General features: G+C 47.0%; 3 protein-coding genes and 3 long non-coding RNA genes across 6 annotated transcripts in view; 3 read left to right on the top strand and 3 right to left on the bottom strand.

Moving 5' to 3' along the window:
* Positions 1 to 3,633, bottom strand: part of MGAT4D (MGAT4 family member D) — a 271,656-nt gene extending 268,023 nt beyond the window's left edge. Inside the window, exon 1 of the mRNA XM_075348407.1 lies at positions 3,023 to 3,633. Within this exon, the coding sequence (XP_075204522.1) occupies positions 3,023 to 3,113 (91 nt within the window). The 5' untranslated portion in view covers positions 3,114 to 3,633. The remainder of the gene's footprint in view (positions 1 to 3,022) is intronic.
* A 61,503-nt stretch (positions 3,634 to 65,136) lies between these two features.
* On the top strand, positions 65,137 to 107,194 carry LOC142291363 (uncharacterized). Its single transcript, XR_012750463.1, has 3 exons — positions 65,137 to 65,234; positions 84,972 to 85,071; positions 106,597 to 107,194. It is a non-coding gene; the product is annotated as an uncharacterized LOC142291363 (long non-coding RNA).
* A 12,546-nt stretch (positions 107,195 to 119,740) lies between these two features.
* On the bottom strand, positions 119,741 to 123,498 carry LOC142310752 (uncharacterized). Its single transcript, XR_012754210.1, has 2 exons — positions 123,366 to 123,498; positions 119,741 to 120,603 (listed from the first exon to the last, which is right to left on the bottom strand). It is a non-coding gene; the product is annotated as an uncharacterized LOC142310752 (long non-coding RNA).
* A 6-nt stretch (positions 123,499 to 123,504) lies between these two features.
* Positions 123,505 to 165,867, top strand: ELMOD2 (ELMO domain containing 2). Its single transcript, XM_075348386.1, has 9 exons — positions 123,505 to 123,618; positions 133,674 to 133,819; positions 139,543 to 139,571; positions 142,236 to 142,333; positions 142,448 to 142,577; positions 144,340 to 144,473; positions 152,085 to 152,153; positions 153,305 to 153,438; positions 159,010 to 165,867. The coding sequence occupies exons 2-9, from the start codon at positions 133,675 to 133,677 to the stop codon at positions 159,147 to 159,149; spliced, it is 879 nt and encodes a 292-aa protein (XP_075204501.1). The 5' UTR covers positions 123,505 to 123,618; position 133,674; the 3' UTR covers positions 159,150 to 165,867.
* Positions 165,868 to 176,951: 11,084 nt separating this feature from the next.
* UCP1 (uncoupling protein 1) lies at positions 176,952 to 182,777 on the bottom strand. Its single transcript, XM_075348373.1, has 7 exons — positions 182,687 to 182,777; positions 182,288 to 182,434; positions 180,760 to 180,967; positions 180,413 to 180,610; positions 179,301 to 179,402; positions 177,922 to 178,102; positions 176,952 to 177,810 (listed from the first exon to the last, which is right to left on the bottom strand). The coding sequence occupies exons 2-7, from the start codon at positions 182,411 to 182,413 to the stop codon at positions 177,696 to 177,698; spliced, it is 930 nt and encodes a 309-aa protein (XP_075204488.1). The 5' UTR covers positions 182,414 to 182,434; positions 182,687 to 182,777; the 3' UTR covers positions 176,952 to 177,695.
* Positions 182,778 to 245,849: 63,072 nt separating this feature from the next.
* On the top strand, positions 245,850 to 249,178 carry LOC142291357 (uncharacterized). The gene is made up of 3 exons (XR_012750461.1): positions 245,850 to 245,902; positions 246,871 to 246,948; positions 248,691 to 249,178. It is a non-coding gene; the product is annotated as an uncharacterized LOC142291357 (long non-coding RNA).
* Positions 249,179 to 261,682: the final 12,504 nt, after the last annotated feature.

Raw genomic sequence — 261,682 nt, 5'->3', positions numbered from 1 at the left:
GATCCTGGACTGTATCTGTATTGTACTGTGTGTATAAGTGACGGCTGTGAGTGATCCTGGACTGTGTCTGTATTGTACTGTGTGTATAAGTGACAGCTGTAAGTTATCCTGGACTGTATCTGTATTGTACTGTGTGTATAAGTGAGGGCTGTGAGTGATCCTGGACTGTATCTGTATTGTACTGTGTGTGTAAGTGACAGCTGTGAGTGATCCTGGACTGTATCTGTATTGTACTGTGTGTGTAAGTGACAGCTGTGAGTGATCCTGGACTGTATCTGTATTGTACTGTGTGTGTAAGTGACAGCTGTGAGTGATCCTGGACTGTGTCTGTATTGTACTGTGTGTATAAGTGACGGCTGTGAGTGATCCTGGACTGTGTCTGTATTGTACTGTGTGTATAAGTGACGGCTGTGAATGATCCTGGACAGTATCTGTATTGTACTGTGTGTATAAGTGACGGCTGTGAGTGATCCTGGACTGTATCTGTATTGTACTGTGTGTGTAAGTGACAGCTGTGAGTGATCCTGGACTGTATCTGTATTGTACTGTGTGTATAAGTGACGGCTGTGAATGATCCTGGACAGTATCTGTATTGTACTGTGTGTATAAGTGACGGCTGTGAGTGATCCTGGACTGTATCTGTATTGTACTGTGTGTGTAAGTGACAGCTGTGAGTGATGCTGGACTGTATCTGTATTGTACTGTGTGTGTATAAGTGACGGCTGTGAGTGATCCTGGACTGTGTCTGTATTGTACTGTGTGTATAAGTGACGGCTGTGAGTGATCCTGGACTGTATCTGTATTGTACTGTGTGTGTATAAGTGACGGCTGTGAGTGATCCTGGACTGTGTCTGTATTGTACTGTGTGTATAAGTGACGGCTGTGAGTGATCCTGGACTGTATCTGTATTGTACTGTGTGTATAAGTGGCTGCTGTGAGTGATCCTGGACTGTATCTGTATTGTACTGTGTGTGTAAGTGACAGCTGTGAGTTATCATGGACTGTATCTGTATTGTACTGTGTGTATAAGTGACAGCTGTGAGTGATCCTGGACTGTATCTGTATTGTACTGTGTGTATAAGTGACAGCTGTGAGTGATCCTGGACTGTATCTGTATTGTACTGTGTGTATAAGTGACAGCTGTGAATGATCCTGGACTGTGTCTGTATTGTACTGTGTGTATAAGTGACGGCTGTGAGTGATCCTGGACTGTATCTGTATTGTACTGTGTGTATAAGTGACAGCTGTGAACGATCCTGGACTGTATCTGTATTGTACTGTGTGTATAAGTGACAGCTGTGAGTGATCCTGGACTGTATCTGTATTGTACTGTGTGTATAAGTGACAGCTGTGAGTGATCCTGGACTGTGTCTGTATTGTACTGTGTGTATAAGTGACAGCTGTGAGTGATCCTGGACTGTATCTGTATTGTACTGTGTGTATAAGTGACAGCTGTGAGTGATCCTGGACTGTATCTGTATTGTACTGTGTGTATAAGTGACAGCTGTGAATGATCCTGGACTGTGTCTGTATTGTACTGTGTGTATAAGTGACGGCTGTGAGTGATCCTGGACTGTATCTGTATTGTACTGTGTGTATAAGTGACAGCTGTGAACGATCCTGGACTGTATCTGTATTGTACTGTGTGTATAAGTGACAGCTGTGAGTGATCCTGGACTGTATCTGTATTGTACTGTGTGTATAAGTGACAGCTGTGAGTGATCCTGGACTGTGTCTGTATTGTACTGTGTGTATAAGTGACAGCTGTGAGTGATCCTGGACTGTATCTGTATTGTACTGTGTGTATAAGTGACGGCTGTGAGTGATCCTGGACTGTATCTGTATTGTACTGTGTGTATAAGTGACGGCTGTGAGTGATCCTGGACTGTATCTGTATTGTACTGTGTGTATAAGTGACGGCTGTGAGTGATCCTGGACTGTATCTGTATTGTAGTACTGTAAATCTGAATGTGGCAGAACAGGGTAAGATAACTGTTCATTGGATTTATATCTAAATGCTCTACTGTTATGGCTAAAAATGTTAGCGTTATGGGGCCCCCACCAACCTTAATCTGGCCCTGCCCATACTATAAGGACTAATGTCCTGTAGACTGGCAGTGCCCATACTATAAGGACTATTGCCCTGTAGACTGGCAGTGCCGATACTATAATGACTAATGCCCTGTAGACTGGCAGTGCCCATACTATAAGGACTAATGTCCTGTAGACTGGCAGTGCCCATACTATAAGGACTATTGCCCTGTAGACTGGCAGTGCCGATACTATAAGGACTATTGCCCTGTAGACTGGCAGTGCCGATACTATAAGGACTAATGCCCTGTAGACTGGCAGTGCCCATACTATAAGGACTAATGCCCTGTAGACTGGCAGTGCCGATACTATAAGGACTAATGCCCTGTAGACTGGCAGTGCCGATACTATAAGGACTATTGCCCTGTAGACTGGCAGTGCCGATACTATAAGGACTATTGCCCTGTAGACTGGCAGTGCCGATACTATAAGGACTATTGCCCTGTAGACTGGCAGTGCCGATACTATAAGGACTAATGCCCTGTAGACTGGCAGTGCCCATACTATAAGGACTAATGCCCTGTAGACTGGCAGTTCCCATACTATAAGGACTAATGCCCTGTAGACTGGCAGTGCCTATACTATAAGGACTAATGTCCTGTAGACTGGCAGTGCCCATACTATAAGGACTAATGCCCTGTAGACTGGCAGTGCCCATACTATAAGGACTTTTGCCCTGTAGACTGGCAGTGCCCATACTATAAGGACTAATGCCCTGTAGACTGGCAGTGCCCATACTATAAGGACTATTGCCCTGTAGACTGGCAGTGCCCATACTATAAGGAGCACCCACCCATCCATCACACCATCTCATGTATATTTCCATCTAGTAATAGTGGATGTGTCCTATCATTGCAAACAGAGAGCAATGGACAAACAGCAGGTGCAGCATTCACTGACAAGACATAGGGCACTGCCCCGGTGAGCTTACCTTTATCTCTGTACCAGGCGGTGTACCAGGACAGGGAGAAGAAAGCAGCCAAGAAGCAGATTGTCACCAGACTGCCATTCCTGCACCTCATCTCACATAGCAGCCCAGCACTGCCGGAGCACCTGTCACCTGCCGCCCTGTGTGCACCGAGTCCGCACCGGCAGTCACAGGTGGGCGGGCAGTTACCTCGGGAGTCCCAGCCTGTCTGCCCTCCGCCCACACCGCTTTCCGTGCCCGGTGGATACGATCCTCTATGAGCCTGGTCTCCAGCCGCCTGGCTGCAGTGTAATGGTTGCCCGCACACACTGGATGCCGGCCCCTCCCTGACTTCCTCCCTACGCCTGGAGGTAATGAAGTCCTGCGTGTAGGGCTCTATTCACACATTAGCGGGCGGCAGGTGATGGGCTGATCATGTCCTGCGGGGACCGGGCCGATCATGTCCTGCGGGGACCGGGCCGATCATGTCCTGCGGGGACCGTGCCGATCATGTCCTGCGGGGACCGTGCCGATCATGTCCTGCGGCGACCGGGCCGATCATGTCCTGCGGCGACCGGGCCGATCATGTCCTGCGGCGACCGGGCTGATCATGTCCTGCGGTGACCGGGCTGATGTCCTGCTGGGACCGGGCTGATCATGTCCTGCGGTGACCGGGCCGATCATGTCCTGCGGGGACCGGGCCGATCATGTCTCTTCGGGGACCGGGCTGATGTCCTGCTGGGACCGGGCTGATCATGTCCTCCTGGGACCGGGCTGATCATGTCCTGCTGGGACCGGGCTGATCATGTCCTGCTGGGACCGGGCTGATCATGTCCTGCTGGGACCGGGCCGATCATGTCTCTTCGGGGACCGGGCTGATGTCCTGCTGGGACCGGGCTGATCATGTCCTGCTGGGACCGGGCTGATCATGTCCTGCGGTGACCGGGCCGATCATGTCCTGCGGGGACCGGGCCGATCATGTCTCTTCGGGGACCGGGCTGATGTCCTGCTGGGACCGGGCTGATCATGTCCTCCTGGGACCGGGCTGATCATGTCCTGCTGGGACCGGGCTGATCATGTCCTGCTGGGACCGGGCTGATCATGTCCTGCTGGGACCGGGCCGATCATGTCTCTTCGGGGACCGGGCTGATCATGTCCTGCTGGGACCGGGCCGATCATGTCTCTTCGGGGACCGGGCTGATGTCCTGCTGGGACCGGGCTGATCATGTCCTGCTGGGACCGGGCTGATCATGTCCTGCGGGGACCGGGCTGATCATGTCCTGCTGGGACCGGGCTGATCATGTCCTGCTGGGACCGGGCTGATCATGTCCTGCGGGGACCGGGCCGATCGTGTCCTGCGGGGACCCTGCTAGGATCCTGACAGACCTCATGCTACAGGGTCTCACCTTCTCTGCTTCTCAGTGAATGGGGGAAATCATATTTAACCCGTTAGGGACGGATCTGAAATTCCTTCATAAAATCACCTCACAGCGCCTGATTTTATTTATTACTTTTAATTGCTTTTTTTGGGAGAGATGAAACAAAAACAACAAAACAACTCTACATATTTATTCGTTTATTTTTAATGTCATTCACAATGCCAGATAAATGATGCTTTAATTGTGCTCAGGATATTTCTATTATTTCAGGCAAATATGTTCTTGTTACCAGAGAGAATGGTATATAAAATCCCGCAATCATGTGACCTGCAGGGGATTCTGTCAGGATTTAGGTATGTGCCCCAGCAGATGGGCGCCTCAGTACTCTGCTAGGAAGAAGCCTGGTAACATAGATCAGTGAGGGTCTGACTGCTGAGACCCCATAATTCAGGGCACCATTATCTCACTTAGAATGAAGTGGCAGTGCACATGCGCGACCACCACCACATTCACTAATTATGGTAGTTCGGGGTACCATTATCCCCCTTAGAATGGATCGGCAGTGCACATGCGCGACCACCACCACATTCACTAATTATGGAAGTTCGGGGCACCATTATCCCCCTTAGAATGGATCGGCAGTGCACATGCGCGACCACCACCACCACATTCATTCCTTGTGGAAGTTCGGGGCACCATTATCCCCATTAGAATGGATCGGCAGTGCACATGCGCGACCACCACCACATTCATTAATTATGGAAGTTTGGGGCACCATTATCCCCCTTAGCATGGAGTGGCAATGCACATGCGCGACCACCACCACATTCATTCCTTATAGAGGAAGTGTCGGGCACCATTATCCCCCTTAGAATGGAGTGGCAATGCACATGATTGACCACCATCACCACATTCATTAATTATGGAAGTTCGGGGCACCATTATCCCCCTTAGAATAGATCGGCAATGCACATGCTCGCCCACCACCACATTCATTCCCTATGGAACTGCCGGAGTGCAGTACTTGGCTTTCTGTTGCAGTTCCGTAGGGAGTGAATAGGGTGGCGGTCGAGCCATTCTAGTGGGGATAATAGTGCCCTGATCTGTGGGGGTCCCAGTGGTCAGATCTCACCAATCTATATGTTATTACTTACAGTATCCCATGAATAGGTGATATACCTACTTCAAACTGGAATACTGGTTTTCAGATTTTTATTTTTACAGGGTTTATGGTACATTTTTAATTATAAAATGGGATGTATCAATATGGGGGTTATTGGCACATTTCCACTGCGGAAAAAAAACACGCATTGGGGCCATGTGCACACATTGAGAATTTTGTGAGTATTTCACCTTAATATTTGTAGCCAAAACCAGGAGTGGAACAATCAGAGAATAAGGCTATGTGCCCACGCTGCGGAAAATGTGCGGATTTTGCCACGGATTTCTCGCGGAAAAGCCGCGGATTTTCCAGAAATCTGCAGCACAGCTACTCCCCAGTCATTTCTATGGCATTTGGGAAATGCTGTGCCCACGCTGCGGATTTTTCCGCAGCGGAAATCGTGTGGATTTTCATGCGGAAAAATCTGCAGCATGTCAATTATTGTTGCGGATTTTCGTGCGGATTTTGCCTATTCAATTGAATTAAAAAAAAAAAATCGCAAAATTCGCAACAAAATCCGCGTCAAATCCGCACAAAATCTGCACCTATGAAAAGGTGCGGATTCCGGGGGAAAGCTGTGGATTTTGATGCAGAAAAATCCGCAGATACAGAGTCCCGTGGGCACATAGCCTAATAGAAACACGTCACTGCTTTTGTATTTCTTACCCACTCGTGGTTTTGGCTACAAATACGGAGGTAAAAAACTCGCCAAATACTCAACATGTGTCCTGGCTGCGTTCCCACCATGAGCTTTTGGTGAGTTTTTGGTGTTGCAGTGCATTTTGCCACGATTTTCACCAAAGAATTTACATGACACTTTCTTTTAATATGCGTTAGAAAAAGAGTGCGTGTGCGATGTAGGCATATTTTCTCATTGAAATGAATACAACGCTTGTTGAAGATTTATCCACGCCAGACACCATGTGAAAAAACTCCAAGACAACATACCTTTACACTGCAGATTTTCTCCAGTGAAATTTATATAGAAAATCCACCGAGGTATTCTTCACTTACAATGTTTCCAGCCTTTGAAATTACCGTACGAATGTCCTGGTGGTCTAGTCTGCAATGATGTTCTAAAATGTCATTGTATAGTATAGCAGCTGCATGATATTGTGTAACTGTGGGAGCGGGCAGCCGGTTGTCAGGCCTAAAACACACTTCCGCAAAAAAACGTATGTGTCTTACTGTCCGTTTTTCGGGTCCGTGTTCCGTTTTTTAGGGGCATTTCTCCGGTACGTATGGCATCCGTGTTGATGGCGTATGCTGTCCGTGTGTGCGTGTGGAATGACCGTGTGTGCTTGTGGCATGAACGTGTATGTGTACGTGGAATGTCCGTGTTTGTGATGCACAATGTCGTTTATACATGTCGGCTGACAGCAGACAGAGTTGCGCGATGAGAATGAACTCGGGTGAACTTCACCCGACTTCATTGTCATGCCGCGGCTCTGTCTGTGTCGCGTCCTGATTAGCGGTCACCTGTGCAGGATTCACCGGTGACCGCTAATCCCCTGAGTGACTGAAGTGAGCAGCCCTCTCTCATACTCACCGATCCCCGATCCCCGGCGCGGCGCTGCACAGCTGTTCTCTAAACTCTGGCGGCTTTAACTATTTTGAAAAAGCCGGCCGCTCATTAATCAATCTCGTATTCCCTGCTTTCCCCGCCCACAGGCGCCTGTGATTGGTTGCAGTCAGACACACCCCCCACACTGAGTGACAGCTGTGTCACTGCACCCAATCACAGCAGCCGGTGGGCGTGTCTATACTGTGCAGTAAAATAAATAAATAAATAAATAATAAAAAAAAAACCGCGTGCGGTCCCCCACAATTTTAATACCAGCCAGATAAAGCCATACGGCTGAAGGCTGGTATTCTCAGGATGGGGAGCCCCACGTTATGGGGAGCCCCCCAGCCTAACAATATCAGTCAGCAGCCTCCCAGAATTGCCGCATACATTATATGCGACAGTTCTGGGACAGTACCCGGCTCTTCCCGATTTGCCCTGGTGCGTTGGTAATCGGGGTAATAAGGAGTTAATGGCAGCAACCCATAGCTGCCACTAAATCCTAGATTAATCATGGCAGGCGTCTCCCCAAGATACCTTCCATGAGTAATCTGTAAGTTACAGTAAATAAACACACACCAGAAAAAAATACTTTATTTGCAATAAAAAACACTAACAAGTACCCTCGTTCCCACTTTATTAAGCACGAAAAACCCCTCCATGTCCGCTTAATCCACGGAGGTCCAACGTCGCATCCAGCTCTGCTACATGGAGGTGACAGGAGCTGCAGAAGACACCGCCGCTCCTGTCAGCTCCACGCAGCAACTGAAGACAGCCGCACGATCAGCTGAGCTGTCACTGAGGTGGATCCTCCAACTGTGACAGCAAGTCGCCCGAGTGACAGAGATGTAGTCACAGGCGACTTGCTGTCACAGTTGGAGGATCCAGCGGTGGCCGCGAGTTACCTCAGTAGAAATTACAGACCTCTCCATTATTTGTAGGTGGAAAAACTTGCAAAATCGGTAGCGTATTAAATTCTTATTTTCCTCAGTGCAAATATACTGTAATTGTTACTGAAAGGGGAACAATTTTAAAAATGTATTTTAGTAGTTCCTATATTTTTATTTTCCCAGTGAAATGGCCCAATATTGGCAAAAAAAATGAGTATTTAAAATTAGGATCTATGTATTATGAAAAAAGATGCCAGATGATGATGATGTGAATATCTGAATGAGAAAATATATTTTTAGCTCTTTAAAACAGCACATATTAAAAAACAACTAAAACCAGCTTAGTCATGAATGGGTAAAAATGACCTGGTTCATCTGCTGGATAAAATTATTTAAATTTCAACATTTTTTTATGTTTTTTTTAGAACTTTCTTTTTTACTACATCAGCGTTTTTATTTTGAAAATGTGTTTAGAGCAGTTGGGATAAGCAAAAGCCCCAGAAACCAGACCGATTTGTAGTTAAGGTTTTCTTTTATTCAGTAAAGACTTTAAAGTAGTGTCTGCACAGGCATTTGCTTTACATCAGAAGATTGTACAGAAACACATTAAGCAAAGGGAAGCATTGTTTGTCAATCCAGGTTTATCACCGGGAATATCTGATTCTAATTAGTAGTCATTTACAGTGGCATGCAAACGTTTGGGCACCCCTGGTCAAAATTATTGTTTGGGTACGTGCGCACACTGCTGTTTTGTTTCTTCAGCAAAAAATGCACGCCCCCACGCTGAGTGACAGCTGTCTGACTACAACCAATCACAGCCACCGGTGGGTGGGTCTATATCATACAGTACAATAAATCAGTAACTAATTAAAAAGAACGGCGTGTGGTCCCCCAATTTTCATACCAGACAAGATAAAGCTTCACAGCTGCTGGCTGGTATTCTCAGGATGAAACACCCACATTATTGGGAGCCCCCCAGCCTAAAAATATCAGCCAGCAGCCGGCCGGAATTGCCACATCCATTAGATGCAACAGTCCCGGGACTTTACCCGGCTCATCACGAATGCCCTGGTGCAGTGGCAAACAAGTAATATATGGAGTTTATACCAGCTGTGTAATGTGACCTGGCATCAAGCCCTGGGCTTAGTGATGTCACGGCATCTATCAGATACCCGACATCATACCCAGTTAGTAATAAAAAAAAATAGATGACAAACAAATTTTTATTTGAAAAAACACACCCCAAAACATTCCTTTTTTCACCAATTTATGGGAAGGAAAAAACAAATCCGGGTCCGGCGTAATCCAATAAGGGGGTCACACGACAATCCATACAGAGCAGTGCAGTGACCTGAGCTAACATCAATAGGTCAGCCCAGGTGACCCAGAGCATGATGAGCACTTACTTCAGGAGGTTAGCTACGTACATTACCTGGGTAATGAACATCGCTGCACTCCTGACGTCAGCTCTTGTCGCTGGCTTTCATAGTCCGCCGCGTTCACAAGCGAAGTATCGCGAGCGGCCTGTGACGTCACCGCTTGTCACAGTCCCAGGCCGCCCATGAGACTTGATGTGAGAACGCAGCGGGCATGGAAGTCAGTGACGAGCGCTGACGTCAGGAATGCAGCAGACTTGATCATCGCAGGTAATGAACTTTGCTAACCTCCTAATGTTGGCACTCGCCATCCCCACGGCTGCTCGCACACTGCTGTGCAGTCAGATGTTGACACAATGCAGTGCGGGCAAATACTGACACACTGCCATGCGGGCAGATGCGGGGCTGGCGTGAGAGCGGGACACAGACTGCTGGGGCACCCGACGGAAGTCACACGGCTGCTTCCGTGTGGCTTCCAGGGATTTTGTGGACCCATTGACTTGTATTGAGTCACGGCTCGTTATTACGGAACAGAATAAGACATGTTCCATAATAACGGAACGGACATATGGCATCCGATGTGTTTGTTTTGTAGGAACTGATGTACACGGAAGTGCTTCCATGTGCCATCCGATCCTACACAAAAGACATTGAAAAGATGGTCTTGTCAGTAGGTCCGCAAAAAACAGGAACTGACGAGGACAAATGGAACGACCGTCTGAATGAGCCCTGATACAGAGCTCATGAATATGCTGGACTATCTGACAGCATGCCAAGTAGTCCACTAATGATAATCTTTTATATACTAGTCACTATACTTAGACCTACTTAATTAGTATCAGGAGACTCCCATTAGATTATATACCAACATCTCAAGTAGAGAAAAAAATAGTGCTTGAAGCCAATTGAATTAAAACTGAATTTTATTATATAATATTATAAAATTTGTTAAAAAAAAAGCAAGGAGTCAACAAACAAGGAGGACTTCAACATCACATATAATAAAGAATGATTACAAGTGGAAGGAGGAATGATGCACCAATAGCTGCCTATTTGAATATAATCGTCACTGTATATTATTATTATTATTATTTATTATTACAGCGCCATTTATTCCATGGCGCTTTACAAGTGAAAGAGGGTATACGTACAACAATCATTAACAGTACAATACAGACTGGTATAGGAGGAGAGAGGACCCTGCCCGCGAGGGCTCACAGTCTACAGGGAATGGGTGATGGTACAATAGGTGAGGACAGAGCTGGTTGCGCAGTAGTCTACTGGACTGAGGGCTATTGTAGGTTGTAGGCTTGTTGGAAGAGGTGGGTCTTCAGGTTCCTTTTGAAGCTTTCCACGGTAGTGGAGAGTCTGATGTGCTGAGCATATAAGATAGTTATACAAAAAGCCAGTGCTAATCTGTTAATAAACCTAATACAGTAGGTTCCTGTTAGGCAAAGTTGCATAAGGGATAATTATATAAAAAGGCAGTACTAGTTATTAACATGATCTAGATATAATGAGATCCCTTTAAACAAAATAAGGGTGTATAACAAGTATAAATTTCCTCCCATAACAACCCACAGTGTTAATAGGCGATCATTAATCATGATACTGACCCATAAAGTAGTGAAGTGAAGCCTCCAAGGTCCCAACGCGCATTTCACCTCTTCATCAAGGGACATATGAGTTGGGGAATATTGCCTGAGCAGAAGGAAGCAACTGTTTTTCCAGGATAACCTTGTATGCGGTTTGATTCATACGTCCTTTGCAAAGTTTAATCTGCCCAATTTCTAGAGTAAGGTAATCTTCTCTGATGAGTCTAATTTTCAGCTTTGCCCAACACCTGATCATCTAATGGTTAGACCGAGACCTGGAGAGGCGTACAAGCCACAGTGTCTTGCACCCACTGTGAAATTTAGTGGAGGATCGGTGATGATCTGGGGATGCTTCAGCAAGGCTGGAATTGGGCAGATTAAACTTTGCGAAGGACGTATGAATCAAGCTGCATACAAAGTTAACCTGGAAAAACAGTTGCTTCCTTCTGCTCAGGCAATGTTCGCCAACTCTGAGGACTGTTTTTTCCAACAGGACAATGCACCATGCCATACAGCTAGGTCAATCAATGTGTGGATGAAGGACCACCACATCAAAACCCTGTCATGGCCAGCCCTAGTTTATTAGAAGAGGTCTCCCAGAGGTAGGAATTAGGATATATTGGGGCTAGTCACAGCTTTTCCACTTCCATCTACCTCGAAAAAGCTCTACGAATGGACCATGCTGGAATATGACGCAAGTGAGCTGCCCAATACTATTTAACTATGTTGGGAACTCTCAGTCCACCCCTTAATTTACTGGCAAGCAGAATTTGCTCCTTAATTCTAGGTCTCTTGTGGGCCCTAATAAATTGAAGTATAAATGACTGCACATTAACCAATTCTTTATATGGGACACACACTGGGAGAGTCTCAGACAAATAAAGAAGCATTGGGAGAATGGTCATCTTGACTGCTGAAATTCTTCCAAATAAGGATAACGGAAGGTTATTCCATTTAGTAAGTAGCCTCTTTAGTTCAATACATAAGTGGGGGTAATTATTAGAGTTGAGCGATGTTCGAGTCGAACGGTTCGCCAATTTCATGTTCAAGTGATTGTGGGCGGTGTTCGAGTCGTTCAACGAACTCGAACGATTTGCTTAAAGTTCGGCAGTTCGAGTTACGTTCGAGAACGGTTCGATCACCAAAAGCGTGGCTTTTCACAGCAAGGCTATGTGCGCACGTTGTGTATCTGCATGCGTCCTGTGTCCCCAGCACAATCCCTCTCTCTTTCCTACTCACCGATCACGGGCGCCTCGCTGCACGGCTGTCACAAATCTCCGGTGGCTTTTCCTCTTTTGAAAATGGCTGCCGCTTCATTATTCAATCAGGTATTCCCTGCCTTCCCCGCCCACCGGCGCCCATGATTGGTTGCAGTCAGACACGCCCCCACGATGAGTGACAGCTGTCTCACTGCAACCAATCACAGCCGCCGGTGGGCGGGTCTATATCAAGCAGTAAAATAAATAAATAATAATAAAAAACAAAATGCGGTTCCCCCCAATTTTGATACCAGCCAGGATAAAGCCACACGGCTGGAGGCTGGTATTGTCAGGATGGGGAGCGCCACATTATGGGGAGCCCACCACCCTAACAATATCACCCAGCAGCTGCCCGGAATTGCCGCATCCATTAGATGCGACAGTCCCGGGACTCTACCCAGCTCATCCCGAATTGCCCTGGTGCAGTGGCAATCGAGGTAATAACGGGGTTAATCATGACATGCGTCTCCCCGAGACACCTTCCATGATTTAACCTGTAAATGAAAGTAAAGAAACACACACAGCGAAAAATCCTTTATTTGGAATAAAAGAGAAAAAATCACCTAATTTACCTCTTTATTAATCCCCAAACAAGAATCCAGGTCCGAAGTAATCCACACAACGCTTTCAGCTCTGCTACATGAAGATGACAGGGAGCGCTCTGTGTCCTCTCCACGCAGCACCTGAAGTGAGCCGCGCTGTCACTGGAGACTTCACTCTGCAATGCAGAGGTCAAGATAACCAAATCTTTCTCATTAGAGGCAGTGGCTCAATGGTTCGAGCTACTGCCTAGGGAGCATTAGTTTACGAGTTCAAGTCCTGGCCGCCCCGGTAAAGAATTTAATTTAGTTTTAATTTTAAATTATAAGTATTATTTATTTATAATTTAATTTAATTAACTTTAATTATGCACTGAGGGGAGGAGCCGGACATCAGCTGTGAGCTGCGGGCCACACCTCTAAAATCGGAGCAGTTCACGAATGAGGCTGCATTGCTCTCTCCTCTCTCTCTTCTCTCAGATCTCTGTCTCTCTCTTTTTCTCTCTTTTTCTCTCTCTCTCGCTCTTTTTCTCTTTCTCCTTCTCTCTCCTCTCTTCTCTCTCTCTCTCTTCTCTCTCTCTCTTCTCTCTCTCCTCTTTTCTCTCTCTTGTCTCTCTCTCAGACCTGGCGATGATCACCTGATGCGGTCACCTGACGGAATCAGCTGACACTATAGGTCGAGCGGTGAGGCCGGCTTTTTACCGCCCGGCCGGCTAAACTATCAGCTGCTGCTGTCAGACAGAAGTCTGCACAGAAGTGTGTAGTTTGTTATTTTTGGGGTTTTTTTGCACTGATGCATCAGCTGATTGTATAAAAGACGTTTATACAATCAGCTGCTGTGTCATGTGATTCAGGCCCTTGAACCTGACATATCATCTGATCGCTTTGCCTTCCAGCAAACCGATCAGATGATTTTGGGTCCGGATTGGACGGCGCGGGACCCTTGACCCAGGATTACTGCGGAGGGGGGTTCTTTATTTCAATAAAGATGGAGTCACTAATTGTGTTGTGTTTTATTTCTAATAAAAATATTTTTCTGTGTGTTGTGTTTTTTTATCTGTAATAGAAATTCATGGCAGCCATGTCTAATATTGGCGTGACACCATGAATTTTGGGCTTAGGGCCAGTTGATACTATACAGCTAGCCCTAACCCCATTATTACCCAGCAAGCCACCCGTCACCAGGGCAGCTGGAAGAGTTGGATACAATTCGCAGCATGGGTGCCCAGAAAGCTTGGGCACCCTGCACTGCGGATTCCAATTCCTAGCTGCCTAGTTGTACCTGGCTGTACACAAAAATTGGGTGAAGCCCACGTCATTTTTTTTTTAAATTATTTCATGAAATTCATGAAATAATTAAAAAAAAAAAAAGGGCTTCCCTATATTTTTGGTTGCCAGCCGGGTACAAATAGGCAGCTGGGGGTTGGGGGCAGCCCATAGCTGCCTGCTGTACCTGGCTAGCATACAAAAACATGGCGAAGCCCACATAATTTTTTTGGGGGGGGCAAAAAACTCCTGCATACAGTTCTGGATGGAGTATGCTGAGCCTTGTAGTTCTGCAGCTGCTGTCTGCATGCAGGAGAGCAGACAGCAGCTGCAGAACTACAAGGCTCAGCATGCTGCATCCAGGACTGTATGCTGGAGGGAGAGACAGGGGGAGCAGAACTACAAGGCTCAGCATGTTCCATTCACTAGTGTATGCAGGAGAGCAGACAGCAGCTGCAGAATGACAAGGCTCAGCATACTCCATCCAGGACTGTATGCAGGAGTTTTTTGCCCCCCAAAAAAATGACGTGGGCTTCGCCATATTTTTGTATGCTAGCCAGGTATAGCAGGCACCTACGGGCTGCCCCCAACCCCCAGCTGCCTATTTGTACCCGGCTGGGAACCAAAAATATAGGGAAGCCCTTTTTTTTTAATTATTTCATGAATTTGATGAAATAATTAAAAAAAAAAATGACGTGGGCTTCGGCCAATTTTTGTGTCCAGCCAGGTACAACTAGGCAGCTAGGAATTGGAATCCGCAGCACAGGTTGGTCCGAGCTTTGGGCCCTTCTGCTGCAAATTGCAGTCCACAGCCACCCCAGAATATGGCGCTTTCATAGAAGCGCCATCATCTGGCGCTGTATCCAACTCTTCCAGCAGCCCTGAAGCCGGGTGGCTTGCTGGGTAATAATGGGTTAATACTAGCTTTGTTTTACTAGCTAGTATTAAGCTAGAGATTCTTAATGTCAGGCAAGTTTGACCCGGCCATTAAGAATCTCCAATAAAGGGTTAAAAAAAGACACCACACAGAGAAAAAATACTATAATAGAAATAAATACACAGACACATTAGAGACTCCATGTTTATTACTCCCTCTCAACCCTCCACGATCCTGGTCTTCTGTCTTCTTTTTCCTTCAACCCATGCAGCTCTGCTACATCAGACAGCACTGCATGGGAGGAAGACACTGCTGCTCCCGTGCAGTCTAATCACTCAGTGAGTGAACAGAGGCTGCGGTCTGTAAGCAGTGACGTCACCGCTGCCACCGTTACTATAGCAACGGCAATCTCCGATCACGTGATTCCCGGTGCCACTATTTACCGGCTGTGGCAGCCAGTCCCTGCATGTGGGCTGACTCTGTAAAGAGCGCCCACATGCAGGAACGGGGAAGCCGACCATGTGCCAGAGCATCTCGCCGGTACACAGAGATGCTGGAACGAGCACCGCGTACCGGAGAGATGCACTGACAGGACCTAGCATGACGTCTAGCCATGTGACCAGTCTGTAGCCAATGAGATAATAGACACGTGACTGGTCACATGCTATTTTGATGTCATGGAAGGTCCTGTCATCAGTACTGGTTACCAGGAGGACGCAGCGATTATCGGAATAAAAAGCGTCGGGAGACAGAGTGCAGGACGCATCGCAGGGACCTGTAAGTGTAATGGCAATGTTTATTAACTATGTGTACATGTATAATGTGTTTTTATGTGTTTGTGTTTGCCTGCCATTGTTTTCAATGGGATTCGAAGGACTTCGTCGAACCGAACTTGAACACTAGGGGGGTGGTACAACAACTTTTAACAAGGGGTCAGCCGTATTCCCCAGTATGTTATGAAAACCTCTTTCCACCTGTAATTATAATTTCATTTCAATGGGTCTAACAAGCCAGGTGAAATATTGAGCAGAAGGTCTTCTGTTTTATTTTGATTTACTTTGTAGCATTAGCCAAAACAGCTTAACAGGGCATGTAAGTTTGGGAGGGTAGTGTGCATTTGTGACAAAATCACTAAGTTATCATCTGCAAGTAAGGATAATTTAAATTCCCTGTCCCTTACTATCACCCCATGAATATTAGGATCAAGGCGAATACTCGCAGCTAATTGTTCTTTACACAGAACAAAGAGAACAGGGGACAGAGAGCATCCCTGACGGATGCCGTTCTAAATTTGAAAAGGCTGGGATAATGCAATTGGGCGTTTGACCGATGCTGAGGGCTGGGAATACAGACAAGGCTCTAACAAATGAGCCTGTGATTCCAAAATGGTTTAAGGTTTGGAACATGAATGGCCACCCCAGCCGGTCAATGGCCTTTTCCACATATAAACTAATGAGGAGTGCCACGTTTTCCATTTTATTTACCACCTCTATAAGATCTATTATCTTTCTCTTGTTGTCACCCCTCTGCCTACAGGGTACAAATCCCATTTAGTCCTTATGGATAAGGTGAGGAAGCAAAGTAGACAAATGTAGTGCTAATATTTTAGTGAAAATTTTAAGATTCACATTAAGGAAGGCTATAGGTCTATAGTTGGTACATTCCAGGAGGTCTTTTCCTAGTTTTGGAATGAGAATGATGTATGAGTGCAACATTGTCGTGGGTATTGGAGAGCCTGTGAGAAAATCTTTAAATAGTGTAACCAAATAAGGACTAAGAAGTACTCTCTATGTGTTTTAATATAAATAAATCAGATCGTCTGGGCCAGATGATTTACTGTTGGAGACTAGTTTGATCACTTTATCCAATTGCTCTTGAATAATTTGCATCAAGATTTTTTTTTACATTTCATTGAATCCATTATCGCCTCAACCTGTGAAATGTTCGCCGTGCTATTGGCTGCAACACAAGCTTAAGCATGGGGGTGGATCAATCATGCCTTAATGGTTGGCGATATGTTCTTGTCCTTAAAATAATTCTAAATATCCTTTATGAGATGCAAATGAGCGCAGGGACTAGTTGCAAGGGCGTTATTTCCCCCGACTAGTCTGGCCTCATAGCATGTTAGCACGCCCACAGTGCTAACATGCTATTCAGTGCCCAACGTCATGGACTCGTGTACCTCTCCGTTGTCACCGCCTCCAACGTCAGGTTTAGTCTCAGTGTACATGATCAGAAGTCCCGCCACTTCCGGTCATACGTGTACGTGTCCCGGCTTCAGAGAGGTCTAGTGTGCATGACCAGAAGTGCCGGTCCTTCTGATCATGTACACTGAGCCTAACCCTGGTGGCGGAGGTGGTGACAACGGACAGGTACGCGCCTCCATGCCAATGACGCTGGGCATTGAATAGAATGTTAGCATGTTAGCACGCCCACAGTGCTAAGAGGGTGGACTAGTTGGGGGAAATAACGCCCTTGCGACTAGTCACTACGCTCATTTGCATCTCATAAAGGATCTTTAGAAATACTTTTTCGAAAGATCTCTTTATGTATGCTAGCAAATGCTGGGACAGTTAGGCAGGGATTAGCAATATACATCCAGAACTGCTCGTGGTTCTAGATGTATAGGGGACCTGACAGGTTCCCTTTAAAATCATTAAGCCATGTTTTCTGTCCAGAGTGTGTGATCAAAGCAAATGTGCCAGGGAGTTAATTTGAGAATCTGCTGTGATTTTCTTAAAAATTCCCATGTAGTGATTCATCATATTTATGGTTAAAAATCCTCATACTTTCATATAATTAATCACATTTTTTTTCAAGGAACACTAAACACAAGAAATGCACAAAAAAATAAAAAGACACCAGAAATTCCTTCCGTAATTTTATGTTTTGTGGTACAATTAAAAGTGGAAAATATATTAAAAGAGTTGTGTGTGTGTATCAGGAGCTGAACCATGTTGTCTTCTTCATTGTCTTGGTATTTGGCTAAAAAAAAATTGTTTAAAAGAACAGAGAGTCCTCAGTGGTTGATACCTTTTAATGGCTAACTGAAAAGATGGTAATAATTGCAAGCTTTCGAGACTACTCAGGTCTCTTCATCAGGCATGGTATAACACAAAATCTGAAGAGTCACATATTTATACACAACAGGACTTAGAATAGTGCAGTAAAAAAAAAAAAAAAAAAAAAGAACAAGTTATATGAAACAGAACTATCTCTATGGCAGGATTAATGTATCTTTATTTTGCACAGGTCGACGCCTTTCTGGAGGCTCAGCTCCCTTCCTCAGGACAGTCAGGCACAAGAAAACATCAAATTGTGATTTGATGTTTTCTTGTGCCTGACGGTCCTGAGGAAGGGAGCTGAGCCTCCAGAAAGGCGTCGACCTGTGCAAAATAAAGATACATTAATCCTATCCTTCTGACCGGTGATCATTGGCGCGGCATATGAAAAACCCGTCTCTACCTCTCTCTGCTATCTGTCGCTTGGGTTTCTGCTGCCGTGATCAGGATTTTCATTCTTTTACAGTACTTGTAACTTCCACAACTCCATCTGGTGAGTAGTACTGCTCATTGATCACACCCTATATATTTTGGGGTAAGACCCTATTGCGCTTTTTTTCCACAGCTTCTTTACCTTTTTCTTTTATGTAAAAAGAAATTCCAAGTTTCCCCTATACATTAAGCATTTGGATGACACACAGAGGTGTTATGCTAACTTAGCAGCCTCATTTATGCATATTAGGGCTAGGATACACAGCAAGTAAAACGGCCCAAGTGGAATGCGATAAAAAAAACAATCACACTCCACTCGGACCCATGTTACTCTACGGGGCCGTTCCCATCTGTGATTATTTTCTCAGCCCTAATCGGACCAAGAAAACAGTCGCAGCATGCTGCTGGGGGAATCCGATCCATATTCACTCGCACCCATACAACTCTATGGGTGCGAGAGAAACATCGCACTGCACTTGGATGACACCAGAGTGCAGTGCGTTAATAGCATCAGCTGGCAACGGAGGAGATAGGGAGATTAGTCCCTCCCTCTCCTCCACAGCTGTGATCCGATCGCAGGAACGGATCACAGTGTCATGACACTTGGCTTACACTTGCAGCACAGCGGCAGCCGAGGGTCATTAGCATATCGCATCCATTGCTCTCACATTTAATGCCATACTCTTGTGTGGCCCCAGCCTTAAAATGATATATACGGTATGTATTTTGTACTTGAAACAGAGGCATGTGAGCATTTAAATGCGTTCTGATAGATAATCTACATTAAAGGAATATCTGACCATTGCTGGTATCTGCGCTTTCATAGTGTCTTGCACAGTATACAAAACATCATCTTCAATTGTTTACATATATGCCTATGAGACTGTTGGACCAGTCCATACGTCATGTTCCTTACAAGGACCATGTTTCATAATGACTCCTAGAAATAAATAATTGGAAATTGTCTCTTTACTTTGTTCTATACAAATCAAATACCATTCTTAGCGCTAAATATATGCCTCCCATAAAGAACCTTACTGCAACCACCTAAAATGTACAAAAGGAGGTCATAGTCAGTCGTATGTCACATCAGCCATTCATGAGCCGGGTGGATATGTGAGTCTGCTTTTGTTAGTTCTACCTGTGTAATATTTGCAGAACAGGTTTTTGTGTTAGAATAAAAGGTAGACAGATAAGAGCAGGTATTTCGACTATACTTGTCCACCTTCTAAACCCACAACAGGTGCTTCAAATTACCCTGCTATATGCACAAACCCTTCAGAAGCCATAAACATACAGTAGCTTCCCCATTATACAAAACCTCATCCACTACTTGCAAACATCATGAATTTCCATACTTATATCACTATTTTTATTTGTTCTGCGGATAGTTGATGATCATTTACATGTTCTCAACCATTGATTTGTTTACACCTCAACAACAATAAAAGCAGCTAGCCCAGTCATTATAAAGCTGGATTCACAAAGGTGTGGTTTTTTAAAAAAAAAAAAATGCATCAGCCCACCTGGTCTCATATATGTATCTGGGTTATTCCAATTCTCTCATTTACTGAAGCCAAATAACTATAATGATAATGGTCCTTCCACACTAAGGCCTAAAACACACTTCCGCAAAAAAAGTCCGTGTGACACGGTCCGTTTTTCGGGTCCGTGTTCCGTTTTTTTGGGGCGTTTCTCCGGTACGTATGGCATCCGTGTGATGGCGTATGCGAGCCGTGTGTACGTGTAAAATGTCCGTGTTTGTGTGTAAAATGCCCGTGTATGTGTACGTGGAATGTCCGTGTGGAATGTCAGTTTGTGTGTTGCACAATGTCGTTGATACATGTCGGCTGACAGCAGACAAAGTTGCACGATGAGAATGAACTCTGGTGAACTTCACCCGACTTCATTGTCATGCCGCGGCTCTGTCTGTGTGCCGCGTACTGATTAGCGGTCACCTGTGAAGGATTCACCAGTGACCGCTAATCCCCCGCTAATCTAAGCGCGATCAGCTGTATTCAGCGTTGGCCGCGAGTAACCTCAGTGACAGCTCAGCTGATCGTGCTATTCCCTTTATTTGCTGCGTGGAGCTGACAGGAGCGGCGGTGTCTTCTGCAGCTCCAGTCACCTTCATGCAGCAGAGCTGGAAGCGACGCTGGACCATCTTGGATCACGCCGGACATGGAGGGCTTTTTCGGGCTTATAAAATTGGTGAACAAGGCAATTTGTTAGTGTTTTTTTTTCTAATAAAGGATTGTTCGGGTGTGCGTGTTTATTTAGTGTAATTTACAGATTGATCATGGAAGGTATCTCGGGGAGACACCTGACATGATTAATCTAGGACTTATTGGCAGCTATGGGCTGCCAAAAACTCCTTATTACCCCGAATACCAATGCACCAGGGCAAATCGGGAAGAGCCGGGTACAGTCCCAGAACTGTCGCATATAATGTATGCGGCAATTCTGGGCGGCTGCTGACTGATATTGTTAGGCTGGGGGGCTCCCCATAACGTGGGGTTCCCCATCCTGAGAATACCAGCCTTCAGCCGTGTGACTTTACCCTGGCTGGTATTAAAATTGGGGGGGACCGCACGCCGTTTTTTTAAATTATTTATTTATTTATTTTACTGCACAGTATAGACACGCCCACCGGCTGCTGTGATTGGGTGCAGTGAGACAGCTGTCACTCAGCGTGGGGGATGTGTCTGACTGCAACCAATCATAGGCGCCGGTGGGCGGGGAAAGCAGGGAATACGAGATTGTTTAATGAGCGGCCGTCATATTCAAAGTAATTGTTGCCGCGTATTCTCTGCACAGCTGTTCCTCGCCGCACTGGTGATCGGGGAGCGGTATGAGCCGGGGGAAGAAAAAAACCGAGCGCCAATGTAAGTATGACTGAGTACAGCACAAAAAAGGTAAGTATACTGAATTTAATTTAAAAAAAATAAAAATAAGATCGCTAGTGTAAAAACGCACACGCACAAAACGTGCTGAACACGGACATACTCCGCGTGCGGTCCGTGCAGGCACGGACCCATAGACTTTAGCGGGTCCGTGCCTGCGTGCTGCTGGCCAAAAACGGACATGTCGTCCATGCAGAAAAGCGCACACACGTACTTATCACAAGGACACACGTTCCGTGTGATTTTACGTGTGTGCCATCTACCATTGAATAACATGGGTCTCCGTGTGTACGTGTCTCCGGTACGTGCAAATACGTACCGCACATGTACAAATTAAACGGATGTGTGTTGCGGGTCTAAGGCTGTGAAGTTGGAGTCAGTATAAAATGGTCTCCGACACCTAAAATATATAATACATTGGGTACAGTAGTTCAATGCAGTACCGTATGTGATGATTTTTTTTTTATAACAATTTGGGAAAGTTCTGAAATGTTCTATAAATGTCTGTTCTATGCCTAATCAAAAGATCTAGGCTTTTAGTTGTGATGAATCTGTGCTGCACTATAAGTACATGATAAATAGTGAAGCTCCTCCTCCATAGATAAGGGTAAAAACACACTGGGAAGGAAGGAACGTCTGCACTCATCTCATAACTGCTACAACAGGTTCTTGATATTGAAACTGACAATGATTCAAACATGATGAGTACAATTGATGAATGAGAATAATGAAGGTGATCAGCAGCTAGAAGAAAATTTCAGATTCAGTATGTTTCAAATGGAAGGCCACAGACAGTCCTATTACTGTTGCTGAGGAACAAACAGATATTATCACAGAAGAACAGCAGAATGAACCTTTAGCATTAGATGATCTTGTTGAAGCTGCTTTACATCTATCTCCTATTCATCACATGCGCTGTGTTGTGTACACGCTACAGCCAGCAATAAGAGATAGTCTGCAAGCGCGACATGCTGGAACTCTGATTGTTAGGGCTCTTTTCTATCTGCGATTTTCATGGGCGAGTACAATCTGATAAAAAAAAATCGGATTGCATTCACACCAGTGTTAATCAATGGGACAGATTCCTCTATCCTGTTTTTTCTCCACACGAATCGTGCTCTTGTGCCGACCCCGTGCCAGCAGCCGGTGCTGCTCGGGTCCGAGCCTTCAGGGGAGGTGACTCGAGGGTCTCCGGTCCCGGGGGTCTCACGGACACGCCGAATAAATGGGGGGGACGTATAGGTACGGACTGGGCCGTATTGAGTTCGTGACGCCACCCACGGTGTGTGGTGAGGTAGGACACCACCACTGCTGTGACGGGGCACCCGAGGGAGATGTTGTGCAGCGAGTTGTTAACCCCTCCGTGGGCAGGGATGGTGGCCCCGGGACCCGGTTGGTGCGAGCAGGGGATGGCGATCGCAGGGGGTGCTGGTGTACTCACAGTTAGAAACACACACAAGTCTCTGGTAAACCAAAGTGATGGTGGCCGGTGCCGCCGCCGGTTGCGTTCTGGTCCCCCACCCGGCTGGTGGTCTCTATCCTTTTCCTGCACTGCTTTTAGTAGAAATGATTTCCTAGTGTGAAACGTGGGAGTCCGCTCCCGGCTGGATGTGGCCTAAGGAGCCGTGCCCGGAGACAATGGCCCGTGGGATCTATGGGCCTTGGCGGGGACCTCTTATCCCGAATCGGTGGGCTGTTATCTTCTACGAGGGACTTTGGGTGAGACAGAACCTCTAGTCCTGGCCTCAATCGGTTAATAAACCAGCTCCAGTCGATTCTGGCTTCTGGGTCCGAGTACCCCCCTTTGTGCTACAGTTTCCGAGTCAGTTCCCCGTGTCGGGGCTACAACCCTGTCCCGATCCACCTCGGTTCCACCGAGCCGTCTTCCCGTCTCCTGCTGACGGAGACCACCGTCTGCCTCCTAGCCAAGGCACCAGGGCTCCTACTCTGGTACCTGTCAGTTAACTTCAGGCCTGACACACAGGCCTGACCTCCACTCTCACTGAACTTCAGACTAGACTGACTGTTTTCCCGCCCTGGGCTGTCTAAACCCCTGGATGGGCGTGCACCAACCACCTGGCCACACCCACTGGTGTGTCTATCTGTCCCTAAGGGGGTGACTAGGGTTTAATGGTTGGCTGTGTGTTTCCTAATGAGGGAACCGTGTTGTGCAGGGGCCTATTTGTGACTATCTGGTTTTGCCAGGGCGTCACACCTCGGTACAATCGCAGCATGCTATAATTTGCACCAAGTCTCGGCTCACGCGTGTGTAAAATCGCACTGCACTCGCATGTTATGCGACTGCAGTGCTGTGCACGACGGAGGAGATGGGGAGAAAGTGCTCCCTCCATCTTCTTCGCTCATGTGATGCGATCGCAAAATAGTATCACAGTCGCATGACCCTTGGCTGACGCATGTAGCAGAGGGTCATTAGCATATTGCTGACGATGCTCCCGAATCGGAAGCAGTACACAAGTGGAAAAGAGCCCTTAACCCCTTCACAACCGGCCGATTTTTCGCTTTCCGTATTTTTTTTCGCCATTCTTTTTCTGAGAGACGTAACTTTTTTATTTTTCAGTCAATATGGTCATGTTAGGGCTCATTTTTTGCGGAACGAGCTGTACTTTTAAATGAAACCATCAGTTTTACCATATAGTGTACTGGAAAACGGCAAAAAAATTCCAGAAATTGCAGAAAAATTGCAAAAAAAGTGCGATAGCACTATGGTTTTTGAGATATTTTATTCACTGTGTTCACTATATGGTAAAACTGATGTGTGGGTGTGATGCCCGAGGTCAGTGCGAGTTTGTAGACACCAAACATGTATAGGTTTACTTTTATATAAGGGGTTAAAAAAAATCGGAAGTTTGTCCGAAAAAAGTGGCGCACGTTTTACGCCATATTCCGTGACCCGTAGCGTTCTCATTTTTTGGGATCTATGGCTCAGTGACGGCTTCTTTTTTGCGTCTCGAGCTGACGTTTTTAACGGTACCATTTTTGCGCAGATGCTACGTTTTGATCGCCTCTTATTGCATTTTGCGCAAAAGTTGTGGCGACAAAAAAACGTCGTTTTGGCGTTTGGAATTTTTTTGCCGCTACGCCGTATACTGACCAGATTAATTGATTTTATATTTTGATAGATCGGGCGTTTCTGGACGCGGCAATACCAAAAGTGTGTATATTTTTTATTTTTTATTTTTTTAACCCTTTAATGGGGGGTGATTTGAACTTTTAGGTTTTTTTGGGTTTTTTTAAAACTTTTTTTTTTACTTTTTTTTTATTTTACTTGTCCCCCTAGGGGGATATTGTGATCAGCAATCTGATTGCTCTGCAGTATCTGCTGATCACAGCTACACAGCTGTAAACAGCAGATACGCTCTCTCTTTTGCTGTGCCGCTGGCACAGCGAAAGTGAAAGCAAGTCATGGGTAGTACAGGAGTCATCACATGACCCTGTGCTACCATGACAACTATCGGAAGTCACTTGATCGCATCACTTGACTTCCGGTATCGGGCGGTAAGTAAAAGTTTACCGCGATCGCGCTTATAATGGCGCTGTCACGTATTGACAGCGCCATTTAAGGGGTTAATCGGCACGAGCAGATAATGATTCTGCTCGAGCCTAGCAGGCACACATCTCAGCTGTGAAAATCAGCTGAGATGTACGCCGATCGCGGCATGCTGCCGCCGGAGGACCGCGGGCAATAACATTATGACATTTAGGATGTAATTTTACTGCCCGCGGTCGTTAAGGGGTTAAAGTCAGAAAATTGATTATTGCTGCCAGAACAAGTGGATTCCAGAGCTGAAAGAACCAGACCAAATAGACATATCTTATACCATGGTTAAGGCCTAGGTCCAAAATGCGTTAGTTTTGTCCTCCTCTCATGATTTGATGTCCTCATGTCTAACCACCTGGCGATTTTAACAGAGCAAATAAATGTGAATAAAATAGGAATTACTACTTACCGGTAATGATGTTTCCAGGAGCCAACATGACAGCACGGTAGGAGTTGCTCCTTTGACCTTTACAGGGACAGGAAACGCAAGAGGTTAAAAGCCCCTCCCCATCCCCCTTTCCTCAGTGTTTTTTAAAGTACCACACCAGGATGGGAGATAACACCATTTTATTAATGCAGAACGTACAACACACGGTACATAATTAGACGGGAGGGAAATAAGCGTGCTGTCATGTTGGCTCCTGGAAACATCATTACCGGTAAGTAGTAATTCCTATTTTCCAGGACGCCACATGACAGCACGGTAGGAGAATGCCAAAGTAATCCCTATGAGGGTGGGACCACAGCTTGTAGAACCTTCCTACCGAACAATGTTTGTTGATCAGTGAGAAGATCTAGTTGATAGTGCTTACAAAACGTGTGGGGACCAGACCACGTCGCTGTACGGCAAATTTGTTCTAGGGAAACCCCCGCCCTTTCTGCCCATGAAGTAGACAGAGCCCTGGTGGAGTGAGCCCTAAGATGAGTGTGGGGTTCGCGACCCGCGGACTGGTAAGTAGCCGAAATAGTAGACCTAACCCACCGAGACAGAGTTGCCTTAGACACCGTCTTCCCTCGGTTTTTTCCCGCAAATTGCACAAAAAGGGTTGAATCTATACGCCAGCTCCGGGTAGCTTCCAAATAAGCCAGCACCGCTCTTCTGACATCCAGAGAGTGAAGGGAGTCTTCTGTGCGGGTGGAAGAGTCGGAACAGAACGCCGGCAAGACCACTTCTTGTTCTAGATTAGTCACGGACACCACCTTCGGCCGGAACTTAGGATCAAGCTTCAAAATGATTCTGTCGGGCAGGACCTGGAGATATGGAGGACGAATGGATAAAGCTTGTAGTTCGCCAATCCTCTTTGCGGTGGTAATGGCCACCAAGAAAGCCGTTTTAAAGGATAATTGTTGAATTGAGACGTTATCTAGAGGCTCGAACGGAACCTCGCATAGTCCATTAAGAACTAGACCCAGATCCCATGGAGGAACTGTGGAACGAATAGTAGGCCGCAATCTCTGAAGGCCTTTGACAAACCGGACAATCCAAGGATGGGAAGCGAGGGAAGTATCGAAGAACACACTGAGTGCCGAGATCTGGACTTTAATAGTACTGGGTTTCATTCCCTGGTAGAAACCTTCTTGAAGAAAATCAAGGATCCGAGGAATATCCGGACGGGCACTGTCCCTCGGTTCCTCACCTAGGAAGGCACAAAACCGAGTCCAGATCCGCCGATAAATCGTCTGGGTAACCAGCTTCCTACTGGCTTGCAGGGTAGTAATAACCGCAGCGGATAAGCCCTTATTCTTCAAGAATCGCCCCTCAGGATCCAAGCAGACAGATGTAGATTGCGAAGATTCTGGTGGAACACCGGACCCTGGCTGAGCAGATCCTCCTGTAGGGGAAGGAGAACGGGTTCGTCCACCACCATGTTGTTCAGGAGCGAGAACCAGCTCCTTCGCGGCCAAAATGGAACAATGAGGATGACTGTGGCCCTGTCCTGCCGGATTTTCTGAAGGACTCTGGAAATCAATGGAATAGGGGGGAAGGCATATGCCAGCTCCATGACCCACGGTTGAGACATCGCATCCACTGCTGCCGGTCGGTCGTTGGGATTGAGGGAGAAGAAGTTCTTGCACTTCGAGTTGTTCCTGGATGCGAACAGGTCCCAATGAGGTGTCCCCCACCGGGCAATCAGCGACTGGAACACTGCGTTGTTGAGACACCAACCTGCTGGGTCGAGCCGGTGTCTGCTGAGATAATCCGCTAGACAATTGTCTGATCCCTTCAGATGGACAGCCGAGGTGGACAGAACAGAGATCTCGGCCCAGCGGAAGATGAGGTGCGCCAAAGCTTGCAACTGGTGATGTCTCGGGCCGCCCTGGTGTCTGAGGAACGCCACCGTTGTTACATTGTCCGAGAGGATACGGACATGTTGACCCAGGAACAGGTGCTGTTTGCTGCTGAGGGCCTGCCAGACTGCGTTCAACTCCCGGTAGTTGGAAGAGTAGGCCATCAACCGGTTTGGCCATGTCCCCTGGAAAGAAACCTTGCCCACATGTGCCCCCCAACCTGTTTGGCTGGCGTCGGTAATGAGCGTAACTGATGGCGAGTAGTCCCAATGAACTCCCACCGATAGATGCTCCTTGTTTGTCCACCATTTCAGACTGTGTCGGAGCCGCACTGGAAGGATGATCTTGCGGTTCAAGGTGGTGTGGCTGGTCAGCGAGCAGTGGCGACCCACTGGTCTTGAAAGGATCAGCTGTTGAAGCGGTCTTGAATGGAACTGGCTCCACCGTACACATGGGATACAGGACGTCATCAGACCCAACACTCTCATAGCATCCCGGATAGTGCACTTCTCCTGACTTCGGAAGGCTCGTATCCTGCGTTGGAGTGATCTTACCTTCAGGGCCGGTAAGAATGACATTCTGGCGTCCGAGTCCAGAAGTATGCCTAGGAAGACCTTTCTGGATTCCGCCAGAAAACTTGATTTGCGAATGTTCACCATCCACCCCAGACTCTGGAGTTGGAATAGAGCGATCCCCACTTGGTGGGACAATTCTCTTGGGTTGGCTGCAATGAGGAGGAGATCGTCTAGGTATGGAACGATGGTGACACCCAGTGTTCTTAGGTGGGCCACCACCTCTGCCATAACTTTTGTGAAGGTTCGGGGAGCGGATGACAGGCCAAAAGGAAGACACCGGAACTGGTAGTGATAGATTACGCCCTGTTTTTCCAAAGCAAATCTCAGGAATTTTTGACAGGTGGGGTGTATAGCTATGTGATAATATGCGCTTGATAGGTCTATTGTGGCCATAACCAAGTGCTGACTGATGAGTGGGATGGCTGATCTGATGGATTCCATACGGAATTTTTTGTAGCGAACAAACCGATTCAGGGGCTTGAGATTGATAATGGTGCGCACATCTCCCGACGGTTTTAGGACGGTAAAGAGACTGGAGTAGTGACCCCTGAAGCAATCCCGATGAGGAACCGGACGTATTGCTCGGGTACGTAACAGAGTTTGTACCTTGGACCAGAGATGGCAGGACGAGTCTGGGGAGAGAAAATGTGTGACAAGAAACCTGTCGGGGGGTACCCGAGAGAATTCTATCAGGAGCCCTCCTGATACCACTTGGAGAACCCAAGGATTGGACGTGATACTTTCCCATGCCACTTGGAACTCCACCAGACGTCCGCCCACCTTGGCGTCAGGACCGATTTTGTTTTTTTCTAGTGTCAAAGGAAGGATTCCTCTCTTTTCCTCCTTTATAATAACTCCAGCTACCCGTTTTCCCCCTACTTTTGTAGTCCGTATTCCTAAAGGAACGAAACCGACGGGTAGGAGGTCCCCGACGAGATCTTTCCTCGGGGAATCCCCCTTTCTTATCAGATGCTTTTTCTAGTATATCGTCAAGAGCGGGACCAAAAACTCTCACACCTGAAAATGGGATAGCACACAATTTGTTTTTAGAGGCGCAATCCCCTGACCACGTTTTTAACCATATGGCCCTGCGGGCAGAATTAGTTAATGCTTCATTTCTGGCAGAAAACCTAATTGATTCCACTGAAGCATCTGCCATAAATCCTGTGGCAAGTTTCAGTAGGGAAATAGAATCCTGAACAGTCTCCCTAGGAGCCCTATCCACAAACAGGGACTCTAGGTCATCTAACCACCTGGACATGGACCTGGCCACTGAAGTAGCCGCAATGTTAGTCTTGATAGTGGTGGCTGCAGCTTCCCATGCCCTTTTCAGAAGGCCGTCTGCCTTTCTGTCCATTGGGTCTTTCAACCCAGATGAGTCCTCAAATGGGATAGCAGTCTTTCTAGCTACCTTAGCCACCGGGACATCGATTTTAGGTACATCTTCCCAATCCTTAATATCATCCGGTTCAAATGGGAGGCGAGCCCGAAATTCCCTGGGAATTACTAACTTTTTCTCAGACTCCTGCCATTCCTCCATTATCATTGCTCTGACATGGGGATTGACAGGGAACACTCGATGGCGTTGAGACCTGAGTCCAGCGAACATTTCGTCCTGGACAGACCTCGGTTTCTCCTGCTCCTCCACCATCATTGTCTTTCTGACAGCTCGAAGCAGTTCATCCGTATCACGGGAGGAAAAGAGATACCGACGGCCCTCCTCAGGAGCCGGACCTGCTCTTCTAACTGAGAATCAGAGTCATAAGAAATCTCTCCCTCTTCTGAAGAGATCCCCAAGTCCTGTCGCTGTCGTTTGTGAGGCATGTCTCGACATTCCTGGTGGAATGATGTACTGGCAATGACCGACTGCACTTCCTCGCGGATCATAGCCCTCATGTCCGTCAGCAGGGAATTTTGTTCACTGGAGACCAATTCAGCTATACAAGGGTCACATAACTGTTTTGTACAGGACTCTGACAAATGGGAATGGCACACTGCACATTTTTTTGTCCTGACGGATTTCCTCTGAGGTTTCTTAGAAATAGTGCTGGTGCGCGTTGTGGAAGAATCCTAAAATGAAGGGTAGACTGAATCAGGGACTACCCTTATGATCCCTGGTCCAAATCCAGGCACACCTGCACTTACGTGACCCTGGGACTCTGCAGGGGCTCCAGCATCTGACCGATCATCCTCATCCATGACAAGCGAAATACACAATACTGAGCCATTCCCCGGACCCCCGGTTTTATTATCTGATTTTGGCGACGTCAGAGTCCATTCCCGCCTTCAGTGTTCCGTCCGGGATCACCTACTGCCTTCCAGGCCATCGCCATATTCCGTACCCGGAAATGCAGCGATCTCCGCACGGCGCATGCGTCAGCGTGCGTGTCACGCTGGGACGCATGGCCTGTGCAGACCCGGAAGTGCCCCATGGCCGGCAGTAGACGGCGGGCTGCCGAGAGCCCTCACCTGAGGGAAGCGGCTTGTTGCCGGGAGATCTCGCTCCACCGGCCGGCTGAGGGACCTCTGCAGTAGAAGTGTCGGCCAGGGGTTGCTTGACTGGCAGGAAGGAGAGAGCAAGCCCCCCCCCGATCCGCCTGGACCCCGTACCACCGACGGTAAGACTTGCGTCCGTCCTGTACAGGGACAGGAAAAACACTGAGGAAAGGGGGATGGGGAGGGGCTTTTAACCTTTTGCGTTTCCTGTCCCTGTAAAGATCAAAGGAGCAACTCCTACCGTGCTGTCATGTGGCGTCCTGGAAAGGTGCTTTTCTAGCCTTAAAATAATTAGATCAGATTTGAGGTCATCTGAGACAGAGGATCTAATAGAGGCAATTCTGTTTCTCAGAACAAATTCATAGACTGCACAAATGTTATTCACTAAGTTTTTGTTGACATGGCTTCTACACCATCCCAAAACTGACTTGGTCAGTGTAGAGGCCGTGTCATTCCCTTGATTACTCTCATACAAAGAGAGGAAATGGATTGAGAGACACTTTTTGTTGGACATTGCAGGGATACTCACCGTGTAGTTGTCAGTTGTGGACTGCTCTTATCAGGGCGGGAGTCTTTTTGGGATGCCAGGGTCAGTGCAATATAGGGCATCAGGATCTGTCCATGACAGACCATCTGAATGTTTGAGTGGTTGGAGCTGGACTGGTGAACCAATTCCATATACTCCTAGATCAACATGATTGGTGAGATCATTCTGGTTATACTCTCACCTGGAAGTAGATGTGGTAACCTACTCCAGTTGTAAGCACTTCCATTATCCTGCTGCCCCTGAAAGGATACATTGTCAATGTGACATCCCTGGACTATTCAGGTTGTCACAGGGTACTGCACAAACTGCCCTCCCCGTGCAGTAATCAACCCCCCATGGTTCTGGGTCTCTATCCTACAGTACTGCCTCCGTCAGCATTCACAAATCCTAGATACACCTTGCACCACACCTGTCAGGAACACCAGTGGGCTGCATAAGCAGGAATAGGGCCGCCCACCTAGGGTCAGACAGGGAGGTGGGAGTTGTCGAGTCAGTTGAGTGTTAGCCCTCGAGCTGTGAGGAGCTCTGATGAAGCTGGGAGTTGGAGCTCCGAGGGAAGAAGTAAACTAGGTTGCAGACGGTGGTCTAAACCTACAGGAGTCGGACCCCCGGTCGCAGGGGATTGAAGCTAAGTGCCTGGGACCCGTCAAGAAGGACGGTCAGCAGCCTGGTCCTATCACCGGTCCGGGACCAAAGGCACGATGGGGTACACGGACCCTAGGTTGGGGAGAAGCTTCAGGCGACCCGGAAATTAACCTGCGGAGGACAGGGCCTTTATGGACTGTTCCCACCAGCTCAGAGATCGGGGCACTAGCGCAACGAGGGGGATAGGGCTTTCCTAGCAAGCAGCCCACTGAAATCCCAAGCGTGAGCTCCTGAGGGCAGGCTCCTCCACTTAGCCACAGTGGAGAGTGGGGCCCGGACAGCTCCAAGTTATCGGGCCACAACGGACAATCTAAAACTTAGTGCCAGGAGGCAGGTTACGGACCACCGGCAGTACTGTAGGGGACGGAACCCGGATGAGCTCCCCTAGATAGGCAACGGCATTCAGAGACTTGGTTTACCCTGCTGTCAGCATTTGCTTCATTGCTGAGTGAGTACCCAACTGACCTCTGCACTGCGTCCCCGCATAACCAACCAGAGTCCCGGGGCCTACCCCTACCCGTGGAGGGCAACGTCACCTAGCTGCCTCACTTCATCACCCTGGGTACTCCCAATGGAAGCGGCGGTACTCCCAATTACTGTACACCATGGGTGGCATTACGAACCATACCAAATCCCCTGTAAATACTCCATTTCCATTTGAGTGTGGCCCCTAAGCCCCCGGGTCCAGAGACCCTCGAGCCACGAACGATCACCACCCCCGGATCCGAGCGGTTCGATCCGCTGCTGGGGCGGCACATCAGCTTTCCCAGGTTACCAGGAATGGGTTTGTTCACCCTGGGGGAGGAGCTTACACATGCGCAGGTAGCCCATCCCAGTCCGAGGGAGCTGCGCACAGAGGAGTGGTGAGGTGTTTGGAGACTCGGGACGCCGTGTCTCCCACGGATTTCACTGCCCAGGGAACATGGGACGCTGTATTCCCCTGTTGCCAGGCAATGCTGGACGCTGCTGTGTCTAGTTCTAGGCAATGCTGGGATTCTGTCCATTCTGCTATTCAGGCTAGCAGGGAGTGGCTGTTTGAGAGGTATTCAACATCTGATCATTTCCTCCAGCATCAGGTGGGCTATGTCAACCCTTTTCCCAGCCCAGGTCATTGCTGTTTGTTGCAGTTCCTGCATGGCAGTGGTAGATGGTGCTAGCAGCAATTGTTTCTTTTAGCATAGGTTTGGTCATATTGGTTCATTGTTCCCAGTTTTTCCCATTTCCCTATGGTTTACTCATTCCTTGTACTTTTCTATCACACAGGTAGACGAGAAGACCGGGTTTATGCCGCGCTAAAAAACACTGATGCGTGTAAATTAAAAGATTTCCTTTTTATGATGATTTCTTTTCCTGAGGAAGGAGACGGATGTCTCTGAAACGCGTAGGAACTGTCCAATAAAAAGGAAATTTTTAATTTACACGCATCAGTGGTTTTTAGCGCGGCATAAACCCGGTCTTCTCTTCTACCTGTGTGATACAAAATTCCTCTCCCGGGGCTGCAGCTAAACCATCGGGCACTCACAGGCTATCATAAGGGGTTGTGACTGGCACAACCTCACCAGGTGAGTGCTTCTTTGTCTTGTATGTCCACCCTCATACCGGGTAAGACCCTATTGCGCTTTTTTCCCCTTTACACTTGTACTTTACTGAGAGACACTTACTTTATTATAGACTAGGCACCAGCCGGAGCACCAGACACCAGCTGTCTGGCCACAGCGGCCTGGGAAGGCCTCTGCTCAAGTCCCCCTAACATTACTGGGGTGAGGGTGAAGATCACCCTGGTCCTTAGCCTAGCTAAGGCAGCTTGCGCAAAGTGCATCTGTGGCTGCATCTTTCCTGGTTTACTGCTAGTCTTGTGGTGTCTCTCTCCTGTAGCGCATAACAAGACGTAACCACAGATCTGTGTGCAGACTAACAGTACAATAAACCTGACCCTGTTTTCTCCATCTTTGACTATGAAGGCTGGCACCCCAAAACTACGCAATGGTGCCCCCACTCAACGTCAGCTGACCCTGAGTGTCTTTAACTGCACCCTCAACTATAGACCAAGTGTAACACAAAACAAATAAATGAAGTGCACACGGGCAGAGTGAGACACAGGAATAAGACATGTTCACACAGTCATTCAGCAAAGACAGAGGAAAATGAACGAAATCCAAAATACATACGGATTAAGCGGAATACCTCCAAATCCTAAAAGTAACAGAATGGGAGAATGTTGAGAAGGGAAACACGCAAACTGCAGGGAAAAGCAAAAGAAATTACTCAGCAAGATTATCCTAAACTGAGTACCTGAAACTCCAACCTTCCACTGAAGGCATGAATATGGTGAGTATGAATAGCCCCTCCCAAGATGTGATAGGGCAAAACAATATGAGCACATTAACACACCTGAATAAAGTGAAACAGAAAATCAAATGAAAGTAAAGACAAGAACTAACAGTAGTTGGATCGAGACAAAACAAACAAGCTGTGGTCCAACAGGTAGGGAAACCGGCCACATAATCAGAGATTACCGGATCGAGTCCCAGAGTTGAGCCATGACAGGTACGAGAGGCAGTTATAATTATGGAAATGAATGTCAAAGCAGAAATCACAGATCACAAAGTATATTTAATCAAAAGAAATGCACTCAAAGCCATAGTTTTAAAAGCTTAAAGGCAACCTAGCAGGAGATACATGCTATCCAAACTACGAGCAGCATGTATCAGACATTGTCTGTGTGATTGCAGCCATGTTTATTTGATTCTGAAATGCTGCGATATTTCAGAGAAAAACATACCCTTTCAGTTCCTGTCACTTAGGAGCTCTTGCATCGTCCGGATGTATGTGATTTGTCCGAAAGAGAAACAAATGAAGAGAGCGCTTCACTGGCCAAATAGAATACATGACATAGTAACATCATGCGATTCCCAGAAGAGGCAGTGCTGACACCATAGGAATGGAAAACCCACAAACTTAACTGTATTTTATTGGAATTTTATGTGATATAATGTATATACCAATGCTTTGTTGCAAGTATTTTTGAAGTTTAAAGGAAATGATGCATGATTTTCAAAATATTTTAAAAATATAAAGCTGAAAATTGTGACATTCATTTGCGTTCAGCCCCCAGTAGTCTGATACCCCCAAATGAAATCCAGAGCAACCAGTTGCCTCCAGAAGTCATCTACTTAGTAAATTGAGCTCACCTGTGTGTAATTTATTCTCAGTATAACTACAGCTGTTATAAGAAGGCCTCAGAGGTTTGTTTGAGAACAGTAGGAATCAGACGGCATCATGAAAACAAAAAAACACACCAGACAGGTTAGGGATAATGTTGTGGAGAAGAATAAACAGGGTAGGGTTATAAAAAGTAAAAAGCTCTTTACACCACACCGAGAATTATTGTTACGTACACTAAACTGCACACGTGGTAAATAACTTAAAATAAGGTCTAACTTAAAACTACTACACCTGACCTGCCCGGGTGTTGTACAGCTGCGCAGTCCCTAAAAGCCCCTGTGCAAACTGACACAACCCTAACTGTATTACTCAGATGACCACTCGGACCTTTGGTTCCTAAGCTGCCATCGAGGGTTCCACATATCTCCTTAAAAATCCGGGGGAAGGTGCAGAGTAAAATAAGGTAAACCAAAAGTTATAATCTGTCAGGAGAATCATAACACAAACCAACTGTAGTTCCAAGCAGGGTCCACTTTAGGAATATTACAAGCAGGAAATGGTAGACCAGGGAAGCTTTAAGTAGACCTGCTAGGTGATAGGGCAGACTAAATTACAGCATAGGAAACACTTGTTTGCAAAAAGGCAATGAACACACTAAGTGTCCACACAGAGACAAGGTATTCAGAACCAGGACAGCGACTTAACCTGGCTGACTCAGTGGAAAGGGAAATGGACCACAGCACAGGAGGCTGCCGGATCAAATCTGAGGCATAACAGTACCCCCCATCCACGAGGGGCCACTGGATCCTCCGAGATACCCATCCTCCAATGTCGCTGATAAAACTCTTTTACCAGACGATCAGCATGCAGATCTTCCACATTAACCCGGGAGTTATCCTTCAGACCATAACCCTTACATTTAACAAGATACTGCAACTGGCGTCTGATGCGTCTTTTACCCATTACTTGCTCCACATTATAATCCTAATTCACCTCCAAATCCATCTCAATTATGGCCCAAGGATCAGGCATCCCCTCAAATCTTTTAAGGAGATAGGAATGGACGATATTATTGATTCTTCATGCCACTGGGAGTTGGAATTTGACCATCACAGGATTAAGGATTTTAATGACCTTTTACGAATCCACAAATTTGGAAGCAAATTTCTTAGATTGTACATTAACACTAGAAGTCCCAGAGAGGGGTCATTTAACATTTCTACCTTTGGAACCCAGAAACGGGTCGAATGATCTGAAGGATTTTAACTAACATCCTATAATCACTGTCTTTTGTTCTGTAATTAAGGCCATTACTGTCGCACCACAGGAGGTTGTTGTTTTCATTTGAATTTAGCCATTTAGTTTCTAGTTAGTTCTATTCAGTATATTGTATGTCATTTGACCCTCTTTCGGGACTTCAGGGGGAAGCTCGAAATTTCTGGGACTTCTAGTGTTAAAGCGTAGATTTTTTGTGAATAACCAAATTCTCCCACCCTAAAGACAGGAGCCATCCTACGTCTGCAGTTTGCAGTTCTCTTGGTCTGGTCACAAGTTACCATAAGACTTTTTTCAACCTCCCTCCATACCTTAACCCCTTCATGACCAAGGACGTATATATACTTCCTTGGCCATGTATGTCCCCTTAATGAGAGCTCGCATGTCTGCTGATCTGATCGGCAGACATGTGCAGCTAACAGGCAAAGGGTGAATCTCCGATCCACTCACACCTGTTAACCCCTTAGATCACGCTGTCAAACTCTGACAATGCAATCTAACACATGCCAGCAGGCATCGTACTGATCCCCACCGCCATCGACAGCCCTGTGATACGATCACGTAGCGCTATTGTGTTGCCATGACAGTGTGGGGTCAGATCATGACCTCTGTCTCTTTGATGACGTGCTTCCTGTGAATGCTGGCAAAAACACAACAAGAAACTATAAGTTCAAAGCACCACAATTTGGCTCCTTTAAAAATAAAACAATTAAAAAAACAACACATACTTGGTATCGCTGCATTCATAAATGCCTGATCTATCAAAATATGAAATCAATTAATTTGATTGGCAAAGGGCGTTTTTTGGTTACCACAACATTGCATTAAAATGCAATAACAAGCAAGCAATCAAAATATTGTCATTTGCACCCAAAAATTGTATGATTAAAAATGTCAGCTCAAGATGCAAAAAAATAAGCTATCATTGAGCTCCAGACTCTGAAAATGAGAACGCTACTGGTTTCGGAAACTGGTGACATTATTTTGTTTTATTATTTTACAAACTTATGTTTTTTTTCACCATTTAAATAAAAGTAAAACTATAATATTTGGTATTCACAAACTCGTACGAACTCGAGGAATCATATTTCCAGTTCAGTTTTACCATATAATGAACATGGTAAATAAAAAAACAAAAAAAATATTGTGGATTTTTTGCTCACCATTCTTGTGATCATTTTGATCACACGGGGTGAGATCTTGCGTGGAGCCTCAGATCGAGGGAGATTATGAGTGGTCTTGTATGTCTTCCATTTTCTTATTATTGGTGCCACAGTTGATTTCAGCACACCAAGCTGCTTGCCTCTTGCAGATTCAGTTTGCCCAGCCTGGTGCAGGGCTACAATTTTGTTTCTGGTGTCTTGGTCTTTGGTCTTCACCATAGTGGAGTTTGGAGTGTGACTGTTTGAGGTTGTGGACATGTGTCTTTTATACTGATAATAAGTTCAAACAGGTGCCATTACTACAGGTAATAAGTGGAGGACACTACAGGTAATAAGTGGAGAACAGAGGAGCCTCTTAAAGAAGAAGTTACAGGTCTGTGAGAGCCAAAAATCTTGCATGTTTTTAGGTGACTAAATACTTATTTTCCACCATAATTTGCAAATAAAATCTTGCCAAATCTGACAAGGTGATTTTCTGGATTTGTTTTCTCATTTTGTCTCTCATAGTTGTGGTCTACCTATGATGTCAATTACAGGCCTCTCTCATCTCTTTAAGTGAGAGAACTTGCACAATTGGTGGCTGACTAAATACTTTTTTCCCCCACTAAAAAAAAGAGATTAGTATCAGCTCACCTATAGCCAGGGGGGCCCACTAGATCCAGGACTTGTGCAAGGAGAAAAAGAAGCTGGCAGTCTTGTCCATAGAAAAGCGAAATTCCAGCCCAAAGTCCAGGGAATCAGATAAAACTTAGAAAATTTATTCAGGCATATTAAAAAGTCCAAACATGGTTCTGTGCGTGACCGAGAGGACGCGTTTTGAACAAGGTAGTTCTTAGTCTGTCTCTACCAGATGAATGACATGGACTGATTAAAATAAACTGAGAACCAGACATGGACGGAAGAGTGGGCGGAGAGCAGACGTCAGAAGAAAAAAAGAGAAGTAAAAAAAAAAAGGAGGAAAAAAGACCAAGAAAAAGAAAAAGAGAAATAGTAAGAAGAAATGGAAAACAATAAAGTTGAAGTATGATATCATTGTTATAGAAACATGATTAATAAATAAAGAACATATCACTCTTAAGGTTCATACCTAAAGGGGATCTAGTGCCCATTGAAAAAATCCAAAATGTTTTCCTCCATAATAATAATTCTTTCAAATTTCCCCCTCTTTTTGGCAATTTGACTTTCTCAAGGGCAACAACCTGTAGTGTATCCATATTACCGGCATGTTTTAACAAAAAATGTTGTGATGCCCCTGACAAACTTCTCGTTGTTGTGTGACTGGAGTCATAAACATGCTCCAATATTCTATGACTTAAAGGACGGGTCGTGCTGCCAATATACTGCAGGCGACAGGCAGTGCAAGAAATGGAATAAATAACATGATCGGTACCACAGTTTACCATATCATTAATTTTAAAAGACTTACCATTAGCATAAGATGAAAAATTCTGTGTACCGATCATGAATTTACATAGGCCGCATGATCTGCACCCACACTTGTAGGAACCGCGTGTAGGGAGCCAATTGTCAGAATTGTTTGGATTCACATTTCTACGAGTTAAAACTGTATGGTCACTAGGGGACAATTGGCTACCCAAAGTAGCGTTTCTCTTGGGTACAAACCTTATGCCTTGATCAAGGAGTTTTTGCAAAATTTCGTCTGACAGCAAAATAGGAAGAAATTTCCTGACGACACCAATCACTTGATGGTAATTCCTACTGAATTTAGTAGAAAAAAACACGGTAGATTTATTATTCGGATTGGAAATTTTCTTATTGGACATTTTGAGATACTGGTCTCTATTCTTGAGGTTCACTTTAGATTTAGAGTGATCCAAATGGGCTTGTAAGTAGCCCCTTGCTTTGAATCTGTCATCAATGATAGCAACTTCACTAGCCAGATCAACATTAGTGGTGCAGCATCTTATAGCTCTGACATATTCTCCTGACGGTATATTATGTATCACATGGCAGGGGTCGCAACTTTTAGCATGTAAAAGAGAGTTGCCAGAAAAGGGTTTTCGATATAGTTTACTCTCTATGACCCCATTCATGTTATTACCGTGGAGGGACATGTCTAGAAAACTAATTTCATTTGGGTGATGTTGATATGTAAAGGAAAGATTATGTGCGTTGTTACTGATGTAATTAATGAAGTCACCAACCCCATCCCGAGACCCCTGCTATATAATCAAGACATCGTCGATGTATCTTAAGTATATGGCAGTATCGGGTAAAAAAGGATTGGACAAATTGAAAATAAACTGTTCCTCCCACCAGTGCATAAAAACGCATGCCAATGAGGGCGAAAATTTCGCCCCCATCGAACAGCCTTGGAGCTGAATGTAAAACTCGCCTAGAAAGGAAAAATAATTATTTTTCAGAAGAAAATCTGTGACCTCAAGAATAAAGTCCCGCAAATCTGACGAATAATTGGTATATCTTTCAAGTTGATATTTGAGGGCCATGATGGCCAAATAATGTGGTATACAAGTGTATAGTGTCTGGACGTCACAGGAAATCCAACTATATTTTTCTTGCCAATTGATTTTGGAAATCACATTCAGAACATGTTTACGGTCAGTCCAGTCACATAACTTGGAGATGCTTTAGCCAAATCCTGCAAATGATCATCTAGCCATTCAGATAAATGTTCGGTTAGTGAACCGATGCCAGATACAATCGGTTGAAATTTTGGAGGAAAAAAATCCTTATGGGACTTAGGGAGCGCATGTAGTAATGGAGTCAGAGAACAGGATGGAATGAGGTAATCTTTTTGTTTCTCATTAAGTAATCCTAAATGAAAGCCTTCCTCTACCAATTGTTCTAGAGAATTTTTGATTTCATGCAAGGGATCTCTATGAATTTTTTTATATACATTACTATCATTGAGCATTTTGCATAACTCCATCTCACATAGTCCGACGTCCAGTACTACAACTGCGCCCCCCTTGTCCGCATTCCTTATAATGATGTTGGGGTTGTTTTCTAATGACTGAACAGCAAGTTTTTCATTCCTAGAAAGGTTAGAAGAGAAACATTTTGATTGATTATGTAAATTAGTTAACTCCTTCTCAACCACAGTCTGAAAATCAGACATCTGATCACAGTGATATTGCATAGGGTAAAAGGATGGATTAGGAATCCTCCTAGAAATTTTTTTTTTTAAATCAGGTTCATTTTTATTTAACAGCAAAATTATACAAGACATAAAATAATTCCCTCCATAGAAATATCACAGAAAGGGAAAAAACCTTTAGTCAATAAGAAAAACCACACAAATAACATAATAAACAATGCACCCGCAGTCCACGTCTCATTTCAATATGGGTCTCAAAGTGCATATTATTTCCCAATATATTCTCCATAGTATAGCTTACCCAGCATCATTATGACATTATATATATATACACATATACATACACGCACGCACGCACGCACGCACACACATATACATGCACACACATATACATGCACACACATATACATGCACACACATATACATGCACACACATATACATGCACACACACATACATACACACACATTCCAGCAGTACGCATATCACCCTATTTGAGGAAATTTGTTAACCGGTCAGAAGGAGAAGGACCTGGTCGCTCACACTGTCCTGCAGTAACGCCGAGGAGGGAAGGCCTGGGGTATCCAACCATGCCCCCCAGATCTTATAGAACTTTTTCAATGCATTTCTTTTAAGGTATACTCCTCTATCCAGTCGAAGTACAGCGTTTACTCTTTCCCTAAAATCCCCGATGACCGGAGGCGCTGGGTCCAACCAGTGGTAGGCCAACAGTTTCCTAGCCTGGTACAAGAGACGTGTAATACCGACCATTACCGGCGAACTCAAGTCCACCCCCCCTTCCAGTAGACCTAGGATACATATAATAGGTCTTGGCTGTAGACGGATATTGAAAACTTGTCTAACCAATTCTAGTACTGCCCTCCAGTAATCTTCAATGTTCCCACAGGACCACATCATATGCATCAGATTAGCACCCTCCTGTCCGCACCTAGGACACAGATCATCCATCCTAACTCCCATCTTATGCAATAGACTAGGTGTCCTATATACTCTATGTAACAGGAATAGCTGTGACAGTCGTTGGCCTTCAGATACAGCAAGGCTTGGAGTCAGAGACAGGACCTCACCCCACTGTTCCTCTGTCATAGGGCCTAGGTCCCTCTCCCACTTTTCTCTAGCCTGCAAAGGGAATTTGTCGAGGTGTCTAGATAACATCACTGTATACAACCTAGAAATAATACCATAGGAGCGATCAGATGTCAACAATTCAGTAAGAGTGTGATTCCGCTCTATCCTAATGTCCATACGTCGTGTCTGTGTCTCATAGGCATGACGGAGCTGCAGGTATTGGTAAAAGGAATTGTGCGGTATCCCAAACTCAGCTTGAAGCTGGTCAAATCTTTTAAGTATATTATTCTGAAGAATCTGAGACACCTGATGCACCCCCCTGCTCACCCACATTCTCCAACCCGGGAGTCTCTGCAGCTCCGCCAGTCCACGATTATGCCATAAGGGCCAGTACTCAGTCATTCCTGATATTCCCAGCAACTGCTTCCCTCTATCCCACACCTTGTACATCAATGATAATGTTGGATATAATGTTCCTCCTCTGGGTGAGTATCCTGCGTCCAAAAAAGCCACTGGGTATCCCCATTCTGCAAGGCCCCTCACCAATTTGCCCCCAGCGTCATATGCCTCATCCTTTCCCCACCCCCTGAAGTGCTGCATCTGTGCCACAACATAATAAACCCACGGGTTGGGGACTGCCAGACCCCCATCCTCCTTCCCTCTCTGCAGGGTCTCAAGGTGGATTCTAGCCTGCTGCTTTTGCCACAAGAGTTCCCGAAACAAAGTGTTGATTTTACGGAAAAATTTCCAGTGGATCCATATTGGGGCGTTGTGGAGAAGATACAGAAGTTTGGGCATCAGTACCATTTTTAGTAGATTAGCACGGCCAATAAGGGACAGTGGGAGTCGACACCAGGCATCTATCTTGTTCCTAAACTGAGCCAACACTGGTTCCAGATTTTGAGAGTAGTAATCACGCGGTCGGGCACTAACCACAATCCCCAGGTATTTAAATTTATCCACCGTCGGAATTGGCAGCCCCAGAGTACTAAAATTAGATGGGAGTGGATCTATAGGGAGCAGGGCCGATTTCTTCCAGTTTATTAGGAGTCCCGAGCGCCTACCAAATTCTTTAATAATATTCATTGCTGGGCCCACCGATGTCCCCACCTCCCTGAGATACAGCAACAAATCGTCCGCATAGAGGGAAACCTTATGCTCCAGACCGCCTATCTCAAACCCCTTTACGCCAGCGGATGCACGAAGCATAGCCGCCAATGGTTCAATTGCTGCTGCAAATAGTAATGGAGAGAGAGGACAGCCCTGTCTCGTGCCCCTGGCCAAATTAAAAGACGAGGAGGTACAACGATTAACTCGAATCCTGGCCCTCGGAGAGGCATATAACAATTTGACCCAGCCAATAAATCTGGAGCCAAGACCCAATTTCTCCAAAACTACCCATAGGAAATTCCATTCAATACTGTCAAAGGCTTTGGCTGCATCTAATGACAGGACTGCTCTCTCCTTGTTTCTCCCCTCATAACTTAGCTGTATCCCCAGGAATAAACGTCGCAAATTAATGGAAGTAGATTTATTGGGGATGAATCCAGTCTGATCCTCGTGGATCACTGACGTGATCACCCGGGACAATCTGTTAGCTAGAATTTTAGCGATTAATTTAATATCTAATGTAAGCAGCGAGATTGGGCGATAGGAGTCAGGCGCGGTCGGATCTTTCCCGGGTTTTAAAATCAGAACAATAATAGCCTCCCTCATGGATGCAGGGAGGGATCCCTTCTCCTCAGCATCTCTGAACACATCCAAGAGTCTTGGCAGCAGCAGATGGGTATATAATTTGTAGAATTCACCCGGGAGTCCGTCCGCACCTGGGGCCTTTTCATTTTGGATTTGACCGAGCGCCTCCTCCAGCTCCTCCAGGTCTATATCTCTATTCAGGGATTCTCTCTCACTATCTGACATACTGGGGAGAGTGATCTCCTCCACAAAGTCCCGCAGTTCCTCATCCCCATAATGCGATTTAGAGGAGTATAATTGGGTGTAATACTGTTGCATGACCATGCAGAGGAAAAAATCCAGCATCAAAAGGAGAAAATGTAGTAATAAAACTTGAACTTTATTGGGTCCATTAAAAACAGGATACAACACGCATGGAAGCTGGGGACACACAGTGATTACATGATTAAGACCGCAAGGTTGAAACGCGTAGGATAGTCCTGTGTTTCACTGTGTGTCCCCAGCTTCCATGCGTGTTGTATCCTGTTTTTAATGGACCCAATAAAGTTCAAGTTTTATTACTACATTTTCTCCTTTTGATGCTGGATTTTTTCCTCTGCATGATTGTGTTTCTCCGCCCGGGCCAGGGCGTTCCGTGCATCGGTGGTGGATCCTAGAGTGAAGAGAGGTGAGCTGAAATTTTCCTTTTTCTCATATCACTGTTGCATGACCTCCACAATCCTCCCGCTGTCCCTCACCTCCTCTCCAGTGTCAAGTTTCAATTTGGTGATATAGGTCAATCCCTCCTGCGCCCTAGCAATTGTAGCCAAGAGATGTCCCACACTCTCCCCCTCCGTAAAGTACCGCTGCTTAAGGAAAAAGCGTTTGTTAGTGGCCAAGGAAGTCATATGGTCTCTCAGAGCTCTCTGTGCCCTCTCTAAGTCCCGCTTGGCATCATCTGTAGGGTTAGATATAAGAAGTCGTTCTGCATCACCTAAAGTGTCCGTCAGATACTTAGTGCGCTCTCTTGTTTTCGCCTTTCGGGTGCAAATTTCCCTAATATATGTCCCACGAACATACGCCTTCATTGCGTCCCACACTATATGTTTAGATGCAGTACCGTCATTTGTCACAAAATATTCCCGTATAGTGTCAGTCAGAGTGCCCCCTATCAGTTGTATCCAAAAAGGGTTGAGCCGCCACGGTATCCCCGCCAGCCGGTCTGGGTCCCCAAGCCTTAGACGGACCTGTAGTGGGGAGTGGTCAGACACCCTCCTGGCCAGGTACGTGACTGAAGCTACACAAGGCAGCAGCTGAGCATTTCCAATGGCCAGGTCAATCCGGGACAGTGAATGATGAGAACTAGAATAGCATGAATACTGCCGGACCTGCGGGTTTCTAATACGCCAAATATCTACATATCCCACCTCCTCCATCAGTCTGGCAAGGGATGTAGCTGCCGCCCCCACTGAGATATTCCCTGTATGTAACTTATCCCAATACGGGTGCAAGTAATTATTATAGTCTCCTACTAATAGGGTGGGGACCTCAGGGAGGGAAGCAACAAAATTGAGGATACGTTTCAATGGTTCCCCTGTGTATGGCGGCGGAATATAAATTGCAACTAGAACACAGCGCACATTATGAAGGACACAGTAAAGACATACAAATCTACCCTCCTGATCCACAGAAGATTTAAGACACTCAAACGGCACTGTCCTGTGTATCAGGACACTCACCCCCCTGGAATGTGTGGTATATACAGAGTGATACTCATGGGCTATCCATTTTTTGTGGAGCAAGTGGAGCCGCTCCTTCACCAAGTGCGTTTCTGATAAGAATATTATGTCTGGCTTAAGCTGCTGTAGAAACAGAAAAACTGCACATCTTTTAGTGGCTTCACCCAATCCTCGCACATTCCAGGCCACTATATTAACCTCCTTCGCCATAAGGGTGAGTGCACATATGCAACAGCAGGGGGCAGCAAGCGGGGACCTCCGGACCCATCTGCAGCAGTTCCCATAGATGAGCATAGACCAAACAGGTGCATAAAACGAAAAGGTCAAACAACATAAAAACATACACAGTAAACCAGGACATTCCTCTCAAACAGAGGGAAGTGGGGCTAAACATAACCCTAAGAGCACATAACGGTTTAAATTCCTGAACAGTCATCAACTGCATAGTAACCTATCTGGGTGGCTCCTGCCAACCGTCCATAAGTGTTCCAGCTGGGAAACATAGCAAGTTCACCTCAGCAAGTCCAACAGCAAGGAATCCGCAATAATCCTCAGCGGTGATTTCTGCGCAGTCCTTTTTCATTGGTATCGAGCCATGCGGCTGCATCCTTTGGAGTGTCAAAAAACTTTGTCCCACCATCCGCCACCACTCGCAGCCTGGTAGGGTATAACATTGAGTAAGAGATCTGCAGCTGCCTCAGGCGTTTTTTGACATCAATAAATTGCGCTCTCCTCTGCTGGATTTCAGTGGAAAAATCCGGGTACAGTGAGACCTTATGGCCGTCAATAGCCAGATCCTTAATCTCCCGGGCTCTGCGGAGAGCAGTGTCCCTGTCCCTGAAGTGCAGTAGCTTGAGGAGGATAGGACGAGGGGGTGCCCCTGGTGGTGGGGGTCTAGTGGGGACCCTATGTGCCCGCTCAATAGTGAAGAAAGGAGAAAACAGATCCATACCCAAAGTCTTGGGGAGTCACATTTCAAAAAAAGCTACTGGATTATTGCCTTCTGCCTTTTCTGGGACCCCAACCAGACGGAGATTGCTTCTGCGGGATCTGTTTTCTAGATCGTCCACCTTAGCCCTAAGCAATGAGATATTGTGGATTGCTCTGCCAAGGTCCCGAGTCAGAGGGGGAAGCTTATCCTCTGTGGCACTGACCCGGTCTTCCAGGGCCCCCACCCGTACATTGACCCCCTGCAACTCGTGCCTGATAGATGAAATGTCCATTTTAATTCCTCCCATCTCTATGTTCAAAGTGGCTAGCATATTGTTGCAGGTGTTTACTGCTGCAAGCACATCACTGAGGGTGGGCTCTGCTCTCCCAGGATCTGTGTTTTCATCTGCAGCTCTAAGGTTGTCCCCCTGCTCCACATTATTGGCAGCAGCCAACATACTCACAGCTCCCTGCTGCTCTTCCTCCTCCATCAGTTCTTGTCCTGGGATCTGCAGCTCCTCCACGCTGAGGTCAGACTGCTTAACAGCTTCAGGTATCTCAGGCTGATCTCGTGCAAACTTGCTGAGGCGAGCTATTGCATCAGACGCCCTGCCCCCACCTGAAGCTCCAGCGTCCATGAGTGTGGCCTGTGTCCCGCGCTTCTTATCAGCCCGAGTTCTGGTCATATCACTCAGGTCTTTGAAGCCCCCTCAGTCTAGGAGAGGTCACCACTCCAGGAAAGCAGTAAAACAAACTTTAACCCCAGCTGGACAGGATTATACAGGAGTTTTTTGCAGGAGCTCTCTCTGCACAGGTCTTCCTCACATGCTGCTCAGGCCACGCCCCGAATCCTCCTAGAAATAATGGAATCGTCCGACAATATACATGTATCCCCTGAAAGATCACGTAAGTTCTGTAATGTCATTTGCTCTTGAAAAGACGACAGAAAAAGGGGGGCATGTTCAGATTCAGCGTCAGGCAGATCATCAATTGCAGATTCTTGAAAAAAATGTCTTTTGACTGTTAATTTTCGTACAAAACGATTAACATCAAGGATAGTTTCAAAAAGGTTGAAATCAGCAGAAGGCACAAAATTGAGACCTTTTTCCAAAACTTGAATTTCATCATTATTAAGAATGTTAGCTGACATGTTGATAATGGAAAGGAATGGTCCTCGATATAACGTTTCTTTCCCCTCGTGAAATGTCCGTGTTGAAGCAGATTGTCTGCCGGAGTGCTTAATACCGGCCCGCCTTGTTTTTTTCTTTGTTTTTTTTGAGCAGAGAAGGTTTTTGGATCAGGACAGAGGAGGCTCTTAAAGAAGAAGTTACAGTCTGTGAGAGCCAGAAATCTTGCATGTTTTTAGGTGACTAAATACTTATTTTCCACCATAATTTGCAAATAAAATCTTGCCAAATCTGACAAGGTGACTTTCTGGATTTGTTTTCTCATTTTGTCTGTCATAGTTGTGGTCTACCTATTATGTCAATTACAGGCCTCTCTCATCTCTTTAAGTGGGAGAACTTGCACAATTGGTGGCTGACTAAATACTTTTTTCCCCCCACTGTATATGCTTTAAACCAGAATTGGAGCAAAGGGTTTTATCATTTTTTAATTGGACTAGCTTTCGGCTTAGCTCCTATAGCCATTGTGGTGTTAGAGTGCCAACTAAATTCCCAAAAAAATTTAATTATTCTTCAGATGGTTGACAATAAGTGTTAAGGGGGCTTTACATGCTACGATATCGTTAATATTTTATTGTCGGGGTCACGTTGTTAGTGACGCACATCCGGTGTCATTAACGATATCGCAGCGTGTGATACTTACCAGCGACCTTAAGCGACCTCAAAAATGGTGAAAATCGTTCATCATGGAGAGGTCTTCCCAAAACCAAAAATCGGTAATGGTTGATTATTGATGTGGTTCGTCGCTCCTGCGGCAGCACACATCGCTGTGTATGACACCGCAGGAGCGAGGAACGTCTCCTTACCTGCCGCCGGCCACAATGCGGAAGGAAGGAGGTGGGCGGGATGTTACGTCCCGCTCATCTCCGCACCTCCGCTTTGATTGGCCGGCCGCTTAGTGACGTCTCGGTGACGTCGCTGTGATGCCGAACGTCCCTCCCCCTTGAGGGAGGGATTGTTTGGCAGTCACAGCGACGACGCCGACCAGGTAAGTGCATGTGACGCTGCCATAGCGATAATGTTCGCTGCGACAGCAATCACACCATATCGCATCCACGACAGGGCGGGTGCTTACACGCTTGATCTCGCTAGCAATTGCTAGCGATGTCATAGCATGTAAAGCCCGCTTTAGTTAATAGCACTTGGTTATAATGGTAGGATATAGAACTGTCAAAACTGGCATAACTTGGACAGAGAATTAGCTTAGGAGAGTCAGCGTATAGTATAACAGTGTAGAAAAAGGATACGCAAAGTTCGTAGTCAGTGCTATGCAGTTACACAGCCAACTTACCGAACTAGCGTAGCGGTTAAGAACTTCGCATAAAAGGCAGCAGGAGAGTGCCGCAAAAAAGTAGGATAGTTAAACAGTAACGTATAGTAGTTGTCAATTCTTGCGTAGGCTACTGTTGTGCATCTTAATGTAGTAGCGTAGCCTAAACTACAATTGCGTAGAGGATTCTTGCTTAAGCCCACTGTGTCAGCTGTCAGAACAGGTGTAACTTTTTTTGTGAATATCGGATACTACTGAAAGACGTGTAGCTTCCTGCTTTGGCTATGCTACTTCTCCACAGTATCACTCAGGACCAGGGAAGGACACACTGAAGACGAGCTCCTTCTGTTTTACATATAGTTACTATTTAGTAACAGCTTAGGCAATTTTTGTAAGATTTTAGCAGCTTATGGGTACATTTTGAGACCCTGCCTGGCCCATAATAGGATTAGGGAGTGAGGGGGCACAAAGACTTTATTAATATAGGGTGCAGTGCTTTTGGGTGTAGAATTTCCAGAAACAGCGAAGAGCACATAATCCTACTGTGCCCCACCACAGACTTTGTCCTATAACTTTGGTGTCCCACCTCCAATTTTTACAGGGATGGTGTCCAAATCTTCAGAAGGCTTCCCCCGATCAGGAAATCCACAATTTGGGGAGGACCATACCTGTCAAATTTCAGGAGCAACGAGAGTCAGTCACTTAAAGCCATGACATGGTTTACATACATTGCATAGAGCTTTTCTTCTGACATTGTCATGGATTTTTAGTTATAACTTTTGAGTGCCTTCATCAAATTTAATTGGAATAGTCTCAAACATTTTCCTGGCTGGGCATCCACTGTATTTTCAGGATTTCCACTGAATTTTTTGTAAAATTCAGAGGTATGACATTGCTGGTCACTATTTCCACGCCTCACATCATTGAGTCCACCCACAAGCCTCGGAGCACACAGATTTATACACCACTCGGCCAGTGCTCCTGATACATAAAGGGGAATGCCTCTTCATGAATTAGTCGTGTCTGACTCCAGGCCATTTACTCATGAAGACTGGCATGAACAAGCCAGTTTATATGTATCGGGCCCAATGGGTACTTTAACCCCTCCACCCCCGAGCCTGTTTTCACCTTCATCACCAGCCATTTTTTTTAAATTCTGACCACTATCACATTATGATGTACCGTATTTTTCGGACTATAAGACGCACCCTGGTTTTAGAGGAGGAAAATAGGAAAATAAAATTTTAAGCAAAAAATGTGGTCATGACACACTGTTATGGGGCGAGGATCTGCTGCCTACACTGTTATGGGGGTAATGTCCCCAAATTCTCTACTAAGGTGCCGCATCCTGGTAATGATCCTCCTGCCTTGTATATACAGTATATGTCACTCATCCTGCTATATACCGTCTTCCTGCCATATGGCCGCATCCTGCTATATACTGGCATATGGCTGCATCCTGCTATATAACCCATCATGGCATATGCCCCCATCCTGCTGATATGACCCCATCCTGCTCAGATGACCCCATCCTGCTGATATGACCCCATCCTGCTGATATGACCCCATCCTGCTCAGATGACCCCATCCTGCTCAGATGACCCCATCCTGCTCAGATGACCCCATCCTGCTCATATTATACCCCCATCCTGGTGTATGGCCGCATCCTGTGGCACATAAAAAAAAAATAAACGTTCATACTCACCTCAGCTCACCTCACTCCCTGCAGCATCGCTCGTCCTCCGGTCTGTGTCAGCGCCGCTGAGTGGTGCCGTCCCCGTTCTCCTGCAGCATCGCTTGTCCTCCCGTCTGTGTCAGCGCCGCTGAGAGGAGCCGTCCCCGTTACCCTGCTGCATCGCGATCATCTCCTGTGTCTGTGCCGGGCAGGCGGCTGCGTGTGGACACGTGCGCACAGTGATGACGTCATCGCTGTGTGCGCCGCTAGTCTCCACCCAGCCGACGGCACAGACACAGGAGATGATCGCGATACAGCAAGGTAACGGGGATGGCTCCACTCAGCGGCGCTGCCGCTGACAAAGACGGGAGAACGAGCGATGCTGCAGGGGAACGGTGAGTACTGTACACTGATTCACTGCTCCCCGCGCTGATGATGATGCATGGGGGGCAGTGAATACAGCCGTACATGATCACTCCAGGCCGTAGTTGCCAGGGGTGATCATGCGGGCCGGCTGTTTATCCCCCGCCCATCATCCTGCCCACCTGTCAGTGCCTGCTTCAGCGCTGAGGGATGATGGGCGGGGGATGGGCGTGCATATTAAATGAGCGGGTCCACGTGGTCACGGCAGGCTGCTACAGCCTGCTCGTGTCCCCGATGACCCGCTGTACCGCAGCACCCTCATTCCCCCGCAGCCACATTCAGACCATAAGACGCACCCCCCACTTTCCACCAACATTTGGGGGAAAAAAAGTGCGTCTTATGGTCCGAAAAATACGGTAATAACTCTAGAACGCTTAAATGGATCCCAGTGACTCTGAGATTGTTTTTACGTGACACATTGTGCTTCATGATAGTGGTATATTTAGGGCGATAATTTTTGCATTTATTTGCAAAAATATCGGAAATTTGGCGAACATTTTGAAAATTTAGCAATTTTCAAATTTTGAATTTTTATGTCCTTAAACCAGCTAGGTAAGTCATATAAAATAGTTAATAAATATCATTTCCCATATGTCTACTTTACATCAGTGCAATTTTTGAAACATCAATTTTTTTTTTGTTAGGAAGTTAGAAGGGTTCAAGGTTTAGCAGCAATTTAATTTTTCCAACAAAATTTACAAAATCATTTTTTGGGGGGGATCACATCATATTTCAAGTGACTTTGAGGGGCCTAGGTGACAGAAAATACCCAAAAGTGACACCATTCTAAAACTGCACCCCTCACACATCCAAAAAGTTTATTAACCCTTTCAGGAGGAATCAGATAAAGTCCAGCAAGCAGGTGAGATTAGACTTAAAAACTTTTGTTTCCTTTATTTTCATCATATGTTAAAAGAATACACTTTAAGTATATTGTTGGCATTTACCAGTTCGCAGTCTAAATGAGACGCATTTCAGATTTGCGCCTTCATCTTGTTCATAATATAAAAGAAATCATTCAGAAGGAGGTTTTAAAAGCAATAGTGACATAAATAAATACTTTAATCCAATTAACTATAGGAGTAGTACCTAATCATTACAATGTTTTCCTTTGAAAACTAAGGCCCTGTGCGCACGCTACATTTTTGCACCGGTTTTTGGTGCAGTTTGTTGCCCAAAACTGTATGTCTTTCCTTCCCTAGCAAAGTCTATGAGAATTAAAAAAAGCTGTGAGCACATTGCTTCTTTTTTCCTTGCAGTTTTGGGTACAGAAAAAAGAAGCAGCATGTCAATTCTTTGTGCTTTTTTGACCTGCGTTTTGCCATTGAATGCAATAAAAAGACGCATAGACAAAAATGCATATAAAAACGCACAAAGGCCTTGTGCACACACTGCGTTTTTTGCCGTGTTTTTGTGCGTTTTTTGGGTGCAGTTTTGGTCCCAAAACTGCTTGCATTTCCTTCCCCAGCAAAGTCTATGCGATTTTCATTTTTGCTGTCTGCACGTTGCAGATTTTTTTTGGTTGTGTCTTTGTGGGACCACAAAGATGCAGCATGTCAATTCTTTCTGCGTTTCTGCCAGCGTTTTTGAGCCCTTGTAGTCAGTAGATTTGACTTGAAGAACGCACTGGGCAAAAACGCTTTAAAAAAAACTGCAGTAAAAAGCGGCAAAAAATGCATGCCGAGTGAGCGTTTTTTGAGACCAAAAATGTGCATCTTTGTGGTCACCACAAAGATGCAACGTGCGCACATAGCCTAAAAGGTAGTTGTCACATGCAAGTATCAAAATCACATATGAGTGGAGTACCTTAACATTGATAGCCTATCCTTAGGATAGATCATCAGTGTCTGACCAGCCAGGGTCTGGCACCCCCGCCAATTGCCTGTTCTAGGTGCTTGCGGCAGCAGGTGGCCGGAGATGCCCAGTTCCAGATCTGCTCCATCTTCTGATAGTGGCTGCAGCCGGGTACTGCATATCTACCTCCTATTCAAATCAATGAGGCAGATGTGCAGTATCTGCCCGCGGACACTATAAGAAGATGGAGCAGATCTGGAAATAAACATTTACGGTCACCTGCACAGGGAACAGCTAATGAGCGGGGATACCGGACCTGGCAGATCAGGCATTGATGATCTATTCTAAAGATAGATCATCATTGTTAAAGTAATCTTACAATTTATGAATTGTTACCTTTGTACCTGTGTACAGGATCAGAAGAACCACTAGAGGTAAAGAAAGACATAATTAGAACCCCCATCAGTACAGAAACACAGCATCACAACGACCAGCAATAAAGAAATTCATCATAAGAACCATTAGCAGTTAAAAACAGTACAGAAAAACATCCATATAACCCCATCAGTTCAGAAAAAGCATCAAAACCATCATCAGTACAGAAATACATCACCAAAACCACAAGCAGTACATGGTACATCAATTGTAATGTCAGGTCAGACCCATATACATTTTCATGACATTAACCTACAACTTCCAGTATATCCATAAAGGGAATCTGTCACTAGGTTTTTAACACTTAATCTGAGATCATCATAACATAGGGACAGAGACCATGATTCCAGCATTGTGTCACTTACTGGGCTGCTTAGTGTAATTTTGATAAAATCACTGTTAGTCAGCAGTAGATTATTATTATTACAGGACTACTTGGCGTGCTGTCAGGTAGTCCAGCGTATTCATGAGCTCTGTATAACTGATTGAGCTGCAGCAGAGAAAACATTGATTTTATCAACATGACAGCAAACAGCTCAGTAAGTGACACACCCGCTGGAATAAGGGTCTCTTGTCTCTACATTATGCTACTCTCAGATGGGGTAGCAAAAACCTACTGACAGATTCCCTTTAACATTGGTAAGGCGATACTTGGGAACTATCAGTCATCATCGGACTGTAGACCATACAGGAACCACAACACTGATGAGAATTAGTCAGTATCACAAATAAACATTTACATTCAGGTACCTTATAGATGACACTGTCTCTGATCGGAGTCGTTTCTTTATTTTCTTAATCTTGTCCAGACACCAAGATAGCTTTTCACATTCACAGCTTTCATCCTCTCCGGTCTTCTGCAGCACATTCTGGCACGATACCCTTTAAAATACCAGAATGGTTAGAATACCCTATATACTAATATCAGCCGTACACTGTGCCCCTGAATAAATAACTGAACCTTACTGTGTTCTTTGCACAAAATATGACACACACTGTCCCTCTTATGGTTAATTCCCTTCACATTGCGCTCTTCTTTCCATACTGAGTCTTCTCTTCACTGTCCTCTCACTCTGTGACCCCTTATACTGCCCAGTCTTTATACTGTGCCCCCTCAGCACACTCCCCCTCCATGCTCCTCACACTGTCCCCTCATGCTACCTACCCCCGCTCCATACTGCCATCCTACAACCCAGTCTCTATTCTGTGCCCTCACAAGTTTTTCATCCCATACTGTTTACTCGCTACCTCCCTACTCAGCTCCCTTCACTCCCCATACTGTCTTCGTATACATTTCCCCCTCGCTTTTATACTGTCCACATCTATCCTGTTTCTCATTCAATCTCCTTACAATTGCCCACTCGCTCTTAATTCTGTGTCCTCAAAATTTCTTTCCTGTTTGCTCCTCCTATGTCTGTATACATTCCCCCAATCACTTCCCATACTATATCCGTATACATTCATCCCTCACCCTCGCCCCCCTTCTATGTATGTATACATCACTCCTTACCCTCGCTCCCCATACTATGTATATATACATCACCTCTCACCCTCTCTACCAGTAGATCATCCCGCACTCTCTCTCCACATACTGTGTCCGTATATATCACCCCTCAGCCCCTCTTCTCATGCTGTGTCTATATATACTTTTCCCTCCCCACCCTCTCTCCTCATATTGTGTCCATATATACATTCCTCCCTCACTCTCTCTGTCCATACTCTGGCCATATATACATTATCTCTCAACACCCTTTCTCCCCATACTGGGTCCATAGAGACTTACCCCCTCACCCTCTCTCCCCATACTGTGTCTATAGTTGCTTCCCCTATTCCCTTCCTCTCTCCCCCATACTGTGGCAATATATACTTCCTCCTCTACATCCTCTCTTTCACATACTGTGTCCATAGATACTTCTCCTTCCCCATCCTCTCCCCCCATGCTGTGGCCATAGATACTTCCCCCTCCCTATCCTTTTGTTCCGTTTCTGTGTCCATAGACACTTCTCCTTCCCCATCCTCTTTCCCCATACTGTGTACATAGATACTTCCCCCTCCACCTTTTTTTCTTCCCTCAGACTGTGTCCATAGATACTTCCCACTCCCCATCCTCTCTCCCCACACTGTGTCCCTAGATACTTCCTCTCGCCATCCTCTCTGCACTCATATTATGTCCATAGATACTTCCTCCTCCCCAGTCTTTCTTCCCCCATACTGTGTCCATAGATACTTTTCCCTCCCCATCCTCTCTACCCCCACTGTGTCAATAGATACTTCCCCCTTCCCCACTCTCTCTTCCCCCATCTGTGTACATACATACTTCCCCCCTCTGTCCATACTGTTCCTCTTCGGTGTCTTCAGCTCCACTGGAGCACTTATCACCAGCACTGTCTGCGGCCTTTGCAGTGCTAAAGAGTGATGTCAGCAGTGTGATCAGCTGACCTACAGACATCACTCTGAACCAGAAGTAGGGCCAGTGGTCATCACTTCAGTTGTCCTCACATCAGAAAGATATGAGAACAATTGATCAGCGGGACCCAGAAAGCCACACTTTCTCTGAGTCTAGGCTGTCATCTTGACAGCCGAACTTAGAGAATGGCCGGCTACCACTATGGGGGCAGCAAAACACAGCTGCCGGGGAGACTCAGAGCGCTGCATCAGGCGGACCGACGGTGCCCCCTGACAGCTGCGCCCGAGGAGCATGCCCCGCCAGACCCCCCTAGATATGCTTCTGTTTTAACAGAGCTATTGTGCATTTGAATAATGGGGGTTCTTCTAGCTACATATTGTAGTATCTTATTGCCAATACCATTTTTCAAAATTGGGTCTCGATTTAAGACTGGTATATATTTCTTAATAATAGAAACAATGTTTTTATATTGTTTTTATATTGTTGACTATATAAGGAACTGAAAATAAATAAATACTCATTAATCCGAGAAGCAGATTAGGGTGGAGTATTGGTGCTTCTAAATGCAGGACTATACAAAAATTTTTTTTGACGTATTAGAAAACCCTGATTCGTATCAAGAAATACATTGTGATCTGACTACACTGTGTGCAGAATTATTAGGCAAGTTGTATTTTAGAGGATTATTTTGTGTTATTGATCAACAACTATGTTCTCAATTAACCCAAAAGACTCATAAATATCAAAGCTTAATATTTTTGGAAGTTGGGGTGTTTTTTTTTTTTAGATTTGGCTATCTTAGGAGGATATCTGTTTGTGCAGGTAACTATTACTGTGCAGAATTATTAGGCAACTTAATAAAAGCCAAATATATTCCCAGCTCACTTGTTTATTTTCACCAGGTAAACCAATATAACTGAAAACACAAAATTTAGAAATAAACATTTCTGACATGCAAAAACAAAACCCCCCAAAAAAATTAGTGACCAATATAGCCACGTTTCTTTATGATGACACTCAACAGCCTACCATCCATAGATTCTGACAGTTGCTTGATCTGTTTACGATCCACATTGCATGCAGCAGCCACCACAGCCTCCAGACACTGTTCCGAGAGGTGTACTGTTTTCCCTCCATGTAGATCTTACATTTTATGAGGGACCACAGGTTCTCTATGGGTTCAGATCAGGTGAACAAGGGGGCCATGTCATTATTTTTTCATCTTTTACACCTTTACTGGCCAGCCACTGTGGAGTAGTTGGATGCATGTGATGGAGCATTGCCCTGCATGAAAATCATGTTTTTCTTGAACGATACCGACTTCTTCCTTCACTGCTTGAAGAAGTTGTCTTCCAGAAACTGGCAGTAGGTCTGGGAGTTGAGCTTCACTCCATCCTCAACCCAAAAATGTCCCACAAGTTCATCTTTGATGATACCAGCCCATACCAGTACCCCACTTCCACCTTGCTGGCGTCTGAGTCGGAGTGGAGCTCTCTGCCCTTTACTGATCCAGCCTCTGGCCATCCATCTGGCCCATCAAGAGTCACTCTCATTTCATCAGCCAATAAAACCTTTGAAAAATCAGTCTTAAGATGTTTCTTGGCCCAGTCTTGACGTTTTGTCTTATGTTTCTTGTTCAAAGGTGGTCGTTTTTCAGCCTTCCTTACCTAGGCCATGTCCCTGAGTATGGCACACCTTGTGCTTTTTGATACTTCAGTAATGTTGCAGCTCTAAAATATGACCAATCTGGTAGTAAATGGCATCTTGGTAGCTTCATGCATGATTTTCCTCAATTCATGGGCAGTTATTTTGCGCCTTTTTTGCCCAACACGCTTCATGCGACCCTGTTGGCTATTTGCCATGAAACACTTGATTGTTCAGTGATCACGCTTCAGATGCGCTAAAGACTCGGTAAGTATAACGTGCTTGCTCCTATCTCCCTATCCCTTCTACCACTATTTTTAAGCGCCGGATTCTGGTACCCAGAGACTTATATGGGGACCAGCGTCCAGCCGGATACCAGGGATCATTCTAGGCCAGAATCAGTTTTTTTCTTCAAACCTGGTTAGACCCGCCGACCCCAAGTATCTGTGAATCCGCCCATCACTATTTACCAAGAAAAACGCATGGGTAAAAACAAAGTGTGAAAAATGCACAAAAATGCTCAAAAAACGTATACACTTTTTGGATGCGTTCTCTCGTACAAGGCTCGTTTCTCTGGCATAGGGTATGTTTTTTGGAGAACAAAACTGCAGCGTGCACACATAGTCTTAGGCGGGCTTTGCACGTTGCGACATCGGTAACAATGTGTTACCGATGCTGCAGCGATAGTCTCGCCCCCGTCGCACGTGAGATATCTAGTGAAAACTGCCGTAGCGATTATTATCGCTACGGCAGCTTCACATGCACATACAGTTAGGTCCAGAAATATTTGGACAGTGACACAAGTTTTGTTATTTTAGCTGTTTACAAAAACATGTTCAGAAATACAATTATATATATAATATGGGCTGAAAGTGCACACTCCCAGCTGCAATATGAGAGTTTTCACATCCAAATCGGACAAAGGGTTTAGGAATCCTAACTCTGTAATGCATAGCCTCCTCTTTTTCAAGGGACCAAAAGTAATTGGACAAGGGACTCTAAGGGCTGCAATTAACTCTGAAGGCGTCTCCCTCGTTAACCTGTAATCAATGAAGTAGTTAAAAAGTCTGGGGTTGATTACAGGTGTGTGGTTTTGAATTTGGAAGCTGTTGCTGTGACCAGACAACATTCGGTCTAAGGAACTCTCAATTGAGGTGAAGCAGAACATCCTGAGGCTGAAAAAAAAGAAAAAATCCATCAGAGAGATAGCAGACATGCTTGGAGTAGCAAAATCAACAGTCGGGTACATTCTGAGAAAAAAGGAATTGACTAGTGAGCTTGGGAACTCAAAAAGGCCTGGGCGTCCACGGATGACAACAGTGGTGGATGATCGCCGCATACTTTCTTTGGTGAAGAAGAACCCGTTCACAACATCAACTGAAGTCCAGAACACTCTCAGTGAAGTAGGTGTATCTGTCTCTAAGTCAACAGTAAAGAGAAGACTCCATGAAAGTAAATACAAAGGGTTCACATCTAGATGCAAACCATTCATCAATTCCAAAAATAGACAGGCCAGAGTTAAATTTGCTGAAAAACACCTCATGAAGCCAGCTCAGTTCTGGAAAAGTATTCTATGGACAGATGAGACCAAGATCAACCTGTACCAGAATGATGGGAAGAAAAAAGTTTGGAGAAGAAAGGGATCGGCACATGATCCAAGGCACACCACATCCTCTGTAAAACATGGTGGAGGCAACGTGATGGCATGGGCATGCATGGCTTTCAATGGCACTGGGTCACTTGTGTTTATTGATGACATAACAGCAGACAAGAGTAGCCGGATGAATTCTGAAGTGTACCGGGATATACCTTCAGCCCAGATTCAGCCAAATGCCGCAAAGTTGATCGGACGGCGCTTCATAGTACAGATGGACAATGACCCCAAGCATACAGCCAAAGCTACCCAGGAGTTCATGAGTGCAAAAAAGTGGAACATTCTGCAATGGCCAAGTCAATCACCAGATCTTAACCCAATTGAAAAATAAGCAATGTGTGCACATCACTTCTGAATTCTCATAGACTTTGCTGGCTTTACAATGGACATGCAGATTTTGCTGCAGATTTCTGAAAATACGCGTCAAAACTACACAGCACGGGCACTGGGCCTTAGGCCCGTTTCACACGTCAGTGAAAAACAGTGACGTTTTTCACTGGCATGTAAAACACGCATATGTCCCTGCGTGTGCCGTGAATCACGGCACACGTGGGTTGTCTAAGTGCAATACGGGCTCCGTTCTCCGTGACCCGTGATTGCACTTAGAAATCAACTCACCTGCGCCCGCTCCCGCTCTCCGTGGTGCTGAATCCTCCCGCGATGCAGCATCCGGCCGGCGGTGACCCCTGCAGCAGCTGCTTCTGGGTCGGCTGTGTCATGCATCATTAAGATGCGCAACAGTAATCAGCCGGTTTAGAAGCAGCAGGGAGGACGGGCTGCAGAGAGCGCGGCTGAAGCCGGGTGAGTTAAAATGTTTATTATTTTAAATGCACATTTTTTTCTGGCACGTGTTTCACGGACCACACCACTGCGTGGTCCGTGGAACATCAGTGATGCCAGAAAAAAATGGACATGTCTCCGTGCAGCAATCACGCACACGCGGGTACGCCGCACGGAGACACGTGCAGTGAAAAATCTCTGACGTGTGAGCAGACCCATTCATTATAATGGGTCTGCGTATGTCAGTGATTCTGGTACGTTTAAAAAAAAGCACAAACGTACCAGAATCACTGACGTGTGAAAGGGGCCTTACTATGATTCCTATTGAATATGAAGACCGAAGTCAGCTAGATCTATTTTGGCTATAAAAGTGTGTTAAGGCCGCTTTACACGCTGGGGCCGCTTTTTAAGGCCACTTTACACGCTTCACACGTTGGGGTCATGGAATTTGTGATGCACATCCGGCCGCGTTAGTGATGTCGTTGCGTGTGACACCTATGAGCGATTTTGAATCGTCGCAAAAACGTTCAAAATCGCTAATTGGTGACATGCCCCCCTATTCTCAATTATCGTTGCTGCCAGCAAATGCTAGCGATATCGCAGCGTGTAAAGCGACCTTAAGGCCTACGTTGCATATTTGCATGCAGTTACGCTGCATATTGCACTGCAGCGTAACTGCATGCGTCCTGCGTCCCCTGCACAATCTATGAAGATTGTGCATAATCCATGCCCACGTGGCGTTTTAGAGCACAGCGATTTGCATGCTGCCAAATCGCTGCATTCTAAAAAGCAACATGTCACTTCTTTCGTGCGCTTTGCATGCTGTCTCCATTCTGTCTATGGGGAGAGGCAGCATCCAGAGCGCATGAATTCTGTAGTCACCAAAGTTTCAGAACGGAGCTTTTCAGCTGCACTCTGAAGCGGACATGCAGTGACTTTTACGCTGCGGTGCAGAGCGCACACGCGTGGGCACATAGCCTAAAAGCCGCTTTACACGCTGCGACATCGCTCAAGTGATCTCGTTGGGGTCACGGAATTTGTGACGCACATCCGGTCGCTTTAGTGATGCCGTTGCGTGTGACACCTTTGAGCGATTTTGCATCAAAAACATCGGTGACATGGGGGTCCGTTCTCAAATATCGTTGCTGCAGCAGTAACGAAGTTGTTCCTCGTTCCTGCGGCAGCACACATCAGTACGTGTGACACCGCAGGAACGAGGAAGCTCTCCTTACCTGCCTCCCGCCTGCAATGCGGAAGGAAGGAGGTGGGCGGGATGTTTGTCCCGCTCATCTCTGCCCCTCCGCTTCTATTGGGCGGCAGTTCAGTGACGCAGATGTGACATCGCTGTGACGCTGAACGAACCGCCCCCTTAGAATAGAGGCGTTTCGCCAGTCACAGCGACATCGCAGGGCAGGTAAGTAGTGTGACGGGTCTGGGCGATGTTGTGCGCCACGGGCAGTGATTTTCCCATGTCGCACAACCCATGGGGGCGGGTACCCACGCTAGCGATATCGGTCACGATATCGCAGCGTATAAAGCGGCCTTTAGACTGCTGTTAAATGCCAACAATATATTTCAAGTGTATTCATTTAATATACAGTATAATAAAACTTTTAACATAAAGGAAACCAAAGTTTTTAAATCTAATCTCACCTGTTGCTGGACTTTATTTGATTCCTCCTTGATCCATGTACGGTAAGCTCACACTTTAGTCTGATGCAGAGCTATCTGGATGATCCAAATATACACTGAAATGAACTACAAATGGTAAGCTGGCTATTTTTTCTATATATTAACCCTTTAGGTGCTTCACAGAAACTAAATGACTGTGGAAGAAAAAAATAAAAATGTTATTTTTTCTCACAAAAATGTTACTTTAGCCTCAAAGTTTGTATTTTCACAAGTGTTAGGCGGGCTTTGCACGCTGCGACATCGGTAACAATGTGTTACCGATGCTGCAGCGATAGTCCTGCCCCCGTCGCACGTGCAATATCTAGTGAAAGCTGCCGTAGCGATTATTATCGCTACGGCAGTTTCACACGCACATACCTGCCGTGCGACGTCCCTCTGGCCGGTGACCCGCCTCCTTCCTAAGGGGGCGGGTCGTGCGGCGTCACAGCGACGTCACACAGCAGGCGGCCAATTGAAGTGGAGGGGCGGAGATGAGCAGGATGTAAACATCCCGCCCACCTCCGTCCTTCTCATTGCAGCCGGCGGCAGGTAAGGTGAAGTTCCTCGCTCCTGCGGCTTTACACACAGCGATGTGTGCTGCCGCAGGAGCGAGGAACAACATCGTACCTGTCGCTGCACCGGCATTATGGAAATGTCGGAGGCTGCAGCGATGATACGATAACGACGCTTTTGCGCTCGTTCATCGTATCAAAAAGGATTTGCACGTTGCGATATTGACTGCGACGCCGGATGTGCGTCACTTTCGATTTGACCCCATCGACATCGCACGTGCAATGTCGCAACGTGCAAAGCCGCCCTTACAAGATAAAAAGCACCATACGATTTGTTGTGCAATTTCTCCTGAGTACACTGATATCCACGTGTTGTGGAAATCTACTGTTTGGGCACACGGCAGGGCTTGGAAGGGAAGGAGCGCCATTTGAATTTTAGATTGCAAAATTGTTTGGAATAGATAGATGTCATGTCGCTTTTGGAGAGCCCTAAACAGTGGAGTAAAGTCAAAAAGGTAAGGAACGCCATAAGATTCAGGTTCAGATTAAGTTATAATGGTTTGCAGGTGCCTTGTCACATTGGCAAAGTCCCTAAGGTGCCTAAACAGTGGAGCTCCCCCATTAGTGAGCTCATTTTGGAATCTAGACCCTTCAAGGAATTTATCAAAATGTTTCGAGAGCACTGTGAACCCCCAGGTGCTTCACAGAATTTTGTAACGTTGAGCTGTGAAAATGAAAAAAATACATTTTTAGCACGAAAATGTTGCTTTAACCCCAAATCTTTAATTTTCACAAAGGTAGCAGTTGAAAATGCACCATACAATTTGTTGTACAATTTCTCCTGAGCATGCTAATACATCATATGTGGTGGAAAACTACTGTTTGGATGCACGGCGGGGCTTGTAAAATAAGGAGTGCAATTTGACTTTTTGAATGCAAAATTGGCTGGATCGCTAGCGGAAGCCATGTTGCGTTTGGAAAGCCCCTGATGTCCCTATACAGAGGAACCCCCCCCCCCCCCGAGAAGTTACCCCATTTTGGAAACTAGGCAATTTATCTAGATGTTTGCTGAGCACTTTTTTTTTTGCTTCATCATATATTTATTATATATATTTTTTTCATAATAACATACAGACATTTACAATACAACATGAAACAACAATGGGATATCTCCCGACACAAGAAAATAACATAATATGACAGACAGGTACACCTAAAAATCCTACAGAACCTAAATGATAGAATAAAAAAGTGTGGCCTTATACACTACATCTTTATTAGTGAGCATTTTGAACCTCTATGTGCTTTGCAGAATTATATATACAGTTGAAACCAAAAGTTTACATACACTATCTAAAAAGACACATATGAATGTTTTTCTCACTATCTGACGAGAGAGAGAGAGAGAGAGAGATAGAATGTTCAATAGAGAGACAATAGGCAAGCAGCTTGGTGAGAAGGCAACAAATGTTGGCGAAATTATTACAAAATGGAAGAAACAAAAGATGACTGTCAAACTTACTCGATCTGGGACTCCGTGCAAGATCTGGCTTCGCAGGGTAAGGATGATTCTGAGAAAGGTCGGTAATCCTACACGGGAGGACCTGGTCAATGACCTGAAGAGAGCTGGGATTACAGTCTGAGATATTACCATTAGTAACACACTATGCTGTTATAGATTAAAATTCTGCAGGTCACACAAGGTCCCTCTGCTCACACCAGGACATGATCAGGCTTGTTTGAAGTTCGCCAGTGACCATCTGGATGATACAGAGGAGGCATGGGAGAAGGTCATGTAGTCAGGTGAGACCAAAGTAGAGCTTTTTGGTGTCAACTCCACTCACCGTGTTTGGAGGAAGAAGAAGGATGAGTACAATGCTAAGAACACCATCGCAACTGTGAAGCATTGGAGTTTACATACAGTAAGTACTATGAATTTAAACAATATGGGACAGCCCATATGATGATGTCATGTGTTTGGAAGCTTCTGATAAGTTTATTGACAATGTGGCGCCCCTGAGGCTTCAGTCGCCACAAGGTTCTGCGCCTCACGAAGGTGCAATATTCATCCCGAGTAAGGAAGAGGTTATTCACTGGTGTTTATCACATTGCATACCACATACAGCTTAGTAGCTAGCCACTGGGTCAGGGGGAAGTCGTCATGGGAACAGGACTTTCCACTCATGAGATCAGCACCCTGGATGTGGAGCTACACACTGGGGAGTAAGGTTACACATAAGACACTTCAGAACAGCTAAGGACAGGAAAGATGTGAGACGTAGGAAAACACGGTCACTGAGGGGAGAACTGTTAGATCTTTCAGGACCAGCGCAGACAGGGTGTGGAGCCCTAGGCTAGGGGGAACTTTATGTCCCTCTCGTAAATCCGCCGGGCATTGAACTGTCTGGCCATATTGACCATCGTTATGTTTGGAGGAAAAAGGGAGAAGCTTTGAAGCCTAAGAACACCATCTCAAACTGTGCAATATGGGGGTGGCAACGTCAAGTTGTGGGTTTGTTTTGCTGCAGGCTGCAGGAGGGACTGGTGCACTTCACAAAATAGATGGCATCATGAGGAAAGAAGATTATGTGGCAATACTGAAGCAACATCTCAAGACATCAGCCAGGAACTTAAAGCTTGGGCAGAAATGAGTCTTCCAAATGGACAATGCCGATGCATACTGCCAAACTGGTTACAAAGTGGCTTAAGGATAACAAAGTCAGTGTTTTGGAGTGGCCATCCCAAAGCCCTGATCTCAATCATATTGAAAATTTATGGGCAAGGCTGAAAAGGCAGGTGCGAGCAAGGCGACCTACAAACATGGCTCAGTTACACCAGCTCTGTCAGGAGGAATGGGCCCAAATCCCTACTAACTATCGTGAGAAGCTTATGGAAGGATATCCAAAATGTTTCACCCAAGTCATACAGTTTAACGGCAATGGTACTAAAAACTAATGAAATGTATGTAAACTTTTGACTTAGCAGAAAGTAATAAAAAATGCCTTAAAGCATTCTCTCTCATTATTCTGGCATTTGGCAAAATATATATAATTTTGGTTCCTAATTGACCTAAAATGGGAAAGGTTTATTCTGATTTGATGTCACATACTGAGAAAAACATGCATATGAGATGTATCTTTTTAGATAGTGTATGTAAACTTCTGGTTTCAACTCTATCAATCGCGGCATTTAGAGAGTTAAACAGCCAAGGACGGCACGGGCACTATCCCTGGCTATGAGAGTCGGGGTTCAGCTGTTGAATAAGCCAAGTCCCTGGCGGCATCATGTGGGCACCACTCCTATGCCCCCCCGTGATTGCCAGGTTGTACTAGGTAGATCCTTGATCAGAAAGTCCCCGACAAGCAGGGAACCATTATTTTAGTTCTTTATTTTTCTTTTTCTACCCAAAAATAATTCAGTTTATTTTTCAATTGAAGTGTACAGATTATGGGTGACATTGAGGGTATATGCACACAGTGCTTTTTTTAATGCGTTCTTTGATGCATTTTTGAGTGCATTGTTGTCACAAAACTGCATGTAAATCCTTATGGCAGCAAAATCAATGAGAATCCTGAAGTTTTGTGCAAATGTTACTTTTTTTTTTCTTGTAGATATTTTGCATAAATAAATCTGCAGCATGTCAATTCTATCAGCATTTTTGTAGCATTTTTCCACACCCAGAATGCATAAAAAAAAGCATTGAAAAAATGCATTAAAAAAACACAGCAAAAACAGATGCGCCACTTCTGGGAGGGCTGTGGGTTGCTATCTATAGGCTGTGAAAGGCAAAATAACCAGGGAGCTTCCAAACTGTAAGGGTATGTGCGCACGTGTGCGTATTGCATGCAGTTACGCTGCGTTCTGCACCGCAGCGTAACTGTGTAAGGGGTAGTCGGACCCCTGGTAGTGAAGGAGCTGTTTTTCCCCCCCTGAAGACGCCACAGTAGTATGGTGGCAAATTGTAAATGTTAATGGTAAAATGTTACCTGTTGTTGTAGTGATTAAACAGTTTCCCCACTAGGTGCCAGTGTAGAGCAGTGGTTCCCCTGGTAACAGTGGCAGGGAAGGAAGGGAGGTCTCTGAAGGCAGAGCAGTGTGCAGAGAGATGTGACTGGAGAGGGAAGTCTGAGGTGACGGGGCAGAGTGTGTGAGTAAAAAGTGGCAGGCAGCCAGAGTGAGTGCGCAGACAAAGAAGTGGAGGTACACGGGAACGCCCGAAGAAAGCAAGAGAAGTAGTTCCCCGGCAAAGAAGTGGTGAGGTGAGAACTTATCCGGAGCTGGTAGTCTGTGCTAGATCTGCCCTATAGTAAATCCGGGTTCAGTGTGCAGCTACTAGGGGGTTAACGCATGTCCCCTGCAGGCAAGGGAAAGTTACCGGGGAAAGAGGAAACCGTCAGCAAGAAGTGTAACCTATAAACCGATGTGACTTGATGCTGAAAGGTGTAAAGAGGAGTGGGAACTCATCCGGAACCGGTAGTGTGTGCTAGATCTGCCCTGCAGTAATTCAGGGTTCAGAGTACAGCTACTAGGGGGTTAACAAGTGTCCCCTGCAGGTGGAGAGTGACCGTCAGCAAAAGGGGAAACCGTCAGGAAGGAACGTAATCTGTAACGTTAAAGTGAAGTACTGAAGTAACTTGCTGCTGAGAAGTGTAACAGAAAATGGAAGCCTCGTTCAATAAAATGTTTCTTAGTTTACCAGATGCCTGTCAGTGGCTCTTTTCTGTAACTGATGAAGGGGCTGGCGAGCCGAGGGAAAACGGCGTCACGGAGAACTCAGGTACCGGCACGAACGCGTCCCTGCCACCCACACTCTGCCCCACAAACAACACCTCCGTTTTAACAGTGACGGCCGGGCCGGGGGTCAGCCTGCCGCCCCCTGGGCGGGAGACCGCGACTACAACCCCTGAGGCACCCCCTGCCCCCGTTACAACTGCATGCGTCCTGCGACCCCTGCACAATCTATGGAGATTGTGCAGGAGCCGTGCGCACGTGGCATATTAGAACGCAGCGATTCGGCTGCTGCCCGAATCGCTGCGTTCTAAGAAGTGACATGTCACTTCTTCCATGCGGTTTGCATGCTGTCTATAGGGAGAGGCAGCATGCAGAGCGCACGTTTTCTGCCGGCACCATGCGCTTCAGAACGGAGCTTTTCAGCTGCGCTCTGAAGTGCACCTTTTCGGTGCGGTGCAGAGCGCACACGTGCGCACATAGCCTAATGCTTGCCGGGCGAGCACGGGATTAGTGGATCCACTGGACTGAAGGTAACAATCACTGGCCTGGATGAGTGAACGAAAACGGCTACCGAGTCTTCACTAAAGCCACCGAAGGTGGCAATAGACACACATATTGGTAGGTAGCTGACAGAGGGCAGCCCCAAGGGATCAATAATATCTCGACAGGCTAAGGCCACAGATATGGACACAATCATTCCCTGTTTTCATATATTTTTATTACAATAAGGTTAACAGAATAATATATCAAATCCACACAATCAAGATATTATGCGTCGCATACCATTATTTGAATACATGGAAGATCTATTGTATGAATACAACTTTTTTTATCGGGGGGGGGGGAGGTATAGGAAAAGAGAAGAGAGAGGGGAGGGGGAGGTAAAGTAATTACTTTATTGGGGATGAAAAGAGGGGGAGGGTCTAGGCAAGGAAAAACAAGGTGAAGAGGGAGTGGGTAAAAGTAAGAACAATAAACGTAAACAAATCTCAACCATGTTAACAGGCTTCCATTCTTGGAATATAAGCATATTGTCAAGAAATCATGACTGAAGGTTTGAATAACAAGATTCATGTTATGAAAAGGATTATAAGTAGTTCTAAATAATATTTATTTATGTAATACCTTGTATAAAACTATTCCAGTGATCCCATCTTTGGTAATAGGAGGAAAAGGCATTTTTAATGGTAGCAAAGTACTTCTCGAAGTTGTTGTGAAGAGAAGTTGTCTCTATGACCTCAGAGATCGTGGGCACCGTAGGTTTCTTCCAATTAGAAGCTATAAGATTTCTAGTAACTACCCTGTTTCCCCAAAAATAAGAAACTGTCTTATAATTTTTTTTGCCCCCAAAAAATGCACTAGGTCTTATTTTCAGGGGGTGTCATTCTCGAGGAGACATGGTTTGGGGTACCCCCCACAAAAAGCAGACCCCCCCCTTCCCAGGATCATCATGATTACCAGCCCCGGGCGTCTGTGTGGTTCCCAGATCTCCCAGCACGTCGCCTTCCCCTGCGTCTGGCCGACACACATACATCAGAACACACACTCACACATCAGATAGCATACACACACACACACACACACACACACATACATCAGATAGCATACATTCATATAGACAGACAGACAGACACACACACACACACACACACACACACATCAGATAGCATACATACATATACACACACACACACATCAGATAGCATACACACACACACACATCAGATAGCATACACTCATATAGACAGACAGACACACACACACACACACACACACATCAGATAGCATACATTCATATAGACAGACACACACACACACACACACACATCAGATAGCATACACTCATATAGACAGACAGACACACACACACACACACACTCACACATCAGATAGCATAAACTCAAATAGACAGACACACGTCAGATTCCATATCACTCCCTGTGAGCTCTGTGCAGGACGCCTCCCCTGCATCTGGCCAACACACATACATCAGATCATACTCACACATCGGATAGCATACACACACACTCACACACATCAGATAGCATACACAGACATACATCAGATTCCACATCATTCCTCCCTGTGATCTCCGGTGGGCGCTCCAGGCAGCTGTGCTGCACTCCATCCTCCCCTGCGTCCGACCGACACTCACACATCCGATCACATACACTCACACATCAGACAGTATACACTCACACATCCGATCGCATACACTCACACACACTCAAGATATCACACATACCTGTACAATCGCGCACACACACAACATTCGGAGATAACATGTGCTTCCGGCCATGTAATCCTCCCGCAGGTCCTGGAAGATCCACTGCACAGCGTCACAAGTCCTTACACGTGCCAAGAAGCAAGCGATATCGTTGGATGTGGTGAGTGTGTGGATGCGATCTGTAGTGTGTGTGTGCGCGCACGTTCTCATATGTGTGTATATGTGATCTGATTTGTGTGTGTATGTGTTCCGACGCAGGACCGTGATGCGCTCACCTGCTCTTGGTCAGCGTCTGGGGAGTATGATCGCGGGGTCTTCTTTCTTCTGTCTTCTCTCTTCTGAGCGTGTCTGCTGTCTATAATAAAGTGTCCTGCAGTGTCTTTAACTTTTTTACCTCTGCACGGACACTTCATTATTAATAGCAACTAGGTCTTATTTTCGTGAGATGTCTTCTATTTAAGCCTCCCTAAAAAAATCCTGCTAGGACTTATTGTCGGGGAGGTCTTATTTTCGGGGAAACACGGTAGAAATAAATGAGTTAGGTACAGTCAGTCTCTGATAGCAGAAGCAACAGCAGCAGGCAGTGTCGTGGATTTGGCCAGGATAGATTGTTAGAGTAGCAGCAGTCTGTATGGGTAGTTGAAGCAGCAGTGGTTGGTATTGTAGGAACGGCCAGCGTGGATAGTTGTGGCATTAGCAGCAGATATCGTAAGAGCGGCCAGAGAGGATACTTGCAGCAGCAAATATCGTGGAAACGACCGGCGTGGATAGTTGCAGCAGCAGACTTGTCATGCACTAAATCACAGATAGGAATCATAAATATCACAGTAACAATAGTGACAGCATGCAAAGGACCTGAGAACTAGCAACATGTAGAACTCATTGCCCAGGCACCTCTCTTAAGGAAAAAAAGTGCTTTAAGTACTTGATACCTCTCATGCTATCTATCTAATCTGTCTGTCTATCTATCTATCATTTTCCACGCTATCATTTTCTTTTACACATAAACCCCTCCCCCCCATTCATTTCAGTACCATGCATTTTTTCCAGTATCGTCACATGGACGTTACCAGGGCCGGACTGGGACTAAAATTCAGCCCTGGCATTTGGGGGTGCACAGGCCCACTTTTCGCGTGGTGAATGTGTAATATCTTTGTGCACTTGTAGATTGTGTAACACCACCATATAACATGTAGTCACGGCTGCGTCCAGTATTATAGCTCAGGCCTATTTATGGCTCTCAGTTGCAGGACCTGGTGAAGCCGCTATTTTCCCTACAGAGCTGGGTCTCGAAGATAATGAAGAGGATGCTGCTCTCCACATAATGCTGCGGTCATATAGCTGATGGGCAGGTATACAAAATCAGATCCCACTGAACTAATATTGATGACCTATTCTACAGATAGGTGATCAGGGAAGCTGTTATTTTCACTTGTGATAATTTTGGACATATACCATTTAGGGAAATGTGCAATGAGACGCAGGCAATATCACAAATAATCACTTACATCCAGGTACTTTCAGAGGTGACATCTTCTGAGTCGATCCCATCCTTTGTCTCCATGCAGTACAGACACCATGATGAGGTTTCGTGCCCACTGCTCGTCTCTGAAGACCTCCCTCTTTATTCTTCAGCAGCACTTCCCCACAAAAGTATCATTATACTGCCCCATAAATATAAATATCTCCCATGCTGTGCCCCTGAATAAATAATTGCTGTGCTTCCTTCACAAAATATCCCCCCACACTGCCCTTATCCAAAATACCTCCCACACTGCCTCTCTCCTTAATACACCCCCACGCTGACTCTGTCCATAATGTCCCCATACACAGCTTCTCTCCATAATGTCCCCTCTACACTGCTCTCTTTATAATATACCCCCACACTGCCTCTCTCCATAATATCCCCCCATATTGCCCCTTTTTATTAATTATTATTAATAATATTTATATATTCCTTCCAAACTGCTCTTTGTAATCCCCACACATAGGGCTGCCACTAGGAATTTCAGGGCCCCATACTGGCAAAAGTTCGGGGCCCCCTTGAGGCTCCGCCCCAGCTCCACCTCCGCCTCCACCCCACGAATCTTCCACAGTCCCACCGCCACTCTTGGAAAACTTCACTTCTGCACTACAGCCTCACCAATCACACATTAACCCTTCACATTGAACACCGTATCACACACACAGCCATCAGATTTTTTTAAGCCTGCCTCCACGACAAGGCAGACTCTTTCGGCCGGACCCTACTTTACTCTAACTTTTTTTTTTTCTTTTTAAATCTAACTTCTTTGGTATATATTTATTTTTGGTATATCTATTTTTTTTCTTTAAGGGAATGTGTCACATACAGGTTTTAAAGTAATTGAAACCAAATTGTGATAATGCAGACTTGTGGATTTAAACCTAAGTAACAACCCCTTCAAAGGGAATCTGTCACCAGGTTTTTAAAACCTAATCTGAGCGCAGCATAACATAGGGGAAGAGATCCTGATTCCAGCAATTGTCACTTATTGGGCTGCTTAGTGTAGTTTTGATAACATTTCTGGTTAATCAGCAGGAGATTATCATTACAGGGCTACTTGTCATGCTGCAGGTAGTCCAGCATATTCATGAGCTCTGTATAACTGCTAGATCTGCAGCAGAGAAAACATGGATTTGATCACAATGAAAGCAAACAGCCCAGTAAGTGACACATCGCTGGAATCAGGATATCTGTTTCTACTTTATGCTGCTCTCAGATGGGGGAGCAAAAACCTGCTGACAGATTCCCTTTAAGGCTCTTTCAGCAGATAGATAGATAGAATCATAGATAGATGGCTAGATAGATAGATAGATGGATATCTGGCACCCCTGAGGCTTCAGTCACCACAGGGTACTGCACCTCACTTAAGGTGCAGTACTCATCCTGGATCCAGAGGAGGTCGGTACCAGTTCCACAACACAAACTCATATACACAACCAGGATGCCCTCCCCATTGGGGACCAGGCTAGGGTCGGGTCTTAAGCTAGTCACCAAACATGGGGGGCTGCCACCCACTAGTGACAGGGAACCGGGGGAGGAGCAGCCACCAGGGGGAGTTAGGAGCTTACAAAACAGTTAGAGTGTTCTCCAGCAGGAGAGAACAAGAGTGGGACCAGTGCGGTTCAGGGTGCAGAGCCTTAGGGTGGAACAGACTTCACCTTGTATCACCAGAATCTGCAGGACAGGGGGATTGCAAGTCCCTCTGACCACCACGAGATCCCGGAGCACAGTGCCACATAGGGTCCGGAGTCGTGATTACAGTCAAGCCCCACAGCGGCCCCGCGTCATCTACACGCGGGACAGGAGCTCACACTACATGAACCGGGATCCCCAAGCAGCATCAGGCTCGGGGATCCATCTGTAAAGGCGGAAGAAGGAAGGGCCCATCGACCACCGTACCGGTTCTAACCTCCAACGGATCCGGGATCAGCTGGGGCCCATCACGGCTGGAACCACAGCAGCTGATTCAGCCTTTTGATTGCCGTCGCCTCGCGCTTCGGTACCAACAGCCACTACTCTCCTCATCATCCTCCCCGGGGCCCCGCTCCACCTGTGGGGAGCAGAAACATCCTTGCTGCAACACCATCCGCCCCGGAGGACAGAGACAGCAGCGGCGGCTAATCCCTGGCCATGTACCACAGATGGCGTCACAAGACTATCATCCTTATTCCCCCACCATCATCCAAATCCACCTTTATTGTACACCTCAGGACCACGAAGCCGGGCAGGGCCACCTGTGACATCCCCCTGATCCGACATCACTGGCCCGGCGACGAGGGACAGAGGGACGGAGGGACGGAAAGGGGGGGGTCTAACAGCAGGTGGGGGGTCTCACAGCAGGTGGGGGGTCTCACAGCAGGTGGGGGTTCTCACAGCAGGTGGGGGGGTCTCACAGCAGGTGGGAAGTCTCACAGCAGGTGGTGGGGTCTCACAGCAGGTGGGGGGGTCTCACAGCAGGTGGAGGGGGTCTCACAGCAGGTGGGGGGTCTCACAGCAGGTGGGGGGGGTCTCACAGCAGGTGGGGGGTCTCACAGCAGGTGGGGGGTCTCACAGCAGGTGGGGGGTCTCACAGCAGGTGGGGGGTCTTACAGCAGGTGGGGGGTCTCACAGCAGGTGGGGGGGTCTCACAGCAGGTGGGGGGTCTCACAGCAGGTGGGGGGTCACAGCGGGTTGGGGGTCACAGCAGGTGGGGGTGGGGTCACAGCAGGTGGGGGTGGGGTCACAGCAGGTGGAGGAAGGTGAGAGGTGGGGGAGGGGCAGCAGATGAGGGAGGGGGGGCAGCAGATGAGGGAGGGGGGCAGCAGATGAGGGAGGGAGGGGGCAGCAGATGAGGGAGGAGGGGCAGCAGATGAGGGAGGGGGGCAGCAGATGAGGGAGGGGGGCAGCAGATGAGGGAGGGGGGGAAGCAGATGAGGGAGGGGGGGCACCGGCTGATGGGGGAGGGGGTGGCAGATGGAGTGGACACAGCAGATGGGTTCCGTGCCGCTGGATCAGGGGCAGTGACTGCTACAACCGGCAGCTGAAGGGTGAGGTCTGGGGCAATGGCGGCGGCTGAAAGGAGACAGTGTCTTTAAACTTACCGATCGCTCCCCTCACCTTCCACAGATGCTGGAGTGAAACTGAGGGGAGTGGTCACCGGCCCCAGATCCACAGTGATTGGAGAGATCGGTCACAAGACCGATCTCTCCAATCAGAGCTGGGGGCGGGTGAAACTGAGGTCACCCAGCTCCAGCCAATGATCGGTGCTACAGCTGCACTGATCAGGGCTGGATTTTAATGTTTCAGACATTTTCAATGGCTGAAACATTACAGTGGCTGTGATTGGCTGAGCGGCGTTCGTCAGCCAAGCACAGCCTCCTTGGGTCCGGGGAGGAGACACCACCCCTCCTGAGGTCAGGCAGAGGGCCCCTCCTCCCCGAATCTAAGATATTTGCAGCGATCGCAGCCACCGGGGCCACGATCTCGCCATGACGTACTGGGTACGTCATGGGTCCTTAAGAACCAGGGAGCTATGACGTACCCAGTACGTTTTCAGGCTCTAGGGCCCGCTCCCGCTTGGGGCCCCTGTGCGACTGCAGGTGCTGTCAGTGCAACGTCCCCACCCCCTGCCCATGGGGCGCGGTGAGCAGAGAAAGGGTAGGGGCCCGGGCTGTCAGCGTGTCCAGGCCCCGCCTCCTGCTCACTGCACGACCAGCCCGCCCTGCGAAGTGTACTGTCAACGCCCCCTGCGCTGGGGCCCGGGGGGCAGAGGAATGAAAGGGGAGGGGCCTGTCAGCGTGTCCGGGGCCGGCCCCCCCTCCTGCCTGCTGCTCTCCGGGCCCGCTACAGGAGTTCCACTAGTAATGCCCTGATGGCGGCCCTGCCCACACTCACACAATACATTGCACCCTCCATTACCCCTCCCCCCCACACACACAATACAATGCTCCCCCATTCCTACACACACACACACACACACACACAAATACAATGCACCCTCCATTACCCCTCCCCCCACACACACAATGCAATGCACCCTCCATTACCCCTCCCACACACACGCACACACACACACACACTACAATGCACCCCCCATCACCATCTACATACACAAATACATTGCACCCCCATTACCCCCTCCCCACACTCAATTCAATGCACCCTCCATTACCCCTCCCCACACACAATACAATGCACCCTCCCCACACACAATACAATGCACCACCTAACACCCCTTCCCCACAAATAATACATTGCACCACCCATCACCCCCTCCCATACACACACAATACAATGCACATCCCCTACACACACACACACACACACACACACACAATCACACACAATAAAATGCACCCCCCATCACCACCTACAGACACACTCATACAATACAATGCACCCCCCATTACCCCCTCCCCAGACATAATACAATGCATCCCATCACCCCCTACAAACACACACACACACACACACACATACACACAAAATACACTACCCCATCACTACACACTCCTGACTCCCCCCCTCCCTCAGAATACAGGAACCACCCCTGCCTGAGACAAAGCTGTGTTCCTTCACAAATGTTCCCCCATTATGTGACCTCAGCCCCTCCCCACTCATCCCCATTAATTAAACCTTTCATCTTTGGCTCCTCCATGGAGCACTGCCCCGCTTACCGCTGCCTGATGTATCCTGTGTGGCACCCGCAGCACTTTGATGACGTCATCACGTTGCTGCATGTCGGTGGCGGGGCCCAGTCCCGGCATACTGTTCAAATGTATTTACATCTGAAAGACGCAAATACATTTAAATAGAAAGCAGGAAGCTGTAGTCACCGGTACCACCACCGCCATTCTCCTCAGCAGTGTGTGCATGCCAGGCACACTATCACACAGGAGGGCCGGCACAGCACAGCGCGCTGCCTCCTGGTCCTGCTGCAGCTAGTGTGCACATGGCAAATAATGCTGCCCGGCCTGCACACTGCTGAGCAGAGCGGCGGTGACTGTAGATAGAGCGGCCCACTACAGGCACCAGCCCACTACAGGGACTGTCCCATCTGGCATTTGCCAGAATTGCCCTATGGTCAGTCCGGGCCTGGACGTTACACACGCACACACGGACAGCACACAGAGGACACACAAGTACACATGGATGTACAAAACGGACCGTGAAACAAGTGTGTTTTTTACACAGACATGGGAAAGGGGACTAACACAGATTTAGACAAATTTGTGAACAATATTTGAGAGAGAAAGGCCTTTTGTATAAATAGAAAAAGTCTTAAATCTTTGAGTTCAGCTTATGAAAAATGGGAGCAAAAACAAAAGTGTTGCATTTATATTTTTGTTTGGTGTATATCCACTATAACTATACCTATAACTAACATGCATATTTACTGCCACCTGCTGCTCAAAAAAGCAATGTCCTGTTTAGCAAGTTTTTATTTTACAGTTACACTTTTTTCAAGCTAAAGGGATATTTCCTCTTTTTCCATCATCTTCCCGTATGTTTTGGAAGAGATAATGTAGATGACGTAGGCATTATCCATTGCAAGAAACATCTTGTAATGTGCAAATTCATAAGTACAGGATTAGCACTTCCAGAAGCACTTAGATGGAACTGGTATCTGCAGACTTGGTATGAGAGTTGTACTAAAAGGAAATAAACACAATTCTGTGGGCCAATGCCATACCTACAGTGGGGTGAATAAGAATTTGATACACTGCCGATTTTGCAAGTTTTCCCACCTACAGAGAATGGAGAAATGTGTAATTTTTATTGTAGGAGCACTTCAACTGTGACAGACAAAATAAAAAAAATTATGTCTAAGGACACCAGGGACAAAATTGTAGACTTTCACAAGGCTTGGATGGGATAAAGGACAATAGGCAAGCAGCTTGGTGAGAATGCAACAACTGTTGGAAAAATTATTAGAAAATAGAAGAAACACAAGATGTCTATCAAATTTACTCGATATCGGACTCCGAACAAGATCTGGCCTCGCAGGGTAAGGATGATTCTGAGAAAGGTCGGTAATTCTACACGGGAGGACCTGGTCAATGACCTGAAGAGAGCTGGGATTACAGTCTCAGATATTACCATTAGTAACACACTATGCTGTTATAGATTAAAATCCTGCAGGTCACGCAAGGTCCCCCTGCTCACACCAGGACATGTTCAGGCTTGGTTGAAGTTCGCCAGTGACCATCTGGATGATACAGAGGAGGCATGGGAGAAGGTCATGTCAGATGAGACCAAAGTAGAGCGTCTTGGTATCAACTCCACTCACCGTGTTTGGAGGAAGAAGATGGATGAGTACAATGCTAAGAACACCATCACAACTGTGAAGCATGGGAGTGGCAAAATCACACTTTAGGGTGCTTTTCTGCAAAGTAGACAGGACGACTGCACCGTATTGAAGGAATAGATGGGGTCAATTATCGCAAGAATTTGGCCATCAACCTCCCTTAGTAACATCATTGAAGATGGATTGTGGCTGAGTCTTCCAGCATAAAAATTACCTGAAACACACAGCCAGAGCAACTAAGGAGTGGCTCCGTAAGAAAAAATTCAAGGTCCTGGAGTGGCCTAGCCAGTCTCCAGACTGGAACCCAATAGAAAATGTTTGGAGGGAATTGAAACTCAATGTTGCTTACCGACACCCAGAAACCTGAAAGATCTGGAGAAGACCTGTATAGAGGAGCGGGTCAAAATCCCTGCTGTAGTGTGTGCAAACGTCATCATGACCTACAGGAAACATCTGACCTCTGTAACTGCAAACAAAGGTTTCTGTACCAAATATTAATTTCTGTTTTTCTATTGTATCAAAATAAAATGCAAATTAATTATTTAAAAATCATACAATGTGATTCTCTGGATTATTTATTTTATTCTGTGTCACAGTTGAAGTGTACCTATGATGAAAATTACAGACCTCTCTATTCTTGCAAAATCGTCAGTGTATCAAATACCTATTTGACACACCGCATATGTACTGGAGTGTTTTTTCCAATATATTCTGCATTTAGCAAAAAGAGTAGTGACATCCTGGGATTGTGACATTTCTTCCAAACTGGAATATAGAGCACCAAAACTAATATGTGCTGTTTTATGTTCCTGCCTTGTAACACATGCCAGCCTACTTCAGTTAATCTACTGGTATGTCAAAGTTCAGCCATTGTAATCCCTGATAAACCAATGATTATGTATGCTTGGCATGAAGCACTAAGGGTACCTTCACACTTAGCGATGCAGCAGCGATCCGACCAGCGATCTGACCTGGTCAGGATCGCTGCTGCATCGCTACATGGTCGCTGGTGAGCTGTCAAACAGGCAGATCTCACCAGCGACCAGTGAACAGCCCCCAGCCAGCAGCGACGTGCAAGCGACGCTGCGCTTGCACGGAGCTGCCGTCTGGAAGCTGCGGAGACTGGTAACTAAGGTAAACATCGGGTATGGTTACCCGATGTTTACATTAGTTACCAGCGCACAGCTGTGTGTGCAGGGAGCAGGGAGCCGCGCACACTGAGCGCTGGCTCCTTGCTCTCCTACCATAGCTACAGTACACATCGGGTTAATTAACCCGATGTGTAATGCAGCTACATGTGCAGAGAGCAGGGAGCCGCGCACACTGCTTAGCGCTGGCTCCTTGCTCTCCTAGCTGCTGTACACATCGGGTTAATTAACCCGATGTGTACAGCAGCTACATGTGCAGAGAGCCGGAGCCGGCAGCACAGGCAGCGTGAGAGCTGCAGATGCTGGTAACTAAGGTAAATATCGGGTAACCACCTTGGTTACCCGATGTTTATCTTGGATACAGCTTACCTCAGCTGTCAGACGCCGGCTCCTGCTCCCTGCTCGCTTCATTTGTCGCTCTCTTGCTGTCACACACAGCGATCTGTGTGTCACAGCAGGAGAGCGGCTTTGAAGAAAACGAACCAGGGCTGTGTGTAACGAGCAGCGATCTCGCAGCAGGGGCCAGATCGCTGCTCAGTGTCACACACAGCGAGATCGCTAATGAGGTCACTGCTGCGTCACAAAAAGCGTGACTCAGCAGCGATCTCGGCAGCGAGCTCGCTGTGTGTGAAGCACCCCTAAAAGAGTGTACATTAAGAACAATGTGGGTTGAAAAATAGCTTACTAAATAAACTTTTAGACAATTGAATGTAGCATAGCCTTTAAAAAGAAAAGATTGTAAAAAGCAAGCACCACAGAATAAAATAATTCATTTTGAAGACATACACTGAAGGACGTATAGATATCATAGGGCCCCATAGCAAAACTGCCCCCGGCCCCAAAACTGCACCCCCAAAAAATATTTAAATAAATAAATAAATATTCAGCTGGATCACATAATAACATATTTCACAACTTTGCAGTAATTGTGATCTGCACCCAATGTATTTTTTTGCCAATTGAAGCCCTAGATTCTCCTTTCATTGCACCCATAAAGTATGATGCCAACAAAAGTGCCCTGCAAACACTATATGATACCCCCTACAGTGATTTCCGGCCCCCTGCACAGCCACAGTATGATGACACTATTGTGTCTCGCTTCAACTAACTGGGCAAATTATTGTGACCCCCAACACTGTATGATCCCCAACTGTGACCTCCACACAGACCTCCATGTCGCATACGTGGCCTACATGCAGTATAATGACCCCCACACCTCTTCACACTGTATAATGTCCCCTACTAACCCTCCAAACAGTATAAGGGCCCCCACTTAGCCCACCGCACAGTATGATGGACCCCACACAAACCTTCACACTGTATAATTGCTTGCATACAGTACATTGACCCTAAAATAGCACTCCATAAAGGTATAAAGGCTTCCTCATAGCCCTCCAAATATTATAGTGGCCCCCACACAGCCCTCCTAATAGTATACTGGCCTACACATAGCCCTCCAAATAGTAAAATGGCCTCCACAAAGCCCTTCAAAGATTATAATGGCCCCCTCATAGCCTTCCATATAGTATAATGGGCCCCAAATAGTCCTCCATACAGTATAATGCACTCCCTGTAGTCCTCCATATAGTTAAATGGTCTCTACATAGTCCTCCATATAGTTTAATGCACCCTGTATAGTCCTCTCTATAGTATAATGGGACCCACACATTGCCTTCTATATAGTCCTCAATATAGTAAAATGCCCCTCCATAGTCCTCCATACCATATAATGCCCCTCATAGTTCTCCCTATATTATATTACACACCCAATAGTCCTTTATAATAATTATAATAATAATAAGTTTTATTTCTATAGCGCCAACATATTCCGCAGCGCTTTACAATTAAGAGGGGACATGTACAGACAATATGAGACAATACAAAATAACAAAATTAAGATACCAGGAGGAGTGAGGGTCCTGCTCGTAAGCTTACAGTCTATGAGGAAATAGGGGAGACACAAAAGGTGAATGGGGGGAGAAAAGCTTGTCATATATGGTCCAGCCATCGATTTAATAGGGTATTCAAAACCAGCTGCATGAACCCATCGGTGAGAATTTATACAGGTACAGGGGACGAGAACTGGAAGTAAATTTTTTGAAGGGCAGAAAGGGACTAGATTAGATCAGGGCAGTGAGGTGATAGGCTAGTCTAAAGAAATGCGTTTTTAGGGCCCGCTTAAAGGTGTGGTTGATGGGAATTAATCGGATTTCTCTTGGTAGTGTGTTCCAGTGCATAGGCGCAGCTCGTGAGAAATCTTGAAGACGGGAGTGGGAGGTTCGAATTGTTGAGGATGTCAGTCTTAAGTCATTAGCAGAGCGGAGGGCACAGGTGGGGTGATAGACAGAGATGAGGGAGGAGATGTAGGGTGGTGCAGAACTGTGGAGAGCTTTGTAAGTTAGAGTGATGTTTATATTGGATTCTGTAACGGATAGGCAACCAGTGCAATGACTGGCAAAGAGCAGAGGCATCAGTGAAGCGGTTGCAGAGGAAAATGATCCTGGCTGCGGAATTCAGAATGGATTTTATATAGTATAATGCACACCTGATAATCTTCCATATCGTATAATGCATCCCCATAGTCCTCCATATCATATAATGCACACCCCATAGACCTCCATATAGTATAATGCACCCCCATAGTCCTCCTTATATTATAATGCACTCCCCATAGTCCTTCATATATTGTAATGTACCTCCATAATCCTCCATAAATTATAATGTACCTCCATAGTCCTCCATATCATATAATGTACACTATAGTCCTCCGTATAGTTTAATTCACTCCATAATCCTCCATCTATTATAATGCACCCCAAAATCCTCCATCTATTATAATGCACTCTATAGTGCTCCATATATTATAATGCATTCCCCATAATCCTCCCTATATTATAATGCACCCCCCATAGTCCTCCATATCGTATAATGCTCCCCCCATAGTCCTCCATATATTTTAATGCACTGCATAGTCCTCCATATATTATAATGCATCTCATAGTCCTCCATATAATATAATGCCCCCCAATAGTCCTCCATATATTATAATGCACTCCACATAGTCCTCCATATATTATAATTTACACCCCTTAATCCTTTGGCCACCAGTGTACTCACTGATTAAAATAAATGAATCAATTCTCATCTCTCTACGGTCCCGTTTTTGTCTCTGAGTGAGAGTTCTGCAGGTCTCCACATCTCGGCACAGACATCAGATCTCAGACGCCAAGGGAGAATGATGGAGGAAGGAGCGGACAGTGGAGAACTCCCTCTTTCATCATTGCTTTCATTCAATTGTATCGGATTCTGCAATGCAGAATATAGTCTGTGTGCCATCTGATTTTTTTCTTGCATGCATTGGCAAGTTTTGGCCGATTTAAGTAGCTATTCACAGCATCCTGCAATTTCTTCCTCAGCCCTATTACAGCTGAGTAGTTGAATAAGATTGGAGTGTGTACAATGCAATTTTTTATCGCATTGCACTTGTCTTATTTGTATGTAAGTGGGAGCGAGACCTTAAAAATACTATTTCTGCTGCCCTTTTTTTACAGCATGTACTGGACTCAATAAAAAATGACGAGACTAAAGGCCACTTTACAGGCTGAGATCTCGCTAGCGAGATCACTAGCGAGTGTACCCGCCCCAGTCGGTTGTGCGTCACGGGCAAATCACTGCTGATGGCGCACAACATCGCTCGGACCCGTCACACTACTTACCTGCCTAGCGACATCGCTGTGACCGGCAAACCGCCTCCTTTCTAAGGGGGCGGTTCGTTCGGCGTCACAGCAACGTCACTAAGCGGTCGCCCAATAGAAGCGGAGGGACAGAGATGAATGGGACGAACATCCCGCCAACCTTCTTCCTTCCTCATTGCGGGCGACCGCAGGTAAGGTGAGGTTCCTCGTTCCTGCGGTGTCACACATAGCGACGTGTGCTGCCTCAGGAACGACGAACAACCTACGTCCTGCAACAGCAACGATAATCAGGAATAGAGCACCGTGTCAACGAGCAACGATAAGGTGAGTATTTTTGCTCATTAGCGGTCGTTCGTACGTTTCACACGCAACAACGTCGCTAACGCGGCTGGATGTGTGTCACGAATTCCGTGACCCCAACGACATCGCGTTAGCGACGTCGCTGCGTGTAAAGCGGCCTTAAAGGCCCTGTCACACGCAGAGATAAATCTGTGGCAGATCTGTGGCAGATCTGTATCAGATCTGTGGCAGATCTGTGGTTGCAGTGAAATTGTGGACAATCAGTGCCAGGTTTGTGGCTGTGTACAAATGGAACAATATGTCCATGATTTCACCGCAACCACAGATCTGCCAAAGATTTATCTCTGTGTGTGACAGGGCCTTAAGGCTATGTTCACACACTGCATTGTTTACTGGGTTTTTGGTGGATTTTTGAGGCCACAAAGATGCACCTAAATGCATGCATTTCCTTCTCCCAGCTGTCTATGAGATTTCTATTTTGCTATCCATGCAGCTTTTTTTGGCTGCGTTTTTGAAGATGCAGCATGTCAATTCTTTGTGCGATTTTGCCAGCGTTTTTGAGCCCTTCCAGTCAATAGACTTGACTTAAAAAAACGCATTGCGTAAAATGCGGTAAAAACGCTGCAAAAATGAGTAAAAAACGCATGCTTTTTTATGCGTTTTTGCCGCGGGTAAATTTTTTGGGGCCAAAAAGGCTGCATCTTTGTGGTTAAGAAAAGATGCATTGTGTGAACATAGTCTTACGCCTTTCCTAGTATGGAAGAAAAATAAGGTATCAGAATGTACCTATCCACATATATAGACACAGAATATGACTATGACCTGATGAAGGCGTACCGCCGAAACGCGTAGTTTTTTTCATCATCTACCATCTGTCAGTGTTATCAGCCAGTGTCATTATACCTTTTTGGATATATTCTTTTTAACAAAGTTGAAATAAAGAAATGCCTTTTATTCAAATCCTTCGAGTCTGAGCTGGATCCTTCCCCTGCTTGCTTCTTATCCACATACATGTAACAACCAACATTACACATTGTATGGCTTTATAGTGCTGCCAATTTAGTTCTCTAGAATAGTGAGGAGTTTTGGTACCAGGGTACAATACACCATCTGAAAAAAAAACATACACTGGAGATCAAAATTAGAGAACAATGTATGATCACTTGTTTTTTTTTCAGAAATAATGTAATCTACATTGATCATCATGTGAAGGTTTTTTTTAAAGGGTATACCATGCAACTAGAACAGTGTTTTACAAAAGATCCAGAGTTTATTAACATAAAACCTTTATTTTGCCTAAAACGTGATCATAATTAGAGAACAACAATGACTGTAGCACAGAGAAAGATTAGAAGTAAATTTTCTGAAGGTAACAACAGTCACCAATCAGTAGGAAGTCTACAGGCCTTTGCATTGAATGATGTCAGCACATCTGTGGCTACAGTACATCACTAGTTTCTAACACTGGTCTGGTGTGATTTTGGTCCACTCTTCTTCCAATCTCTTCCACAGTTCTTTGACTGTTGTTGGTTTCTTGGCCATAACTTTGTCACCAAGGATTTTCCAGATCTTTTCTATTGGGTTTAGATCAGGACTCTGGGCTGGCCATTTCATTGTTTCAATGTTTTCTGTTTCAAGGAACTCTTTTACCCATTTTGCTGTGTGACAGGGGCCATTGTCCTGCATGAAAATTGCTGGCTGGTTAAGTGATGAACACAAATAAGGAACCATGTGTTGTTGAAGAATGTTCTGATACACACTTGCATTCATTCTGCTATGTAGCTGTATGAGAGGTCCAACTCCTGCTGCAGAAAATATTCCCCAAACCATAACACTTCCTCCACCACATATCACTGACTTGTTAACACACTTTGGGTTCAGTCTTTCCACAGTTTGTTGACAAACATAATGTTTCCCATAAGACCCAAATTAATTAAAATTGATTTCATCACTAAAATGAACTGTGGACCACTTCTCTATCTACACAACATGCTCCTCTAAAGTCTAGCCTTTTGATTCTTTCTGCTAATAAGAGGTTTGGTCACTGCTGTGTGGGCTTACAGTCCAAATGCTCTTAAACGTTGTGACACTATAATGAGACAGTTCTTTATCCTGTTCAGTGCAGAACTGGGGAGCAATTCCAGCTGTAGTGTTGAAACGATTACCCATGGAGATTCTCCGCATTATCCTGGCCTCTCTTGCATTTGTCTTTCGAAGGCGACCATCCTTCTTGGGGACCTTGAAAGAGTTTGTGATGTTGTAAAGATACAATATTCTCAAACTCACAGACTTGGAACACCCAACTTCTTTTGCTATGGCTGATAGATTCACCCCTTTGGCCTATATCTGGACAACCTGCTGCTGGAGTGTTTCAGTCACTTTGGAACAGCACACCATTTATGCAAAGTCAGCGCAAACTGCACAGTTAGGCTGTGTGCGCACATGTGCGTTTTGCATGCCTTTATGCTGCATCTAGCGCTGCAGCGTAAAAGCATGTGTCCTGCATCCCCAGCACAATCTATTAAGATTGTGCATAATCCATCTGCATGTTGCGTTTGAGACGGCAGTGATTTGCATGCAGAAATTTAGATCCAAATCGCTGCGTTCAAAAAAGCAACATGTCACTTGTATTGTGCGTTTTGGATGCTTTTCCCACTCTATGGCAGAGCAAGCATCCAGAACGCATTAATTGTGCATGAATTCTGCATTTACAATGCATCCAAACTGCAGCTTTTTGGCTGCGTTTTGAAACGCACATGCAGGGACAAAACTGCGGAATATTTGTCCGGCACAACACAACGTGCGCAGATAGCCTTAGGCCGGCGTCACATGGGACGATATATCAGGCGATCGCACCCGCCCCCGTCGTTTGTGCGTCACGGGCAATTTGTTGCCAGTGGCACACAAAGTCGTTTACCCCATCACACGTACTTACCTCCTCCCTAACGACCTCACTGTGGGCGGCGAACATCCTCTTCCTGAAGGGGGAGGGACGTTCGGCGTCACAGCGACGTCACACAGCGGCCGCCCAATAGAAGCGGAGGGGTGGAGATAAGCGGGACGTAACATCCCGCCCACATCCTTCCTTCTGCATTGCCTGCGTAAGGTAAGCTGTGTTCGTTGTTCCCGGGGTGTCACACGGAGCGATGTGTGCTGCCACGGGAACGACGAACAACCGGCGCGCAGAAGTAGGAACGACTTTATGAAAATGAACGATGTGTCAACGAGCAACGATAAGGTGAGTATTTTTGCTCGTTCAGAGTCGTTCGTAGCTGTCACACGCTATGATATCTCTAACGATGCCGGATGTGCATCACGAAATCCGTGACCCTGATGACATATCGCACGATATATCGTAGCGTGTGACGCCGGCCTTATGCTGCCAGTTACATAGGGTTCGTGAGATAATTAAGGAAATTAGCACCAGGTGCCAGACTAACACCAATAACTTGCAAGTATCTGAAAGTGTTCTCTAATATTGATTGTTCTTTTACATTTATCTCATTTAATTTTTATTATGTACTATAGAATAAATTCAGTTTATGAAATAAGCTGAAAATACTGCTAGTATACTCATGTTAAGATATAATCACATAGGACTTAACATTTAGGAAATTGTGTGTTGTTTTCTAATTTTGATCTCCACTGTACATAAAAGCAGATTTCTTCTGTAAGTGTTCTCCCCATGAGATATGCAGGGAGGCTCAGCTGCAAAGTTTGCCTATTTTCAGAGAGAATGTCCCAAGAGAGCGTTCAGGCAGCCAGTTTTCTTGTGGGAAAATAAAAGGCCCTGAAGTAATAGCTTTATCTAAAGACGATAAAACATTTTCATTTTTTTGCAGTATAATATTATTAGTAATCATAAAATATTAATCTCCAAGAGGTCAGATATTTTCCCAAAAGTAAAATTAAAATAAACCTTGTAAATGCTTGCTAGAAAAATATTCCATGTTGATAGTCTTAAAGGGAATCTGTCACCCTTTTGTGTGTTTTTAGTTATTATTATGAGCATACAGGTAGCATGAAGGTGCAATTAGCCATACCTGTATGGCAAAATTCCTCTTTTGTATCTTCTATATTCCAGGCTATGGGGTGTGCACTGCCCAGAAGATAAGCTGGCCTCCTGTCTTCATTATACAGGATTCCTCCACCCCTTCTCTTCCTTCGTGTCCCTGTGACATCAGGTGCGTGGTCGAAAATCTAGTGTATGCCCATTATGCGGCAAATTTTTAGGCCACGCCCCCTAACCACACCCATTTCACAGTCACGCCCATATCCACTCCCCATCCACACCCATTCAGCATGGACACGCAGGCAGCCGGCGGGCCTCCAGCATGGACACGCAGGCAGCCGGCGGTCCTCCAGCATGGACACGCAGGCAGCCGGCGGGCCTCCAGCATGGACACGCAGGCAGCCGGCGGGCCTCCAGCATGGACACGCAGGCAGCCGGTGGGCCTCCAGCATGGACACGCAGGCAGCCGGCGGGCCTCCAGCATGGACACGCAGGCAGCCGGCGGGCCTCCAGCATGGACACGCAGACAGCCGGCGGGCCTGCAGCATGGACACGCAGGCAGCCGGCGGGCCTCCAGCATGGACACGCAGGCAGCCGGCGGGCCTCCAGCATGGACACGCAGGCAGCCGGCGGGCCTCCAGCATGGACACGCAGGCAGCCGGCGGGCCTCCAGCTTGGACAAGCAGGCAGCCGGCGGGCCTCCAGCTTGGACAGGCAGGCAGCCGGCGGGCCTCCAGCATGGACACGCAGGCAGCCGGCGGGCCTCCAGCATGGACACGCAGGCAGCCGGCGGGCCTCCAGCATGGACACGCAGGCAGCCGGCGGGCCTCCAGCTTGGACACGCAGGCAGCCGGCGGGCCTCCAGCATGGACACGCAGGCAGCCGGCGGGCCTCCAGCACGGACACGCAGGCAGCCGGTGGGCCTCCAGCATGGACACGCAGGCAGCCGGCGGGCCTCCAGCATGGACACGCAGGCAGCCGGCGGGCCTCCAGCATGGACACGCAGGCAGCCGGCGGGCCTCCAGCATGGACACGCAGACAGCCGGCGGGCCTGCAGCATGGACACGCAGGCAGCCGGCGGGCCTCCAGCATGGACACGCAGGCAGCCGGCGGGCCTCCAGCATGGACACGCAGGCAGCCGGCGGGCCTCCAGCATGGACACGCAGGCAGCCGGCGGGCCTCCAGCATGGACACGCAGGCAGCCGGCGGGCCTCCAGCACGGACACGCAGGCAGCCGGCGGGCCTCCAGCATGGACACGCAGGCAGCCGGCGGGCCTCCAGCATGGACACGCAGGCAGCCGGCGGGCCTCCAGCATGGACACGCAGGCAGCCGGCGGGCCTCCAGCACGGAGACGCAGGCAGCCACAGTGAGGCTGCCTGCGTCTGCGTCACAAGGAACAAACAATTTTAAAGTTACTATATGAAATCCATCAATATTCAAAAAATATCAAATACCTGTAGGAAAAAAGGATCCACTTTCCTGATGATCAGGAGCTGGTTCCTGCAGGGGAAAAGCTGTTGGTACCTTGTCAGTAGCCTGCAAAGGACATGATCTAATCCAATCTCTGTAAGAAAGAATGTAAGCACCGGCCAACAGACACGAAAACTGAAGTGATGCCATGCTCGAGGCCACTCGGACCGCACGGTGATCAGTTATGTGATTCATGCTAGAAGGTAGGTTTGAAACAATAGGTAGTAGGTGGTGGTCTGACTCACTGGATCGTGAAGGAATAGCTAGGAGAGGTCAGAGCACTAAGGGTACCTTCACACTTTAGCGATGCAGCAGCGATCCGACCAGCGATCTGACCTGGTCAGGATCGCTGCTGCATCGCTACATGGTCGCTGGTGAGCTGTCAAACAGGCAGATCTCACCAGCGACTAGTGACCAGCCCCCAGCGACGTGCAAGCAATGCTGCGCTTGCACGGAGCCGGCGTCTGGAAGCTGCGGACACTGGTAACTAAGGTAAACATCGGGTATGGTTACCCGATGTTTACCTTAGTTACCACCTCACACCGCTTAACTTAGCGGGTCTCCAGCACGGAGACGCAGGCAGCCACAGTGAGGCGGCCGGTCGCCCGCACAGTGAGGCGGCCGGCCGCCTTCACAGACAGGCGGCGGGCCGCCGCACAGAGAGGCGGCCGTCCACCGCAGAGACAGGCGGCCGTCCGCCCGCAGAGACAGGCGGCCGGCCGACCGCACAGAGAGGCGGCCGGCCGATCGCACAGAGAGGGGGGAGGGGGGGAGATTCAGTTTACATACCTTAGCAGCAGCACACAGCAGACAGAGACTAGTTTCGGACAGCGCGCTCCTCTCTGTTATGCCACGTCACGTGTTAGGATGGTAGGAGGGAAAGGCAGTGAGGCGGGGAGAGAGTAGGTGGGCGGAGCCCGGGAGACGGCCGTCCCGCCCGTGGCAACGGGACAAACAATGTAAAGCGTGATAGTCCCGCTGTATCCGGGACGGTTGGGAGGTATGCCCACCTGGGTATTTAAGGCAAAGGCCCCAATAGGGGAGTTGCCTAATCAACGCCTGAGTTTAGCTAGTTAGTGGCCAGTGCTCTAGTCAGCTAGTTGTCAGGTCCCCTTGTCTGTCCTGTCTGTCCAGTCCTGTTGCTACAGCTTACCTGTCGGTCCTACCCTGTTGGTATTAGCTTGTTTGTCCACCTCGGCTGCGCCTCTGGCCTCAACTACCCCGGTCACCCCTGCTATACCAGAGACTGTGCTGTCCAACCCGGCTGTGCCTCTGGCCCCTGCTACCCTGGTGGTCCACACCACATCTGAGACTGTGCCTGTCCAAACAGGCTGTGCCTCCGGCCTCTGCTACTCCGGTGGTCCTCACCATACCAGAAACTGTGCCTGAACACCCCAGTCGTCCCTCGAGCCTCAACTACCATGGTCACCCCTGCTATACCAGAGACTGTGCCTATCTCTCCATGCTGTGCCTCCAGCCTCAGCTGCCTTGGTGGCTCCTTGCTTTACTAGTGACTCTGCTTGTTCGTCCTGGCTGTGTGATCTGCCTCTGCTACCCTTGTGGTCCCAGTCTACACTTGAGACTCAGCCCAGTCTATTCCTGTGTCCGCCCCTGCCCTGGGGATCAGCTCCCACAGTCCCAGTCCTCTACCCCACGTTACTATAGGCCCGGGGTTTCCCTATGGTCCAGTGGGTCCACTTTTGCTCGCCATGGTAGCATTCCCAGTGGCAAGCATGACACCATTACAATGAAAGCACCCTTTCACATGTCCATTTTTAGGGAACGATTGCCTGCAAAAAGTAAAAAAAAAAACAGAGACGTGCTACATTGATCCATGTTGCAAATTAATCTCACCAATGGCAGGGGAGAAAAAAAGATAACACACAAACACGGGTGTTATCTGTATTTTACGGTATAATGGGTAGAAGTGAAGATTATATATATACAGTATATATATATATATGTTTATATATGCGCACACACATATGTGGCGCCCCTGAGGCTTCAGTCACCACAGAGGTACTGCACCTAATCCAGAGGTGTGGTATTCCATCCTGAATATGGAAGAGGTCACCACTGGTTCAAACAAAAGCACAACACTCTCACTCAGCAACACCTCACAAGACATGGTAAGGGCGTGATTATTCCCAAAGTCAGACCGGGGGGGGGGGGGGGGTTTAGAGTCTTTTGAGTGGGAACACATAAAAGTGGAGTGTGGAGAGAGAAGGGAAGAGGAGAGGAGCAGTGGAGGAGCGAAGACCCATGGCCTGGAGCTGGTACCGCTCAGCCCGGGCACAGACAGAAGGGGTCCTAAAGACCATAGGAAGTGCAACATTCTCCCGTGACCTTGTTCCACATATAATCTATGGGTGGAAGGACATGACCACAACACAGGGACTGGTCCCTAGGCTAGAGGAGAAGAACCTACGTACTCCACTAGTAAAACCAGCGGCTGAGGTGACTGAAAGCACCGAAGCCACATCCGCACACGAATTCGCTGGAAGGTGACCCTAAAGCAGAGGTCCCCAACTCCAGTCCTCAAGGCCCACCAACAGTGCAGGTTTTTGGGATTTCCTTAGTATTGCACAGGTGTTAATGTAATTACCTGCCCAGGTGCTGGTTCCAACAGCAGTGCAATGCTAAGGAAATCCTGAAAACATGCACTGTTGGTGGGCCTTGAGAACTGGAGTTGGGGAACCCTGCCCTAAAGGACCAAGGGATAGAGCTTCACGCCACCCAACAAGGTCCACGGGCACTGGCACAGGGTTCAGTGAGCGAAGGCACAAGACAGGAGGGAGAAGCAAGCGCAGGAAGACGGCCAGGGAAGGTAAACTTAAGAAAGGTGCACCGGACTCGACCTCCGAACTATCCGGCATCGGCTGGAGCCCATCACAGTGAAACCCCAGCACTCCAATGGCGGTCACTGGCATGTCGTTTTACCTTGGAACCTGCTACAGTGAGTAAAAACCTTGAGACTGCATCCCTGTGTCGTTCTGTTATTCACCTGCGCCTCCGCCCATGCAACACCCGCCATCATAGACTACTACTACCACCCCCATCCGCCCTGGGGCTCAGCTCTGCCTCTGGAGAGCTATACTATCTCAGCTGCATCACCATGTGCCCCAGAGGTCCCCATCTCGGAGTGGCGGCACCTAACTTGCCACGTACCACAGGTGGCATCACGAATAAACTGTCATCATTCCCTTCCTATTTCTTAAATGACACCGCCGGGGTCACGGAATCGGGCCTCGCCACCGCGGCACCCCAGGAGCAGAAGCAGAACCACTGCCCGGTAACGAGTCACCCCAGGCCCTGGTGTGGGCGTGTCACAGACACACACAGTCATGGTCAAAAGTGTTGGCACCCTTGAAATTGTTCCAGAAAATGAAGTTTTTTTCCCAAAAAATTATTGCAGTTATACAGGTTTTCTCATACACATTTTTATTTTCTTTGTCAGTTTTGGAACAACACACACACAAAAAACTGTTAGGGGTACTTTACACGCTGCAACATCGCTAGCGATTGCTAGCGATGTCGAGCACGATAGCACCCGCCCCCGTTGTATGTGCGACATTTGGTGATCGCTGCTGTAGTGAACATTATCGCTATGGCAGCATCACACGCACATACCTGGTCAGCGACGTCACTATGACCGCCGAACAATCCCTCCCTCAAGGGGGAGGTGCGTTCAACGTCATAGCGACGACACTGCGGCGTCACTAAGCGGCCGGCCAATAGAAGCGGAGGGGCGGAGATGAGCGGGATGTAACATCCCGCCCACCTCCTTCCTTCCTCATTGCCGGTGGACGCAGGTAAGGATTTGTTCGACGCTCCCGCGGTGTCACACATAGCGGTGTGTGATGCCGCAGGAACGACGAACAACATCGTACCGATGGCTGCAGCGATATTAAGGAAATGAACGACGTGTCAATGATCACCGTTTTGGAACGATTTTGCGTTCGTTGATCGTCGCTCATTAGTGTTACACGCTGCGATGTCGCTACCGGCGCCGGATGTGCGTCACTAACGACGTGACCCCGACGATATATCGGTAGCGATGTCACAGCATGTAAAGTACCCCTTAGAAAAGACATATTGGACTTTATTTCATGCAAACCCACAAAGATCGAACATACAATATTGTTGGCATCAAAAATTCGTGATTAACTGGAAAAAATCTCACATAAAACTTTGAAATTTATTACATATGCATTAAAATATAAACAAAAAGCACAAAAAACCATGTGAACAAATCAATCAAAAATGTTTTAATAAATGGTGTGGGTGTATTATTCATAAGTATAAGTGCTAAAGTATTCGGCCCTCTTGAATCTTTCAACCTTTTCCCACATTTCAGGCTTCAAAGATAAAGAAAAAAAAAATGTAATTTTATGGTGAAGAATCAACTACAAGTGGGACACAATTGTGAAGTTGAACAAAATGTATTGCTTATTTTAAACTGTTGTAAAAAATAAACTGAAAATTGGGGCGTGCAATATTATTCGTCCCCTTTAAGTTAATACTTTGTAGCACAACCTTTTGCTGCGATTACAGCTGCAAGTTGCTTGGGGTATGTGTCTATCAGTTTTGCACATCGAGAGACTGAAATTCTTGCCATTCTTCCTTTGAAAACAGCTCTAGCTGAGTGAGGCTGGAGGGAGAGCGTTTGTGAACAGCAGTTTTCAGCTCTTTCCACAGATTCTCGATTGGATTCAGGTCTGGACTTTGACTTGGCCATTCTAACACCTGGATATGTTTATTTGTGAACCATTCCATTATAGATTTTCCTTTATGTTTTGGATCATTGTTTTGTTGAAAGAAAAATCTCCGTCCCAGTCTAAGATCTTTTGCAGACTCCAACAGGTTTTCTTCAAGAATGGTCCTGTATTTGGCTCCATCCATCTTCCCATCAATTTTAACCATCTTCCCTGTCCCTGCTGAAGAAAACCAGGCCCAAACCATGATGCTGCCACCACCATGTTTGACAGTGGGGATGGTGTCTTCAGGGTGATGAGCTGTGTTGCTTTTACGCCAAATATATCGTTTGGCATTGTGAGCACAAAGTTTGATTTTGGTTTTATCTGACTAGAGCACCTTCTTCCACATGTTTGGTGTGTCTCCCAGGTGGCTTCTGGCAAACTTGAAACGACACTTTTTATGGCTATCTTTGAGAAATGGCTTTCTTCTTGCCACTCTTCCATAAAGGACAGATTTGTGCAGTGTACGACTGATTGTTGTCCTATGGACAGACTCTCCCACCTCAGCTGTAGATCAGTTCATCCAGAGTGATCATGGACCTCTTGGCTGCATCTCTGATCAGTCTTCTCCTTATTTGAGTTGAAAGTTTGGATGGACGGCCGGGTCTTGGTAGATTTGCAGTGGTATTATACTCCTTCCATTTCAATATAATCGCTTGCACAGTGCTCCTTGGGATGTTTAAAGTTTTGGAAATCTTTTTGTAACCAAATCCGGCTTTAAACTTCTCCACAACAGTATCACGGACCTGCCTGTTGTGTTCCTTGGTCTTCATGATGCTCTCTGATTTAAACAGAACACTGAGACTATCACAGAGCAGGTGCATTTAAATGGAGACTGGATTACACACAGTTGGATTATATTTATCATCATCAGTTATTTAGGACATCATTGGAACATTCAGAGATCCTCATTGAACTTCTGGAGTCAGTTTGCTGCACTGAAAGGGGACGAATAATATTGTACGCCCCCGGCCAGAAAATTGATAGCTCAGTACTGGATTTCTGATCAAACCCCTACAATTGCAGAATATACAAATAAAATTAATTGGTTGGTAAATTTGGAGAAAAGGGTGCTTTACACGCTGCGACATTGCTACTGATATATCGTCGGGGTCACGTCGTTAGTGACGCACATCCGGTGCCGGTAGCAACATTGCAGCGTGTGACACCAAGGAGCGACGATCAATGATCGCAAATCGTTTAAAAACGGTGATCGTTGCCACGTTGCTCCTTTCCTTAATATCGCTGCTGTTACAGGTACGATGTTCTTCGTCGTTCCTGCGGCATCACACATCGCTATGTGTGACACCACAGGAACGACGAACATCTCCTTACCTGCGTCCACCGGCAATGCGGAAGGAAGGAGGTGGGCGGGATGTTACGTCCCGCTCATCTCCGCCCCTCCACTTCTATTGGCCGGCCGCTTAGTGACGCTGCAGTGACGTTGCTATGACACCGAATGCACCTCCCCCTTGCGGGAGGGATTGTTCGGCGGGCACAGCGACGTCGCTGATAAGGTATGTGTGTGTGACGCTGCCGTAGCGATAATGTTCGCTACGGCAGTGAGCAGCAAATGTCGCACGAACGACGGGGGTGGGTGCTATCGCGCTCGACATCGCTAGCAATTGCTAGTGATGTCGCAGCGTGTAAAGCACCCTAAAGACATATATCGTAAAATGAACTGTGTTCTTAAATTTGAAAAAATATGGGCACAGTGGATTGATGGTTTGGGGCCAGCCTCGAGAGAGCTGGCTAGATTTCGTTTGGGTTTATTTTAATAAAGAGCTATTGAAGAGGTGCAAAGTCTGAACTTAATGGGATTCACTGTGTAAGAGACTGGTGTGGTGAACAGCATGGAAACTGTAGTTACTAAACTTATAGCAAAAATCTATCTTAATTCAAACTTGTAAGTTGTTACTTTATCTTGGATAGTATCTCACTAGCGGTATTTACTGTACAGAGCTGCACTATTTGACATTTAATATGTTTTTATTTCCTTTCCTCTCCTTATGAAAATGTCTCTTGGGGGTTTGTAAGTTGGGGGGTGGGTTGGGGGTGGGAAAGAGGCAAGTTTGCCTCCAACATGGTTTTGTCTGTATATTGAAAATCTTAATAAAAACATTCTAGTTAAAAAAATAAGAATTACTGCAAGGGAACTAAGGGGTGCTTTACACGCTGTGACATCGCTAGCGATTGCTAGCGATGTCGAGAGCGATAGCACCCGCCCCCGTCGCTCGTGCGACATTTGCTGCTCGCTGCCGTAGCGAACATTATCGCTACGGCAGCATCACACACACACATACCTGGTCAGCGACGTCGCTCTGACCGCCGAACAATCCCTCCCTCAAGGGGGAGGGGCGTTCGGCGTCATAGCGATGTCACTGCGGCGTCACTAAGCGGCCAGCCAATAGAAGCAGAGGGGCGGAGATGAGCGGGAAGCAACATCCCGCCCACCTCTTTCCTTCCGCATTGACGGCGGAGGCAGGTAAGGAGATGTTCGCCGCTCCCGCGGTGTCACACATAGCGATGCGTGATGCCACAGGAACGACGAACAACATCATACTGTGGCTGCAGCGATATTAAGGAAATGAACGACGTGTCAACGATCACCGTTTTGGAACGATTTTGCGATCGTTGATCGTCGCTCATTAGTGTTACACGGTGTCTGTGGAACCTGAGGAGAGCGATCGGTAAGTTATAGCCACTGCCCCCTTTCAGCTGCTGCTGTCACTGCATCCGATCCGCCGCCGCCACTGCCCCCTTTCAGCCGCCGTCGTCACTGCATCCGATCCGCCACCGCCGCCACTGCCCCCTTTCAGCCGCCGTCACTGCATCCGATCCGCCGCATCCGATCCGCCGCCACTGCCCCCTTTCAGCCGCCGTCGTCACTGCATCCGATCCGCCACCGCCGCCACTGCCCCCTTTCAGCCGCCGTCACTGCATCCGATCCGCCGCATCCGATCCACCGCCGCCACTGCCCCCTTTCAGCCGCTGCCACTATTCCCCCTCCCCCCACCCATTACTACAGGATGGGGACATTACTATAGAATAGGGACAAGGCTGGGACATTACTAAAGGATGGTGACTTTACAAGGATGGGCACAATACTATTGGATGGGGACATTACTATAGAATGGGGACATTACTATAGGATGGGGACTAGGATGGGGCACAGTACTACAGGATAGGGACATTGCTACAAGGGGACAAGGATGGGAAACATTACTATAGGATAGGGATAAGGCTGGGGACATTACTATAGGATGGGGACATTACTATAGGATGGGGACAAGGATAGGCACATTACTATTGGATGGGGACATTACTACAGGATGGGGACAAGGCTCGGGACATTACTATAGGATAGGGGCATTACTATAGGATGGGGACATTACTATAGGATGTGGACATTACTATAGGATGGGGGCCATTACAATAGGATGGGGACAAGGTTGGCACATTACTATAGGATAGGGACAAGGATCAGTACATTACTGTAGGATGGGGACTAGGATGGGGCACAATACTACAAGGGGACAAGGATGGGCACATTACAACAACATTACTAAAAGATGTTGGCCAAAATTCCTATATAGTGCTAATTGTAACATTATTAGTTACAAGAAAGGGATAAAATGTAAAAAAAAACAACTCAAAAAAGAGAATTTTGTTACTTACCGTAAATTCTTTTTCTTATAGTTCCGTATTGGGAGACCCAGACCATGGGTGTTTAGCTTCTGCCTCCGGAGGACACACAAAGTACTACACTTAAAAGTGTAGCTCCTCCCTCTGAGCTTATACACCCCCTGGTAGCCAGTCCTAGCCAGTTTAGTGCAAAAGCTGAAGGAGAATAGCCACCCACAAGTAGAACCGAGTAAGAACCGGAACAACCGGAGACTCTGTCCACGACAACAGCCGGTGATAACACACGGAACAAGAAAATTGCCAACAGGCAACAGGGAGGGAGCTGGGTCTCCCAATACGGAACTATAAGAAAAAGAATTTACGGTAAGTAACAAAATTCTCTTTTTCTTTAACGTTCCTTTGGGAGACCCAGACCATGGGACGTTCCAAAGCTGTCCCTGGGTGGGAATAAACAGAAAAAACTAAGAAGTAGGCGGAGCCTAACTTCACAAGTGGGCGACAGCCGCCTGAAGGATGCGTCTGCCCAAGCTCGCATCTGCCGAAGCATGAGCATGCACTTGGTAGTGCTTCGAAAAGGTATGCAGGCTAGTCCAAGTGGCAGCCTGACAGACTTGTTGAGCCGTAGCCTGGTGCCTAAAAGCCCAAGAGGCACCGACAGCTCAGGTCGAGTGTGCTTTGATCCCCGGCGGGGGAGGAACCTGAGTACTCTGGTAGGCGTCCGAAATGGTCGATCTAATCCAACGGGCCAAGGTCGGCTTAGAAGCAGGGAGACCCTTGCGCCGCCCTGTGGTTAGCACAAAAAGAGAGGTGCACCGCCTAAGCGCAGCGGTGCGAGACACATAGATCCGGAGAGCACGCACCAGATCTAGAGTATGCAGCGCTTTCTCAAAGCGATGAACAGGGGCCGGACAGAAGGAAGGCAAGGAAATATCCTGGTTAAGGTGGAAGGGAGAGACCACCTTAAGAAGAAAGTCCGGGGTCGGACGGAGAACTACCTTGTCTTGGTGAAAAACCAAAAAAGGTGACTCCGAGGAGAGCGCAGCCAAATCAGAGACTCTCCTGAGAGAAGTTATGGCAACTAGAAAGGCCACCTTTTGAGAAAGACGATACAAAGAAACCTCCCTAAGGGGCTCGAAAGGGGGTTTCTGCAATACCGTGAGGACCAAGTTAAGGTCCCAGGGATCCAAGGGCCGCCGATAAGGTGGAATGATGTGAGACGCACCTTGCATGAAGGTGCGGACCTGAGCCAGGCGGGCGAGACGCCGCTGGAACAGCACTGATAGAGCTGAGACTTGTCCCTTGAGAGAGTTGAGGGACAGTCCTAGCTGCAGACCGGACTGTAAAAAAGACAGAAGGGTCGGCAATGAGAATGGCCAAGGAGAATGGCCGGAAGAGCGACACCAGGACAGGAAAATTTTCCAAGTCCTGTGATAGATCTTGACGGAGGAAGACTTACGGGCCCGAGTCATAGTGGAGATGACTTCAGGAGGAATACCAGAAGCCGTCAAAATCCAGGACTCAAGAGCCACGCCGTCAATTTGAGTGCCGCAGAATTCGGGCGGAAAAACGGACCTTGCGAGAGCAGGTCTGGACAGTCCGGAAGATGCCACGGCATCTCCACGGACAGTTGGAGCAGGTCCGGATACCAAGCTCGCCTGGGCCAGTCCGGTGCAATGAGGATGACTCGACGGCCCTCCATTCTGATCTTGCGCAGGACTCTGGGCAAGAGAGCTAGAGGGGGAACACGTAGGACAGACGAAACTGGGACCAGTCTTGAACCAGAGCGTCCGCGGCGAAGGCCTGAGGATCATGGGAGCGAGCCACGTAAACCGGAACCTTGTTGTTGTGACGGGATGCCATTAGGTCCACGTCCGGATTGCCCCACTTGCGGCAGATTGACTGAAACACTGCCGGGTGCAGGGACCACTCGCCACCGTCCACAGATTGACGGCTGAGATAATCTGCCTCCCAGTTTTCTATGCCAGGGATGTGGACTGCGGATATGGTGGACTTGGAGTCCTCCGCCCATTGAAGAATGCGTTGGACCTCCAACATTGCCAGGCGGCTGCGTGTCCCGCATTGGTGATTGATGTAGGCAACCGCTGTCACGTTGTCTGACTGGACTCGAATGTGCCTGCCCGCCAACAGGTGGTGAAAGGCTAGGAGAGCTAGAAGCACAGCTCTGGTTTCCAGCACATTGATTGAAAGGGCTGACTCGGACGGAGTCCAAGTGCCCTGTGCTCTGTGGTGGAGATGTACCGCTCCCCAGCCGGATAGGCTGGCATCCGTGGTGAGAATCACCCAGGACGGAGTCAGGAAGGAGCGCCCTTGGGACAGGGAGAGGGGTCGAAGCCACCACTTAAGAGAGCTCCTGGTCCGTGGCGACAGAGCCACTAACCTCTGTAAGGAGGAAGGCCGCTTGTCCCAACAGCATAGAATGTCCAGCTGCAGAGGACGCAGATGGAACTGGGCAAAGGGAACCGCCTCCATGGAGGCCACCATTTGACCCAGCACCTGCATCAGACGCCTGAGGGTATAACGGCGGGGCCTCAAGAGAGAGCGCACCGCCAACCGGAGTGGCAGCTGTTTGTCTAAGGGCAACTTCACAAGTGCCGGCAAAGTCTCAAACTGCATCCCTAGGTACGTGAGACTCTGGGTCGGAGTCAGAGTGGATTTGGGAAGATTGACAATCCACCCGAATTGGGCTAGGGTGGCGAGAGTGAGCGAAACACTCCGCTGACAGTCTGCGCTGGATGTACCCTTGACCAGAAGGTCGTCCAGATAAGGAAGCACTGCTAACCCCTGGAGGTGCAGGACCGCAATCACTGCCGCCATGACCTTGGTGACTGGCTAGGACTGGCTACCAGGGGGTGTATAAGCTCAGAGGGAGGAGCTACACTTTTAAGTGTAGTACTTTGTGTGTCCTCCGGAGGCAGAAGCTAAACACCCAAGGTCTGGGTCTCCCAAAGGAACGATAAAGAAATAAGGCATGACATTTTTTTTTACCATCAAAATTATTATTTTTTTTTATATTTAAACAAAGAATGTGCACATTTGTTATAATAAACTAGTGGAAAATGTTCAAAATCAGTGATCCAATAAGGTGTGTAAAAAAATATATATGGTACCAATAAAAAGTCACTTTGTCCTGCAAAGAATGCGGCCCCCCAAATTATTTTTTCTCCTCTGTGCGGCCCATACACCCAGCCGAGTTTGAGACCCCTGTGTTATACTGTGAACACTAATGGGATTCACTAGGAGAATATGTCAGTGGCGGCACATGTTAAGAACTGGGGAGATTAGGGTGCTGGTTTATACTTACCTTAGTGGGCTACATGTGCTGCAGTAATTATTCCTCTATATTTTAGAACCACGTGCACACCTTGATTATTTGGTGAGTTTTTTACTTCAGTATTTATAGCCAGAATCTGGAGTTTAACAATCAGAGGAAAAGTATAATAGAAACATGGGCACCACTTCTACATTTTTTATCTACTCCTGCTTTTGGCTTACAAATACTGAGATAAAATAATGACCAAATACTCACTGTTTGCATGTGGAATCACAGTTGTGACGTGTGTAATTCTGCTAAAAATGCAGAAAAATTAAATTGTACAATTTCACAGATTCATCACAGAATGGCGCTTATTGACTTTTAACCCCTTTCCGACATTTGACGTACGTTTATTTCATGATTGGGGACGGGCTCCACAAAATGACGTAAATATACGTTTTGGTGATCATGCGGGCACAGTGACGGTGCCTGCACGATCGCCACTGGGAGCTTGGTGTGCCTGTCACAGCCAGGGATGGTGCCCGCGCCGCCCTCTCTGTTTATTCCCCTAAATGCTGCAATGAATAGCGATCACAGCATTTAGGAGGCTGGGAGAGTGTGTGTGCTCCTTCTCCCACCTGATTGAGACCCCAATGACATGATCACGGGGTTGTGATCATTTCCATGGCAACTTGAGATCGTCACGACGACCTCCAAGTCAGCCATTAACGGCAGCCCTGTTAGACCATGCCAGGAGCATGGTTTAAGATGCTCCTATCAGTGCAGAACTGACAGGTAAAATGTATTGCAATACTTATGACTTGTAATATATTATGTACGCAAAAAAACCCAAAACAAAACAAAACTGCATCTCCAGATAGAACATAGCAAGTGTGAACACGTGCCAGCTACTATAACTCTGTAGACTGTGAGCCCTCGCGGGCAGTGTCCTCTCTTCTCCTGTACATTCTTGTATTGTTCATGATAATTGCACTTTAATTATGTATACACCGTTTCACATGTAAACCGCCATGGAAAAAATGGCGCTATAATAATAAATAACTATATGAAACATAAGGAAAATGTTATGCTTGCAAGGCAAGCAATGGATTAGCGGACCCACTGGGCCACAACACACAGAAAACCCAGAGGGGCTGGAGTACGGAACAACACCTGGTTTTCCCCAGAGCTTCTATTGCGCTACAGGTGTGAGACCGGGTGCCACTTAGGAAGACTGATACTGCGATGGCTGGCTGGCCCCAGGAGTATGGGCACAGACCATATCTTAAGACAGAATCAGCAGCAGCTGCCGGTGTCATGAATTTGGCCGGGATGTATGGATGAATGTGGTAGCAGAGGCCGATGAGGATACTTATGGTAGCAGGTTCCATGGTAGGTGGCCAGCGTGGATTCTTGCAGCAACAGATATCGTGGTAGCAGAATCAACAGCAGAACACAGCACAATGACGACAACAGCACATTAGAACCTGAGAACTAGCAACGTTAGGAACTCATTGCCCAGGCATCTACCTAAAGGAGAAGGTGCCTTAAGTACCAGAAACCTCTCAGCTGGACTGAGAGGCACTTCTGGGTCAGGGCGTGATGGCCTATGGGTGTGGCCACGATCAAACTCTACTGGCATGAACCGAGGACGGAGCAGCCACCGCAGGATGGCCGGGCAGGTGAGAGAACTGACATCCCTGCCGGGGGATGGGGGAAGGACAGCGTGGGGATGCCAGTATGGGCGTTACACAAAATAATACAGCAGCACTCTATAAGTGCTAAGATATATGCAAATGTAGAATACATGAAATTTAAAATGCATAAATGCTATATAGAATATACTTTAGAAAAATGAAGGTACTTGACACACAAATTGGCCAATTCATGTGTGCCCATCAACCACGGCAAGTTAACCTTTCTTTGACGTACTGGCAGACACAGACAGAAATGGGACACTGTGCAAGAACTATATATGGGCCCTTTGCAGCCCAAGAGCTCATCAAAATGCATAATTCCATCTGCTTTGGAGGTAGAAATGGGCCCCCTAACCTCTTAGGCCCCTGTGCAGCCGCACATTCTTCACCAATGATATGTCTGCCTCTGCTTTGATGGTACCCTATCCTATTTCATTTCGCTCCTTAACTAAAGGTCTACAAATATATGGGCAGGTAGGATCTGACATTAATAAAAAACACCCTGGGGCTGATGGGAGGAGAACACAGTCAGGAATATATGTCAGTATATATTGGAGGTACATATAGCCTCCTATTCTAACTGTGATTCAGACAAAATTCCTAACAGAATATTTACTGTAATGAGGCAGAGGGAGTCACTTTGAACTCTTGTATAGCCTGTGGTCCAATGGTGTCCATCCTTTTACGCATCTATTTTAGGTGTGCACAAAAGTGCATTTGACACCATGGGTGTTTTCCAGAGACTAAATCGTCACTACACCCGTAGAGAGGTTTAATTTCCAATATGTGGTCACTTGAGGGGGTTTCTACTTTTCTGTCACTTAGGGGCTCCACAAAGGGAGTCCGCAAACTATTGTAGGAAAATCTCAGCGCCAAAAATAAAATGGCGCTCCTTCCCTCCCGAGCCCTGTGGTGTGTCCAAACAGTACTGTACAGTCATATGTGGGGTATTGCCACATTCAGGAGAAATTGGGTAATACATTATGGGGCCGATTTTACCTATTCTCCTTGTGAAAATTACAAATCTGGGGTTAAAACAACATTTTAGTGGTGAAAATGTCATTATTTTTTCTTCAACACCCAATAGTATAACATTTTGTGACAAACCTGTGGTGTCACTATGCTCACTTTACAGCTAGATGAATTCATTGAGGGGTACAGTTTGTAAAATGGGGTCACTTATGGGGGTCCTGCTGCTCTGGCACCTCAGGGGCTGTGCCAATGTGACATGGCACCTGCACACAATTCCCACTATGGCGCTCCTTCTCTTCAGAGCATGAATTTTCCATTAATTCCATCCACTTTTCTTTCACTGTAAAACGCAGTGAAAATACGCTGCGTCCAGAACACGAGTAACACTGACCGTGGGAACATAGCCGAGCCCTTCTGACTGCCTAACAAAAAATGCTTAGTTTTTTTTTTTTTTAAATAATAAATGCTGATGATATAAAGTAGACATGTGGGAAATGGAATCTAGAATCAAAAGTGGCCTGGTCATGAAACAGGCTGGGGGTGAGGGGGTTAATAGGGTCCCCCAGCTCTGTGTCCCACAGGCTGCAATGGAAACTGCACCAGTGACTATAGCGCCAGGGGAGGCAGCATCTCACTCTGCTGTAGGGGGCGCTGCAGGGCACACAGGACATGTGGACTGTGGTAGGGGGTCACAGAACAGGCAGTACTCAGCTGTGGCCTCAAAACTACAAATCCCAGCATGCTGTGCACTATGTGGGCGTATTGGGAAATGTGGTTTCAGACAGTTTGAAGACGCATGCAATAAATTCTCTCCACTAACGTCTGAATCCGCGGGTTTCCATAGAGACGGGATTCTCGTCGCTTTACTCACTGCGTCATAACACTAGAGGCCGCGTGATAGGATGACGATCGGTCTCCAACAGCGGCCATGATAGCGGAGGCAGCGCTCCTCTGGGTTCTATACAAGCGGCGCCAACAACATGGCTCCTCCTGGATTCACCTCTAGTGTAACAGCGCGTTCATGCTGTGACGTGGACTGACAGCTTTCGTGTGTAACGATACTCATCGGTTCCTATACGTGCTGTGCTGCGACCAACGCGGGGGTCTGCGCCTCTACCAGGTGAGGGTTTGAGAGCTCTCCCTTTATCTGCCCCCTTTGGTGGTAAAAATTGGCGGCCACATGAAGAAATACGGTAGAGGGCAGATAACCTGCTGCATGGCAGACACACTGCTACACAGTACGGGGCAGACACACTGCTACACAGTACGGGGCAGACACACTGCTACACAGTACGGGGCAGACACTGCTACACAGTACGGGGCAGACACTGCTACACAGTACGGGGCAGACACACTGCTACACAGTACAGGGCAGACACACTGCTACACAGTACGGGGCAGACACACTGCTACACAGTACGGGGCAGACACTGCTACACAGTACGGGGCAGACACTGCTACACAGTACAGGGCAGACACACTGCTACACAGTACGGGGCAGACACACTGCTACACAGTACGGGGCAGACACACTGCTACACAGTACGGGGCAGACACTGCTACATAGTACGGGGCAGACACACTGCTACACAGTACGGGGCAGAGACGCCGCTACACAGTACGGGGCAGACACTACTACACAGTACAGGGCAGACACACCGCTACACAGTACGGGGCAGACACACCGCTACACAGTACGGGGCAGACACACTGCTACACAGTACGGGGCAGACACACTGCTACACAGTACGGGGCAGACACACTGCTACACAGTACGGGGCAGACACACTGCTACACAGTACGGGGCAGACACTACTACACAGTACAGGGCAGACACACCGCTACACAGTACGGGGCAGACACTGCTACACAGTACGGGGCAGACACTGCTACATAGTACGGGGCAGACACACTGCTACACAGTACGGGGCAGAGACGCCGCTACACAGTACGGGGCAGACACTACTACACAGTACAGGGCAGACACACCGCTACACAGTACGGGGCAGACACACCGCTACACAGTACGGGGCAGACACACTGCTACACAGTACGGGGTAGACACACTGCTACACAGTACGGGGCAGACACGCTGCTACACAGTACGGGGCAGACACGCTGCTACACAGTACGGGGCAGACACGCTGCTACACAGTACGGGGCAGACACGCTGCTACACAGTACGGGGCAGACACGCTGCTACACAGTACGGGGCAGACACTGCTACACAGTACGGGGCAGACACTGCTACATAGTACGGGGCAGACACACTGCTACACAGTACGGGGCAGACACTACTACACAGTACGGGGCAGACACTACTACACAGTACGGGGCAGACACTACTACACAGTACGGGGCAGACACACTGCTACACAGTACGGGGCAGAGACGCCGCTACACAGTACGGGGCAGACACTACTACACAGTACGGGGCAGACACACCGCTACACAGCACGGGGCAGACACGCCGCTACACAGCACGGGGCAGACACGCCGCTACACAGCACGGGGCAGACACGCCGCTACACAGCACGGGGCAGACACGCCGCTACACAGCACGGGGCAGACACGCCGCTACACAGCACGGGGCAGACACGCCGCTACACAGCACGGGGCAGACACGCCGCTACACAGCACGGGGCAGACACGCCGCTACACAGCACGGGGCAGACACGCCCCTACACAGCACGGGGCAGACACGCCCCTACACAGCACGGGGCAGACACGCCGCAACACAGCACGGGGCAGACACGCCGCAACACAGCACGGGGCAGACACGCCGCAACACAGCACGGGGCAGACACGCCGCAACACAGCACGGGGCAGACACGCCGCAACACAGCACGGGGCAGACACGCCGCTACACAGCACGGGGCAGACACGCCGCTACACAGCACGGGGCAGACACGCCGCTACACAGCACGGGGCAGACACGCCGCTACACAGCACGGGGCAGACACGCCGCTACACAGCACGGGGCAGACACGCCGCAACACAGCACGGGGCAGACACGCCGCAACACAGCACGGGGCAGACACGCCGCAACACAGCACGGGGCAGACACGCCGCAACACAGCACGGGGCAGAGACGCCGCTACACAGCACGGGGCAGAGACGCCGCTACACAGCACGGGGCAGAGACGCCGCTACACAGCACGGGGCAGAGACGCCGCTACACAGCACGGGGCAGAGACGCCGCAACACAGCACGGGGCAGAGACGCCGCAACACAGCACGGGGCAGAGACGCCGCAACACAGCACGGGGCAGAGACGCCGCAACACAGCACGGGGCAGAGACGCCGCAACACAGCACGGGGCAGAGACGCCGCTACACAGCACGGGGCAGAGACGCCGCTACACAGCACGGGGCAGAGACGCCGCTACACGATACACAACAGACCACACATGGTACATGCGACAGGCGCCGCTCTTGTTGTAGAGGAATATAAACGACTGTAAGGAATGTCTGGCACTGCCGGTGACCTTACTACATGCTTCTGACTGTGCACATAGCTTTCAGAGTGTGGCTGCTGCAGATTACATAGTGTAACATGGCGGCCATTCATGTATTGTATGATCAGGCTAGGTCCAGAGTGAGGAGCAGCCCCTATCACATATTAAGGGGTATTCCCATCTCTAAGAACCTATCCCAATATGTTCTAGGTGTAATTAAAAGAATATTTGCAAATTCCTCCAATTAAAAATGTGAAAAGCTGTTATTTACCTCATGTGCAGGCATTGCAGTAGCTTTGGTAGCCAAGATTACGGCCCGTCATATAGGGACAGTTAGTTGGTAGTGCTCGTAACCATGGATACCAAAGCTCTTGCCATGCCTGCACATGAGGTGACAGCTTATCAGAAGAACTATACTACATTTCCAATTGGAGGTATTTGCTAATATTCTTCTTATTACACCAGCTACATATTGGGATAGGATCTCTGCGATAGGAAAACCCCTTTATGTCCTAAAGGGGCATGTACAGGCGCTCGGTGCTTCTTGGCAAGGACAGTCATCTAAGTGCACCTTCCCACCTGCTTGTTTTCCCCTCTTTCCCCCTCCTTCTTTGATTGACAGCTCAGACTTCATAGAGCCAAAGAACGGTGGGGACAGATGAAAATCAAGCAGGTGGGAAGGTGTATTTATTTGGCCCATCATGATGCACGGAGCACCTGTTCTTGGTTTGAACAGTAATTCTTTCCCTTATAAGAATTGCTAAAGCACCACTCTAGCGTTATTTTTTATTTTACTGCTGCAGTGGTGCTTCTAATCTTGAGACGTCCCCTGTTCTATACTCGCCCTCCGGCGTCTTCATCTGTTTTCAGTGGCGCTCCTGTCAGTCCCCCTAAAGTTGTGACCTGGCTGCTCCAGTGTTTCAGGGAGTGCACCGTAGGTATATAAGTCTATTAGAGCCTTGTTCTGGCTCTCATAGACTTGTATTGAGCACTTGTCCCGTAACTGCTAACTTCCGATTAGTCAGAAGTTGCAGTCACAAGATGGCATCAGTAAAAGGTGAAGATGATTGGCGAGTATAAGGCTATGTGCTCACGGGAGTTTGTACCTGCGGATATATCCGCAGGTTTCCTGCAGCTGGAATCCGCAGCTATTTTTAGCTGCGGTAGTACAGCGAAATATCTGCGGTAAACCTGCGGGCAGTCGTGCGGCTTACCTGCAGAAGTCCCGGCCTCTATCTCCATAGTGGAGGGCCTGTATGTCCGCAGGTAATTCCACAGGAATAATTGACATGCAGTTATGTGCGGCTGCGGGACATCCACAGCATATTCCGCAGCCGTACATACCGCAGCATGGACACAGCACTCCACATGTCCCACAGGATAACATGGGGAGTGTCTGTACATGCTGAAACCTGCGGATTTATCTGGAAATCCAGAAAATCCTCGGATTTTCCACAGATAAACCTGCAAGTTTAATCTCCTGTGGGCACATAGCCTAAGGGGTACATTGCACGTTGCGACATCGCTATTGCGATATCGTCGGGGTCAAATCGTAAGTGACGCACATCCGGCGCCGGTAACGACGTCGCAACGTGTAAAGCCTAGGAGAGAAGATGAACGAGCGTGAAACAGTCAAAAATCGCTGATCTGTGTCACGCCGGTCCTTTTCACAATGTCGGTGCGTCCGCAGGTACGATGCTGTTTTTCGCTCCTTCAGCTCCACACATCGCTGTGTGTAAACCCGCAGGAGCGACAAACATCTCCTTACCTGCGTCCACCGGCTATGCGGAAGGAAGGAGGTGGGCGGGATATTTACATCCCGCTCATCTCCGCCCCTCCGCTTCTATTGGCCGGCCGATTAGTGACGCCGAACGCACCTCCCCCTTGAAGCAGGGATTCTTCGTCAGTCACAGCGACGTCGCAGGGCAGGTAAGTGCATGTGAAGCTGCCGTAGCGATAATGTTCACTACGGCAGCTATCACAAGATATGGCATCTGCGACGGGGGCGGGTGTTATCGTGCTGGACATCGCTATCATCGGCTAGCGATGCCGCAGCGTGCAAAGTACCCCTAAAACCAGGAGCAGGGGACCTAGGTTAAAGGCACTGGGAAATAAACCCTGCAGTGGGTGCCGTAAATAATCCCTGTTGTCAGCAAGCTTCAGCACTCCAGCTATTGTGTAACCACCACCATGCATTCCCTGGCAGCCACAGGCAGACAGCTAAGGGGCATGTTGGTAGTTTCACAACACCTGGAGTGCCACTGGTTACTTAACCCCTTAGTTCCTATGTAAGCTGATTCAAATATTTTACAATTATGCTCTTTGTTATACCGTCTTATTGTGTAATTATTGGCTGTATTTCCCCAGTCATAGTTCTGTATCTGAACATGTGTTTGCAAACATTAATTATTTCTTTCTCTTTTAGGATGCTTCTCTATATCTGGCAATATTTCTACAGCAATTACTTTAGATTTTGGCTGAAATGGTTCCTAAGGCGAATAGATGGAAAATGTGAGCTACAGAGGATTTGTGACGGCTCCAAGGATGGTGCTCGAAGGACACATAGGATAGGTGTAGTCTCTTATGCGGTTTTATTTTGCTACTTTTTAAGTTTTGAGCAAAACTTACATTAGTATCCTAAGCTTTAAGTAGAGAGCTTATACGCACAGCAAAATGAACTAATACCTACACAGTCCTGGCCGAAAGTGTTTGCACCCTTGAAATTGTTACAGAGCATGAAGCACTTCTCCCAGAAAATTATTACAGTTACACACATTTTATTTCCTTTATGTGTATTGGAACAACACGAAAAAAAACTAAAATTGGGCATAATTTCATTCAAAACCCCAAAAATGGACCAGTCTAAATTGTTGTAATACAGATAATAAGCTGCACACTAACATCTATAAAAATATAAACATGAAAAATGGTAAAGCATTACTGCTATAGGGATCCTATGAACAATAAACTACGTACAGTCTCTGAAAGAAGTTCTATCGCTTTTCCATGTTATGTAAATAAAAGCTTATAACCTGACTTTAAATTCATCCATTGGTTTCATAAATTACTCTTTTGAAAGCTGAAACCCTCCCAAATTTGGTTTAGGTTATGAAAATAAAGTTTCTGCAAAGCTGAAATATTGATCATTTAATGAACACAGAAAGGTCAGATTTTGGCAAGACAAAGTTTTGTCACCCACAGAAAGTAATGTGAAATTCAAACAAATAATTAACTTCTAATATAAAGATATGTTTCATTACATTGGTGAATGAAGTTGTGGTGCTATTAGAGCCATATTTAATATTTTGTGTGACTTCCATGAGCTTGAAGGACTGCATCCATGCGGTTCAACAATGATTTATACAGTTTATTGATGAAGTCATCAGGAATAGCAAAGTATGCAGTCTTACATGCCTCCCAGAGTTCATCTAGATTCTTTGGTTTTGTCTTCCAAGCTTCCTCTTTCATCCTATACCAAACATGCTCAATGATGTTCATGTCTGGTGAGTGGGCTGGCCAGTCCTTGAGCACCTTGATCTTTTTTGCCAGGAGGAACTTTGTTGTATAGATGGATGTATGAGATGAAGCACCATCCTGCTGAAGAATTTGACCCCTTTTATGATTGGGAACGTAAGAGGTAGCTAATACTTCTTGATATTTTAGGCTACTGATATTGCCTTCCACCTTGAAAATGTTTCCCACACACCCATACTGAATGTAACCCCAGACAATGATCTTTCCACCACCAAACGTAACTGTTTTCTGAATCCATACGGGCTCCAGTAGGTCTCCTGCAGTATTTGCAGCGGCTGTGGTGTAATTCAACTGAAGATTCATCAGAGAAATCCACCTTCTGACACTTTTCCAGCGTCCATCTGTTTAGCAGGCTGTGGGACTTGGCAAATGCCACACGGTTTTTTAATTGCCTTTTTTTAATGCTGGCTTCTCGGCACTGATTCGACCATGAAGGCCATTTTGATCCCTAGGTACGTGAGACTCTGGGTCGGAGTCAGAGTGGATTTGGGAAGATTGACAATCCACCCGAATTGGGCTAGGGTGGCGAGAGTGAGCGAAACACTCCACTGACAGTCTGGATGTACCCTTGACCAGAAGGTCGTCCAGATAAGGAAGCACTGCTAACCCCTGGAGGTGCAGGACCGCAATCACTGTCGCCATGACCTTGGTGACTGGCTAGGACTGGCTACCAGGGGGTGTATAAGCTCAGAGGGAGGAGCTACACTTTTAAGTGTAGTACTTTGTGTGTCCTCCGGAGGCAGAAGCTAAACACCCATGGTCTGGGTCTCCCAAAGTAACGATAAAGAAATAAGGCATGACATTTTTTTTTACCATCAAAATTATTATTTTTTTATATTTAAACAAAGAATGTGCACATTTGTTATAATAAACTAGTTGAAAATGTTCAAAATCAGTGATCCAAAAAGGTGTGTAAAAAAATATATATGGTACCAATAAAAATGTCACTTTGTCCTTCAAAAGAATGCGGCCCCCCAAATTATTTTTTCTCCTCTGTGCGGCCCATACACCCAGCCGAGTTTGAGACCCCTGTGTTATACTGTGAACACTAATGGGATTCACTAGGAGAATATGTCAGTGGCGGCACATGTTAAGGACTGGGGAGATTAGGGTGCTGGTTTATACTTACCTTAGTGGGCTACATGTGCTGCAGTAATTATTCCTCTATATTTTAGAACCACGTGCACACCTTGATTATTTGGTGAGTTTTTTACTTCAGTATTTATAGCCAGAATCTGGAGTTTAACAATCAGAGGAAAAGTATAATAGAAACATGGGCACCACTTCTACATTTTCTATCTACTCCTGCTTTTGGCTTACAAATACTGAGATAAAATAATGACCAAATACTCACTGTTTGCATGTGGAATCACAGTTGTGACGTGTGTAATTCTGCTAAAAATGCAGAAAAATTAAATTGTACAATTTCACAGATTCATCACAGAATGGCGCTTATTGACTTTTAACCTCTTTCCGACATTTGACGTACGTTTACATCATGATTGGGGACGGGCTCCACAAAATGACGTAAATATACGTTTTGGTGATCATGAGGGCACAGTGACGGTGCCTGCACGATCGCCACTGGGAGCTTGGTGTGCCTGTCACAGCCAGGGATGGTGCCCGCGCCGCCCTCTCTGTTTATCCCCCTAAATGCTGCAATGAATAGCGATCACAGCATTTAGGAGGCTGGGAGAGTGTGTGTGCTCCTTCTCCCACCTGATTGAGACCCCAATGACATGATCACGGGGTTGTGATCATTTCCATGGCAACTTGAGATCGTCACGACGACCTCCAAGTCAGCCATTAACGGCAGCCCTGTTAGACCATGCCAGGAGCATGGTTTAAGATGCTCCTATCAGTGCAGAACTGACAGGTAAAATGTATTGCAATACTTATGACTTGTAATATATTATGTACGCAAAAAAACCCAAAACAAAACAAAACTGCATCTCCAGATAGAACATAGCAAGTGTGAACAGGTGCCAGCTACTATAACTCTGTAGACTGTGAGCCCTCGCGGGCAGTGTCCTCTCTTCTCCTGTACCTTCTTGTATTGTTCATGATAATTGCACTTTAATTATGTATACACCGTTTCACATGTAAACCGCCATGGAATAAATGGCGCTATAATAATAAATAACTATATGAAACATAAGCAAAATGTTATGCTTGCAAGGCAAGCAATGGATTAGCGGACCCACTGGGCCACAACACACAGAAAACCCAGAGGGGCTGGAGTACGGAACAACACCTGGTTTTCCCCAGAGCCTCTATTGCGCTACAGGTGTGAGACCGGGTGCCACTTAGGAAGACTGATACTGCGATGGCTGGCTGGCCCCAGGAGTATGGGCACAGACCATATCTTAAGACAGAATCAGCAGCAGCTGCCGGTGTCATGAATTTGGCCGGGATGTATGGATGAATGTGGTAGCAGAGGCCGATGAGGATACTTATGGTAGCAGGTTCCATGGTAGGTGGCCAGCATGGATTCTTGCAGCAACAGATATCGTGGTAGCAGAATCAACAGCAGAACACAGCACAATGACGACAACAGCACATTAGAACCTGAGAACTAGCAACGTTAGGAACTCATTGCCCAGGCATCTACCTAAAGGGGAAGGTGCCTTAAGTACCAGAAACCTCTCAGCTGGACTGAGAGGCACTTCTGGGTCAGGGCATGATGGCCTATGGGTGTGGCCACGATCAAACTCTACTGGCATGAACCGAGGACGGAGCAGCCACCGCAGGATGGCCGGGCAGGTGAGAGAACTGACATCCCTGCCGGGGGATGGGGGAAGGACCGCGTGGGGATGCCAGTATGGGCGTTACACAAAATAATACAGCAGCACTCTATAAGTGCTAAGATATATGCAAATGTAGAATACATGAAATTTAAAATGCATAAATGCTATATAGAATATACTTTAGAAAAATGAAGGTACTTAACACACAAATTGGCCAATTCATGTGTGCCCATCGACCACGGCAAGTTAACCTTTGTTTGACGCACTGGCAGACACACAGAAATGGGACACTGTGCAAGAACTATATATGGGCCCTTTGCAGCCCAAGAGCTCATCAAAATGCATAATTCCATCTGCTTTGGAGGTAGAAATGGGCCCCCTAACCTCTTGGGCCCCTGTGCAGCCGCACATTCTTCACCAATGATATGTCTGCCTCTGCTTTGATGGGACCCTATCCTATTTCATTTCGCTCCTTAACTAAAGGTCTACAAATATATGGGCAGGTAGGATCTGACATTAATAAAAAACACCCTGGGGCTGATGGGAGGAGAACACAATCAGGAATATATGTCAGTATATATTGGAGGTACATATAGCCTCCTATTCTAACTGTGATTCAGACAAAATTCCTAACAGAATTACTGTAATGAGGCAGAGGGAGTCACTTTGAACTCTTGTATAGCCTGTGGTCCAATGGTGTCCATCCTTTTACGCGTCTATTTTAGGTGTGCACAAAAGTGCATTTGACACCATGGGTGTTTTACAGAGACTAAATCGTCACTACACCCATAGAGAGGTTTAATTTCCAATATGTGGTCACTTGAGGGGGTTTCTACTTTTCTGACACTTAGGGGCTCCGCAAAGGGAGTCCGCAAACTATTGTAGGAAAATCTCAGCGCCAAAAATAAAATGGCGCTCCTTCCCTCCCGGGCCCTGTGGTGTGTCCAAACAGTACTGTACAGTCATATGTGGGGTATTGCCACATTCAGGAGAAATTGGGTAATACATTATGGGGCCGATTTTACCTATTCTCCTTGTGAAAATTACAAATCTGGGGTTAAAACAACATTTTAGTGGTGAAAATGTCATTATTTTTTCTTCAACACCCAATAGTATAACATTTTGTGACAAACCTGTGGTGTCACTATGCTCACTTTACAGCTAGATGAATTCATTGAGGGGTACAGTTTGTAAAATGTGGTCACTTGTGGGGGTCCTGCTGCTCTGGCACCTCAGGGGCTGTGCCAATGTGACATGGCACCTGCACACAATTCCCACTATGGCGCTCCTTCTCTTCAGAGCATGAGTTTTCCATTAATTCCATCCACTTTTCTTGCACTGTAAAACGCAGTGAAAATACGCTGCGTCCAGAACACGAGTAACACTGACCGTGGGAACATAGCCGAGCCCTTCTGACTGCCTAACAAAAAATGCTTCGTTTTTGTTTGTTTTTTTAAATAATAAATGCTGATGATATAAAGTAGACATGTGGGAAATGGAATCTAGAATCAAAAGTGGCCTGGTCATGAAACAGGCTGGGGGTGAGGGGGTTAATAGGGTCCCCCAGCTCTGTGTCCCACAGGCTGCAATGGAAACTGCACCAGTGACTATAGCGCCAGGGGAGGCAGCAGCTCACTCTGCTGTAGGGGGCGCTGCAGGGCACACAGGACATGTGGACTGTGGTAGGGGGTCACAGAACAGGCAGTACTCAGCTGTGGCCTCAAAACTACAAATCCCAGCAGGCTGTGCACTATGTGGGCGTATTGGGAAATGTGGTTTCAGACAGTTTGAAGACGCATGCAATAAATTCTCTCCACTAACGTCTGAATCCGCGGGTTTCCATAGAGACGGGATTCTCGTCGCTTTACTCAGTGCGTCATAACACTAGAGGCCGCGTGATAGGATGACGATCGGTCTCCAACGGCGGCCATGATAGCGGAGGCAGCGCTCCTCTGGGTTCTATACAAGCGGCGCCAACAACATGGCTCCTCCTGGATTCACCTCTAGTGTAACAGCGCGTTCATGCTGTGACGTGGACTGACAGCTTTCGTGTGTAACGATGGTCGTGGCTAAATCCCAGTGGCTAGAAGGACCTGGTCCCTCTGCCCACTGGGAAATAGCCGACTCTATAGAGAGAAAGCTAAATCCCAGTGGGCTAAAGGACCAGGTCCCTCCTTCCACTGGGATTTAGCTTTCTCTATCCAGAGCCGGCTATTTCCCAGTGGGCAGAGGGACCAGGTCCTTCTGCCCACTGGGATTTAGCCTCCTCTGTATGAGAAAGCTAAATCCTAGTGGGCTAAAGGACCAGGTTCCAATGAGCGTTTTAATACAATTCTTAGTGGGAAAAAGGACCAGGTCCTTCTGGCCACTGGGATTTAGCCTGCTCTGTATGAGAAAGCTAAATCCTAGTGGGCTAAAGGACCAGGTTCCAATGAGTGTTTTAATACAATTCTTAGTGGGAAAAAGGACCAAGTCCTTCTGGCCACTGGGATTCAGCCTGTTTTCTATGAGAAATCTAAATCCTAGTGGGCTAAAGGACCAGGTCCTAATGAGTGTTTTAATACAATTCTTAGTGGGGAAAAGGACTGGGTCCTTCTGGCCACTGGGATTTAGCCTGCTCTGTATGAGAAAGCTAATTCCTAGTGGGCTAAAGGACCAGGTCCTAATGAGTGTTTTAATACAATTCTTAGTGGGGACAAAAGGACCAGGTCCTTCTGCCCACTGGGATTTAGCCTGCTTTCTATGAGAAAGCTAATTCCTAGTGGGCTAAAGTACCAGGTCCTTATGAGTGTTTTAATACCATTTTTAGTGGGAAAAAAGGACCAGGTCCTTCTGCCCACTGGGATTTAGCCTGCTCTACATAAGAAAGCTAAATCCTAGTGGGCTAAAGGACCAGGTCCCAAGAACTGTCTTAATACAAGACTTGGTGATCTAATGGATCCTTCCACTGGGATTTAGCTTTCTCTATCCAGAGCCAACTATTTGCCAGTGGGCAGAGGGACCAGGTCCTTCTGCCCACTGGGATTTAGCCTGCTCTCTATTAGAAAGCTAAATCCTAGTGGGCTAAAGGACCAGGTCCTAAGGTCCTAATGAGTGTTTTAATACAACTCTTAGTGGGGAAAAAAGGACCAGGTTCTTCTGCCCACTGGGATTTAGCCTGCTCTCTATGAGAAAGCTAATTCCTAGTGGGCTAAAGGATCAGGTCCTAATGAGTGTTTTAATACAATTCTTAGTGGGAAAAAGGACTGGGTCCTTCTGCCCACTGGGATTTAGCCTGCTCTCTATGCGAAAGCTAAATCCTAGTGGGCTAAAGGACCAGGTCCCAATAACTGTTTTAATACAAGACTTAGTGATCTAATGGACCAGGTCCTTCTGCCCACTGGGATTTAGCCTGCTCGCTATGAAAATGCTAAACTCTAGTGGGCTAAAGGACCAGGTCCCTAGGGGCGTTTTTAAAATGGACACACTTTGCTAAAAACCATGTCATCATGCCAATTGGGATTTATTCTACTGTATCTGTAGATTATCTGCAGTAGAATCATAGAATGTTATAGTTGGATGGGACCTCCAGGGTCATCAGGTCCAACTCCCTGCTCAAAGCAAGATTCACTATATCATCCCACACAGGTGTCTGTCCAGTCTCCTTTTTACGTCTTCCATTGAAGGGGAACTCATTACCTCTTGTGGTTCCAGTCATTGATCACTCACTGTCAAAAGGTTTTTATTCCAAAATCTAATCTGTGACGCTTCCCAATCAGTTTCATTCCATTGCTTCTATTCTTTCCTTGTCCTTGTCCTTGTCAACCCTAGTTCGACAGCCTTTGAGATATTTGCAGACGGCTATTAAGATTCCTCTCAGTTTTCTTTTTTTCAAGCTAAACATTCCCAAATCCTGTAACCGTTCCTCATCGGACAGTTTATAGACCGGTCACCATTCTGGCTGCTCTTCTCTGAACTTGCTCCAATTTGTTGCTGTCTTTTTTTAAGACGTGGTGCTCAGAATTGCAGATGAGGTCTGACCAAAGAGGAGTAGAGGGTGATAATTACTTCACGTGATCGATGGCTGGACCATATATGACAAGCTTTTCTCCCCCCATTCACCTTTTGTGTCTCCCCTATTTCCTCATAGAATGTAAGCTTACGAGCAGGGCCCTCACTCCTCCTGGTATCTTAATTTTGTTATTTTGTATTCTCATATTGTCTGTACATGTCCCCTCTGAATTGTAAAGCGCTGTGGAATATGTTGGCGCTGTAGAAATAAAACCTATTATTATCTGTGCTTCTGTTAATACATTGCAAAATTGTGTTTGTCTTTTTTGCTGCTGCATCACACTGTTGACTCATGTTCAGTCTGTCATCTATCAGTATGCGATTAGTATATTAGTGGTACTAGATTTGAAAGTGTTCACATTATTTTTTTTCACATAGACTAAGTGATATGGAAGACTACAAAGTAAGCTCTTAGGTTGGATGTACAGCAGCTGACGCAGTGTCAGCCCGCCTGTGGAAATGTGAGTGTGCTCTGCAGGAGAATGCAGCAGTCCGCGCCTACTATCAGGGTTCAGTGTGCTACCTACTTTTGCTTTTTTCTCCCTATGAAGAACATTCTGGCCACAGGAACATAAATTGACATGCTGCAGCTTGGAAAGCCGCGCCACATGTAAGTTTACAGCAAGGGCCAGGGCGTTCCTTGCATCGGTGCAGAGTCCAGGAGTGAAGAGGGGTGAGCTGACAAATTTCTCTTTCTACATGTAAGTTTACGGAGCAGAGAAAAGAAGCACCGTGGGCAAGAGATTTCTATAAATCCATCCACTGTGCTTGTACTGTAGTACGCAGCATTCTGTATGCAAACAAACACGCTACTTCCAAAACGTTGCAAACACTGACTGTGCAAATACACTGTGTGCAGAATTATTAGGCAAATAAGTATTTTGATCACATGATGCTTTTTATACATGTTGCCCTACGCCAAGCTATATAGGCTTGAGAGCCAACTACCAATTAAGTAAATCAGGTGATGTGCATCTCTGTAATGAGGAGGGGTGCAGTGTAATGACATTAACACCCTATATAAGGTGTGCTTAATTATTAGGCAACTTCCTTTCCTTTGGCAAAATGGGTCAGAAGAGAGATTTGACGGTCTCTGAAAAGTCCAAAATTGTGAGATGTCTTGCAGAGGGGTGCAGCAGTCTTGAAACTGACAAACTTTTGAAGCGTGATCACCGAACAATCAAGCGTTTCATGTCAAATAGCCAACAGGGTCGCAAGCAGCGTGCTGGGCAAAAAAGGCGCAAAATAACTGCCCATGAATTGATGAAAATCAAGCGTAAAGCTGCCAAGATGCCATTTGCCACCAGTTTGGCCATATTTCAGAGCTGCAACGTTACTGGAGTATCAAAAAGCACAAGGTGTGCCATACTCAGGGACAGGCCAAGGTAAGGAAGGCTGAAAAACCACCACCTTTGAACAAGAAACATAAGATAAAACGTCAAGACTGGGCCAAGAAATATCTTAAGACTGGTTTTTCAAAGGTTTTATGGACTGATGAAATGAGTGTGACTCTTGATGGGCCAGATGGATGGGCCAGAGGCTGGATCAGTAAAGGGCAGAGAGCTCCACTCCGACTCAGACGCCAGCAAGGTGGAGGTGGGGAACTGGTATGGGCTGGTATCATCAAAGATGAACTTGTGGGACCTTTTCGAATTGAGGATGGAGTGAAGCTCAACTCCCAGACTGAGGGTATGTGCGCACATTGCTTTTTACCTGCTTTTTTGCTGCTTTTTCTTCTGCGCTGTTTAATGCCAAAATGGATGTGTTCTTCTATTCAAGCAAAGTCTATGGGAATTTGGGTTTCTTGTTCACACTATGTTGTTCAAAATGCTGCCTTTTTGTGGCAGAACTTTAGTCAAAAACTCAGCTCTTCAAAGAAGCAACATGTCAATTGTTTTTGCCATTTGGGTTTTGCACTGCAAAGCTGAGTTTTTGACCAAAGTTCTGCCACAAAAAGGCAGCATTTTGAACAACATAGTGTGAACAAGAAACCCAAATTCCCATAGACTTTGCTTGAATAGAAGAACACATCCATTTTGGCATTAAACAGCGCAGAAGAAAAAGCAGCAAAAAAGCAGGTAAAAAGCAGGTAAAAAGCAACGTGCGCACATACCCTTACTGCCAGTTTCTGGAAGACAACTTCAAGCAGTGGTACAGGAAGAAGTCGGTATCGTTCAAGAAAAACATGATTTTCATGCAGGACATTGCTCCATCACATGCATCCAACTACTCCACAGCGTTGCTGAACAGTAAAGATCTAAAAGATGAAAAAAATAATGACATGGCCCCCTTGTTCACCTGATCTAAACCCCATAGAGAACCTGTGGTCCCTCATAAAATGTTAGATCTGCAGGGAGGGAAAACAGTGCACCTCTCGGAACAGTGTCTGGGAGGCTGTGGTGGCTGCTGCACGCAATGTTGATCATAAACAGATCAAGCAACTGACAGCATCTATGGATGGTCGGCTGCTGAGTGTCATCATAAAGAAAGGTGGCTATATTGGTCACTCATTTTTTGGGGGTTTTGCTTTTGCATATCAGAAATGTTTATTTTTAAATTTTGTGCAGTTATATTGGTTTACCTGGTGAAAATAAACAAGTGAGATGGGAATATATTTGTTTTTTATTAAGTTGCCTAATAATTCTGCACAGTAATAGTTACCTGCACAAACAGATCCTCCTAAGATAGCCAAATCTAAAAAAACCCCACTCCAACTGCCAAAAATATTAAGCTTTGATATTTATGAGTCTTTTGGGTTGATTGAGAACATAGTTGTTGATCAATAATAAAAAAAATCCTCTAAAATACAACTTGCCTAATAATTCTGCACGCGGTGTAAATGTACACTCCCAAACCAGATTGAGCACAGTCTTCACTGCGGTGATGTTCTATGCTGTTTGGCTGTGACATCACGTCAACATTGCTGCAGCCAATCACAGATCTCCGTGGCTCATCCGATGTAGCTGGAACGAGTTGCTGAGGTCAGTGATTGGCTGGAAGAGACCAATGTCTTGATGAAGACACTTCTGAACGTTACTAAAGTTTCTTGTTGTTGTGTTACACATGGAGTCGAAGGAAAGAAAAAAAATTAATGAGTAGTTAATCAGGATAAGACCTTTAGTTGCAGGGCAGCCTTTGCAGATGTTTTTTTTCTTTCAACTCACTATTACAAACTTTGCTATGTAAGGTTTATTCCCTTTAAAGTGGTTATTTTATGAAATAAATCTATTCACAATGATGTACATGCTGCCATAATCATCATATAGGTGAAATGTGTCTGACCGCAGCTTGTAATGTATTCCATGCAATAGGGCGGTCGCTCAATGCTTCATAACTTCTGTCAGGGCCATCAATCACTAGTGAGTAACGTTATGCCAGGTAATAAAATGAAGAGCTAAGGCTGTGGTGCGGTCAGAGGCGTTCTCATACCTCCTGTCCATCTGCCACACATTACACACCGGCCAGGTAATACAATGAGGAGCTGAGGATGTGGTGCGGTCAGAGGCCGTTCTCATACCTCCTGTCCATCTGCCACACATTACACACCGGCCAGGTAATACAATGAAGAGCTAAGGATGTGGTGCGGTCAGAGGCCGTTCTCTACCTCCTGTCCGTCTGCCACACATTACACACCGGCCAGGTAATATAATGAAGAGCTAAGGATGTGGTGCGGTCAGAGGCCGTTCTCACACCTCCTGTCCATCTGCCACACATTACACACCGGCCAGGTAATACAATGAAGAGCTAAGGATGTGGTGCGGTCAGAGGCTGTTCTCATACGTCCTGTCCATCTACCACACATTACACACCGGCCAGGTAATATAATGAAGAGCTAAGGATGTGGTGCGGTCAGAGGCCGTTCTCATACCTCCTGTCCATCTACCTCACATTACACACCGGCCAGGTAATACAATGAAGAGCTAAGGATGTGGTGCGGTCAGAGGCCGTTCTCATACCTCCTGTCCATCTGCCACACATTACACACCGGCCAGGTAATATAATGAAGAGCTAAGGATGTGGTGCGGTCAGAGGCCGTTCTCACACCTCCTGTCCATCTGCCACACATTACACACCGGCCAGGTAATACAATGAAGAGCTAAGGCTGTGGTGCAGTCAGAGGCCGTTCTCACACCTCCTGTCCGTCTGCCACACATTACACACCGGCCAGGTAATATAATGAAGAGCTAAGGCTGTGGTGCGGTAGAGGCCGTTCTCATACCTCCTGTCCATCTGCCACACATTACACACCGGCCAGGTAATACAATGAAGAGCTAAGGCTGTGGTGCGGTAGAGGCCGTTCTCATACCTCCTGTCCATCTGCCACACATTACACACCGGCCACTGTCACAGGTCTGGGAAGTTAACGAACAGCAATTCCATCTTTAGGCCCTGTGCACACGCTGCGTATTTTGCCACGTTTTTTGGTGGTTTGTTGCCCAAAACTGCATGTATTGTCTTCCCCAGCAAAGTCTATGAGAATTCAGACAGGCTGTGCACACGTCGCTTCTTTGTTCCTTGCAGTTTTTGTGGAAGGAAAGAGCAGCAGCATGTCACTTCTTTCTGTGTTTTGGAGGACTGGCAGATCAATCCCCCGCTGGCTCCAGGTCAGCGGGGGATTGATCCCCGGTGTCTGGTCAGATGCTTGTCCCCATAAAAAATCTATGGGGACCAGAATCCGGCACAACGGGGTAGGAGCAAGCACTTCATACTCACCGATCACAGGCGCGGCTGTCACACTGCTCCTGCGGCCTCTCATTTTTCTTCCTGGACCGCTCATTAGGATCATACATATTCCCGGCTTCCCCTGCCCACTGGTGGCTGTGATTGGTTGCAGTCAGATGCACCCCCACACTGACTGACAGCTGTCTGACTGCAACCAATCACAGCCGCCGGTGGGTCTATATTGTACAGTAAAATAACAGCGTGCAGTCCCCTCAATTTTGATACCCAGCTAAGGTAAAGCCTCACAACTGGTGGCTGGTATTCTCAGACTGGGGAGGCCTATGGTTATTAGGCTGCCCCCCCCCAGCCTAAAAATATCAGCCTGCATCCTCCCGGATCGCTGCATCCATTAGATGTGACAATCCCAGCACTTTACCTGGATCATCTTGATTGCCCTGGTGTGATGGTAATCGGGGTAATAAGGAGTTAATAGCAGCCCATAGCTGCCACTAAGTCCTAAATTAGTGATGGTAGCATCTATGAGACCCTATAGAAGAGAGGAAATCCAGAACCAGCTTAATTAAAAGAAACTTTATTAAAGACAGTGGGAAAAAAAGGACACCCTGTCCATCACCGCGTCTCACACAGATGACTGCTCTTACATGACAATATCAAAGTGAATGCGGCCACTTATAAATCCCACCCAACCTCTGAGGGGGGAACAAACACCATCACCGAATCATCAAATCACCAAGACACGAGCAAAGGACAACTTACACTGATAGATTACAAGCAGCATCAATACAAACATTATATAAGTACACCCCATATAATACACAGCACAGAGAATATATAAGTACACCCCATATAATACACAGCACAGAGAATATATAAGTACACCCCATATAATACACAGTACAGAGAATATATAAGTACACCCCATATAATACACAGTACAGAGAATATATAAGTACACCCCATATAATACACAGTACAGAGAATATACACAGAGAAGCATCAATACAAACATTATATAAGTACACCCCATATAATACACAGCACAGAGAATATACAAGTACACCCCATATAATACACAGCACAGAGAATATACAAGTACACCCCATATAATACACAGTACAGAGAATATATAAGTACACCCCATATAATACACAGTACAGAGAATATACACAGAGAAGCATCAATACAAACATTATATAAGTACACCCCATATAATACACAGCACAGAGAATATATAAGTACACCCCATATAATACACAGCACAGAGAATATATAAGTACACCCCATATAATACACAGTACAGGGAATATATACACAGAGATATCCTCTTCTGTCACTTGTGGGATTCTCTCCAATAGATGAAACCTTCATATTCAGTGGATGAGGAAGAATTCTCTGTGGAGCCGATATTGCCCCGAACTCTATAAAGAAAAATGACCAATGATTAGTAACAATAATAATAATAATAATAATGCCACAAATTCCCATAAACTGTGTATAATGAATGCGCTGATAATCACCTGCTAATAAACCCATCAGTATCAGTCACAGATCATTGTGGAATTCAGCCCTTTGTGATCTCTGGCTCCACCTTTAATATCCAATGGGCTTCCCTTATATGCAGTGACCGCTCCAATCCCCTCCTCCTGGATCTATCCCCCCGCTCCATGCCTCTAACGGGAAAAGAGGAAAGGGACCCCGGGTGCTGCTCTGCGACTCCCCCACAGACAGAGCATTGCATTCCCCCCCCCCCTTCCCCCAGGCAGAGCATCGCACCCTCTCTCTCTCCCCTTCTTCCCCCAGGCAGAGCATCGCACCCTCTCTCTCTCCCCCTCTTCCCCCAGGCAGAGCATCGCACCCTCTCTCTCTCCCCCCCTTTCCCCAGGCAGAGCATCGCACCCTCTCTCTCTCCCCCCCTTCCCCCAGGCAGAGCATCGCACCCTCTCTCTCTCTCTCCTCCCCTTTCCACAGGCAGAGCATCGCACCCTCTCTCTCCCTCTCCCCCCCTTCCCCCAGGCAGAGCATCGCACCCTCTCCCCCCCCTTCCCCCAGGCAGAGCATCGCACCCTCTCTCTCCCTCTCCCCCCCTTCCCCCAGGCAGAGCATCGCACCCTCTCCCCCCAGGCAGAGCATCGCACCCTCTCTCCCCCCCCCCCTTCCCCCAGGCAGAGCATCGCACCCTCTTCCCCCCCCCCCCCTTCCCCCAGGCAGCGCATCGCACCCTCTCTCCCCCCCTTCCCACAGGCAGAGCATCGCACCCTCTCTCTCCCCCCCTTCCCACAGGCAGAGCATCGCACCCTCTCCCCCCAGGCAGAGCATCGCACCCTCTCTCCCCCCCCTTCCCACAGGCAGAGCATAGCACCCTCTCTCCCCCCCCCTTCCCACAGGCAGAGCATAGCACCCTCTCCCCCCCCTTCCCACAGGCAGAGCATAGCACCCTCTCTCCCCCCCCTTCCCACAGGCAGAGCATAGCACCCTCTCTCCCCCCCCTTCCCACAGGCAGAGCATAGCACCCTCTCTCTCCCCCCCCTTCCCACAGGCAGAGCATCGCACCCTCTCTCTCTCTCCCCCTTCCCACAGGCAGAGCATCGCACCCTCTCTCTCTCTCTCTCCCCCTTCCCACAGGCAGAGCATCGCACCCTCTCTCTCTCTCCCCCTTCCCACAGGCAGAGCATCGCACCCTCTCTCTCTCCCCCTTCCCACAGGCAGAGCATCGCACCCTCTCTCTCTCTCCCCCTTCCCACAGGCAGAGCATCGCACCCTCTCTCCCCCCCCTTCCCACAGGCAGAGCATCGCACCCTCTCTCCCCCCCCTTCCCACAGGCAGAGCATAGCACCCTCTCTCCCCCCCCTTCCCACAGGCAGAGCATAGCACCCTCTCTCTCCCCCCCTTCCCACAGGCAGAGCATCGCACCCTCTCTCTCTCTCTCCCCCTTCCCACAGGCAGAGCATCGCACCCTCTCTCTCTCTCCCCCTTCCCACAGGCAGAGCATCACACCCTCTCTCTCTCTCCCCCTTCCCACAGGCAGAGCATCGCACCCTCTCTCTCTCTCCCCCTTCCCACAGGCAGAGCATCGCACCCTCTCTCTCTCCCCCTTCCCACAGGCAGAGCATCGCACCCTCTCTCTCTCTCCCCCTTCCCACAGGCAGAGCATCGCACCCTCTCTCTCTCCCCCTTCCCACAGGCAGAGCATCGCACCCTCTCTCTCTCTCCCCCTTCCCACAGGCAGAGCATCGCACCCTCTCTCTCTCTCCCCCTTCCCACAGGCAGAGCATCGCACCCTCTCTCTCTCTCCCCCTTCCCACAGGCAGAGCATCGCACCCTCTCTCTCTCTCCCCCTTCCCACAGGCAGAGCATCGCACCCTCTCTCTCTCTCCCCCTTCCCACAGGCAGAGCATCGCACCCTCTCTCTCTCTCCCCCTTCCCCCAGGCAGAGCATCGCACCCTCTCTCTCTCTCCCCCTTCCCCCAGGCAGAGCATCGCACCCTCTCTCTCTCTCCCCCTTCCCCCAGGCAGAGCATCGCACCCTCTCTCTCTCTCCCCCTTCCCCCAGGCAGAGCATCGCACCCTCTCTCTCTCTCCCCCTTCCCCCAGGCAGAGCATCGCACCCTCTCTCTCTCCCCCTTCCCCCAGGCAGAGCATCGCACCCTCTCTCTCTCCCCCTTCCCCCAGGCAGAGCATCGCACCCTCTCTCTCTCCCCCCCTTCCCCCAGGCAGAGCATCGCACCCTCTCTCTCTCCCCCCCTTCCCCCAGGCAGAGCATCGCACCCTCTCTCTCTCCCCCCCTTCCCCCAGGCAGAGCATCGCACCCTCTCTCTCTCCCCCCCTTCCCCCAGGCAGAGCATCGCACCCTCTCTCTCTCCCCCCCTTCCCCCAGGCAGAGCATCGCACCCTCTCTCTCTCCCCCCCTTCCCCCAGGCAGAGCATCGCACCCTCTCTCCCTCTCTCCCCCCCTTCCCCCAGGCAGAGCATCGCACCCTCTCTCTCCCCCCCTTCCCCCAGGCAGAGCATCGCACCCTCTCTCTCTCTCTCCCCCCCTTCCCACAGGCAGAGCATCGCACCCTCTCCCCACGGTCAGAGCATCGCACTTACTGCTGCACACTATTGCACCCAGAGACGGTGACCTACAATCCCTTTTTATTTCCCCTGAGGCTCATACATGATAAGCTCCATCAGATATTACCTCCTGTTACATCACACCCAGGGCTGGAAACAGCAGAAACAGGGAAGAGGGGAAACATCCTGCTGCTTGTACAGCAACTGCGCACTGACTGCCGGGAACTACAGGCTCCTCCCACACAAGAGGCCGGTCACATGGGCGTGACGTCAGCAGAGGTCCTTCTGGCCACTGGGATCTAGACTCTACCGTGTAACGATACTCATCGGTTCCTATACGTGCTGTGCTGCGACCAACGCGGGGTCTGCGCCTCTACCAGGTGAGGGTTTGAGAGCTCTCCCTTTATCTGCCCCCTTTGGTGGTAAAAATTGGCGGCCACATGAAGAAATACGGTAGAGGGCAGATAACCTGCTGCATGGCAGACACTGCTACACAGTACGGGGCAGACACTGCTACACAGTACGGGGCAGACACACTGCTACACAGTACGGGGCAGACACACTGCTACACAGTACGGGGCAGACACACTGCTACACAGTACGGGGCAGACACACTGCTACACAGTACGGGGCAGACACACTGCTACACAGTACGGGGCAGACACACTGCTACACAGTACGGGGCAGACACACTGCTACACAGTACGGGCAGACACTGCTACACAGTACGGGGCAGACACTGCTACACAGTACGGGGCAGACACACTGCTACACAGTACGGGGAAGACACACTGCTACACAGTACGGGGCAGACACTGCTACACAGTACGGGGCAGACACTGCTACACAGTACGGGGCAGACACACTGCTACACAGTACGGGGAAGACACACTGCTACACAGTACGGGGCAGACACACTGCTACACAGTACGGGGCAGACACACTGCTACACAGTACGGGGCAGACACTGCTACACAGTACGGGGCAGACACTGCTACACAGTACGGGGCAGACACACTGCTACACAGTACGGGCAGACACTGCTACACAGTACGGGGCAGACACACTGCTACACAGTACGGGGCAGACACACTGCTACACAGTACGGGGCAGACACACTGCTACACAGTACGGGGCAGACACACTGCTACACAGTACGGGCAGACACTGCTACACAGTACGGGCAGACACTGCTACACAGTACGGGCAGACACTGCTACACAGTACGGGCAGACACTGCTACACAGTACGGGCAGACACTGCTACACAGTACGGGCAGACACTGCTACACAGTACGGGCAGACACTGCTACACAGTACGGGGCAGACACACTGCTACACAGTACGGGCAGACACTGCTACACAGTACGGGCAGACACTGCTACACAGTACAGGGCAGACACTGCTACACAGTACAGGGCAGACACTGCTACACAGTACGGGGCAGACACACTGCTACACAGTACGGGGCAGACACACTGCTACACAGTACGGGGCAGACACACTGCTACACAGTACGGGGCAGACACACTGACTGCTACACAGTACGGGGCAGACACACTGCTACACAGTACGGGCAGACACTGCTACACAGTACGGGCAGACACTGCTACACAGTACGGGCAGACACTGCTACACAGTACGGGCAGACACTGCTACACAGTACAGGGCAGACACTGCTACACAGTACGGGGCAGACACACTGCTACACAGTACGGGGCAGACACACTGCTACACAGTACGGGGCAGACACACTGCTACACAGTACGGGGCAGACACACTGCTACACAGTACGGGGCAGAGACGCCGCTACACAGTACGGGGCAGAGACGCCGCTACACAGTACGGGGCAGAGACGCCGCTACACAGTACGGGGCAGAGACGCCGCTACACAGTACGGGGCAGAGACGCCGCTACACAGCACGGGGCAGAGACGCCGCTACACAGCACGGGGCAGAGACGCCGCTACACAGCACGGGGCAGAGACGCCGCTACACAGCACGGGGCAGAGACGCCGCTACACAGCACGGGGCAGAGACGCCGCTACACAGCACGGGGCAGAGACGCCGCTACACAGCACGGGGCAGAGACGCCGCTACACAGCACGGGGCAGAGACGCCGCTACACAGCACGGGGCAGAGACGCCGCTACACAGCACGGGGCAGAGACGCCGCTACACAGCACGGGGCAGAGACGCCGCTACACAGCACGGGGCAGAGACGCCGCTACACAGCACGGGGCAGAGACGCCGCTACACAGCACGGGGCAGAGACGCCGCTACACAGCACGGGGCAGAGACGCCGCTACACAGCACGGGGCAGAGACGCCGCTACACAGCACGGGGCAGAGACGCCGCTACACGATACACAACAGACCACGCACGGTACACGCGACAGGCGCCGCTCTTGTTGTAGAGGAATATAAACGGCTGTAAGGAATGTCTGGCACTGCCGGTGACCTTACTACATGCTTCTGACTGTGCACATAGCTTTCAGAGTGTGGCTGCTGCAGATTACATAGTGTAACATGGCGGCCATTCATGTATTGTATGATCAGGCTAGGTCCAGAGTGAGGGGCAGCCCCTATCACATATTAAGGGGTATTCCCATCTCTAAGATCCTATCCCAATATGTTCTAGGTGTGATTAAAAGAATATTTGCAAATTCCTCCAATTAAAAATGTAGTATATCTCTCCTGAAAAGCTGTTATTTACCTCATGTGCAGGGCATTGCAGTAGCTTTGGTAGCCAAGATTACGGCCCGGCATATAGGGACAGTTAGTTGGTAGTGCTCGTAACCATGGATACCAAAGCTCCTGCCATGCCTGCACATGAGGTGACCGCTTATCAGAAGAACTATACTACATTTCCAATTGGAGGTATTTGCTAATATTCTTCTTATTACACCAGCTACATATTGGGATAGGATCTCTGCGATAGGAAAACCCCTTTATGTCCTAAAGGGGCATGTACAGGCGCTCGGTGCTTCTTAGCAAGGACAGTCATCTAAGTGCACCTTCCCACCTGCTTGTTTTCCCCTCTTTCCCCCTCCTTCTTCTTTGATTGACAGCTCAGACTTCATAGAGCCAAAGAACGGTGGGGACAGATGAAAATCAAGCAGGTGGGAAGGTGTATTTATTTGGCCCATCATGATGCACGGAGCACCTGTTCTTGGTTTGAACAGTAATTCTTTCCCTTATAAGAATTGCTAAAGCACCACTCTAGCGTTATTTTTTATTTCTTCATCGTTCCTTATGGGAGACCCAGACCATGGGTGTATAGCTTCTGCCTCCGGAGGACACACAAAGTACTACACTCAAACGTGTAGCTCCTCCCTCCTAGCATATACACCCCCTGGTAGCCAGTCCTAGCCAGTTTCAATGCTTTGTGTTCAGGAGGTCACACACACACATGCATCCTCTGATTTTTGATTTTTTTTTTGGATTTCAAAGATTTGGAAGAAAAGCGGGTCCAATCTGGACTCCCGGCATGTCCCTTCTCACCCCACTGTGTCGGCGGTGCTGTTAAGGTTGACTTTACAAGGCTGGAGCCTTCACATGCCGCGCTCCTTCACCATCCCCTGGGGCTCTGGCTTGAAGTGGGAGCCATCTCGGTTCTCACTGCTTTGCAGGAGACCGGTCTCCATCCGCAGCCCTGTTCAGGATCCTGTCGGACGGAGCGTTTAACCCCCCCCCCCCCAGGGACCTGGCCCTGCGTCTCAAAGCTAAGTATTGAGACGTTTTTACCACAGAAAGTGGTCTTTCCAGGGGTCCTTTGTACTTTATTTATTGGGGGGAGTGTGTTATATGTCTGTGGTAACATTTCCGGCCGGTTCTCCAGTTTTCACTGGAGAACCGCGCCGATGTTGCCTGCTCGCTGGCCGCATGTTTAAATCTAGGCCCCGGCTTCGCCTGAGGCCTAGTTTCGATTTCACTCCCCCTGCATGTCAGTCATGCAGAGGGATGGTGTGGCTCCGCCCAGCGGCTGTTCACCACAGGGAACGGACACTCCTCACTGAGGAAGGATTCCCTCCCCTGTATACCTCATTTGCCCGCTCTCAGAGTAGGCCCCGCCCCCTCTCCTCGCTCCGGTCGCCATTTTCTCAGCGTTCTCAATGTCTGCATAGGCACAGAGATACCACATTGTGACAAATGGGGGCCTGGGCTGGGGGACTGGAGGGCACAGAAATGTATGTTAAACGGTCTAGCAAGCCACAACCTCCAGTTGTGCAGCTGCTTATATTCTCTGTTTATATACTCTGCTGGGGGTAATTCTGGAGATGCATTCCCTCACAGAGCCCCCACTTCTGCAGCATGTCTCACATCAGAGCAAGGCTGCAAGGCTGTTCTTAATATGCACTGCATGTAGACTCGTACTGCCTGTACTGAGCACACAAACACAGTGGTCCCTCAGCCTGGAGGCTCATCAGTGGTCCCTCCAGCTGCTCCGGTGGTGCTGAGCATGCATTAGCCCCCTTCTCAGGGCGCTTCGGCTGCTACGGCTCGCTCAGCAAAGCTCTCAGAGGACTCTTCATCTCAGACCCCGTCCTCCTAAAATGGAGACGCAGGGTTCCCTGTCCTTCCCCGTCCCGCAGCTCTGATTCACGAGCTGACTCACTGGACGAGGAGGATGTCTTACTGGGGGCTCGGACGCTACTTAATGTACCATTGATCTGTCCGAAGGTGATGCAGATGCTAATGATTTGATTGCGTCCATTATATTTGTACTGGACCTCAATCCGCCTGTATCAGGGGAGTATCCCCCTCTGGCAGAAAGGCATCAGTATACCTTAAAGAGAACAAGGAGTGTGTTCCTCAACCACTCCAGGTCTCAGCCCACTGTGACTAAGCCCAGAGCCTGTCCTGACAAACGCTTCCCAAAGCGTGGTTCTGATGACTGTTTCCCCCTTCCACCAGAGGTGGTCAAGGAGTGGGCTCATTTACCAAGGGTGGTCTCTCCGGTGTCTAGTATTTCAGCCCGGATAGTTGTATCAGTGGCTGACGGCACCTCTCTAAGGATCCCATTGTACATTAATTCTGTACTGGACCTCAATCCGCCAGTATCAGAGGAGCAACCCTCTCTGGCAAAAAGGCACCAGTTTACCTTGCCTAAGAGAACAAGGAAGTGTGTTCCTTAACCACTCCAGTTTTCAGGCCACTGTGACCAAGCCCAGGGTCTGCTCTGGCAAACGCTTCCCAAAGCGTGGTTCTGATGACAGTCTTCCCCTTCCACCAGAGGTGGTCAAAGAGTGGGCTCATTCACCAAAGGTGGTCCCTCCGGTGTTTAGATTCTCAGCCCGGACCGTTGTATCAGTGGCTGATGTCTCCTCACTTGCGGCTTTGCTGTCCGCCAGGTTGTCCTTCTGGCAAATCTGTATGGAGGCGGCAGGGGCCTCGTTCTCCCCAGCTTTTGCAGCAGTGCGGCTTTCAAGGCCATCTCTGCTTCTCTAGACGAGATGCATTCCCTCACAGGGACTCTTTGCCCGAAATGGTTGCCTTAACTTCCAGACTTCAGTCTTTTCGTCCTATGCCATGTCTGCCATGCTGGAGACTCTCACCGCACTGCGGTGGCCTCGGCTAATTTCCTCGCTATCCGCAGGCTCCTGTGGCTTCGGAAGTGGAAGGCGGATGCTTCTAAAGAAGTTCCTTGCTGGGCTCCCTTTTGCAGGGACCAGACTATTCGGGAACAACTGGATGAAATTATTAAGGAAGCTCTTGGCGGGAAGAGTTCTTCCATGCCACAAACCTAACCAGGTAACCTGTCCAGGGCGGGAATCAGTCGAGGTTTCGTTCTTTTCGTTCCTCCATCTGATCGTTCTCTAAGCCCTCGGCCTCGTCCCTCAGCCAAGGATCGTAAACCCAAATGGCGCACGAGAAGACCGCAGGAGATGCTGCCACTAAGTCAGCCTCCTCCTGGCTATCTGGCCACGCCAGCAACGTCCTTGGTCGGTGGCAGGCTCTCCCACTTTGGCGACGTATGGTTTTAACACGTCTCCGATCAGTGGGGGCGAGATACCATCTCCCACGGCTACAGGATAGAATTCTATCCAGCCCGCCAAACAGATTTTTTTCTGTCAACTCCCCCCTGCTGCAAGGCCGCCGCCTTCTCACAGGCTGTGGCATTCTTGCAGGCCACTGGAGTAATTGTACCGGTTCCCGACTGGGAACGGTTCTGAGATTTCTGCTTAAATCCATTCCTAGTACCCGAAGAGGGCGGTGCCTTCCGACCTGGTTCTCAAGCATGTTCAGGTGCGGCATTTTCGCATGGAGTCTCTGCGATCAATTAATGACCCAAGGAGATTCCCTAGCATCCATCGACATCAGAGATGCCTATCTGCATGTGCCAATCGCAGTTTCACACCAGCGTTGGCTACGTTTTGCAATCAGAGTGGTCCAATTCGTGGCTCTTCCCTTGGGGTTAGCCACGGCCCCTCGAGTATTCTCAAGGTCGGGGCAGCTGTGATTGCGGTCCTGCACCTCTAGGGGTTGGCAGTGATCCTTTTTGTCCTGGACAGCCGTCTAGTCTGGGCTTCATCCAGTGCAAACTGTTAGCGGAGTGCCTCGCTCACTCTCGCCTCTCTAACCAATTCGGGTGGTTTGTCATTCTGTCCAAGTCCACTCTCACTTCGACCCAGCCTAATACAGGTGCTGGATCAGATGGTGGTGTCAATGGAAGCGATTCCCTTGCCCAGTTCCATCTGCGTCCTCTGCGGCTGGATATTTTCCGCTGTTGGAACAAGCGGACTCCCTTCACGGGGTGGTGGCTTCGCCACAGTCCAGGGACTCGTTTCAGTGGTGGCTTCGGCCCCTCTGTCTCAGGGACGCTCCTTCCTGGCTCCGTCCCGGGTGATCCTCACCAAGATGCTAGCCTATCCGGCTGGGGAGCAGTATATCTCCACCATGGAGCGCAGGGTACTTGGACTCTGTCCGAATCAGCCCTCTGGATCAATGTGCTGGAAATCGGAGCTGTGTTTCTAGCTCTCTAAGCCTTTCACCATCTGTTGGCGGCCAGGCACATGCGAGTCCAGTCAGACAACGCTACAGCGTTTGCCTACATTAACCTCCAGGGCGGGACACTCAGCCGCCTGGCAATGTTGGAAGTTCATCGCATTCTTCAGTGGACGGAGGACTCCTAGTCCACCATATCCGCAGCCCACATCCCAGACGTGGAAAACTGGGAGGCAGATTGTCTCCGCCGTCAAACCGTGGCTCCACAATCCTCAGGTTTTTGCGGGAGACGCACTGGTTCAAGTTTGGTCCCAGCTTCGTCTGTATTACGTGTTTCACCCTCTAGTTCTTGCCCAGAGTCCTGCGCAAGATAAGACAGGAGGGCCGTTGGGTCATTCTCATTACTCCAGACTGACCCAGGCAAGCTTGGTACCCTGACCTGCTCCGTCTGTCCGTAGAGGTGCCATGGCATCTCCCGGACTGTCCAGACCTTCTCTCACGAGGTCCGTCTTTCCGCCAGAACCTGCGGCTCTCAGATTGACGGCGTGGCGTTTGAGTCATGGATCTTGACGACTTCTTGTATCCCTCCTGAAGTCATTTCCACTATGACTCGAGCTCGGAAGTATCCTTTGGCCTTTTGGCCTTGCCGACCCTCCTGTCCCTTCTACAGTCCGGTCTGTCCGCCTTACCGGCGGCCCTTGGAGCCCCGGGACCTTGATTCGGTCCTCATGGCTTCCGGAAACCTCCCTTTGAGCCTCTTAGGGAGTTTTCTTGTTTAGTCTTTCACAGAAAGTGGTCTTTCTAGTGGCCATAACTTCTCTCAAGAGAGTCTCTGTTTTGGCTGCACTCTCTTCGGAGTCCTCCCTTCATCAAGACAAGGTGGTTCTCCGTCCGACTCCGGACTTTTCTCCCTAAGGTGGTTGCTGCTTCCACCTTAACCGGGGCATTATCCCTGCCTTCCTTTTGTCCGGCTCCTGATCATCGCTTTGAAAGGGCGTTGCATACTCTGGATCTGGTGCGGGCGCTCCGGATCTATGTGTCTCGCACCGCTGTTCTTAGGCGGTGCACCTCTCTTTTGTGCTGACCGCTGGTCAGCGTAAGGGCCTCTCGGCATTTAAGCCGACCCTGGCTCGTTGGTTTAGATCGGCCATTTCCGATACCTACCAGTGTACTCAAGTGCCTCTCCCGCTGGGGATCAAGGCACACTTGACCAGAGCTGTCGGTGCCTTTTAGGCTTTCAGGCCCAGGCTACGGATCAGCAGGTCTGTCAGACTGCCACTTGGACTAGTCTGCATATCTTTTCGAAGCACTACCAAGTGCATGCTCTTGCTTCGGCAGATGTGAGCTTGGGCAGACGCATCCTTCAGGCGACTGTCGCCCATTTGTGAAGTTAGATTTCGCCTACTTCTCAGTTTTTCTGTTTATTCCCACCCATGGACTGCTTTAGAACGTCCCATGGTCTGGGTCTCCCATAAGGAACGATGAAGAAAAAGAGAATTTTGTTACTTACCGTAAATTCTTTTTCTTATAGTTCCGACATGGGAGACCCAGCACCCTCCCTGTTGCCTGTTGGCAGGTTTCTTGTTCCGTGTGTTATCACCGGCGGTTGTTGTAGACAGAGGTTCCGGTTGTTCCGGGTTTTGCTCTGTCTCTACTTGTGGGTGGATGTCCTCCTTCAGCTTTTGCACTAAACTGGCTAGGACTGGCTACCAGGGGGTGTATATGCTAGGAGGGAGGAGCTACACGTTTGAGTGTAGTACTTTGTGTGTCCTCCGGAGGCAGTAGCTATACACCCATGGTCTGGGTCTCCCATGTCGGAACTATAAGAAAAAGAATTTACGGTAAGTAACAAAATTCTCTTTTTTACTGCTGCAGTGGTGCTTCTAATCTTGAGACGCCCCCTGTTCTATACTCGCCCTCCGGCGTCTTCATCTGTTTTCAGTGGCGCTCCTGTCAGTCCCCCTAAAGTTGTGACCTGGCTGCTCCAGTGTTTCAGGGAGTGCACCGTAGGTATATAAGTCTATGAGAGCCTTGTTCTGGCTCTCATAGACTTGTATTGAGCACTTGTCCCGTAACTGCTAACTTCCGACCAGAAGTTGCAGTCACAAGATGGCATCAGTAAAAGGTGAAGACGCTTGGTGAGTATAAGGCTAAGTGCCCACAGGAGTTTGTACCTGCGGATTTATCCGCAGGTTTCCTGCAGCTGGAATCCGCAGCTATTTTTAGGTGCGGTAGTACAGCGAAATATCTGCGGTAAACCTGCGGGCAGTCGTGCGGCTTACCTGCAGAAGTCCCGGCCTCTATCTCCATAATGGAGGGCCGGGATGTCCGCAGGTTATTCCGCAGGAATAATTGACATGCAGTTATGTGCGGCTGTGGGACATCCACAGCATATTCCGCAGCTGCACATACCGCAGCATGGACACAGCACTCCACATGTCACAAAGGATAACATGGGCAGTGTCTGTACATGCTGAAACCTGCGGATTTATCTAGAAAATCCTCGGATTTTCCGCAGATAAACCTGCAAGTTTAATCTCCTGTGGGCACATAGCCTAAGGGGTACTTTGCACGTTTCGACATCGCTATTGCGATATCGTCGGGGTCAAATCGAAAGTGACGCACATCCGGTGCCGGTAACGACGTCGCAACTTGTAAAGCCTAGGAGAGAAGATGAACGAGCGTGAAACAGTCAAAAATCGCTGATCTGTGTCACGCCGGTTATTTTCATAATGTCGGTGCGTCCGCAGGTACGATGTTGTTTGTCGGTCCTTCAGCGCCACACATCGCTGTGTGTAAACCCGCAGGAGCGACAAACATCTCCTTACCTGCGTCCACCGGCTATGCGGAAGGAAGGAGGTGGACGGAATATTTACATCCCGCTCATCTCCGCCCCTCCGCTTCTATTGGCCGGCCGATTAGTGACGCCGAACACACCGCCTCCTTGAAGCAGGGATTCTTCGTCAGTCACAGCGACGTCGCAGGGCAGGTAAGTGCGTGTGAAGCTGCCGTAGCGATAATGTTCACTACGGCAGTTATCACAAGATATCACATCTGCGACGGGGGCGGGTGTTATCGTGCTGGACATCGCTATCATCGGCTAGCGATGCCGCAGCGTGCAAAGTACCCCTAAAACCAGGAGCAGGGGACCTAGGTTAAAGGCACTGGGAAATAAACCCTGCAGTGGGTGCCGTAAATAATCCCTGTTGTCAGCAAGCTTCAGCACTCCAGCTATTGTGTAACCACCACCATGCATTCCCTGGCAGCCACAGGCAGACAGCTATAGGGCATGTTGGTAGTCTCCGTTTCACAACACCTGGAGTGCCACTGGTTACTTAACCCCTTAGTTCCTATGTAAGCTGATTCAAATATTTTACAATTATGCTCTTTGTTATACCGTCTTATTGTGTAATTATTGGCTGTATTTCCCCAATCATAGTTCTGTATCTGAACATGTGTTTGCAAACATTAATTATTTCTTTCTCTTTTAGGATGCTTCTCTATATCTGGCAATATTTCTACAGCAATTACTTTAGATTTTGGCTGAAATGGTTCCTAAGGCGAATAGATGGAAAATGTGAGCTACAGAGGATTTGTGACGGCTCCAAGGATGGTGCTCGAAGGACACATAGGATAGGTGTAGTCTCTTATGCGGTTTTATTTTGCTACTTTTTAAGTTTTGAGCAAAACTTACATTAGTATCCTAAGCTTTAAGTAGAGAGCTTAGACGCACAGCAAAATGAACTAATACCTACACAGTCATGGCCGAAAGTGTTTGCACCCTTGAAATTGTTACAGAGCATGAAGCACTTCTCCCAGAAAATTATTACAGTTACACACTTTTTATTTCCTTTATGTGTATTGGAACAACACCAAAAATGGACCAGTCTAAATTGTTGTAATACAGATAATAAGCTGCACACTAACATCTATAAAAATATAAACATGAAAAATGGTAAAGCATTACTGCTATAGGGATACTATGAACAATAAACTACGTACAGTCTCTGAAAGAAGTTCTATCGCTTTTCCATGTTATGTAAATAAAAGCTTATAACCTGACTTTAAATTCATCCATTGGTTTCATAAATTACTCTTTTGAAAGCTGAAACCCTCCCAAATTTGGTTTAGGTTATGAAAATAAAGTTTCTGCAAAGCTGAAATATTGATCATTTAATGAACACAGAAAGGTCAGATTTTGGCAAGACAAAGTTTTGTCACCCACAGAAAGTAATGTGAAATTCAAACAAATAATTAACTTCTAATATAAAGATATGTTTCATTACATTGGTGAATGAAGTTGTGGTGCTATTAGAGCCATATTTAATATTTTGTGTGACTTCCATGAGCTTGAAGGACTGCATCCATGCGGTTCAACAATGATTTATACAGTTTATTGATGAAGTCATCAGGAATAGCAAAGTATGCAGTCTTACATGCCTCCCAGAGTTCATCTAGATTCTTTGGTTTTGTCTTCCAAGCTTCCTCTTTCATCCTATACCAAACATGCTCAATGATGTTCATGTCTGGTGACTGGGCTGGCCAGTCCTTGAGCACCTTGATCTTTTTTGCCAGGAGGAACTTTGTTGTATAGATGGATGTATGAGATGAAGCACCATCCTGCTGAAGAATTTGACCCCTTTTATGATTGGGAAAGTAAGAGGTAGCTAATACTTCTTGATATTTTAGGCTACTGATATTGCCTTCCACCTTGAAAATGTTTCCCACACACCCATACTGAATGTAACCCCAGACAATGATCTTTCCACCACCAAACGTAACTGTTTTCTGAATCCATACGGGCTCCAGTAGGTCTCCTGCAGTATTTGCAGCGGCTGTGGTGTAATTCAACTGAAGATTCATCAGAGAAATCCACCTTCTGACACTTTTCCAGCGTCCATCTGTTTAGCAGGCTGTGGGACTTGGCAAATGCCACACGGTTTTTTAATTGCCTTTTTTTAATGCTGGCTTCTCGGCACTGATTCGTCCATGAAGGCCATTTTGAGACAGAATCCTACAAACTGTTCTAGTTGACACAGGGACTTGAGGTGACCAGGCCTTTTGGAGCTCTGCTGCAGTGGAAGAGGGGCTGGCTTTGGATTTTCTAACCAACAAACGTTCCTCCTGAGCATTTGTCTTGCGGATTCTGCCGGACCTGGACTTTTCAAAAACATCTCCAGTCTCTTCAAATCTTTTTTTAATTCTTTGTACTTGACGCTGAGACAAAAAATGCCATCCACCTCTGCAGTGGATCTGGTCTTCAGTCTCTTGATAATCAAGGCTTTGGTCGTAGTGTGAATTTTTGGCATGTTGTCAGAGGTCAAGTTGCAGTTCAATTGAAGGTCTGGGGTGTTGGGTTTCTTTTTATACACACCCACTAACCGATCATTTAGTGAGCACAGGTGAGGATGTAAACTAGGATTGGGTGCATTTTATGACAAGGCGACAAAACTTTTGTCTTGCCAAAATCTGACCTTTCTGTGTTCATTAAATGATCAATATTTCAGCTTTGCAGCAACTTTATTTTCATAACCTAAACCAAATTTGGGAGGGTTTCACCTTTCAAAAGAGTAATTTATAAAACCAATGGATGAATTTAAAGTCAGGTTATAAGCTTTTATTTACATAACATGGATAAGCGACAGAACTTCTGTCAGGGACTGTAGCTATCTGGAAAAAATGAAATACATGAGAAATGGTATTTCATTTTTTCCTGATAGCTAAATGTATTTTTCATTGTTCATAGTATCCCTATAGCAGTAATGCTTTACCATTTTTCATGTTTATATTTTTATAGTGGTTAGTGTGCAGCTTATTACCTGTATTATAGTCATGTAATTTTAGGCTAGCACCTAATTCACACACATAGGTGTTCCAGTCAGTCTTTTTCCTGATCGGTCTAATTTATTGGCACCTTTCCAAAGATTGTGGGGAATATCTTTTTTTTTTTTTTCTTTTTCAAGCATGCGATGCTCATTCATACTTGCCTCTGGCAAGTAACTGGTTTTTACTCCTCCATCTGAGAGCAGCATAATGTAGAGACAGAGACCCTGATTCCAGGGATGTGTCACTCACTGAGCTGTTTGCTGTCTTTTTTATTAAAATCAATGGTTTCTCTGCTGCAGATCTAGCAGTTATTGGAATGTTGCGCTCTATAACCCTGCCCACACCTTTGTCAGCTTTCTGCCCATATAAAGTGTACAGGGTCATTCCATGGTAACTGACGTTACATTCAGAAGCCAAAAACTGAGTTAATAATGGCTACAGACTGTTCTCTGAAGTCAGCCACAAAAATGAGTGAGTTTATATTGTACATTGCACTATTCTCAATAGATTTCAACACAGTTTGATTTGTCAACAATACCAATAAAATACAAAATACAATGTTATTACTTGGTAACCTACGTTTCGTTTTGTTCCTGCCTTCAAAGAACAGTCTGTAGCCATTATTAACTCCGCTTCTGGCGTCTGAATGTAACGTAAGTTACCATGGTATGACCCCACGCAGAAAGCTGCCAATCAGTGATGGGGCAGGGTTATACAGAGCTCATGAACTTTCTTTACTACCTGGCAGCATGCTAAGTAGTCCTCTAAAGATAATCTACTGCTGATTTAAACAGTGATTTTATCAAGGCTACACTAAACAGCCCAGTAAGGGATGCTTCACACATAGCGAGATCGCTACCGAAATCGCTGCTACGGCACGGTTTTGGTGATGCAACAGTGACCTCATTAGCGATCTCGCTGTGTGTGACACTGAGCAGCGATCTGGCCCCTGCTGCGAGATCGCTGCTCGTTACACACAGCCCTGGTTCGTTTTCTTCAAAGGCGCTCTCCCGCTGTGACACACAGATCGCTGTGTGTGACAGCGAGAGAGCGACGAATGAAGCGAGCAGGGAGCAGGAGCCGGCATCTGGCAGCTGCGGTAAGCTGTAACCAGAGTAAACATCGGGTAACCAAGGTGGTTACCCGATATTTACCTTAGTTACCAGCCTCTGCAGCTCTCACGTTGCCTGTGCTGCCGGCTCCGGCTCTCTGCACATGTAGCTGCAGTACACATCGGGTTAATTAACCCGATGTGTACTGTAGCTAGGAGAGCAAGGAGCCAGCGCTAAGCAGTGTGCGCGGCTCCCTGCTCTCTGCACATGTAGCTGCAGTCGCGGTTATGATCGCTGCTTCGGCTGCTGTGTTTGACAGCTAAGCAGCGATCATAACAGCAACTTACAAGGTCGCTGTTACGTCACAGAAAATGGTGACCGTCACACATAACTAGATCGCTAGCGGGATCGCTGCTGAGTCACGGTTTCTGTGACGCAGTAGCGATCCCGTTAGCGATCTTGTTATGTGTGACATCTACCAGCGATCAGGCCCCTGCTGTGAGATCTCTAGTCGTTGCAGAATGGTCCAGGCCATTTTCTTCAAAGGTGATGTCCTGCTGGGCAGGACACATCGCTGTGTTTGACACTATGTGACAGGGTCACAGTGACTGCTGAGATCGTTATACAGGTCGCTACTGTGACCTGTATTGTTCCTGCATCGCTGGTAAGATCTGACTGTGTGACCTCTCACCTGCGACCTCCCAGCGACTTACCTGCGATCCCTATCAGGTCGCATCGTTTTCGGGATCGCTGGTAAGTCGTTGTGTGTGACTGGGCCTTTAACCTGCCCACAAGAGGCTCTGTCTATAGACTGTGAGAAGCTGCAAATCACAGAGGGGGGATGTAGGACAAGTGGTTGGTGCCTGCTGGTCACAGCAATGATAAACTACTGGAGCTTAAACAAAGTAAACATCTGGACTTTGACACGAAAGGCATCAATGACTTTTGTATTTTATCCTTTACAGCATGTTGTCTTCAGATTACATAGCAAAACACTGCTGACAGATGCCATTTAATAGACATACTAAATTAGACACACAAATTACAGCAACAATTAGATGAGCAAGATGCTTGGTTGATTAAATATCTTAAGTTGCAGAAAAGCACTGCACTTTGATTGCTGTGTGCAACATGGTCGGGTCCTCGCGTTTATTCCTCCTCTGGCACATGCGTGGACTCCGGCGCCATTTTAATGAACACCTGAGTACTGTGACAATGCGCACGTGTGGCCAACAATGGCATCGCGGTGCGATATTCAAATACAGAAAAGAGGGCAAGCCACAGGACACCGGAGGAGGAATAAACGCGAGGAGCCAACAAATAAAGACTCACACCCCCCCCCACGTTGCACAATCAATCTAAGTGCGGTGTTTTTCTGCAACTTTGATTAAAGATACTTAATCAACCAAGCATTGTATCTTTCTATAGCAGGTATGCGTGTAGTCAGCATCTTACTGCCTGTATGGCGCTGCCTTTACCTGATACAGAAAAATCCTGCTGGTTGGTTCTCTTTAAGACAGTATTCATAAAAAGGAGGATGTCACATATTAAAGTACATACACCATGGTATGAATAAGACCTCACCTATAAGGGATGCACCTAATACGGGTTTCGCATCCATCTCCTGAGCCCCATATAGTATAATGCCACCCATTCTGGCCCTTACATAGTGTTTTGTTTCCCATTCTTTCCACCATATAGTGTATTGTCTCTCATACAGTGTATGGTCTCCCCTTCTCTATGCTGTATAGGCACCTAGAAGTGGGTGTTATATGGTATGGATGTAAAGTATTCTATCCAACATATTGTGCAATATCCCCCTCTCTGCCCCCTATATAGTATACTATTCTTCTTTCTACATGTTTCAACATGCATTTATATATGTCGGAGGCAGCACAATACAGTGGCGTCATGTCACCATTTACTATGTCCCTTGCTCCCGCTGGCTTCTGATGGGCCGGCAGCTTGTAGAGGTAATGTGGGGCGGTAGCCCGTGGTTCCCTGCTCCGCAATACTTTTCAGCTGGATTTGCTGGACGAGGACGCACATTCAGCTGAAACTAGCTGTGTTACCAATGGGCCCCCTCCGTCCCAGTAGTCTTCACAGTCTAGAACTGATTGATATGCCCCCATTCAGGGTTTCACAAAGAACCTGGGGCACACTGGGAATTCCCCGGCAGGCCAGCCCGAGCGTGTATAACATGTAATCTGGGAATAGCAGACTGCCAACAAGAGGCACCAGTAATTGTAGCCAGTGAGTGAAGATCACATCCATTAAGGGGTTACCTTGTATGTAACTAAGCCTAAAGCACCATAGATATATTAGTAACTCATCCATAGAAAAAGGATCCTGCTGAAGTTTAGTAACTAGAATGTTTTGACGAGTTTGAGTAAACTACTCAGCGTATATTGACTCATATAGCTCTGTCATGTATAATATTATATAATATTCTGCCTCTGAACTCTTTCTCTTTCTATCTTAGAGTATTCTTTGGAACACTCAAAAAGTAAGGTAAGAGCAAAATTCATCCAGAGGTATTGTCAGAAATAGAAAGCACGTAATATATCCATTATTCAGTGTAGAAAGCCTCTTTTCATATGCACTGTCACTGAGTTATGAGTTAATAGAAGGGGCTATTCATCCTTTGTTCACAGTGTAGGGTGGCTACAGAGAGCGTCTCTTGCTGTAGAGGACTTGTCCTGTCCTGCGTTACATAGGCAGCCCATCAAATTAAATGAATACCACGTAATACTTAAAGGGGTTGTCCAACCTTGTGATACTGATGACCTATCCGTAGAGCAGGTCATCAATATCAGATTGATTGTGGTGTTTGGTGTTACGGGGGCTTTACACGCAGCGACATCGCTGCCCGTGGTGTACAAAATCGCTAGTACCCGTCACACATACTTACCTTTTTAGCGACGTCGCTGTGGCCGGCGAACTGCCTCTTTTCTAAGCGGGCAGTTCGTGCGGCGTCACGCGGCAGGCATCCAAAAGATGCGGCGGGGCGGAGAGCAGCCGCATAAAAGTCACGCCCACCTCGTTGCTGGAGGACGCAGGTACAGTGTTGTTCATCGTTCCTGGGGTGTCACACGTAGCGATGTGTGCTGCCTCAAGAACCACGAACTACCTGCGTCCAGAACAAGGAATGACATTTGGGAAATGGACGACGTATCAACAATCAACGATTTGGTGAGTATTTTACATCATTAGCGGTCACTCGTACGTGTCACACGCAACGACGTCGCTAACGAGGCCAGATGTGCGTCACGAATTCCGTGACCCCAACGACATCTCGTTAGCGATGTCGTTGCGTGTAGCGGGGCCTTTAGACCTTGCCAATTTGACCAATTTCATATACCGTGTTTCCCTGAAAACAAGACCGGTTCTTATGTTGTTTTTTTACAATGAAACATGAGCTAGGGTTCATTTTCAGGGGATGTCTTTTTTTTTTTTTTTTTTTTTCTTTCATTAACAACAATCCACATTTATTCTTGAAAAAAGCCAAACATTTTATATGACAAATATAGTCATATTACATATTCACATTATGGAACATCAACATAACTCTCCAATCCCTGTGTGTAACAAGTGTCTGTCTGTCTCGCCCCTAACGTGCCCCTGACTGTATGTAGGGCTTATTTTTGGAGTAAGACTTGAATTTCAAGCTTACTCCTAAGATCTTGTAAAATCATGCTAGGGCTTATTATTGAGGTAGGTCTTATTTTCGGGGAAACACGGTAAATGATATAAGTCTTCAATATCACAGGACTGAAAAAACGTCTTTTGCCTGTGGTTGTGCCACGGATTAACTAGACACTTACTGACAGGCATTCACACAAATTCCAGCAAACTGCAGCTTGACCCATCATTGGGATACTGTGTAAGGGTACCGTCACACTTTAGCGACGCACCAGCGATCCCACCAGCGATCTGATTTGGTCAGGATCGCTGGTGCGTCGCGACATGGTCGCTGGTGAGCTGTCAAACAGGCAGATCTTACCAGCGACCAGTGACCAGCCCCCAGCCAGCAGCGACGCGTGGAAGCGATGCTGCGCTTGCAGGGAGGTGGCGTCTGGAAGCTGCGGACACTGGTAACCACGGTAAACATTGGGTATGGTTACCCAATATTTACCTTGGTTACCAGCGCACACCGCTTAGTGCTGGCTCCCTGCACTCGTAGCCACAGTACACATCGGGTTAATAAGCAAACCTTTGCTTATTTACCAGATGTGTGATCCGGCTACGTGTGCAGGGAGCCGGCACTGGCAGCATGAGAGCGGCGGACGCTAGTAACTAAGGTAAATATCGGGTAACCACCTAGGTTACCCGATGTTTACCTTGGTTACAGCTTACCGCAGGCTGCCAGACGACGGCTCCCTGCACATTCAGATTGTTGCTCTCTCGCTGTCACACACAGCGATGTGTGTTTAACAGCGGGAGAGCAACAATAAAAAAAAATGAACCAGCAGTGTGTGCATCGAGCGGCGATCTCACAGCAGGGGCCAGATCGCTGCTCAGTGTCACACACTGCGAGATCGCTAATGAGGTCACTGCTGCGGCACAAAAACCGTGACTCAGCAGCGATCTCGCTATGTGAGAAGTACCCCTAATTGTCAAGTGTGAATACTGTTAATCATGAGATAGATAAGTCATGCAGATTCCTCTGATCACTTCTGTACGCGGGGCCTTTTGACTAGTCACCAATTTGGACATTTTGGGTTTTCAATATGTAAGATCCTTTGTTATTCTTGTGAGATAAGTTGTAGCGTGTCACTCTCACAACATAGATTCTGTAGTGGAATCACTGGAAATATTGTGCATGGATTATTAGCTGCATTTATGGAACAAGTGGGTGCTAGTGATTACTTATGCGCTCTTATAGTATAACTTAAATGAGTAGTTCCTAGCTATCTGGTGGCCAAGATTGAGGAGGAAGCGATAATTGACACCAAAGGTACTCACGAGAGATAGGAGGGCTGGCAAATCATGCTCTTCAAGAATCTTTAGATCCCACTTAAGCATTGCATACTTCGTGAGCCGACCGGTTATGGCAGATCTATCCTCAGACTTATATATGGCCGCTTTTTCAGTCCTGAAATTTAAAATCCCGGCTGTTTGATAATATCTTTATGTTGCCTTACTCATTAAATACTAATCTTCCAATTTCAACAGATGCAGAGATGTTCTGTTAATATTGTTGAAAATGAAGTTGACAGATATGTGGCAGATATTGTAGAAGAAAAGAAAATCAATGTGGAAAAAGATAAAAGGTTTGTAGCCTTTACTTACCGCACATACTGGAGAGACAATTGGAATTATATTAAATCTCATATTCGAAAAAACTAATCTTTGGCTTAGTTAAAAATGTTTGCCTTTTCTTTCAGGATTCAGATAAACCTAAGGATATGCTTATTACAGATCTCTGGTTATAAGAAGCTCTATTCGGACGTGGAGAGTGTAAGGAAACAGCCATATGACTCTGACAATCCTCAGCATGAGCAGCAGCTGCTGGAAGTGAGTGATCTAAGTCTTCTTTCTGAGCAAGCCAGCATGCTCTGTTACGCCTCTTTCACACGTCCGTGAAAATCACGCACGTTTTTCATGGACGCGTTAAAGGTTCGTATTGTCCTCCGTGTGCCATGTTTATGGCACTCGTGTGTTCTCCGTGTGCTATCCGTGATCACACACGGAGAACGGGAACTTAATGCTCACCTGTCCCTGGCGTTGCTGTCCGTGGTTCTGATCTACGGTCTCTGGCCCTGCCGACTCCCCGCTGCTGCTTACGGCCCGCAGTGCAGTGAATATGTGAAGAGCATAATGAGCGGGGTCGGAAGCAAGTAACCGCAGCGGCAGAGACAGCAGGGCTGGAGAAGGTGAGTATAGAAATTCCTTTTAATTCACAGACGTGTGTTTTCTCCGGTGAATGTCACACAGATCACATCTGTGTGCGGTCCGTGTGACACCCCTGATGCCGGAGAATAACGGACATGTCTACGTGTGGAGCACACGTATGCTTCATACGGTCCATGACAAAACACGCACGTGAGCGCAGACCCGTTGATTTTAATGGGTCTACCTGTGCCCTGTGTTCAGTATGTGAGGAAACGGACCAAACACGTACCGGAGACACGGATGTGTGAAGGAGACGTTACAGAAATATTAGCAATCAAAGTATTTAACCCATGAGTTGATTTTCATTAAGTCCATGTGGGGGTTTTCAGACAGTTCTCACTGAAATCAAAGCCCAAACAACCACGTCAAGGTGTACCTTTAATTTGGATGGTCTCTAAACACTATTGCCCTACCTCTCTATGTCCCAAATTAGACCTCATCTGAATGGGGAGTGAAAAGTGGCCAGGCATAGCTGGCAACTAAAACCGTGTGTGGGAAAGATGGGTTCATAGGGTGCTGAGCATTGGAGGTGGCTGCACCCCCCAATATGCACTACAAAAAAAGAAAAAATAGGACCCATACACCTTTTAGTATTGAATTAATGTATAACTGCACAAGTCCTGCTATGTGGCCAATATACAGACATACATACACGGTGTGGCAGCACACTGCCATTAATAAGTACATGAATTCTAGTATTGTTATAAATGGAGTTCATGTATTCATTAATCGCAGTGTGCTGCTGCACAGTGTATGTATATGTCTGTATATTAGCCACATAGCAGATTTGTGCACCTTTTACATTCAATACTAAAGGTGTGCGAACAATATATATTTTCTTTGTTGTAGTTTTCACTTAGGGCGTGTTTATCGTTCCTTTGTGTGTTGCTGCCTACTCCTGATTGGTCAGCACCACACAGGGGAAAAAATGACACGCCCTCAGTGAAAACGCTGCTAACATCCACTTAGTGAAAACTAACTCATTAGCGGCCAAATACTTTGTGAATATCTCCGCAGCAAAGGGGCAAAATAAAAAAAAAAAAAAACGTTTCTTTCGTTCTTCAGTCACTACTATGTCCTAAAATTTGGTGAACGGTCCCGCAAAGCTGATACCAAAAAGAAGTTGCCAATTCTGGCGGAATAGCAGAACATTGAATATTATTACTGTGATTCAATAAAGCATTGACAGAATATAAATTGTTAGATTGTACAGCTTGTCTCCACTAGTGGTCGTCATCATCATACAGTGCTAGGTATAGCCTCAATTACAACTGGAAGCTCACCGTGTTTGCAATGAACACTACATAGAGGCTGAAGTAGAATTGCATGTTTTATGGAAATAAAGGAACCTTTTATTACCAATATAACTTTGTTTTATGTTCAGCTTTGGGACTTGTTAATGCCACACGAGAAGCTGAAGTCAAGGATCACTAAGCAGTGGGGCGATATTGGCTTTCAAGGTGATGATCCCAAGACAGATTTCCGTGGCATGGGCATTCTGGGACTGGCCAATTTACTGTAGGTTCATATATTTTCTGATTTTGTTTAATATTTGGGCAATTTTAATGTGCACCTCTAATCATTTAAAACTAATCTAGTGCAGAAGTGAGCACAGTATTTACTTTTCTAAGAAAAAAACCTTTAATAATGGATTCTGCAACACACACTAGACTGTAGATTGACTAGCCCAACACGGTGACTTTGGTCACGCATCTAAACATTGAGATTTTTTTGCATCTTTAGGCTATGTGCGCACGTTGCGTTTTTTTCCGCGGAAACACTGCATTTTGAACTGCAGTGTAACTGCATGCTTTCAGCTTCCCCGGCAAAGTCTATGAGAAAGCCGAAAAATCAATGCACACGCTGCATTTGTAAACGCAGCGTTTTGGATGCCCAAAATCACTGCGGAAAAAAAAGCAGCATGTCACTTCTTTTGTGCGTTGTAACTGCGTTCTCCACCCATTGAAATTAATGATGTGGGTCAGAACGCAACCAAAATGCACTTGAACTGCATTTTTGTTGCGTTCTGCATGTTTTTTTGACCAGGAAAACGCAGGTCTTTTCAGTCTCTGTCAATGTCCCGTCAATTTCTGTCTGTGGATGTCGGTGAATCTCCCTCTGTCTGTCTGTCGGTCGGTCTCTTTCTCTGTCAGTTGGTCACTCTGTCTGTCTCGCTCTCTCTGTCGATTGGTCTCTCTGTCTGTCCCTCTCTCTGTCCGTCGGTCAGTCTCTCCCCCTAATGTTGGGATGTGGCGGTGAAGATGATAATCAGGACGCCACACACAGACAGAGCCGCGGTATGACAATGAAGTTGGGTGAAGTTCACCCGAGTTCATTCTCATCGCGCAACTCTGTCTGTGTCGGTTGTCAGCCGGTATGTAGCAGAGCTGAATTGCCGGGGGAACGCACTGTCAAAAATGCATGCAAAACGCATGGAAAAAGCATCTAAAATGCATGCGTTGTAGATGCATTTTATTTTATAAACGTAGTGTCCAGTCTGCCAGAGGGTGCGTTCTTTTCCGCACTGCAGAGAACGCAACGTGCGCACATAGCCTTAAAGGTGTACAATTTGGCTGTGAAAAAGAAAACCAGACATGTAGAAAACTAGTTTCACTCATACATGACTTGTATTGAGGATTATGGTGGCAAAGTTCTGTGCAACTTGCGACCAAGATATCTAGTAGTAGTTGATTATTTTTTTGTTTGTTTTACAATTGTCATGTCCTTGGATCTGATGCCACAATGCAACATTGTGATGTTCATGGCATTTGACCTGTCATTGTGTAACTATTGCCTAAAAATAATTCAGTCTTTATTTAGAAATATTTTAAAATATCTTTACAGGAGTGCTTAGTAGAGAACCCTTTTGGTGGACACCATATTTTTTTTTAACTTTTTATTGTAACTGATGGCTCTTTTGAAGCAAATGTGGGTCACATGATCAAATTTCCACTTCCCATTTACACTGAGATCACAGTAAATATATGAAAGGAGTTGTCAACTACTTGGACAACCCCTTCTCAATCCATATGTTTTTCATTAGACGGCAGACTAGTCGGGGCAAAGAAACGCCCTTGCGACTAGTCCCAACACTTATTATATACCTATAGCATAGGTAAAACCAACCTAAGTTTTAAACCCTTTTTTTTATACTTTGCTCTCACACTATTATTAGACAGAGATGGTTAGGCAGGGATTTTTAGCCCACTCATGTCCCTGCTGTTAGGTTAGAAGAAAGGGGAGCCAGCACGATCGGAGAGTGGCATGCATCATGTAAAAAGTGCAAATTCACGGATTTATTCCAACTGTACTATAATACAAAATGAGATTTTTAGCAAATAGTTGATCAATTCTTTGAGCCGCCCCTGCCACTTCATGGCAAATCTCAATAGGTGGGACCTACTGTATATTATGTATTTCATGTGCCATGCGGCCTCCTAGATAAATAGATTAAAAGCAGAACCATATTGAAGCACACATACCTGTAACCTGTATATAACCGCTTCTATGTCGCAAAAAGAGGCAACTGCAGCCCAGGTCCCAGCATGTACAGCAGACGCCACACACGCCAGTACAATATCAGAACTGACCTTTACAGTGCCAGACCACTGGCATTTATCTAGGAGGCCGCATGGCACATGAAAAACATAAGAGTAGGACCCCCCTATTGAGACTTGCCGTTAAGTGGCAGGGGTGGCTCAAAGAATTGATCAATTTTTTGCTAAAAATCTCATTTTGTATTATTTTACAGTTGGAATAAATCCGTGAATTTGCACTTTTTATATGATGCATGCCACTCTCAGATCGTGCTGGCTGCCCTTTCTCTATTAGGTTAGAAGGCATATGGGACCTGACAGGTTCCCTTTAAATGACCCAAAACAGCTTTGAAGTATATGTTACAACTAGAAGGTGGCCCGACTCTACGCATCGGGTATTCTAGAATTTACGTATTGTGTAGTTCATGTATGATTTTTGTTATATATATATATATATATATATATATATATATATATATATATATATATATATATATATATATATATATATATATATATATATATATATATATATATATATATATATATATATATATATATATATATATATATATATATATATATATATATATATATATATATATGATAGATAGATGTTGTTGTGTGTAGTTACCAAGTGTTTGTATAGGGCGCTGTACATGTTCTGGGTGTTGTCTGGGTGTGGCGGGGGGTGAGAGCGGTGTTGTATGTGTGTTGCGTTGTTTGTGGAGCGCTGTGTGTCTGTAGCGTTGTGTGTGTGTGTGTTGCGCGGTTTGTGTGGGTGTGGTGTGTTTTGGGGGGAGGTATGTTTTGTGCAATGTGTGTGTTGTGCGGTATGTGCGTATATTTATGTATGCCGCGGTGTTTGTGTGTTGGGTGTGGTGTGTGTGCGGCGTTGTCTGTGTGTGTGGGTGTCTGTGTATGGCGGTGTTTGTGGTTCCCAGTGTGTGTGTGGTGTGTTGTCTGTGTGTGTTGGGGTGAGGTGTGCACCTCCCATCGTGCTCCATCCCCCATGCTGCGCACCCCCCATCGTTCTCCATCCCCGATGCTGCGCACCCCCCATCGTGCTCCATCCCCCATGCTGCGCACTCCCCATCGTGCTCCATCCTCCATGCTGCGCACTCCCCATCGTGCTCCATCCCCCATGCTATAATAGTTATCCTATTATACTCAGAGAGGAGTATAATAGGAGGACTATAATAGGAGGAGTAGTCCTGGGGGGAGAGGAGTATAATGCCGGCTCCCTGCACATGTGTACCGGGAGCCGGTGTACGCTGGTAACTATGATACACATCGGGTAACTAAGGGACCTTAGTTACCCGATGTGTATAATGGTTACCAGCGTTCACCGGCTCCGTCAAGATCCCAGCAGCGCAAGGTTATGTCTGGGGATGCGTGCGGAGGGCCGGGGCGAGTGGCCAATCCATGCGGAGGGCGGGGCCAGGCCGAGGCGAGCAACCAATCCGTGGGGGGGCGGAGGAGAGGCGAGCGGCCAATCCGTGCGGGGGCGCGGGGCCATGGCGAGCCCAGCGGCCAGTCAGCTTTGTGTCACCGTAAGGACACAATTTTGGAGCAAGACAGACAGACAGAATAAGGCAATTATATATATAGATGCTTTATCGTCCATTGTATCTTGGACTAAAATGTTAGTTCCAGTTACAGTTTAAATAAGCAATTAAAATAATAATGTATAGTTAAAATGCCTACAAAGGTATTTTATGACTTCATGACCATTTCAATGTGCGAGTATTAAACACCCTGTAATCACCAACTACGAGGGCTCAAAACAACATATCTTGAATACACTACTCACAAAAGTTAAGGATATTTGGCTTTCAGGTGAAATTTATGGAAAACGTAAAGTTCCCGTTACAGTGATATTTTATCATGAAAGTAGGACATTTAAGTATAAGCGTGCTATGGTGATTTCCACATCTCAATTTATTGAAACATAAGTGTATACAAAAGGTATATCTCCCCCAAAAAATATGTAAATGTCTCAATAATTAGTTATATGGCCTTAAACATCAACTTCACCTTGACAACAACGTCTCATGCTGTTCTCAAGTGGAGTTATGGTCTGTGGAGGCGTTATACTCTTCTTGAAAGGTGGCTCTCAGGTCATTGAGATTCTGCGGTACAGAATTATGAGCCTCTACACGGCAACTCAGCTGATCCCATAAGTTTTCCATGGGATTCAAGTCTGGAGAAAGTGCAGGTCACTACATTTGAGCTGGGGCATTGCCATTCATGAAGACTAATTTAGGCCTGTGTTGTTCATGCAGCAGCACAATCACCAGATTCATGATGTTATTCAAGCAGTTTGGGCTTGTCACTGTACAATTCACAAGGAGTAGGACAGTTCTGTATTGATGAGATATATCTGACCACACAATAAGTCCACTACCAAAAGCTCATCTGGTGACAACAGTATGATGCATAGGGCTCTCCTTGATGACTCCAATATGGTTGGCTGTCATCATTTCTGCTCAGCATGAACAGACTTTAATCAGTGAACAGCAGTGAGGCTCAATTGGCCTTCGTCGATCAAGACGATGACGCCTGTGCCTGGTGGTGTGGTCTAGTACCCCTGCAGGTCGTTTAGCACGTCAACCACTTTGATGTAAATGGTTTCAAATGGCCTGACGTGACACTTTGGTGCATTCACCTCCCTTAAATGTGCCTGAAGTAGTGTGGCATCCATTATCCGGTTTAGACGGGCATTGTTCACAATGAAGCGGTTATCATTGTGGAATGTGGCCAAAGCGCATCCACTTCTATGTCTTTCTGTGACTCTTCAAGTCTCTAGCACGCTTTACACTCTACAATATATCTTACCTGCCTCCCGCGGCTCCAGCCGGCAATGTGGAAGGAAAGAGGTGGGCGGGATGTTTACGTCCCGCTCATCTCTGCCCCTCTGCTTCTATTGGCCGGCTGCCGCGTGACGTCGATGTGACGCCGAACGTCCCTCCCACTCCAGGAAGTGGACGTTCGCCGCCCACATCGAGGTCGTATGGACGGGTAAGTACGTGTGACGGGGGTTAATCGTTTGTGCGGCACGTTCAACAAATTGAACGTGCCACACATACGATGGAGGCGTTGCAAGTCGCATACGATATCGTATGCGAAATTGCAACGTGTAAAGCAGGCTTCTCTGTATCTCTGTTGCAACCTGCTGATTACACTCTGTGATACTCTAAGCTCAGTGGCCTCTTCCATTTGAGAACATCCTGCTTGAAGCCTCACAATGGAGAGGTACTCTTGACCAATTGTTAGGTTTCATCTTGGTCTCATGATGTTAATATGTGAACAGCATGGTGAGGACTGGTCACTCAAGATTTCATGTAGGGGTATCAGACTACAAGGAGCTGAATACAAAGTGCACGTTGTGTGTGTACGTATATAATATAATTTTTCTGGGTTTATACAGTCCTGGCTGTAGTACCCGGGCGTTGCCCGGGATAGTAACTGTCTCTCTGTCTTTCTCCCAGTCTCTGTGTGTCGCTGTCTGTCTGACTCTTTCCTTGTTTGTCTGTGTCTGTCTCTGTCTGTCTGTTTCTATCGCTCTGTCTGTCTTTGTTTCAGTCTATCTGTCTCTATCTCTGTGTCTTAGTGTCTTTCTGTCTCTCTCTATTGCTGTGTCTGTTGGTTGGTCTCTTTGCTTATCTCTTTGTCTGTCTGTTTCTTTCCCCGTCTGTCTCTATCGAGGTCTGTCTCTTTCTTCATCTATCTTTTGTCTTTCCCCGTCTGTCTCTCTTTCTCAGTCTCTCTCTTTCCCTGTCTGTGTCTCTCTTTCCCTGTCTGTGTCTCTTTCCCCGTCTGTGTCTCTCTTTCCCAGTCTGTGTCTCTCTTTCCCTGTCTGTGTCTCTTTCCCCGTCTGTGTCTCTCTTTCCCAGTCTGTGTCTCTCTTTCCCAGTCTGTGTCTCTCTCTCCCCGTCTGTGTCTCTCTCTCCCCGTCTGTGTCTCTCTCTCCCCGTCTGTCTCTCTCTTTCCCCGTCTGTCTCTCTCTTTCCCCGTCTGTCTCTCTCTTTCCCCGTCTGTCTCTCTCTTTCCCCGTCTGTCTCTCTCTTTCCCCGTCTGTCTCTCTCTTTCCCCGTCTGTCTCTCTCTTTCCCCGTCTGTCTCTCTCTTTCCCCGTCTCTCTCTCTTTCCCCGTCTGTCTCTCTCTTTCCCCGTCTGTCTCTCTCTTTCCCCGTCTGTCTCTCTCTTTCCCCGTCTGTCTCTCTCTTTCCCCGTCTGTCTCTCTCTTTCCCCGTCTGTCTCTCTCTTTCCCCGTCTGTCTCTCTCTTTCCCCGTCTGTCTCTCTCTTTCCCCGTCTGTCTCTCTCTTTCCCCGTCTGTCTCTCTCTTTCCCCGTCTGTCTCTCTCTTTCCCCGTCTGTCTCTCTCTTTCCCCGTCTGTGTCTCTCTCTCCCCGTCTGTCTCTCTCTTTCCCCGTCTGTCTCTCTCTCTCTCTTTCCCCGTCTGTCTGTCTCTCTCTCTCTTTCCCCGTCTGTCTGTCTCTCTCTCTCTTTCCCCGTCTGTCTGTCTCTCTCTCTTTCCCCGTCTGTGTGTCTCTCTCTCTTTCCCCGTCTGTCTGTCTCTCTCTCTTTCCCCGTCTGTGTGTCTCTCTCTCTTTCCCCGTCTGTCTGTCTCTCTCTCTTTCCCCGTCTGTCTGTCTCTCTCTCTTTCCCCGTCTGTCTGTCTCTCTCTCCCCGTCTGTGTGTGTCTCTCTCTCTCCCCGTCTGTGTGTGTCTCTCTCTCTCCCAGTCTGTGTGTGTCTCTCTCTCTCCCCGTCTGTGTGTGTCTCTCTCTCTCCCCGTCTGTCTCTCTCTTTCCCCGTCTGTGTCTCTCTCTCCCCGTCTGTCTCTCTCTTTCCCCGTCTGTCTCTCTCTCTCTCTTTCCCCGTCTGTCTGTCTCTCTCTCTCTTTCCCCGTCTGTCTGTCTCTCTCTCTCTTTCCCCGTCTGTCTGTCTCTCTCTCTCTTTCCCCGTCTGTCTGTCTCTCTCTCTTTCCCCGTCTGTCTGTCTCTCTCTCTTTCCCCGTCTGTCTGTCTCTCTCTCTTTCCCCGTCTGTCTGTCTCTCTCTCCCCGTCTGTGTGTGTCTCTCTCTCTCCCCGTCTGTGTGTGTCTCTCTCTCTCCCCGTCTGTGTGTGTCTCTCTCTCTCCCCGTCTGTGTCTCTTCTTTCCCCGTATATATACTAACTAATTTATACTAACAATGTCTTTTGTTCCTATAGCAACCAATCACAGCTGCTATTAAAACCAGTAGTTCCAGGCTCCATTTACTTTAATGGAGGCATCTTTTTTGGAGAGTAACTGTAAAGCGCGGGCTTAAATTTTCCTGTCAAAACATAGTCTACGATGTTCCCTGGGTCACATGAGGCGTGTGCAAAATTTCGTGATGGTAAATGCGACGGTGCGGATTCCTTTAGCGGACACGCACGCACGCATGCATACACTGAGCTTTATATATTAGATGTCTCTCATGAGCTGAAAATAAGATGTGAACAGACCATTATTCAGATAAGTTTATGTATTTTTGAACCCTAAATACTAATAGACCCTTGTACTTTAATATGTAATACCTTTCTGATTCATTTTTTTATGTTCTTGTAGGTATTTTAGTAGAAATTACATTGAGGAATCTCGTGTAATACTGTCTCATTCCAATCATCCCAAAATTGGGTAAGGCTATTAAAGAGTAACCTATTTTTTCAGATTCTGGTTTATATTGACACCTGTTGTAAAAATTAACCACAAACCATGGTTAATATCCATCCTTACCAAGAAATAATACGCATGTTCGTGGAGTAACCAGGGACATTCTGATCATTTGGTAACGTGACAAGTATGTTATTCGCTGGTCAGCTTCAAAGGGTTTCATTAGGACTTTAAAAAAAAATGATGGTTTAGGGTAGGTCATCAGTGTTTGATCAGTGGGTGTCAAACTTCTGAGATCTCTATCAGTCTGCACATTGAAGTTGCTTTGGGTTGTTTATACTGGCACAATGGGTTTTCGAAACAGGTAGTGCTTAGTATGCAGACAAAACTTGTCTTGCCTGTCTAAATAAAGAATGTTGTTGGTTAACCCTACTGCAGTCACTAAAGCACCACTCCAGCATTTATATATTTATTTATTTTTTTTTTCACTGCTGGAGTGGTGCTTTATATTGAAGTCCCCTACCCCTGTCTTATACTCACCCTCTGACATCTTGACCTGTTAACAACATTGTTCCCGTCCGTCTCCCTCAGTTTGTGACCTGCTCGGCAGCTTCAGTGTTTCATGGAGCGCGCTGTTGAGATAACTCAATACAAGTCTATGGGACCCTCTTTCTGGCTCTCACAGACTTGTATTGAGAACTTGTGATGTAACTTCTGACTTCAACTCAGACCTTATGGTAACAAGTTGGCATTGCATGACTGGAGCAATGGCGAAAAAAGGGGAAGTCGCCAATGAGTGAGTATAAGGCACCTCTCCAGCACGGAAAAACAACAAATAAAACAATCACTGGGAGTGGTGCTTTAAACATTGATTACCTACCCAAGAATCGATGATCATTGTTACAGTCTGAGAGGACCCCTTACATTTTTTGTATAGGTTTACGATATTTTAATTTGTGATTTTGATATATTATGGTTACAAAAGGATAATGGGGTACATTATAATCCCTCCCTCCACTACACATATTTCCCTTTAATGTTTTAGATGCATCACTTGAACGAATTCATTGTGGGGGTAATTTGGTGCTATTGATGGGGTTTGCAGACATCTAATAATTCTTCTTTTTGTAGCAATTGGATGCATTTGTGATAATTAATGAGGCTTTCTTTTATAGGTTTTCCTATGCTATTGTTGGCATCAATCTGACAGAAATGGCATACAGTTTACTCAAGAGTGGTGCTCTGAAGTCTCACCTGTACAATATGGTTCCTGGGTTCCCTGAGATTAAATGCTTTCATCGTTTTTTTTGTAAGTTGATTTTCTTATATACATAAAGTTATTTATCACTTAAGCATTGTATTCACTTGGAATATCCAGGCGGGCAGTTCCTTGTTGTGGAGCACAAGTAATGGGTTGGCAAACCCAATATCCATAAATTCTTAGAGACTAGCACTTAAAAATTATTCTTATTTGTATTTTATTTTCATTTCCATGATTTCAAATAGCAATATAATGCGTTTCAGCTTTCACCCCCAAGCCTTTCTCAAATGTTGGAAAAAAAGCCCTCTCACAGCCCATTGAGGACAATGACAAGTCATGGGGTTTAGAAAAATCACTTAAAAACCGCTTGAAAGACTCTTCCTCTAAAGGTGGTGTCACACATAGCGACGCAGCAGCGATCACGACCAGCGATCTGACCTCATCAGGATCGCTGCTGCGTCGTTACATGGTTGCTGGTGAGCTGTCAAACAGGCAGATCTCACCAGTGACCAGCCCCCAGCCAGCAGCGACGCGTGGAAGCGTAACTAAGGTAAATATCAGGTAACCAAGGAAAGCACTTCTCTTGGTTACCCGATATTTACTTTAGTTACTAGCGTCCGCCGCTCTCACGCTGCCAGTGCTGTCTCCCTGTTTCCTGCACTCCTAGCCAGAGTACACATCGGGTTAATTACCCGATGTGTACTCCAGCTACGTATGCAGGGAGCAGGGAGCCGGCACTGGCAGCGTGAGAGCGGCGGACACTAGTAACTAAGGTAAATATCGGGTAACCAAGGAAAGGGCTTCTTGGTTACCCGATGTTTACCGTGGTTACAGCTTACAGCAGGCTGCCAGATGCCTACTCCCTGCTCGCTTCAGTTCGTCGCTCTATCGCTGTCACACACAGCGATGTGTGCTTCACAGCGGGAGAGCAACGTCCAAAAAATGAAGCAGGACATTCAGCAACGAGCGGCGACCTCACAGCAGGGGCCAGGTTGTTGCTGGATGTCACACACAGTGACAGCGACGGGACGTCGCTGCTACGTCACAGAAAATGGTGACTTAGCTGCGACGTTGTCGTTGTTGCTATGTGTGACATCACCTTTAGTTTCTATTAAAAAAAAAAAAAACTACTTGCTACTCGAGCTTTTGATCATTTTGTATTAGGTACAGGTTTCCAAAAAACAGTGTTTGAAACAACTGACCGTAGCATTCTCCTGGGTTTTTCCCCTATGAAGTGTACTTCACATTACATTTAATACTTTACAATAGAAGTCAATGGGAAAGCCAAAAACGTTTGGTGTCATTTTAAGAATTTTTTGAGTTGTTTTCGTACTGCTGTATAGTCCTGTTTGCTGTTGCTGCTTCTAAGAAAGTGGTACAGAGAGTAAGGCTAAGTTCACACAGGTCTTTTTTGGTAAGTTTTTTTTTTTTTCCTGACCAAAACCTGATCTTGTGGGAGGAAATCTCCTTTGAGTCATCTGCGTTGTTGGTGTGTTTTTCATGCGTCTTTTAGTGGCGTTTTTGCTGCAGATTTGCTGCTTTTTTTTTTTTTTCTTTTTTGTACAAAATGGGTTGTATCAATGAAAAAACGCCGCAAATCTGCAGCAAAGAATTGACATGCTCATTCTTTAAAAACCTGACCAAAACGCAGGTATTTGACAAAACAGTCAGGAAAAAAAATGATGTTTGTGTGTGTGTATGCATGAGATTTCAGAAATCTCATAGACTTTGCTGGGACTGTTAAAAGTAGCTTTTTATTAGCATGGATTTATATAAAACCAAGACAAATCTGCAGCTAAAAAATTCAGCAAAAACTCCCTGTGTGAATATAGCCTAAAACACTCAGGATCTCATTTCTTCTGTGTATCTGGGACATTGTAGCAGCTAGTCTCTGTTCTGTCTGGAGGTGAGCTCAGAGATGATTGACAATTATAGATAGAGCCTGTATAGGGAAAGTCTACTGAAAATGCCATATAGCGTATTTTTCAGACTATAAGACGCACTTTCTTCCCCCAAAATTTTGGAGGAAAGTGCGGGGTGCATCTTATAGTCCAATGGCTGCGGTGCGGTACTGGTGGAGCAAGTGAAGACTGGTGCGGTGGTGGTGGCGGCGCGGGTCATCAGAGGCAGGAGCAGGCTGTAGCAGCCTGCCGTGACCACATGGGCCCGCTCATTTCATATGCATCCTCACGCCCATCATCTCTCGGCGCTGAAGCCGGCGCTGACAGGTGGGCAGGATGATGGGCGGGGGATGCACGCATACTAAAGAGACGGCTCGCGTGATCACCCCAGGCAACTACAGCTTGGAGTGATCATGTGCGGATATATTCACTGCCACCCGTGCATCATCATCAGCACGTGGGGCAGTGAATAAGTACGGTATACTCACCGGTCACTGTTCCCTGCAGCATCGCGGTATCCTCCTGTCTGCCGCCAGCTGATCTGTGTAGAGAGCGGTGAGCACAGCGATGACGTCATCGCTGTACACATGGCTCCACACAGGTCAGTGGCGCTGCTGCTGGAACAGACAGGAAGACGAATACTGCGTGGAGTGAGGAAAGGTGAGTATACAGCGGGAGTCCTCCACCTGTTACCGCAAATCCGGCCGCGGCTGAAGTGAGCCGCACGGGATCAACGGTGGCTTCAGTCAGGTGATGTGCGGTGACAGCTGAAGTCACTACTGATCCCGCGCGACTCACGTCACTTGCCGCCTGACCCTCATAGAGAGCAGTCGTGTTCTATGGCTGCTCTCTGTGATTGTCAGATGTAGCAGTGCTGGGTGCGTAGTAGGACGTCGTGTGGATTACGTCGGACCTGGGTGTTTTAGAGGTTAATAAAGTGGTGAAAGAGGGTGATTTTTTTTGTCTTTTATTTCAAATAAAGGAATTTTATGTGTTTGTTTATTTACTTTTACTTACAGTTTAGTGATGAGGGGGTGTCTCATAGACGCCTGCCATCACTAAGCTAGGACTTAGTGGCAGCTATGGGCTGCTGCCATTAACTCCTTATTACCCCGATTGCCACCACATCAGGGCAATTGGGATGAGCTGGGAAAAGTCCCAGTACTGTCGCATCTAATGAATGCGGCAATTCTGGGCAGTGCTGGCTGATATTTTTAGGCTTAGGGGGCTCCCAAACCTGAGAATACCAGCCCCCAGCTGTGAAACTTTATCTTGGCTAGTTATCAAAATTGGGGGAACTGCATGCCATTTATTTTATTTTATTTTATTTATTTATTTATTTATTTATTTTAATTTACCCCCATACAGTGTCAGCAGCAGATCCTCGCCCCATAACAGTGTGTCATGACCAAATTTTTTGCTTAAACATTTTATTTTCCTATTTTCCTCTAAAACCAGGGTGCGTCTTATGGTCCGGTGTCTTATAGTCAGAAAAATAGCCAGAAATGTCTATAGAGGGAGCAAAGCAGTAATCCATACTTCAACTTAAAGCTACATTTTAGGTTTTATATATCATGCACAAGCAGTTCAGTGTTGAGTTTTTATACCTACAATTAAAATATCAGTTATACAGTGGGGAAAATAAGTATTTGATACACTGCTGAATTTGTATGTTTTACCACCTACAAAGAATGGAGAGGTCTGTATGATTTTTAAATAATGAATTTACATTTTATTGCATGAAATAAGTATTGATCTCCTACCAACCAGCAAGAATTCTGACTCTGAGGCTATGTGCGCACGTGTGCGTATTACATGCAGTTACGCTGCGATCTGCACCGCAGCGTAACTGCATGCTGCATGCGTCCTGCGTCCCCTGCACAGTCTATGGAGATTGTGCAGGAGCCGTGCGCACGTGGCATATTAGAACGCAGCGCTTCGGCTGCTGCCTGAATCGCTGCGTTCTAAGAAGTGACATGTCACTTCTTCCGTGCGGTTTGCATCATGTCTATAGGGAGATGCAGCATGCAGAGCGCACGTTCTCTGCCGGCACCATGCGCTTCAGAACGGAGCTTTTCAGCTGCGCTCTGAAGCGCACCTTTTAGGTGCGGTGCAGAGTGCACACGTGTGCACATAGCATGACAGACATGTTATCTTTTTCTTGAAGTCCTCCTACGCTGCACTCATTACCTGTATTAATTGCATCTGTTTGAAGTTTTTACCTGTATAAAAGACACCTGTCCACACGCACAATCAATCACAGTCCAACCTCTCCCTCATAGCAAAGACCAGAGAACTGTCGAAGGATACCAGGGACAAAATTGTAGACCTGCACAAGCTGAGATGGGCTAGAGGACTATAGGCAAGCAGCTTTGTGAACAGCCAACAACTATTGGTGCAATTATTAGGAAATGGAAGGCCAGGCAGACAGGGGCGGGAATAACTAGCAAAACCTGACCCACCTATTAGGCTGCTTTCACACATCCGGTTTTTGCTGTGCGGCACAATCCGGCTCTTTGCAGAAATAACGCAACGTTTTGGGGTTTTTTGCCGCCGGTTGCGGGGTTTTTTTTCCCCGCATAGACTTTCATTAGTGCCGGATTGTGCCGCATGGCCTTGTGTTCGGTCCATTTTTTGCCGGATGCGGCATATTTAGCCCATGCGGCAGCCGGATGGAACGTTGCTTGGCACGTTTTCTTGTCCGGCGAAAAAAAATCACATTGCGCATCTGGATGCCGGATGGGGCGCGATGCGGCAAAAAACGCGTCCGGCCGCCGCATGCGGTTTTTTTGCACTGCGCATGCTCAGTAGCGTGCCGCAACCGGCAAAAACCTGACGGGCCGCATGTAAAAACTTAATGCAAAGGATACGGTTTTTTCGCCGCATTCGTTGCATAGGTTTTAGAGCCGGATTTAGCCGCACTGCTAAAACCGGATGTGTGAAAGCAGCCTTATATATTCTGCAGCACCTATCATCAAATAACAGTGTATTTCACATCCTTTACTTGCCTGTATTTCAGAAATTACACATACCGATCTCACAACTAAAGGTATATTTAGAATCAGGATGATAGCACCATATATCACTGGCTTTAGTTTACATAGGAAAATCCTGGTGGTCGGACCTCTTTAAGTATGCCACTGTTGGTGTGATTTGTTCAATTGACAAATTTTTTGCAACTTTCAAAGTCACAAAATTTATTGCAAATGTTTCTAGTTCCCCCAGCCCCCCCCTCAGTGATTGACTCTATATTGATTTTGAACAATTTCTGCAACATTTCTAAAAAGATGAAACTTTAGCTTTGTGTCACAAAAATGTTTTTTGTCTTTGTACAAAATTCATCAACCGCTTGCGCCATTTTGATAAATTTGGCGACCTAAACATCAGCGAATACCACAAGATAAAAAGGAAAACTGACTGCAAAATAACCCCCACAAATGGTGAATAGGGCCCGAAGTACCTTTTATTTTGAGAGTATATTCTATATGGCAGAAATGCAGGTTAATTCTTTTAGATTCAATGTTTGCATGTATCTTGGTATATACCCCCATATATACAGGGTGCTGCTGTATTCCTAGGTTGGTATATTGTGCAGTAATAGCAGCATCCACCTGTTCACACTGCAGATGGTGCGGGTCAGTTTTTGGTTTGTGTTTTTTTTGCAATACTTTGTCCTTTAAGTGTATCTGGCATTAATGTGTTTTGATCTCTGTTTCAGGCTATCTTCTGTATGAATTCGACAAGTTCTGGTTTAAAGAAGAACCTGAGAGTATTATGCATTTCAACCAGTACAGAGAAAAGTTCCATGACCAGATCAAGCATCTCCTCAGTGACCCTGATGTCATACTGACTCTTTAACAGCATTAACAGAATTATAATTTATGTATTTGAGGCTCTGGGTACCTTGAATTATTTAAAAGAAAATTCCTTTTATGTATTGGTTTTTTTTTTCAATGTGTACATTTGTTTTCCTAAGGCTGACTGACAATCAGATTCTATGTATGTTAGTATGAATATTGGGCAAAGTCACTATCACCACCATGGGTTTGCCCCCACCACTCCATAGTTAACCTGCACTTGATCCCTCACTTAATCTGTCTCCTGAAAATGAGTCTTATTTTTGGAGCCCAAATAGCGATGTCCTTGATGTGTATGGGCAGAGTTTACTGCAGGAATCTATACTTTTTTCCCTAGTTATGTAAAAGTTTGTGAACCCATAACATTTTTCTTTACTCACTCTGATCCTTCATGCCTTAAAGGGAACCTTTCACGTCAGTTAATACTAATGACCTGTAGATATAAGGTAATCTGCAGATTATTAGAAATAGGCTATGTGCACACGCTGCATTTTTTTGACGCTGCGTTTTTGTGCGTTTTTCCAATGCATTGCATGGGGGAAAATTGCAGGAAAGAATTGACATGTCCATTTTTTAAAAACGCACCTGCGGCAAAAAAACACGGCAAAAAACACATGCGTTTTTTACCACGATTTGGTGCGTTTGTGGCTGCGTTTTGCTGTGTTTTTGATCTCTGCATTTTTCTGCGCTTTTCCAATGTATTGCATGGGGGGAAAACACAGAAGAACGCAGGAAAGAATTGACATGTCCATTTTTTTTTTTTTAAGCTCAAAAACGCAGCTTAAAAAAAAAAAGCTGTGTGCGGACAGCAAAAATGAAAACTCATAGACTTTGCTGGGGAAGCAAAGTCATGCAGTTTTGAGGCCAAAAACGCACCCGAAAAACGCCCCGAAAAACGCACTGTGTGCACATAGCCTTAGAAAGGTGCATGTCTCACATACTGAAAATGCACCATCCAGGAGAAAATTAACTATCTCTCCTGGTTGCCGCAGGCTTTCAGTCACACAGGTGTGCCGTTGCGGCTTTAGTCACCACTCAATATGCAGTAAGCAGCAACTGTATGCACACCACAGCACTGCGTGCCAACAGATTCTGCACTGGGGAGCCATCTATCAGTCAAAGTGTAGGGGTGTCCTTACAGCCGGTGCTCTCAGTGCTGAAGCCATGTTGGCACACCTGCAAGACTGAAAGCTGGTGGCTCCTGGGAGGAAAAAAGATTAGTTTCTCCCAGGTTCCACACTTTCACTACTGCAACCAAGTACCTTTCTAACACTTATAACTTGCAGATTAACCTTATAACTGCAGGATAATAGCTTTATCCAACCTGTCCTGTTACCTAAAATGCCCTGCAGTAATCTCTAGTCCATTAGCATTATGGAGTCAGGCCCCAAAAATGGTTTATATGGGTTATGTCTGTCATCTTATTAGTGTTTTCTAAGCTGGTTTTCAATACTTGTTGCAGTTTCATCCAAATGAACTTCTTCTGGTGTTGGTTGGCTCAATCCTATGAAGGAGTGAATGAGGTCTGGATGGCATGCCTGCCCGCTGTAGGACAACCGGCTCAGGCCATTTACGATTCATGTCGGAGGATCATTTCACAGAGTTTTATTTTTACTGAATTTGCTGTAAACTTTATATCCTCTTATATGTCCATTCATGGGCACATACCTCAAATTACTCTAATGGTTATAATGTAGTCAAAAGCAGAGACCTTCTTTAAACTTGTAAGACATCTTTAATAATAACATAAAAGTATTTAATATGTTTGTCTTTAGTTAAAAAATCTGTTCTCTCCTGGTAAAGCCATATGGAAAGCTCTGGTCATTTGAATAGAAAAAGGAGACTGGAGTTGGGGATTGCTCAGCAGTCCAGATTTGCTTCTTAACCGGGGGATACCACTGGGAGGAGTGATGCTGTGGGTGGGCAGCGTGTAATCACTAAAGTGTGCTGCTGTCTCATTGCATTCTGTATGTAGTTATATATTCAGTACGTGAAGATGGGCTCCTGTGTATAATGGAGCAGCAGAAGGGGAAGCCTAGAAGCATCAGTCATAACCTTGCCACAATTTTCTCAGTGTGGAGTTATTCCTTATATACCAGCGACTGTATCCTCTTCTACAGTTGAGGAAACAGTAATTGTGAAAGGAGACGTGCACAATAGAGTAAAACCCTAGTAGAGGAAATAGTATAAATAATAATTTTACTCCACTTGGGTGGTTGCGTGAAGACTCAACCACTATAAGGCCATGTACACACACTTTGTTTTTTCTTTTTTTTTATGTGGGTTTTGTCACAAAATTGTATGTTCCCAATTTTCCACTATTCAATCCCATACTGGCATCTTTATCAAGTGTAAGAAACCAACACTTAACAGTTGCAGAACCATCCTCCAGCAGCAGAATAACCTTGTACAAGCAGCAGGACCCTCTTCTACCAGGGTAATTTTTTAGAAACTATTATGTTCTCCACCTTTTTACCTGCTCTATAGCATACACAGGAATATGTTATTATATGGGTGATATAGAAAGTTACTCTGTATGTAAGTGCTGAGTGGAGGTGAAGCGTTTTGCCTGATATGCCCATTATGTTGCATTAATGAACTAATTCACAGTTTTTTTACTCACTTTTGCACATTTATTAGAAAAGTACTTGAGTGCATTTTCCCATTGATGTCTATAGATCACCATGTCAGTTAAGCATAAAATAGATGACTTCACCCTGAATCATAAAAGGTCTTTGCACTAAGCTCCATTTACCATTGAATGTTGTGAAGAATCAGCTCCTTCTTCTCAGTTGGTATGCCCTATCTAAGACAATATCACTGCCTTCCTTCCTCTAAACTTTAAGGCCCTGTGCGCACTAGGAAAAGGATTTTTCTCAAGAAATTTCTTGAGTCTGAAAGATTAGCGCACTGGCGTTAAAAAAAACTCACCAATAATTCACTCACTCACTAATAATTTTGTGTGTTCTTGATGCGTTTTTCCCGCAGGATGGTCCCTGCGTTTTTATCTATGGCAAAAAAATGCAGGTACCTGCAGAAAAGAAGTGACATGTACATTGTTTTTCTCAAGAAATTCTGCAGAAAGAAACGCAGTGTGCGCACAGCTATTTTTTTTTTTTCCATAGGTTTTGCTGGGGAATGTCTGCAGAAAGGTTACAACCATTATCTCAAGAAATTTCTGCAGCAAAAACGCAAAAAAAAAAAGCGGGTAAACACGCAGTGTGTGAATAGGGCCTAACGTAACATTTGTGTCCATATAGTACTGAGAAAAATAATTTGATCTGTTATGAAAAGTCTTGTCGCTTTTTTTTTTTCTTCTTCCTTGGAACCAGTGTTTTTTCTTCAAGTCAGTCTATTCACTAATTGTTGACTGGTGTCCATTGCTGGCAATGGGTTCAGGTGTTTAACTGTTTGACATTACTATACTAATTCCTTGTACTATTGTCAGTCACTGTATCCATTTCAAATATATTTTTCTTACAGTATCTATTATCCCATGTTCTAGAGGCAATAATTACAGCTCACCTAAAACACAGACAATCTAATGCCTGGCACTGGGGACAGAATAAAACCCTCTACAAGAGGTGTCTGGTAGTAGCGGTCTTCCTTGAAACAAAAGAATTGGCAGTTGAAATTCCATCATTTGTCGTGGGAAAGTCAGGCGCCCCCTAGAGATGAGTGTACATGTGGAAATTTTGGTTCGGCATGTCCAGCCAAACTTTAGATATACTTCTGTTCCGGACCTGGACTTTACCCAAACTTCATTGGAAGTCACTGATTGGCAGTTCGCCTCTCCGCACAGATACAGCTAGCCATAAACAAAACACTTCAGGTGGTGGATGGGTGTAATATTTCCATTATTATTATTTTTTTTTGTGCACAGTACATACAACAACCCTGATTTTACTCCCCAGTGCGAGCCATTTAGACACTTCAAGCGGCTCGCAGTGGGCCGAGCACCGAGCGTACCTGAGCACAGCGATGCTTGCTCAAATGGTTCCATTCTTCAAGCACCCTGAACTTGAACACTGATTTTTTTTTTTGTTTTCTTATTTTTATAAAACCTCTGTTCTGTATGAACACCGAACTTAAAAATTTTGGTCCACTCATCTCTAGTGCCTTATATACACTTCCAATGGTAAGCTGCAGAGTCAGACAACTTTCAGCTAATGTATATACAGGCCTTTACACTCCCATCTCTTCTAATTACCAATACACAAGCTTTTAGATCTTGAAACCAGACCTCTGCAGTATTTGGTGCTCGCTCTATTAATAAAGATCTAGTCAGCCTCCTGAGCTCTTGGAGAGTGGCATAGTCCCCTCTCCCCTAATGACTGAAAAGTGCAAATTTTAGTCATAGGAAAATAATCACCTCAGCCACCAATATTTCCTGAGATTCAAAACTCAATTTAGTTTCCTGTTATTAAAGGCCTTGTATGTATATATATATATATATATATATATATATATATATAATAATTTTATTCATTTATATAGCGCTATTAATTCCACAGCGCTTTACATACATTTGCAACACTGTCCCCATTGGGGCTCACAATCTAAAGTCCCTATCTGTATGTCTTTGGAGTGTGGGAGGAAACCGGAGAACCCGGAGGAAACCCACGCAAACACGGGGAGAACATACAAACTCCTTGCAGATGGTGTCCTTGGTGGGATTTGAACCCAGGACCCCAGCGCTGCAAGACTGCAGTGCTAACCACTGAGCCACCGTGCCGCCCATATATATATGTATATATATATATGTATATATATGTCTTTGTGTTCCAAATCTAGAAGTGTAGTTTCCTAGGCCACCTCCATTTTCAACCAGCCTTGCCCAAGGCCCCACATCTGCACATGCGAGTTTCCTGTGCCATCATGTCATCATTAGCAATTATGAAGTTGGCTGGTTAACTCATTTTACTAGATAGGCCAGCCCCATTTTCAGTCATGGCTGATGCATTGATCAAGAAGAGGGCTGGCTTAGCTATTAAGGTGAACCAGTAAGGCTAGGTTCACACTTCCGTTGTTTTAAATCCATCAGGTCCGTCAGCAACGGATCAGTCGTTTTTTAGTTGTCAACTGATGCAACGGCTGTGTTTTTCACAGGATTCCTTTCACAGGAATCCTATGAAAAAACTGATCCGTTAGGTCCGTTGCATCCGTTGTGCGTCCGTTTTTTGACGGATCAGTCATGATCCGTTTGTGTTTGGGACAGCCCAGTGGGTGTGCCAAACATGCTGGGCATGCTCAGTAGAGCATGACGGAATCCAGTGCTGGATTCCGTCGTAAGACGGATTACGACAGAATCCAGCACCATAGACATACATTACAAGCGTGACGGACTGCGGCGGATTCCTGCGCGGTGCATCAATTTTGACGGCCAGAAAAACATTACATTCTGCGTTGCTCCCGCCCGGCGGTCAGTCAAAAAACGACTGACCGCGACGCAGCGGATGCAACGCAAGGTCATCAGTCGCAATCCAGCACTAATACAAGTCTATGGGGAAAAACAGGATTCTTGCAAAATATTTTGCAGGATACCGTAATTCCTCAAAGCGACGGATTTTGACTGATATGGAAGTGTGAACCTAGCCTAAGCCTGTCCACTACCTTGTCATGTGCCGAGACAGGAAACTTCTAAGAAAGCCAAGCTGGAAGTGGAACTGCCAAGACCAATGCTGATAACTGAAGATAGGGGCACCTATTGAAAAGAAAGTATATTAGTAACTTCTATATGTTTAAATTAGGAACACATCTAAAGACCTTTTTTCTTAACTGGACAACATCTGATGTCTAATTTTATTTCTATTTTTTTATTAACTATCTATGGCGATACAGCCTTAAGGGGGCTTTACATGCAACGACATCGCTAACGAGATGTCGTTGGGGTCACTGAATTCGTGATGCACATCCGGCCTCGTTAGCGTCGTTGTTGCGTGTGAAATGCACTAACGACCGCTAACGATCAAAATTACTCACCATATCGTTGACACGTCGTTCTAATCTCAAATGTCGTTGCTGTTGCAGGATGCAGGTTGTTCGTCGTTCCTGCGGCAGCACACATCGCTATGTGTGACACCGCAGGAACAAGGAACAACATCGTACCTGCGGCCACCGGCAATGAGGAAGGAAGGATCTCCGCCCCTCCACTTCTATTGGGCGGCCGCTTAGTGACTCCGCTGTGACGCCGAACGAACCTTAGAAAGGAGGCAGTTCGCTGGCCACAGCGACGTCGCTAGGTGGGTAAGTATGTGTGACTGGGACTAACGATGTCGTGCGCCACGGGCTGCGATTTGCCCGTGACGCACAACCGACGGGGGTGGGTGCTTTCACCAGCGACAAAGCTAGCGATGTCGCTGCGTGTAAAGCAGCCTTTAGGGTTCACTAACATCGACTACACTGACCATTCATTTTGAAAACTTTTATAGTTACAGATTTCAATGGGACTGATCTCTACAGTTTTAGAAAAATTCGCTTGAATCACATATGTTTTAATCCCTGTTTATTATGCGGGAAGCTGATAAGACGAAGGCTGATATAGATAATTACCAGTACTTTTAAGGATAAGAATTCCTATTGTGCTTTCCCATGAACCGAATTTCACAAATCTATTTTCATTGTAAAACTTGGTAGTCCAACCTACCTGGATTGTATTTTTCTAACATATTGTGTCAATGCGTGTAAAAAGCATAAATAAAATATATACATAAAGCGAGGCTCCGACTGACTTATATTTTACCTTTGCTACATTACGAAATTAAGCTTGAAGTACAATGAAAATAATGTGTAAAGAGAAAATGACTGGATCACACATCCTGAAGACTTTCCTTCTCTTCTGCTCTTAGGGCCGCTTTACACGCAGCAACATCGCTAAAGCGATGTCGTTGGGGGTCACGGAATTCGTGACGCACATCCGGCCTCTTTAGCGATGTCGTTGCGTGTGACACCTACGAGCGATCGAAAAAGGTCGCAAAATCGTTAATCATTGACATGCTCCTCCATTCCCAAATATCGTTGCTGTTGCAGGACGCAGGTTGTTCGTCGTTCCTGCGGCAGCACACATCGCTATGTGTGACACCGCAGGAACGAGGAACCTCACCTTACCTGCGGCCACCCGCAATGAGGAAGGAAGGAGGTGGATGGGATGTTCGTCCCGCTCATCTCTGCCCCTCCGCTTGGATTGGGCGCCCGCTTAGTGACGTCGCTGTGACGCTGAACGAACTGCCCCCTTAGAAAGGAGGCGGTTCATCGGTCACAGCGACGTCGCTAGGCAGGTAAGTAGTGTGACGGGTCCAGCAATGTTGTGCGCCACGGGCAGTGATTTGCCCGTGACGCACAACCGACTGGGGTCCCTTTAGGCCCCTTTCACACACCAGTTTTTGCCATCAGTCACAATCCGTTTTCTCGTCGCAGATTGTGGCAAAACTGATGCGACGGATCCATTTTTCGACGGATCCGACTAGCTGGGGGCTAAATAATAAATGACCATGCTCATTTGACAGATTACAATGGATCCTGCGCCCATAGGCTTCCATTCTACCAAACAATGGACGGCAACGGATCTGTCGCTGTCCGTTTTTTTGGCGTAGACAAAAAACATTACTTTGGCCGTCGTCTCCATCGGCCAGACAATTTTTGACGGATCGAACGACTGATGAAATGGGAGGCCATCCGTCGAAAATACAAGTCGATGAGAAAAAAAAAAAGATCCAGCGGCCAGTCACAGGATCTGTTGTTTTTTCAAAATATGACGATGATTGTGACTGATGGCAAAAAACTGATGTGTGAAAGGGGCCTTACGCTGGTTTCACATCAGCGTTTTTCTGCCGCACTGCTGGATCTGGCTCAAATGCAGTACAGTTCACTGGCAAGCTCCAGTCACATACGGTCATGTGACCGGAGCTTGCCGCGATGCCTGTGAACTGTATTGAACTGTCCTGCATGTCCGGCAGTGCGGCAGAAAAACGCTGATGTGAAGCCTGCTTTAGGCCCTGTGCGCACTTACCGGATTTTGCCGCGGATTTTCTGCGGATTTGCTGCATGTTTCGCTGCAGAAAATGTTCATAACATCTCTGCAGTGAATCATCAGCAAAACCTATGGGAAAAAAAAATCCTGTGCGCACTAGGCGGATTTTGACAGCTGCATGTTTTGCTGCGGGATTCCCGCAGCAAAAACAATTGCATGTCAATTCTTTTCTGCACATCGCTGCGGGATTTCACTCCATTGACTCAATGTAATTGGGAAATCCCGCAGGGAATAACGCAGGCAGCAAATTCTGTGCGGTTCATTGCGTTTTCCTGCGTTATTCCCTGCGGTATTTCGCGGTTTACCTGCGGTAATGTACATCGCTTGCCTGCGGTTTTGCAGGGAAGTGATGTCATTACAGGAAGAGGAAGCCGTGCAGAGAGTAAACACACACAGACATCACAGACATAGAACACAGACACATAGAACACACATAGAAATCAAACGGAAATATAGAAAACAAAACACGTGGGCTCCGCTGTATATTTACCGTCCAGCCGAGGTAAGCACACAGCGGCGGCCCAGTATTCTCAGGCTGGGGAGGGAGAGGGGCAGGGTTAATGTCCCCCGCCTCACTCCCCCTCCCGCAGCCGAGAATATCAGCCGCAGCTGCCCCGGCACTGTCGCATGCATTATGCGGCAGTACCGGAGTGTCCCCGGCTCTTCTTGCTGCCGTGTAGCAGTGGCAGTCAAGGTAATACAAGGGGTTAATGGTGGCGGATCACCGACATTAACTCCAGGCTTGATCATGGCAGCGTCTATGAGACAGCTGACATGATCAACCCGTAAGTAAAGGGAAAAAACACACAGACACCGAAAAATCCTTTATTTTAAATAAAACACAAACAAGCCTTGTTCACCCTTTTATTAACCCCTCCCGAAACAAAGCTCCGACGTAATCCACCGCTCCGGCGTAATCCACAGGTCCTGCACTGCTTACATCCAGCCGCGACTGACACTGTCACAGCGCTGAATGAATGCAGCCTCACAGCGAGACAGCAGAGATAATTACCGGTCATTTCCCACGGCCGGTAATGTGAACTCACTGCCGACCGTGAGAAATGCAGTGTGCTCACAGGGACTCTATCTATCCCTCTATCTATCCTTCTATCTATCCCTCTGTCTGTCTATCTATCTATTCTTCTATCTATTCTTCTGTCTCAGAATGAAATGACTTTTTTTTTTTCTTCAATGTGCTTTATTGCATTGAATGCAATAAAGCACATACAAAACCGCGGCAATACCGAGAGATGGGGAGATGCGTTCGGCGTCATAGCGACGTCACTGCAGCAGCCGGCCAATAGAAGTGGAGGGGCAGAGATGAGCGGGATGTAACATCCCGCCCACCTCCTTCCTTCCGTATTGATGGTGGACGGAGGTAAGGAGATGTTTGTCGTTCTTGCGGTGTCACACACAGTGATGTGTGATGCCGCAGGAACGATGAACAACATCGTACCTGTGGCAGCAACGGGATTAAGGAAAGGAGCGACGTGTCAACGATCACCATTTTTAAATGATTTTTCGATCGTTGATCGTCGCTCCTTGGTGTCACGCGCTGCGATTTTGCTACCGGCGCCAGATGTGCGTCACTAACGACGTGACCCCGACAATATATCGCTAGCGATGTCGCAGCGTGTAAAGCACCCTTATGTCTCTGTCTATCTGTTTCTATCTCTGTCTGTATTTGTATCTGTCTCCATCTCTGTGTCTGTCTGTCTGTCTCTATCTATCTCTGTGTCTGTCTCTATATGTGTGTCTGTCTCTCTCTTTGCCAGGCTGTTTCTCTTTCCAGGGCTGTCTCTCTTTCCAGGGCTGTCTCTTCCTGTCTCTCTTTATCCGTCTCTCCACCGACATCATATTACCTCACACCACACATAAGCTTCTTATACTAACAGTTTATTTTGTTCCTATAGCAATCACTGACAGTTGCTATTAATAGCCTGTAGCTCCCACCTCCATTCAGTTTAATGGAAGCAGGATTTTGGAGAGTAGATATAAAGCATGGGGTTAAATTTTCCCGTCAAAACATAGTCTATGACGTTCCCTGAGTCACATGAGGCGTCTGTGCAAAATTTCGTGATTGTAAATGCGATGGTGCGGATTTGTGGCGCCCCTGACCTGGTCAGGCACCACTGAGTACTGCACCCCTGCTGGGGACAGTACAAAACAGGTAATCCAGAAGGCTGACCGAGGTGTGACTACACAGGCGCATAGTGATCAGGTCTCACACATTTACCTTTGAGAGTACCCCTGGGGATCCCAGGAGGGGGCGAAGCCTGGGCGAAGCCTCCATCTCCACTCGAGGGGTGTGGTAGAGAGCCTGGTTGCTAGGTGGCGTAGGCAGGCACAAAAGGGAAAAGAGGAAGGAGGAGGAGAGGAGCAGTCTGAAGCAGAGTGTGGAGGAGTGAGGAGCATGGAAGTGGAGCGCAGACAGGAGCAGCAGTGCAGGTCCCACGAGTGAGCCGGTTTAGTGTGCAGCTCAGGGAAAGCAGACGTGAGGAGCAGACCCTGGAGCTGTGGCAGTCTAACAGCGTCCGCGCAGTGACTACCGACGGGGGAGAACGGTCACCTGGGAGTGCTACCCGAAATCCACACACAGCTAAAGAGAGAGCAACGGAGTGGAAAGTAAGGAGACTGTCAGGGAGAACCAGGCCCAAACGGGTAGCAGGTCCCAGTGCAGGGATAGATCCACCTTTCCCTTGCCAAACCTGCATGAGGGGGCACTTTACACTCCCAAGACAACACTACAGAGTCCGCAGCCACGTAGCCATAGTTAGGGCCCATAGTTCACAGGAGGCAAGCAGCCGGAGTGTCCTGGTCCAGGCTACAAGCAAACGGGCCAAAACGAAGGTGAGAGAGGCGCCAGCAACTTCCCTGGGTGACCCCCATAGGGACTAAAAGTCGGGGTTACCCCAAAACGTAAAGGGCTAAGGAAGGCGAGTCGGTAGCCACCCTCATCAGTCAGCCTGAAGGACACCTGGTTCCAGCCTGGTTCATCCCAGCTACGCCCGGGTTACTCACCCTGCCATCAACAGTGAGTAAAACCCCTGAAAGACATCCTGCTTGTGTTGAGTTATTCTGCGCCTTGTGGTTCTACACACCCACACGGGACCCTGGGGCATGCCTCACTCTCAGGAGGCTATTACAACTGACTGCACCCACCATCAGCCCCAGGCGTCCCTTAATCTGCAGTGGCGGTCCCCACTGACCGCAATTCTGAGAGTGGCGTCACGACAATCCTAGATAGAAGATTTCCTACCTGTGACAGGATCCAGCTGCGTGGAGTCCCTGAAGGTAATGCACCGACACAATACTTGCGGGGCTTCACATCTGGCGTCACGAACAGGATAAGGACTAGACCTGTCCAGACAGGTGACCATGTGCCTGGGCGGTCCGCTTGGAAAATTGGAAGCGCCGCCATATTGCCACCATGAAAAGCGCGCTGAAAAACAACAGCAGCCCGCGCTGGGAGAAGTTACCGCCCACGAAGAGGTGTGGCTACCCAGAGATCCCCTGCAGAGTCCTGTCCTCGCAAGTGATGAGAGCGGAGGCGTTCAGAGACGTCGGGAAAGAAAGGGAGCCAGAAGCCTGCTACTAGAAGAAGGAGACGCAGAGGAAATGGCGTCTGAACGCAGAGACCCAGAACCAGGCTCCGCTGCCTGGTGGTATCGGGAACTTGCCCAGTTTTGCGACCAACTGGAGGCCAGGGTCATATGGCAGATCAGCGAGGGACGTACGGAGCTTCTGGAGATGGCTGCAGCGGTTCAGGCCTATGAGAGGGGAACCGCACGACGAGTGCCAGACCGAGCGGCGACGACTCAGACCCCGACGATGTTACCGATGGGTGAGTCCTGTGTTGCCCCTGTCAGCGCGAGTGCCCCGACCCTTGCTGCCATGCCCGCGGTCCCTGAAGAGGCGCCCGGCGCTGCAACGCTGAATCAGGCCGCAGCCACGCCAGGTGCGGCCCGCCGAGCCCAGGCCGCCGCAACGATGCCCAGCCCGGCCCGCAAAGATCCGGCTGCCACCTCGACCCTCCTCCACGCCGCAGGCGTGACGCTGACCCAGGCCGCCGCCATGCTAGGCCCGGCCCGCCAAGACCCCACCGCAGCAGCGACGCTCGTCCGCGCCGCAAGTGAGGTGCTGAACCAGGCCGCAGCCACGTCAGGTGCGGCCCGCCAAGGACCGGCTGCAGCTGCGGCGCCAATCCAGGCCGCAGGAGCACCCAGCCCGGCCTGCACAGATCCCATCGCAGCTGCGACGCCAATCCAGGCCGCAGAAGCGCCCAGCCCGGCCCGCACAGATTCCATCGCGGCTGCGACGCCAATCCAGGCCGCCGCAGCGATGCCCTGCTCGGCCCGCCAAGACCAGGCCGCTGCCACGCCAGGCTCGGCCCGCCAAGACCAGGCCGCTGCCACGCCAGGCTCGGCCCGCCAAGACAAGACTGTACCACTGTTTACCCCGGCCTGCAAGGCCAGAGCAGACACCGCTCCCCAGTCTAAGGAAGTCCCTGCTAGGAAGTCCCTGCTGGGGGAGGACCCCGAATACTGGAAGCTGAAGGCTGACCTAGAGGCCCAGTTCCCACAGGAGATGGTGGACCGGTATCTGCTCCCTCCGCACACCCCCAGGAGGATTCCGGCAATATCCACGCCAAAAAGTCCATTGCCCTGGCCGGCTGATGAACACCCATCCCCAGCGCTGCCACAACAGGAGTGCTCAGAAGAACTAAGGGGGAGAGGAGAACAGAAGGCTGAGGAGCTGACCCCGGAGCCATCAGCAGGGGATCCATGCCCAGAGCCAGAGATGTTGCCATATTCCCGCTGGGATGAAGAGAGCCCGACACCCTCCGCTGAGGAAGATTTGTCCAGAAACCTCACCTGGGAGCCTGCAAGCAGTGAAGTAGCAACCCAGCAGAATCCAGCCCGCAAGACACGGCGCCGCAGCAGAACAAAGTTTTCCCCTGCACAGCAATCTCCGAATAGGAAGGATGAAGTAACAGCCAGAGACTTGGAAGAGAAACGGTCTTTAAGAAGAGCCAAATCACAGGTCAGAGGCCCACTTTGTCGTGGAGTTGTGGAAGACTTCAGCTTGAAGAGTGGATATGGTTTCATAGTTGCACCTGGCATGAAAGAAGGTATCTTTGTGAATAGAAGGGATGTTAGAGCCCATTTGCCTAGAGGACATCCAGGAAGAAACTTACAGATAGGAGACTCAGTAGAATTCACAAAACACCAAGGAGAACGCGGATGGTACGCACTAGATGTCAGACCATGTACCAGAAATCCCTACAGTAAACCTGCTGTCTCAACACTACGAGATAAAGAAAGAGAAAAAGAAACAGACACAGAAGAAGAGGAAAGAAAAGACAAAGAACCCATTGATGAGACCACTACAGATGATGACGACAGGTGCCGCAGCCCTACAGGCCCAAGCCCTGGTAAGGAGGAAGAAGGAGCAAAGTTCATGTAAAGTAAAGTAAAGTACAGCAGTTACAAGTTTTGACAAGTTTTGCAACGTTTACATGTTCAAGAAATGTGCCCACATGAACTAATGTGAGAAACCTCTTTTTGCACTTTGAAAAATGAACCTTAAGGCTATGAACTGGCTATAGCCACAAACTCTCGCAGTGTAAATAGTTACCCAGAGGTACCACCACCAGAGCCAGCCTGTTTAGGGGCCTGGCTCGCCTGCAACCAGGGAGCACGCCTGTTTATGGGGCCTGGCTCTCCACCACAAAGAGGGTACCTGGTCAGCACCAACTGTGGAGGCCGCCTCTACATCCTGCCAGAAGAGGCTGAAGGCGCGGCTCCACCAGGCCAGGTATACCCTGAAACCACCAGACCATGAAAGCCGCCTCTACATCCTGCCAGAAGTGGCTGAAGGCGCGGCCAACGAGAGAGGGTTTAGGGTGGGTTAACGGACTTGTGGGTGGAGGGTGGTGATGTATGGTACCTGATGGTTTTAAAACGTTTTACCATGTTTTACTGTTTTACGCATTTTAAAATGTTGTCTTGCAGCCCGAGGACGTGCTGGTGATAACTAAGGGGGAATGTGGCGCCCCTGACCTGGTCAGGCACCACTGAGTACTGCACCCCTGCTGGGGACAGTACAAAACAGGTAATCCAGAAGGCTGACCGAGGTGTGACTACACAGGCGCATAGTGATCAGGTCTCACACATTTACCTTTGAGAGGACCCCTGGGGATCCCAGGAGGGGGCGAAGCCTGGGCGAAGCCTCCATCTCCACTCGAGGGGTGTGGTAGAGAGCCTGGTTGCTAGGTGGCGTAGGCAGGCACAAAAGGGAAAAGAGGAAGGAGGAGGAGAGGAGCAGTCTGAAGCAGAGTGTGGAGGAGTGAGGAGCATGGAAGTGGAGCTCAGACAGGAGCAGCAGTGCAGGTCCCACGAGTGAGCCAGTTTAGTGTGCAGCTCAGGGAAAGCAGACGTGAGGAGCAGACCCTGGAGCTGTGGCAGTCTAACAGCGTCCGCGCAGTGACTACCGACGGGGGAGAACGGTCACCTGGGAGTGCTACCCGAAATCCACACACAGCTAAAGAGAGAGCAACGGAGTGGAAAGTAAGGAGACTGTCAGGGAGAACCAGGCCCAAACGGGTAGCAGGTCCCAGTGCAGGGATAGATCCACCTTTCCCTTGCCAAACCTGCATGAGGGGGCACTTTACACTCCCAAGACCACACTACAGAGTCCGCAGCCACGTAGCCATAGTTAGGGCCCATAGTTCACAGGAGGCAAGCAGCCGGAGTGTCCTGGTCCAGGCTACAAGCAAACGGGCCAAAACGAAGGTGAGAGAGGCGCCAGCAACTTCCCTGGGTGACCCCCATAGGGACTAAAAGTCGGGGTTACCCCAAAACGTAAAGGGCTAAGGAAGGCGAGTCGGTAGCCACCCTCATCAGTCAGCCTGAAGGACACCTGGTTCCAGCCTGGTTCATCCCAGCTACGCCCGGGTTACTCACCCTGCCATCAACAGTGAGTAAAACCCCTGAAAGACATCCTGCTTGTGTTGAGTTATTCTGCGCCTTGTGGTTCTACACACCCACACGGGACCCTGGGGCATGCCTCACTCTCAGGAGGCTATTACAACTGACTGCACCCACCATCAGCCCCAGGCGTCCCTTAATCTGCAGTGGCGGTCCCCACTGACCGCAATTCTGAGAGTGGCGTCACGACAATCCTAGATAGAAGATTTCCTACCTGTGACAGGATCCAGCTGCGTGGAGTCCCTGAAGGTAATGCACCGACACAATACTTGCGGGGCTTCACAGATTCCTTTAGCGGGGACACACACACACACACACACACACACACACAGACACAGACACACACACACACACAGACAGACAAAGACACACACACACACACAGACAGAAACAGACACACACACACTGAGCTTTATATATTAGATTTATTTTCTTCACTACCCACATACTTATACAGTTACCTATAGTAAACCTTTTTTTCCCCCCAAACTGCTGTTTGTTTTTATTAGCAGTGGAACATGCATCAAATTTGTGTTATATTTAACCAAATTATGTTCACATTTCTGAAAAGGTTTTATTTTTTTTTTTTTTTATGTTTTAGTTTGTATGCACAAATGTGGCCACCAGAGAGCACAAGCACACCATCTCTATTTCAGCCAGTGTAGATGGCTACAGACTGGTTCCACATTGCTTGTTGCACATTGTTACATACCATCTATTGTAGTTTTGCAGACTGTAGTCCAGAGGCTTGTTCACTGTGCCGTGCAAATTATTAAAATTCAATTAAACATTTGATACTTTTTGTAAATGTTGGGGCTTGACATTTTCATACACTTTTCTCATTTTTGTGGATTATGTTTGTAATTTCTTACAAGTCTAGTTAAGTAGTATTACACATTGTAATATTCGCATGGTGTACAGCGCCTATAATAGTTAGATTGTCCCCGATGCCTAATATGAAGCTGCTGTAACATTTACTACTATTTTATGCTTGGTTGATCATATATTTTAAAAACCTCCCTTAAAAATACTTTTCACTATAGTTGTAACTTACAACATAAAAGCAGAGTAAAATCCACAGCAAAATGTTTGATTACAACTATACCCTGAGATTAGATGAGACAATAAAACTTTCAATCGGTGATGAAAATATTTAAAACTTTCATCATTGGATTCAGCTTTACAGCCCATGCACAATGACTTCATTATAGCAATATGAGGGTACATAATGACATTGTCTGACAAGGAATAGCACAACACATGCGGCACCACCCGGCTGTCGTGGGTTTCACTCACTCCGATCCCGACTGCTCTGCAGGTCTTTCTGGATGACACTGAGGTGCTCTGCTTGTCAAAACCCAGTGATCCAAGAATACAGAAGAAGAGCGGCACACTTCAATCGTGAAAGTTTTTTTTAATAAAGCAGGTATGTGAAAAAACAGCAACCATGGTAATTATGGAAACAGGGAGAGGGTACAAACAGAAACACTGAGCTGGACGATGGGTAGGCCCGTAGAAGCACTGATCGGCGCAAAACGGCCGTCGTGCGGCTCAGTCCTCCTGTTTGTACCCTCTCCCCGTTTCCATAATTACCGTGATTGCTGTTTTTTCACATATCTGGATTATTAAAAGAAGAAAACTTTCACGATTGAAGTGTGCCACTGTTCTTCTGTATTCTAACATAATAATGACATGTCTGCTGTAACAAAATTGTTGTGTGCTCTATATTGAACACTTAAAGGGATTGACCAGTACTTTTATATTCTTAGGATAGGTCATCATTATCAGATTGGTAAGGGTGCCACATCTGTCACCCCCGCTGATTAGTTGTTCCCAGTAACTGCAGTACCCAGATGTGATCAGTTGTGGAGCGGAGCAGCGCATCTCTGACAACTGTATAGTGGCCGCAGCTGAGTACTGCAGATCAAATAGGGGCAGATGTGCAATACCCGGCAATTATATGCTGGTGGAGCGGTGCTGTGTAATTCTAAAACTACTCACATTCGACCAGCACTGGAAACGGCTGATCGGTGGTGGGGGTCACTAACTATGTGATATTGATGACCTATCTTAAAGATATACCATCAATATAAAAGTACTGAACAACCCCTTTATTACTCTGAATCAGCATTAGAAAAAAAAATGTTGGTCAGCACCACCACATAGAATAACACTAAACCGAGTGCTATCCCATAAGATATCGTATAGCACTCGCCCGAGTTATGCTCTCATCTGAGCGCAGCCTCACAGTTACAAGTGCCACCTCTGGAGGAAGCAAGAGTTTTCTCTCCTTCCAGGAAAGTGCTAGTTTGCATTAACACCTGCATGTTACTACACAAGAGCATTGTTGCTCGCATCACAGCTTTCCTGCTTTAATTCAATCTGGTTTATGTGTCCCAATCTGATGACAAAGTTGTTCCAGAGACCTTCATTTCAGCCCTGGGTTATTTATTGGGTTGCTTGCTGTAGTTTGATAAAATAACTTTTATCTGCTCCTCCTCTGCTAGTCCTCTCAACGAGCTCTGTATTAACACCATTGATTGAGCGCTTTCTGCTTACCCTATGCATAGGCAGAAAACTGACAATCAGTATGGTCAGTGCTCATGATAGACTATGGGGCAAGATCTTATCTTTGATCAAAACTACAGCAAGAAGTAGGTGGCAGCACTGGAATCATGGTCTCTGCTCTTATGCTGTACGGCGGTAAGGTGGCAAAAACCTGCTGACAGATTCCCTTTCAGTATTCTGTTTTCATATTCTATATATAAATAATGAACACACATGGTTTTCTTAAAAAATATAGCCATTTATTCTGCTCATTTCACCATTTGAAATAAATATAAATGTACAGAAAAATGTATGAAATTGGATTCCTGAAGTTTGTATACAAATTACAGTAAAGTGCTTCTAGGACTTTTGTAAAATGTATTGTTTATGGGGCTCCGCCGGCTGAGAACTGAGCCAAACAGCGAGACTAGATATATACTGATGGGTCATGCAGTATTGGGTATGCTTATCCGCAGTTTATCTATGTGCAGCTGACGCAGATTTCACCCTTTGCATTTAAAATCCACTCCGCTTGTTCCTTTCTGTACAGATATTTTCAGCGATATGAGATTTGTTGAGATCTCATCTACTTAACTGGTACTGGGGTACACAGAAGCCCACAACCTGTGAACATACCATTAAAATATTTTTAGGCCTTATTTTCTTTTTAAATAGAAGAACCAGCTTCTGCAATAAATTATATCGCTTTGTTCTAGGACAATATATCCACTTTCCCTCCTTTATAGAACAGTATTCTGGTGTTACAAGATGGATGTGTGCCGTGTATACTGTATTGTACCTATGTACCGTACACAGGAATACTCTATATAGGCTGTTGTACAAGTTTTCCTTAAGTTTATGTTTGTCATCTTTCCCCACTCCTTCAGTATACACATGTATCATATACTAGGGTGGGCTAGCACGCTCATATTAGTGTATTTTTATGCCGTGAGTCCTGGTCTCTGTTCTGGTCTTCAGCTTTTCATACTGCGTATTCCACTCTTTGTCTGGACATCATCATTGCTCTCTTCAGTTGCTCGTAAGACACAAACATGACGACATTCCAGGATCCCAACCTCAGGAAAGATGGCACAAACCTGTAAGGACATAAAAGGTAAAGATGTCATAAGATTATGAAAAATGTTGTGTTAGTGTCTTCTATGATCTCAGTGATGTGTAATCTTCTTATACAGGGATATGACAATTACCCTTTATAAAAGGCGGTAGGCCCCTCCTTGGTAAGCATGGTCCATGCACAGTTTATCGCTGACTTGTACTGTCCAGGTGGAGAATTCATGTATCTTGTCTTGACCACATCGACTGGGGAAGCAATAACGGTAGTACAAAACCCAGCTCCGAAGGCAGATACAAAATGGCATGGCAGGTTATCTACGAAACACCGAAGAAAATGTTATAACACAGAAATCACATCAACATCTACAGTGTAGCATAGCCCAGTGGCTTCTTAATTACACGGTGTCTTCTTTAGTCTATGTTCACACAGCTCATCTTTTGCTGCATTTTTGGTGCGTTTTTGAGGTCACAAAGATGCACCTAGATGCATGCATTTCCTTCTCCCAGCAAAGTCTATGAGATTTCTATTTTGCTGTCCACACTCGGCATCTTTTTTGGGCTGCGTTTTTGAAGATGCAGCATGTCAACTCTTGTGTTTTTCCAGCGTTTTTGAGCCTTTCCGGTCAATAGATTTGACTTAAACATATTGGGCAAAACGCGGTAAAAGTTAGTAAAAAAAACGCATTGCATTTTTTTATGCGTTTTTCCGCGGTGCGTATTTGGTGCATTTTTTGGGACAAAAACGCTGCATCTTTGTTGTAAAAAAAAAAAAGATGCGTGTGAACATACCCATATATCAGCTCAACATGAAACTATATGAAGCAGCCTTAGTCAAATGGCAGCAACTAATATAGGATACTAATATTACATGTATCTGTGCTATAAGAAGAAGAACAAAACGGAGTGTAATTTATAAATATTGAATATTTAGGGATTAATGTCATATTAAAGGGATCCTGACACCTTCATGCTGTCCGAATCATGACCTTCGTGAATCAGCGTCTGGTTCTGTTATTACAGCCATGTATGATTTATGCAGTTTTCAGAGAAAACAAAAGAGAGCTGGCAAGGTACGATGTGATGACTAGTCCAAGAAGCGTCTCCTGCGGATCCTCCCTGCCTCACTTTTCTAGATGGAGACCTATCAGTTTAGGCGAGTCGGGCGGGGAGAAACAGTCAGGGACCTCTCTTAAACTGGTCATCCTCAATCATCCCAAGGTGAAGCGTTTCAGAGTGAAACTTACATGGTTGCAATAATGGATCAGATCTTTGATTCATTCTGTCTGTGGCGCGGGCAGCATGAATCAATTGTCAGGTTCCTTTTACTTGTGATCATTTCTGCACAGCCCTACAGAATATGTTGGCATTATTTAGGCAATGAGGAATAAAAGTCATAACTTGATATATGTATATTTCCTACTTTACAGTTATTGTCTGCCACTGCTGCGGACACACAATACCTTACTTATAACCAATAACGCCAATAGAGAGACTTTAGTAAGGCAGTAGTTACCTGTCAATAGTTTGTACTGCAGCAATGATTCCTTTATTAAGTCATAGGTCACCAGTTCAGTGCAGTTAACAATCGCATTTCGTGTCACATTTGGAAATGTTCCTGTGTAAAAAAAAAAAAAAATGATACAAAATTGTAATAATTTGCAAATGACATAAAGGACTTCTATTGTACATTCAATTACAATTCAAGTCTAATGTCCATCTGGAAAACTTATATATACATTATATACTGCTCAAAAAAAATAAAGAACACTTGAACAACAAAATGGTATTTTAGTGTTCCCTTTATTTTTTTGAGCAGTATATATATATATATATATATATATATATATATATATATATATATATATATATATATATATATATATAAAATATACTGTATATATATATATATATAAAATATACTGTGTATATATATATATATATAAAATATACTGTATATATATATATATATAAAATATATACTGTATATATATATATAAAATATATACTGTATATATATATATATATATATATATAAAATATATACTGTATATATATATATATATATATAAAATATATACTGTGTATATATATATAAAATATATACTGTATATATATATATATAAAATATATACTGTGTATATATATATATATATATATATATATAAAATATATACTGTATATATATATATATATTATTATTATTATTATTTATATTATTATTATTTATTATTATAGCGCCATTTATTCCATGGCGCTTTACAAGTGAAAGGGTATATGTACAACAATCATTAACAGTACATAACAGACTGGTACAGGAGGAGAGAGGACCCTGCCCGCGAGGGCTCACAGTCTACAGGGAATGGGTGATGGTACGATAGGTGAGGACAGGATATATATATAATATATTGTGTATATATATACACTGTATATATATATATACACACACATAGAGATATATATATATATATATATGTGTATATATATATATATATATATATATATATATATATATATTATACTTTTTCTTACTATTCAAGTCTAATTTCCATTTGGAAAGCTTTTAATGAGTACATTTTTCTTAGGAGTATAAATCCCATCACTGTATATCACTTCTATATCATGTACCTTTCCATAGGCCTTTCATTCCTTCTTGCCTTGCAATGGTCTTGTACGCCTCCATAGTACCATTGTATCTCTTCTTTACCCCGCGGAGATTGGCCTGGGCTTGGAATCGGACTTTTACCACATCCGTTGGCTGCGCTATTGTAACCGCCAGCGCTCCTGTCGTGCATCCAGCGAGTATTCTGCTCATAATCCCAGCTTCTACAACAAGAATATACTATGATCAATGACATGTAGGCACAACATAGTACACTGTACAGAGTAATGACACAATGGGAGAAATGCAGTAGTCTGAACGTTTCCTATAATCAATATGTGTACACTTAAAGACATCAGGGTCATGTACTTACTCTCTTTTCCATTGGTGTAGAAGCCTTTGACTGTATCATAGAGTCCAATTCTAATGGAAGCAAAACTCATTTGTCTTTGTAGTCCAGCCACTAATCCATTGTAGAGGCTTTTGGGTCCTTCGGTCTTCACAATTGTACTTATGGTGCCAAAAACGCCTTTATAACGGATTCCATTGATGGCCCCCGACACGGTTGACTCTCCTTGTATCTGAACAAACACAGATTTTTTTCATTTTTTTGTGTAACAGACACACAATGTTTATAGCACCTACAGTATACTACTTGATCATTAGGGTAAATTAATATTTTGGAAGAAGTGCAAATAATGGTATTGTAACATCTGGCCTAAAGGAGCAATAGGATTGGTGGAATATATGGAAAACCCCGAAGTTATAGAATGGCATTTTGGGACATCTAGGTTGTCAGGCTATGTTTCAAGATAGAATATAAGTAAAATATTAAAAAAAAGGTACAGATACATCAATGGCATTTAGTTTTTGGATTGGGTACACAACACGGTGAACTCACTGACTTTGTGCATGGGTGCTAATCATACATTTATAATGACTTAGGTTTAATTATTGTGAGCACAGTTTATCTCTGACTTTCCCTCATCCATATCATCCTCTTACCTGTAGTCTGAGAGCAGTTTATCTCTGACTTTCCCCCATCCTTATCATCCTCTTACCTGTAGTCTGAGAGCAGTTTATCTCTGACTTTCCCCCATCCTTATCATCCTCTTACCTGTAGTCTGAGAGCAGTTTATCTCTGACTTTCCCCCATCCTTATCATCCTCTTACCTGTAGTCTGAGAGCAGTTTATCTCTGACTTTCCCCCATCCTTATCATCCTCTTACCTGTAGTCTGAGAGCAGTTTATCTCTGACTTTCCCCCATCCTTATCATCCTCTTACCTGTAGTCTGAGAGCAGTTTATCTCTGACTTTCCCCCATCCATATCATCCTCTTACCTGTAGTCTGAGAGCAGTTTATCTCTGACTTTCCCCCATCCTTATCATCCTCTTACCTCTAGTCTGAGAGCAGTTTATCTCTGACTTTCCCCCATCCTTATCATCCTCTTACCTGTAGTCTGAGAGCAGTTTATCTCTGACTTTCCCCCATCCTTATCATCCTCTTACCTGTAGTCTGAGAGCAGTTTATCTCGGACTTTCCTTCATCCATATCATCCTCTTACCTCTAGTCTGAGAGCAGTTTATCTCTGACTTTCCCCCATCCTTATCATCCTCTTACCTGTAGTCTGAGAGCAGTTTATCTCTGACTTTCCCCCATCCTTATCATCCTCTTACCTGTAGTCTGAGAGCAGTTTATCTCGGACTTTCCCTCATCCATATCATCCTCTTACCTCTAGTCTGAGAGCAGTTTATCTCTGACTTTCCCCCATCCTTATCATCCTCTTACCTGTAGTCTGAGAGCAGTTTATCTCTGACTTTCCCCCATCCTTATCATCCTCTTACCTGTAGTCTGAGAGCAGTTTATCTCTGACTTTCCCCCATCCTTATCATCCTCTTACCTGTAGTCTAACTTTTGCTGTGTCCAGGGGGAATGTGAAGAGGTCCGCTATGCATGCTGCAGTCCCAGCACCGATGAACTTCACAGCTGGGGTAGGGGGGATGTCAGAGGGTCTCAGTCCAACCATTTTGATTAGATGAATTTAAGGCTGTGATAAAACAAGGAAAAACTATTAAAAACATAATTGACAGGTAGTCGTAATGACATTTCTTACCAAACGCTGGCTGACAAATAGTTAATCACTGCAAAAATTACGCATTGGAAAAAAAAGTGCAAGACAAGCAACACTAACTTATTCCCTAGAAATCTGCATGTCTACTAGCCAGGCTTACAAGAGGTAATGATTTACATGTGGATGACATATTCCCTTCTAGTATCTTAGGGTAATGTTCATACTCACTGATCAGACTGGAGAGAGATGGACGTCTCTTGTTCTTTCTTGATCTCACTGGGAGATTTCCCTCTGTGCCAATCCATTCATCAGCGCTCCTTATATAGTGTACCTAGGTGAGATGCTCCGGAGGAGGAGGAGGAGGACCTGTCACATTTACCTGTGACAGGTCCTCATGGCCCACACCCCTAATCTGGACTCCTCCCTCCACTCATCAGGAGGATAGTGATCGTATAAGGAAGGCAGAGAACATTTATTAATTGCAGTTGTATCATCATGGCATTAAAGTCTTACAGTTTTATGTGGATTAGCTAATATAGCACCATTAATTCCATAGCACTTTACAGGCTGATCATCACTGTCCCCATTGGGGCTCACAATCTAAATTCTGTACAGTATGGAGAGTATGGGAGGAATCCAGAACATACAAACTCCTTACAGATGTTATCCTTGGTGGGATATGAACGGAGGACACTGCAAGGTGCTAACCACTGAGTCACCGTCTGTCTGTACATCTTTTCATTATGTGAACGCACTGGAGGACACAGACAGAAGAGGGCCCCTGGACTGTATATTGGCCCTTTTGCAGCCCAAGAGCTCATCAAAAAACACAATTCCACCTATTATGGAGGTAGGCATGGGCCCCTAACCCCTGGGACTCCTGTGCACCCGCACTGGTTACACCAATGATATATTCGCCCATGTGTGTAAGAAGTCTCCGCAGGACACTATAATGATGGAAATGATCATGTATAAATCATTTACAGACCAGTGATTAGATGTTTATTTCTTCATCATATCTAGTCTAAATTTGATGCCCTGTGTCTAAAACAGAAGTAGAGAAAATATTAGAACTTCTACCTACACAGAGAAAACTGGGATTACAACATGATTTATGAAAGCAATCTCAGCCTTTCAGAAATAAAAGCATGTATATGCAGCAGTAAAAGTAAAGCACTTTAAATACTAAACTTTTTTTCCTCCATAAATCAAAAGTACAAGTGAAAATATTTAGCTGTAGTATATCTTATGACACAAATACAGTCTATCACAAAAGTGAGTACACCCCTCACATTTTTGTAAATATTGTATATCTTTTCATGGGACAAGAAGAACCATGAAGATATTACACTGATATAATGTAAAGTAGTCAGTGTACAGTTTGTAAACGGTTGGGGCCACATGGGGACTACTGCGATCCCCTAGCATGACACTCGGCTCACGCTGGCAGTACAGCAGAGCCGAGTGTCATGCGAGTGTGCCTGCGACTGAGGTCCGACTGTGCGAGCAGAACTCAGCTGCGGGGGGCGGGCCGACACTGAGGAGGGGTGGGAGGGATTTCTCTCCCTCTCTCCTCTGTAGCCGGCTATTGCGATTCTCGCTCTGCACCCGCGGTACACTGGTGTACTGCGAGGGCAGTGCGATTTTTCTCTCACCCCATACACTTGAATGGGTGCGAGAGAAAGAGTCTCGCATTACAGTTGCAGCATGCTGCGATTGTTTTCTCGGTGCGATTAGGGCTGAGAAAATAATCGCTCCAGTGCGCTGACACACAGGCTAGAATTGGTCCGAATGGGATGTTTTATCGCACTCCACTCGCACTGATTTTCTCGCCGTGTGGCTTAGACCTAACAGTGTAAATTTGGTGCCCTCTAAGTAACTCAACACACAGCCAATAATGTCAACTGCTGGCAACAAAAGTGAGTACACCCCTAAGTGAAAATGGCCAAATTGTGCCCAATTAGCCATTATCCCTCCAGTGTCGTGTCAGTCATTAGTGTTACAAGGTCTCCGACGTGAATGCAGAGCAGGTATGTTACATTTGGTGTTATCAATCACACACTCTCATACTGGTTCCTGGAAGTTCAACATGGTACCTCGTTGCAAAGAATTCTCTGAGGATCTGAAAAAAAACAAAACAATTATTACTTTACATAAAGATGGCCTAGGCCAGGGGTGGGGAACCTCCGGCCCGCAGGCCGTTTGCGGCCCACGATTACTTTTTTTTGTGGCCCCCAGGCACATTCCCAGAGACCGCAGTGTTCGGGCGGCAACTGTGATCTTACTGGTTGCCGGCCCTTTAAATCCTAACTAGAGGAGCAGCAGCTTTACTGGCCTCCCTGCTGCACATGCCTCCTGGACCTGAGCTGTGTGACACCTCCCCCCAGTGCTGTGAGCCCGCAACACAGTGCTGTCCCCCATCCCAGTGATGTGTACCCCCTAGTAGTGTGTGTGTGTGTGTGCCCTCCCCAGTGCTGTGTTCCACCCCGCAGTGCTGTGTGCCACCCTCGGTGCTGTGTACTATTCCCCAGTGCTGCGTAACCCTCATTGTTGTCTGTGCCCATCCGGGTTATGTCTATGCTCCCCCAGTACAGTCTGTGACCCCAGTCCTGTTCGTACCCTCCTAGTGCTGTCTGCACCACCTAATGTTGTCTGTGTCACCGCCAGTGCTGTCTATGCCACAGTCAGTGTTGTCCATGTCCCCCAGTCCAGTCCATGCCCCCTAGTGCTGTCCATGCTCCCCAGTGCTCTGTACCTCCCAGTGCTGTGTGCCACCCCTCAGTGCTATTTGCCACCCCCCAGTGCTGTGTACCACCCCCTAGTGCTGTGTACCAACCCCCAGTGCAGTCCTAGTAATTACTACTGTTGTCCGTGCCCCCCAGTGCTGTCCATGCCCCCTGGAAATGTCTATGCTTCCCTAGTCCTATTCTTGCCCCTCTAGTGCTGTCTGTGCCCCCTAATGCTGTCCATATATGCCCCCAGCCTCTCTTGTGATATATATGCCCCCAGACCCTCCTGTGATGTATATGCCCCAACCCCTCCAGTGATATATATGTCCCAGCCTCTCCTGTGTTTTATATGCCCCCAGCCCATCCTGTGATGTATATGCCTCCAGCTTCTCCTGTAATGTATATGCCCCCTGCCCCTCCTGTAATTTATATACCACAGCCTCTCCTGTAATGTATGTGTTTCCAGCCTCTCCTGTGATGTATTTGCCCCTATCCTCTCCTATGATGTATATGCCATCAGCCCCTCCTGTGATGTATATGGCTTCAGCCCCTGCTGTGATGTATATGCCCTCAGCCCCTCCTGCAATTATTAGCACCCCAAGCCTCTCCTGTGATGTATACGCCCTCAGCCTCTCCTGCGATGTAAATGCCCCAGTTTCTCCTGTGATGTATATGTCCCAAACTCTCTTGTGATGTGTGGCCTACCAGCATCTCCTGTAATTTATGCACCTTAGTGTCTCTTGTGATGTGTATGCCCCAGTGTCTCCTGTAATTTATGCGCCCCAACGTCTCCTGTGATGTCTATGGCCCAGCGTCTCCTGTAATGTCTATTCCCCCAGCCTCTCCAGACCGAGACAAACCTGGCAAAGCAGTTGTGAGACGTAATATGAACAATATCACCTAACATCACAGCCGCAGCAAAGAGAAGCCACTCCGGACATCACAGTAGAGGTGAGATAATTAATTATTTCACCAAACATAGCTGGGTAATTTTCAAAGTTGATAATTTTGTGCGGCCACCGAAGGTTGGTAGAAAAGTTCAAATGGCGCCCGGCAGTAAAAAGATTCCCCACCACTGGCCTAGGCTATAAGAAGATTCCTAACACCCTGAAACTGAGCTGCAGCACAGCGACCAAAAACATACAGCAGTTTAACAAGACAGGTTCTACTCAGAACAGGCCTCACCATGGTCAACCAAATTTGACTCAAAGTTGAGTGCACATACCCAGTGTCATATCTAGAGGTTGGGTTTTGAAAATAGACATATGAGTGCTGCAAGCATTGCTGCAGAGATTATAGGGGTAGATGGTCAGCCTGTCAGTGATCAGACCATAGGCTGCACACAGCATCAAATTGGTATGCATGACTGTCGTCCCAAAAGGAAACCACTTGTAAAGATGATGCACAGGAAAGTCTGCAAACAGTTGTCTGAAGACAAGTATACTAAGCACATGGATTACTGGAATTGTGTCCTATGGTCTGATGTGACCAAAATAAACTTATTTGGTTCAGATGGTGTCAACCAGGTGAGGAATACAAAGACACGTGTCTTGCCTACAGCCAAGCATGGTGGTGGGAATGTCATGGTTTGGGGCTGCATAAATGCTGGCAGATGTGGGCAGCTACAGTTCATTGAGGGAACTATGAATGCCAACATGCACTGTGACATAGTGTAGCAGAGCATAATCCCCTCCCTTCGGATACTGGGCTGCAGTGTAGTATTCCAACATCACATGATAACGACCCTAAACACACCTCCAAGGCAAGTGACACACCCGCAGCGGGGCCTGGGGTGACTCGGTACCGGGCAGCGGTTCTGCTCCGGGGGCACCGAGGTGGCAGGGCCCGGTTCCATGATCCCGGCGGTGTTGTTTCGGAAATAGGAAGGGGATGATGACAGTTTATTCGTGACGCCACCTGTGGTATGCGGCCAGTTAGGTGCCACTGCTGCGAGATGGGGACCTCCGGTGCAGATGGTGACGTAGCTTGTACGGTGCAGTTCTCCACAGGTAGAGCTAGGCCCCAGGGCGGATGGGGGTAGTAGTAGTCTATGAAGGCAGAGGCTGCTGGCTGGGAGGCAGCTGCAGCTAATCGCGTCCTCTCATCAGCTGTTCTGCAGTCCTGTTGTGACCACGCGCGCTTCCGCGGTCACAACAAGATCTGAAGAAGTGAGGGTGCATGCGCCGCCCTCTCCTGCAAAATACTAAGTACAGCAGGCTTCAGAAACATGGCGCCGGAGATAAGCGCTATGCGCAGGCGCCAACTCTGGCGCCATGTTTCTGAAGAGAGGAATTTACATATGTCGCGGGCGGGGAGGACGCCGCCGCTGCTGGTCGCTCGCCAACGCTCGAGTCCGGCGCTGCTGCGGCTGCTGCTGCTCGGTGGCTCGAGCGGTGGGCCGGATCCGGGGACTCGAGCGGCGCTCCTCGCCCGTGAGTGAAAGGGGTGGTTGGTTTGAGGGATTTAGTTCGTGACGCCACCCACGGGTTGTGGTGAAGATGGGCACCACCGCTGCTGGTGACGGGGATCCCGGGAGCGATGGCAGAGAGCAGCTGGGATGTTGTTTTCCCCCTCCGTGGGTAGGGGTTGGTGGTCCTGGGGCCCGGTGGTGAGATGGGGAGGCAGGGTTGGTGAGGTGCAGGGTTGCAGGGACAGCGCGGCGCGGTGCCGGATGGCATGGGTGTACTCACTCAGCAAGAGATGCACAAAGTCCTTGGTAAACCAAACAGCTGGATGGAAGGGTCCCGCAGCCGGCTGCAGTGTCACTCACCGGACAGGTGATGGCGGCTGTCTTTCCCTGCACCTTGATGTACTTGATTGACTACGATGGATCCCCAACGGTAGTCCGCTCCCCGGTGTATGGATGCCGGAGGAGCCCGTTTGCCCGCAGGCGCTGGCCCTTGGGTCTCTAGCCTTAGGCGGTAGCTGTATACCCTGACGGTATGGGCGGTTGCCTTCTATTGGGTCTTTGGTTGTTAGGAAACCCCTGTGGTTCCGGTCACACTAGGATTTGACTATTGTCGGCGGCTCAAAGCCTGTTCGGGGTCCGATGGCCCTGCCTGTGTGTGCTGGCTTCACTTCGCTCCCCGGTCGGTACCGGCGGGCCAACGCCCGACCCCGGTCCAACGGTTTCGCGTTGCTTCACCACTCCTGCAGACGGCCACCACCGTCTGCCAACCTTGCTGTCAGTGCCTGGGCCACAAACCCAGACACTCAAGTGTTTACTCCTCACACTTCCACCTCCTGGACTAAACTAACACTTTTCCCGCCTCCAGGCCTGTGAACTCCTCGGTGGGTGGGGCCAACCGCTTGGCTCCGCCCCACCTGGTTTGGACATCAGACCCTGGAGGGAGGCAACAAGGGTTTTGTGTTTGGCTAATGTTACTGTCTAGTGGGGGTGGGGGTGTTTGAGTGTTATCTGTGATGACCTGGCTAGTCCAGGGCGCCACACATACGGCCAGTGAGAGGGAGGAACAGGGGGCGGGGATAAACATCCATAACATGCCCGCACATTAGCAGAGAGGTGCACACGTCAATCAAAAAGTGCACGAATTTGCAAACTTTATAAAGTTGGATTTCACTGACTAAACACCCGAGCTACACCTTAATAGTATGTACAGCCTGTGCCTGATAGTGCCAGTACTGCACTGGCTGCATCTTATACATGAAAACCCTGATGTTTGGTTCCCTTTAAGTGTACCTTCCCTGGTAGTCTTTCTGTGCTTGCTTCGCCTTCCTGCCTTGCGCCCTTGAACCCTGTGCCAGTGCCCGTGGACCCTTTTGAGTGGCGTGAAGCTCTATGCCTTAGTCCTTTAGGGTCACCTTCCAGTGAATTCGTGTGCGGATGTGGCTTTGGTGCTTGCAGTCACCTCAGCTGCTGATTTTACTAGTGGAGTATGTAGGTTCTTCTGCTCTAGCCTAGGAACCAGTCCCCGAGTTGCGGCCAAGTCCTTCCACCCGTAGATTATATGTGGAACAAAGCCACGAGAGGGTATGGCCCTCCCGTGGTCTCTGGACCCCTTCTATCTGTGCCCGGGCCGAGCGGTACCAGATCCAGGCCACGGGTCTTCGCTTCTCCCCTGATCCTCCCTCTCCTTCTCTCTCCACTCTCTACTACTGTCTCAATGTTCCCACTCTAAATACTTCACCCCCTGGCCTGGCTTCGGGTATAATCACGCCCTTGCCATGTCTAATGAGGTGTTGCTGAGTGTGAGTGTTGTGCTTTTATGTGATTCGGTGGTGACCTCCTCCATACCCAGGATGGAATACCACACCTCTGGATGAGGTGCAGTACCTCTTTGGTGACTGAAGCCTCAGGGGCGCCACGCAAGCACTGCATTGCTAAAAAAAATTGTCGGTAAACATGCTAGAATGCTCAAGCATGTCTCCAAATCTAAACCCTATTGAAGATCTGTGGGGCATAATAAAATGAAAGATAGAGGAATGAAAAATCTTTAACATCCCCCAGCTCCATGATGTTGTCATGGAGGAGTGGAAGAGGATTCCAGTGGCTCCTGTGAAGTTAAGTCAGAGCTTGAAAATAATGGTGGCCACATATTGACACTTTGAGCACAATTTGGACATTTTCATTTAGGGGCGTACTCACTTTTGTTGCCAGTTGTTTAGGCATTAATGAATGTGTGTTGAGTTATTTATAGGACACACCAAATTTACACTGTTATACAAGCTGTACACTGACTGCATTGTATCAAAGTGTCATATCTTCATTGATGTCCTATGAAAAGATATAAAATGTTTACAAACATATTAAGGGTGTACTCACGTTTGTAAAATACTGTAAAGCGGGGTTTACACGCTACGATATTGTTAATGAATTATCGTCGGGGTCAAGTTTGTGACGCACATCTGGCGTCATTAACGATATCGCAGTGTGTGACACTTAGGAGCAACCTTAAACGATCGCAAAAGCGGTCAAAATCGTTTGCCGCGGAGAGGTCGTCCTGAAACAAAAAATCATTTTCTTTTTTTAGCGATGTTGTTCCTCGTTTCTGCGGCAGCACACATCGCTATGTGTGACACCGCAGGAGCGACGAACATCTCCTTACCTGCATCCATCGGCAATGCGCAAGGAAGGAGGTGGGCGGGATGTTACGTCCTGCTCATCTCTGCCCCTCCGCTTCTATTGGACGCTTGCCGCGTGATGTCGCTGTGACGCCGCACGAACCGCCCCCTCAGAAAGGAGGCGGCTCGCCGGCCAGAGCGACGTCGCAGAGTAGGTAAGTGCGTGTGACGCTGCCGTAGCGATAATGTTCGCTACGGCAGCGATCACACAATATCACACGTATGACGGGGGCGGGTACTATCACGCTCGACATCACTAGCCGATGCTAGCGATGTCGCAGCATGTAAACTCCGCTTATGTCTCTTTCCCCATTTATCAGTCACTTTTTGTTATCTGCACAGATGATTCCCTCTGAAAAAAACTGGTCAAATCTGTCTCAGGGCCATGGGCAAGCCACCCTGTTTGGTGCACGGTTTATCCTCCTAAACTATACAGCAGATTTTTAACCTAATGATATGACCCTTAGGGGTACTTTGCACGTTGCAACATCGCAGGTGCGATGTCGGTGGGGTCAAATCGAAAGTGATGCCCATCCAGCGTCACTGTCGACATCGCAGTATGTGAATACTTTTACTTACGATTAACGAGCGCAAAAGCGTCGTTATCGTATGATCGGTGTAGGGTCCGACATTTCCATAATTTTGCAGCAACGACGGTACGATGTTGGTCCTCGTTCCAGCAGGCAGCAAACATCGGTGTGTGTGTGAAGCCGTAGGAGTGAGGAACATCATCTTACCTCCGTCCCGGCTGCAATGAGGAAGGAAGGAGGTGGGCGGGATGTTTACAACCCGCTCATCTCCGCCCCTCCGCTTCTATTGGCCGCCTGCCGTGTGATGTCGCTGTGACGCCGCACGACCCGCCCCCTTAGGAAGGAGGTGGGTCGCTGGCCAGAGCGACGTCGCAGGGCAGGTAAGTGCATGTGAAGCTGCCATAGCGATAATGTTCGCTACGGCAGCAATCACAAGATATCGCTGCTGCGACGGGGGCGGGGACTATCGCGCTCGACATCACAGCATCAGCTTGTGATGTCGCAAAGTACCCCTTAGTGCAAAGTCACCTACCAATATCATTTCCTCACTTTTATAAAGTTTCAGTAGCTGATAAACTGGGTTTTATTTTCTGGGATTTTCTCAGGTTTTACCTAACAGAAGTAGAGATGAGCAGATCGATTCACGGGACTCTGGTCCAGCGTCCAGGTCAGTGGTACTTGGCGGTTAGATGGATGGCCAAAAATCTTTTACCTTCCTACATCCTCAAAGTGGCATTTGACTTGCAATTTTACCTATTTTAGGAGGATAACATTTTAAACCTTTACATTGAAGGTAAATTACTAATGAATAGATGGTTTTTAAATGGGTTTTCTAGAACCAATATGTTCTTTGCAACCACTCATTCTTGAGAAAACCACATTTAAATTACTCTTCAACATTTATATTGCAACACCAAGAAAAAAAAAATATGAGCACCATGCACAGAAATATACACACGTACCATGACATGCTATCAGTGAGGTTATTAATAGTTGTCCAAAGACTGTTCAGCCATGCTGAATGCACCTGGGCACGAAAATCATCAAGATCTGCTGCTGGCAGCTCACTTTGCAATAGGCGACCGATGATGTCCCAGATTTTGTCTATGGCAGACAAGTCTGGAGACACTACAGGCCATGAGAACACTATCAGAACTTGCAGGCTGGTCAAATTAATACGAGCAACATTCGAACTGGCATTGTCATATTTCTGGGACACATTAGAGCAATGACAGTACCACGGTTTCCACAACCAAATCAATGTAACATTAAGCTGTTAGTGTTCTTGGAATGAAGGCTAGAGTGTCCGGCTACTGTACATTATGCCACCTTACATAATTATCTCAAGAGTAGGACCTGTGTAACATTCCTCCATGAAGGCGTATTCAGAATATTGCCCACCAGATCTTTATCTGGTTATCATTGTGTCCAAAACAAAAGTGTGACTCGGTGAATAGGACAGACCTTCATTCCAGCATCCATTGCTGTCTTGTTTTCCACCATGATAGCCTTTGAGAGCAATGGCGTGAGGTCAATGGTACACCGGTAGCGTGACATCTGGCTTGTAGCTCAAAGATGAAAACATCTTCTGATGGTTTGTGTAGACACTATTTGACACCATAGACTTGGTATGTGATCTATAGTATCACTTGTAGTACAGAATGCATCATTCATGGAACCAGTGGTGCAGCCATTTCTCCATAAAGTCCCAGAAGCCGTTTTTCAATGTGATAGGCCACATGAAGTTTGTGCTACTGTGAGCAGCCGGCAATTGCACAGGGAGCAGATTGGATGACTTGCATACCCGATTCAGTATGGCAGAACAATCCTCAGACCACCAGTAATAACCTTATTTATAACATACCAAAGTGTGTAACCACGTGCATTTTTTGTATGTGGTTCACAAACTCAATGTTGAATAAATTGAGATGTTTTAAAAATTATCTTTCTAGTTTTTATCATTAACACAAGCCTTTGATTTCCAGGTCCCCATCACTTTTCCTTCTTGGTGTTACCATTTTAATATTGAGGAGTGTATACAGTGTGTCCACCCATATCCTGTCCACCGCCGTTAACGTGAGAACGGTGGCAGCTATAGGCATAGAAGTGGTGTCTAGGTATAGTAAAGTAGCCATACGCTAAGCAATGAAACCACCTATAGCGCCACCTGGTGGAAAACAACGGAGTTAGCATTTTTATCTCGAAAACGGAACGAGATAGAGGAAAAAAAAGTGAATTACAAAGTTGTAGGGCATCATCAATTCAATACAAATCGACACCTTGCGTGCAGAAATGCTATGATTAGAACGTGTAAAACTCACAAGGTTGCAGACGTGAAGCGATAACTCATGGAGACCTTCCTACAAGTCATTGGGTATGGTGGCTGCGTGGAGTGGCCTCCACGCTCACCTGACCTGACCCCATTGGACTTCTTTCTGTGAGGTCACATCAAACAGCAGGTGTATGCGACCACTCCACCAACATTGCAGGACCTACGACGTCGTATCACAGATGCTTGTGCAAACGTATCACCTACCAAATTGCACAACGTGCAGCAAGATACAGTATGCTGTCCAGAGTCCAGATGTGCATTGCAGCTGACGGTGGCCACGTTGAGCATCAAACTTAAATGAGTGCCATATGCGTGACCAGCATTCAATGTTTTGGGGGGTGGTCATGGGTTTCATATCATAGCATTTCTGTATGAAAGGTGTCGATTCATATTGAATTGATGATGTCCTACAACTTTGTAATTCACTTTTTTTCTCTATCTCGTTCCGTTTTCGAGATAAAAATGCTAACTCCGTTGTTTTCCACCAGGTGGCACTATAGGTGGTTTCATTGCTTAGCACATGGCTACTTTACTATACCTAGACACCACTTCTATGCCTATAGCTTCCGCCGTTCTCAAGTTAATGGCGGTGGACAGGATATGGGTGTACACACTGTATAATGTGTAGAAACCAGAAATATAATTTGGGATAGTGTTGTATCCAGTGGTCTCAGCAGGCACAAAACCATACTTTATGATCTGAAATGTGAACTCCTTCATGGTGTAATTGATGTAATAACTATATTGTGCACTGTCTCGGGGTCCATATGAAACACTGACAATTGTCAGTGAAGACCAGTGTCCTGACAAGTGACTCAGCTGCTGTCGGCAGAGGCTCGCCCTTATGCAACCAATGAAAGAAGAGGCTTGCGTGTTTTCTCCAATAAACTGTTGACAAGCTCGATGGAACGATTGAGATTCCTCTTTGTAATGGAGGCAGAGCAGAGGTGTGAGACGGGAACACAGGCCAGAAAAACATATAATCAGTAACCAGCCCAGTACAGAGATCAATTTTTAAAGGCTTAATGGCTGATAACAGGAAGGAAAACATCTTGTTTTCGGCGTCACAATGTCAAAAGTTCCTTAATGAGATTAGCATTATAAGAAAGATTAGAATTTATGTAATAGCCACAGCCTTCAAGATCATGGATGGTCTTTATGCCACAGAGACCACATGAAAAACTACTGGTGGGACATTTTCTGACTGCATGGATAACTTTGCTAAATATTAACACTATACTTTCCTCCTTCCTCTTTAGACCTACATAGCCAAGAAACCACACGTGCCAACTATCACAATTTAGTGAACACTTAGGGTACTTTCACACTTGCGTTCAGCGGAGTCCGTCACTATGGAGAATAGCGCAGTCCGTTAACGCACTGCGTTATTCTCCATAGACTTGTATGGACGACGCACTGTAACGCAAGTGTCAGCGTTGCATCCGCTGGACGATGCAGCGTCGTTATTTTGACGCTGCGCCGGGCGAGAGGAACGCAGCATGTAACGTTTTTTTGAGCAGCGCAATCCGTTGGATTTCACTGCGCATGCTCTCTCTGGCTCCCTGCACCCGTAACCAAGGTAAATATGGGGTAACCAAGCAAAGTGCTTTGCCGATATTTACCCTCGCTACGTGTGCAGGGAGCCCGACACTTCCCCACTTGGCTCCGCCCCCTCCAGCACTCCACTCCGCATGTATGTACACACACACACACATACATACATATACATACACACACGCACACTCACCTGTCCTCAGTGCCATGACCCGCTCAGCTCCACCCACTCCTCACTCCGCCCTCCACACTCATTCTCGGCGGCCGAACGATCAGCTGAGCGCCCGGCCACCGGCATGTGAGAGCGCTCAGCTGATCGACCGGCAGCCGGCTATTGAGAGCGATCAGCTGATTGTTCACAATAGTCTGCTGCCGGTAAAACTGTAAAGAATAAAAAAAAAATAATAAAAAACAAAGCTTTCCGTTGTTTTGTACGATCCGTAGCATCCGTTGTGCCACTATATGCAACGCATCCGTTGCATCCGTCACACAACGCAATGCTATGGAAGCCGTCCAAAGCAAGTGTGAAAGTAGCCTTACATGTCACATCTTCTTGCTGTACAATCCATGCCACCTGAATGCAGCAGAAACTCTTCAGTTCCTTCTCAGAATACACAGGTATGTGCTGACTTCTTAGGGCGCAGTACGACAGGAGTATAACACGGATGATGATCGCATCCCAATGCTCGGACCAACGGCTCCCCTGACCTGACCATGTCAGCATGTATTTCTATGTATGTCAGGCTCAGGTCTAGAGAGCCGTTGGCTAGTCCGAGCATCGCAATGCAATTGTTGTCCATGTTATATGTCCATCTGTCTGAGCTCATAAAGTCACACTAGAGACCAAGTTAAATAGCCTAGAGTCATTCCAACAGATTTGGCATAAATCAATAGTACAAGAGAATATAAGAAACTTTGTAATATATCTCATCAGAAAAATATGCTTCTTTCTCCACTTAATAGCTGTTTCTTCTCTTCCCTCTGCGTCCTGAATTCATCATTTACTCTGAAAAAAAACAGTTAAAATCTGTCTTGGTTTAAGCAAGAGGCAGGTACAGCGAGCCCAGTGAGGTTTCAGTCTACATCTCCTATTATACTCTATGGACACACGGAATAATTTAAAAAGAAAAATAAAATAAAATAAATAAAGGAAAAAGAAAGAAAATAGGGAATGAAGCAGCAGTGTTATACTTACCAAGTTTCCTGTGCGGCTGTAACACTACTTCCAGGGTCACTCATTACCCTCATACATATTCACTGCTTCCCCCACCCACTGGCAGCTTCGGCATTTCTGATTACTTGCAGTTAGACCACGTCCCCACCCTGTGTGACAGCGTGCATGATTGTTTGTAATCACACACACTGTCTGCATCTCTGTAGTGGCGTAAAAATAAATAAATAAAAAAAATTGGCATAAGGTCCCCCCATGTTATGATACTCAGCATACAGCTACAGGCTGCAGCCCCCAGCCATTTGCTTATCTTGGCTGTCTATCAAAATAAGAGGGACCCCTTGTGGCTTTTTAAAAAAATTTAAATAAACAAATTCAAAAAATGGCATCTGGTTTCCCCCCAATTTTGATACCCAGCTATGATAAAGCAGACAGCTGGGGACTGGTTTACTCAGGCTGGGGAGACCCATGATTATTGAGCTCCCCCGGCCTAAAATAGGAGCCTGCAGCCATACGGAAATGTCACATCCCATAGATGCGACAATCTCGGCACTTTACCTGGCTTATCCCGATTGCCCTGGTGGGGTGGCAATCGGGGTAATATAGTGGGTTAATAACAGCTCACAGCTGCTAATAAGGGTACCGTCTCACTAAACGACGTACCAGCGATTCCGACCACGATACGACCTGGTCAGGATCACTGGTGCATCGCAACATGGTCGCTGGTGAGCTGTCAATCAGGCAGATCTCACCAGTGACCAGCCACCAGTGACTCTGCGCTTGGTAACCAGAGTAAATCTCGGGTAACCAAGCAAAGCGCTTTGCTTGGTTACCCGATATTTACCCTGGTTACCAGCGTACACAGCTTAGCGCTGTCTCCCTGAACACGTAGCCAGGGTACACATCGGGTTACTAAGCAAAGTGATTTGCTTAGTTATCCGATATTTAGGCCATGTACAATTTGCCAGGGCCCATGCTGAAAAATATAGATACCACTGGTACTTTATACTCTGGAGTGATGATACCAAGATACAGTCATGGCTGAATGTGTTGGTACCCTTGAAAAGTATTTCTCCCACAAAATGATTGCAATTACACATTTTATTATATACATGTTTATTTCCTTTGTATGTATTGGAATAACAAAAAAAAAGCAGAGGAAAAAAAGGCAAGTTGGACATAATTTCCCACAAAACTCCAAAATTGTTGACATCTTTCTAAAATTTTGTGTAAACAACTTTGTTTCAAGCATTTGATAATTGTTCAAACTCACCTGTGAAAAGTAACAGGTATGGGCAATATGAAAATCACACCTGAAACCAGATAAAAAGGGGAGAGGTTGATATAATCTTTGCAGTGTGTGTCTGTAGGTGTTCCTCTACAGTAAGCATGGAGAACAAAAAGAGAAGAGAACTGTCTGAGGACTTGAGAACAAAAATAGTGTGCAATGCAACATAAAATCTGAAGATTACCAAAGGAGTTTGGGTGGCAATATAGTGCCCAGTATTAGAAAGTTGGGTTTGCATCCTAGGTCATGGGTCTTCCAGCAGGACAATGACCCTCAAAAATACTGCAAGATGCACCCAGAAGTGGATTGAAACAAAGCGCTGGAGAGTTCTGAAGTGGCAGCAATGAGTTCAGATCTAAATCTCATTGAACACCCATGGAGGAAGAGATTCTTATTCGGAGAAAGCACTCTTCAATATATGAGATACCAGGAAAACAAGAATGACTCAAAATTCTAGCTGGGAGGTGTAAGAGGCTTGATGATGATTATTGGAAGAGATTGATTGCAGTTATTTATTCCAAAGTGTGTGCAACCAAATATTAACGGGAACCTGTCAGCAGAAATTTTGTCCTGAACCTAAAAGTTTCCCCTTCTGCAGCTCCTGGGCTGCATTCTAGCAAGGTTCCTATAGTTATTCTGCCCCCTTTTAGATCAAAATAAATAGTTTATAAAGTGATACCTTTCAGTTTGAAAATCTTGTTAATTCTACCACGGGGGCGGGCTGTCTGTTGTCCGTTACTGTCCCTCCTACCGCTTTAGGCCGTCCCCCAATGCTTATTTACATACCTCAGGACGCCGCCCAGTGCGTCCGAGGTCTCGCGCATGCGCTGTGCCACTGTAGCGGGACTGTGCACAGTGGGACCGCTGGTGACGTTGCGCAGGCACGAGATTATAGGCGGCGCTGTGATTTTCATCACCAAGCTCCCGCCCATAAGCTCGTTCCCGCGCTTTCCCCTTTGCCTCTACCATTCTGCGCACTCCCTGGCCAGATGACCCGACATCACCTCTTTCCCATCTAGCCCTGGAGCAGGAAATAGATGGGAGGAGCGGAGCAGGACACCACCGATCATCTGGTCATCTGGCCAGGGCATGCGCAGAACGGTGGAGGCAGAGGGGAAAGCGCGGGCATGAGATTATGGGCGGGAGCTTGCTGATGAAAATCACAGCGCCGCCCATAATCTCGTGCCTGCGCAATGTCACCAGCGGTCCCACTGTGCACAGTCCCGCTACAGTGGCACGGCGCATGCGCGAGACCTCAGACGCACTGGGCGGTGTCTTGAGGTATGTAAATGCGCGTTGGGGGACGGCCTAAAGCGGCAGGAGGGACAGCAACGGACAACAGACAGCCCGCCCCCGTGGTAGAATTAACAAGATTTTCAAACTGAAAGGTATCACTTTATAAACTATTTATTTTGATCTAAAAGGGGGCAGAATAACTATAGGAACCTTGCTAGAATACAGCCCAGGAGCTGCAGAAGGGGAAACTTTTAGGTTTAGGGCAAAATTTCTGCTGACAGGTTCTCTTTAAGTTGAAGGTGCCAACAATTTTGTCCTGCCCATTTTTTAAGTTTTGTGTGAAATTATGTCCAATATGTCTTTTTTTTTCTCTGATTTTCTTATTTTGTTTCAATACACACAAAGGAAATAAATAGGTATATAACACAACATGTATAACTGTAATAATTTTTGGAGAGAAATACTTCACTTGCCGGCACAATTTTAAGGGTGCCAACACTTTCAGCCATGACTGTAAATATTTTTGGGACTAATAGAATCAAAACTGTATGGCGTCTCAAAGATGAGGAGTACAAAGTACAAAGACAATTGCATGCTACCTACAGTAAAATATGGCAGTGGCGGTGTCCTTATGTGGGGCTGCATGAATACTGCTGGTGTCAGGAGCTACATTTAATAGATGACATCATAAATTCAGAAATAAACAGCAATATATTAAAAGAGAAGATGCTAGCATCACTTTGTGTCCTGGGTAGATATGCACTTTTAGAACATGACAATTTTCCAAAACACACATCTAATACCACTGTTGTTTTTCTTAAGAACAGAATGAAAGGGATTTAGTAGGCAAGTATGACTCCGGATCTGAACCCAAATGAACTCCTATGTCCTATGGGGTGTTCTGAAGAGACAAGTAGAGCATCACTTTTCTTGCACCATGAATGCTGTATAAGAGGTCATTCTTATATAATGGAAAATGATAGCTGTTGCAATATGTCGATAACTTGTTTATTTCATGCCTAGAATACTTGTGGCTAACCTTAAAAATCATGGAGGTCATATAAAATGCTAAATGTAGTTTTTTTGTGTGATGTGTATTCATTTTTGCATCAACTAATTTTACTAAAACTGAAGATTTTATATGTTATATTAGTGACTTTACTTTAATGTTATGGGTTGAAAAAATGTTCTTTGAAACTCAATCTTATTTAAAGGGGGTGTACTCATTTATGTTGAGTACATTATTACTTTAAGATATGAAGGTCAGTCAATTAGAAAAATTCCTAGAACCTTGATGGTATCATCAAGTGTAGTTATGAAAACTATCAATCACTATAATGTGATCAAGTATGTCTTTGCTGTAGAGGCTAAGTTGTTATTATTATTTATTTATAGAGCACCATTAATTCCATGGTTCTGTACATGAGAAGGGGTTACATACAGAATACATACACAAGTTACAGTAGACAGACTAGTACAGAGGGAAGAGCCCTACCCTTGCGGGCTTACATTCTATAGGATTTTGGGGAGGAGACAGTAGGTGGGGTGTAGATTGGGCGGCAGCTCCGCACGGTGGTCAGGCGGCAGCTCCGCATGGTGGTCGGGCGGCAGCTCCGCACGGTGGTGAAGCAATGAGGTCATTGTAGATTATAGGCATTTCTGAACAGATGGGTTTTCAGGTTCCGTTTGAAGCTTGCAAGGGTAGCAGATAGTCTGACATGTTGAGGCAGCGAGTTCCAGAAGACTGGGGATGCTCGGGAGAAGTCTTGGAGTCGGTTACGTAAGGAGCGAATGAGAGAGGAGGAGAGAAGGAGATCTTGGGAGGACCAGAGGTGACGTGTTGGAGTTTAGTGGGAGATTAGTTCAGAGATATACGGAGGAGACAGATTATGCACAGCTTTGTAGGTCAGTGTTAGTAGTTTGAATTGGATACGGTGGAAGATTGGGAGCCAGTGGAGGGACTTGCAGAGAGGAGAAGCGGGGTGGTATTGAGGAGAGAGGTGGATCAGTCGGGCAGCAGAATTGAGGATGGACTGGAGAGGGGCGAGCGTTAGCAGGGAGGCCACATAGCAGGATGTTACAGTAATCGAGGCGGCAGATTATGAGGGCATGCACTAGCATTTTTGTAGATTGCGAGTTGAGCAAAGGACGGATTCTGGAAATATTTTTGAGTTGAAGATGGCAGGAGGTGGTGAGGGATTGGATGTGTGGTATGAAGGACAAGGCAGAGTCCAAGGTCACTCAGAGGCAGCAAACTTTGGGTACTGGCGAGAGCCTGGTGTTATTTATTGTAGTAGATAGATCAGGTGGAGAGGGTAGGTGAGATGGAGGAAAGATGATCAGTTCAGTTTTGGCCACATTGAGCTTTAGGAAGCGAGAGGAGAAAAAGTAGAATATAGCAGATAGACACTTCGGGATTCTGTACAGCAGAGATGTGACATCTGGGCTAGAGAGGTAGATCTGAGTATCATTGGCATATAGGTGGTACTGGAAGCCATGGGACTTTATGAATTGTCCCAGGCCAAATGTGTAGATAGAAAAAAGTAAGGGTCCCAGGAAAGAGCCTTGAGGGATGCCAACAGAGAGATGGCGGGATGAAGAGGTTGTGTGGGAATGGGAGGGAGACACTAAAAGTGCGGTTGGAAAGGTATGAAGAGATCCAAGAGAGGGCGAGATCTCTGACACCAAGGGAAGAGATGATCTGTAATAGGAGGGAGTGGTCGACAGTATCGAAGGCTGAGGACAGGTCTAGAAGTAGGAGTATGGAGAAGTGCTTGTTAGCTTTGGCAGTAAGTCATTCGTGATTTTAGTCAGGGCCGTTTCGGTAGAATGATGAGGATGGAAGCCGGACTGTAGGTTGTCAAAGACAGAGTTAGATGAGAGGTGGGAGGAAAGTTCAGCATGGACATGCTGTTCCAGGAGTTTTGAGGTGAACGGGAGTAGTGATATGGGGCGGTAGCTATTAGTAGAGGTTGGGTCGAGGGAAGGTTTCTTTAGGATAGGTGTGACTGTTGCATGTTTAAAGGCAGAGGGGAAGGTACCAGTCATTAAAGATAGGTTGAAAAGATGGGTTAAGGCTGGAATAAGGATGGTAGCGAGGTTGGGGAGGAGGTGGGATGGGATGGGGTCAAGTGCGCAGGTGGTGAGGTGCACTTTTGAGAGAAGACGTGCAAGCTCTTCTTCGGTGATGGTGGGGAGGAAGTTTATGGGGGAGGGGCAGTGGTCTGTTATGTGAAGACTTTGTGGTGACTGAGCAGAGAAGACTTGCCTTATTTGGTCGATTTTTTCTTTGAAAAAAGTGGCAAAGTCATCTGCAGAAATGAGGGAGGTTGGAGGGGGCAGTTGTGGGCGAAGGAGGGAGTTGAAAGTATTGAATAACTGTTTGGGGTTGTGTGTTAAAGAGGATATGAGGTTTCTGAAGTAATCCTGTTTAGCGGAGATGAGGGCTGAACGAAATGTGTGAATTGCATTTTTGAATGTGGTGAAGTCTTCCTGGGAGTGCGTTTTCTTCCAGCGCCGCTCTGCAGCCCTAGACACTTGCCGTAGTTTTTTAGTGAGGCTGTTGTGCCAAGGCTGTCTATTGATTCGTCTCACTCTGCCATGCACAAGGGGAGCGACTGAATCAATAGCTGATGTGAGAGTGGTGTTGTAGAAAGTGGTGCACTGTTTGTGTCGTGGAGTGACGATATGCAGTACAGCGGAAGGATAGAGTCAGAGAGGGTGTGCATGTTGAGGTGTGCAAGGTTTCTGCGGGGATGTGCTAGGCACTGGACAGTGGGGGCAGGTGAGGAGGACAGGGCTGAAAAGGTCAGCAGATGGTGGTGAGATAGGGGGAGGGGGGAAGTTGTGAGGTCAGAAAGGGAACAGAGGCGGGTGAAGATAAGGTCTAGTGTGTATCCATCTTTATGGGTGGCAGAGGCGGATCACTGAGTTAGACCAAAAGACAAAGCGAGGGACAGGAGTTTGGAGGCTGACGACTGGCAGTTGTCAGTGGGGATGTTGAAGTCACCCATGATGGTGGGAATGTCAGCAGAGAGAAAGTGTAGAAGCCAGGCAGAGAAGTGGTCGAAGAAGGCAATGGTAGCGCCCGGGAATCTGTATATGACAGCCACTTGGAGGTTAGAGGGAGAATAGATTCGGACAGAGTGCACTTCAAAGGAAGGCAGGACAAGAGAGGGTAGAGGTGGGATCGGGTTAAAGCTGCAGTTGTTAGAAAGAAGGAGACCCACTCCTCCACCCTGTCTATTGCCAGGGCAAGGAGTGTGGGAGAAGTGAAGGCCACCTTAGCATAGTGCAGCAGGGGAGGCAGTGTTGGAGGGTGTCAGTTATGTTTCGGTGAGGCCCAGAAAGGATACACTGCTGGAGCTAAAAAGATTGTGAATGATGTGCAGTTTATTACAGACAGAATGGGCATTCCAGAGTGCTCCAGAGAGAGGGAGCATTGGAGTAGGTGAGAGGGGAATGGATTTTATATTGGAAAGATTGCAGTAGTTACTAGTATGTGGGGAGTGATAAATGGGTGATAAAGAGGGGTGTACCATCTGTGGGGGGCCAGGATTGGAGGATATGTCACCAGCAGTGAGAAGAAGTAGAGAAAGGGAGAGCAGGTGGGAAAAGAACAGTGGAAAGCATGGTCTGCGTGATATAAGGAGCGATCTGAGGTTTAGGAGCAGGTCAGCAGATGAGGACAGATGAGAAGGCAGGACGGAAGGGGAGATGAATATTTGTTTGGAGAGTGTTGGGGTGTGGGGATAGCAAAGGAGAATAAGGAGGAGAGGGGCAAAGACTGTGGGTGCTTAGGTGAACATGGTGGGAGTAAGGTGTTAAGTATGGGATTTAAGGGGTTCATCAGAGTTTCTAGCCTCAGAAACTACAAATTGACAGCACATCAAATAATAGTCCTAATAAATGTTGCACAGAGATCAGGTAGTAGACACATCTTAACATCAACTGTTGAGGCATGTGAAAGAAGCAGGTTTTCATACTTGAGTTGCTGCTAGAGTTGAGCGCGGTTCGTGGTTCGAGGTTCTCCAGTTCGAGGTTCGAGTGATTTTGGGCCATGTTCTAGATCGAACTAGAACTCGAGCTTTTTTCAAAAGCTCGATAGTTCTAGAAACGTTCGAGAACGGTTCTAGCAGCAAAAAGCAGGGCTTTTTACAGCTACAGTGTGCAGGAGCCATCGCTGGCAGCCTGCCACAAGCTGGTAACCAAGATAAACATCGGGTATCCAAGCAAAGCGCTTTGGTTAGTAACCCGATGTTTATCCTAGTTACGTGCAGGAAGCCGACACTTCCCCGCTCAGCTCGCTCCGCCCCCTCCTGCCCGCGGCATGTACACACGTACACACACACACACACACACACACACACACACACACACACACATACACATACACACACACACACACACACACACACGGTCCCGCTCGGCTTACCTGCGGTCGGTCCGGAGGCAGCAGTCCTTGGCACTGGAAACTGTGGCTGCCGGCCCTTTAAGGGTGTGTTCTCCTTCATTGAGCATCATCTGTGGGCGGAGCTACCGCCCGGCGTCCTGCTCGGTCGCACAGATGAAGGAGTCACAGTGCCAGCCAGCGACCCCCAGCACATCGCTTCCCTCCGGCGCTGTGTGGGCCCCATCTGCACCGTGACCTGATCAGTATGTGGGACATCACTCCCTCCCCGCCCCTCCCTGTCCCCCCGTGCGTGTGTGGGCCCCGCAGAGCCGTGTGTGTGGCCCCCGGAGCCGCGTGTGTGGGCCCCACAGAGCCGCGTGTGTGGGCCCCGCAGAGCCGTGTGTGTGACCCCCGGAGCCGCGTGTGTGGGCCCCGCAGAGCCGTGTGTGTGGCCCCCGGAGCCGCGTGTGTGGGACGCGCAGAGCCGTGTGTGTGGCCCCCGGAGCCGCGTGTGTGGGCCCCACAGAGCCGTGTGTGTGGCCCCCGGAGCCGCGTGTGTGGGCCCCGCAGAGCCGTGTGTGTGACCCCCGGAGCCGCGTGTGTGGGCCCCGCAGAGCCGTGTGTGTGGCCCCCGGAGCCGCGTGTGTGGGACGCGCAGAGCCGTGTGTGTGGCCCCCGGAGCCGCGTGTGTGGGCCCCACAGAGCCGTGTGTGTGGCCCCCGGAGCCGCGTGTGTGGGCCCCGCAGAGCCGTGTGTGTGGCCCCCGGAGCCGCGTGTGTGGGCCCCGCAGAGCCGTGTGTGTGGCCCCCGGAGCCGCGTGTGTGGGCCCCGCAGAGCCGTGTGTGTGGCCCCCGGAGCCGCGTGTGTGGGCCCCGCAGAGCCGTGTGTGTGACCCCCGGAGCCGCGTGTGTGGGCCCCGCAGAGCAAGGTGTGTGTTTGTATGTATGTATATATGCAGCAGAGCAAGGTGTGTGTTTGTATGTATGTATATATGCAGCAGAGCAGTATGCGTGTCTATATGTATGTATATATGCAGCAGAGCAGTATGCGTGTCTATATGTATGTATATATGCAGCAGAGCAGTATGCGTGTCTATATGTATGTATATATGCAGCAGAGCAGTATGCGTGTCTATATGTATGTATATATGCAGCAGAGCAGTATGCGTGTCTATATGTATGTATATATGCAGCAGAGCAAGGTGTGTGTTTGTATGTATGTATATATGCAGCAGAGCAGTATGCGTGTCTATATGTATGTATATATGCAGCAGAGCAATATGCGTGTCTATATGTATGTATATATGCAGCAGAGCAGTATGCGTGTCTATATGTATGTATATATGCAGCAGAGCAGTATGCGTGTCTATATGTATGTATATATGCAGCAGAGCAGTATGCGTGTCTATATGTATGTATATATGCAGCAGAGCAGTATGCGTGTCTATATGTATGTATATATGCAGCAGAGCAGTATGCGTGTCTATATGTATGTATATATGCAGCAGAGCAGTATGCGTGTCTATATGTATGTATATATGCAGCAGAGCAGTATGCGTGTCTATATGTATGTATATATGCAGCAGAGCAGTATGCGTGTCTATATGTATGTATATATGCAGCAGAGCAGTATGCGTGTCTATATGTATGTATATATGCAGCAGAGCAGTATGCGTGTCTATATGTATGTATATATGCAGCAGAGCAGTATGCGTGTCTATATGTATGTATATATGCAGCAGAGCAGTATGCGTGTCTATATGTATGTATATATGCAGCAGAGCAGTATGCGTGTCTATATGTATGTATATATGCAGCAGAGCAATATGCGTGTCTATATGTATGTATATATGCAGCAGAGCAGTATGCGTGTCTATATGTATGTATATATGCAGCAGAGCAGTATGCGTGTCTATATGTATGTATATATGCAGCAGAGCAGTATGCGTGTCTATATGTATGTATATATGCAGCAGAGCAGTATGCGTGTCTATATGTATGTATATATGCAGCAGAGCAGTATGCGTGACTATATGTATGTATATATGCAGCAGAGCAGTATGCGTGTCTATATGTATGTATATATGCAGCAGAGCAGTATGCGTGTCTATATGTATGTATATATGCAGCAGAGCAGTATGCGTGTCTATATGTATGTATATATGCAGCAGAGCAGTATGCGTGTCTATATGTATGTATATATGCAGCAGAGCAGTATGCGTGTCTATATGTATGTATATATGCAGCAGAGCAGTATGCGTGTCTATATGTATGCATGTATATATGCAGCAGAGCAGTATGCGTGTCTATATGTATGTATATATGCAGCAGAGCAGTATGCGTGACTATATGTATGTATATATGCAGCAGAGCAGTATGCGTGTCTATATGTATGTATATATGCAGCAGAGCAGTATGCGTGTTTATATGTATGTATATATGCAGCAGAGCAGTATGCGTGTCTGTATGTATGCATGTATATATGCAGCAGAGCAGTATGCGTGTCTGTATGTATGTATATATGCAGCAGAGCAGTATGCGTGTCTGTATGTATGTATATATATATGCAGCAGAGCAATATGCGTGTCTGTCTGTATGTATGCATGTATGTATGCAGCAGAGCAGTATACGTGTCTGTATGTATGCATGTATGTATGCAGCAGAGCAGTATGCGTGTCTGTATGTATGCATGTATGTATGCAGCAGAGCAGTATGCGTGTATGTATGTATGCATGTATGTATGCAGCAGAGCAGTATGCGTGTCTGTATTTATATATATATATATATATATATATGCAGCAGAGCAATATGCGTGTCTGTCTGTATGTATGCATGTATGTATGCAGCAGAGCAGTATACGTGTCTGTATGTATGCATGTATGTATGCAGCAGAGCAGTATGCGTGTCTGTATGTATGCATGTATGTATGCAGCAGAGCAGTATGCGTGTCTGTATGTATGTATGTATATATGTAGCAGAGTAGTATGCGTGTCTGTATGTATATATATATATGCAGCAGAGCAATATGCGTGTCTGTCTGTATGTATGCAGCAGAGCAGTATGCGTGTCTGTATGTATGTATGTATGTATGCAGCAGAGCAGTATGCGTGTCTGTATGTATGTATATATATGCAGCAGAGCAATATGCGTGTCTGTCTGTATGCAGCAGAGCAGTATGCGTGTATGTATGTATGCATGTATGTATGCAGCAGAGCAGTATGCGTGTCTGTATGTATGCAGCAGAGCAGTATGCGTGTATGTATGTATGTATGCATGTATGTATGCAGCAGAGCAGTATGCGTGTCTGTCTGTATGTATGTATGCAGCAGAGCAGTGTGTGTGTCTGTCTGTATGTATGCAGCAGAGCAGTATGTGTGTGTCTGTCTATATGTATGTATGTAGCAGAGCAGTGTGTGTGTCTGTCTGTATGTATGTATGCAGCAGAGCAGTGTGTGTGTGTGTCTGTCTGTATGTATGCAGCAGAGCAGTGTGTGTGTGTGTGTGTCTGTATGTATGTATGCAGCAGAGCAGTATGTGTGTGTCTGTCTATATGTATGTATGTAGCAGAGCAGTGTGTGTGTCTGTCTGTATGTATGTATGCAGCAGAGCAGTGTGCGTGTCTGTCTGTATGTATGTATGCAGCAGAGCAGTGTGTGTGTGTGTGTCTGTATGTATGTATGCAGCAGAGCAGTATGTGTGTGTCTGTCTGTATGTATGTATGTAGCAGAGCAGTGTGTGTGTCTGTCTATATGTATGTATGCAGCAGAGCAGTATGTGTGTGTCTGTCTGTATGTATGTATGTATGCAGCATAGCAGTGTGTGTCTCTGTATGTATGCATGTATGATGTGTATCTATGTATGTCAGTGTATATGACTGTATAGATTTGTCTGTTTATATGTATTTTTGTGTTTGTCTTTAAATATGTATATGTACGTGTATGTATCTGTGTATGTGTGTGTGTCTCCGTGTTTATGGGGCCCACTGAGACTCTTCCGCCCGGGGCCCACAAAAACCTGGAGCCGGCCCTGCCTGCGGTGATGAAGTCCCGCCATCCCGACCTCAGCGCTGTCACTGTCCTCCATGGCCGCCGCTTGTCACATCACCTCTCGCTTCCGACCCGAGACTGACTAGCGGTGACGTCACGGGCCTCTCGCGAGACTTGGTGTGAAGGCGGCGGTCATTGACCTCAGTGACAGGGGCTGTCAGTGTGCTGGAGATCAGCGCAGGTAATGTACCTCGCTGACAGCAGCACTTGTCATGCCCTGCAGTGACCTGGGCTGACCCATTGATGTTAGCTCAGGTCACTGCACTGCTCTCCCAGCCAATGGGGAACAACCTGCTCTTCATTGACTGGGACAGTGTGGATCGTCATGGCAACCCCTTGGATTACAGCAGACCTGGATTTGTTTTTCATTCTAATAAATTGGTTAAAGAGGGAATGTATTGGGGAGTGTTTTTTCAAATAAAAATGTGTTTGTCGTCTATTTTTTTTTATTACTGACTGGGTTGGTGATGTCGGGTATCTGATAGACGCCTGACCTCACCAACCCCAGGGCTTGATGCCAGGTGACATTACACATCTGGTATTAACCCCATATATTACCCCGTTTGCCACCGCACCAGGGCGCGGGATGAGCTGGGGCGAAGCACCAGGATTGGCGCATCTAATGGATGCGCCACTTCTGGGGCGGCTGCGGCCTGCTATTTTTAGGCTGGGGAGAGTCCAATAACCATGGACCTCCCTAGTCTGAGAATATCAGGCCCCAGCTGTCTGCTTTACCTTGGCTGGTGATCCAATTTTGGGGGACCCCTACGTGTTTTTTTTTTTAATTATTTATTTAATTTAAAATAACAGCGTGGGGTGCCCTCAGTTTTGGATTACCAGCCAAGGTGAGGTTGCCAGCTGTGGTCTGCAGGCTGCAGCCGTCTGCTTTACCCTAGCTGACTACAAAACTAGGGGGAACCCTATGTCTTTTTTTTTTTTTTTCATTTTCTGGCTAAATACAAAGCTAAGCACCCCTTAGTGCCACATGAAAGGCACCAAAGGGTGCTCCACTTTTTCTCCACTTTTTCTCCATTTTTTCTCCACTTTTTCTCCATTTTTTCTCCACTTTTTCTCCATTTTTTCTCCACTTATTCTCCACTTATTCTCCACTTATTCTCCACTTTTTCTCCACTTTTACTCCACTTATTCTCCACTTTTTCTCCACTTTTTCTCCACTTTTTCTCCACTTTTTCTCCACTTTTTCTCCACTTTTTCTCCACTTTTTCTCCACTTATTCTCCACTTTTTCTCCACTTTTTTCTCCACTTTTTTCTCCACTTTTTTCTCCATTTTTTCTCCACTTATTCTCCACTTATTCTCCACTTTTTCTCCACTTTTACTCCACTTATTCTCCACTTTTTCTCCACTTTTTCTCCACTTTTTCTCCACTTTTTCTCCACTTTTTCTCCACTTTTTCTCCACTTTTTCTCCACTTATTCTCCACTTATTCTCCACTTATTCTCCACTTTTTCTCCACTTTTTCTCCACTTTTTTCTCCACTTTTTTCTCCACTTTTTTCTCCATTTTTTCTCCACTTTTTCTCCACTTTTTCTCCACTTTTTCTCCACTTTTTCTCCACTTTTTCTCCACTTTTTCTCCACTTTTTCTCCACTTTTTTCTCCACTTTTTCTCCACTTTTTCTCCACTTTTTCTCCACTTTTTCTCCACTTTTTCTCCACTTTTTCCTCCACTTTTTCTCCACTTTTTTCTCCACTTTTTTCTCCACTTTTTCTCCACTTTTTCTCCAATTTTTCCTCCACTTTTTCTCCACTTTTTCTCCATTTTTTCTCCACTTTTTCTCCGTTCTTTTTCTATGGTCGGTCTACCCATTAGCTCTGCCATGCATACTGTAGTTCTACACCTACTGCACATGTTACTTTATGATTGACATCTCTTTCGTACCAGAGCTGTCTAAGCCTACTCTGACCCCATATTTGTCATTACTATATTGTCCTTGTACTGTATTATGACATTTGTATCATGTGTTTCATTTCTTGCTGTGTTGCAATTTTTTTGCTGCATCCCAATTGTACCTCTACATTGTTCGAGTTTATGTTATTGTTCTCTCACTCTTATGTGATACTGATTATTGTCATTTTTCATGATTACATGCAGATAAGTCCAATCTGACGAAGGCTCAGGCCGAAACGTCATTTGTAACTTGTTTTGGACAAAAACATATATGCTTATGAAAAGAAAAAATTTTTTTTCTTAATACGGACCAATAAAGAGTGATTTTGCATTACTATCCGTTGTGACTTACTGACTTAGTCTGGGAGATTTAGAGTGCCGAGGTTACTCACTAATTTTATCTATTATTACCTCTGAGCACCTATATACCAGTGAGCAGAGCTTCCTCTACAGTAGTTCTCCTGATTAGGCATGCCCTTACCTCATGAGCAGGGCATTGCAGCTTTGGTAGCAACCATTACGACATGGACTCTGCTGCTGTGGACCCGGGGAGAGTGAGTGCAGATTCATTGCACCCACACTCCTCACATGAAGGGTCCGCACTCCTAGAAAATGGGGGATACGTTCCCTGAGTGTCTCCCCCCCATATTCTAGACGGTCCAGAGTCGTCGTGGGACCCCTTTATTTTTTTTCTTACAATAAATTGGTGAAAGAGGAAATGTTTTGGGGACTGTTTTTTCAAATAAATTTCTTTTGTCGATTTTTTTTTTTTGTTAGTACTGGCAGTTTATGATGTTGGGTATCTAATAGACGCCATGACATCACAAACTGCTGGGCTTGATCTCAGGTGACTTTACAGCTAGTATCAACCCGATTTATTACCCCGTTTGCCACTGCACCAGGGCACGGGATGAGCTGGGGTGAAGCGCCAGGATTGGCGCATCTAGTGGATGCGCCACGTCTGGGGTGCCTGCGGCCTGCTATTTTTAGGCTGTGAAGGCCCAATAACTATGGACCTTCCCACCCTGAGAATACCAGACCACAGCTGTCCGCTTTACCTTGGCTGGTGATCCAATTTGGGGGAGACCCTACTTTTATTGTGTAATTATTAATATTTATAAAATAATTATAAAAAAGAGCCTGAGGGGACCTCCACATTGGATCCCCAACAACGGTAAAGCTGCCAGCTGTGGTTTTCAGGCTACAGCCGTCTGCTTTACCCTAGCTGGCTATCAAAAATGGGGGGACCCAATGTCATTTTTTTTTTAACTATTTTTTAAATAGAAAAAATTAATGGGCTTCCCTGTATTTTGATTGCCAACCAAGGTATCGGCAGGCAGACTGGGGTGGCAACCCATAGCTGTCTGCTTTATCTGCGCTGAGAATCAAAAATACCGCGGAGCGCTACGTCATTTTTTTAAAGATTTATTTTTACAGCACTGTGATGTCCAGCAATCAAAATACAGGGAAGCCCATTTTATTTTTAGTTATTTAAATAAATAATTAAAAAAAATATATATGGGCTCCCGCTGCATTTTTTGTATTGCTAGGTAAGGGTAATCCAAGCAGCTACTGGCTGCTAACCCCCACTGCTTGATGTTACCTTCACTGGCAATGGAAAATCCAGGGAAGCATTTTTTATTTTTTTTGCCAAAAAACTACAAAAAAAAGGACGTGAGCTTCGCCATATTTTTGTATGCTAGCCAGGTATAGCAGGCAGGTGCTGGAAGAGTTGGATACAGCGCCAGAAGATGGCGCTTCTATGAAAATGCCATTTTCTGAGGCGGCTGCAGACTGCAATTCGCAGCAGTGGTGCCCAGAAATCTCAGGCCAACCTGTGCTGCGGATTCCAATCCCCAGCTGCCTAGTTGTACCTGGCTGGACACAAAAATGGGGCGAAGCCTACGTCATTTGTTTTCTAATTATTTCATGAAATTCATGAAATAATAAAAAAAGGGCTTCCCTTTATTTTTGGTTCCCAGCCGGGTACAAATAGGCAACTGGGGGTTGGGGGCAGCCGTACCTGCCTGCTGTACCTGGCTAGCATACAAAAATATGGCGAAGCCCACATAATTTTTTCAGGGGGCAAAAAACTTCTGCATACAGTCCTGGATGGAGTATGCTGAGCCTTGTAGTTCTGCAGCTGCTGTCTGTCTGTATGGAGAAGAGCAGACAGCAGCTGCAGAACTACAAGGCTCAGCATACTCCATCCAGGACTGTATGCAGAATTTTTTTTCCCACCAAAAAAATGACGTGGGCTTCGCCATATTTTTGTATGCTAGCCAGGTACAGCAGGCAGCCACGGGCTGCCTCCAACCCCCAGTTGCCTATTTGTACCCGGCTGGGAACCAAAAATATAGGGAAGCCCGTTTTTTTTAATTATTTCACTTATTTCATGAAATAATTAAAAAACAAATGACGTGGGCTTCGCCCCATTTTTGTGTCCAGCCAGGTACAACTAGGCAGCTGGGGATTGGAATCCGCAGCACAGGTTAGCCCGAGGTTTCTGGGCGCCTCTGCTGCGAATTTCAGTCCGCAGCTGTCCCAGAAAATGGCGCTCTCATAGAAGCGCCATCATCTGGAGCTGTATCCAACTCTTCCAACAGCCCTGGAGCCGGGTGGCTTGTTGGGTAATCATGAGTTAATACTGGCTTTGTTTTACTAGCCAGTATTAAGCCAGAGATTCTTAATGTCAGGCACGTTTGACCCGGCCATTAAGAATCTCCAATAAAGGGTTAAAAAAAAACACCACACAGAGAAAAAATACTTTAATAGAAATAAATACAGACACATTAGAGACTCCATCTTTATTACCCCTGTCAGCCCTCCACGATCCTGCTCTCCTGTCTTCTTTCTTTCTAGTGTAGTAGTAGTGACGATTGTAGTGAGGATGAGTTTACCCAGCTCATCACTTGGGGCTGGGGAACCTCATCCTCACTACAATCATCACTACAAACGGGAAGCAGCGTGCAGCGTGCAGATCAGTGCTGGCTGTCAGCGGTAACAGCGCATTTCCGTTGATTTGTATCAGTCACATGCGTCGCTTGACGCATGTGACTGATGCGCTGTTCAACGCTGTACAACGGATGACAAAGAACAGAATTCTTTGTCGGATTCCGTTGTGTGCGGGGGGCGGAGTTCGGGGGGGAGGGGAGGAGCCGAGCGGGGCCGTGGCACTGAGGACGTCAGTGCCGCAGTGACTGCAGGACAGGTGAGTGTGTGTGTGTGTGTGTGTATACACATGCTGAATGCGGGAGGGGGCGGAGCCGAGCGGGGGGCGGGGCCAGGCGCTGAGGATGTCAGTGGAAGTGCTGCGGTCTGCATGGCTGGGGACAGGTGAGTGTATCTGTGAGTGAGTGAGTGTGTGTATGTGCATGTATGTATGTATGTATGTGTGTGCACATGCAAAGTGCGGGAGGGGGCGGAGCCGAGCGGGGGGCGGGGCCAGGCGCTGAGGATGTCAGTAGAAGTGCTGCGGTCTGCATGGCTGGGGACAGGTGAGTGTATCTGTGAGTGAGTGTGTGTATGTGCATGTATGTATGTATGTATGTGTGTGTGTGCACATGCAAAGTGCGGGAGGGGGCGGAGCCGAGCGGGGGGCGGGGCCAGGCGCTGAGGATGTCAGTAGAAGTGCTGCGGTCTGCATGGCTGGGGACAGGTGAGTGTATCTGTGAGTGAGTGTGTGTATGTGCATGTATGTATGTATGTGCATGTATGTATGTATGTGTGTGCACATGCAAAGTGCGGGAGGGGGCGGAGCCGAGCGGGGGGCGGGGCCAGGCGCTGAGGATGTCAGTAGAAGTGCTGCGGTCTGCATGGCTGGGGACAGGTGAGTGTATCTGTGAGTGAGTGTGTGTATGTGCATGTATGTATGTATGTGCATGTATGTATGTATGTGTGTGCACATGCAAAGTGCGGGAGGGGGCGGAGCCGAGCAGGGGGCGGGGCCAGGCGCTGAGGATGTCAGTAGAAGTGCTGCGGTCTGCATGGCTGGGGACAGGTGAGTGTATCTGTGAGTGAGTGTGTGTATGTGCATGTATGTATGTATGTATGTGTGCACATGCAAAGTGCGGGAGGGGGCGGAGCCGAGCGGGGGGCGGGGCCAGGCGCTGAGGATGTCAGTAGAAGTGCTGCGGTCTGCATGGCTGGGGACAGGTGAGTGTATGTGTGAGTGAGTGTGTGTATGTGCATGTATGTATGTATGTGCATGTATGTATGTATGTGTGTGCACATGCAAAGTGCGGGAGGGGGCGGAGCCGAGCAGGGGGCGGGGCCAGACGAGGGTGTCAGTGGCAGTGCTTGTCTGCATGGCTGGGGACAGGTGTGTGTGTGTGTGTGTGTACATACATGTGCGGAGTGCGGGAGGGGGCGGGGCCGAGCGGGGAAGTGTCGGCCTCCCTGCACACGTAACCAGCCTAAATATCGGGTAACAGCAAAGCACCCGATGTTTACCTTGGTTACCCGATATTTACCTTGGTTACGGGCCTACACCGCTTAGCGCTGGCTCCTTGCACCGTAACCAGGGTAAATATCGGGTAACCAACCAAAGCTGGTGACGTGTGCAGGGAGCCAGAGAGCATGCGCAGCGAAATCCGACGGATCTCGCTGCTCAAAAAACGTTACATGCTGCGTTCCTCCCGCCCGGCGGTCAGTCGTTCCACGACTGATCAGTCGGGCGGAGGGTGCAACGCAGCATCATCAGTCACAATCCGCTGCTCATACAAGTCTATGGGAGCAGCGGAATCCGCTAAACGGATTCCGCTGTTTACAAGAGCAGCGGATTGTGACTGATACATTTTAGCGGAAATGTGAACTTAGCCTTAGCAACTTACCAGCGATCCCAGCAACGATAGGGATCGCTGGTAAGTTGCTAGGAGGTTGCTGGTGAGATGTCACACTGCGACGCTCCAGCGATCCCACCAGCAACCTGACCTGGCAGGGATCGCTGGAGCGTGGCTACACGAGTTGCTGGTGAGCTCACCAGCAACCAGTGACCAGCCCCCAGCGCCGCGTGGAAGATGCTGCGCTTGGTAACTAAGGTAAATATCGGGTAACCAACCCGATATTTACCTTGGTTACCAGCGCACGCAGCTACACGTGCAGAGAGCAGGGAGCAGCGCACACTGAGCGCTGGCTCCCTGCTCTCCTAGTTACAGCACACATCGGGTTAATTACCCGATATGTGCTGCAGCTACATGTGCACAGAGCAGGGAGCAGCGCACACCGCTTAGCGCTGGCTCCCTGCTCTCAGACGCTGACAGACGCGTTACCATAGCAACGGTGCTCTCGGAGCCGCGGTTAGCGGTGACGTCACCGCTAACTGCGTTGCTATGGCAACCTCCGTTAATGACCGGCTGTGTCAGCCGGTCCCTAACGGAACGGGGAGTCGACCGTGTGGTAGAGCATGTCGCCGGTACACGGCGATACACATATGTGCACCGTGTACCGGAGAGATGCACTCGCAGGTCCTACATGACTCGTCATAGTCATGTGACCAGTCTGTAGCCAATGAGATAATAGCCACGTGACTGGTCACATGGCTATTTTGACGTCACGATAGGTCCTGCATCACTGCTGCAGTGCCAGTCACCGGGAGGATTCAGCGATCATCGGATGGAATAGCGGCAGGAGACAGAGTGCAGGAGGGATCGCGGGGACCGGTAAGTGTTATGGCAATGTTTATTAACTGTTTGTGTACATTTATAATGCATTTTTATGTGTTTGTGATTGCCTCCCATTATAGCCTATTGGTTCGAGTTCGGTTCGTCGAACGTTCGACGAACCGAACTCGAACGGGACCCCCGTTCGGCGAACCGACCTCGAGCCGAACCGCGACCGGTTCGCTCATCTCTAGTTGCTGCAAAGAAGAGATTACTGAGGACCGCAAACAATCTTAAGAGATTCCTTTGGGTCAAGCAATACATGGACTGGACAATAGATCAGTGGAAATCTGTACAGTTGTTAGATGAGTTCAAATTTGGACATTTTTGCCATCAACCACCAAGTCTTTGTGAGAGTCAGAAAAGCTGAAGAGATGGTTTATATATGTGTAGTGCCCAAAGTGATGCTTGGAGGGAGAGGTGTGATAGAGTGGAGGCACTTTGCTAGTGACACTGTTGGAGATTTATTCCAAATTCAATTAACACTTACCCAGCATGGCTACCACAGCATTCTACCATGATATTCCATTCCATTTGGTTGTATTACTTGGGCTATTATTTGTGTTGCAACAGAACAAAGACTCAAAACATATATTCAGGCTATGCAAGGTTATGTGACCTAGAAGGGATGGAATGCAGATCCCTAGGACAGTGAGACCCTTTATGGACATTGTCAATTCTCAGATGACATGGCCTCAACAATCAAACGACCTTAAACAAATTGAGATTGTTTAGGATGAGTTGAACCACATAGTGAAGACAAATCAGCCAACAACTGCTCAGCCATTCTTGGAACCCCTTAAAGACTGTTGGAAAGCCATTCCAGGTTTCTAACTGAAGTTGCTTGTGAGAATCCCAAGGGGTTTGGAGCTGTCATCATAGTAAAAGACAGATACTTGAAGAATCTAAGGTTTAGCATATTTTTGTGTATCTTTCACATGTGCTTCTTTACTCGTTTGCTTCGTAATTTTGCTGCCTTCAGTCTGAATCTATAATGTGCACACTCCAATAAGAACAAAGTATACCATTGCATTAACAAGTGTTTCCAGTCGTTTGACTGGTACTGTATATTTGTGTAGAAAAAGTATAAAGAGATGTAAGACATCATAAAACTAAATGCAGAATGTTTTTCTGTACTGAACTTCTTAACTGCTTCCTGTTATTTGGACAGATATATGTTTATGGCACAACCATATTATATAACGTTTGCACAAGAAATTGAACAAACAGGATCTGTCCGGTGATAATTAATAGATATAACATAGTTATGTGCATTTATCAGAAAAGCCTTCGAGTCACTCTTGCCTGAACAGGCCAGTGCAAACCGAGGTCTTGGGTAAATGGGTTCTACTTGTGAAATAAAACAGGGTACAAATGTAAAAGGTACAAAACATGTCAAATTGTACCAGACTATGGTATGTAGAAATTGAAAAACAGCTCTGGAGTTATGGGCACATATCCATGGAACGTATTTATTCCACTCCTCCCGCAATGGAGGTGCCACAGTAATATCTGCACATCATTGCTTTAAGTGGAGGGGAACTGCTCATTCCAACCTTTTCATTGCAAATGGTGAAAATCACCCTGACATTCTCAGCATAAATGGACAGAATGCAGAAGTCAAACCCAAAGCTAGTCTTAATTCACGGTGTGGATATTTTTCAGAGTACGTATACCATTTTTTAAAATCTCATGTACTAAGTTTGTAACATGCCTGCCCCAGGGCTGGGGGACTCAGAACCGGGCCGGACTAGTCCAGGGACGTCAGCCATGGCGGGGTCTAGTTCCGTGACCCTGGCAGTGTCTTTTAGAATAAATAAAAGGGGTTTTAAGTATAAGAAAAGAAAAGAAAAAGAGTTTTTGTCGACTATGCCACTTGCGGCGTGCAGCCAGGTTATTTGGGGCCGCCGCTGCAGGTTTCTGCTGGGGATGATGGAGTGATGCAGCCTGGATGGTTAGAGCCCTCCGCAAGCAGGGACAAGTCCCTGCAGTGGATGATGGGGGTTGTAGTGGAAAAACAGTCTATGTGAGTGCACACCATCAAGGAAACAGTCCACACCAGTATTGTAGTTTAACTTGCCTTGTTTACTTTTTTGTGGTATTATTATTATTATTATTATTGTGGTGGTACCTGAACCCGTGGGTGCCAGTCCCAGGTGTATCCACTCCCCTTGTTCTCTGTACCAGCTGTGACCTGGGATCGCTGTCCTCCGTGCACACTTGTTGTTGATGGGCTCCCGTGGCCCTGAACTACTTGGGAACACCTCTGTTTTTCTTGGTCTTATTGCAGGCAGCCTGGATTATTTAAGGGGTTCACTACCCAGTCCCCTCTTTGCTGCTGATGCTTCAGACTCTTTTGGTGGTGAAGAACCCTGAGGATTCCTTCACCTGGCACAATTGACAATGTCCATAAAGGGTCTCACTATCCTAGGGATCTGCACCCTGCCTTGTGCTGAGGTCTGTGAGCTTGGTTCTGTCCTTCCACGGACACGCTGCGGTTCTTGGAGTCTCATACTTCAACAAGGGGTCCACGGGTCCTGGAGTTCCCGGTTCCTCACCTCACGGTCCTCTCTCCTTTTCACAGCACTCCGTTCTCACTGCAGGTCTTTTTCTGTCTTTTCACTTTCTACGCCTTCCGACTACTATTCCTCTCCTCCTCTCCTTTACTTTCTTCTTCACCTCATTCTCTGAATGACTTTCACAGACTCTCTCCTCAGACTTTCTCCTCAGACTGCACACCACTTCCTCCCGCCTTTCCCAACTTTCCAACTGACCACTAGCCCTTCCCCCTCGGTGGGTCTCTACCTACATCCTGGGTGGTACTATCCAATCAGTGCCCTCCCCTTTTACCTGTTACTAGGCAGTTTCCCAGGTTGCAGTTGGGGTTGTGTGTGTGGCCTGAAGGTGCTGGTGCGTTTGCTCTGGCACAGACATTCCAGGGTTTGGATTTCCACGGGTTACATTTGTGGCACCTGGTACCACAGGGGTGCTACATTTGCATTGTAAAACAGCAGATTTTCCATGAGCCAACATGCAGAGGAAAATGTTCTTTATTTAACCTACATGGGAACGTACCCTAAAGGGTTTGTCCACTACTTTTACGTTGATGACCTATCTTCTGAATAGATCATCAATATAACGTCAGTAGGATCTGACATATGGCACCCCTACCAATCAGCTGTTATTACCTCTGATGGCCGGATGTTAAGATGGAAGAGAATCGGAGCTGATCTGCTGTACTTAACAGCAGGCAATATATAGTATATGGAGCTGTATATTGGTTATATATATATATATATATACACACATACATACATATATAAAACAGGTCACACTCACGAGCATTGGCCGAGACCAGCTTTGGAATTGATCGGGTATCTAAGAGGTTAAATCGGGGTTTAAAGTTCCCCTTTGACAGGATCGGCCCCCCGCAATCATAATCGTGGGTGCCAATCATTTCTATGGTGCTCTTGAGTTATCTGATGACCTTAGGGTGCAGTGGCTTGTTCGCTCCTGCTGTGAGCATGGTCTAACAGGCTGTCAATGAGTTACTGTCATGTCTCATGTGTACTACAGGACTCCGAGTCCTTCAATACATGAAACCAGTGTTCAAATTAAAACATTTACTGTACAAGTTCCACAGTGGAACTAAGCGAAAAGGTTAAGAAAAAAAAACTAAAAAACTTAAATAAAAATAAGCAAAAAAAAGTATACATAATTGGTATTGCAGCGCCTCGAAAGAACCAGTCTATAAAACTATCACATTACACATTGCAGCGGTGGTCGACAAATAAGCTTAACCGCATATTGAACTAATACTGTACAATAAGCGAGAGTGAGGGGATATCTCAGAGGAGGACAGCACTGGAGCCCATAGAGATAAATAACCCAATGGTCTTACTACAGACCACTACTGATATTGTCTTTCTCCCCACTGGAGTTGGGAGAGATGTATCTCGTGTAAAGGCATATTTTGTGATCACTGGATAATCAATTTCTTATACAGAAATACTTTTATCGGCATGTCCTCGTGTCATTATCTTCTATCTTATCTGTACAGTAGATAACAATTGGGTAATTGCAGGAATTACAATCTACATTGGTATAATTTAGAAACCTTTCTCCGTTTGAAGAGGCTTTCTGTTCACCATTTGCTGACTTAACAGTCTTGTCACAGGAGAAAAGCTTACAAATGCACTTTTACCCTTGATATCTCCGTTTTTATAACGAGCTGTACTTTATTCTGACAGTTTGCCAAAGACCCGACACACCTCTGACGAGGAGCTGTAAGAGCTATGAGGCCACTATGGACTTATGGACAATGGTGTTGTCTCACTTTTTGACCTTTTACCTGTAAGCTGAATTTTTTTTTTCTTGTTCTGATTTTATGTCTTTTTGAGTCTTCATATGTTCCTGGTTTTGCCTCCATCCTCCCCTTATGTTAATAAAAATTACCAATATACTGAATTGAGTTTGTCATTACAGTTTCGCCATTGGTTGTAGTAAATCTATATCATGATTCATTGGAGATTTCAGACTAATGTGGCTGATTCCTAAGCTGGAATGAAGTTTTTTTAACTGAATTATTCAAATACTTTAACAGTGTTGAATATTGTATCCCTAATGCAAATTGATGCTTAGACTTACATGCAGTGTATGGTACATTTTACTAGATTTCAATAAAAGGTAATACAACGGCTAATATCAATGCTAGAAACAAGCCATAAATATTGGGCTGCAGGACTCCAAAATGGCCGCCGGCACTGTCAGACGTGTCTGAGTGAGCTCCGGCCCCGGTTGTGAAGGTCTTCCCGAAACAGTGCCATCCTCGACGGCAGAACCCCCAGGAGGCTTACTAACATTAGGGTCTCAGCTCTGGTGAGGCCAGGGAATGGAATTTGGGAGAAACTCAGTGCAGTCCTTCACAGAGCCTTTGCTGAGCCTACTACACCAGACCACATCCTGAGGCCGTGCATAGCTGCCGCCCTGGTGACCACAAACAGCTTCCATCCCTCTAATCTCCCTGGAGGGAAAGCTGTGCACCTCTGCCTGGGTCCCCACACCATTGGGAGAACAGCTGTCAAACCTGTATCTACCTCTGCCTAGGATACAGATGGTGAGGCGAGAATGCCGCTGCCATCTTGGGCTGGGAGCTTCATGTAGCCCACGTGTGGTGCTGGAAGCAGGCGGTGAGTCAATGTCAGGCTGCCGCACACACCTGGCTGGAGTGGCTTCTTTCCCCTGCATACAGCAGTTACTGGCTTTAGTAACAGGCTGGAGTGTGAGGCACCGCACCACAGTCCATTCCCAGTTAAAGGGAAAGTAAGGGTCAGCACACACGGCAAGTAATACGGAGCGAGTGGAATGTGATAAAATCGAATTCCACTCGGACCAATATTACTCTATGGGGCAGCTCATGGTTTTTTTTCTCAGCCCTAATTGGACCGGGAAACCAATTGCAACATGCTGCGGGTGGAATGTGATCCTGTTTCACTTGCATGGGGGCAAGAGAAACATCGCATTGCACTTGCATTACACCAGCCTAACGTGAGTGCAGTGTGATTCTCACATAAGCCGGCAAAGGAAGAGATAGGGAGATAAATCCCTCCCTCTCCTCTGCAGAGCTGGCACTCCCCTCCGCAACTGTGGTCTGATCGCAGGATCGGACCACAGTGGCATGACACTCACGTGATACTCGACTCCCGCTGTGCTGCGAGTGTGAGCCGAGTGTCATACGAGGACTCGAGGACTCGCACTAATCGCCGTGTGGCCTCAGCCATAAAACAATAGTGGGAAATCAGGCCTGAAAAGCAGACTCTCACCTTCTGGCAGTCCAAATAATCCACCCCCATTATTTCATAACCCCTGTGGGGTCTTATCTGACTTTGTCAAGAGATAACATAGAGAAGGAGTTAACTCTTATAGGACTTATTCCTAGCATACTACTAGAACCCAAAAGCAGCCCTAGATGCCATATGACCGGTTAAACACCCCGACCCAGAATGGGTACGCAGGAACCTAACATTCCCACAGGCGGCACACAGCAACAAATATCCGTGGAGCCCCTCCTCCACAGTTAATATGCCAAAGAAAAAAAACCCTGCGTCCACCACGACTCGGACTATTACAGACCTCCTTTACCTGTAACAAACAAGTGGTCCTCAAGCAGTGGACTCCACTAATGTTTCAACATCTGCTACCCCTCAAGTTTCTAATATGGGTAAAACTGATACTGCAACAGCTTCTCAGGATTCCATGATTAACACTACAGTACTTCTTAAGAGTCTCCAGGACACTTTCAGAGCAGAGCTAACAACAGCCATGTATTCTCTCATGAAACAAATTCAGGAAGCTGCTCAACATACCGCTGATTTAGAAAATAAAATGGAAGAGATGGTGGAAGCTCTAGAGGAGGACGAGGGGAAGGTAAAACACTATGCAGAGCAGCTGAATGTTCTAGAACTTAAATATGAAGATATAGAAAATATATCCTGGAGGGGCAATATTCGCATCAAAGACCTCCCAGAATCCTACACCTCACTAAAGGCCCTGTCACACACAGAGATAAATCTGCGGCAGATCTGTGGTTGCAGTGAAATTGTGGACAATCAGTGCCAGGTTTGTGGCTGTGTACAAATGGAACAATATGTCCATGATTTCACTGCAACCACAGATCTGCCAAATATTTATCTCTGTGTGTAACACGGCCTTTAGAGACACAACCACATCTCTATTCATGATCCTATAGCCTGAGGTGGATCCCAAATTGCTTTACATCACAAGGATCCACATGACACTGGGTTCACCTCGTCCAGATGGAAATCCCAGGGATGTTATTTTAAAGCTACATTACGACGATGTCAGGGATTTTATTTTGACGGCAGCAAGAGACTCCTCTTCACTTCCGGGACTTCCTAACTCAGTTCATTTATATGCTGACCTCTACCCTGTCACTCTATAAGGACGGAGATCCCTGCGCTCCATCAAAACGGTCCTCCAAGCAGCAAATGTGAAATACCGATGGGGATTTCCTTTCGACCTCCTACTGTCTTATGATAATGTGCATTACTCTGTCCGCACTCTGGAGGAAGCCAAAAAATGCTTGAAAAAAAACAGGAATCCCATCTACAGAGGTGCCACCTTTGCAACAAAGACCACCAAGACCCAGGGCCGCCATCAGGGCATTACAACCGTGACTCCTGTAAGGGGCCCTGTGAGCAGAAGCCAGGAGGGAGGCCCAGCCACTGACAGCCCAGGCCCCTCCCCTTTCATCCCTCAGCTCACCGGGCCCCAAAGGGGGCCGCTGTCAGGGTAATGGGGGTCGCTCATAGAGAGCTGCTCTGCACTGATTTTTGATTGGGGCAGAACAGGACAGGAAATGTACTAGACCAGAACGGAGGCTGAGAAGGTGAAGTACCTTGGTTTTTAACTTTAGAAGCGGAGCTGTAGTGGAGTCTGAAGGGGGCCTGAAAATATTAGCAGTATGGGGCCCTGAAATTCTTCGTGGCAGACCTACCTGGGAGTGGAAAAGGACAACCTACTTCCACTAATGCAAATGTTGGCTCTGAGATGCAATGAAGAGCTCCTAAATGACATAACTGCTTCATGGATATTCGATAAGTATACTGACATTCGACATTCAGTTTTGCCACACTTCTCACTGCTGCATGCGGGAATATCATATAAGCAATGAAAATACTGCTGCGACCTCTAACTCTGGGCTGATTATTTGTGGCCTAGTAATAGTGGTGTTGGAGTGGTCCCCAGTTAATATGGGGTACCACATCTCTAATAGTTACGGGTTTCATACCCATTTTGTTAGAACGACTCATGTTTTGTTCTACTCTTCCCCAGGTATTCTTTCTTTTCTGACTCTCGTGGTCTTCATACCCCAGTTCCTGAAATGCAGGGAGGCAAACTCCTGAACTAGTACTTCGACATGCAAGTATTGTTATCCGTCCAAACACGAACTTCGTGACATGGCATACAACTGACACCAGGGAAGTTTCATCTATCTTTATACTTTACTATCAACATGTGTAAGGGTTTATCACACAACATCCATGGGTTCAATTTATCTATCAAAGGAAAAAAAGCTTTTCTGCATTACTTCAAGCACACTCTAGATATTATTTCTTTAGAAGAAACACATTTTTTACATCCTTAAGCCCTAAATTCTTCCATCCTGCATATACCAGATTTTATATAGCATCCCAGTTCCAAAAAAAGAGGGTTCATGACACTGTCCCATTTCAAATATCAGAAGTCTACTTGGATCCAGAGGGAAATTTCCATATACTAGTTAGATCTTTACAAGGACTAGATATTTGTCTAATTAATAGCTACCTTCCAGCCTCCCGACAATTAGCTACCTTAAGGAAAATCATAAATAAGGCCAGTCAATACCGGTTTCAGCATCTAATTTGGTGTGGTGAGTTTAACTTAACTCCGGAACAAAACCTGGACAGTACTGCTAATAGGAGGGCAGACATAACCAAGACTGACAGACGAAAACTATACAATCTTCTAAATATACACCAACTCACTGATATGATGGAGGGAACATAATAGCTCTAATAGGGGATATTCTTACTATTCACCGATACATAAAACATAATCTAGAATAGACCTCATCTTTGCCAACTCAATATCCCTGCCCGCAGTGCCGCAGTGCTATACTCCAGTCATGCAATTTCCGCATGGTCGGATCATGATGCTGTCCTCACAATGTTCCAGTTTAAAATATCTACCAACAGGCTATATAAATGGAGATTAAATGAATCCCTGCTCACAGATTCACTTATTAGCAACCAGGTTAAGTCTGGGCTTGAAGAATATGTCTCCACCAACAACACAGAGAATACATCCTCGGGAATTCTATGGGTAGCCCATAAAAAGGTAATTTTATTATTATTATTAATTTATAGAGCACCATTAATTCCATGGTGCTGTACATGAGAAGGGGTTACATATAGAATACATACACAAGTTACAGTAGACAGACTAGTACAGAGGGAAGAGGGCCCTACCCTTGCGGGCTTACATGCTATAAGATTTTGGGGAGGAGACAGTAGGAGGGGTGTAGATTGGGCGGCAGCTCCGCACAGTGGTCGGGCGGCAGCTCCGCACGGTGGTCAGGCGGCAACTCCGCACGGTGGTCGGGCGGCAGCTCCGCACGGTGGTCAGGCGGCAGCTCCGCACGGTGGTGAAGCAGTGAGGTCATTGTAGTAACAGGTAAGTTAATTAAACTGGCCTCCGTTAAAAAGAAAGTTCGTCTTTACAAGCCAAATTAGAAGCACAACTCATCAAATTAGAGATGGCGAACCAATTATCCCCCTCCATGTTTCTCACCAAACGTATACTTGACAATAAAAACATTGGGCTGCCAATGGATATAAAATTTAATTTGGCAATAAAGCAGTCACACTAGTTTTATTTCAAATCTGTTTTATTGATGAAACTGTTGTCAACATACAAACATATCATTTGTGCAATTGCAATACATAAACATCATTTTCTCAATGCCGGGATAACATCCAGAAATTGTTACATTACTAAATTTCTTGGAATTCTTCAAATTATCTTTGTGCTATTGTAGGGGGTGAGCATACCCCCTACAAAGGGAACATGGTTTACCGTAGATGCCATTAATAAAAATGTTTTACTTTTCCTATGTGTATTGTGTTAGGGCACCCCTAGTGGCCGGGTGGGACGGCTGTCACCACAGTGAAGGAGGAGCCGGCAGAAACCAAGGGGAATGAGTGTGGGTGTGTGAGTTGGCAGTTGGATCCGGGACGTGAGAGGGTGAAGATCAAGGGGCAGAGTGTGAGGGCTGTTAAGCGGGGACGCCGGAGAGAACGGGAGTGGACGCAACCTCGGAGAGTGAAGCAGCCGGTGTGGGTCCGGTGTGTGTGTAACCGACAGTGGGAGCCCGGTGAAGCGGAGTAATCAGGGCACATCCCCACGTGAGGGAACGTCAGGGCAGGTTGTCCCCCAGCCTCAGGAAGTGTTTTTTTCGCTATGCAACAGTCGGATTGTGACTTCGTGTGTAAATAAAGATGTCTTTTGTTTTCATCACATCCTGCCTGAAGACTGTTTGTACAACGACCGACGACATCACCACACTCTGCCCCACCAAGTCAGCCCCTGACCTTGAAGTAGTGATGGAGCCAGGGGAGAGCCTTGAATCTACAGAGGCCACGACTACAACCCTGGAGGCACCCCTGGCACCTCACTACATGTGGCGTAGTCGGCAGGATGCGAATTCCCTGCCAGTGACCCAAGAAGCCGGAGATCCAGTGGTGCTGATAACGCCAAGGGCACGGGATCCGGACTATGAGAAAAGATTTCCAGTCCCATGGTGGGAAGAAGAAACCGTGCCTAAGGCGTTGGACCGGGCACAGGATCCAGATTTTCAGCGAAGATTTCCAGTCCCATGGTGGGAAGAAGATACAGTGCCTGCAGCGTTGGACCGGGCACAAGATGGCGGCAAGATGGCCGTCGTCTGTGAAGATGAAGAAAGGGCGCGAAAAGTTGGCGCCAAAAGAAGAGCCTGGGGCTGGCCGGTGCCAAAAAAGAAGTTCGGAGTACTTCGCCCAAAGAGGGGAGGTGCCAGTCCCAGGGCACGCAGAAGAACATGTGAAGTGGGCGGTGTTTTGAAGGAAAAGAAGAACCGCCGCGGAGGGGTCGATATGATGTGGGAGACTGGGGGTGGAGTATGCTCAAGAGCGGGAAAAATAGGCCCGCCTCCACTTCCTCCAGCTTCTCCACTGACCTCGCCGCCATTGTCAGAGCTACCAAGTGTTTGCATGATGGCGACCTCCAGACAGCAACAGGAGATAGAGACCGCCATGGCGCTCACCCACCTGGGCAGAGGACGCCCTAAGCTGTCTGCTGCTGCGGATACGTCACCGCTTGCGTTACCGGCCGCTCCTGTGGGACAAGGACGCCCGTCTAAAGTAACGTGGATCACTACGTGGGACGCCGTGGCCGGGGGAACCACAACAGAGGTCCGGGTGACCAACACCAGCCCGCTGCCGGTGGGGAATCGGCCTCCGGGAATCCTTCCGAATCCAGACCCAGGGACACCCCCGCCCGTCGCGGTGGGACCGCCGACTCCTACTCCGGCACGAGTCTCGGAAGACTTACCTACCCGGAAGCTGGAACAGGACCATTGGGGCTTCTTCTGGGATCCGGTGGAGCCGTCTTCCCTACCTTACAGGAGGTCACCGTCCCCAGAGCCGGACCCCGTAAAGGAGAGGCTGCTTGCTGAAACAGTCGCCCGGGAGATGATGTCCGGTCCCCGGGGTGAAGAGTTGGAGCTACAATTCACCACAGGCATAGTGGTGAAATTTAACCAACAAGAGGCCTACGGCTTTATCCGGGAGGAGACGACCGGTGACGATTATTTTTATAATCGGGTACATTTGGACGTCGAGGGGTTACCTCAGCGACTCCATACGCTTTACCCAGGAGAGAAAGTCCGCTTCCTACCTGAGGTGGGATGCCGCGGCCTTTTCGCGGTCAGCGTCTCCCGTATGCCCACCTCCCAAGAAGCTATGCAGTGGCAGCAGGAGTTGGAGTGGGAGGAACACCAAAGCCGGCGGCGGGCGCAGTCGAGGCCGGTACTGGCTGAAGCCTCCCATTCCCGGCGCACTTTAGCTGTCGCTCCGGAGAGGCAGTCCGAACCGATTACCGACCCGGAGGGGGAAACCCCGGCGGTGCTGGCTATCAGTCAGAATCTTAACGCCAACCCGGTTATCGTCTTAGATATACCTCCGCCGCCTAGGGTAGCAACCCCATCGCCTCCATCGGGGACCGAGGAAGCCTTGACACCGAAGCCTGCCGTTGCCTACGAGCCGTTCCAGAGGCTGCGCCGACAACCCGGACAGTCTCTGTCAGATTACATCAGGGCTCAGAGAGCCGAGTGGAAGCGGGTTCTGCACCCAGAATAAAAGCATTCTGACCGGTTGATTGGAAGACCGGGTTCTCGGTTACAGTTGAAGTTCAGCAACGTTTAAGTGACTGAGCCCGGAGAGAGTTGCTGCCGGACTGGGCCAGGGGCTCCTCCGTGTCCTGAAGAAAAGTTTTGTGTTCCTGTTGTGCACAACCAAGACTGGGAGCGCTGCAAAGCCTCCGGGCATCACCAAAGACCGGGAGCGCTGCTAAGCCTCCGGGCACTGCCAAGACCGGGCGCTGGACTGGTGCTCCTTTCTTTCAGGCCGCCTGTTGTGGACTGGTTCGTAGTTTGCTCATCATGTTGTGCCTAGTTTTAAATATGTGTGTTTTATGATGGAGCCTTGCCGGGAGGCTCGGGTTTTAAGAGAGGAGGTGTGTAGGGGGTGAGCATACCCCCTACAAAGGGAACATGGTTTACCGTAGATGCCATTAATAAAAATGTTTTACTTTTCCTATGTGTATTGTGTTAGGGCACCCCTAGTGGCCGGGTGGGACGGCTGTCACCACAGTGAAGGAGGAGCCGGCAGAAACCAAGGGGAATGAGTGTGGGTGTGTGAGTTGGCAGTTGGATCCGGGACGTGAGAGGGTGAAGATCAAGGGGCAGAGTGTGAGGGCTGTTAAGCGGGGACGCCGGAGAGAACGGGAGTGGACGCAACCTCGGAGAGTGAAGCAGCCGGTGTGGGTCCGGTGTGTGTGTAACCGACAGTGGGAGCCCGGTGAAGCGGAGTAATCAGGGCACATCCCCACGTGAGGGAACGTCAGGGCAGGTTGTCCCCCAGCCTCAGAAAGTGTTTTTTTCGCTATGCAACAGTCGGATTGTGACTTCGTGTGTAAATAAAGATGTCTTTTGTTTTCATCACATCCTGCCTGAAGACTGTTTGTACAACGACCGACGACATCACCACACTCTGCCCCACCAAGTCAGCCCCCGACCTTGAAGTAGTGATGGAGCCAGGGGAGAGCCTTGAATCTACAGAGGCCACGACTACAACCCTGGAGGCACCCCTGGCACCTCACTACACTATTACCATACAACCACTTATAAATTATAGGTCAGAATTCCCACTTCTTTTGACTTCCCGTATCCTAATATACTCATTCTCCTTGTATGTCTATTGTCTTATGAATTATTGATAAATCTTTTCATATAAAAAATGAAACTAGAAAGATGCAGATTAATGTTCAGAAAAGAAAGAAAGAAGAGGAAAGATACAAGCATAAAGAAGAGGAAATTAGAGAGAAGGGGGGCGAGGGGGGGAAGCAAGAAAAGAAAAGAAAAAAGGGAGGGGGAATGAGACTCCCCACCGTTTCTCAGTTCAAAAAGCTCGCCAAACTCTCCACAAACTCTGGGGACTCCATGAACATAATCCATGGTCCCCAAACTGTAGAAAATTTTTCTGTATTCCCATTTAGTTCTGCTGTCAGCTCCTCCATTCTCTGGAGGTTTGTCATCTCCTCCAACCAATCCAGCACCGTAGGGCATCTAGTCTGTTTCCAAAATTGTGGGATAATCACACGGGCAGCCGCCAGGCAAAATCGCAACATGTCTCTTTTTTGTGTTTTAATAGCTCCTGGGAGCATAGAAAGAAGGGCAACCTGGGGGGACTTTTCTATTTCACCTCCGCTTATCTTTTTGTGCAGGTAGAACACTGAGTCCCAAAAGGGTTGCAGCTTAGTACAGCTCCACCATATGTGTAGCATTGTACCTGTGTCTGTGCCACACCTCCAGCACACATCAGACACAGAGGGAAATATAGCATGTAATTTAGTCAGGTAATGGTACCACCTTGAGAGAATTTTATAACTTTTCTCTTGAGCGGCGCACGCCAAGGAAAGCTTGTGGGTCCACAGGTACGCTCTGCTCCAAACGTCCTCTGGAATATCCTCTCCCAGTTCCTCTCCCCACCTACAGACAAAGTGAGGTTTATCCACCCTATTTCTCTGGTTCAGCATTTTATAAATGAGTGAGATGCCATGTCCAGGTGATGACCCCTGTAAAAATACTTTCTCAAAAGGAGTAGGGGGTGTCCTCATCCTTCTCTCCCTGTCCTGGTACGAGAAGAAAGATTTCAACTGCATATATTCCATCCAGGAAATCTCTTTCCCTGTGGCCTGCATGGAAGTATAAGTTGGTAGGGTGTGTCGCTGGAGCACGTGACAAAAACGAGTATCTTCCGCCCGAGTAAATCCCCCGAATCTATGGGAGTGGAGTCCTGGGGCGAACTTCTTATTACCGAATACGGGGGTAAGTGGGCCCTGCTCCTGAGAGAGATCACTTTTTTATCTCTCCATCCCACATCCCCATCACTGTCCACGTGAACGCCATTCCTTTCGCTATCTGGATCCTACTTTCTTTCTCTAACCATGGAAGTAAAGCTGGGGTCACACTAAGCGACAGCGACAACGACGTCGCTGTTACGTCACCATTTTCTGTGACGTAACAGCGACCTTGTAAGTCGCTGTTATGATCGCCACTTAGCTGTCAAACACAGCAGAAGCAGCGATCATAACGTCGCTGTGCTACATGTGCAGAGAGCAGGGAGCCGCGCTTACCCGATGTGTGCTGCAGCTACATGTCACACTGCAGAGAGCAGGGAGCCGCGCGCACTGCTTAGCGCTGGCTTCCTGCTCTCCTTGCTACAGTATACATCGGGTTAATTACCCGATGCGTACTGCAGCCACAGGGTGCACAGAGCAGGAGCCGGCACTGGCAGCAAGGGCGGAGGCTGGTAACGAAGGTAAATATCGTGTAACCAGGGAAAGGGCTTCCCTTGGTTACCCGATGTTTACGCTGGTTACAGCTTCGCAGCTGCCAGACGCCGGCTCCTGCTCGCTTCATTTCGTCGCTCTCTCGCTGTCACACACAGCGATGTGTGTGTCACAGCGGGAGAGTGACGACCAAAAAATGAAGCTGGACATTCAGCAACGACCTGCGACCTCACAGCAGGGGCCAGGTCGTTGCTGGATGTCACACACAGCGACAGCGATGGGACGTCGCTGCAACGTCACAGAAAATGGTGACGTAGCAGCGAAGTCGTTGTCATTGTCGCTGTGTGTGACACCAGCTTAAATGTAAGGGAGTTCCCAGCATATCCTGTTCAATCACCACCCATTGTTTCGAATTACCATGAAAATGCCAGTCCAGTAATCTCGTTAGGATAGCTGCCTTGTAATATAACTGACAATTTGGGAGCCCCGCCCCCCGTCACTTTTGTGTTTGGTCAGAGTTTTAATTCCTGTTCTGGGTCTCCTGTTCCCCCAGACAAACCCAGACAAGGCTGTCCGGATCTTGGAGAAGTAACTTAGCGGTAGCTGTATGGGTATTGTCTGAAACAGGAAAAGGAACCTCGGTAACACATCCATTTTTATCGCGTTTATACGCCCAAACCACGTCAATCTCTTTCTGTCATATTTCTTTAAGTCCCTGATTGTCCTTTCTAATAAGGGGAAAAAATTGTGATGTACAATTTTTGCTGGATCCCTAGGTACCATAACTCCCAGAAATTTTAAAACTGACGGTTGCCACTTAAAAGGGAAGTTTTGTGATACTCTCGCAAGGTCTTCTGCCGATAAAGTCACGTTCATGGCCTCTGATTTGGAAAAATTTACTTTGAAGTTGCTTAAGTTGCCAATCTCTTCGAACTCCTTGAGCAAGGACGGGAAGGATATGTGTGGTTGGGAAATGAACATGAGAAGGTCATCCGCGAATAGAGCCAGCTTACGGTTCTCTCCCCCCCGCATCTATCCCGTGGATGCTTCTGTTGTTTCTCAGGGCGACCGCAAGGTGCTCCATGACTATGACGTATAAGAGGGACGACAGTGGACATCCCTGTCGCGTTCCATTGTGGACCAGAAAAGATGATAGAAACCCATTTGTCCTGACAAGGCTGCCATCATAAAGCTCCAACTGACCCGGTCGAAGGCCTTCTCCGCGTCCACTGAAAGTAAACACATGGGGAGAGACTGAGCCTTCGACCGAGCCATCAAGAGGAACAATTTTTTGGTGTTGTCCCGTGCCTCCCGGCCTTTTACGAATCCCACCTGGTCCGTATGTATTATCCCAGGCAGGGACGGGGCAAGTCTGTTGGCAAGTGCTTTAGAGAAAAATTTCAAATCTAAATTAATCAGTGAGATGGGCCTGTAATTTGTAACCAGCAAGTGGTCCTTTCCCGGTTTGGGGATAACACATATGTGTGCTTCAAGAAACTGGGAGTTTTCAGATATGGAGTTAAATACTTTGGTCATGAATGGGGATAACCGAGTCTGAAAAATTTTATAGAAGTTAGGGGTAAACCCGTCCGGACCTGGGCTTTTGCCTGAGGGAGAATCCCTGATAATAGATGCCACTTCTGTCTCTGTAAAGTCTGCTTCAAGGTTTTCAACCTGAGTATTGGGTATAGTCGGCAGGGCTGTTTTAAGTATGTACCGTAATCATTTATTTTAGTCTCCAAAGCTTCTTGTGGCATATCCCCAAATTTGCCCCTTATGTCGTAAAGGTCACTATAATATTTTTGAAACTGCTCCGCTATGTGGATTGGGTTCTGAGTCAAAAGGCCATACGATTTTTTGATCGTAGGGATGTGGCTGGGGTCCCACCTCGGATGTAATAACCTAGCTAGTGGTCTGCCACTTTTGTCCGCATATTCATACATAAATCTTTTTAGTCTATTCCTGTGGCGCTCGTATTGTCGGTCCAGAATGGATTTAAGTTCCTCTCTGTTTTTAACTAGCTCTGTCAGTGTCACCGGGGATAATGTCTGCTTATGGATCTTCTCTAGGTCTGAAATATTCTGAAGTAGAAACAGAATGGTTTGGGCTCTCTCCCTCTTAATCCTAGCCCCATGTTTGATCAGAAACCCTCTCAACACACACTTGAGTGTCTCCCATTGAACAGGTAGGGTAGTAGTGTCTCCTGAGTGTATCTCCAAGAATTCATCTATTGTGTTCTGCAGGTCTTTCAAGCATCCCTGGTCCCTCAGCAGACTATCATTCAACCGCCAAGACCACAGCCTCCCAGGCCCATCCGGGATAGTGAGGCTCAAAAATATAGGGGCATGATCTGACCAAGAGATACTGCCTATAGAGGCCTGTATCTGCCATGTCAGGGCCTTCTGACCTACAAGGAATAGGTCTATGCGGGTGTACGAAGAGTGAGCCGGGGAAAAATATGTGTAGTCACGGTCTACTGGGTGTAGTGTTCTCCATGCATCCACTAATCTGAGTTCCTGTATACAACGTTTAACCTTCGTTAGTTTCCTTATTGAGAGAAAGTTATGTCCAGATGTTGTGTCTACCTTAGGGTCCAAAGTGAAGTTTAAATCACCGCCCACGATCACGGTCCCTTCTGCGAATTCATCCAGTGATGACAGGAGAGAGGAGCAGGTCGTCGCTGGGTCTCTATTCGGTAGATACCAATTGACAATGGTGAAAATGGATGAGTTAACATTAATTTTCAGGAATATAAATCTTCCCTCCGTGTCCACCCGTGTATCTAAAACTGTGTGCACTAGGGACTTATGGATGCCTATGGACACTCCCTTGGATTTTGACTCTGGGTTGGAACTGTGGACCCAGTTAGTGTAATATCTGTCTCTAAAGATGGGGATTTGGCCCGTTTTAAAATGTGTTTCTTGGATCAATAGTATATGGACTCTTTTTTTTTGTGCATGTCAAAAAATATCTGGGGGCAGTTTTGCGGGACATTAAGTCCCCTCACATTTATTGAACCCCAATTAATCTGCGTCATTCCAATGCGGAGGAACGGTGGGGACTCTAGTGATAGGTTCGGGGATTAGGGAGAGAGAGAGATGTGCAGGCAAGTAGGATAGGAAGAGCAGGGAAAGAGAAGAGGAAATAAAAGAGAAGAGGTAAGAAGGTCGAGAATACAAAAGAAACTACCAACAAAGCAGTAGAAATCACAGGCAAGGAGGTCAGAGTGCCTCCCGCCTGCAAGGTCACAACAAGACCCTAACGTCGGGTCTAAAAAGACTAAAAGTAACTGTATAGGTGTAAGAGAATACCAAACTGTCTAACCTAGGGATGGTGAGACTACGCCACTCCTTTATGGCGTGTTATCCCAATCAGGGAGAGAACTTTCTACAAAGGAGCCCCCTGCCCCGGACTAACAATAAGCAATTATTCAACTTAGTTTGTCAGCCAGAGCCCTATATAATGTGAGGACACAAGGTCTAGAGAGAATATTGTGTTATACATCGTCAAGGGGTTCCCTCCCGCCCCCCCTTCCAGGAAGGCGGGAGGTAACCCCCTCCCTCGTAATCAGTAAGACTTAATCCCCCTGGCAAAAAAAATTATGGCAAAACTGGGAGGTACATTCTATTGAGAAACAATGAATTTTTGTTTATAAACCAATAACTCCTTAAACATCAGACTGGTCTTCCTCTTCGAGGGCCACGCATCCGATCACCATCTGGGGCAGCACCCCATCCCCCCATTGGAAACACCGGCCATTCCTCTATAGGCACCAATGGAATGTCCAGGGCTGCAGCAAACGATGGCATATCAGTCGGGTTCCTAGGAACATGCATTCTTCCCACGTCTCGGACCTGCAGGCGGAAGGGAAATCCCCAGCTGTATTGAAACTCATACGAACGGAGCATGTCCAGGAGAGGTTTCAGTGCTCTCCTTCTTTGTAAAGTGAAAGGGGTAAGTCCTGCAGAATCTGGACTTGGCTCCCCTCGTATGCTGGTGAAACTCCACTGCGCAGCTTAAACAGGATGGCCTTTTTAAGGACATAACGGTGGACCCTGCAAATCACATCTCGAGGTCTGTCATTCTGTGTAGGTCTAGGGCCAAGCGCTCTATGCACTCTGTCTAGCTCCAGGGTTTGGCTTGATGGTTCACCCAGGATCTCATTAAACATCACTTGGAGGGCTCTCTGGAGATCCTTAGGTTCAACAGACTCTGGTAAACCCCGGACCCTTAAATTGTTTCTCCGGCCCCTGTTTTCAGCATCGTCCATTGCTTCCACCATATAATGTATTTGGTGGGAGTGTTGATCCAAAATGGCCCCTTGTGCCTGAGTGGTGTCTTCTATATTCTGTATTTTAGCACCCTGTATTTGGTTCTGAGTGTCCACTCTTTCCACCTCCCCCCTCAGGGCCGACAGCTCTGTGCGGTATGCCTGTTCCAGCCTTGCTATATATGTCTCCATATCTTCTCTGGTGGGCATAGAAGAGATGTGTGCCCGGATTTTATTAAGTTCTGTCAGCACTCCTGGTTCATGTGATCTTATTGTACTTGTGGCAGGCTATAACTCTGCTTGCATATCCATATTATACACACTTTGACTCAGGCTGTGTCTGACTGAAGATAGATTTCCACTAGCAGGGCCCTGTTCCCCATTTGCAGCATTAACAGCCTCTGCTTGAGATTTATTATTGTCCTCCTTCTGTGACAGGGGTAAGGACACCTCTCCCCCCTCCTGAGGCCTCCCCACTGCAGGTCTGCAATCAGCAATGGTGGGGGTTGTACCCATGCTCCCTGCTCCAGGGTTCCCCTGTACCTGAGACCTTGCACGCTGGCTGTCTGGGGTTATCAGCTGCCTCTCCTCCGCTGCTCGGGTGGTTTCCTCCCTCTGTCTCTGCTGCTGCTGGGGCTTCCCCTGCCTCTCCATCTTGGAAGATGTCTGCGGTGCTGTCCTCTGCTTTGGCCCGGTAAGGAAGCCTCTGATTCCCTTCTCCTCTGTCCGTGATGCTCCTCTGCTGGGCCCCTGGAGCTCACCCTTCTCCTGCGCTGCATATCCTTTTCTTCCAGGCTCTTGGGCTGGTTTAATTGTCAGTAATGTAGTCCGGTGGCAGGAGCTGAGACAAACATGTCCTCACTCCTCCATAGCCAGGACACGCCCCCCCGTCACATTAGTTTTAAATGCAAAAGCCATAAATATGTATGTCCCAAATCTACGTCCAGTGGTATCATTAGCCCCAAGACCCAATAACTAAAAGCATCATTGAACAGTACACCTATCCACAAGATGCATGTACAGGCATGTACAGGTAACAATGTACAGCTTAGGGATCATACAAAAGTGCCTTCAGTAGGACGTGGTGGAGAAAGTGATGTGTGAACATGGGAAGCTCACACAAAGCTTTCTGCAGGACAGGGGAAGAACTGCTTGGTGTACGTCTGATGACTGATGAAGGCCCGGCTGAGGGTAGCACAGTAAGAACAGTATTGGAAGGCTTGGCCTGCTTATCAGCCACGGTGTTGGGTCGATAGGATTGCACAGTATTAGAAACCACAGTACGTAGGGGCAGTAGGCACAGTAATAAGTGGAGACTGGACTATACAGCAGGCATTAAACTAGGGGGCAATAAGTTGCACATTGGACACAGTGCTGGAGGGCTTCCAAGCACAATACTGGGAACATCACAGAACAGTATTAACAGCACATGGGACAGAAGTAAGGAAAGTATAAGGGGCAGGGACAACATTGAAGAGTTGACTTGAGAGCATCAGCAGGAAGAGGAAGAGTACTCAAGGCTGTGGAAGGCCAGTGTTGTGAAATGGGGTATGATTGGGAAATTGCAAATACATTTCCTGCACAGAATAAGATTATAAAAGTAATACAGAACAGATTTTATATGATTTTTACCATTCACTTTTGAAAAATGTGAAAGAATAAAACCTTTAGTATTCTGTCACTTCATGTGACTGCTGAACTAGGACTCCCCGGTACATTTCTGCATCAGTCCATTTTCTATCGTGTTAAGGTACATTTATACGAGTAGATGCTCAGCATCAGGCCGTATTCTATCATTTTTCACATACTCAACAAAAAGTGGTCTGCGTGCTTTGGATCAGAGTATCAGCATTGTTTGGTATGTGCCAGCTTTTACCATTCGTCTTTCATCAGTGACATTCACGTATGGGTAAATGAATAGATCATAAATAAATTACAAAAATTCTATTAATTGCAATGTTAGTCATGGACAGCACACGTTACAAACTGACATCATCCATGTGCAACAGAGAGGGGGGGAGCCAGCACTGCCTGAGAATGGCATTGAAAAAAAATTTTTTTTTTAGTGTAAATTCACAATTATTCCAACTGTGCTGTAATGCAAATTGAGATTTTTAGCAAATGATTGATCAATAATTTGAGCCGCCCTTGCCAACGTCAAGGCAAATCTCTATAGGGGGGGTCCTACTCTATATTTATATTTTCAGTGTGCCATACGCATACCTCCCAACTGTCCCGGATACAGCGGGACTGTACCGGATTTCAGCGGGTGTCCCGGTGTCACGATCGTGAGGCTTTTGTCCCGTGCTCCGCCCACCCACTCTCTACCCGTCTGACTTTCTCCCCCTCCTAATGCACATGAGCAGAGCCGAGCGCTGCTTCACTGCTCTGGCTCTGTGCTGCCACTGTTATGGGTGGGCGGCAGCAGCACTCTGGCTGCCAGCACTTTAAATCGGCACCTGCAGCTCAGCGTGCACTCACTGCTCACCGCTGGACTGTTTGTGTACGGAAGTGCATCTGTGGGCGGAGCTACCGAGCAACATGCTGAGCTCTGTCCACAGATAAAGAGACTGCAGGAAGAGGAGCTGAACACCAAGGAAGGCTGTATGTGACCCCCCCACCTACCCAAAGCTGTATGACCCAACCCCCTCCTCACCAGAGCTATATGCCTCCAGTCACCCCCCTCACCATATCTGTATGGCCCCCTCACCAAATTTGTATGCCCCCCCACCAGATCTATATACCCCCCAGCTCTGTATGCCTCCAGCCCCCTCCCACCAGATATGTATCCCCCAGCCCCCCCTCACCAGATCTGTATGCCCCAGCAGCCCCCACACCAGATTTGTATACCCCCCAGCCACCCCACCAGATCTATATGCCCCCCAGCTCTGTATGCCTCCAGCCCCCTCCCACCAGATCTGTATCTCCCAGCCCCCTCTCACCAGATCTGTATGCCCCCCAACCCCCACACCAGATTTATATACCCCCAGCCCCCACACCAGATTTGTATCCCCTTAGCCCCCACACCTGATTTGTATGCCCCCCCCACCAGATCTATATGCCCCCCAGCTCTGTATGCCTCCAGCCCCCCTCACCAGATCTGTATGCCCCAGCCCTCTCCTCACCAGAGCTATATGCCTCCAGCCACCCCCCCTCACCAGATCTGTATGCCCCCCAACCCCCACACCAGATTTGTATACCCCCAGCCCCCACACCAGATTTGTATCCCCTTAGCCCCCACACCTGATTTGTATGCCCCCCAGCCCCCCACCAGATCTATATGCCCCCCAGCTCTGTATGCCTCCAGCCCCCTCCCACCAGATGTATCCCAGCCCCCCTCACCAGATCTGTATGCCCCAGCCCTCTCCTAACCAGAGCTATATGCCTCCAGCCACCCCCCCTCACCAGATCTGTGTGCCCCCAGCCCCCCCATCAGAGCTGTATGTGCCCCCAGAGCTGTATAAGCCCCAACACCAGAGATATATGCCCCTTAGTAATATCTATGCTACCAGTTATTTATATGCCCCACAGTAAAGTGTATTTCCCCCAGTAATGTGTGTACCCCTTAGTAACATGTATGCCCCTCAGTGAAAAACACAGACGTTCTTCACTGACGTGTTAAACACGCATATGTCCCTTCATACTCCGTGATTCACGGCACACAGTGGTTGTCCATGTGCAATCCATGATACGTGATTCATACTCCGTGATTGCACATGGACATATACTCACCTGTCCCCGCTCCTGCTCTCCGTGGTGCTGAAGAGTCCCGCGATTCAGCATCCAGCCACCGCTCTCTCACCTCTGCAGCTACTTCCGGGTCAGCTCTGGCTGCATAAATGAATATGCATGCCATAATGAGCCAGGTAGGAAGAAGCAGAGAGCAGCTGCCGAACTCAGCATTGCTGGAGAAGGTGAGTTGAAAAAGTTTTTTATTTTAAATGTCCGTGTTTTTCTGGTACGTGTTTCACGGATCACACCATAGTGTGGTCCGTGGGACATCAGTGATGCCAGAAAAAAATGGACATGTTTCTGTGCGGCAATCATGGATACGCATGTACGCCACACAGAGACACAGTCAGTGAAAAATCACTGATGTGTGTGCAGACCCATTGATTATAATGGGTCTGCATAGATCAGTGATTCTGGTACGTATAAAAACTAGCACATACATGCCAGAATCACTGACGTCTGAAACAGGCCTAATATGTATGCCCCTCAAGTACTGTCTATGCCCGAGCCCCTCCAGTGCTGAATATACAGTAGCCCCCAGCCCCTCCTGTGCTGTGTATACTGTAGCCCCCAGCCCCTCCTGCGCTGTGTATACTGTAGGCCCCAGCCCCTCCTGTGCTGTAAATACTGTATATCTATATATATATTATATATATATATTATATAAAACCCCCATCCTCCCTTGTGATACATACACAGCGGTGTCAGTGTGCACTGTGCGTGGCTAGGTCTGTTAAAGTGTTGCCAAGTGATCACATGCTGAGGAGGAGCTGGATAGAGACAAGCGGGGTGAGTGCGGCTGCTGCCGGCTTCCCCATGTTATTACCTCCAATGTGTGTATATGTATGATGTATATATCTATGTATGTCAGTGCAGATGACTGTGTATAGATTTGTCTGTTTATATGTATTTTAGGGAATTTGTCTTCAAATATGTACCATATATGTGCGTATGCCTGTGCCCATGATCAGGACTCATTGTGTCCTGGAGGCAGCGCGTTCTGACCTGCGGGGCTGCACGTCTCCTCCGCAGGAGATCGCAGCTGCCTGTACCCATGATCAGGACTCGCTGTGTCCTGGAGGCAGCGGGTCCTGACCTGCGGGGCTGCACGTCTCCTCCGCAGGAGATCACAGCTGCCTGTGCCCATGATCAGGACTCGCTGTGTCCTGGAGGCAGCGGGTCCTGACCTGCGGGGCTGCATGTCTCCTCCGCAGGAGACCACAGCTGCCTGTGCCCACGATCAGGACTCGCTGTGTCCTGGAGGCAGCAGGTCCTGACCTGCGGGGCTGCATGTCTCCTCCGCAGGAGAACGCAGCTGCCTGTGCCCACGATCAGGACTCGCTGTGTCCTGGAGGCAGCGGGTCCTGACCTGCGGGGCTGCACGTCTCCTCCGCAGGAGAACGCAGCTGCCTGTGCCCACGATCAGGACTCGCTGTGTCCTGGAGGCAGCGGGTCCTGACCTGCGGGGCTGCACGTCTCCTCCGCAGGAGACCACAGCTGCTTGTGCCCATGATCAGGACTCGCTGTGTCCTGGAGGCAGCGGGTCCTGACCTGCGGGGCTGCATGTCTCCTCCGCAGGAGAACGCAGCTGCCTGTGCCCACGATCAGGACTCGCTGTGTCCTGGAGGCAGCGGGTCCTGACCTGCGGGGCTGCACGTCTCCTCCGCAGGAGACCACAGCTGCCTGTGCCTACGATCAGGACTCGCTGTGTCCTGGAGGCAGCGGGTCCTGACCTGCGGGGCTGCATGTCTCCTCCGCAGGAGAACGCAGCTGCCTGTGCCCACGATCAGGACTTGCTGTGTCCTGGAGGCAGCGGGTCATGACCTGCGGGGCTGCACGTCTCCTCCGCAGGAGACCACAGCTGCTTGTATCCATGATCAGGACTCGCTGTGTCCTGGAGGCAGCGGGTCCTGACCTGCAGGGCTGCATATCTCCTCCGCAGGAGACCACAACTGCCTGTGCCCACGATCAGGACTCGCTGTGTCCTGGAGGCAGCGGGTCCTGACCTGTGGGGCTGCACGTCTCCTCCGCAGGAGAATACAGCTGCCTGTGCCCACGATCAGGGTTCAGTGCGCTGTAGTCTCCTGCTGTGTTCTCCCTACGGATGACGCATGCAACTGCAGCAAACAATTGATATGCTGCAGTCTGGAAAGACGCTCCACAGGTCAGTGTTTGCTGCAGAAAAAACAAGCACAGTGGGCACGAGATTTCAAGAAATCCCTCCACTGTGCTTGTACTGTACAATGCAGCGTTTTAGACACAGCAAAAACATGCTACATCCAAAATGCTGCAAATACTGATCGTGGGCACACAGCCTTAAACAATGTGATCAGCAGTGCTGAAAAGGATTGGATGTGGGCGTGACAGATTGCAAAATGGGTGTGGTTAGGGGCGTGGCTTAAAATTGCCTTACTTTGTCCCTCTTTCTCATCTTTAAATGTTGGGAGGTATGCATACGGCTAACTAATTAAATTAAAAGCAGAACCATATTAAAGCACCCATATACCTGATACATGTCAGAACCGCTCCCATGCTGCAAAGACAGGCTAAACTGCGAATAAAGGCAGTCCAAGTCCCAGCATGTGCAGCTGTATGCCGCACACACTGGGACAATGTCAGAACTAGCCCTCACAGTGCCCACCCCGCAGCCATGAATGAAGGTGGAACAGGCCCAAGCATATGGTGCTTAAATAACAATAATAATTTGGTTTGCATATTCCTTCTGTTTTTATGTACATATTGTGACGCCCTGGACTAGCCAAGTAGTCACAGACATACCAACACACACACCCCCACCCTAGGCAGTTGCAGCAGCCAAAACACAAAACCCTTGTTGCCTCCCTCCAGAGTCTGATGTCCACACCAGGTGGGGCGGAGCCAGATGGTTGGCCCCACCCACCAAGGAGTTCACAGGTCTGGAGGCGGGAAAAGTGACAGTTTAGTTTTGGAGGAGGAAGTGAGAAGAATGAACACTTGGGTGTCTGGGTTGGAGCCCAGACACTAACAGCAAGGTTGGCAGACGGTGGTGGCCGTCTGCAGGAGTTAGTGGAACTCCGCAGAGCCGTAAGGACCGGGGTCGGGCGTCGGCCCGCCGGTACCGGACCGGGGAACGGAGTGAACCTAAGCACACAGGCAGGGCCATCGGACCCCGACCAGGCTTGGAGCCGCCGTCAATAGTCAAATCCGAATGTGACAAGAACCCCAGGGGCTTCCCAACTACCAAGTCCCGATTGAAGGCAACCGTCCACATAGAGAAGATAGACAGCCACCGCCACAGGCTACAGATCCAAGGGCCAGCGCCTGCGGGCAAAACGGGCTCCTACGGCACCTATACGCCGGGGAGCGGACTACCGGTGGGCAACCACAGGAGTCAGAAAATTCTAAAAGGTGCAGGGAAAGACAGCCACCATCAGCCGTCCGGGGAGAGCACAACAACAACACTGCAGCCGGCTGCGGGACCCCCTCCATCTGGCCGTTTTGGTTTACAAGAGACTCTGTCAGTAATTGTCTGAGTGAGTACACCAGTGCCGTCAGGCACCGCGTCGCACTGTCCCTGCAACCCTGCACCCCAGCCATCCAGCTTTCCCATTACACCACCGGGCCCCGGGATCACCAACCCCTGCCCACGGAGGGGACAACATCTCAGCTGCACCCTACCATCTCTCCCGGGATCCCCGTTACCAGCAGCGGTGGTGCCATTATCACCACGACCCGTGGGTGGCGTCATGAACAATCTCCCTAACCAAACCACCCCCTTTTCAGTCACGGGTGAGGAGCGCTGCTCGAGTCCCCAGGTCCGGTCCACCGCTCGAGCCACCGAGCAGCAGCAGCAGAAGCCCCGGACCCGAGCATGGCGAGCGCGTCCCCTCCGCCCGCGACAATATATATATAATTTGGTGTCTGTTCACATACAGCTATCACGCCCTTTTCCACAGGCATTGTTATTTAAGCACCATATGCATGGGCCTGTTCCGCCTTCATTCATAGCTGCTGGGTGGGCACTGTGAGGGCTAGTTCTGACATTGTCCCAGTGTGTGCGGCATACAGCTGCACATGCTGGGACGTGGACTGCCTTTATTCGCAGTTTAGCCTGTCTTTGCATGGTAGCGGTTCTGACATGTATGAGGTTTATGTGTGTTTTAATATGGTTCTGCTTTTAATTTAATTAGTTAGCCGTATGGCACATTGAAAATATAAATATAGGTAGGACCCACCTATAGAGATTTGCCTTGACGTTGGCAGGGGCGGCTCAAATTATTGATCAATCATTTGACTCAAATCTCAATTTGCATTATAGTACAGTTGGAATAATTGTGAATTTACACTATGAAAATATTTTTTTGCATACCATTCTCAGGCAGTGCTGGCTCCTCCTCTCTCTGTTATCATCCATGTGCAGTCTGATTAAGGCTACTTTCACACATCCGGCTGTAGCAGTGCGGCACAATCCGGCGCTCTGCTGAAAAAACGAAACCTTTTTTTTTTTGCCGCCGGTTTCGTTTTTTCCAGCATTGACTTGCATTGGCGCCGCATTGTGCCGCATGGGCTTGCGTTCCGTCCGGTTTTTGCCGCATGCGGCAGGTTTAGCCGATGCGGCGGCCAGATGGAACGTTCCCTGGCACGTTTTTTGCTCCGGCAAAAAAACCGCATCGCTCCGCATTCGGCTGCAGCAGCGCATTTTTCAATGCATGCCTATGGACGCCGGATGCGGCACGATGCGGCAAAAAATGCATCCGGCCGCCGCATGCGGTTTCTTCCACTACGCATGCTCAGTAGCATGCCGCAACCGTAAAAAAACGGACGGGCCGCATGTAAAAACTTATGCAAAGGATGCGGTGTTTTCACCGCATCCGTTGCATAGGTTTCACAGCCGGATTGAGCCGCAGTGCTCAAACCGGATGTGTGAAAGTAGCCTTACACGGACCTATACAGTGGTGTAATTAGAGTTTGAATGGACTCTGTGCATAGCTCGGACCTTGCCCCCCCTTTACGTACACCAACACTTGGGGTACAAGATAATGACACTGACACTTGGGTACAGGATAATGATGCTGACACTTGGCTCTTACCCTCAGCACACAGGTTTCGCATGCTCTGAAATCCCTCTATCAGCACCCAGCTTTCCCATGTTCTGATATCCAGCTTCCCCATGCTCTGCTATACATCTTTCCCTCAGCACCCAGCTTTCCCATATCAGCGCATGGGAAAGCTGGGTGCTGAGAAAAGATGTATAGCAGAGCATGGGAAAGCTGGGTGCTAAGGGAAAGAGCCTTTTTCCCTCAGCACAAAATGTTCCCATGCCATGCTTGTATCTTTGTCACCCCTCATATATAGTTCTCCAAATACTATAATGGCTCCCCATAGCCTTCTTTATAGTATAGCAGGTCCCACATAACATTTCATATATTAGAATGCACCTCCATAGTCCACCATGTAATAATGCATTTCACATAGTTCTCCATGTATTATAATTCACCCCATAGTACTCCATATATTATACTGCACGAAATAGTCCTCCATGTTTTATAATGCACCCCCATAGTCCATGTGTAAAGTAGCCTCCATAGTCCTCCATATAATATAATGTAGCCCCCATAGTCCTATATGTATTATAATGCAGCCCCATAAACCTTCATATTGTATTATGCAGCCCCATACTCCTCCATGTATAATGCAATCCTATATTCCATGTATAAGGTGTCATTCATGTTGTATAATGCATCCCCATAGACCTCCATGTATAATGCAGCCCCCACTAGGCCTCCATGTATAATGCAGCCCCCCTAGGCCTCCATGTATAATGCAGAACCCCAGGCCTTCATGTATAATGCAGCCCCCCCAGGCCTCAATGTATAATGCAGCCCCCAGGCCTCCATGTATAATGCAGCCAGCCCCCTAGGCCTCTATGTATAATACAGCCCCCCCAGGCTTCCATGTATAATACAGCCCCCCAGGCCACTATGTATAATACAGCCCCCCAGGCCTCCATGTATAATGCAGCATGCCCAGGCCTCCATGTATAATGCAGCCAGCCCACCAGGCCTCCATGTATAATGCAGCCAGCCCCCTAGGCCTCTATGTATAATACAGCCCCCCCAGGTTTCCATGTATAATACAGCCCCCCCAGGCCTCCATGTATAATACAGCTCCCCAGGCCTCCATGTATAATGCAGCATGGCCAGGCCTCCATGTATAATGCAGCCAGCCCACCAGGCTTCTATGTATAATGCAGCCAGCCAACTAGGCTTCCATGTATAATGCAGTACTCTCAGGCCTCCATGTATAATGCAGACCCCCAGGATTCTGGCCACCATGTACTCACTGATTTATATATATATATATATATATATATATATATATAAAAAAAAAAGCAAAAACAAAAAAAAAACAACAAGTACTCACCTCTCTCCTCGTTCCCCTGCTGCTCCAGTTATCATCCTCTTGTCCTGCAGCACAGCTGTTACACAGGAGTGACGTCACTGCCCAGGCACAGGGGGAGAATGAAGGAGCGGCGCGGGCCGCTTGATGCTTTATCATTGCTGTGTGCAATGACAGGGGAGGGGGGCCCGGTGCTGCCGCCGCTGCCGGTGTCAGCGGTGGTGGCACCGGGTCATATAGCGGCCGTGTGGTATGCGACAGAACAGTGCAACTCCTCTCTCACAGGAAGGAGCTGGCTGCTGATCTGCAGGGCGACCGTGGGCCCCTAACCTGCCGCGGTAATTATGCCCCTGGATATATTATATTTCCTATTAGTGCCCTTTTGTCTGTAGGGTACACACCTCCTAACTCAGGTGGTTTGGACTCAAGCCTTTAGTAGCGCGGTAGTACTTATTTGGGTGTCTTGTTTTCCATTATCTGACAGATCTGGACATGAAATCTGTCCTCTGTCAGCGGCTACTTCCATTTACTTTTTTGCAATATAAAAAAATTCTAATTACTTTTCACAGTGCTTGTGGCATTTATTTATTTATATATTTAGTGCTTGAAAATAACTGGTAGCCACACATAATATTGACACTTTGGGCACAATTTGGCCATTTTCAAATAGGGGTGTACTCACTTTTGTTGCCAGTGGTAGACATTATTGGCTGTGCGTTGACTTATTTAGAGTGCACATTAAATGTACACTGTTATACAAGCTGTACACTGACTACTTTACATTATATCAAAGTGTCCTATCTTCAGTGTTATCCCATGAAAAGATATAACACAATATTTGCAAAAATGTGAGGGGTGTACTCACTTTTGTCATATAAAGTATTATAGGCAGGGGGATGACTGCAGGAGAAAAGCCAAAGGGACCTCAGTGCTCTGCCCCCCCGATTGGACCCCAATGGTCTGATTGCTATGGCATCTCCTAGCTATATGTAACAATGTTCAGTGATGGAAATATGACAGAAAGTTGATAGGAATACTGAGAAAAAATACTTAGATTTGTTCTGAACATAAAACCACAATTTTCGGCCCATTACAGACATTACCAGGCCTTCTTTATACACGTACAATTGACAACACAAGCAATTTTACCCCAGATATCTCTACAGCTCTTCTAAGTAAATTTACACAATATATGAAGAGATACAGGAGTGTCAGCCCACACATGATCTGAGCAGCTCCATGTAATATACAGTGTTATATGATATCTATGGTAAAATGTACTATAGCGCAAGGACTGCATCCTGTCCCTTTAAATCTGCAATGCCTCTGTCTCCATGGTAACTGCATTTATAAACAGCCAATAGAACTGCTCAGTTTGAATAAAAAAAAAAAAAAGTTGTTTATCCTCAGTTTGTTACACCTCATCAGAGTGTGAAGACAAACACCAGCTAGCAGCGCCAGATTTCAGGTATAAGACGTAATATAAGGTACCGGGCGGCGATATATCCATCACCCGCACTCACACCAGATACAGGGCGGTGATACATCCATCACCCGCACTCACACCAGATACCGGGCGGCGTTACATCCATCCCCCAGAACTCACACCAGATACCGGGCGGTAATACATCCATCACCCGCACTCACACCAGATACTGGGCGGTGATACATCCATCACCCGCACTCACACCAGATACCGGGCGGTAATACATCCATCACCCGCACTCACACCAGATACAGGGTGGCGATACATCCATCACCCGAACTCACACCAGATACAGGGCGGCGATACATCCATCACCCGCACTCACACCAGATACCGGGCGGCGATACATCCATCCCCCAGAACTCACACAAGATACCGGGGGGCGATACATCCATCACCCGCACTCACACCAGATACCGGGTGGTAATACATCCATCACCCGCACTCACACCAGATACTGGGCAGTGATACATCCATCACCCGCACTCACACCTGATACCGGGTGCTGATACATCCATCACCCGCACTCACACCAGATACCGGGCGGTAATACATCCATCACCCGCACTCACACCAGATACAGGGCGGCGATACATCCATCACCCTCACTCACACCAGATACCGGGAGGCGATACATCCATCACCCGCACTCACACAAGATACAGGGCGGCGATACATCCATCCCACAGAACTCACACAAGATACCAGGCAGCGATACATCCATCACCCACACTCACACCAGGGGGTATTGGCCATCACTTGTCCCATCAGGCAGCCCCTTTAGTGGAACTGATCACATATATATCAGGAAATATCTTTCCATCTCCCAATCTCATCATCCACAACAGTCCCTGAATATAGAGACAATGTTCTTCAGTGTTTTCAGGAACTGTCACCCAAGTCATAGAAATATGAATCAAGTCCCTACAACCTCTGCTCCTCTTTTATAGGATTTTGATACATTTCGACAAGCGAAATGTCAGAAGACGCCATGGATTGGACTGGATCTTGTGCCAGCGTTGGTCCAGGTAGTATTATCGGTCTGTGAGGGTCGACTGTTTCCTAGATTCAGGATTTCCACTTTAAAGGGGTTATCCAGGAATATTTCATTGTTAGACTTTGGGCCTTTGACTTTAGGGTGCTTTACACGCTGCGACATCGCTAGCGATAGCACCTGCCCCTGTCGTTCGTGCGACATTTGGTGATCGCTGCCGTAGCGAACATTATCACTATGGCAGCGTCACACGCACATACCTTTTCAGCGACGTCGCTGTGACCGCCGAACAATCCCTCCTTCAAGGGGAAAGTGCGTTAGGCGTCACAGCGACGTCGCTGTGGTGTTACTAAGCGGCCGTCCAATAGCAGAGGAGGGGCAGAGATGAGGGCCGGAATATCCCGCCCACCTCCTTCCATTCTCATTGCCGGTGGACGCAGGTAAGGAGATGTTCGTCGTTCCTGCGGTGTCACATATAGCAATGTTTGCTGCCGCAGGAACGACGAACAACATCGTACCTGCAGCAGCAACAATATTATGAAAAGGAGCGACGTGTCAACGATCAACGATTTTTGACGCTTTTGCGATCGTTGATCATCGCTCCTTGGTGTCACACGCTTCGATGTCGCTAACGGCACCAGATGTGTCACTAACGACGTGACCCCGACGATATATTGTTAGCGATGTCGCAGCGTGTAAAGCACCCTTTTGTCATCATAAATCACCTATTATTTAAATCAAGTTTTTGTGTTCAATCTATTTTTTAATAATATTTGTCATTGATTTTTTGTAACCATAATCACAATCTTTAATAGAAACAGCACTTAAAAATCTTGCAGTTCTCACTGGGGCTTTTTTTTTTTTTTTTTTTTTTTTTTTAAGGGTGGGGGCTTTAGTCTCTAATCTGATTGTAATGTCTGGTTGTTTCCTTTAGTTTACGTTAGGGGTACTTCACACACAGCGAGATCGCTACTGAGATCGCTGCTGAGTCACGTTTTTTGTGACCTCATTAGCGATCTCGCTGTGTGTGACACTGAGCAGCGATCTGGCCCCTGCTGTGAGATCGCTGCTCGTTACACACAGTGCTGGTTCGTTTTTTTATTGTTGCTCTCCCACTGATAAGCACACATCGCTGTGTGTGACAGCGAGAGAGCAACAATTCTGAATGTGAAGGGAGCAGGAGCCGGCGTCTGACAGCCTGCGGTAAGCTGTAACCAAGGTAAACATCGGGTAACCAAGGTGGTTACCCGATATTTACCTTCGTTACCAGCCTTCGCAGCTCTCATGCTGCCAGTGCCGGCTCCTGCTCCCTGCACACGCTAAGTTAAGCGGTGTGAGCTGGTAACTAAGGTAAACATCGGGTAACCATACCCGATGTTTACCTTAGTTACCAATGTCCGCAGCTTCCAGACGCCGGCTCCGTGCAAGCGCAGCGTCGCTTGCACGTCGCTGCTGGCTGGGGGCTGGTCACTGGTCGCTGGTGAGATCTGCCTGTTTGACAGCTCACCAGTGACCATGTAGCGATGCAGCAGCGATCCTGACCAGGTCAGATCGCTGGTCAGATCGCTGCTGCATCGCTAAAGTGTGAAGGTACCCTTACACCTGAGGAAAAACTAAGAAGACTGGCCTATTGTATGAAGCTGCTACCTTCACCGCTCTTCAAGAAGGAGGTCAGTGAGAAAACTAAGGGCAACATTGTTGTTTCTTTTATTATAAGGTGGTTGTGTATTCGGATGTTCCTATTAGTCCTTGTAACTTAATCTCTTGTTTTCCCAGTGCCTGATGCCGACCAGCCCCGAGGCATAGAAAATATATGCAGTACGGTGAGAAGAACTGCCTAAGCCATCCAGGACAATCGATATCAGAGGAAAAAGGAAAAGGGAAGAAGAAGATGAAGAAAAAAAATTTCTGGAGAGAATTATGCAACTACCTGGATGAAGAAGAAGAAGAATACATGCCAACAAAGTCGCTTTAGAAGCTAAAACTGGACATCCACATCCCTGCAAGGAGGAGACAACAAAGAAGGATCCAGAAGTACAACATCCGCCAATACATCAACTGGTTCATGAGAGGAAGGAGAAACATCATATGGACCATCCTGCTGGGGCCTCTAGACTGAAACATCAAATATGGGGGTGTTAAGTATAATAATAAGAACAATAATATGAGTGATAATAAGAAAGTAGTAAAAATATGAAGAAAATAACAGTAGTAATAGGTAGAACAGCAGTTTGAACCAGGGTTCTAAGACTGATTGCCTTTTCTTGGGGTCAAGAAGGAATTTTTCCCCTGTGACACAAATTGGCTGAATGTGTCCTGGGGTTTTATCCTTCTTCTGGATCAACATTGTAGGGATAGTGTAGTACAAATTGTTATAGAAAAGTTATAATTATACTGTAAAAAGATAGCAGGATAATAATAGTAATAAAATAGTTTTATCTGTAAAATTAAAACACTAAATTATAAAAAAATATAAAGGTTAGAATAATACTATAATAAGAGAGCAGGATAATAATCGTATAACACTTAAAATCTATGAACACTATAGTTGCAGTTTAATTAGCCTGCCAATATTAATTACCTAGCTAGAAATAACATTATTAGCTTAGATCCAGGTTCCTAGGACTGATTGCCTTTTCCCGGGGTCGAGAAGGAATATTTCCCGTGACACAAATTGGCTGAACGTGTCCTGGGTTTTTGCCTTTTTCTGGATCAAAAACCATTAGGCATAATTTTAGGATTTTTTAATACAACAATTTGAACAAAAGGTAAGAAAAATTATAAAAAAATAAAGAAAATTATAATAATATATGGACATTTAAAAAAGTAATAGTGCAGTAATAGTAAAAATGGTAGTAATAATATCAGATGTGACTTAGTCCCAGTTAGTCAGTAATTTAGAGATAAGTTAGTGTAGGGACAGTGAAGAGGTCACCTTGACGTTGGCAAATGGGCTCACACAATTTAATCACATTGTGTGCTAAGAACCTCACATGCATTTTTAGAGAAAATATAGTATCTATGTAGAGATCCTGGCAGCTTAACCCCTCATATGCCTAAGTCCGCATCTAGGTGGTTAGTCAGGAGAGGGCTATCTCTGCGCTCAATGGCTTCCCAGCGATGAGATTACAGGTGCTGATGGATTGCTAAGGCCCACCATGTCTACCAACTTACTCCTCTTATTTGACCCAGACAGAGACCTAACTGGATACCTGTCAGCGTTCTGCCCACTGATCTGCACCTGTTAGTTGTACCGCTGCTGCCCCAGCTCTGACACCTTAAAGTGGGAGTCGGCCGACATGCCACACAGCGGCTGGCACAAGTAGTTTATAACCAATCTCGGCAATGACAGATCAGGGAATTAATTTATAGTCCTTGAACTGGTAAACTAACTTGATAAAGATTATTATATAAGCCGCCTTCTCTGTCTTGGTGATAATTGTCCTCTGTCATATCTACTCTAATAAAATACTACGTGAAAACTGGATGTTACTGTTTTTGGAGGTCTGGGAGCGCTGTCGTTTATTCATTTGTTTTAGCATCTAATACAAATTAACCTCTGTACCTCCGTCATTTCCGGAATCAGTGGAGCTCCAATCAGCTCCGTGACCCGACATGCGGCGGAGTGCGCATGCTCCAAAGGTCATGTCAGCGTGATGAGTAATCATAATCATGCTGCCAGCATCTCTGCAGAGTGCCATCGAGGAGGAGAGGTCGCTGGAACCAGGAGCAGGTACAGTGCTGGCCAAAAGTATTGGCACCCCTGCAATTCTGTCAGATAATATTCAGTTTCTTCTTGAAAATGACTGCAATCACACATTTTTTGGTATTATTAACTTCATTTATTTTGCTTGCAATGAAAAAACACAAAAGAGAATGAAACAAAAATCAAATCATTGATCATTTCACACAAAACTCCAAAAATGGGCCAGACAAAAGTATTGGCACCCTTAGCCTAATACTTGGTTGCACAACCTTTAGCCAAAATAACTGCGAACAACTGCTTCCGGTAACCATCAATCAGTTTCTTACAATGCTCTGCTGGAATTTTAGACCATTCTTCTTTGGCAAACTGCTCCAGGTTCCTGAGATTTGAAGGGTGCCTTCTCCAAAATGCCATTTTGAGATCTCTCCACAGGTGTTCTATGGGATTCAGGTCTGGACTCATTGCTGGCCACTTTAGTAGTCTCCAGTGCTTTCTCTCAAAGCATTTTCTAGTGCTTTTTGAAGTGTGTTTTGGGTCATTGTCCTGCTGGAAGACCCATGACCTCTGAGGGAGACCCCGCTTTCTCACACTGGGCCCTACATTATGCTGCAAAATTTGTTGGTAGTCTTCAGACTTTATAATGCCATGCACACGGTCAAGCAGTCCAGTACCAGAGGCAGCAAAGCAACTCCAAAACATCAGGGAACTTCCACCATGTTTGACTGTAGGGACCGTGTTCTTTTCTTTGAATGCCTCTTTTTTTTCCTGTAAACTCTATGTTGATGGCTTTTCCCAAAAAGCTCTACTTTTGTCTCATCTGACAAGAGAACATTCTTCCAAAACGTTTTAGGCTTTCTCAGGTAAGTTTTGGCAAATTCCAGCCTGGCTTTTTTATGTCTTGGGGTAAGAAGAAGGGTCTTCCTGAGTATCCTACCATACAGTCCCTTTTCATTCAGACGCCGACTGATAGTATGGGTTGACACTGTTGTACCCTCGGACTGCAGGGCAGCTTGAACTTGTTTGTATGTTAGTCGAGGTTCTTTATCCACCATCCGCACAATCTTGCATTGAAATCTCTCGACAATTTTTCTTTTCCTTCAACATCTAGGGAGGTTAGCCACAGTGCCATGGGCTTTAAACTTATTGATGACACTGCGCACTGTAGACACAGGAACTTTCAGGTCTTTGGAGATGGACTTGTAACCTTGAGATTGCTCATGCTTCCTCACAATTTGGATTCTCAAGTCCTCTGACAGTTCTTTGGTCTTCTTTCTTTTCTCCATGCTCAATGTGGTACACAGAAGGACACAGGACAGAGGTTGAGTCAACTTTAATCCATGTCAACTGGCTGCAAGTGTGATTTAGTTATTGTCAACACCTGTTAGGTGCCACAGGTAAGTTATAGGTGCTGTTAATTACACAAATTAGAGAAGCGTCACATGATTTTTCAAACAGTGCCAATACTTTTGTCCACCCCTTTTTATGTTTGGTGTGGAATTATATCCAATTTGGCTTTATGACAATTTTTTTTATTTTTTTTCATTGAAGACAAAAATAAATGAAGATAATAATACCAAAGAATTTGTGATTGCAATAATTTTCAAGAAGAAACTGAGTATTATCTGACAGAATTGCAGGGGTGCCAATACTTTTGGCCAGCACTGTAAGCACTCCTTGACCTGAAGATACTGGGAGCTGTGGTTTGGGAACTGTATGGAAAAAGAAGCAGCTTGGGTGGGGTCTGTATGGAAAAGGGGGCTGCATGTGATGGGATCTGCATGGGAAACGGGCAGTATGGAGGGGATCTGTATAGAAAAGGGGGCCCCATAGGGTGGGATCTGCATAGAAGAGGGGGCAGTATAGAGGGATCTGTATGGCAAAGGGGCAGTCTACGAGTGGGATCTGTATGGCAAAGGGGGCAGCCTGTGGGGTTGGATCTGTATAAAAAAGTCGGCAACCTGTGGGATGAGATCCGGTTAAGGGGGCAGCCTGCGAGGTGGAATTTGTACGGAAAAAGGGGCAGCTTTCAGGTAAATCTGTATGGAAAAGAAGGCTGCATGGGGTGGGATCTGCATGGAAAAGGGGGAAGCCTGTGGGGTGGGATTAATATGAAAATGCAGCAGCATTGGGTGGGATGGGTATGAAAAAAGGGGCAGCCTGCGGGGTGGTATCTGTATGACAAAGCGGGCAGTATGCGAGGTGGGATATGTATGGCAAAGGGGGCACCCTGTAGGATGGGATCTGTATAGAAATGGGGGCAGACTGAGGGCTAGGATCTGTATGAATAAGTAGGCAGCTTGCGAGGTTGGATTTGTATGGAAAAGGGGGCAGCCTGGGAGTAAATCTGTATGGAAAAAGGGTCTGCATGGGGTGGTATCTACATGGAAAATGGGGCAGCCTGTGGCTGGGATGAGTATGGAAAGGGGCAGCATTGGGTGGAATGATTATGGAAAAGGGGGCAGCCTGCAGGGTGGGATCTGTATGGCAAAGGAAGCAGCCTGCTGGATGGAATTTGTATGGCAAAGTGGGCAGCCTGTGGGGTGGGATCTGTATTGCAAAGCGGGCAGCCTGCGTGTGGAATCTGTATGGTCTGTCTGTGCGGTGGGATCTGTATGACTAAGAGGGCAGCAAGCAATGTGGGATCTGTATGGAACCGTGGGGGAAATCTGTATGGAAAAAGAGTCTGCATGGGGTGGAATCTACATGAAAAAGGGGCAGTCTGTGGGGTGGGATGAGTATGTCAAAAGGCGCAGCCTACGATAAGAGATCTGTACCACAAAGGGGGCAATCTGCGGGATGGGTTCTGTATGGCAAAGGTCGCAGCCTGTGGAATGAGATCTGTATGGCAAAGGGGGCAGCCTGCGGGATGGGATCTGTATGACAAAGCGGGCAGCCTGTGGGGTAGAATCTGTATAGGAAAGGAGTCAGACCGCAGTGGGAGATTTGTATGGCAAAGGGGCAGCCTGTGGGGTGAGATCTGTATTGCAAAGGGGGCCGCCTGGGGGTGGGATCTGTACTGCAAATGGGGCCACCTGGGGGTGGAATCTGAATGGCCAAGGGGGCATACCTATGCTGCAATGCCCTGCACATGAGGTAAGAGACATAGCTAATCAGGAGAACTATACTACATTTCCATTTGAAGGTGTTTGATAATATTTTTAATATACCTACTACATAGTGGGATAGGATCTTGGAGATTGGAATAGCTTTAATGATAAGTTGAAGAGATGAGGTAGGGTCGGGACAAGCATAGTGGTGGGGTTGGGGAGGAGATGGGATGGAGTTAAGTGCAGAAGTGGTTAGGTGCGATTTGGAGAGAAGATGAGTAAGTATTCTTCTTTGATAGTGGGGAGGAAGGTTATAGGGGAAAGACAATGGTCTGCTGCACATAGGGGTTGTAGTTGAGTAGTAAAGACTAGCCCAATTTGGGAAGTCTTTGTTTTGAAATATGTGGCAGTCTTCTACAGAGATGAAAGAGGTTGGAGGGAGCAGTGATGGTCTGAGGGTGGTGATAAAAATGGTAAATAACTGGGGTTGTGGGATAAAGATGATTTGAGGGTTGAGGAGTAGTCCTCAAATCAGGGCAAACAAGTGGGAGAGTGTGTGACTAGTTTTGTTTTTTAGTAGGAGGGAAGTGAGTTTGAAAAGCAGGGCAGCAAATGAGGTTAGGTGGAGAGAGGTAAGAGGGAAGTTGAGATAATTATTTGATTGGAGAGTGATGGGGTATGGAGACAGTGAAGGAAAGTGGAGCAATAACTAAGAGCTGCAGAGAATCAGCACTTTGATAGTCGGCAGCATTCACACAGGCACACAGTTTCTTGTGCAAACAAGATTTATGCGGTCCATAAACTTCCAACAGAAAGTAAAACAATCTTTTCTCCAGCAAAAATGGTATGACGCACCAATAAACGGTTTCATAGACAGGGCCGCCATCAGGAATTTCAGGACTCCATACTGGCAAAATTTTCGGGCCCACTTGAGACTCCGCCAAAACTCCACCCCAGCCCCGCCTTTGCACAGCTCCGCCTCCAGTCCTCATACTTTCCACAATACCACTGTCCACTCTGTAAAAATTCCACATCTGCACTCCACTCCCTCCCCCCACACGCGGTCTGAGTAGTTGTCGTGTGACCAATCATTCATATGCGATTTTCATACTTAGAGTCATGTGATGATGAGCTGCTCTTTTTAATTGTTTCACTGTTCAGTAAAAAAAGAGAGCGGTAAGAAGAAAAGCTAATTGTCAGATGACCGTAAGTATGAAAATCACATATGAGTGGAGTGGCCATGTGATGACTGCTGGAACCAGCAAGCAGAGCCTAATCCGGACAGTGAGTATATTACACGCAGTTAGGATTGGGCATGCTACAGGGCTTAATTTTACAATTAAAGGGCTTGTCCAGGTTTGAGATAAATGTCTATACAAATATGTGATTTGTGATAAAATAGAAGAAAAAAACAAGTTGTGCACTGCACTGCTTACCACTCTGTGGAAAATGCTGCAAGAGAGTCCTTTGGCTCAATACCATGTAGAGCCTGTCTTGTGGGTGCTTGAAGTGCAGATCAGCTGCTGTATCCTCACATTGGACTTGGCTGAAAAAAAACAGCTGACGGCAAGTGGAAGTCCTGAACTACCGTGGTGCTATATGCCAAGAAGCCAGAGCAAGTACTAATATCATAAAAAAGAGAAGTTTTGGCAGCACTCTACGGTTTCAAGAAATCTATTTTATTTTTCTTTTTTGCAGACAGGTGATACAGACATGAGGGAGCTGGGGGAGCGGAGCACAAGGACGACGGTACCGTTTCGCACCTCTAGGGGTGCTTTCACGGGTCCAACAAATATGTGATTTGTATACTTCTGGCCACATGCAATTCATTTTCATTCATCAAGGCCATGCATGTCTAGTCAGCACATGACCACATGTATGTAAATAGCATACTTGTGGTTTTGTGACCTCCCATTCTCACCGTCGGTACCAGAGAATACTGACAGCGTGCAGTGTGCGCGCTGTGAGAATTCAGAAGTCTGCAGTCACATAGAGTGACAGAGTGAATGCAGACATATCACAAACATGGGACAAACCCTTTAATACTCCTAACATTAAAAAACATAGGAACCCTTAAATTGGCAGATGGCACAGTACTTTATTAACATAGCCCTGTATAATGTAATCTTACAAATTCTGAATTGTTACATTTGTACAGGATCAGGACTTATAACAGCACAGGAATACATTAACCAGAAGCCACCAGAGGTACAAAAATACATCATAAGAACCAACATAGGTACAGAAACACAGCATCAACACCTTCATCAGTACAGCAATACATCACAAGAACCACCATAGGCACAGAAACAAAGCATCAAAATGCCCATCAGTACAGAAATACATCACCAGAACCACCATAGGCACAGAAACAAAGCATCAAAATGCTCATCAGTAAAGAAATTCATCATCAGAACCACCAGCAGTACAGAAGAACATCCATATAACCCATATCAATACAGAAACAACATCATATCCCTCATCAGTACAGGAATACATCACAAGAATCGGTACACTGTTCATCAATTGTAATGTCAGGTCAGCCTTGTATATATATTTATCGCATGAACCTAAAACTTCCAATATGTCCTTAACTATGGTAAGAAGGTACTGTGAGCTGTAGTTATCGGTCCTTATCAGACCATACAGGAACCACAGAACCGACTTCTCAATTTCCCTGATTCTGACTCTACGACTGAGACTCCCTCATACAGTTGAAACCATACGTTTTCATCCACTCCCTATAAAGACACATATGCATGTTTTTCTCACCATCTGACATGAAATCAGAATAAATCTTTCCCGTTTTGGGAAAGTTTTTTCAGTAGTTTTGGGTCAATTAGGAACCAAAATTATTTATACTTGCCAAGTGCCAGAATAGAGCATGCTTTAAGACATTTTTATTACTTTATGCAAACTCAAAAGTTTCCATCTATTTCATTAGTATTTGGTACCATTGCCCTTAGACTGTATGACTTGGGGGAAACGTCTTGGATCTCCATCTACAAGCTTCTCACAATAGTTGGTAGGTATTTGGGCCCATTCCTCCTGACAAAATTGTTGTAGCTTCGCCATGTTTGTTGGTCACCTTGCTCGCACTGGCCTTTTCAGCTTTGCCCAAATATTTTCAATAGGATTGAGATCAGGGTTTTGTGCTGGCCACTCCAAAACATTGACTTAGTTATCCTTAAGTCACTCTGTAACCAGTTTGGCAGTATGCTTTGGGTCATTGTTCATTTGGCAGACCCATTTCTGCCCAAGCTTTAAGTTCCTGGCTGATGTCTGGAGATGTTGCTTCAGTATTGCCACATAATCTTCTTTTCTCATGATGCCATCTATTTTGTAAAGTTCACCAGTCCCTCCTGCAGCAAAACACCCCCACCATATGATGCTGCTACCCCGTGTTTCACAGTTGGGATGGTGTTCTTAGGCTTCAAAGCTTTTCTTTTTTCCTCCAACTGTAATAATGGTTTTTTATGGCCAAACAGTTCAATTTTACTTTCATCAGACTACAGGACAGGTCTACAAAAATTCAGGACATATCTCCAAAAAGACTTTCAGCCCATGTTAATACAGTACTCGTTTCACTGTGGTTAATGAAACAATCTTACCAGCTTCCACCAGCATCTTCACAAGGTCTTTTGCTTTTGTTCTTGGGTTGATATGCACATGTCTGACCAAAGCACGTTCATCTCTGGTACACAAACCTGTCCACTTCCTGAGCGGTATGATGGCTGGACATTTCATTCTTGTTTGTACTTGCGTATAATTGTTTGTATTGATTAATGATGCACCTTCAGGTATCTGGAAATTGCACCCAAGGAGTTATCAGACTTGAGAAAGTCCACAATTCTCTTCCTGGGATCTTGGCTGATATTTTTTTACTTTCCTGTGATGATACACTAAGAAGCAGTGTGTTTCAGGTGTGCATTAAAATACATCCACAGGTGTGTTTCTAATTAACTCAGATGTTGACAATAAACCTATCAGATGCACCAGAGACGTGACATCTGTATATGGGCTGTCCCATATTGTTTAAAGGAATAGTACTCTTAGTGTATGTAAACTTTTGACTTTGCAGAAAGTAATAATAATTCCTTAAAACATTCTCTCTACTATTATTCTGCATTTGGCAAATAGAAATAAATTTGGTTCCTAATTGACCTAAAACGGGAAAGTTTTATTCTGATTTCATGTTAGATAGTGAGAAAAAAATGCATATGTGTCCTTATAGAGAGAGGATGGATACTTCTGGTTTTCAACTGTACATCACTCATGTTTGTGATAATTTCCCTGTAGTAAGATGGTGACATCACTACTTATATCATGTAGCTGAAGTGCAGCACAGATTCATCTCAACTAAAAGCCTAGATTCTTTCATCAGGAATAGCACAGACATTTATAGGACAATTCATAACTTTCCCAAATTCTTATGAAAGAATATTCATTACATACTGCACTGAACCGCTGTACCCAATTAATTATATATTTTATGAGTCGGAGTCGGTCCATTTTATACCAACTCCAACTCCGACTCCACAGCCCTGCCTCACACCCCACCCCACAAAAAAACAACAAAAACTGGAATATTAATTCATTGAAAAGTTATATGCCCTGCAAAATGGTATCAATAGGAACTATAGCTCATCTCACACACAGTCCTCAAAAAGTTCCATTCTAGAAAAAATGAAAACATTTTTGGATCTTAGAATATGGCAACCTAAAACAAAACTTTTTTCACGAATGGTTTTTGTCTTTGTTTTAGTAGTACAATCTAAAAAACAATTTGGTATTTCTGTACTCGTAATTATACACAGAATAAAGTTGTGTTATTTCTCTCTTTTCCTAATACACTATATTGTAGTTTTTAGGCTGGGGTCACAGGAGAGTATAAAAGATCAGTCCCAATCTCATCCAGAAAAGTGGGGTGATTTGTTTTCTCACTTGTCATCCATGTGCAGCTATTAATCATTTACAGAATAATTTACAATTTCCCATCTAACAGAATTGTAATGTATGCATAAAAATTGGATGCCATATTGATAGTCCACAGTGGCGTAACTAGAGTTTGATGGGCCTCGGTGCAAAGTTCAGACCTGGCCCCCCCCTCTCCAAGTACACCGACACTTTTGGTATGGGATAATGACACTGACACTCGGGCTACGGGATAATGACGCTGACATTATAATGTAGCCCCCATAGTCCTATATGTATTATAACGCAACCCTATAAAACTTCATATTGTATTATGCAGCCCCATACTCCTCCATGTATAATTCACCCCTATAGTCCATGTATAAGGTGTAATTCATGTTTATTAAGCAGCCCCATAGACCTCCATGTATAATGCAGCCCCTTCTAGGCCTCCATATATAATGCAACCAGCCTCCCCAGGCCTCCATGTATAATAATGCAGCCAGCCTCCCCAGGCCTCTATGTATAATAATGCAGCCAGCCTCCCCAGGCCTTCATGTATAATAATGCAGCCAGCCTCCCCAGGCCTCCATGTATAATGCAGGCCTCTGGTCACTGTGTACTCACTAATTTATATAAAGAAACAACAATTACTCACCGCTCTCCTCATTTTCCCGCTGCTCTACTCTCACCTCTCCTCGTTCCACCGCTGCTTGTCCTCATCTCTCTCCTCCGTTCACCCGCTGCTCTGGTCAGCGTCCTCCCGCCTTGCGCTCTGCATGCCTCAGCACAGCAGTTGCACAGGAGTGACATTACCACACAGGTACGGGGGGAGGCTGATGAAGCATGGAGCGGCACAGGCAGCTTTATGCTTTAGCATTGCTGTGCGCGATGACGGGGGGAGGGGGCCTGATGCCGCCACCGCTGACACTGGGCAGGGGGACTTTGTGTCAGCACGGCAGCAGGTCATATAGCGGCCGCATGGTCTGCAACAGATCAGCGCAGCTCCTCTCTCACAAAGGAGGTGGTTGCTGATCTGCAGGGAGGCCGTGGGCCCCTAACCTCCTGGGCCCTTTCGCAATGGTGACCTCTACGACTGCGGTAGTTATGCCCCTGGACCCATAGACTTGTAAGAGTGATTTTCATCCTTGATTCTGATAAAATAACACCGTCTCCATGATTTTTTTGCAGACACACGAACATGTGAACAGCCCCATAGACTATTAATGGTCATGTGTTTGCCTATCAGTGGTTTACTCAGGCAGACCACATTTAAAGCGCACCAATCACCAGGATTTTCCTTTATAACCTAAAGCCAGTGCTATACTGGCACTATCATGCTGATTCTATACTTACCTTTAGTGGTTTGCTAGGATACAGTATAGTTTTTGAAACCCAAGCAAGTAAAGTCTGTAAAATGAACAGATTTTTGTATGGCAGCAGCTGCCGATCAGCTGATAGCTGGAGTGGGTTTTGATAGTGATTCCAGCCCCCCTGCCTGTTGTTCCTCCCCCTATCTTTTATTTATGCTAATTCCATTATAGAAGTGTTTACTAATGGTTGTGGCTAAGTCAAAGTGGCTAGAAGGACCTTGCTGATGTCATACTCATGTAACCAGAAGTGGCAGGGCCACCAGGAGCAGGTCGGCTGCATGTATTTCCATGCATCTGACGAACTCATGTCCGGAGAGTGTGTGGCCATGCCGGTTGATACCGATGCGAGACTCGCATGAGTCATATGCAAGTGGAACCATACCCTAAAGATGAGTATATGTGTGCTACTAGATGCTGGGACAGTTACAGAACTGCTCGTGGTTCTGGGTGCACTGGGGACCTGACAGGTTCCTTTTAAGTTCACCTTTCAGTACAATATGTTATGTCAGTTATCTCGATATCGGATACCCGTCACATGGCGTTCCTCTATTATAACTACTATGGCTGTTAAAATAAGTCACCGCTTTCTCTTGTTAGTGCAGCTTTCCTCAGAAACTGGCCAGCACTTCTGTCCATACAATGACTGCTGATGGAGGAGGATGTGACCAGATTTGTCCATTAGTCTCCTCCCATAGTAAAACGCCTCACATAGGAAACTGCTTTTCTAATGGAGGAGGCTTATGGACTGGTCTGGTCACACGATTACCCACCAGCAGCCATTGTGTGGGCAGTTTGTGAGGAAAGCTGTAATAACAAGAGAAAGTGGCCAACCCCATTCATTTTAATCTGAGTTTACATATGTGGCGCCCTGGACAAGCCAGGTCGTCACAGCACACACCAACACACCCCACACTCCTGGTCAGGCACACCAAAGTCAGACAAAAACCCTTGTTGCCTTCCTCAAGGGGCTGATGTCCACACCAGGGGGTGGGCCAGGCGGTTGGCCCCGCCCACCGAAGAGTTCACAGTCCTGGAGGCGGGAAAAGCAGGCAGATGAGTTGAGGAGTGGAGAGAGAGAGAGTTTGGAAGTGGAAGGAGGAAAGTGGCAGTTAAGCAGCCTGAAGTTGGTCCGGGTGTGTGGCCCGGACAGATCAGCAAGGTTGGCAGACGGTGGTGACCGTCTGCAGGAGTGGCCTATTGGAGCTAGCCGTAAGGACCGTGGACGGGCGGTGGCCCGGCGGTACCGGACCGGTACGCAAAGAGAAGCCAGCATCATCCGGCAGGGGCTTACGGTCCCCGGCAAGGCTAGGAGTCGCCGTGAATTTGCCAAATCCGTTAGCGAAGGGAACCTCCTGGGTTTCCCAGCAGCCAAGTCCCGTCAGAAGGCAACCGTCCAACCGAGAGAGGGAAACACAGTCACCGCCAAGGCTAAAGTTCCCAGGGCCAGAGCCTGCGGGCAAAAGGGGCTCCTTCAGCACTCATCCAAGCTGGGGAGCGGGTTACCGGTGGGAACCCATTGGAACCGTTACACTACATAGGTGCAGGGAAAGGCAGTCACCATCAACCTGCCAGGAGGAGAAACACCGCAGCCGTCTGTGGGACCCGTCCATCGAGCCGTGTGTTTTACCGAGAACTGTGTCCTCATCATTGGCTGAGTGAGTACCACCGTGCCATACGGCACAGTGCTGCCCCCGCGACCCTGCACCTCGCCAGGCCCCGTAACCCGCC

Source organism: Anomaloglossus baeobatrachus, chromosome 1 (assembly GCF_048569485.1).
Source record: "Anomaloglossus baeobatrachus isolate aAnoBae1 chromosome 1, aAnoBae1.hap1, whole genome shotgun sequence".
NCBI lineage: Eukaryota > Metazoa > Chordata > Amphibia > Anura > Aromobatidae > Anomaloglossus > Anomaloglossus baeobatrachus.
This window is presented reverse-complemented; position numbering and strand designations above follow the sequence as displayed.

Excerpts from the sequence above, each read along its gene's own strand:
- ELMOD2 (XM_075348386.1), top strand. The coding sequence starts at position 133,675 with ATGCTTCTCTATATCTGGCAATATTTCTACAGCAATTACTTTAGATTT. Across the intron at positions 139,572-142,235 it reads TGGAACACTCAAAAAGTAAG|ATGCAGAGATGTTCTGTTAA; the intron begins GTAAGAGCAAAA and ends CAATTTCAACAG. Across the intron at positions 142,334-142,447 it reads AATGTGGAAAAAGATAAAAG|GATTCAGATAAACCTAAGGA; the intron begins GTTTGTAGCCTT and ends CTTTTCTTTCAG.
- UCP1 (XM_075348373.1), bottom strand. The coding sequence starts at position 182,413 with ATGGTTGGACTGAGACCCTCTGACATCCCCCCTACCCCAGCTGTGAAG. Across the intron at positions 179,403-180,412 it reads AATGAAAGGCCTATGGAAAG|GAACATTTCCAAATGTGACA; the intron begins GTACATGATATA and ends TTTTTTACACAG. Across the intron at positions 177,811-177,921 it reads CCTACCGCCTTTTATAAAGG|GTTTGTGCCATCTTTCCTGA; the intron begins GTAATTGTCATA and ends ATGTCCTTACAG.